The 248687-nt window shown below is 45.9% G+C and overlaps 7 protein-coding genes, 1 long non-coding RNA gene and 1 other non-coding gene across 18 annotated transcripts; 3 read left to right on the forward strand and 6 right to left on the reverse strand.

Moving 5' to 3' along the window:
• Nucleotides 1-13505: 13505 nt before the first annotated feature.
• On the reverse strand, nucleotides 13506-33928 carry MORF4L1 (mortality factor 4 like 1). 5 transcript variants are annotated; one of them, XM_027465630.3, is made up of 14 exons: nucleotides 33784-33928; nucleotides 31130-31176; nucleotides 29647-29714; nucleotides 28160-28186; nucleotides 27658-27744; nucleotides 26636-26716; nucleotides 24003-24065; nucleotides 19567-19592; nucleotides 18888-18976; nucleotides 18480-18581; nucleotides 16945-17033; nucleotides 15527-15699; nucleotides 15133-15217; nucleotides 13506-14200 (listed from the first exon to the last, which is right to left on the reverse strand). In XM_027465630.3, the coding sequence occupies exons 1-14, from the start codon at nucleotides 33821-33823 to the stop codon at nucleotides 14116-14118; spliced, it is 1062 nt and encodes a 353-aa protein (XP_027321431.1). In that variant the 5' UTR covers nucleotides 33824-33928; the 3' UTR covers nucleotides 13506-14115. The 5 variants fall into 5 exon arrangements, with proteins under 5 accessions (XP_027321431.1, XP_027321430.1, XP_027321433.1 ...); XM_027465629.3 differs by having other exon boundaries at nucleotides 28160-28225; XM_027465632.3 differs by lacking the exon at nucleotides 28160-28186.
• A 203-nt stretch (nucleotides 33929-34131) lies between these two features.
• Nucleotides 34132-34204, reverse strand: TRNAK-CUU (transfer RNA lysine (anticodon CUU)). The gene has a single exon. It is a non-coding gene; the product is annotated as a tRNA-Lys (tRNA).
• Nucleotides 34205-35889: 1685 nt separating this feature from the next.
• On the forward strand, nucleotides 35890-79730 carry ADAMTS7 (ADAM metallopeptidase with thrombospondin type 1 motif 7). The gene is made up of 24 exons (XM_038185241.2): nucleotides 35890-36060; nucleotides 37039-37391; nucleotides 39705-39876; nucleotides 42908-43104; nucleotides 44425-44508; nucleotides 45306-45430; nucleotides 46544-46693; nucleotides 47768-47911; nucleotides 51006-51150; nucleotides 51313-51405; nucleotides 51879-52024; nucleotides 54351-54520; nucleotides 54844-54977; nucleotides 56652-56772; nucleotides 57596-57840; nucleotides 60789-60930; nucleotides 62959-63085; nucleotides 63226-63439; nucleotides 66133-67893; nucleotides 68972-69124; nucleotides 69706-69879; nucleotides 70060-70206; nucleotides 70622-70781; nucleotides 77909-79730. The coding sequence occupies exons 1-24, from the start codon at nucleotides 35979-35981 to the stop codon at nucleotides 78076-78078; spliced, it is 5409 nt and encodes a 1802-aa protein (XP_038041169.2). The 5' UTR covers nucleotides 35890-35978; the 3' UTR covers nucleotides 78079-79730.
• Nucleotides 79731-89497: 9767 nt separating this feature from the next.
• CIAO2A (cytosolic iron-sulfur assembly component 2A) lies at nucleotides 89498-95823 on the reverse strand. Its single transcript, XM_027465628.3, has 5 exons — nucleotides 95612-95823; nucleotides 93236-93400; nucleotides 92023-92072; nucleotides 90279-90324; nucleotides 89498-89975 (listed from the first exon to the last, which is right to left on the reverse strand). Exons 1-5 carry the CDS (start codon nucleotides 95736-95738, stop codon nucleotides 89878-89880), a joined length of 486 nt encoding a protein of 161 aa, XP_027321429.1. The 5' UTR covers nucleotides 95739-95823; the 3' UTR covers nucleotides 89498-89877.
• Nucleotides 95824-96255: 432 nt separating this feature from the next.
• Nucleotides 96256-133228, forward strand: SPG11 (SPG11 vesicle trafficking associated, spatacsin). 2 transcript variants are annotated; one of them, XR_011811901.1, is made up of 41 exons: nucleotides 96256-96537; nucleotides 97564-97748; nucleotides 98498-98725; nucleotides 99208-99406; nucleotides 100020-100157; nucleotides 100290-100753; nucleotides 100989-101134; nucleotides 101716-101848; nucleotides 102200-102355; nucleotides 103374-103552; nucleotides 103658-103834; nucleotides 104447-104518; nucleotides 104957-105084; nucleotides 105924-106099; nucleotides 106588-106795; nucleotides 107330-107533; nucleotides 108284-108390; nucleotides 109209-109354; nucleotides 109867-110028; nucleotides 110772-110838; nucleotides 111322-111487; nucleotides 112675-112880; nucleotides 113445-113553; nucleotides 113983-114142; nucleotides 115367-115624; nucleotides 115850-116050; nucleotides 116375-116482; nucleotides 117701-117860; nucleotides 118278-118492; nucleotides 118869-119613; nucleotides 120485-120627; nucleotides 121954-122152; nucleotides 122930-123067; nucleotides 124608-124741; nucleotides 125479-125586; nucleotides 126157-126325; nucleotides 127030-127118; nucleotides 127637-127792; nucleotides 127985-128136; nucleotides 128862-129101; nucleotides 132803-133228. XR_011811901.1 is itself a non-coding variant. In XM_027465625.3 (40 exons), the coding sequence occupies exons 1-40, from the start codon at nucleotides 96323-96325 to the stop codon at nucleotides 129040-129042; spliced, it is 7287 nt and encodes a 2428-aa protein (XP_027321426.3). In that variant the 5' UTR covers nucleotides 96256-96322; the 3' UTR covers nucleotides 129043-133228. The 2 variants fall into 2 exon arrangements, 1 of the variants encoding a protein (XP_027321426.3); XM_027465625.3 differs by having other exon boundaries at nucleotides 128862-133228.
• On the reverse strand, nucleotides 130706-141030 carry EIF3J (eukaryotic translation initiation factor 3 subunit J). The gene is made up of 8 exons (XM_027465627.3): nucleotides 140870-141030; nucleotides 140686-140789; nucleotides 136358-136415; nucleotides 136003-136094; nucleotides 135421-135535; nucleotides 134233-134391; nucleotides 133112-133185; nucleotides 130706-131771 (listed from the first exon to the last, which is right to left on the reverse strand). The coding sequence occupies exons 1-8, from the start codon at nucleotides 141015-141017 to the stop codon at nucleotides 131640-131642; spliced, it is 882 nt and encodes a 293-aa protein (XP_027321428.1). The 5' UTR covers nucleotides 141018-141030; the 3' UTR covers nucleotides 130706-131639.
• A 6102-nt stretch (nucleotides 141031-147132) lies between these two features.
• On the reverse strand, nucleotides 147133-186215 carry CTDSPL2 (CTD small phosphatase like 2). Its single transcript, XM_027465626.3, has 13 exons — nucleotides 185981-186215; nucleotides 168941-169149; nucleotides 165043-165181; nucleotides 162686-162835; nucleotides 162010-162225; nucleotides 160955-161033; nucleotides 160554-160665; nucleotides 159574-159660; nucleotides 153041-153103; nucleotides 152866-152945; nucleotides 150611-150737; nucleotides 149768-149863; nucleotides 147133-149252 (listed from the first exon to the last, which is right to left on the reverse strand). The coding sequence occupies exons 2-13, from the start codon at nucleotides 169130-169132 to the stop codon at nucleotides 149187-149189; spliced, it is 1407 nt and encodes a 468-aa protein (XP_027321427.1). The 5' UTR covers nucleotides 169133-169149; nucleotides 185981-186215; the 3' UTR covers nucleotides 147133-149186.
• A 66-nt stretch (nucleotides 186216-186281) lies between these two features.
• On the forward strand, nucleotides 186282-190855 carry LOC106015065 (uncharacterized). Of its 4 annotated transcripts, none has more exons than XR_011811904.1 (3): nucleotides 186282-186450; nucleotides 186974-187134; nucleotides 188624-190855. It is a non-coding gene; the product is annotated as an uncharacterized lncRNA (long non-coding RNA). The 4 variants fall into 4 exon arrangements; XR_011811905.1 differs by having other exon boundaries at nucleotides 186286-186450; nucleotides 186985-187134; XR_011811903.1 differs by having other exon boundaries at nucleotides 186296-186450; nucleotides 187022-187134.
• A 6575-nt stretch (nucleotides 190856-197430) lies between these two features.
• GOLM2 (golgi membrane protein 2) lies at nucleotides 197431-219797 on the reverse strand. Of its 2 annotated transcripts, XM_005009253.5 has the most exons (10): nucleotides 219234-219797; nucleotides 213514-213568; nucleotides 212421-212523; nucleotides 211380-211470; nucleotides 210091-210235; nucleotides 209142-209222; nucleotides 208701-208799; nucleotides 207116-207289; nucleotides 203288-203455; nucleotides 197431-199185 (listed from the first exon to the last, which is right to left on the reverse strand). In XM_005009253.5, the coding sequence occupies exons 1-10, from the start codon at nucleotides 219558-219560 to the stop codon at nucleotides 199109-199111; spliced, it is 1320 nt and encodes a 439-aa protein (XP_005009310.2). In that variant the 5' UTR covers nucleotides 219561-219797; the 3' UTR covers nucleotides 197431-199108. The 2 variants fall into 2 exon arrangements, with proteins under 2 accessions (XP_005009310.2, XP_027321425.1); XM_027465624.3 differs by lacking the exon at nucleotides 203288-203455.
• Between the last annotated feature and the right edge of the window lie 28890 nt (nucleotides 219798-248687).

Genomic DNA, 248687 nt, shown 5'->3' on the forward strand with positions numbered 1-248687 from the left:
GGGGCTTGTATTTGCTTTGCTCGGGCACAACCAGCAGAGCACAACCTGGGGGCGGTGAGATAAGGTCACTTCACTGCTGACAAACGGGGACCAAATGGGAACGTGCAGCTCCTGCTGGGTGTTTGTTCCACTCTCTTCCCAATTCCGTGTCATTCATTTCTTTCTGTGTGACTTCAAACCACAGGTTTCTTTGGAGCAATGGCTGGCGCTGGCTGTATGCCTGCTTGTACACGGATGTACAGCTTGGTGGACATCCTCTAGGTGCTCGTGCATCAGTGATGCTGTGCACACCACAGCCTTTATCCCACCATGCTGCCAGGGGTGCTCAGCGCTGGGATCATCAAACTACTGCTGAGCACGGCAGGACTGTTAGCGTTAGGTCAGAGGTTGGACTCGATGATCTTGAGGTCTCTTCCAACCTAGAAGTTCTGTGATTCTGTGATTCTGTGATTCTGTGACTGCACACAGCGATGCACACTTCGTGCCATTTCAGGAACCAAGGCTAAAGTTTGACCTCAGCAAGCTGCTCATGTAGCTCAGAAGCTATCACACTCTGGATCTGTTCAAGTATTTCATTTTTTTGTGACAGTCTTTGCATCCTGCAGCACAACAAAGGGTGTATTTATTCCAGCAATGTTTGTGTGATATGTACGGGGCTAATGGCACACACAAGTTGCTGGCTGGCCTTCTAACAGGCCTGGAATCTAATTAATCTCTGGCAGGTTCCCGTGAAATAGAAGCAGTGTTGGCCTGCACATCTAGCAGTCAAGACAAACTAATTGGAGCCAAGCTGTACAGTGAGAACGGAGGAAGGAACGGCTGCACCACGGTGGAGGCTTGTCAGAGCAGCGCGCTGCCAAGGTCTGTTTCTGCTCTATTGGAAGAGCAACATTTATGCAATGCTCCCAGCCAGAGTTCAAAGAGAAATATTTGAATCAATTGCAAACCAGCACAAAGCTTGTGGTCACACACTCCACAAATGTAGGCGACACCGACTTTGGGCTTAGGAGCAGGACAGACAGCCGAGCAGCAGTCCTGCACATGGACCGGGACTCCCAGGCCCCTGCGTGCACCCAGGGGTGCCTCCCCCAGGGAGCACCCCCTAAGCAGACCACTACGTGGCAACGTGTCACCAAAAAGCTGCATCTCAACAGGCTTTGCTTTGCAGGTATTTGATACGACACAAAAACAGATCGGTCAGAATACGTTACACTCCTCCAGGCTTATCAGTCAGTTTGTTAACGGGACACAAAAATCAAACCCCAACCTGACTGCGAGGGGAACACGCTCCTCACTACTTCTGCTGGGGTCATTGAAGTCCCCAGCCAATGCCTTCCTGCCTTAATCACCCAGATAAATTAACCTCCATGCCAAGCACCTGCAGGGAGGAGGATATAATTTTATCCTCCTTTGCTGTTGAGCCCATGAGGAACCACGGTCTCTGCTAGAAGGACACAGCGAGCCCTTGCTCTGCAAGCCCTCCTCACACCCTGCCTGTGCCCAGGCTAGCGGCCAGGATGCAGTGTGCCTGAGAGGCTCCTGGGGATGGAGGAGCCACAGCCACGGAGAATTTCTGCCAGGCACTGGGAAATGTTGTACAACACACAGCCAACGCGATGCAGGGTCTGCGCTTTCCACTTGTTTCACCCTCCTTTTGTTTTGGACTCCAAGAACGGCGAGGGGAGGAAGCACGTTTAGACGGAAACCTTGCAGCCAGGGTTTGCACGCTGTGCTCCTGAACCTGCCTGGAACGGTGCCGCGCTTAGGAAAAAAAAAAAAAAATGTTTTAGGAAAAAACAAAATGTGTGCCAGCCTCTGGGGAGCCCACTTTGACAAAAGCTCGGCCGCCAGCCTGGCTGCTCTCACTGCTTCCTCGTGGCTGTGTCAGAGCACCCGGCTGTCCCGGGAGGCAGCGAGCCCAGCCACGAGGCACAGCACCCAGCCCGGGCACGAGACCATGCATGTCACGAGCAGCTCCCAGCACACAGCAGCAGGAGCAGTGGGAATGGGAACAGGTGGGAAGCGACTTTCCAAAGCCATATATCAGGTCAGAGGTGGGTGTGGAAACTATGCGCTGCCTACCAACTAAACAGCCAAGAGAACAGGATGTCCCGAGTGTTCCTTACTGATTCAAGAACACCCCAAAAGGAGATAACACCCCGAAGGCAGGGAATCTGCTTTGGCAGTGGGGGAAGGCAGGGACCGAAGAGCTCCTCAGCCTTCCCCATGCACATGCAGAAAGTGGCTGCAGCTCTCATGGCTGCGTGGGACTCTGGCTCCGGCTGTAAGGGGAGGGTTTTGAAATCCAGCTGGGGAAGGTGAACATGTAAAAGCATCTCGTCTTGGCTGTCCAAGCCTTGCTGAGCACCTCTGCTGCTCCGAGAGAGCAAATATGTTCTCGGAGAAGTGGAATTGTTGAGATGAGGCAACAGCACTGACAGCCAGCCAGTAAAGCTGGGAAGTTGGTAGCCCTGTGGTCCACGGCATGTACGGTAAATTGTATTAACTGGGCAGCACGGGTGTGAGGGAGCTGAACTTCCAAATGGAACTAAGGGCGATGGATCAGGTACCGAGTGCAGCACTGTGAGCACTCCCTGATGAGCAGTGCGTCCCCGGGGGCTTTCGGCAGCAAGCCAACAGGGAGGGCTGGGGGCTTTCTGCCAGGGGTCCCATCCCTCTGTGGGACCCTGTGCTTGTGGGGCCTCCAGCCCTGGTGCTGGCCCTGGCGGGGAACACCAGGGACATCCCTGCGGGGACCGGGGCTCCTGGGGCTGCACCAAGCGGAACAGGGCAGCGGCAGGACAAAGCCCATCACCCGCGGGCTGGTTTGGTCACACAGATAAACAGAGGGCAGACAAATAGAAGGGATAAAGAGGAGTGATAAGGAGACTAAAGGAATGTAAAGATCAAAGGGAGCAAACCATAACCCGACCTGAGTGCCTTCACAGGCAAGACAGCACAGGCTGGCGGGGGGTAACCCTGCTCCCATCCGATGGCTGATTCATTCCCAGTGAAAAAGGGACAGAAACAGGGCTCGGTGTGAACGTACAAACCCATCTGAACACCCGCAGAGCTCCAGGGAGCCGCTGCTGTCTGCGGGGAGCAGCAGCACACACATGGGTGGCAGCCGGGCCCGGAGGAAGCCGTCCCCAGCAGCTGCTTGTTGTTAGCACGTCTGCCTCCGTCCTCACGCGCAGGGTTTGCTGGCTGCTTGCACTGGAAACAGGCTCCCAGGCAACGCAGGTCGCAGTTTCCAAAGCTTTCGCGGTGGAAAGCAAAAGGAAAGGTCTCCTTGGGGAACAGCGAGTGTCTTATCCCTGCACGCAGGGTGTCTGGGGCTGGACCATTGGAAGGTCAGAGCCTTGCTTAAATTGACATGGACAAACTGAAAGCAGAAGTCTGCTAAAGGAGCAGCTGAACCTGCAGCAGCAAAACCCGCAGCAGACCCCTGAGGTGATTTGGGCTGGGAGTGCCTCAGGAGGCCAGCAAGGCCGGCACGCAGCCGTCTGCTCCTGCTGGCTCTGCCCAGGTCCCACACACGCCACTTCAGTGCTTCTCCTGCAAAATGCATCTCCCCCTGCACTCGCTGCTCCCTCTTGGATGCTGGCTGATGGTAAAATGGGGCATGAAATTCCTGTGAATGGGATTGAGCTGTGGAAAGGGGCTTTGGCTCACAGCAGACAGCAATCTGCACACAAATCCGGGAGCTGGGTCAGCTGTAGATCGGGGGCCTCAGCCCGTGGAGGGGCCAAGGAAGGAGGCGCAGCGCGTCCTGCTGCCTCCACGCCTCACCTCGCCGGGCCAGGCAGTGAGCAGCGGCCTGAAATACCTGCCTGTTCAGTTCTTCAGCCATGAAACACGAACTTGGAGAGCTGTTCAGGGACAGATTTTCTCAGTCTCATCACTGCAAGAGACAGAAAAGCACCTGTGGGTCCAAGCATCCTGGCAGCCTGAGACCTGTGCTGCAGAGAGCCCTTTCTGCTGCCCCTTCCGTGTGCTTCTCCACGATCCAGGCACCAGGACAGGCTCAAGGTAGGCACTGGGCAGGTCCCACAGCACAGGGTACCACGTCTCCTTCAGGACAGCACCTCAGAGCATCTGCACCTCTGCCCTGGTGCTCTCGAGGGGCACACATCCCTGCCTGGGACCTGCTGCTCCTGGATCGGTGCCCAAATGCAGGGCTGATACCAGCCAGGATGACCCCACTGCCTCTGCACCACGCCTGGATGTCCCAGGCAGCCTCGCACCGCACATGTGAGGCCAGGCAGGAGCACAGGTAAGCCCGCTGTAGCTCCAGTTCTGTTGGGGTGCAGTGAACTTGGCTGCAAGGACGTCCCAGTGCCATATTTTGCACCACAACAGACAGCGCTGCGTCCACACCCACATCCTCCCCACAGTCCCAGCCTGAAGGAAAGCAGCAGGAGGCTGGCTTGCTTCAGAACTACTGGCTATGGAGACCTGGAAAACACGGGGTGGTATAAAGCAAGCAGTGAAAAGCATTTAAACCGAGGACTGAACAATCTTATAAAAAATAAGAGTATTAAACAAAAAGAGAAACTCAGGAGACTGTGTTCTGGTGCAGAACCTCTCCTTCTGCAACCTTTGGCACAGCAAACGAGCCCCTCCACCTCATGCTTTCCCAGTAAAATTGGCAGGTGTGTAAGATGTGCTCTAGCTGCACGTAAGTGGAAAGAGAGGAAGAGTTTTCCCCTATTTTGCATGCTCAATTACTGTTTACAGGGATCAGGCTGGGAGAAAAACCTCGGGTACTGTCCAAGCCACATTCGTTCGTCATCGCCCCGTCCAGCACCAGGTCCTGGTGGTGGCTGCTCAGGGCTGGGCTGCCATACATCCCCCCCAGGTTTAGGGCTGCCATGCCACCTGGGTCTGTTGTCCATACCAATGGGGGAAAGAAAATGGGTTGTATTTTGAACAAAAGCTGAAATTCTGGAGCACAAGACCCAGACATCGGGGAAGAGAGCCTGTTGCCAAGCCGCTATAATCCCAGCACTTTCCCCCGCTGTATTTAGCATTCCTGATCGTGGAATTTGGACCACGCTAATGCTGATTAACACTCCGTGTTAGGTCGCATGAGCTTTTCTCCAGCCATGGCAGAGGATAGCCACCCACCCTTCGTACTTGCTTAGCATCTGACTGAGCACGCTGCTCTACCCCTTGCCAGCCAAAGCCACCGGGAATGAAAGGCCCCTTAAATGTTTAACTGGTCCCAACATGGCTCAATTCCTAAACACAGAACGGTGTCCTTCTATAAACCTGGATACCAAGGTCAGGATCGCACTGGTCCCGGGGTGGGAAAGCTGCAGCAGGCGACTGGGACGAGGCACGGGCGGCAGGAGCCGACACGAGTGAGCACAGCGCTTTTAGTGATGGAGCTCTGGTAACCGCCAGCCCATAAATAATGCAGCTAATTTTACACCTGCACTCATTCTTCCACGCTAGGCATTCAGCACGGATACACTGCAGCCTAAAATTAGAGCAGGTTACAGACATGGTCTTTAACATGTTAAAAGTAGAAACATGCCAATGGACGCAGCGTTCTCAGCCCGTCTCTCCAGCCTGTTTCCACTTGGGGCGGGGAAAACATACCAGACACCGCTCTGGGCATCTCCTGTTCCGCGGGGCTTTTCCATCCCTCAGCGTTTTGTTACAGCACCGTGGCTGTGGGATAAATCCAGCACCGTGTGGGAGTGTGTAACCTGTGTGTAACCTGCCGGGCTCTGAGCATCGCCCACCTAAGCCTTCAGCCACCTCTGCCCGAGGCACGCGTCGTGACACAGCACTTCTCCAGCAGAATTATTTCATTCAGCCTCCCGGGATGGGGAGAACACCTCCAGCATGTGTAACTACATCTGGGTGCAAGGAGCTGTTCGGTCACAGGAGCACCTCTGCGGTCCAGAGATGAGAGGAGCGGTTTTGGGGAGGCAGATGGCAGGGTCAGGATGGAGCTTGAGCTTGGTGGCAGTGCCCGTCCGCCTGCAGCTGGGGTTTTAGGGCAGGACCAGCGCCGTGCTCATCCTGGCGTGTGGGCAGCTGAGGTCACAGCAGCCACGCAGGTTGGGCCAGGGCAAGGAGACACATCAGGCCAAATTACGGGGAAGGGCTTCTGATGGGAAACTCCCGTGAGAAAGAATGAACGCGAGAAGCAACTCCCCAGCCGCTCCCAAGGGCTAATTGCTGAGAGTAATGAACCGAGAGGCACGCAGGGAAGGCCCCAGCAAGTCATTAGCCCTCAGCTGGATGAGGATCGTGGCCCTCCCTGCAGCTGGGCCCAGGTGGAGCCCCCAGGCTCCCCGTGGGGCAGGGGCTCCTGCTCGGCAGCCCGGGCACGCTCGCCTGGGTGCGGTGCCGATACCAGCCCTGGGCAGGGCCGGTGGCAGAAGCAGGACGTCCAGACGGACGAGGGATGCCGGCTGTGGGGTGGAGGACAGGGTGTGCTCTGCCAGGGGTCCGGGATGGCACCGGGATGGCCCCAAGCTCCTGGTGTCCCCTGGGACCGGGGGCAGAGGAGAGTACCCGCAGGGTTTGCCCGTGGCGTGGTGCAAGGGCCTGGCTCGGCCTCGTCCCCAAGCACCAGCGAGCAGCGATGTTGGGGTTCACAGCACGGGGCCCTTTGAACCCCCTGGGGTGCACACTTGGGACCCACAAGGGCTGACACAGGCGCTGTGATCGGGGCTGGCCACGGGGGCCATCGCTCAGCCCGCTCCCACAGGGAGCTCGGCAATAAAGACGGGGCAGATGAGAGAGGAGCAGAAGCTTCGTTAGTCCCAACGCAGAGAGCTGGGCCAGGGGACCATAAATCCCTCTTGTTTATACAAAAAAAGGGGCCGCAGGGTTTTCCACTCTCCACCCAATTAAAAAACAAAAGCGGGGAGTGGAGCTGCTGATAACGCAGCCCGAGGCCGCCTTGCTTTTACCTTGGGGCTGTCGCAGGGCCAGGAGCGGCTGCGGCCTCGCTGCTGCTCCCAGTTTCGGGTGAACCCCATCCCCGTCCATCCAGGACCTGGTGAAGCCGATGTGGGGTCGGTGCAGGAGGCAGTTTTGGGGCAGAAGCCGGGCGGTCAGGAGCCCAGCGCCACCTCCACGGTGCTCAGCGCGCTGTGGCCTGAGAGGTGGCGGCCCTGACAGCGACGGGTAGCGACGTCCAGCAATAACAAATGCTGCAACAGGAGAAATATTCCTGGAACAACAGCTAGCAGCTCTGCCAGGAGCCGTCCCCACTTTGGGACCAGCTGATATTTCGCTTCCAGTGCGTGCTGGCAGCGTGGCCACAGCCCTGCGCTGCTCTGCCTGGCTCCAGTGTGGGTTACCCTCACCACCAGCACCCACGTCCTCACCAGGCTCAGTCCCTCATCCACACAAGCGCCATCCCCTGCTCCCTGGGCATCGTTCTGCCAGGGGGACGAGCTGCCAGGGACACAGGAACGCTTTCAGCCATACGCAGCCTCCCCACGGGGCTTCTCCAGCCTCATCTGCGCTTCCCCACCCCGCTGAGGGCTCTGGTGCAGGGGGCAGGCGGCTGTGGGCTCCCTGAGCAGCCTCAGCCCCCTGGTTTTATGTCTGCATCGCTGCCAGCCCTGGGGAGGCCCGTGGGGCACCTGCTGCCCCCGTCCTCCCAAATTGGGACCCAGGTGGGAGCAGAACAGGAGGCAGGGGGCAGGCACCAAACCGTCAGGGCCCCAGGCATCGCTCCTGGCTGGCCTGCACCGGGGCAGAGGCTGCCCCATAATCCCAGCCCGTGTGTTTCCCAGCCCTGCCCAGAGCCCCAAAGCCCAGGGCATTTCCCAGCCCTGCCAGGGCACAAACACAGCCACAGGGACGCAGCCAGGCGCCGGGCAGCGCCGCCTCTCCTTGTTGTGGACACCGCCGGAGCCACCACGGCACCGTCCCCAGCTGAGCCCTCCTGGGCACGCGGGAGCCACCGCAGGGCTGACAAAGCAGGTCTGGCACCAGCGGCACACACGGATCGAAATGAGACACAGATGCTGTTCTGAGGGCATGACAGCAGCGCGATCTATTTTTCTCCACTGACTTGTAATAAACATCTCCTTTGGCTCTAGGGGAACCGCAGGATTTCCTCAGCCGGGTCTGTGTTTGCCAGCTGCGGCTGCAGAGGGAGGGCAGCCCCCCGCTCCACCTCTGGCTTCCCACAGGAAACCTCCGCACCCCAAAACTCTGATATTTGGGTCTCTGAGCCCCCACGGGTCTGGGTCTTTGCCATCAGCCCTGTGGTTGGTGCCTGGCCCCGTCCTGAATCCCCTGCACGGGGCTGGAGGAAGGCTGGGGGGTGGTGTGGGGGCAGCTGCCGGGACACGGCTGCAAGGCCCGGACCTTGGCATGCCGGGCATGAAACGCTCCCTGCCCACACCAAAGCTTTCGGCACTGTCATAAGGCAAACAAACCTTAACACAAAGGTATGCGCGGGCATGTCTGGGCACCCAGGCGCTTTTGCAAGCCTTACCAGGCAGCTAAGTGCCCCTGGAAAGGTGCTGCAGGGCCATGGAGGGCACCTGAGCACTGTTGTGTGCTGGGGTTGAAGCGAGGCCAGGCTTTCAGAGCACAGCACGGGGAGAACATTTCAGCTCCCCATGGGGCTGGCACAGCCAGGTCCCTGCTGGGGCTGCACAAGGGGCCCAGAGCCAGCCCTGCTGTGCTCCCCCACTCTTGTCCCTCTGTGCGAGCACACAGCAAGAGAGATTTTCAGGTGTTTTCTTTCTTTGTGTGCAAAGTGTTCCATAGAAAGAGAAGTCCCTAAAATGCTGGTGCCCCCTGCCCACTCTGTTCCCTCTCCGCAGAGTGGGCTCCCACAGCCACCCTGCCCTGGGGAGAGGGGCACATTGGGGAGAAAAAGGTGAGAAGAAACCCAACAAAGAACTGAAAATGGCACGGCTGTGCGCGTCATATGAAGCATTTGTTCAAATTCACAGCTTGAGCACAAGCTTTGCTGAAATTTCTCGCACTTTCAATGACAAGCAGCCCCAAAATCAAGGTGGTTTCTCAGCAGCCTCCTCTCCAAAGCGCTCTCAGCAGGACGCGTTTGTCACATCCCGCGATGAGGCAGCGCGGTGGCACGCGATGCTCGCAGCTGCACGTCTGGCAGGCTCGGGAAGCAATCCCACAGCATCATTTACTGCTCATCCTGAAATGAAAGCACTGCGGGGACAGAAGGGATGGCGTTGCCCTCCCTCCTTCATTAGGTGACACCGCGCTCTGTCACAGGCTTTGATCTCCCCAGGCTCCGGGAGATGTGCAGTTGCGTGGTTGTTTTCTCCAGCTCCATTACCTGCCCCGGCGAGGTAATGACATCCCTCCAACCCCAGGAGAAGGAAGCATTTCCAGGCTGATTTAGCAGCTCCTGAAAGACTGCTTTAAATAAACTAATTAGCGAGCAAGCCTTCATTTCTAGATTTAGCAACATTCAGTGCAAATTAAAGGTGACGAGTGGCATCGGAGCTGAGCCGTGCATGACCCTCACTGCAGCGGGTGCTCTCCAAAGGCCGGGTGCCTGCGCAGGGCTTTGTGGCCATGGGGTGACGGCCGCAGGGAAGGGCCGGTGCCAGGGGTAGGAGATGAGGGCAGGAGGTGAGTGAGATGTGGAGCTGGTTGGGAAGTGAGGCCCAGGTAGGCAGAGCGCACTGGTCGCAGTGCCGTGCGTTTTGGGCACCTCCTTCGCTCACGAGTAAGGGAGGTGCAAAGGCTGCAGTGCACCAAGAGGGGAGCTGGGCTGGTAAAAACTCCGGGTGCTGCAGGGACGTCTCAGCCCCTCTCCCTCCCTGCCACAAAGCAGCTGGAGAAATCTGATTTACTTGGACTGAAGGCGATTACGGCTGCTTGACACCCAGGGAGGCAGCAGGGCCAGCAGGTCCCGTGCTGGCACGCCGGTGGGGGTCGGGGCCAAAAGGGCTGGGAGTGGGGGCGCGGGGCGGTGTTTGTCAGGGGGCACCTGCGTGGCCTTGGAGGGATGGGTTTGGTGCTCGGGAACACGCTCTGCAGATCGCTCACCACGTTTTTCCACATTTAGCTCGCTAATTCCACTTTGTGTTAGTGATTAGCAGGAGTGACTCGGGCAAGGCTTTGAGTAATCCCCATGGATGGCATTAGAGCACCCGGAGAGCCCATTGGAGGTGAGAGGGAGCCACACGCAGCCTTAATGGACTTTGGCTCAAGCCCTGCTGGGGCTGCGTGGGGGATCCATTAGCTCTTTACTCCCCAGTGTAAGCGCCTTAACACCGGGGTGGGTGGGTGGATGCCACCAGCTCCAAGCCCTGCTGGCACCCAGGGCACACACCTGGGGGGGAAGCACTTCCCTGGGAAGATGCCACAGCTGAGCACAAAGCCATATGAAGCACGCTGCTGCCTCCCATCCCGTGGGGTGGGAGCAACTGGTGCGGCAGGGCCAGAGCAGCTCTGGGCTCTGCTGTGCTGGGAAGACCTCAAAGTGCAGCAGGAAAACAAGGAAACCACCCCCAGGCTGGAGTAAAGGAAGGGAAAGAGTGACGTAAGGAAAAGGTGATGTAGAAGGGGGTGGATAGGGTAGGAAGGGTGTTTTTAGTTTCTCCCTGCTCTAGCAGTAATAGGTAATAAATTATATTAGTCTCCCAGTGCTGAGCATGTTTTGCCAATGGTAACTGGTAAAAAACAAAAACAAACAAAACAAACAAACAAACAAAACAAAAAAAAAAACACTCCACAAGGTCTTGGGTGCAAACATCCTACAAACAGGAGCAAGAGGTTGCTTTCAGTCTTAGGGTGATTTGGCAAAGGATAAACCCATCGTTCAAACTCAGAATAAAATCTTGGCTCTTCTTCTGTGTAATGGTGATGGTAAATAAGGAGCAGCAGCCAGTTAACCTCGTGAAGCTGCTCATTAAAGGCTGAGAAAACGAAAGGATTGGAACAAGGATTGTAAGAGCACCAGGCAGCAAAGGGAGCACCCAGCACCTCCTGCCTTTGAATTTTACACCCAGCTCCGGGCCCTCTGCTCCCAGCAGCAGCACCCCAGGACACCAGCGCTAGGCTGGGAGCTGCCTCAGCCCTTAGCAGGATGCTGACCCGTCCCGAGGGATGCTGATCCATCCCAATCCACCCCTGCTCCATCGTCCCAAGGCTGCAGCTGCACCCCAGCGCTGCCTGGGGGTTTCCATGGCAACTCGCGGTGTAATTGCTCAATATTGTTCTTTTCCATTTAACGAGAGATCCCTGCTGCTCCTTGCAATAGCTCATTATCTCTTGTGCTGCAAGAGCCCATCCCCGAAACAGCAGCGCTCTGTACGGAATAGGATCAATTTCGTAAGCCTTTGTGTTTGGGTACAGAAGGGCAGACAGAGGGTGACCTAACCCAGCTGGCTTCCTCTCAAGGCTCCTAACAAAGGACAGAGACAGCCCCCGAGAACCTGAGCCTGCTCCCGTCACCCCCTGGCACAGAGCAGCCCCTTCCCATCCCTCCAGGCCCCCTGTGCAGGATGAGGAGCGGCAGCGGGGTCCCGCAGGAAGGGCTCGCTCCCACCCTGCCCTTTGGCAGAGCCCTTCACGGCTCCCCAGGTGCTGTGCTTTCCTGCAATAACACCGCTGATGAGAACCTGGTATTTTGCCTAGAAAAAGCAATTACTTAGGTCACAGCCCAGCCGTGCAATGCTTTTATCCGTCTTTTCAATGCCTTGCTCGGTCCTGTACTCACCCCGAGCAGCACTGCGCTCCTGCTGAAAGCTCTCCTGCTGAAAGGGGGGCACAAAGCATGCCAAGTGAAATGCAATGCTCAGCTATCCCCACGGGATGAAGCTGTTCACAGGAGAATTCCAGATTCTGTCCCAGATACACAATCTAGGTAAGGAAGCCTTTGGCACACAAAGCCAAGCTGACGTACCAAGTGGTTGAGGGGCTTCTTTTTGTACTGGTTGGGGAATTAGCTTCTGCCATGAAATAACACTCTGTGCCTGCACATGGCTTACAAACAGAAGTGAGCTACCAGGAAGTTGACCGAGATGAGCCATTACAGAAGAATATCTTAATAGGCCTAAGGGTAGATGGAGACAAAACATCCAGGAGGAGATGGCTCAGTTCAGCTGAGGAGGCTGGAATGCACGAGCATCACTCCACCACGCCCGAGCACATACAGGCTGCCTTGGGAAATGCACAGGAAGGGGAGGAAAAGAAACATTGAGGCAGGGCACGGTCTTATACAACACAATCACACAGCCCGGAGTTAATTCTATTAGTGACCAAAAAAGTCAGTCAATTTGGCAGGAACTTGCAACTTGCAGACAAGAGATGAACTTCACATGCCTGATCCTGAGATCAAAGCCAAGTACAAGAGAAATCTGCTCATGAAGATAATACACACAAGGCACCTTGCAGTACTAGACCCTCTTTTCCTGCTAGGATCAGCTGAGAAAAAGTTTCACACTTCTCTTACAACCATTTCTTTACCTCCTATTTCAGCTCTATCTGCAATGGGATTGAGACAAGAGTCAGGACCTGTGAGGAAGTTCAACAGCTTCCAGAAAGCCATTACAAACAGCAAGTTGACTCAGCAGTGCAATTCACGGTGCAACTCCCTTGCTTTCCACTTTACCCCTTAAGATACTACTACACATGTAAAATTGAATTAGAACACAAAAGTGACAGAAGCCAGGCGGAGTGCACGCTCAGGGCCCAGGCTCTACACTTCCACATCTGTTCTGCTCTTGATCAGCCTTACACAGAAGGTGTTTGAACCCTGGAGGTGAGGACAGGTGATGCAATGTGCTTTACTAAAATGTTCATCTCAAGATACAGCTACAGAACAGATCAGTGAGGTCCCAATAAAACATTCGTATTCAGGAAAAGACTTAAAATGTAGCTGGCTCAGAAATAGGACAAGGCCACTACAGAAGCCTTTTTTCACTGAAGATGCATCGTGTTCTGTATCTGTAACAGGCTACATGGAGTGATGAACTCGATACTTGGTGGTACACAAAATGGCAAGTATAACAAGGGCATTTAAAATAATTATCTCTATTGATTTCTGGCTTTTCCAGTGTCATAAAGTTAAGAACTCCTACAAAACCAGTTTTATGAAGACACTATTTCAGAAATACTAGCTGAAAATAATTGGCCTCATTTACAAAGAAGCAAAGGGAAAGGAATAGAAAAGGCATAGTTAGGTAAGCTCAATACTGACTTTATATTTTCCATGAAAAGCGTACACCGAGCATACACAACCAGTTGCAGATAACTACACTTCTTGCCGAGGCTAAGAACTTTGTGACAGAAGAAGTAAAACTGCATTATCAGTACTTACAAACTCCAAAATGACCCCAGAGGAAAAGAATCCACCTCACTGAAATTGGATGCATTAGCTTTAACTTATAGTCCCTGGAGTTAAGAAGAAACAAAACATCTCCAAGTCAATACTGCAGATCTTTATATTCAGAGCAATGCACTTTGATCATATGTGACATAATATTACTGTAAGTGACCAGTCCAAAGAGAAATATCAGAAACAATACTTGAAATTAAAAAAAAGTTTATTTGAAGATCTGTAAAACAGCTCTGTAAGAGACCAACATTTCCAAGACACTACTATATAATGCATTTTCCTACTGTTAGAATATAAAAAGTCACAGTCCTTCAACTACCTAAACAAAAACATACATTTATGGACCAAACATTTTACTTCCAACACCAAGAAAGAAAATGGGTTTGAGAGTCAGACTAATAGCACCACAACTAGGTGATCACAACCCTCATGGGTCTGAGTCTGGATTTGTCATTGCTATGCCATAAAGCAGATTCGTTAGGCACATCTTAATGTCAGACCCACGAGCACAGAAGAGTTCATACAATGAAATATAACTGCATTCTTTTCACATTCCACTGATGCAAACAGTAGCAAGCCAGAAACACCAAAGTTTCCACTAAACTCCAAGCATCCATTTCAGTACAAGAAAGTTTTCAGAACTTAAAAATGCCAGTTCCATATTAAACACACAACTTTATTCACTTTATGTTTACATAGTCTGTGCAATAGAGACATGTGCAATAGAAGGGTGAAGAACAAGACGAAGTGGACAGTATTACAAGGATCCAATGATCACTGTGTTGCAGAGCAGCACACCATTATACTGCTTTCCGATGATATTCGGGAGGGGCTACTTCATAGTCACTGGCACTAAACAATGCAGAGGAGTTCTTTGCTAAGTACCTATGAAAGATATTAAAAAGATGAAATGATTTTCTCCTGACATCTGTTTAGCATCACAAGTGAATCAAAAGGCGTTTAACTGAGATCATAATGAATGATTTCAAAAGTATAAACCCACTTTATAAATCCATCCACAGTATAAATCTACTTTATAAATTCATCCACTAGAAAGAAAGTCAGCTGTCCAAAGCAATTAAGGACCTGACACCTCATGCCAAAAATCAAATCCAAACAAGCTGGTGTCAAGCAGCTCTGGCTCCAAGTGAGCACGGGGAGGTTAAGATTAACAGGATGGCACCGCTTACATTTGAGGTTCAGTCAGCTGCTGCACCAAAAGTCAAGCTACTGCTGCTAGTACTCAGAGGGGCAGGGACAACAGAGAACCATGTGGTGTCCTATTTGCACAAAGAGGGAACCTAAATGAATGATGGCTAGAGCAAAAGGAGCCACAGCCATCTAAAGGTGATAACAAAATAAGCATTGTATGCCATTTCTCAGTGTACAGATTCAAGTATTTCTGGTCAATGTACTGGCTTCATGTTTTTTAACTTATCTGAAATCAAATGTCTACTTATTGTTGATTAATTTACATAAGTTAAGAGTTCACTATAATTGTGGTTGCTATAAAAAAGCAGATGACAAATGATTCAACATTCATTTTGAAGAAAGCAGCAAACCTGGACAATTTAAAATTGCAGAGTAACAGATACATAAGCTTGTTTAACCAGCAATAACCTCAGTATAACTGGGGAGAAGCTAAACTTACTCATGTTACCGTACAGCAGCTTGAGAAACTTCAGGGCAACATTTGAAAATACCATACACAGGCCTAACGCATACATATGCGCTCCCCCCCCATTCACTGAAATGAAGCAGACTTTTGTAACGTGACTCAAGTTTTGTCTTGTTAAAAGGCTTTAAAAAGTACTTACTTTAAGAAGTCATGCAAATAGTTTAACAGCAAAGCCAGACTCTTCTCATCAAGCGGTGTGTAAGCAAGCATAGCTCCGATTCGTACTGTTCCAAAACAAGTAGCACTTCTTGTTAGAGATGATTAAGTATTTCAGTAAGACTAAACCTATACTACCATATATAAAAAGCCCAGGAATCTATTTTTATGTAGAACCTAACCTATAATAACTATTTTGCATTCTAAATCATTGAATAACTGACTATTAGTCTATGGAATAAAAACAAAGAATGAAGTCCCAGGTTTCAAAGTTGCCTGTCAAACTTCTGCAATTCACTCCCATTGATACTCAAGACAGGAGAATTGTAAGGATTTAATTCTCTAACCTCTCTCCAGCCTCTAGAGGAGATACTTACCAAATAGCCTCAGTAGATGTGGGGCACCATAGACTTGAGACATAGGAGCATCTGGGTGATCTGCTAAGATTTCAGCATATTGGGGCCTCTCAAACTTGTACAGTAGTTGTGTTCCCAGCATGACATTGAAGTATTCTTTAATTCCAGCCACAACTTCATTGACTGCATACTCCCTGGTAAACAGAGAAAACATTGCAGATCTTGTTCTAACGACTGGATGAACGTAAGACTGGAGTTGGCTTGGTGAGTCTGTCAAAGTTCTGGAAGTCTTTTACAAGCCTTCAGATTTTTCCAGGAAAAATGTCTGGAGACCTAAAAATGTACAGCTGCGAGGAATGGTGCATTTCAAGACCTCCTTTAAAAAATGTTTTGAAAAAACTCGGTTTTAGTCATCTACTCAAATGAGCTTGCACAGTCCCTTCAAAACAGCAAACTTCTAAAGACATTTACCAGCTCTTTGTTTTCAACCAAAGTTAATCCTAACTCACAACAGTTTAAAACTGTCTGATTAAAGTAATCAGACTGAACTACTGCTTAATGGAATATTGGACAGCCATCCAGTATTTCAGGCAATTGACTCTTTGTAACTCTCAGTGCCATGCTCCTGCAGGCCTTCAACTTCACAACAAGTTGAAGAACAACTGTATAGGAATTTATTTTCTGTATAAGCAATCATGCTACACATCTTGAATAGTACAACTGTCACTCCACCCAGCAAAAGTTTAAAGTGGCCATTACAACTAGATAAATATATCAAAGCACCCTGACAAGCCAATAATATACTTCCTCTTGAATTGAAGAATAGTTTCACATTTCAGGCTTTTGTCTGTGAAAGCAAAAAGCTTCATTTAAGAATAAACACACCCTGTTTGTTGTCACAGCTGGACCGCTGATGCAACTACAAGAATCTTCAAAGTACCACCTCAGGATGATTGGCTTTGCCCATCCGATTCTTTTAAGAGAAGTCATCATCGACCTGCCTGTCCTCCACCCCTTACCTCAATGAGAAAGCCTGCCAATACAGTAACACTTTTTGCTCATCTGCTATGTAGCCTTTTTGATAGTTTGTTCAGCTTACACACAGCAAGCAACGCCTAATTTCTTCATCCAGTGTAGAAAAACTGAGCTAGAACGAAGGGGATGGAGAATGATTGACTTGGCTTCTATCAGCTTCCTTAAGGAAAAAAAAGCCTGGGGAAGGGCAGGGCATGAAGGAGAAATAACATCCAGAAAGCAGAACCAGGTCTTTGAATTACCTCCTCAGATTCCTTAACTCCTTGATCACCTTGGTCTTGAACATTAACCTGAGCACAGGGCTGGGTTTATTAGTTTAACAGCTTTACTAATTTTCCCATGAACTATAAGTGCAGCAACAACAGCAAAAGATGCAGTTACAGTTTGAAACGACTGCTACTTACTTGTTATCAGTATTTCCTCGTGATTTCTTGTAGTTTGCATAATCCTCTAAAATAGAGTCAACATTCTTCTTGGCAGGAAGATAGAAGAGCTGGGAAAGAAACAGAATTGAGCAAATGCAAGTTGCCTAAGTTGTGCAGACATTTCTATCTATGTGCTAGCCTTAGACAGACATAAGGATATTTCCAGAATTAACAGGTTAAGGTGTTAATTCTTACTGAAGGAACATCAATTGTTCTAGTTGTGCATACTGAAATACTTAACAGCAACCACATTCATGTTTCCATTTAACATTTCTGCTGCTCAAAAGCAACCTGAACTGCCAAAGTCAATCCAAGAGCCAAAGGTATGCAGCAAAGCACACAAATGCCAGTGCAGACCTGCCTAGCGCAGGTCACACGGCTGTTGCAAAAGCAACGGTGACAGCTTTGGTTATTCTTTGTCTACTTTGCTTCTTGCTTCTACAGTTCAGCAACGGGTACCACCGTGCGAAGCAAACAATGCCACTAGGCACATGCTGGGAAGTTTCACTGCCTGCACCATCTAACGATTATCACGGCTACATCACAGCCTACAGGACTGAAGACAAATATTTGTAGCTGTGATTGACCAGTGATTATCTTCCATCTGTAACACCATACACAGAGCACCTGTACTCAGATACTAGTTCAGTTACACACTGCAAGGCTAAGCAGTAAATTCACAGATTTGCTTTGTTTTGTTTTTTTTTGAGACGCGGGCCCCAGTTCACTTACCAATTTCTTTACCAAATTCCTTTCACAAAAGCATTATAGTCTGAAGATATTCAGGTAAAAAATCCAGTCTGCAGAACTGGAGTCAGTGTAACACATACTAATACTTAAGCACTTTTCCTGCTGGTGCAAGCATAACATTTCTATTCAGCACAAGTCAGCCTTATCTATGTAGGACAAGATTTTTGTCCATCTGGGATTTTTGCTCACTGGGAAAACAGACAGTACCTCAGAGCTGCAATAAAATTCAAAGCATGCAATTGCAGCCTATCAAATCAAAAATAAACAACTTGCAATGCTATTTTCTATGCTTCTTGCCAATTTAAGTAAGCAGCTCCACACTCGTCATGACTTACTAACAAGTTTATGAAAGTGTGTTATACTTTTTAAGATGGAAGACTGTCTTGCCTAGGTAAAATTACTGTATCAGGAAGTTTTATATAGATTCTACCTCGCAGAAAAGCAGAGAATCACTGCTTTAAAAGGCTGTTTCTGTCGGAGCTGTAGAACTTGAGATACTTTAAGAATTGGGCAATAAGTGACATGTAAACAAGACAGGAAGGAACTGAGATAGAACGTCTACCACACACAATGTTCCTACAGACTAGTTGTCTACCAGCTAAGCAAACTGTTCTAAGCATGTTTGACCTATTGGCATGCTTTGAGGAACACCACACTTCATTTAAAATGATTCTACTTTCAAGATTATGCCCTGTTAAACTGAATCTATTGCCTATGCACAGGTTTTTTTTAAAATTTATTATTTATTTATTTTTAGAGATTACCTGCTTTTGCCTGGTGATCAGGTCCCAATCATCTACCAGCCATGGTTTCAGCTCTTCTGGGATTTTCACCTTTACTTCAACTCTGTTCATAAATGTTTCTTCCTGGAGAAAAAAAAAAAAAAAAAAAAAGTGAAGCCACACTAATTACTTTCAGATAACTATCCAAGATAAGAGTCACCGTATCGGTTGTTTCCACAACTCAAATACATCACTGGACTACGGAATTGCCAAAGTAGACTCCAGAGGGAACAGGGAAATAACTCAGATTTTCCAAGGCCTCTTGGCAAACCTAGGGTTTTGCAAAATTATAGCATTTCACGCTGCCGTACCACAGAACAAACACTGCTGTCTGAGCAAAACAACTCGATTTTCTGTCAAAAAGCCTACAAGGGAATCACCAACACATACACTTTCCACTGTTGGATCAACTCGAGCCCTCTTCTTCCTAGGAGGCTGAGGAGTCTCACTGGTACTGCTCCCCTCTCCAATTCCAGGAGCTGTACAGAAAAGAGAAGTTATGCTGCTTAAGGAGTTTGCTAAGTCAGTAAGAAATACCATTAAAAAAAAAAAACATTAAAGGATTTAAAAGATTCAGACTTCAAGTCATCTTTTACTTGCTTTTTGTTTTAATATTACTTGTATTCTGAACATCACACATTTGTGACTCTGATCTGCTATATTCCTGCTTATCTGAAGATGGAGATTTCTGCGTTAAGAACAAACCAGGGCATCAGTACCTGTAACGTTCTTCGGAAGAATGTTTTTGGAGCCAGCAGCTCAGCTTTGTGAATTGTGTCCCATGTCAATAAAAAACAACTCTGACTTACCAAAGTATTTCAGATTCACGCAGATACCACTTTGCTTTTAATTTGCAGGAAGTCAAAATCTTGGCAAATAGTTTCTGTACAAATCAGCAAGTTATACGTTCCTCCTGCTGGAGGGGAATGGACATCTAAAATCCAGGAGGAACACCATACGGTGATAGTGTAAGCAAACTTGGGGGGGGGCGATTTAAGATCTTATTCCAGCTAAGAATTTTTCACTAGGGATATCCACTTCCACAAAAAAAAAATAAAGATATACTTACTTTTCTGTTTGTTCTTTTTTGTTTTCCTGCAAGAAGAACACAAATTATTGCAAATATAAAGACAAGTATTTAAAGAATTGAAAGCCAGAAAAATTGTCCAGTAAGTTCAGAACCATGATCAAATACTTAGCCTATCGAGTATTTAGGTAGCAGCAAAAGAAAGGAGAAAAAGTTAAGTATGATTTATCACTACAGTTATGGTGCTTTAAGATTTTTCCAGGACAAATGGTAGTATTCACATTTTGGGGATTCATTAAACTTAAACCTACAAAAGTCCAGAAGACAGGCCAAGAACAAGTATTTTAGAACAGACCTGACCAACATTTATCAAGTAACATCTACAGATACTTCGTATTTTCCAAATACTTATAGATGTTCTACTTCAGCATTTCAGGCTTCACTTAAAGACAAAATACAAGACGAGGAAACAGAGGTGATGGAAATTATGAGTCGCAGCTAGCTGACTTTCCAGAAAAAGTATTGAAAAAAACAATTTTACCATTACAGCAGCATAAGAAAGTTTGAATATCACTATCAGAATTAGTTATATGCATGAAGTTGCATGATGATGCAATCATAGCAGTCCGAAGTTTAAGGGGGATCATGATTATACTTACTGGAAACATTTGGAACAATACTGAAGTGTTGTTCCTACCATTTATCATCTTCCAGATGCTGCTCTCTTAACACTTCGACTTGCCTAAATTCTGTCTCCTTAGCCCTTACTTTTATTCCAACAGTTATGCTGAGAAGCTAACTTACAAGAATTTTAAAAACACTATGTGCAAATATTCAAATATGTCAAGATACGTTAATGACAAAAAAATAAACTACTACATTATTAAAACTAAACTTAAACATAGTACATTTACTAACCTTTTCTAGCAAATTTGAATTAAGAGCCTATTAGCCATGTTTCCATTTGCTCACTGTTGATAGGAATCCAGTTAAACCCCTCTCTCAAGAAAACAGAAATCAGTGGCCTAGATTCCAGATTGTGAGGATAAAACTCTTTACCAGTACAAGATTATTTCTTTGTTAATTCATCACAACGTCAAAAGACATTTGTATTCAGTCTCTGAACCGGGATTATCTCAGTCAGGAAGTAGTCAGTCTCAGAAAGGTCTGAAGACAGGAAAAGCAACACTTTTTTCAAGCTTCAAGTCACAAGCAATCATTAGGCTTAAAAAGAACTGTGGGCAGAGTAAATATCCCTCTCCAGGAAGAGGTAACAACTGCCAAGTGAAGTCACTGATAATGGACTTGTGTATTGAAGAGAATGCCTTTCCTTCCAAACCTAGAGTAAACAAGTAGAAACAGGGAGTTCTTTTGAGAATTAATGTCACAAGATAAAAATAAAACCAGAGCCATCAGTCTAGAAGCAGAGAGTTAGAAAACTGGAGCAGATGGACAATCCAAAGTACATCAAGAACTACTGCAATTAAGAGAGAAAACCACACCTATGTTACTGATGCACAATGTCTAGCATAAACCCATTTGGGGGCAGTTGCTTGTGCTCTCCAGCCTCATTCCTTACTTCTCGATTCCTTAAAGTTTAAGTTATTACATCTCTGCTTCAAGCCAAAGCAGCCATCTGTTCGCAAAGTCTAAGACAAACCTGATCTAGGGAACAAAGATCTCAGGGTAGAGACAAAGCTTTGCCACTCGGCAGATTTTTGATGCCTGTACACAGAGTGGCTCTTCAGTAGGTTACGACAGCTGTGCAAGATGAACTGCTTCTGCTGCGTAGAGTAATGTAAACATACAGTGCACTCAATATCCAGGAGAAAGATGCAGCATTCGTATCAGAGCATGTAGACAGCCTTATTGAGAGAAGCTGGAGCCCGCAATAAGCTGCACATCTTTAGGCAGGCTCATTAGAGACACAGAGCTGAAGAACATCACACATGTTCCTGTCCTGGGTCTGGCAGGTAACTTCCTGCAAAGGAATTCAAGTCCCGAAGTGACACAAAGAGATGAAACATCCAGGAAAGGCTGAAACACATCCTTCTGTGCCATTTTACACCTACGTGTAACAGCAAGCCTCAGAACACAGAGCAGCATTAAGTGTCTTTCGGGGTCATGTCTAGAGAATCGTCAGGAGAAAACGAGATTAGCTTAGTAAAGAATTCAACACAAACATTGTCACGAGGAAAAACAAGACATGGGAAGGTTTGCTTACTCTACAACAGTTACAAGTCCACAACCATCTAGATCAAATACCTGCTATTGCCCACAGAACTCTTACTTTCCCTAAACTCGATCCTTTTAACAAGACTTAGAAATCTTTTGGAACCTCCCTACAACAGCTGGTTAGGATGCAAGCAGCAGAACGAAGGTGAGTTACCACCTGGGGCTCTGGGATTTGAGGTTAAGACTCTTGTAAATGCCAGAAGAGGGAGATCAGCAAGGTGCCAGGTTACTGATAACAGCACAGATGCAACTAAGCTGTCCAAAATCTTGAAGTCTCTCCTAACACAAGGTGTCTAGTAACAAAAGCTTACATGAAAATACTCAAGTATGAAAAGCAAAGATGTTGAAGTCGTCGTCAGCCCTCTACTGCTCTCACAGCTTGGTTACTAAATCAGCTGCAAGGAGCAGCATTCCTATCAGAATTCAGTAACAGCCTCCAACGCTATTAGCAAAGGATAAATACTGAAGTCAGAACCAAACACATCTCCTGCACGGTCAGGCAACCTGACCTTACATGGCACACCAAAGTAGAAGAGGTAACAAGAGCAGGAACAGTCGGTAGTGCAGAACTGCTCAATACCAGGAGTAACCAGTGGGTGGGAAGAGTGTTTATTGTAGAGATACCATTAAAGGGTGAAAATGGACCAATTAATCCTTCCTCAAGATGGAAGTAAGACCAAAAACCCAACCAGAAAGCATTAAAAAAGACAGGAGTCATCATCTTCCTTCCCCTCCTCAGCACAGTACCGAATTAAAATGAGGAACACGCTGCCACAGGATGCTGTGGAGGCCAGAGGCCCAAATGGTGCAGAAATTAGGTAAAACAGTCCTACAAACGCCTATTAAACCCATCACAAGGATATAGCCTCCAACTCAGAAGTCCCTTGCTGACAGGCTGCTAGGAGCAGAGGGTATTTTTGGCAGAAAAGCACTGCAGTCTTGATTCACTTGAGGACTGTCCCCAGGTACGTGCTGTCAGTGACCACCAGACAGCACAGCGGGTCAGGAAAGTCTCCAGCTGGAGCCAGAATGGCCCTTCCAGGGTTGTTGCAGCCTTAGGCAGCTGGCACACAGGCAGTATTCGTATGCTGCCTGAGGACTGAGGACATTTAGAGGACTGAGCAGCTCGTGTGAGAGCTACGAGCTACGCCAAAGATGGTAGGGGATGCCCCAGAGGACACGTAGCAGGAGCACATGCTTTGGAGCAACGTGTTCAGATTAAGAACAGGCCTTCTGTTAGAAAAAGTAACGATAATTCACGTTTAAGTTGAGATACTGCTCTGAGAACATCTCTAGTAACACTGCTTGCAAATACCTCAAAAAAAAAAAACACGTCTTTTCAAGCCTGTTCCTCAGTGCCATACCTTCACTCTAACCCTCTAGGTTGCCCTTCTTCCTCTCCGAGCACAGGCTGACTCAGCTTACTGGTTTTAACATGATAATCACATTAGGCCCATCAAAGGTAGCATCAACTCTTAGAAACTGGAATTCAGCAGCACCATAGATAAGACAGTCTAGGAAAGCCAGTACCTGTAGGGTTGGATTTCACTTTCGGTACCCCACTGTAAACACACAAGTATTTTCTATCAGAGTTTTTCTAGTTACCATACGATGATTAACTTCAAAAGAACTGTGAACAATTTGCATTTCATGCATATTTCTATTCGATTAAATACCGCTTAGACATAGCTTTAAAGAAGCTTTTGAACTAGTTGCTGCAGTTTACAGAACAGTTACTCTGAACAGACTCAAGCCATGACAAAAATATAGATTACAGAGTAAGATCAATCCTCACATTTGTAGCACCATCTACCGCAGCAGCCGAGCTCTCGGACTCGCAGAGCACAGTGCAGTTTATTACTGATTTCCATGGAAAGAGAACTCCAGGCTACAGTAAACATGCAGGCCAACTGTAATCTTCTAGAACAGTCCAGTTTCAAAACCCTGAAGTCAGTTGTCTTCCACTTTTTGAACAGCGGGCACCAAATGTATTTAGCTGCCCAGAACATCCCCTTCTCCCAACTGAAAACTTACACATTTCAGAGAAACTAAGTTCTGTTAGTCCACGCCAGCTTTAAAAAAACACAATATTCTGCAGCACTTTGAATTGTTAACTGAATTGCTACCAGAGCTTACATCATTACAACTGACGACTTTAAGAGTCGCTAAAGGAAATCTATGAAAGCAAGGAGGTTTGGATTTCAGGATGAAAATCCTGGTTTGACAATCCATCCTTAACTCACCGCGTCGATATTGTAGGGGTCTCCAAACAGCAAACAGTATGCGCTCCATCTCGTCTGAAAAATCTAGGCACAATGGGGGTTGAGTTAAGGAAAGAATGTCAGACCTAGTGCTCAGCCTTTAAGAGAATCTATTTAAGATTCAAAAATTTACCTTTTTAGCGGTGTTTTACAATCTTATTGAACATTCCTGGAGGATAGTTTTTTCTTAGACTTATTTCCTTTGCATTCTCGTTTGGCTATCTGAGGAATAAGTTTTTACAGGTAAGTTTGAACAGCTCCCTCTGTTCAATCCTCCAAGAATGCTACAAAAGGTAAATTTTGAGGCCTAAATAGGTTGACAGCGTTACCCTTTTAGAATAGTTGACCAGTTTTTCCCCCTCCCCACCAACGGTACGTTATGTACCTGCAGCGACCTCAAATTTATAACAACAGAACAATCCCGAAGTGTGAGCTGTATTCCCAGATTTGTCACAAGACACCTTGACTTCAGGTGTAAGCAGGATGTGAGCAGCAGCAGTTGAGGCAATAACGTGCAGTATCGCAACCCTGCATCACTGCTAAGTTCAGTCACAGCATTTCCTCCCCTCAGCCTCCAGGTAGGGAAGAAGATAGGGAGACTTTGTTGGAAGAACCAGAGGTCTAATTGAGAAGGATGCTGGTAATGGCTAGAGACTAGGAGCAAGATCAGTGCAACAAGCATATGGGACCCTGTGATAGAACCTTTCACATCACAAGACTGCTGTTTTAATGACAGGCTTTCCTCCTCCCCCTTTACTACTCTGATCTTCCACCTTGAAGGAATTAAGCTTTCCAATCACCATGAGAATTAGTTTCCTGTATGGTTTGCTACACCAGAAACAATCACTGATGCTTAGTATTGTGATGACAGCAAAAAGCAAAACCACTCCCTTTGCCCAACTGGTTTTAACCAAGAGTAAAGACAGATCCAGTAACATGCTTTTGAGCTCTGAATTTAAACAGAAGCTTAAGATGAAGTCCTTTTTGCTGCGTCAGTCTACCTTGGATGCAAGGTGATTACATGTGGGGGAGAGGATTAAGCTGACTGAGTTCTACTGCTTTTCAAGTGGAGGTTAACATTTACCATTTTCTCAACCCCAGAGAGCAAGTCACCACCCCACTGCAATCAGCCTGAACTCCTAAAACGCCTGAAGCTGACAGTACGGGGAACCTACTGCTGAATTTACTCTTAGGAAGTTCTCTGTAATGCAATTTGTAGTCATGAAAACATTTACAATTGAGTCATCACCACCTATGTCAAAATTATACATTAAATTAATTCTACTCCTACTGAATAAAACACAAGCAGACTCAAGTGCAACAACCCCTTGAGCAATCCCATTAGTAATTACCACAATTTAGATATTTTAATTAGTTTTTAATGACTTGCATTAGGAACTGTCTGAGCAGGCTTTTTTTCCCCCACCTCCTCCAAATAAAGCCAGACTGACTACGTCCCTGTCAGAAGCCCATCCCAAGCTGAGAAAGCACACAAAGCCAGTGTGCTTAAGGCACTTCAGAATCTGTAGCAACAGACCGAAGGAATACACACGCAGCATTATGACCAGATCCATCTAACTCCCCATTTCGAAGACTAAAAGACAATTTACAGCCTTGGATAGGCTTTGGCCAGCTGCAAAGTGAAATCTGCATTCAGAATCTAGAGCTAAAAAGCCTTTTTCCACTGCCACTGCACTTCTCAAGCCAACGGTACTTATTTTGTAACGCAAAGTTACCCATAAGTGAGGCATGAAATGCGAGGCTGCTGCCAAATGCTCTTAGCTGCTGAAATGACATCCCTTCCTTCCTCGTGAAGACTAGAATCATAAAAGGAGTCAGCAGTTCCAAAGATCTAGGATATCACATTAGAAATGAGTATATTTGTGATTAAAAAAATGAAGTACTACCCCAAACAGAAGAGTTTCATGGCACATAAGCAAAGCAAAAGAGCTATGAGAATCTAAGCGTAAGGCCACACAAGCCTATTCTGAAAAACAAAAAGGATGGAATGGAAGAAATCTGACAATTACATTCTGATTTTTTTCTAATAAACATCTGAGCTTGCTTCTGGTCTCTTAAGATGCAAAACCATTTTAATAGCATGTGTTTAGATTTGGAAAAGACAGCAAAACACCAAAGGCTTCCTAGAAACGGTTTTAACAACTGTACAGTAAGAAGGCAAGGTATTTTAAGGATTTTTTCCCCCCACATAAGTGCTTGCGCAGCCTGGAAGAGCTGCAAAGTTCTGTACAGAAACCAATTTCACTAAGACACACAAATCTTATGAGGACGTCACAATTGAGTGTCAGGCAACTAACTTGAGAGGAACAGTATTCCAAAGAACTACGAAGTGTTAATGTTTAGCCTACTCAGTACCTTGATCCAAGATTAAACATCATTCAATCTTGGAAGACAGTTTTAATAAAGTAATTCAACAAAAGCCTTTCAGATACCTCCAAAGTAAAATGCCTGCATGGGTTGTGTCAGGAGTAAAAGAACGGTTCTTTAGGCTAAACTATAAGAAGAAAACTATTTAGAGATCGATAGCAGAACTTACAAGCAAATGTTTGAGTTTTTTGTTGTTTGTTTTTGTTTTTAAATAAAAAGCTTCTTACACTTCAACATTTTTCTGCTGCAGACCAGATGTCTTCTTGCCCGGAGCAGCACCTCTCATCTTCCCCTCTGCATATTGTTCCCTTTAAAAAGAATACATTTTGCAATAAGACTAACAGAAAAAGAACCTTGTTTTCCCCTCAAAAGATAATAGGTTATACAGAGCATTCACAAAACTTCTAGTGACTGATTTCAAGTCTTATTTGGGATAAGGAGGAACAAATTCAACTCAATAGCAAGAAAAGGACTTTAAAGGTTGGGCTGGATGATCTTAGAAGTCTTTTCTGGCCTAAATGATTCAACAATTTAGGCTTCTTCATATACCAAACTTCAGAGTATAAATTTCCATTTACACCATCCTCTTTACTCAATCACCTAGAAGCAACACACTAACTGCTTCTGAAAAACAGGACATTCTAGACAAAAGCACTTTTGTTACACAAAAAAAGAATCAAAAGATTAGCACTCATAAAAATCAAAGTATTTGTATGCATCTTGAAGCTGCCTGAGAAGATAACAGAACGGTTTAGGTTGGAAGGGACCTCTGGAGTTCATCTGGTCCAACCTCTCTCTCAGTCAGGGCCACCTAGAAAAGGTTGCCTAGGAACATGTCCAGACAGCTTTTAAATATCCCCTCGGAGGGATATCCTCAGCAGTTAACAATGTATTTTAGGGATACTGCATAAGGATCGTTTTCGGTCACCTAACTTCTGTGTTATAGAATGTACTTGCAGTTCATCAGGTTGCCTCTCCATTTCATCAACCTACTCTTCATTGAAACCTGAAGTAAGTTTTAAAACTAAGCAGCAGCTCACTCTTAAATTTCTGGAGCACTGAGATCAGAATACCTCTGTAGGCCAAAGCACCACCAAGAACAGAGACATCCTTCTTGAAGGCATTTGTTGTAGTTTTCTTTTTTTTTTGTTTGTTTTGAAGTTACTGCCCTCCTTTGACGTATAGCTGTTGGATTGAAGCCCTATAGATAAAAATTATTCTGCTGACAGTGACTACCAAAAATACTTACTGATTGGCCTTTTGAAGTTCCTTTTGTTTCTGCAAATTGGTATCCACGTATTTGAGCACTCTGCTTTCTGGAACCCATTCATCCCAGCTGGAAAAAAAATAAAAATCAAACAATTGTTCAAAAACACCACAGAATTGCATTCTACATAAAATAGGATCAATCAAAAGCTTTGCAGAATTTGAGACTGAACTTTGCTTTTGTTACAAGTCACGGACTGGCACAACTGAGTGTAAGTTACTAAATGCATTCCCCACTGCCTGAAGCTGTAACAGTTTCTCTAGGGAACTGTAACCCTCAGTCATTTCTGAAAGTTTCCCAGATTTGAAGGATAGGCAATTTGGGAGGGAGGGGACTGTCTTAATATAGAAGAATCTCAGGAGAAAAAAAAAATCTACACTTACTAAATCACGGGGCATCTGTAGCCATAACTATATTATGAAGCGAGTTTCCTTTATCTATTCCAACATTTTATAGGTTAACAAATTCAGCAATAAGATCTTACTGTAAGAAGAAGAGCTCTGATTTCTGTCTGTGAAGGAAACCAAGATGGCATGAATATTTGAAGAATCTGAAGTGAACGATGTAAGAGAACAGGTGTTGGGGAAATTGCCATTATGAGCAAGAATTCCACTTTGACAAAGAGTGGATAACCCGAGCAATCTGACAAATTATTTCAAATAAAAGCACATTAAAAGTGGCCAAGTTATTCTGAAACATGCAAGTTAAAGCTCTTTACATGAGTTCTGTGTCATTTTCACTACATGGCAATAGCTACCACCCTTGGAACACCAAAGTGACAAAAACCAATGCCACTGCAGGAATATAAAGTTTCCAGGATTCAGACAAGCCAAGCTTTGCATCCAAATGCTACAGAAACAGACACGCAGCTGTACGTATCCTAAGGTTCCATTTTTAGGATAGCGCTTTGGTCAGATAGGTAAGCTCCTTATCTTATTCCTGTCCGTACAGCTGTGAGACGTCCACAGAAGTGCTATATAACTGCAGCACACGTTATGCTGTATGAGGAAGAAACTTCCTATCTTGTTGATATGTGCAGAAAAAAAATAAGCTGAGCTATTAACAAGTAACAAAGGACCGTAATTACAGAAACCAAAGTTAAAAAATCATATTGTCCCAGTTGTATAGATATTGCAGCAGCGAAACTTTTAATGTAGCTAACTGGAAGCTTGAAGGCAAAAAAAATATATATATATATAAAAAAAAATCAAAAATAAGAAGGCCTTCTGGAGTCTGAATAGCTAGAGCTTCTGCTCACTAAAACCCTCCTTTTCTTAAATTCAAAACTGAGTGACAGAACTCAAATTAAACAAAAACTACACAAATGCAACAATCTCATGACAAAATTAATCCCCAGTGAGCTGCACATTGTATCATGAAGACATCTTTATTCTTTAGAAGCATCTTACCGAGAATTCTATTATTTGTGCAGAAGGGAAAAGTATCTCTAACAGCAACTTTGCACGAAAATCCAGAACCAAAACACAGGTTAAAACTGCTCCTGTGAAACACTAAAATAGATTGCTCTTCCCATTCTGAAAGCAGCCTTCACAAAGGCATGTTTTTCCAAATCTTTGCTGCCAGAAGCAATTTAAGAGTGAAACACACAGTGAGTAGAGCACTTTGATCCTCTGCACCAGGGATTACCTCTCATACCAGCACGCAATAAGAAAGTTTTTGCACTGAATATTTCTGCCAGGGAGGAATTACAATAACTGCTGTCAAACTTGAACAGAGTACTACAAAGCCTTCCCATTCATTAGTCTGCTGACACCCTAAGCTAGTTTGTCTAGATAACCAAGGCCTGCAGGAAACAGCTAGTTAGGCAATGTTTTCTTTGCGTTGCTATAAATCATTGACTCAGCTATACAAAAATGGGTCAAATTTATAGAACCTTCTAAAGACACAGAGGGAAGTGTATTCAAACCGATGAAAAGAGACAATGAAGGGCTGCTTTATGGAAATACTTACTTTTTATTCCAGCCACTGTAATGGATAAAGTATTTCACTTGCTTGTCCTTTATGGCAACCTTTACACACTGGAACAGAAAAAAGTTTGGTCAGTACCACTGAGAACAAGAAGATCTCTGAACGAGTTTTGCTTTGTAAGCTTCCAGACTCTAAGCATGCAGAGATTTCATGCAAGCAATTGAAATACCTGGCAGCAAATTCACAGCAGAAAGGAAGTTCTCTAACACAAGTTACTGCCTATTTAGATTTGGAAGGGCTAGGCAAACAAAGAACTCTGCTCAGCTATCCAAAGAGCCACCCTCATTGACAAGAAGGATTGGAAACCCCTGAGGGTGACCCGAAGAGTAAACAAGCAGTCACTTAACTACCCCAAGGTTAGCCAAAAGCCATTCACTAAAGAGCTTGCTCACATGCAGGCCCCTACCTCACAGACAGGTAAGCTGGCTGAAGTAGAGGAGTCTTCAAAAGTAAAAAATAGATAATATGGATCTCTGCAGTCACAGAGAACACATTATATTCAGTAGAAAGGGTTGCAGTAAAGGCTTTTTCTAGATGAAGAATGTACAAATGATGTAAATAAAAACAGGTACTCCTATTAAAGACTGTCCTCTAAAGACAACACCTCTCAGAAGCTTCCCTCCCTGAAACTCTTCTGTCTGAAAGTTCAGCACAGCCCTACCGGCAGCCTGCAAGACATCGCCACAGCTCAGCCAGAGGAAGACAACGAGATGAGCTGGGACAAGCACGCACATGGCTCGTAACTGAACCTTCCCCTGCACCCTGACAGCTAGGAGCTGAAGCTACCACATCTGTGTAAAAGGAGAACACGGCCGGAGACATGCCTCTTCCTGCAGAAACACAACCCAGACGACAGACTACATAACCCTGCCTAGTCTTATCTTTGTGCCTGCCCACGTTCCCAAATTCCTGGCTACACCAAAATAAATCCGTCAGCTTAGTCTCGGATAAGGCACTTCATCCAGAAAGGATGAGCCCTGCCCTGGAGATGCTGGGATACAGATGCTGCTGTACCACTTCACAACATCCTCAAGTTGCTTCACTGTTGAAACACGAAAGCACACCCTCTTTGGCTCTAACTTCTAATCCCTTTTCTCTGATTGAGTCACCTTTAAGTACTTCTGAGAATCCAGAGTCTTCTGCCATACAGCATTTGCTCAAGATCACTGCCATAACTCCTCCCCGTACCTTCTCCAGTTTAAAGCAGCATTAATACTTAGGTGTCAACACAGAGCAGAACATCTTATTTTACTGCTGAACTCAACACCATCATGCATGGAACAAACTCAGCGTCACCCAGACCTGCAACTAGGAGGAAGGATATTAGGATATCTACCTAATAGCCTTCATTTTAGCTTCTGGCCTTAAGCCCATCAATGTAAGGCATAGCAAGTAAATTAATACAATTCTTTACTTTCCTGGGCAGCAGTGAGACGCGCCTGCAGCAGTGAGCAGCCACACGTACCTTTGCTTCATAAAGGAGAGGTCCATGAAAACAAAGCACTCGTTCACCTGAAAGAAAGTTGCAGATAAGCATCTTAAAATAATCCTCACGTATCATTTCTGCAAAATACACGTTATCAAGTGCAGCACAGAATGAATCCCAGGTCAACCAAGCAAGGAACTCAAAGGCAGAACCTGATCTGAGAAGCAGGCTGGTGTCTGGAACGTCGATTTACTGTCGTACAGGAGGATCAAAGCTGATTACTTGGGCCATGAAGGAAAAGACTCCCGAGGACTTCCCCAAAGAACACTCATGCCAGGACAGCTGCACACAAGTCATATCTGAGCCTGCCCACAGCTCTGCAGAAGGGCTGGTTAACTTCAGCAAATGACTGGCCCCAAGCCCTGTGCTCCTGCCTGCGCTTCTGGCCACCCGCAGTCTACTGGGGATACCCCCATTTTGGGGAATGTACCCCCATTTTTGTACATTCAGTACTTTGCCATGTCAGAACTTCTTTATAATCACAGCTAACAACCACAGACTGCAGTACCCGCATCCTTCACACAGTCCATGAGCACTGCTGGAAGCCACACCTCTCCTGCAATCCTTATGCAAGATCTTTCTAGGCAAGATGTCCACATTTACTACGAGCAAGGACACGAACCTCGGTGTTGCAGAAGGGTTACCACGAGCACAGAGGAATGCCAACAGGCTCTTCCTCCTCCTCAGCTTACTGCAGACAGGCACAAGGCTTCTCCTGCACACCTACAGACCGCTTCTCTCCTGTGCTGCAGAGACACCCACACCCATTCATTATCCCAGAGACGGGGTTTGGAAGAGAACAGTTCTTCAGCTAAAATAGCTGGCAGAAGCTAGCTGAAGATGCTCTGTAACACTCAGGAACACCACGCTACGCAGAACATCCCTGCTGCACCAGCGGCTTGCACCCAGGCAAGAGCAGGCAGCTCTCCCGGCCCCGCTGGCGACACCTTCACGTGAGAAGAGCTTGGGGAAGGTGGCATTCAGCTGCCCACTCCTTCAACTGTTCTACATACAGAGCATTTATAGAAGCAAGAAATTCCCCTTTCACATCAAAGGGAAGGCTTGTGTCACGGCCCTGACATACAGACTGGTAACCAGCATCTTGAGAACAGACCAAAACCAACGAAATCCCATCAGCACCACCAGGAAGACAAATCTGCCTTAAGCCTCTCCGAAGTTGAACTTGACGTCTGAGGAAGACTCCCAAGACATTTCCCATTCGCTTTTAAAGAAAGTCAGCAACAAGATTAACACCCGAGATACCAGCAGCCACTAACTCCCACTGGACCAGGCACTGATCTCTGTTGTGATGCCTACACCAACGCTCAGCCCTTCTGTTTCACAGGGTACTCACACTTCCCATCTGACATTCAGGTTTTCCCAGCTTTCATGCATTTTCACAACAAATGCAGCCTCCTCCTCGCCCATTGCTTTGTGAAGAGTGCCTGTACAGACAGCTTCTAAGCACACCTATCATTTCTCTTGGGAAATCTACAATTAAAATAATTTCACTTGTCATGCTGTGAATGCCCACAATAAAGCTCTTAAGCCTTAGGCCTGCAGGAAGCTTTATTCATGGGACGTTTCTCCATTTTAGCGCTAATGGTGAGATTACAAACACCTATATTTAGGGAAGAAAGTCCAAATTTGAACACCTGTTATAAATTTAAGCCGCATGTATCCCTACAGCTATGAACCATTTCTGTCTGGAATTCTACCCAACCTTTACCTTCTGCAGCCCATTCCATTTCACCGTAACTCAGTTATTACATCGTGGATTGCACATTAAAAATCCTGTGTGTTCCTGCAGGTTAACACACTGGTGTCAGCATGTGGCATGGGGTGCTGACACACGACTGACCACGTTCTGCCCCCAGCTGCCCCGATGCACACCCGAGCACTGCACTGAGGGGGGCAGAGCAGCCAGCTTCCAGCCCTTCTGCCAGCTGCATTTTTAGAGACAGAGCCACGGCGAGGGACGGGGAAATAAGCTTTCATTTACCTGCATCAGTACCAACCACAGCCACTACCTAATAAATCAAGATGCATGCAAAGTAAGCCCTGCAGGAAGCAAAATCCTATCCGTTATTGTCCTACAACACCAGGTGCGTTGATGTTAGCCTGGATCCTGTGATCCCACCCCAAACGCTGCAGGGCCCCAGCACGGCGCCCATCGCCCTCCTGCGCGAGGGTCTCCCCCAGGAGCTCCCCCTCAAGCAGGGCGAGTGATGGGCACGTTTTGATCTTGAGAGGATAAAAGTCTGGCACATGCAGGAGGTTCAAACATTTTTAATGCCCACACCTGCATGAAAATTAAGCGCGCTGTGCGTGACAGGGAGGGGAGAAGGGCAGCCTCAGGCCTGACGGGCAGGATAGGCCGAGAAGAGGAAGAGAGGAGGCCCGGGGGACCCCCAGCCCTTCCAGAACAATCTCCCCGCCTCAGGGGCCGGGGCCGGGCCCTCCCCTCACGCTCCCGGGGCCCGGTGCTGACAGACGCGGCCCGGACCCAGCGCCCCCCCGAGGGCGAGCAGGCCCCGGGGGCCCAGCTGCGGGTACCGGAGCCCCCCCGCCCGCTCCCTTTATCCCTTCCTTTCCCTCCCAAGCCCCGAGGCGCCCCCCAGCCCCCCGCTCACCCTCCTGGAACTTGGGCTTGGGGTCCTGCTTGGGCGCCATTGAGGAGCGCCTCCCGCGCCGCCCGCCCCCTCCCCCGGCGGCCTCACCGCCGCCGCCGCCGCATCACGCGCGGCCGGCCCCAGCCCCCGCCGCAGCGCGCATGCGCCTTGCCGCCGCGCCGCAAAGCACGCTGGGGGTTGTAGTCCGCTCCCTCAGGAGCCGAATCCCCCCCCCCCCCCCTTCCATTATGCCCCCCTTTTTTCTCCGCGTCCCCGGCTGGGCGGCTCTGTCCGTGCGGCTGCGGGGGGCTGGGAAGCGGAGCTGCACGAAAAAAAAAAAAAAAAGCGGGGAAAGGCAAAAGATTCAGACGCCCAACGTGGGGCTCGAACCCACGACCCTGGGATTAAGAGTCCCATGCTCTACCGACTGAGCTAGCCGGGCGCTGAGGCAGCTCCTTGCCTCCGTGGTACTCGGCAGCGCCGCCCCCGCTGCGGCCTCCCCGGCCCTGAGTGGGGCCCTCAGGGGGCGGCCGCCCCCCGCCACAGCCCCGGGGCCTGAGCCGCGGGGCAGGCGCCCACCCTCGGGGGCTGGGGCCGGAGCTGCCCGCAGCAGCTGCCCCGCTGCCTCCTGCCCTCGCTTCTGCGAGCTTAAAGCTGTGCGTGGGGGCAAACCCCTCGTACTCGAGCAGCCGCGCTCTGTTTGTACACGCAGCCGAATTGTGTGTTTTTCTGTCAAAATGCTTCCTCTGATTATTCGGCCGTATCTCTGTTGTCATATTTTCACGTTATCACTTCAAAAAAAGGAAAATGCCGGCCAGGCAGACAGAAGTGGAGCAGCACCAGACGTAAACGTCTGGGAAAGCCGCGCGTGGCCTGACAGCACCAGGCAGTCTTCAAACCCTCACGCTGGCTTTTTTTCTGAAGAGATAAGGAAATAAATATTTTGCAATTCCACATACGCTTCCTGTACAGACTGCGCTGGATGCAGTGTGGGGTTGGGAGGGCGGCAGAGCCACATATCCATCCCAGCGCAGCAATGTCAGTGCTGTGGGTCACTGCCCCCTCTCTGGAGATATTTAGCAAGGAGGAGGCAGAAGTGGCCGGATTCTGCTTCCCTTTGGCAAAACCACCGTGAATGCAGTAGCACGGCGCTCACTGGGCACTCAGCGGCCTTGCTGGAAGTTGCCCAGAGCCATTCTAGAGCAATCGGTTTTTAAACGGCAGGGTGCCTTCAAAATTAACCTCGTTCTTCTCCGTTGCTTACAGAAGACACAAAATGCCTGATTTGGATGAATCAGACATTAAAATAACGGCACATCGAGTGCGCTGCACATCATGTATGCAGACCTAAACTGTCAAACACTCTGACCTGGGCTTCATCCTATATCAAATACATTTTATTATGTCTTATAGCTAAATTACGCTTACAAATACAGACTTCTGAGCATGAACTGCTCCATGTAAAAAATGTCAGAGAGCTCCCCACAACCAAACCTGGAACACCCTATCCTCATAAACCCGACCCACAAGTAATCCTTCCAAATGTACGTATCAGAGACTAAGCACTCAGTTTGGCTATTCCTTAAACATTTTAGCCTTCCGGCTTAAATAGATAGAGCTAGGTAGTGAGATCTGTGTGATCCTGAGAGAACAAGCAGGGAAAGCAATGCAAATAATATGCTCAGTTGGTAACAGTCACATATTTCATGAGGAAGGGGCTATAATTGCCTGCAGTCTTCACACCCTGCCAAGGAGTTACTTAAACAGAAAAAAAAATAAAAAAGATGTAAAAAGGGAAAAACCCCGACCTTGTAGTGTCGGTATCAGTACAAGGGGAAATGGCAGCCCAAATAAAGCCTCAAAGAGGCGTCGTTTTTCGTTGACATTTGTGCGGTGGGACGGGGGAGAGGTGGCAGTCTCGTGGAGGAGACTGCAGGGAGGGTGCGGAGCGCCCCTGGGTGCTGCGGGCCCCTGGGTGCTGCGGACACCCCCTCGCAGCGGCCGCCGGGGGGCAGCCCCGGGCCGTGGCGGCCGCCGGGGGGCAGCGGCGGGGCCGGGACAGCGGCGGGGCGGCCCCGCGGGCCGGGACACGATCGTTGCCCGGCCCGGCCCGGCCCGGGGCTGCCCCCCCCCCCCCCAGTTTTTTTCGGAGCCGAGCTCCGCCCGTCGCGGCCCCGCCGCCGGGCGCCGAGCCGCCGGTGCCGCCGCCTGCACCCATGCCGGGCCCCGGGGGGCTCCTGCTGCTCGCTGCCGCGCTGGCCGCGGGCACCAAGCAGAGAGGCAGCGCCGGGCAGCCAGGTCGGGGTGCTGGGGGGTGCTGGGGGGGTACTGGGGGGTACTGGGGGTGCTGGGGATGCCCGCCGGGATGTGCACGGGGACGCGCTGGGGATGCCCGGGGGTGCGGAGCCGCGGCTGCCCCCGTGCTGCCGGTGCGGGTCCCGCCGGTCCCGGGCTGCCCCCGGCTCCCCCCGGGATCCCCCCGCGGGCCCCGGTCCCGGAGCGCCGCGGCCGGCAGCGGTGGGGGCACTGGGGGGCTCCGGGCACGGGGAGGTGTCCTGCTGCCAGGCATCTGCTGTGGGGCTCCAGTCTCTGTTTCAAAAGTGGGAGCTTTTATTTTTCTTTTCTTTTTCTTTTTCTTTTCTTTTCTTTTTCTTTTTCTTTTTCTTTTTCTTTTTCTTTTTCTTTTTCTTTTTCTTTTTGTCTTGTCTTGTCTTTTCTCTTTTGTCTCTTCTCTTCTCTTCTCTTCTCTTCTCTTCTCTTCTCTTCTCTTCTCTTCTCTTCTCTTCTCTTCTCTTCGTTTTTCCTTTCCTTTCCTTTCCTTTCCTTTCCTTTCCTTTCCTTTCCTTTCCTTTCCTTTCCTTTCCTTTCCTTTCCTTTCCTTTCCTTTCCTTTCCTTTCCTTTCCTTTCCTTTCCTTTCCTTTCCTTTCCTTTCCTTTCCTTTCCTTTCCTTTTTTTCTTTCTTTTTCTTCTTTCTCTCTCTCTCTTTGTTTTTTTTTTCTTTCTTTTTTTTTTTTTTTCCCTGTAGTTGTTAAACAGCAGGACTGTGTGCATTGAAACCAGGACTATCTGCAGCCAGTGGAGAGGAGAGGTGGAGATGCATTGCAGGAGGGCAGAGAAGAGAGTGAACGTGTGTACAGTGCACTTAGCTTCCAGGCACTGGGAGCTGGCAGCAGCAGTGGACACAACTTACAGATCCAACAGATATTTGGGTGCCTGACCCCACTTAGGAAAGGCGATTAATCCTAAAGCTAACCACGAAAACCCTTTCTTTGCAGACCCTGCTCTGTGGTCATCAAGCAGCGACATCGTTCATCCGATCAAGGTTGACGAGACTGGAGCCTTCCTGTCCTACGATTTGTCCCACCGAGTGCTTCACAGAAGGTCTCTTTCCTCCAAGAGCAAGTTTCTCACCTTCTATGAAATGCATTACAAAGGCCAACCCCTGAAATTCAACCTGAGCCTCAACAACAACCTCCTCGCGCCCGGGTTCGTCAGTGAGAGACGATACGGGGGAATCGCTGACGCCAAGATCCAGTCCCACACTTACAACTCCTGCCATATGATTGGGGAGGTTCAGAGCCGGACCCTGAAGGGTGGCCTGGCCGCGCTCAGCACATGTGATGGCCTGGTAAGTACTGAGGTTCCTCACCCACCAAAAAATAGCAGAAGCTGTGAGAAATCCTTTTTTTTTTATTGTGAAAGTAATGGCAAAAGTCCTCCTGACAGCAGCAGAGTCAAGATCTCATTGTGTAGGTCTGATGCTGCTGTGGATGAGCTGACTGTAAATTTCCCATGGATTCCAGCGGTTTGGGAACTCTTGGGACTGTGTTTACTTGTGTTTGTGTCCAAATTCCCAAAGACAGCGATTCTCGTATCGCATCTGTCTTCCAGTATATAAATGTAGGATTACGACAAACACATCTGAAAACGAGGTTGTTCAAAGCCTGGAGCCTGGTTGTTCACAGCAGGATAGCGGCTCGTATGTAGTGAAACTCCTTTAGGTTTTGCAGATGTCAGCAGTCTTATTCAATTGTCAATATTTTCCAAGGCAGTTGTGGCATGTTAAGAAGGGGAATTTTGCTGAAAGCCACTGTCACTAATCAGAGAGGGGTGGAGGCTCTCAGCAAGGCACGTTCACGCTGTGTCTGCAGTAGCTTGCACCTTCCTGGCACAGGTATCGGGTCCCCACGGGGTTTAACATCTCGCAGAGATTTGCAGGAGCGTTGGTGCCAGTGCAGCAGCTGTGGGAGGTGTTGGTGTGTCCGGTGGTCCAGAAGCGTTGGCTGTGGCAGGATAGCATGGCAAGGCCATGCAACATGCTGGGCGCATCCTGGAAGGCGTCGAGGTTATGCTTTTCCCACCAAATTTAACATCATCTGAGGGTGATCGGCACCCCGCACTTCACAGCTCCCTGAGCAGTCGGCTCTGGTTGTTCTGGTTGCACTCTCACCCTCAATTGGGGTTCTGCCAACGAGGGCGTGGGGTCTGGAGGAAGCCTGCCAAAGAGAGGGAGCAGAGCTAAAGAAGGGGCAAGCAGCTCAGCCCGGAGCTGGGAAGCACGGTCTGAGCTCGTGGCTGTCTTCGCGTTGACTCCCTCCGTGATTTTGGGCAGCTTTTCTGCCCAAGGAGCTGGGACTGGAGGGACTTCAGGGGGATAAATGCTGCAGGAAACAGCCAGGCCTTTCATTCTGATACAGAATAGACTGATGTGTCTGGGAGGAACCCACGACCTTTCAATTCATTTTTCTGTGGATGTTTGGATGAGAGAAATCCTGGTGGCTGTAATGTGCACGGGAATAGAAGCTGTCGTAAAGCTCCCTTCAGAGTATTGCATGGACAATACACACGCGTACTCGTAACATGCGAGGCTCTGGAAACGTTTGGCTTTCTGTCAGACGCCAAACCACAGAAAACCACGCTAACAATGTGCTGTGTGTCTCACAGAATTATTTAGGAAAGTAAAGCCTGTGTCTGAGCTTCGTTACAGTGAGTTATTGCTGCTGCGGGGAGGTGCAGTGCCCCGGGCTGCAGGAGCATGCTGTGTGGGCACGTGGCGGGGATGCGTGGGATTTCAAGCTGCAGTTTGGGGCTCTGGGGTCCTGGGTGACTCCGTAACAACATCTGGCATTTGGACCAGGGTCAGGGGATTGTAATTAACCAAAGAAAGTTTTAGGGTGCCGCTTCCTGCTGTAGGAGAGGTCCCGGTGACACATCCTTTCCTCATGGCACGGGGATGCGATGCTCCTTGTCCCGACACTGACTTTCCGTGATTTGGGTCCCTGCTGAGATCAAGAGCTCCTGCGGGTTCCTCCTCCGCTTCCCCAGGGGTTTGCTGCTGCTTGTCCACAGGAAGTCTGCAACCTGAGGGTTCAGTTTACAGCGACGGGGCTTAGTGCAAAAGGCCAGAAGCAACTGACTTCATCTCCTGAGGATTTCGTTATGAAAACATCTCCACTGGTCCAGCAGTTGCTCAAAACACTGGGGCTGCACTGTCCTCAAAGCCGCACTTTGGGCTGTGCCCCTGGGCTTCGCAAAGCTTCTCCAGGAAGGTCAGGGAGAGGCGGTGTGAGCATGGAGGAGGAAGCCCAGCACACACACATTCCTGGTGTGCTCTGCTTCTGGTTCTCTGGAGAAGGCATTGCTCTGCCTCTGCAGCCCTGCAGCCCCTGATCTCCTCAGCACAGCCACCATTCAGCTCAGCACCCGCTGCACCTTGTGGCTGGGATCTCTTTAGCTTCCCGTTCCCTTAGTGATCAGTCCCCGCTTGCCTGTTCTCTTTGGTCTGGCATTTTAGAGCTCACAATATCCACAAAACTATTTTCAGAGGGGACCTGCTTTCTCCCTGGAATATTTTGCAAACCTCTCCCGTTCCCAGGTTCTTTGGTGTGTGTGTGCTCGATGCAGGTGGCTTCACGGTGACGTCTCTGTCTCTCCCCACTAGAAAGGCGTGTTTCGGCTCATGAACGAGGACTATTTCATCGAACCGGTGGCCGCCAGCACTCCTGAGGACAGCATGGCACAGCCCCACAGGATATACAAACGCCACGCTCCTGAGCACCGGGGAGAGCAAGGCAAGAGGCAGGCGGCGGCGCGGGCAGCCTGCGGCGTGCAAGGTATGGTCTCCTTTCTCTTGCCTCTCACCATGGGCCAGTGGCAGGGTCCTGGGATTCACGATTTGAGTTCTGCAGCTTGAAGTGCACGGTGACAATACCCCTGGTCCCCTAAGGTGCCTCAGCAGACACGCTTATCTTAAAACCCAGCGTTAAGCTCCTGATAAGCTCCCAGTAGCCAGCTTTTAGCCATAAAGGACACCTGTCTGGCTGGCAAGGAACCCCTTTTGTGTCTCAGAGCACTGAGGCACAACTGCCCCATGTTCTCGAGGGGATGTGCCCTGGGTTTTGTGGTGGTTTCTGGGGGCAGGGGGGCAGCACGGGGCTGCTCGGTTGGGGTCTGTCCGAGCAGGGGGCTCCTCGCTGCAGGACGGCCAAGTTTCCAAAGGCGTGGGCACGCAGCAATTCCCACGAGCGTTTTTCTTGTGGGAAGGCTGACCACCGCTTCAAAACGCGAGTCAGGAAAATTTGCTTGCTTAGCAGCAGGCAGAGGTTTTGTGGCATTTATGACTGCAGCCCACAGGTCACAGGAATTATTGCAGGGTTTTTTTCTCCTGCCAGTTTTCCTGTGTTTGCTTATGTTTCTCACATACATGACTCCAGTGCACGCTGAACCTCAGGCCTCTCACTCTCATCTTTTTCTTCCGGCCCTGCTGCAAGCGCCCTGTGATGTGGAGGCAGTGTTTGTTTTCGTTTACATGCAAGCATCAGGTTTTGACCTTTCAGAGTAAAACTTGGCTCCCATGAGCTGAATTCCAGAACTCCCATTTAGTCCAGTGATCCAGGTTGTCTCCTTGATCCTTCTTCCCTGCGATGCAGATTAAACTCTTGTTTGGAGCACCTTGCTTGCAGTAGTGTCTAGGAACTAACTTGATTTCCACAAGAGCAGCTTCCCCTCCTGCTTTTTGGTGGGGTCGAAACCCAGCATTTTTCCTCAGTGGCCCCATCTGCGGGGCTGTCCCCACTAAACAGGTCCTGGGAAAGGCAGGAGGTGGTGGCTCAGATGGGCAGCGCTGTCACCTGAGAGCAGGTCCAGGAGGGCCTGCAGCCTGTGCTGCTGGCAGGGCTTTGGCTTCTGCTGGAGCAGAGCTCAGAGGCTCCATGGCACAAGCACAGGAGTGCAGGCTGGGGCTCTGGTCTCAGGGCTAGTCATAAATTGGTTGCCACTGTGAAGAGGAGCAATCAGTGCTTCGGGCAGCCCGACCGCTGGAGCACAACCCCACGTCCCCTGGGGCTGGTCCAGCTGTGCTGGGGTCTGTGTTGCCCTTGTGATTTCGGGGCTGTTTTAACTCAGCTGAGATAGATGGAAGTTGGCTGCCTGCCTGCAGCAAAATCGTGTCATGGGGAGGTGTTTGCCTTAGGTACACATCCTGGAGGTGGGAGAGGCAGCAAGGGTACGTTCCTAGCCAGCAGTGCAGAGCAGGTTTTAAACGTGAGGGCACTCCCTCACCTGGGAAGCTGGGCACATCCCCATTCCTCAGCACTGCCTGCCCAGGAGCCTGGCCAGGTTGTCTTTAGGCATTTTTCTGGTAATCTAAATGAATACGGGGATAATAGAATGGCTCCTTCTGGACTTTGAAGCCTCTAAAATCCATTTGTAAAGGGATTTCGCTGGTTGTAATATGGCCAGTGTGCAGCACACCTGGATCTCTTCTGGAACACAGACCAGCAATGTGGCCGTGATGTATGTGCCCTGGAAAGGAAACTGAAAGTCTGCAGGATTTGTATAAATTCAAGTCTTTTATTTTGTACTGACGTCTTGCTGGCTTTCTTTGCAAAACACCACGCTGCCAGATGGTGTTAGGCTGACCTGGTATTCAGCTTCTGTCAGTCCCCTGTGCTGCATAGTGTGAGCCTCTGTGTGCAGCCGGGCAGGCGTGTGAACGGGATCTCCCGGGGAAATGCCACTGCAACCCTCCTTGGTAGCCAGGGAGCCACTGGCAATGAGCTTGCTAAAGTCCCTCGACGTCCTGCATGGAAGCTCAGCAGCAAAGGACGCAATGAAAACAAGCTCCAAGGAAGCCGTTGTGATTAAACTGTCACAGTGGTATCAGCAATTCATCAAATTATCCAGATACTTGGGATTTTTCAGTCTGGGGGATAAAACACTCTTTCACAGCTCAAGTACAGTATAGTCCATAAAATGTGAAAGTCCATTGTTAACAAAGTGAGGCAGAGCCCTTAGAAACTGGTCATAAAAGCAATTCCCACTGTGTGCAGTGTGGTTTGTAAAGCCTTTACCCAGCTTGGGGCTGACCCTGACCTTGATCTTGGAGCAGCGGCACAGGAAAAGTCTCGGCTTGAGAATTCCCAGTTGCTGGTGTGCCTTAGGAGCAGCAAAGCTCTCCTCTGGCGTCGTGTGTCTTTTCAGCCTGATGAATGTCCCTGTTGTTTCTCCAGGGACAAGCAGCGCAGGAACCCAAGGTTCTGTCTCCATGTGGCCAAGGAAATCTCTGTGCACCCTGCGGGTATTTCGGTCTTGCCTAGGACAGGGATGATCTTTGGGATTTGGCTCAAGACATCAGTCCAACTTCAAGGACATGGAGTTTATCCTTTTTGCTCTTTCCCAGCAAAATAGAAATGTGGGATTATACTCCTACTGAGCCACTGGTGTTTCTCAGCGGTGCATGCTCAAACATCTCTCCGTGGTTGCCTGTATTCATGTGTCAACACAAACCATAAGTGCTGCTCTGCTCTGGAGGCTGCGTGTTAGTCACAATAATTCAAACTCTGTTTCAAAGAATTTACTTCAAATGCCTTTTTTCCTCTTCTTTTTTTTTTTTTTTTCCTGACATGCTAATGCTGCTGTGCTACACAGTGAGATCAGAGTATTCAACTCCCACTGATTTTTTGGAGCATACACCACAGCAAAATTACGAGTAGGTTCTGGGTTCTGAGTGTGGGGCTTCCTTGTCAACACCAGAGAGTTTTCTCCTTTATTTCAAAAAACGGTGGGCTTGATGATATTTTACCAATGCTGCTGACATTTAAAAATAATTTAAAAAATGTTTCTTTTCCCACTTAAATTCCTCAGAATCTCGGGAAAATCTGGAGAGGTCTGAGAAGCGGCGGGAGAGATGGGAACAGAAACAACACAGGAAGAGAAGAATAAAGCAGCGCTCCATCAGCAAGGAGAAGTGGGTGGAAACGCTGGTGGTGGCAGACACCAAGATGATAGAATACCACGGGAGTGAGAACATCGAGAAGTACGTGCTGACCGTGATGAACATGGTGAGTCCTGGTCTGCTGAACCGCAGAGCTGCCAGGTCCCTGGAGATGCAGCTATGAGACATAAGGGCCACTGGGCTTGCCAGGGCTCAGCCCTAGTGGGACCTCAGCAAATCTCTCAGCAAACAGCCCGATCCTGCTTGCACGCGGGCTTTTCTGCACTGCTTGATGCTCCATCTGCCTCTGGAGGATAAGAAAACCTCCACGCAGGAGGAAAGACTCACGGGGATGTGGGAGCTTTGGGTCAGGCTCCCTTGAACTCAGCACTGGCAGTGCCAATGAAAGGCACCCATGAAGGGAGCGCTGCAGGCAGCTGCTGTGTTCCTCACCTCATCCCCAAATTCTGCGGAGCCGGTGCCAGCAGAGAGCTGTGAGTGGCTTTCCTGGTAAAGCTCCCCTGAGGACAGCCAAGGGAAGGAGCTGAGCCCAGAACCAGACTGTAGCTGAGCTGTTTTGCTGGCACCAAACCACAGGAGCATTAAATGTGAAACCTGTAGTCAGGCTTTAAAAGCTAATTGTGATAATTTCATTGAAATTCCTCAACAGCTCATGCTGCTGCTTGAACTCAAGCTTCTCTGGAGACATCCACTCATAACTGGATGGTCTGGTGTGCTAACGAACTAATCCTGCACAGCCGGGGTGCCACTGTTAGTTTTGCCTGGAGTCACAGAATCAGCCTGGCCGAGGTGGGAAGGGACCTCTGGAGGTCACCTCGTCCAGCCCCCTGCCCACGCCAGGCCACCTTGAGCAGGCTGCCCAGGGCCATGTCCAGAGTCAAAACATGAACGTGGTGGGCTTAAAAATCCAGGAGGTTTCCCTAACGCCGTAAGACAAGCAGATAATTCAGCGTGAGCTGGTACAGTCTGTTTGCTCTTGTGCTGCTGTGGTAACAGCCATGTGCATTTCAGAAGAGGGCTTGGTTGTTGGCCAGAAAACAGGGTGGGACTGGGTAGAGGACCTCAAGGTAAGATCCCTGGGTTTCTCCCAGTTGGTGAAGGCACTGCAAGAGCACAAGGATCTGAGATGTTAAACATGTCTGTTAGGGAGTGAAAGAAGTGGTTCCCCAGGCATTTCTGGTTGAGTTTCAGTGTGCTACACAGACTACAGCAGTTTCCAACGGATGTCGTCACACCAGGACTGCTTTAGGCCAGGTCTGCATCTGGTCTTGTCTTTTGTTTTGGGGAATTACCCGAGATGTTGTCAACAACCTTCAGTAGCTTCCCTTTGAGCTCATGTTGCCTTGCAGATGTATTTACCAGCAGAACTGTCCCAGGGCAAGGTCTTTCTGTGGAGCTTTATGTGTTTGGCCTTTGTGTTTTGCAGGTGGCAGGGCTGTTCCACCATGCCAGCATCGGGAACCCTATCAACATTGCCATAGTGCGACTCATCCTGCTGGAGACCGAAGAGGTAAGACGAAAACAAAGTGACTCACATTTCCATCCTGGCAGCCAGACTGGGATACACAAAGAGCTGGCCTTGAAAGCCTCTAAGGTCAATCTTGCGCTGTTTGCCTGGATGAATTTGTGTAAGATTCATGCAGATTCCCATGCCTCACTTCCTTGTCTCCTGCAAGGCCTGCAGCCGTGGTAAAGTTAGGAGGATTGCGTGGTGAGAGGAGCTGTGGGGGCTAATTCTTATAATAATTTCTAACTCAGCCACTTACTCTGTGCCAGTATCTTCCCTCCCATCCTGTGACCCGTGGGACATTACCTGATGCCACTGGTGCTGTTTGCCTGCAGCAGCATCCCTCCAAACCTGGAGCAGTGGTGGTCCCCAGGCAGTTCTGTGGCTGGGGCTGGGTGGCTGGAGCTCGCCGTGTCCCCGAGGAGCGTCCCGCCGGCGGTTGTTTGTGCTCCCCAGCTGCAGCGGCTGCTCGCAGGGAGCCTGACGCCTCTCGGGCTGGCTGCCCAGCTGCATCCTTCTCTAAAGCACATCAGCCAGGATGGAATATTTTCCTGCAGTGTTACTTAACCCCCGGTGTTGGGTGACTTCATGTTTCGGTTGAATCACAGAGGAAAAGAAAGTGGAAAAGGGCTGTATTCTCACCCAACCTGTATCTTATAAAATAGAAGCTATTCCCTCTATATGGCAGTTACTCCTGATCTCACTCTGATGTGTCAGAGGTCAGACCCCTTACCACTGCATCCTGAAAAACAAACAGGTCTGTCAGCAGTATGACAGCAGACTTTTAATTGTTTTGACAGGAGGATCTGAAAATCTCCCACCATGCAGACAACACCTTGAAAAGCTTTTGCAAGTGGCAGAAGAGCATCAACGTGAAAGGAGATTCCCATCCCTTGCATCACGATGTTGCAGTCCTGCTCACAAGGTATTGTGCCTGTGGGCTAATTTTATGCTTCAGGGGCTACTCTGCCAGCTGGAAATTCCTCCAGGGGCTGCAGGCAGGTGGGACACAGGCAGCCAGGGGCACATCTCAGTGGCAGCTGAGACACCCCATGTAAAATCTCACTGTCTGTACCTGAGCCCTGTCTGGATGCCTGCACATACAGTACAACTTAAAACAAGAAGCCTGAAGGTGACCTGACCCTGATGGCAGGAACTGGTCTCAAACCTCAGGTTTAAACCTGGAGACAGCTCCCAGTTGAGTAGAAGCTGGGGTTTCCAATCCAGGTTTTCACCATAGCCCTATTGGCAAGCACCAGGGTGGGTGGATCCTTGCAGCAGATGTACACAGGGATTAGCTCTCCTTTTTCCCTTGCAGATGAATGCAGGGATTTGCAAAGGAGCCTCAGAGCAGGCCCCTAACCTCCCATGAAGCTGGGTGGAATTCATGCCTCTGGCCAAGTTTATGTACCTTGCAGTCAAAATGGAGTTTGATGGTTTCAGGCTGCAGCAGCTTGGATGTTGGCAGTATCGTGGTTGTTTGTGCAGTGATTCACAACCCACAACAGAATTATCTTCTTTAGGAGATTTCCTTTGTAGCAGAAATAAGGCACTTAAGGCCGTGCACTTCGATGGAGCTGTTCATCCTGGGTGGCTGGAGGTCCCCTGCCCTGGACCACAGCACCCCTGGGATGTACTTCCCCAAGAAATGTAGTGATTGCTTAATTATTCCCAGCATCAGCTTTATTTATACAATGGAATAAACGTAGCCAGCCTGGCTTGCAGTTCACATTAATCAGTCTTTCTAATAAGCTGGGGATACCGAGAGAGTAAAGGGGAAAGGAAAGGCCATAAATCTTTCTGCTGCAGAAAGACGTTTGGATGTCTCCATTCCTGCTTCTGTTTGGCCAGCATCTGCTGGGCTCAGGCACATCCCCTTAGACCAGGCTGGGGAGGCAGCGGGGGCTTGCTCCTGGGTGGCTGCCTTGGGCTGGCTCTGCACACATAGAGCCCTGCCCGCGCTCGCTCTCGTGTTGTCCTTTGATTCCTGATATCTTCATCCCCTCTTTGCTGTGTGTTGTTGTTTCCAATCACCAAGGAAGGACATCTGCGCAGCGATGAACAGACCCTGCGAGACCCTGGGTCTGTCCCACGTGGCGGGGATGTGCCAGCCCCACAGGAGCTGCAACATCAATGAGGACACGGGGCTGCCCCTGGCCTTCACCGTGGCCCATGAGCTAGGACACAGGTACCCCCCTTTCCTTCTTCTCCTTTCTACCCTCTGTCCTCTGCATGGTTTAGTCAGGACTTGACAAGGGACAAGTAGAAGTTGGCAGGATGTTGCCGAGCAATTGCCTCAATCCAGGGGAATTTACCCTGGGAACTTCATTCCAGAGTTAAGTTTTTGATTGCTCCAGGTTCAATGAAAGTCATGTCCAAGAAAACACAGAGAAATTACACATGCAAGTTCTCCTGTGTTGCTGATGCTGCAGGTTGTGGAGAAGAGGGTTGCTCATTACAAAGTTTTAAAGTAGAGTCCATGTGTATAGCATCAGTGACAGAATTATGTTTGTCCTGATTTCAGTTAAACTTGGGAAGGTCATTTGAACATCATAGTCCATAAAAGATATCTTTGTACAGTAAAAGCCTGTAACCAGTAAGTTTAATTAAACTGACTTGGTTTAATATTCTCATTACTTTCTCTTGGCTGAGTTGTCAGTAAGAAAGCTAAAGTAAAAATCTTGTGTAAAATACGTACATTGGGAAAAGTTCCGTGTAATAATTATACATCATATTAAATTTTGGATTTAATATAGATCTGTTCAGCTAAATGCTTGCTTTGCATGCTCTCTGCATGAAGCACAGTCTGTTGGCTTTGTCACTTCAAAACAGCAAAAATATCCCTGGTTTACTCCAGTGCAAGGCCACACAAGCTCCTGGGGCTGTTCTTGCTCGCAGTGTCGCAGGACACAGGGGCTGGGCACTGCCCTGAGCACAGCCAAGTTTCCCCAGCTTACCAAGCAGCCTCCTGCTTGCCACTGCTGGCCACGGCAGCTCATCCAGGGCATGCTCTTGGCACCCTCTTAATTGCAAGGTAAAACCCCACTGGAGCCTGTCCCCTACCACATGGGACAAAGCTTGTGGGTATCTCTGGTCCCATTTCCCAGATAGCCAAGTGCTCTACTCCCTGTTCATTAGCGAGTCCCCACGAAGCTGTGAATGTTTTTAATGTCTGGTGTAGCGTCTCGGAAAGCAGAGAAGCTGCGTGGTTGTAGCGGGCATGCAGCTCACCTCTCCTTTGTGGGACTGTGCTCTTACACAGTTTTGGGATTCAGCATGATGGAAGCAGCAATGACTGTGAGCCAGTTGGGAAAAGACCTTTCATCATGTCTCCACAGCTCCTGTATGACACGTCCCCACTCACCTGGTCCCGCTGCAGCCGGGAGTACATCACACGATTCCTCGAGTAAGTCCTCGCTTCCTCTTCTCTTCCATTTGTGCCTGTACTCGGGGCCGAGCTGGCTGCCACAGCTTGGGGCTGGGTTGGGCTTTGGGGTCTGCAAAAGACTTTCTAGTCTCAGAAGTCAACCCCAGGGCACTGAGGGGGATTTCTAACTTGCTCGGTTGCCTTGGTCCTTGCTGGGAAGGATGAGTATTTGAATGCAAAGGTAACAGAGCGTTTGTCAGCACAGTGGTTGTTGCTTGAACAAATACAGCTAGAGCACTTTTCTTCATTGACTTAGCTGTCGGGATTCCCAAAGCATGGTTGCCCCAGCAGCAAAATTCTGGCGCTGGCTCTGCTCCTCTGAGCTCCAGTGTCAGCGACGGGTCGCTTGCACCAGCCTAACAGAGGGGTGGCCATCTGGAAGCACGTAGGCACATCCAAGCTGCTGAGCAGGAGGAGTTTCCCATGGCACTTGGGGTTTGTAGCATTCGGTGCACCCCAGAGAGCCTGATCTTGCCTTCTGCTCGTCCCAGGAGCAAGGCTGTGCTTGGGGTGAATGCATGATGGCAGCAGGCACCACGTGAGGAGATGAGACCAGGCCAGATTCTTTGCTGCATTTGTTTATTTTTAGTGCCCTGTGGCTGATTTTGCAGTCTGTTGTTATTAAATTCTTAGGAACGTGGCCCAAGTTTTACATTTGTCAGCCAGGGTCTTGCACTGGAGGGACATTTTTCTTCCTTGTCACGGGAAGGTTAGAAAACAGCCAGAGCATCTGCCAGAAGCAGCGGCCGAGCAGCTCTGGCTGGGGCTGGTGTGCTCACAAGGGGCTGCGTGGTAGGAAGGCTGCCTGGTGCTGAGCTCCCATTTCTAAATCCCAGCCAATGGCCTGAGGTAGGGTGAATTATTGTTGATTTTTGGCTTTCAGTGGAATGGGGCTTTCTCGCATCTACAGAGTTCTTGGCCCTTTGTCTTTAACCTTCGCTTTTAGATGAAGCATTTCCTGCTGGCAATAACCTTGAGTTGCCGTTAGCTGCGGCAGGGAAGAAGCAGACCATCTGTCTGCTTGTCCAGTGGAGTTTTGGTCTCTTTGCTCCCCTCCCAGAAGGGGCAGCTCTTCCTCCAAGAGTGGAGCAGAGTTCAGCAGGCGTCTCTCCGCGGCTGTGACATCCCCGAGGCGAAGGAGAGGCCTGCTGCGAGCGCAGACATGAGCTCGTTTTAATACCGTGTTGGCAGGAGAATGGGCAGCAGCGAGCCAAAAAATGAGACCCTGCTGACCTGGGGTTGCTAGATGTGCTTGGAACAGACCTCGCGTTGGGAAAAAAAGTCCTCTCAGATGATGGGGATTGTTTTACAGAAGAGGGTGAGCACAGCTGAACAGTTAACGTTGGAAAATGGTTCGTGCCTTCGATGGCAGCACGGCCCTGCCGCTGCTGAGAGTCGGGCAGGGGGCTCTGCGACCCTCTGTGAGCATCCGATGGCATGGAGAAGGCTCCCCTTGTCTCACAGCAGCTGACTGCCGTGTCTCCCTTCAGTCTTCCCTTCTCCAGACCGGACAACCAGGTTTTCAACCTCCTCTTGCAGTGCTGAAGGTCTCCGTGCAGCCTCCTCCCGTGGTTCTCCTCCTGGCTGACCCACGCAGCACCCTGCATGCTGCGAGCACCCAGCCCTTCCTGCAGCACTGCTCCTCTCCGGCCATTCCAGCTCCCCTGTTTGTGCAGCTGATTCTTCCCAAGTTTAAATCCTTGCCTTTGTTTTTATTGAATTCAGTCCTGTCTTCTTGGGCCTTTCTTTGACTTCTCCAAGAGCTTTCGGAATTTTAATCCCGCTTGCAAATGTATTTGCAGATCCTCCCAGCCTCCTTGCATATGGGGATTTAATCACCATGCCATCTATCCTATCATCTAGCTCATTAATGAACAGGCTGAAGGAGGCAGATGCAGTGCAGAGCCCTGTGATTTTTCACTGCAGTGTGGGTTACTGTCGAGCCCTTCAAAGCCAGATTAAAACTCATGCCAATTTTTGCTGGCTCAATGAAGTTTTTTGGCAAAAGGCGGAGGCCAGCTGAAGGCACCGTAGGATAATTGTAAAATATTTAATGAAGAAATAGATTTTGTTCATACCTCTGGGCAGTCAACAAGGAATCTAAACCACTCCCCACGCTGGGGCTGTGGAGCTCTCCTGTAAGCTGAGGCGGTGTTGGGCTGCTCCCAGCCAAGCGAGGGGCTCACAGGTGCCTGGGGGGGACCCCGCAGGTGCAGGAGGGGAGAGGGGCAGCGGGTGCCTGCTGTGCCGGGTGTCACCCTGCCAGCACCCCACAAAGTGGGTGCTCACCGTGGCTCCCGACCTCGTGCCAGCCCCGCTCCCTGCTGCTGCCGAGCTGGGCCGTGTCGGCAGCTTGGGTTAGAAAGGAATCCTGGTTCACGTTAATTTAGACCTGTTTCCAATCACAACGAGCTGAAGTAATCTAATCTGCTCCGAAACCCACGCTGGAGACTTTGCGTTGCTGGAAACAAGCTTGTTTAAATCAACACTGTAAGCTAAACTAGTGACAATTTCTTGTGTGTTTGGGAAGTATCATAGCAAAACCACTCGCAGCGGAGCAAGGCGGCCAGGAACAGCCTCTCAGGCTCCCAGGCAGCCTGGCAGGGGGCCACAAGCTGCCTTGGCAATGCTTCGGGCTCCGTTTTAATATCTCTTTTCTAAAAACATGCTGTCCAGCACAGGCTGAGCACTGTTTGTAGCGGCAGATATGAGGGTGAGTGAGTTTTGCTGCTGACAATCCACTTTATTTTTATTACCGGGGCATTGACACTAGAGCCAGAGCATCCGTAGGGACGTTTCGGGAGCCAGCCTGGTGTATGAACGCGAGGACAACATCTGCTTCTCTGCAGTGCAATGTTTGCTCAGCGAAACCCTTCACCTTGAGTGGTGAAACTGAGGCCCAGCCCCCCCCGGCTGAGGACTTTGCTAAGGAGCTAGTTGCAAATCTAAGGAGCAGGGAGTTATTCCCAGGCAAAGCTTTCCAACGGGGAGCAGCAGGACATGCTGGGGGGTCAGTGGGTGTCTCAGGACTGCAGGGGCAGGCAGTGACGCTGCCCTGGTGTCTCTCTTTCAGCCGGGGCTGGGGGCTGTGCCTGGATGACCCCCCTGCCCGGGAGGTGCTGGACTTCCCCCTGGTGCCCCCAGGCGTCCTCTACGACGTGGGCCATCAGTGTCGCCTGCAGTACGGTGCCTACTCCACCTTCTGTGATGACATGGACGTAAGCTGTGGTCTCTCCCAAAGTCGCACAAACTCGGGCAGCTCCAGGGGGGTTTTGGTGGCGGGGGCTTTGCATGGGGCGACCCTCTCCCTGTGAGTTCAATCTGTACCAGTGAGCTGGTCCGTGCAGTAACCATGTCCTGTGCAAATCTGCTTTCTGCAGAGCGTCTGCAACACGCTGTGGTGCACGGTGGGGACCACGTGCCATTCCAAGCTGGACGCTGCCGTTGATGGCACAGCGTGCGGGGAGAACAAGGTGAGTGGGAGCATTCCCATCCAGAGATGGAGAGCCTCCTTGTCCTGCATGCAGGGGAGGCTCTTTGCCAGAAAAGTGTAAAACCTGGAGTTTTGCAGACTGCAGTGCATGGGGAGGGGCTCACCTCGCTGCCCTCACTCTGGGGGGCACACTGGCATTGCCCAGTGGAGGGGCTGGCAACCTGCAGGGACGTGGGGGGTACCCAAAGGCCCTGCTGTGCCATCAGCCCCAGCCACTACAGGGGCTTCTTGACCATGGTAGCATAATGCTGTGAAGTTACAAAAATACCTGCACGTGCCTCTGCTCAGCACATTAAGGGGCAGTGCTGGGGATCTGTTGCCTCATTTGAATCTTCAGACAGCCTGCCATCCCTGAATTTCCCATAGCACAGAGGGGAAACTGGGCTCTCCAACTCAAGGTCCAACTGCACATCATTTACCTGGGCTCTCTTCTCCTGGACTTTCCCTTTGCAGTGGTGCTTCAACGGCGAGTGCGTGCCAGTGGGTTACCGTCCCGATGCCATCGACGGCAGCTGGGGGTCCTGGAGCTCGTGGGCTGCCTGCTCGCGGAGCTGCGGTGCGGGCGTGCAGAGCGCCGAGAGGCAGTGCAGCAGCCCCACGTAAGTGAGCACGGGCTCCTCCGTGAAGAAAAGGAGCCCAACGCTTCTGACGGCCTCATAAAGCTGGGGCTGTCACCTGCCCAGCCTGGTCCTAGCCAGGTCTGCACTGCACAGCAGAGGAGGGGTGCCGGGATGTGGTTATCGTCCTGAACAAAGTGCATCTGAAACACCACGGGCGATTCATTTCCCGGGGCTATCCGTCCGTCTGGGCAGCAGAAGCCCCTGGAGGGGCAGAGCTGGCTCCGTCTGCTCTCACACGCAGCAGCTCCTGCCCTGTGCACGCAGAGCGTGCTGGAATGTGATTCCAACAAAGAGCACAGGCTCGATGCCTGTAGATGTAAAACATATCCGGCGTCTTTTTAAAAGAAAGCCAGGCGTTCTCCCATCATGATTCACCATCATTTTGAAAACTCCCGCTGCTGCTTATCAACCCTTCTCTCCCCGTGAGTGATTCCTGAGCGTGCTGCATGAGCTGCAGTGCTGGGATGCTCCCTGCTCCCTGGCTGGCAGCCGGCTCCAGCCCAAGGCTGACCCAGGAGCAGCATTGTCCACGCCGTGACCCAGCTGCTCCCCAGATGTCTCCCTCCAGCTCAGCCCCTATTGTATTGAATTTGCACAAAGGCCTCTGGCTCGCCCAGGTGTCAGAGTGCCCTGGAACAGGGAGAGAAAAGGGCTTTGTGAGCAATTTTCCAGTGGCAGTCAGTTTTCAATGGCTTAAGGAGATTTGAAAACGAAGGATCTCTCTAATGAGCCCAGATGTGCCTTCTGCCTAACTTCTTCCCTGGGTGCTTTGTTTTTAGCACATGCTATCAGACTGTTTAAAGAATCACTGTGTAATCTCAGTCCCAGGTCAAGAGCTAGGTTTGTGTTTGACATGAGTTTTGTGACAGAAGTGCAATTGTAGTTTATGGAGTGTTTTAAACACAGCTGCAGGCATGTAGGAGAGCAAACACTGTAAAAGCAGCAGAATTCCCCTGGCCAGTTGTTTGCTTTGGCCACTGTAGGTAAACCTTCAGCTTTGCCTTTTGGATGAAGTGAACAAATGTGTGCATTGGGTAGTCCTTCCTGCCGCAGGCATTTCCTTAGGGAAGGTATGTAAACAACTGGAAAATAATAATTAATTTTACTCCCCTCAGCAAAGCGTGCCCAGTCTGAACTGACTGGGGAAAAAGTCATTTTCATAAGGTCGTGGGGATGTGGGCCACTGAAATTGCAGTCACCAAACCAACCTTGTGAAAAGGCGAGCATCAGAAACTGGTGGCAGCATTCTGAGAGCCTGTTGGCATCTAAGAAAAGCCCATTATTGCCTTTAAGGCCCTCTCGCTTTGACAATGTTGGAAAGAATGATATGTTTTTAAAACTGCTTTCTGAAGTATCCTTGAAAGTAAGTGAGAATTTATAGCCTCGTGTGCTTCTGGCTGTTTCTGTCATTTAGGAATCATAAGCATGAAAAAATCTAAAGCCTGAAGAAATGTGTTTGCTCTCAATAGATGTATTTGGGGATTTCCCTGTTCTGGCCATGTGTTCATTCTGGACCTGTGTGTCACCCTGCTGGGATCACCGGCAAAGTCACAACCAGGCAGAGCTGTGGTGAGCAGGGTGGGTGCAGCACTTGGTCCGCAGGGTGTCACAGTGCCCGGCAGCAGGAGGAAGGAGGGATTTGGACATGAACACTCCTGGTTACTTGTCTTTACTAACTGGTTTTATAGCTTCATAAACCAGGCCTATAAAATTGGCTATATTTGCAACGTTAAGGAAGGATGGTCAGGAGGGACGAGATGCAAAAAGTAGCTGTGAGCCTCCAGTATCTTCCCAGGGGACTCGCAAAAACGACTGCTTCACACGTCCCTTTTTCAGTCTGGTTGATCTTTCAAGGAGGCAAAGAGGGGCCTGGGGACCAACAAATCCAACCCCTCTCCTGCACCGCCGCGGCCTGGCCGCTGCAATGCTGTGCTGAGTGCCGAGAGCAAGAAGCAAACCTGGCCAGAAGCAACCCCTGAGTGAATTAGGCACCTTCCAAGGGAACAGAAACAAACAGCAAAGCTGGAGCAAAGTCAGCTGGGCTTGGAATTCTCTGTCACCTCCGGAGCTGGGGGCTCTGCTCTCTCCGTATCTCTGCTGTGTGCGCCCGTATCTCTGCCAAGTGACCGAGGACTTTGTGCAGAGCATCAGTGTCCCCTGCCCAGCGGGGAGCTGGAGAACAAGGACATGGGCGATGCTTTCTGAGCATTTAAAAATCTCCTCCATACGTTAGGGATTACAGTTATTGTAAGGGAGTTCCCGTGGTGTGCACTGTGTTAATTTCTGCTTTTCCCTCCCGCAACAGGCCGAAGTACGGGGGCAGGTATTGCCTGGGGGAGCGGAAGCGGTTCCGGATCTGCAACATCAGGCCGTGTCCCCCCGACAAGCCGTCCTTCCGCCAGGTGCAGTGCAGCCAGTTCAACCCCATGCCCTACAAGGGGAAGCTCTACAAGTGGACGCCAGTGCCCAACAACAGTGAGTGCGCACAGCCTGCCGCCAGGCTTCTCCCGAAGCCCTGGCAGAGAGCCTTAGATAGATCCTTGCCATGGCTTGGTCTTGCTGGAGCTGCCTGTAAAAGATTTGCCTTCCTTTCCCACCAGTCTTGCAGTGTATTTATGCCGTATTTTGAATTATGGCTGGGTTTGCAGGATTAATTTGTGTTGTCGGAGATGGTTACATGGAGAGAAGGTGGCACCTGTCCGTGTGAGCCCAGGGCAACGCTGCTGCAGAAAGCAGGCGAATGAAGGCGTGCAGACCCCGGCTCCTCGGGTTCAGTTTCTGTCTGTTCGGCTCCCCAGTTAACCCCTGCGAGCTGCACTGCCGCCCGGAGAACGAATACTTTGCAGAAAAGCTGCGGGACGCTGTCATCGATGGGACCCCGTGCTACGAAATGAACGCCAGCCGGGACATGTGCATCAACGGCATCTGCAAGGTACGGCCCTCACCACGGCGTGCCAAGGGGCAGCAGCTCCCCTGTGCTCCAGGAAGGGCTGGTGATCGGGGCTGTGCCCGCTGTCCCCTTGCAGACATTCCCTGACCCACTTTGTTACCATTTTTCTGCACAGAAATGAGGGTGAGCTCTCCATACTCCATACAAGATATTTGGTGCAAGGGTTTTTTAAGCCTCTTTGCTGGCTTCAGGGAAATAGAACACAAAACCAAAGAAACACACAAAGTACAGTTTCACTTGAAAATAAGGCTGGGGAGATGGAAAGGGCAGGTGGAGAGGACACCCAGCCCAACCCAGCCCTGCAGTGCTGGCAGATGCTGCTCTGACCCACAGCCTGCAGCAATGGAGATGTCTTCCCCAGCCCCAGCGGCCTCTCCCAGCGCTGGGGTTTGTTCTGACTCCCAGGCTGCTGTTGTTCTCTCCTGAAAGCTCCGTGCAAGCTGCAGCATGTGGCAGAGCTGCCTGGCTGCTGGCTGGGGAGGACATCTCTGGCTCAGGAGGGATGGGACAAGGATCAGAGAGAGCTGCAAGGAGAAGGCAAGTCAGGTCCTCTCCTCCTTGTCACTTCCGTGGAATTCTGGTTGCTGTGAGGGCTGTCATGCAATGGACGGCGCAAAGAGCAGCAGGGAAAATAATCAGTAAGCAAGTTTCAGCATGTTGCATAAAAACCATTCGTGGAAACTTCCTCCTCTTCCTGGCTGCGCTGCCAGTGGCACCAGGCAGAGGCTGATGGCAATTGCTCTGCACAGCAGGAGACTCGGAGGAGGTCACATTTCCTCCTTTAATAGTCTGTAGGTTACTTCAAAGGCTGCAGCACACAGATGCACAGGCACGGGCTCGGGGGAGAGCTCAGAGGTCATGGTTTTTACTTGGCACATACAAAAGAGCGGGATCCAGCAGCTCTCCTCAGATGACAGCACGTTCACTCCGAGCTAACTGCACACGTACAGTTGTCGCTGACTGCAAGCCTGCTGCTGGCTTCAACACCAGAATTAAACCTGGCTCAGTACAGAGCACTGCAGTAGCTAAAATAGTTCCAGCACGTGTGTGCAACTGGCTCCCTGGACACATCCTCCTGGAGCTCAGACTAAAGGCTTCTCGGTGGCACGGGGCCCAGCGGGACCCTTGGGGAATTGGCTGCAGTTTTTATTGTGCGGAGTCAGATGGAGTCTCCATTTGATCGAGCAATTTGGCAGCTGCCTAGGTCCGAGGTGTGGAGAGCTCCAGCAGAACATAGGAAAGGTTTTGGGGAAGTGTTTTGAGACAGGATTGGCAAGGCCAAGGATCAGGAGGCTGGCCCAGCTAGGCACAGCTCTTAGCACGTGCCGGCGGGCTCTGGGGACTCGGGGCTGCAGAGCAGGGCAGGGGAAGGTGACGAGATGTCCCTCTGGCTTCTCAGAGCTGTATGAACAGGACAGGGGGCTGCAGGCAAACACTAGAGTGAGAAACCCACATTGCAGCCCCCCTGGGTGTGCCACCCATCCTGCAAAAACACTCCAGCTCTCCCCTCTCCAATCTATGTTCCTTTTTTCCTGCCGTCTCTCTGCTGAGGCTGGTCCTCATAACTGTGGTTGTTTCCCACATTTGGCTGCTGGAGCCAATTCCAGCGAATCCCTGGGTGGGCGCGGGGCCGGTGCTGATGGGGCTTTTTTGCAGAACGTGGGCTGTGACTACGAGATCGACTCCAACGCGGTGGAGGACCGCTGCGGCGTCTGCCACGGGGACGGCTCCACCTGCCACACCGTCCAGAAGATGTTTGAGGACAGCGAGGGGCTGGGTAAGGGTGCTCGGCACTGACCCCAGAGCAGGACACCCCTAAGGGATAAAGACAAGCACCATGTGCTGAGCTTTCAGCAGCCACAGCCTCCCCAGGGACCAAACGGTTTGGTGGAAAGTTGGGGGGTGAGCAGAGCCGGCTTAGGGCAAGCACACAGCTCCCAGCCACCGGAGAGCAGAAAAACGTCTTGTTGTTTTAAATGGTTTCCTTAAAACAACCCCCCTGCCCTGCAGAGCTCATTTTTCCCTTGATCAGCAGTGCACGGGGAAGGGGTGGCTTGCAAACAAAACCCCAGCGCTGCAGGGACGTCCTGGGAGGCAGCACCCCGGGAGGAGGGATGGCTCTGCAAGCACCATCACTGCTCCGGGCTGCAGGAACCCAAGGGACACGGGACTTTGTTTCTGTGTGTTCAGCACCAAGAGCCAGGCTCCCTCACGCTGCTCGCTCGCAGTGTTTCCTCAGCCCAGCCTGGTTGATTTTGATGAGATAAGGTCCAAGCAGTAGCGCAGGGAGCAGGGGAGTTGCCTTTCCACTTCTTGCCCCTCAGAAGAAAAATATTTCCTTACTGCTGTTTGTGCTTAATGACCTCAGAACAAATCTCTGCAGCCTGAAGCTCGTTTGGAAAGGCTTAAAATGATTTTGTGGGTTGACAAGGACATGATGAAAGTGTGTAAAGCCCTTGCCAGCACTCAGGCAGGAAATGTGTTCCTCTGATGTCTCCAGGAGATGCCAGCACCCTGTCCCAGGGGGCACTTAGCCACCTACCCCAGGGAGCAGATCGTGTTCTTGATTCCCCCCGGGGCAAATGTTTATTGCACCCCAGGTTACGTTGATATTGGGATTATCCCCGCTGGAGCCCGAGAGATCCGCATCGAAGAAGTCGCAGAAGCCGGCAATTTCCTGGCGCTTCGGAGCGAGGACCCCGAGAAATATTTCCTGAACGGCGGCTGGACCATCCAGTGGAACGGGGATTACAGGGTGGCAGGCACCACCTTCACCTATGCGAGGACAGGGAACTGGGAGAACCTCACGTCTCCAGGGCCCACCGTGGAGCCCGTGTGGATCCAGGTATGGGCTGGGCTCTGCCTGCAGCCAGGGCGTGCAGCTGGGGGGCACGAGGGGGCATGAGGGGGCTCTGCAGCCTTCCTGTGTGGGGCTGCGGGGAAGGGGTCTGTCACAGCACTTTGTGGCCACCCACGGGAAGGGGCTGTGTCCCCTCCCCAGTGTGTTTTCCCCGGAGGCGATGCCACCAGCAGCCGAACACACGCTGCTGGCCCGGGGAGCGCGTTTCTGAGCTCGGGGTGGGTCTGGTGCGCGCTGCTTCCAGCTGAGCCTCATCCAGCTTGCAGCATTCCTCAAAATATTTACACAGGAGAGAGAGTATGAAAAGAAATAGCTGGCTTCCGGAGGCTTTCTCCATATCTTATCAAGAGCAAGGGAAGAGCCCGTGGTGTTTCTGGCAGGGCTGGAGCAGCCTGTGGGTCCAAGTGGGCTCCAGTGGTGGTGGAGGCACCAGGGAGCTGGGAGCTGCCACACTGTCACCCCTTGGCAGTGCCACATTCCTGCCAGCATCAGGCCCCCGGCACTGCCTGGGGTCTGAGCAAGGGTTCACGCCCCTTGGGGGTGCCCAGGCAGGTCCAAAGCCTGGGTGGTGCCTTTGTGGTTCTTGCTGGTCAGGCTCTGCTTGCTCACAACACTGCTGGAGGCAGAAAGCGAAAATCCAAGAGGATCATTTGAAATCCTCCGAACCAACAAGAATTTTCAGGTTTTACTCATTTGTCCACATGGGAATTTCAGCTCCCCTAAAGTAAGCCGTGACACCCCCGAGGCACTGAAGGGGTGAGCCTGTGATGGGGCAATGCTGCGTGTGGCCAGCCAGGAGTGTTCCAGTTACACACATAGTCCTGAAAAAAGCAACACGATCAAACCAAATTGTGTTGCACAAGCATGTGTCCAGGGTGGTGGAAGTACCGGTGAGGAGAGCATCTGCTGGTCCCCAGGGACTGCTGCCCGTGGATCCATGTCCCCAATTCACCTGATGTGCCCTGGGGGTGCTTTTAATAAGAGCAACCTCGCCAGGCACCGCACCCCTCCTTGGCTGCAGCAGTGGCAGCTTAAAATCGCCTCGTCTTCCTAACCAATCCCATCCCCTTAATTTTCACCTTATTTCCATAGAAAAGAGTTGCCCAAGGGACTGCTTTTCGGCACAGCTTTATGTTACACGAGCTTTGCACAGGTCGCAATGCCCTGCACCGAGGACAGCTGAAAGGCAGCGCGGGACCTGAGGGTCCGGGATCGTGGCTGCTGGGCAGCTTTGTGGGAAGCTGCTCGCTGCCGACGTGTTTGGGTCGGTGGTGAGGGGTCTGCCGGGTCATGCAAAGCTTTCAAGAGCTGATTTCCCTGCCCCCAGAGGCCAGGTTTTTCTCTGGAGACACCGGTGGGATTTGTCCCCCTGACTGCGGTCCAGCTGCTGTCAGGCTAAAGTTTCTGTGGGTGCCAAACCGACTTGGGTTTGAGCGCCACGGTTAAAATCTGAGCAATTCCTGAGGGGTTGTGCACCGTGGAATGTGAGGATCCCTCCTCAAAATCACACCACGCAGGATGTAGGAATGAGTAATGCTTGAGCCCTAGAGGTACGCTTCGTGACTGTGGTTTAACCTTGTTTTTTTTCCCTTTTAACCACCCCCTGAGAAGTGAAGAAAGAGATGGGCTCTCCTTGGGTGTGCTGCCTTCATTAGCACAGCAGCAGGAGGAACCTGGGGGGTTCCCGCCGTGCCCTGCAGCCCGGGCTGGTGGAGCTGGGCAGGGAGAGGATCAGGTCTGCTGCAAGCCTGGGATCTGGGGCTTTGCACAGCCCGGGTCTTATTTCTTGTGTGTGCATTCCTGGCCTCGGTGCCCTGCTTGCTGCAGAGACGGGGTGGGCAGGGAGCTGTGGAGCTGTGTCCCTGCAACCCCAGCTCGCCAAGCAGCCCGAGCCAGCCAAAAATTTGGGTTTGTGTTTTTGCAGAGCTTCAGGGTGAGAGGGCTCCTCAGCTCCTCTGCCTCCAAGCCTCGCTTTCCCCTGCTAATAAGGCCACAGGCGTGCTCAGCACCAGCAAATTGCTGGGATGCTTTCTGGGCTTCATAACCTAATTAAAACCTTTTGACAAAAATGTTTCAATATTCATGAAGAGGTTTTGGAAAGGCGCCTTTGCTCCTGCAAAAGCTCCAAGAACAACAAAGCTTTGGCAATAATGGGAGCACTTAGGCTAAAAAAAACACATTTGAACTCGCAGCCTTTTGGGAGTGCTGAGTGGTGCTGGGGGCGCTTTGGGCAGGGCTGGCGTTCGCCATAGGAGCAGCCGCACTCATTTGGAGAGCAGCAAGAGCCACATTGCAAGCGGGGAGAAATTATTTTCATTCCTTGCAGCGTGTGTTAGCAGCCACCACGCGGGTGTTTGCTGCCGGTGGGCTCCTTGCTGGGTGTTGTGGCACACACAAAACGTCCTCACCTGGCTCTGCCTGGGGCAGGGACATCGGGGCCCTTCTCGGGGCAGGACCCGGCCGTGCTGAACCTGGAGGAGCTCCTCGGGCTGAGCTGCGTTTGGCAGCGGGACCGGAGGGAATTAACAAGGAAATCCTTCCAGGCTCTTTGGCAGAGCAGACGTAAAACCAAAGTCCTGGAAGCTCTCAGTGCTGCCGCTGTTATTTTTATTATTACCTGACATTTCCACAAGCCCAGTGCTCTCAGCAGGGCCAGCTGGGGCACTTCTGCCCTCACCCTGCTTTGAGCACTTGTTGGGTGTGTTGTCTGACACGGTCGCGTGCTGCTGCCGGGGTACAGCAGCCAGACCAGCACCGACCCTGGCCAACAGTGAGAGAGGGAGGACAAATACTGCTCCGGCACGGAGCTGGGTAGAAAGTGACATCTTCATGGCCTGGGTGGGCCGTTATCCCCTGCAAACCTCTGCAATGCGACATCCATCCCGGCTGCCCTGCGCTGAGCACGTCCCTCACCGTGTGCCGTGTCCCCACAGCTGCTGTTCCAGGAGACCAACCCCGGTGTGCGCTACCAGTACACCATCCAGCGGCCGGCCGACAGCGAGAACGAGATCGAGCAGACCGAGTTCCTCTGGCGCTTCGGCTCCTGGACCACGTGCACCGCCACCTGCGGCACCGGTGAGTCCCGCACAGCCACCCTGCACCACGGGGCACGCAGAGGGATGGGGGCTCAGCCCGTCAGACAGCACTTCTCCATTAATCCCCGGTCTGTTTCTCACTCTAAACAGTTTAAATGCTGATGGGATTTTGTGGTGCAGGGAGGCAGCAGGGTCTGTGCTGTTCCTGTGCTGCACCAAGGCGTTGGAGAGGCAGCTGGTGGCAGGAGCTGCACGTCCTCCGTGCCACGCTCCCCATCGCAGCCGTATCAGAGCACTCTGCTGGCATTTGGCTTAGAAATTCCTGGGTCTTTGGTTTCAGGAGGTCTTGAGGATGAAAAAAAAAGGCAGCATGTGCTGAGGTCATAACTCCCTAGTGGCCCCTGCCACGCTCAGCCACAGGAGCCCGTTCTTTATCAGCGCTTTCCTCACTTTGGTGTCCTGTTACCGCGCCGGGTGTCCCTGGGCCATCAGGCTGATCGAGACAAAAAGCTTTAGAGGAATCAGAGAGTGTCAAATGGCCGGTCTGCAGCCTGGCCAGGCTGGAGGGGAGATTATTTCAGGAGCTTGGTGGGGGCAGAACATGGTGGTCCTGTTCAGGCACCGTGTCCTGTCTTCCCCTCCCCTTCACTGTGTCCCAAGCGCCCTGGGCTGCAAGGGATGGGAAGCTTTCGAGGGATGTGTGTGTGAGCATGTGTGGCCGTTCAGTCTCCCAGCACTCCGCAGAGCTGACAGCAGTGAGTGCTTTCATTTTACTCCATAAACAGACGTCAGAAGGATCAGGTCTCTCTCTGTTTCTCTCTCTCTCGGCTTTTTGGCTTTCTCCCCAGCAGCAGAGTCGGGCTGAGCATGGCGCTGGGCTGCTCTCAGGGTACCCACAGGCAGGGAACAGATCCTGCACATGGCACGGGGTGAGGCTGGGGGCAGAGAGGGCTGCCTTGAGAGCAGCCATGGCTCTGGGTAAAAGTTAAAGGGAGAAAACAAAGATCCCTTTGCGTTAAAGCAAAGGGACTTCACTGACACTGGTCCTTTCTAGGCAGCACGGAAGGCCAGGAGATGTTTCCTGCCTACTCCTGGTAGATGTGGGTTGATTCCTGCTGTGAAGCAGGAGGGATGTGGTGCTGCATGAGCTTGCAGAGCTTTTTACCTATTGTTGCTGTAAGAGCTCTTTGCTGTGGATTTGCGTGGGCGTCCACGAGATGCTGCACTTCAGCACGTGCATTTTTTTATTTAAAACCAACTTTCCATCGCGTGGTTGGCTTGACAGCTTCCAGAACAGAAGGGAAAGGTAGGAGCACATCAGGCACGAGCTGGCCAGTGAGGTTGCTCACCCCACAGTTGTTCCCGGGGCTGAGATACTTGGGATTTGGGAGAGCTTGGCACAGGGACCTCATCTCTGCCAGCTTCGTGCTCAGAAACCTCCAAGCTCCAGGGCCACAGTGCCCGGCAGCTCTCCCCAGCAGAGCTCAGCAGCTCCGGGCCCGTCTGCGCTCAGCTGGTCGGCGTTATTTACAGCCCTCCCGAGTCACGGGTCAAGTATGTGTGGCAAAAAGCAGGACAAAAGCCGACAGCGAGGCAGCGTGTTGGAAGTGAGGTCATCCTGAAAAATGTCACCCGTGAGTGCTGCAGGACGGGGGCAGGAGGCTTCGGGGTGATTTATCCCCGAGCTGCAGCAGGGCAGGAGGCTGCCAGGAGGAGTTGTGCTGCTGCCAGGTCCATTCTCCTTGGAAAGCCCCCCGAGCGCCTGGGTGTGAGCTTGCACACCCAGGCACGTGCACACACGCCCAGTGGCCGTCGTTTTCCAGCACAGTTCCATTCCCTGGCTCTAACCATAGAGGGATCATGTCACGTTTCTGGTGTCCAGCTCTTCTTTTTCCATCTGGGCATGAAGGGAGCATTGGTGCCATTGGCAGCATGCGAGGGGCACGTGCAGCGGCAGAGGTGGGCTCTCAGCTTTCAGTTTCGGTTCCAGTGAAGGTTTCATTTTCCTTCTTCTGGTTTTGGTATTCTGGTTTCGGTGTGTAGAGCCAAGCCTTGTCTGTGTCCCCAGGGGTGCAGAGGCAGATCGTGCACTGCGTGGAAAAGCTGGCCGGCATTGTGGAGGAGCGATACTGCGACGCGCTGACCCGGCCCGACGACCAGCAAAGGACGTGCAACGAGGAGCCCTGCCCCGCCAGGTCTGCTCTTTGTTCCTTTGCTCCTTCTCAGCACAATTTCGATGCTCAAACCACCCCAGCAGAGGCAGCAGGGGCCTGGGGATGGCACGGGGCAGGTGCTGGCTGCAGCACACACATTTACACCGCTCATCTTCCCCCAGGTGGTGGGTCGGAGAGTGGCAAAAGTGCTCGGCCACGTGCGGGACGTCGGGGCTGATGAAGAGGACGGTGCTGTGCATCCAGAGCGTGGGGCTGGACGAGCAGAGGGCCTTGCAGCAAGCCGACTGCCAGCACCTCTCCAAGCCAGAATCCACCGCTCCCTGCCAGCGGGATGTGCCCTGTCCCTCGCAGTGGGCCGTGGGGAACTGGTCAGAGGTGAGACAAGGAGCTGGGGTGGTCGCGGTTCCCTGCAAAGGTGGCCAGAGCACGGACGAGGTGCCACCAGGATGTCCTCAGCCTGCAGCAGGCAAGAGCTCTCCTGGTAGTGAAGTGCATCTGGGGCTTGCATTGCAGCACCAGAGCACACAGAAAGGAATTTCATGGCACAGAGAGGTCTCAGTAAGGAACGAGCAGCGGTGTTTTTCCCATTTTCTCTTCTCTTTCTCTGGGTTTTGCTGCTTTCTCAATCAGGCAAGGCCATGCTGCGTGCTCAATGCAGAGGGGACAGAAACAGGACGTGTTAAAGCCTTCAATGTGTTTTGCAGCCCCACAAGTCTTTCCCCTTTGTTCTGGCAGAAACCTTACAACTATTTCCTGCTTGCAGAGGCAAGGTGCTGCGGGCCAGCCAGGGGCTAGCTGTGCTGTGCACGTGCGTGGCAGCGGGTGGGCGTCTGCTCTGTGCCCGCACGAGCTGGCACGGGGCTGCGCTGCCTTGCTGCTGCTGCCAGGAGTGGGGCTCGTCCGCAGGGAGATCTTCAGCAAAGTACTTAAGGGAGAGAGAGAAAGATGTATAAAATGCCACGTTCGGTGGAGACCCTGTGCAGCCTTTTTTATTTTTGCATTTTTGTGGTTGAGGTTTTTAACCAGAGAGCCGTAACTCCTCGTTTGAGCACTGGTTTCAGAAAGTGTGCAGCGTGAAGGAAAGTACCAGGAGACAAATCAGAGCCTGGGAGCAGAGCTCGTTGCTAAGAAACAGAGAATAAAAATGCGAACAGAAAATTTGAAGGCTAAATGAGAGCTATTTAGAAATATTTTTCTAGAGGCCCACAGAAGCCACAATTGCACGGTTGAGAAAGAAAGCTGCAATAGTTTAAAGGAAAAGCCCCGAATCCCCAGTTGCCCCGGGGTCTGTCCCAGTGCTGCTCCTCTTTGGCTTTGCCATCTCCATGTCTGTGAAACCATGAAAAAAGCACCTGAGATTTTAAGATGTCTGTGACTTTTCTGTTCTTCCTTCACTTAAAGTGAGACTCCTCTTTCTTCTCCATTGCCACCACCACCGATAAGTGGAGAAAATTGAGGGGCTGGGAAGCTTTCCAGGAGCGTGGTCCATCTACCCAGTGCCAGTCAGAGCAGCTCCTTTGCTTTTTGTGCTTGCAGAGCCTCGGGCAGGGCAGCACGTGTGTCCCGTGGGGAGCCCACTGGAGCTGAGGGGGGATTTGCAAGTTTGCTGAGCTGATGTGTTTAAGCACATCGGTGGGTCCGGGAGGCGGTGCCTTCAGAAAGACCCCTCAGCAAGGCACACCCAGCTTCACGGGCTCCCTGCAGAAGCTGTGCTGCTCTCAGACGTGCTGCTAGCACACGAGGCTCTGCCTGCAGAGCATCTGTCTCCTGCTCTCAGAGGCACATCCCGCTGTGCAGCTTGGCGCTGCGATGCCTCCTGCAGCGATGCCTCCTGCGTGCGTGGTGCTGAACACCCTGCAAGCTCTGCTCCTTCCTCCTGTGAAGCTGCTAATGGCAGTGGCTCCTTATCTGTGCCTTGGGGGCTCTGCTGATAACCCAGGCTTGGCAAATAACCCCCCTCCTCCTCCTGGGAGAGCTGTGATCCCTGGAGCTTATCTCCCAGATGGAGCCGGAGCCATATGCTAAGAAATTTTGGCTGCGTGGTGGAAGCTGAGCTCTGAGCTTCCCCCTGATCTGGCAGCACCGTCCTGGTGGGGCGAGGCAGCTTGCTGGCACCTCGCCTGCAGGGGCAGATGAACGGAGATGCTGGATTTTGGGGACACTGTGCGGTGGGTGGGAACGGCCAGCCCTGGTGTTCTGAACCCTGCCTTGTGCCAGGCACGTTCCTGGGCTGCAGGTCCCATCCAGGCACTGGAGCCTTGCAAGGACTGAGCAAAACCAAGAAAGGCTGAAAGTTCACGAGTCTGTGTTATCTGAGGACCACATCTCCAGCCCATCTCCATTTTCATCCAAAGAATGGCGATTTTTGCAGAAATCCCCTCTGCTGGGTTTGTCTGACGTGGTGGTTTTTTATTCTTGCTGGCTGGGATGTGTGAGCGTGTTGCTGTGCGTGACCAATGCTCTGTGCATCTGCCACAGCAACCCGCAGCAGCCCGTGGCTTCTCCAACCCACGTGTGGTGTTCGTAGCTCCAGGGTTTACTTATCGTGCAAAAAACATTGCCGTCCCTCGCTGCAGCTTGTGGGTTTCTTCTCTACTGGGCGACCTCAAAGAGACCATTGTGGTGGAGGAGAGGGCGTCTTCCACAAAGCCACTCATTGATCCTCGCCTTTTTCCTTCGCTCGCTAGGACAACACCCCTGTTATGATCTCCTTTAAAACATTCCCTTCCAGAAGAAGAGATGGAATTGATGGGGATGGGCCACTTAGAGCAGACCTATTAGCTCAGCTTATCCAAAGCCCTTCGCGGTGCTCGTCTCCTGGGAAAATCACTTCTGGCTGTAGTGCAGGACAGGGACCCCCCTGAGCAAAATGCCCTGCGATGCTCTCCAAAATGGGGAGACAGCCCCAGAGCCCAGCAGGCACCCCGACTGCCCAGCACCACGATGGGACCACCAGGGACCCGGGTGGGTGCTGGCAGAGGCAGAGCCACGGGCAGCCCAAACCAACGCTTCCCCTGGCCCCCTGCATCTCCCGTGCTCTGAAATGTTCGTTTCTCTTCCTTCCCCAGTGCTCGGCAACGTGTGGCAATGGGACACAAAGACGCCCTGTGTACTGCAGCAATAATACCCAGGCGACTTGTGACCCCGAACAAAGACCCAGCTCGGAAACTATTTGCTCCCTGCCACAGTGCCAGATGAAATTGGACGACGCCAACACCGACTGGTCCGGCAGCGGCTCTTCCAGCAGAGAAATGTTTAATGAGATAGATTACATCGGCAATAACCACATCACGGAATTTAACCCCTTAATCCCAAACATCCCAGAGTCCAACGACGTCAATATCATAACCGAGGAGGACTTCTCATCCAGGAAAGGAAACGTCTTTGTTGATGACTTTTACTACGATTATAATTTTATCAACTTCCATGAGGATCTGTCCTATTACCCCTTCACCGAGAAAGAAACCAAAAGTGAGGGCCCTAAGCCCGAGCTGAGCAGCAACGATGTGGAGGAGCCCCCTGAGCTGCCCGCAGATGTCCTGCACACCGTGGAGCCGGGAGGAGGAGCAAATGGGGACGATCTGGTGAAGCAAAGTGAAGCAAATGGTTCTGCTCCCGTGCACAGCGAAGGGGAGGCAGAGTCAGGGGGTTTTGTCATCCACGACCTCCTTGGCATGGCCCCAGAGCACAAGGGCACCAGCACAACCGCTCCCAGCACGGCGGCTCCTGCTCCCACAGGTGATGAGGGGGGCGAAGTGCTCGTGCCCCGCTCCGAGGAGCTGCTGCCCACCCAGCCCGCAGCGAGTCGGGGCTCTCCCAGCAGCCTGGGCAACCTGCTCCCCGATCAGCCCGCAGGCACCGTGCTGGCAGGCTCTGTTCCCGTGTGGGATGGGGATGCTGCCGCCCGCAGCATCGCTCCCTGGGCTCCGGCTGCTCCCTCCACGCCGCTGCCTGGTGACAGGGGCAGTGCTGGTGCAGACAGCGCGTCCCACAGCCTGGGAGAGCCTGAGAGCACGGCGCCTCCTGATAACACTGCCAGCCCCGGGAAGGGCCGGGAAAACTCACGGGAAATGGGGTTTGTCATCACCAGTGATGGTAACGGTGCTGCCTCCAAGGCCGAAGAGCAGGAGGAATTGGCAGAAATGCCAGCAGCAGAGGGGACTGTGCGCACACACACAACACAGGAGCAGCCACACGTGGCAGAGGGGACGGGTCCGACCTCCCCCACCACCCACAGACCACAGCAGGAGGTGGGCAGGAGCGCTGAAAGTGCTGGTCCCATTGCAAGCCCTCATCCTGCAGGTGCTACGGAGAGACCCCCGTGGGAGGCAGGGCAGCGGGTGGGGTACAACACCCCCCTGTCCCTCAGCTCAGCCCCCTTTGTGGCCGCAACATCCCTCCCAGCACCCGTGTCCGTGTCCCCCACCACGCCTGGGCTGCCCACCCAGCTCACCGCCAGCGGCCTCCCCCAGAGAGCTGCCCTGGCGCCAGCCTCCCCTGAGCCCCCAGCTCCGGGGTGGACCGAGGGGAGCCTGGGGGAGACGTGGGTGCTGCAGCACCCGGAGCCAGCCCCCCCACACACCCCCCAGACCTCCAGCGTGGCCCAGATGGGCGGCACGGCTCCGGGGCAGCGCTCCCCATCAGCAGCCCCGAGGACATTTGCTTACGGAGATGGAGATGGAGATGGAGATGGAGATGGGGAGCAGGAGGGATCCCAGCCCACTCCCACGCCCCCAGGGCTCTGGGGACAGGACGAGGCTTTGCTGCTGCCATCCACTGCTGAAACAGCCGCTGTGACACCCAGCTGGGAGGTCGGCAACTGGAGCGAGGTAGGGTTTGTGTCCCATTATTGGTTCCCATTATTGTGTCCTATTATTGTGTCCCTTTAGAGGTGTAATGGGGCTGGTTTGGAGGTAGCAGACCTGCCCCTTCCCAGGACCACTCTCTGGGGCACTGCTCTCTGCACGCAGCTAACGCAGGCATTTTTGCATTTTGGCCAAATGCTGACAGCACCGAGTGCCATGGGGTGAAGCCGGTGTGAGTCGGGTGCCTGTGGCCCTCGCTGCAGCCAAAACTCTGCCGGGCACCGGCCGTGGCAGCTCCTTGCCCTCTGCAGTGGCACTGCCAGCTCAGGAGAAGCCGAGAGCACTGAGCCCCTGCTGTGGTTGGGCACATGGTGAGAGCAGAGTCTGGCCCAGGAGCAAACATCTGTCATTTTATTGGCAAGAGTGGTTTAAAATACGCCCCAAAATGACAGAAATGTCAAGGCTAAGGTGCATTAAGGCTGCAAATTACCGCAGGGAAGCGTAGTGAATGGGGGATTATCTGTAATTATCAGCTCTCACTTTACTGCCGAGCTGTCCCGTGGCTGCTCTTTGCGTTGCGCTTGCAGTGACAGACAAATGGCTTCTGCAATCCCTGGTAATGGGCTTTTATCAGAAAGCACAGCAATAAGAAGCCTTCTGTGCCGCAAACCACTGGAGACCGAGCACCGGGGAGCTCTTTTTGGGAGGTTGCACAAAGGAGCCAGTAAGTGGGAGGACAATAGTTGGTGTCAGTGAAATAGAGTCACACATGGGGGCTTTGTGAGGGGGCACCGAGCATCCCCGGGTGCTCCCCACGGAGCCGGTGGGATGTCGGCAGCGTTGGAGGGAGCCCTGCTCTCGGTTTCAGCACCGGGGCAGTGCCTGGCACGGGGTTACGCTGAGCGAGTCTGTTTGGAAAACCCTGCGCAGGCTTTTGAGACGAAAACACTGCTGCAAAGTAATTCAGAGCAGTCTCCAAAGTGAGGGGTGAATCCCTGCCTCACCACGGCCCGGTCCCGTTCCTCCAGCACCCTCCTGCTCCCCGGGAGGGGGCCATGAGCTGAGCCCCCTGGGTGCTTTAGGTGCTGCTTTTTCTTTGCAGTGCTCGGCCACCTGCGGTGTGGGCGCGATCTGGCGCAGCGTGCGCTGCAGCACGGGCACGGAGCGGCACTGCGCTGCTGCCAGCAAGCCCGTCCCCGCCAGGAGGTGCTCCCTGAGGCCGTGCTCGTCCTGGCGCGTGGGGAACTGGAGTAAGGTAAGCAGGCGAGCTTGCCTTGCCTCTCCTTCCACACCATTTCTCTTCCTAACGCACAGGGAAGGGGCAGCAGCTGGTGCCTGCCGTGCGGGTGGTTATTCGCTGTCCGTGCGTGCTCCTGCCCCGTGGATTGCAAAAGCAGAGGTCAGATCTTACACTTGGCACAGAGTTTAAATGGCTTTATCCCACAGTAATGGGGTGGTTTAAAAGCCAGAACTGTGGAAGCTCATTGAAGGAAGGTTTGAAAGTCTCTGAAAAGAGCTGTTGAGAAGCCACATGTTTGTGGTTAGGTTGGAGGAACCTGCTGGGTTAAACAGCAGCGAACAGCCCGAGTTATTCTGCGTGGCCTCGGTCTCTGAGACACGTGGATGGGAGATCAGCAGCTGCCTGATGCAAAAAGGCTTTGTTTTGTTGCAGTTGGGAGCTCCACAGGGTTTTAGGTGTAAAGATTTTGAGCATTATCCCAAGCCAACCCAAGGCAGAGCACGTCAGTGCGTTATTTTATCCCGTGGGTCCCATCCCAGAGGGACTGCCCCGCACCAGCCCCCGGCTGCAGCGTGACGTGCCTCTCCTTTGCCCAGTGCTCCAGGAACTGCGGTGGAGGGGTGAAGGTTCGGGACGTGCACTGCATCGACACCAGGGACCAGAGGCTCCTGCGCCCCTTCCACTGCCAGGCTGTCCTCTACAAACCGCCGGCGCAGATGCCCTGCCAGAGCACGCCGTGCCTGGACTGGTACACGTCCTCCTGGAGAGAGGTAGGTGCTGCTGGCCGGGGCTGAGCTGTGCCCACACACCTGGAAGCAGGGTTTGTGTTTGCTTATGCGTTGGTAGGGGCATTTTTCATTCTTTTTTTCCTTAAGAGTCCAATGCACGGAGCGTGTCTGCTGTTCCACTGTGCTGTTGGCTTCCCCTTTTGACGAGTTTTGTCCCTGCAGTGCTCAGAGCCCTGCGGCGGAGGGGAGCAGGAGCGCCTGGTGACGTGCCCGGAGCTGAACCGCTGCGATGAGGCCGTACGGCCCAACAACACCCGGCCCTGCAACACCCACCCCTGCACCGGCTGGGTGGTGGGCTCCTGGGGGCAGGTGAGCAGATGGGAGAAGCGAGGCAGCTCTCGCATGAGCTCTGTGCTGGATCAGCATCATCCTCATTGCACTGGTGCGGCTCCTCCACGGAGATCTGGGCTGGGAGGTGCCGTGTGCCCCTCCCATGGTTTCTCTACAAAAAATAATAGATAAAAATGTTCCTGGTGCTGTCACTGCCATGGCTACTGAAATTAATAAGCTTGGTCAGTGCCATCTGCCCCACGCCCAAGTTGGCTGGGCACCCTCGTCTGCAGCACGTGGAGGAATGGGAACAACTCTTGCACAAAGGCAAGGAGCAGGGGAAAAAAAAACAACAGCCTTCCAAACCAAAGCAGGGAGTGGTGCAATAAAAGCATAAAAACTCCCCAGGGCCTGGTGCTGCCGGCCCAGATGACAGCTCTGCCTGCTCCTGCAGTGCTCGGCGCCCTGCGGCGGGGGCATCCAGCGGCGCCAGGTGAAGTGCATCAACACGCAGACGGGGCAGGTGGAGGAGGACAGCAGCCTCTGCGACCACGAGCCCTGGCCCGAGAGCACGCAGAAGTGCAACCCGCAGGACTGCGAAGGCACCGAGGCGGGTGAGTGAGTAACGCCCCGTGGGCTGTTCTGCTCCTGGTGACTAAATATTCTCTCTTTGATGCGATCGTGCTCCCCAAGAGCTTGTGGGAGCTGTCTGGTGTCACCCCTTTCCAGGCAGCCGGTGCCACGCTGCCACTCAGGCAGTTGGCAACAGATATCCCCGCTTGGTTTCGAGGGGATGGGTTTAAACGTGTCTGGGTCGTGCTGCAGTGCCTGGATGGTCAGGGCTGAGGTTGGGGTCGATGTTTTACTTTGCATAAGACTGACAGAAGTCATAGTGGAGAAAGACGAGAGGTACAGGAGGTTATGCGCTGTGGTTGGGCGTGAAAACTTCTAGCTTCACGCAAGGGTGCTGCGTTTTCAGTGCAAGCACAGAGTGCTCCCGAGCACCCATGCAGGTGTGACCGTACACGCAATGCTTTGCCCTCCATCATCATCCTCTGTGATGCTTGGAGACGCTCTCCCTCTGTCCAGCACCGTGGATGTGTTTTCTAGCCAGGCTCAGAGTCATTCTTTATTTTTCTCCTCCCCGTCTTTCACTTGTCAGCCCCCCGGGCTGTGCAGTTGTGTGGCTGGGGACTGGGTACAGGACCGGAGCGCTGGGCAGCAAACCAGGAGCAGCACCGATCTCCAGGGCTGGCGCGTGCCGGTGGCACTGCTGGTGCTGCTGAGCAGGAGGAAAAATCAGAGCAGGGGTCAGCCTGCCGAAAATCAGCAAAATCAGCGTGTCTGTGAGAGGAGGAGCTGGGTGGGGTCACTCGGGGGAGGCCGAAACATGGAAAGCAGGGCAGGGAGGGGGACCTGGCTGTGAACCGTGCGGGTCGGCAGCAGCTGGAGGGCAGGGGATTTATGGGCTCGGGGCAGCAGCACCACCCAGCCAAGGGACCCCCAGCACCCACCAACGGGGCTGCTGTGGAGGGACTGGGGGCAGCAGCGATGTGTTCCTCGGAAAGAGGGAGCCAGAACTGAAGACCCAGAGGTGAAGCTTTCCGACCATTGTAAAACTTCTGAGATGAGCACGGGCACTGGGTTGGCTTCCTCACCTTCCCATTCAGTCAGAGAAACGTGCCCATGGCAGCGGGCAGCTCCCTGCTAGCCAGAAACGTGCACGCCACAAGGGTTGAGAGCTCTTCAGAGGAAAAGCAATATCATGGGGGATTAGATGCCGCTGATATTGGCACGCTAATCATTAATCAGCCTTATCTTCTCAGTGTGTTCGCAGAACAAAGCTTTCTGTCTGCCCAGCAGGGAACATTTCACCCACGGGAGCTGCCGTAAGGCAGAGCCAGGGGGGCTGGAGCTGGGCTCGCAGGGGGGACACCCCACAGCCCCGTCCCTTACCCGTGCCACCTTGTGTGGGTGCTGCAGGCAGCCCTGCTCCCCCCACAGCTTCCCTGGTTCAGCACAGAGGTGGTGGCCAGTCAGGGTCTGCAGGAGGTGCCCACGGCGCCGGCTGCTTTTGTCAGGGGAACGTTCCCACCAGCACGGGCTGGCGGCGAGAGCCACGTGGATGCTCGGCACGGCCAAGGTTGTACCAGAATAACCGTGGGGATGTGTAGGAAGCACACAAATAAATGTTACGATTCTGGATACGAAGTGACATAAATGCTCTGGCCGCGGCCCAGGGCAGGAAACGCCTCTTGGAAATACAAACATTTCCTGCCAAACTCCGAGGAGGAACAAAACTTTCACATGGCAGGAAATCACAGATGTGTAAATCCACAGGCAGAGGCTCCCAGAAAAGGCATGAACATAAACTCGAGCCCTTTCCTGTGTTTTAAAGGATCTTTATTGCACAAGATTAATGAAGGCTGTGGGGATTCAGTGTTTACGTTAGGAGGACAAGGAGCCTCCATCTCCCGTAACACGAAGTGCGCTGGTACCAGCAGGCTCGTGTTGGGTTTGGGGAGCAAAAATGTGAGTAACCTCAGCAGAGTTCGAATGTTAAAACATAATCAGACAGATTTTTAAAGGAGATGGAACAGAGCAAACATAAACAAACATCTCACCGGCAATTGGCCCTCTCCAATTAAAGGAGGTTGGAATTAATTAAAAGCAGAATCCTGTTCTGTCGCTAGGTTATAAATTAATTGATGATTACACAGAAGTTATTTTTAAGTGTGCCTGTAGTTTTACGGCTGAATCCAGCTGTGAGTGGGGAAGATAAGGTCGGCTGTGTCCTCAGATGGCTCCCAGGCAGCACCCGAGCCCACCAGGCACTCGGATGTGTCCGAGTTGGGGCCGGGCACAAGGTGGCACGGACCCGGAGGAGGACCCAAAGCCCGTGGCTGGTCACCCCATGCCCAGGAGAAGCTCAGAGCAAGGCCACCCATGGAGGAGCCACCGGTGGGTGTCTGGGGATGGACACTGCCCTGCTCAGCCGTCCCCAGGCGAAGCTCCTGCCCCCAGTGCAGGTCCCAGGGGCTGCGCAGGGTCTCCCGGTGCTGTGCCAGGAAAGCCCTGCTGCGAGGGACGCCTCTGCTCTTGGCAGCCCTTCCGAGGTGATAAGAGTGGGAGCGGATCTGCTGCACTGCGGACACGCTGCCAGAGAGATAAGAGCAGCGTTCGTCTCAGGAAGGCTTCTTGTGCTGATCCCAGCCGTGCCTGCGCCTGGAGCCCAAGCGGGGCTTTGACGCCCACATCAGCCACTCCTGTTCCCAGATCATTCCTAATTCCTAGAGAAACCCTTTGGTTTTTTTCTCCCCAGTTTTCTGGGATGCGTTAGCAGACGGTCGTTGCCCATCAGGATCTCAGCCTTCAGATCCCGGAGAGGGAAAGGAATTAAAGAGCACGGCTGGCCCCAGAACAAGTATGCACAAGCGGGCCCTAGATGTGGTTTCTCTAGGAATTAGGCAGATGTTCCCTGCCAGCGGGAAGGGGGGGCTCAGCCTCGTGTCCTGGGAGCAGCGCCAAGGTCGGCTGGTTTGGGACAGCCTGGGCAAGGGGCAGACCCCGGGCTCCTCTCCTCCTCCCACCCCTGCTTTCAGCTCCCAGCTGTGTTTCCAGCCACCTCGAGATTAATTGGCAATTAGACATTGTATTCCTTCTTGCTTTCGGTGGGGGAATGAAATTATTCGTGGCTCTGCATACAGCTAAGTTTGTCCACAAGGGATCCCCGCTAGAAATAATTGCAGCGAATTCCAGTTTGCTCTCAGCTGAGCATGGACGCCTACATCCTCGTGGCGAGACAGGGAGGCACTGCTGGCCGAGTCATTAAGTGCCCTTTACCTACTGCTAATTAACAGCAGCCGTCAATAGAGAGCAGGAGCTTGGGAAAGGATTCTTCTGGCTTTTAGGAAACGTAGCAGCAGTGGTTGTTGCACATTTTAGCCTTACCTACAACCCTGCCTTCCACGGCAGGGGCCGTGCAGCCCCAGCCCAGTGCAGCTCCCACTGAAACCTGCACACTGCAAGAGAAAGCACAGTAATTGTCCTACAGATGGAACAGGAAAGGCACGATTTCTCTCCCAGCTGAGAGCAGCGGGGTCTGGCTTAGTGCAATGCCTGCACGCTTGATGTGAATGACCTTGGGTTGGGTAACGGCAGGGAAGATGCTTCTCCCCCCTCCTTGGCAAGCTGTGAGTACATTTAGGTTTCTGAAAGTGTGAATTGCAATGGGCTTCAGGGTCCTGTGCGAACAGTTAGGGTGCAAAAATCAGCTCACCTCCCGCGCTGGGTGCTGGGTGCACGGCACGGGGCACCCTGTGTGGGCACGGGGCAGCTGGCTCAGGCTGCAAGTGCTAAAAGCAAGGAAAGCAAGGACAAAACTGATGAAGGAGAGCTTTCCCCACGGCGCAAAGGGTCAGCACCCTCAGCTGCGCATTAATGCTCGCCCCAGGCTCTGGAAGCAGAGGGCTCAGGGCTGCTGCCCAGCACCATTACCCTGCCCGATGTTGTACACAAACAGATGTGAAGGAATCAGGAGCCCATCGATGCGGAACGGCTGCGTGCTGCTGCCTCCGTGCCCGTTGCAGGGTGCCCGCGGGCGCTGCGGGATGCTCTGGGCACGGCGCGTTGGAAGTGGTTTCCAATTCTGGGGAGGAAGCTCGGGGTCATGTTCAGAGGCTTCTTTCAGCAGAGTTGGCTTTTTCTACTCCTCCCTTTATTCATAAGAATGAAGTGGAAGACAGCACGGTTGTTTTTCTTGAGTGCAGGGAAAATCCTCCAGTTCTGGCTCGGCATCAGCTCTTAGGAAATGAGAATTTCTCTGTTGGATCCAGACTCCAACAAAGGGCTGATCCCTGCTCGCCTCCTGAGAGCGCTGCCGTTGCCCCCTTCTGTGTGCGATTCCCCGGGCAGGGGGGGTCACCCTTCCTCAGTGATGCGTGGAGCCACACTGAGCAGCAGAGCCTGAAAAATTGGTGTTTTCTGCTTTTCCCTCCGGTTTTCCAAGCTTTCAAAGTTTTACAGGCTTTGGCGTGCGCAGCACGAGCTGGACGGAGTGCTGGGTGCTCGGTGAGAGCAGCACAGCTTTGCTTTGCAGTGCCTGGGGGGAGCCGAGGCCGGGAGCATTGTGCAGCACCAGGGATGCTCACATTGCATGTGATGCACAAAGAAATGCCTCGCTGGCCTGGCATCGGGGCTGTTCCTGGTGCTGCAGGAGCACGGTGCTGCCAGCGGGGCTCTGAGGGCAGGGACTGCGCCGTGCCCGGGGAAATGAGCTGGAAATGAGCTGCGGGGGACACAAACGGCATCCGAGCACACATCGCTCCCGTGCTCACCAGTGGCTGCGTCTCCAATGCTGCCTACAACAAAGCTGCTAAATGCAGTGCCTCCTCCAGCGTTCGATCCCAGTGGAGGGCACCGCAGGCCCAGCAGCAGAGCCAGGGCCAACACTGGTTAAACTGGGAGCTGGCTCCGAGAGCGCCCGGCAGGCCAGAGGTCAGCGGCTCAGCGCGCTCGTCCTGCTGGCTCAGCGCTCAGCCCAACCTCTCCTTGTTTTTACAGAACCTGTACCAGGAAGTTTATTTTTCCCCAGCATGAAAGTAAATGCTTAGGTCTGTAAGGCAGAAGCTTAAATGAAATTTAAAACGACTTCCACACCGGCTTAAAAAAAACAACCGCAGAAATGTGGGTTTTCAGTTTCTAATGTGCTGACTTAGCCTGGATTTGGGAAGCCCTGCTTCAAGCCATTTCTGCAGAGGGAAATTTGGCACCATCTCGAAGATTGGAGCGTGCGCTCAGATGAAGTGTTAGGATTATAAAAAAAAAATTGTTAATAGAAAAAATAACAATAAAAGGATTAGATGAAAATTGGGTCAAACCTATGGGGACCTTCTGTGAAGAGCTGAAAAATGAAGTGCTTATTGCAGCTTCCCCTGCCCAAGCCCAAGTTCCAGGGAGGAGCCGCGGGCGCAGCCAAGATTTTCCGCGCTGGGTCTGACCCCGCGTGCATCCACCCCACGGCTCTGCTCTGGGCCAGGGTCTGGCCGCCCTGGGAAGCCCCCGGCACTCAGCAGCTCCCGGTGACTTCATTCCATAAAAATGCTTTTGAGAAGTGTTGCCTGGCCCTGGGCTCAGTGAAGGAGTGGTGGCCACCTCCGGCACAGGGGTGGGCGGCTCTGCCCTCCCTCCCAGCCCGTCCCGGCTTCCATTCCGCAGCAGGGGCGCCTTGGATGTTAGTGCAGCGTGCGAAGGGAGCTCTCGGTGGTGGGGCAGACGGGCTTCAGCCTGTGTTCAGGGCCTGGCGATGCAGCTGTGGGAATTTCCATCCCAGCGCCAGGGCGCTGACCCGTTGGAAAGGGATCAGACGAGAGCGGAGCCGTCCGCTGCAGCCCGGGGAGGTTGCCCTGCAGCGAGGCTCCAGCAGCAAAACCTCCCCAGCTCCTGCACGGGAGGGCAGGAGGCAGCTTGGGCGCGATCCATGAGTGACTTTCTAGGAAGCTTTTTCTGGGATAAGCACGGGCTTTTTGCATGGGAGCAGCACCAAGCAGCGCAAGGTGTGCGGCTGCCTGCTGAATATCTCAGTGTGCTCTGCGGGGCCATCCCAGCACAGCTCCCGCGGCAGTGCTGAGCCTCCAAAATGTTGCTGGTGTTCCCAGCACCCCAGGTGGTGGTGCTGAGCTCTTCTCAGCCCCTGATTTACGCACAGTGTGGGGCTGGCTCTGGTGCTCGCTCCCGGTCGGCTGTGGCCACTGCAGCATCCGTGTGAGGTGATTTCTTCAGGGCACAGAGACACCAGGGCTTTGCAGAAATAGCTGTTGTTAGCGAGGAAGAGAGGAAATACCTCGACCGAAATAGAAAATTAATTTTAGAACAGGATAGTGACCTCCGGGCTGGCGGGGTGGGGGCGCTGAGGGCTGCAATTGAACTCCAAAGAGGGAGGAAAAGTCTCTGTGCTGCATCTGCCGCTCCCTCGAGCTCACCACTGAGGACCAGATTGTCCCTCATGGGAACGGGGGCATCAGCCTTTCCCTAAACAAAGCCCTTTGTTCACCGAAAGGAGACGGGGTGGGGCAGTGCTCGGCGAGAGCTCCCCGGTTCCCTCCCCACCGCTGGTGTTTCCCCAGCAAAAAGTGCCCTGGGAAGGGGAAAAGCCTTTTGTGGAGCCGTCCGGTGGGGGCTGTTTGCTGGGGGGGGGGCACAGGGCTGCCAGCTGCAGGAGCAGCCTTTGCCCTTTTCCACAGAGAAGCCGTCGTGTTAGTTAATCACTTGTACAGGAGGTGAATTGGACAGAACTGACGTAACTTAAATGTTTTGCACAGCTGTGTGGGACCCGGTGATGCACACGCCTGTTTTTGTGTAAACTGAAAACGGAGGAAATGAAGAATCCAAGCACAGCACCGAGGCGAGCCTGCAAACGAGGCGTGCGTGGCGCGGGGGCTGTGCCGTGCTGCAGCCCCTCCGAGCCCGGCCAGGCTCTGGTGGAGCGAGCAGCCGGGCAGAGCGGGGCACGGGGAGCAGGACCGATTCCTGCAGCCCCTGCTGCTGGTGGGGCCGAGGCTGCTCCCTCCTCACACATCCCACGGGATGCCGGGCACCAGGGTTTGTACGTGGCGATGAGGGAGGGCGTTCTGTGGGGGGCAAGGTCTCTTCGGGCAGCACCCAAGGGGGTGGATGAAGTGCCTGATAACCGTCCGGGTGCCATGGCAGTAACGCTGTCCTTGTCCTCTTGCATCCCCTCCAGGCTTCGTCTGCGAGCGCGACCGCTTGACGTTCGGCTTCTGCCAGACCCTGCGGGTGCTGGGAAGGTGCCACCTCCCGACGGTCCACGTCCAGTGCTGCCAGAGCTGCCGCCAGCACGGGCACCACGCGCCCGGCCGGGACCGCGGGGATGAGCGGGCCTCCAGGAGGTGACAGGACCATCCCCGAGCGCAGAAAGCACCGGGACCACGGCGGCTCCGGGAGCAGCCCTGCGGCACGGCAGGGAGCTGGGGAGCAGCCGGGAGTGCTGCTCTGTCGCCACACGGTGCTCTTGCAAAACACAGGGAAGGCTCCATTTGTTGTATTTGTGCTCCACGTAACGGTGCTCAAACCTTCAGTCTGAAAAATTGCGTCTGGCTCGGGCTGGGTGCGCGGGTCCCACGGGGAATGGGCCGGGGCGGGCGCAGCTCTCCCTCGGGGTTGCAGCCAGCGCTGAGCGAGCAAAGAGAAAGCATTTTAGGGAAGGGAAACTTAAAGCAGCAATAATTTGGGGGAGACTTCTCAGAAATGCTTATGGTGCTATCACTTGACATTTTAAGCCTCTTGATGGTGTTGGCAGGCCAGCACGAAACTCCTGACTTTTATCATTATTTTTATATATGTAAGTGAGTATCTGTCATTCCACCACTGCAGCTGACCATGTGGAGTCATTTTTTTTCCCTTAAGGGTCTGGAAGCTGGCAGCCCATTTCTGTAATTTTCATTGACTTGTTTACGCACTGAAGCTAAATAACTGTAATTTAAGAAATGGAGAGAGATCAGAGGCAGAAAGCTTTCGGCTTCAGTTCCCACCAGCAGTCCCAGGCTCACAGCGCACACAAGGGCTCTGCCCTCTTCATCCCGCTGCTGGCTTCTGCTGCAAAGCCATTGCCCACGCTCCTGGGCAGTGTGGAGCAATGGTTAGGGACATCAAGGCATGAATGAAATGAGTCTTGCTCTGGAGCCGGACAGCGTAGGCCCCTGCACGTGCTGATGACAGAGATGGGAAGCGGCTCCGGCCCCAGCTGGGAGCCTCTGCCCGGCAAACCCCACGCGCCTCCCTTGGCTGCGTGGCTCCTCGCAAAGCCCGACTGGCAAAGTGAATTGTACTCACACAACTGGATTTCCGTATGCAGTTATGGCATAGAAGTGTAATGGTTGGTTAAGGTGTTTTTCTGTGCTCTCGCCAAGCTAAAACCCTTCTTTCTGCTTATATAGAGGCACTTCTGTTAAGGTTAGTCGATTCTTTTATCTAGAGTATCTGCTATTGTATGAGCGGCACCTCGGCTCGCGCAGCCCTCGCAGCCGGTGCTCGTGTGCTGATCCTCGGTGTCTTTGCTCTTGGGTTGGTTCCTGGAGGGTGTCGGGAGCATCTCGGTGGCACGTCCTTTCTGTGGTACTCTTCAGGCTATAGAAGATGAAACTGGGGAGACCGCAAACACAGCCCTGCTTGTGCTACACTGAACACGAGCTGCCCTGTGTTGAGCAATGCAGTCACAGAGTCCAGGATGGATTTTTTTCTTCATTTGTACTGTCTGGGACAACGTGCAGCACTGCCGCGTAACAAGGGAAATTCCTGTGTGTAATTTGTATGTAAAACACAAGCCAAGACTTCACTGTTTGTGTTGTACTCCTTTGCAATGTGGTGTCAATTTTTGTGTTTCGAAGCCTGGGTGCATTCCTGTTTTCCTTTGCGTCGGCACCATCCGTCCTCTGCTTCTGTCGGTGCTCCGAGGTTTTGCTGAGGAACAGCCTCCAAATGTGTTGGGTTTTAATGGCTATAGCTCATAAGTGTGTTAAATTAAACAGTTACTGAAGGAAATGGAAGGGTTTCATATTTTCTCTTCCCTTTGGGGAATTTTAAAGGGCTTTTCACTGAAAACTCAGTTAAGTGGAGGCTCTTTAGGTACTGACAACAGCAGGGGTTTGATTACTCTCATCTTAGCTGCAGCAGAATGGAGCAATCAGTTTGCATCTGAAAATCATTTAAGGCAGCCGATTGAAACTGGGATTTGTGTGATTACAATCTGAGCTCTATAGATTTGGGGTAAAGTACTGGCATGCACAAATCTAAAGGCTTCAGCTTTGGATTGCGGTGCTGCTGACTCCAGGATTGCAAATCAACTCATTTCAGTGCCAACTGTAAGGATGAAGCAGCCCGAGTCAAAATGCTGCTGCTCCGTGTGTGACACCGCAGCCAGTGCAGGCAGCTCACATCGAAACGCAGACGTTCATCGCAAGAATTATTTAAATTCTCCCTGATTTATCTGCACTTCCATACATTAGAGGTGAAACACCTCTGAGAGCGGGACCTGCTCTAAACCAGGGGGTGCGCAGGGGGGTGCAGAGCTCATCGCTTCCTCTCGCAGCAAATCCAGACCGAGCCCAGGAGCAGACTGGGATATTTCCTTGCTCTGCTTTGTCAATATTGGTGTTTGGACCTGCTGCTTGTAACCAAGGAGCTAAACAGAAATGCCTTTTTTATTAAAAAAAAAAATCAGCTTCATTAATGTGTCAATACTAGAAGGTCATTACTTTAGAAATAACCACAGCGGTAGTCTGCACATGAATGCAGAAAAGCGATTATAAATCAGAAGATGTTTGGAATAGAAACTGCTTTTCTCTGCAGTATCTAAGGGCGTGGTTTACCAGGAAAGCAAGTTTATCCTTTTTGCTACGTTAATTAGAGCAGAGTGTGAAAGAGAAAAGCAAGGACACGTCAGGTTCCAGCTTCTGGACATTTTTTTTTAAAAAGAAAACTGAATTTCATTCTGCTGAGCAGATCCCACGTGCAGCAGCAGTTTTGGGGGTCGCTGGCTGCCCGTCCCACCCGGCGCTGCACCAGGCCGGGCACCTGGGGGCTGCAGCTGCAGCGGGCGTCATTTCTTCCCAGAACTCACCCCGGCTCTGCAGTCACTATTCCGTTTTCTCCTTAGCGTGTCTTTCAAGGCTTACTCATTTTCCTGGCGCTGTTCGTGCTCCGGTGTCACCAGGAAAGGTGCGGTCTGCTTGCTCTTCAGAGGCCACGGCCACGGTCCCTGAGCTCGGTGGCCTCGCACGCTGCCCGCCGGGACGGTGCCGCACACCCCGGGCCCTGGGGCATTCCCCTCCCAGCCCTCGCTGGCAATAGCCCGTGCAGAAGAAAAGCCCTAAGCGATGCTTTTCATCACAGATACAGGATATGTGGCTACCGGGATGCATTCAATTTGTCATTATAAGATACTTTTGGTTCATTACTTCAGAAAGACCCCATTGAAGACCAACTGTGCACAACACGTATGCTTCATTTGCCACACAGCAGAGGCGGGTTTTCCCACTAATTGTGAACCTTCGCAGCGCGGGACTCGGAGTCTCTCTGACCTTTGTCCGCTGGGTTTTACTTGGCCTGTTTGAAAAACATTTGGTTTCCCTGCTGAGCTGCCGGGCACGTTGTTCTTGCAGCCAGTTGCCATCCGGATGCGGTGCCCTGGGTCAATTTAACGGGTGCTGTGGGCTGGGTTTTTGGGCAGGAATGCACGTTTAAACAAATCTAGGCGAGCTTAATCACAGCAGCCACTGATAGCGGAGCAAGAGCTGCAGCAATGCACAGTGTTTGTGCCCAGACACCTCGCCCAGTGAGGGGCCGTGCTGCTCCTCAGCCCCCGGCCTCCCCCAGCCCCTGACCTCCGGCCGCCCCAGCGCCCCCGACGTGGGCTCAGGGCAGATGCTCACAAGTAGTTTTTTCCTGTATTTCCCACAAAGGAAATAGAGCAAACAATATGTTTTTTGAAGAGGCTTTCAGTTAAGTTTCCTGGCATCTATTGTAAACTTCAGCTGCTAATTAGGGAGCAGGGAAAGATTTGCTCACAGGTTTCACTTGCCGTTTTTCAGCGTAAGACGTCATCAACCCGCAGACGGCGGATCTGGCACGAGGGGAAAGCAGCACATCATGCAGCTCCGTTCTTGACAAGCTGTTGATGAAACAAATTTGAGAAATGATTTGACCCTGAAGGCAACGTGCCCCAAAGGGCAGCTTTGAAGTGATTGCTCAGGTGTGCTGTGGGGGCAGGAGCTGGCTGGGCAGCGCGGGGTGTGCTCAGGAGTTAAAGTTCATCCAACGCTCAGCGCCAGCACCGGGGAAACTAAGCCCTTAGCCAGGCCACTTCTCCCACTAATTGTTAAACCTTGCCTGCTGTTTTCATTACGATTACAGAAATATTGACTTAAATGACTTCTCCTCCCAGATTTTGCTACTTCCCATCCAGCCTGCAGCTGCAGCCCCTCTGAAAACCGTCCTGACACCCACGACACCGAATGTCCCTGATGCCGAAGGACTTGGCTTGTCTTTTTTCAGGGCCAGTTGTAAATACAAAACCTGTTTCTCCACAGGCTTTCTGTTTATGTGTATGAAGACTTTTATGTATAAACAGATGATTTCACTGCCGTGCCACCATGCAAACCACCAAGGCCAGGACACGGTCGCAGCTGGCGTTGCCTCGTGTCGAGGAGGTGGCAGCTCCCAGCAGTGCTGGAGTGGGCACAGGGCATGTCCCGAGGTCACTGGGAACCCCCAAAACCTCCACTACCTCTCCTTCCAGCCTCCTTTAACATCCTCCTCTCATCCTCCCTCGTACTGCAGACAGGATTAGATCCACTGTCCCCACATGGCCTCCGGCTCTCTGAAGACAGGAACAATTTAAGAGGAAATGTTGAAAAATGCAAGAACTCTCTTTTTAGGGGACAGTGACCGATATGGGAAAGAACAGGGTGAGGATCTGGCAGCAAGTTTGTGGAGAGGGCTCGTGGCTATAGAAGGCAGCCAGAGCTGGTGCTGCCAAACCCCCGGCAGGTAGGGGCAGGAAAGGAGGGCGGCCGGGCTGAAGCCCTGCCCTGCCCCTGCAGGCTCCACCTGCACTGGCACAGGGATCTGAGCTGCTTGGGAAAAGCTCTTCCCCATGTGACTGAGGGTGGTAGGACAGGGGACAGGAGTGACTTGGGAAGGTGGGTGCTAAGCAGAAGTACCAGACGTTACCAAAGTAATGAGGTTTCTGGAAGGAGTGGCAGGATGGAGTTGGCCAGCACCCTGAGACTCCTCGTGAAGGCAGCTTCACAGGACAACCTCCAAAAGGAAGGCACTGGGGCACAGCCCGGAGCTTGTGTTTTGTTGCTGCTTCTATTTATTTGTCGGGATCTCCTGAAGCCTCTCTGAGAAGAACCAGAGGTTTTTGGCTTCAGATTGGAAATCAGACCTTGTGTTCCCCCTGGTTGCCTCCAGACATTTCCAGAGCTGGAGACAGGAAGGAACTGAGAGCTCATTAATTGGGAAGCAACAGGAATTTTATGGAGCGGGTTCTTTGTCACTTATTAACAATAACACTTAAAACACTTCCGTATCTCAAGAAGCCATGGGATTGCCCTGTCAGAGCACCTGTGTTCTGTAGACTGTCAAATTCCCCCTCCCAAGTGCTTCTGTCCGGAACAGACAAACTCAGATGGAGTATTTTAATCCCCAAAGGGCCAGGGAGGTCACCGGTCCTCCAGCCCAGCACCAGCTGCCCAGACAGCGAGGGATCCCGGCCCGCAGGTGACCGAGCACGCGAGGAGGCCAAGCAGGAGGCAGCGAACCACAGAGCAGGAATAGCTCACAGCCAGCCCCTGGTGGCAGCGCTGTCCCCACATAGTTTGCTTTTATCCAGGAAAATTTTGCATTTTTGGCACCAGCTTTAGGCAGCAGTGCTGATGTGGTCCTGCTGCAGTCACTGTGCTGGAGACTCCTTGGGTGCAAGGGGGCTCATAAACCCATTTGTAATCCATTGGCCACAGATTTTACTCATGGTTGTGATCCCACCAAATAACCCCTTAGAAGTCACTAATGGAGGTTCACAAGTTGATTTTTAAGGACTCGAGGAGTGATTTTAGCCCATACAGGATCAAGTAAAAGTAACTGGGCTTCGTTAGACAGTAACGGGGTGGCTTAAAGATACAATTAATTCTACACTGACATGCCTGATGGCATAATTACAGCCTCAGCTGAACCCCATTAAAGCAAGGTGCGTCTGCTGAACTCCCAACGAGCCAACCCTGCCCCAGGACCTAGGGACACAGCTCAGGGGACAGCCAGCATCCATCCTGCAGGAACCAGCCCAGCCTCCTGGATCACAGCAAGCACACGGCCCCTTCTGCCCCGCAGTCCTGTCCACGCTTCACAGAGCAAATTTCATCATTTACATTTATTTCTGTCCCCTTGGTGCAGGGTTGATGCAGCTACCAGCAAAGCCACGTTTTGGGAAAAGTCGGAAAAGCGAAGGTAGGACAGGAGGAGAAGGATTTGAAGAATTTTGTTGCTTTGCCAGTTTTACCACCACCAGCAGGAGGTGGGAGGAAAGAAGGGAGAGAGAAATAAGCTGCTTTGGGCCTTGGCCACACGGCTGGCACCAAGGCACTGCATGCTTTGCTCACCCAGAGCAATTGGATTTGTCATGAAATGAAGGAAAGCTGCTTCACACGTGTTGAGAGGGGGAGAAAGAGCAGGAGGATCTGCGCAGCCCGGGACAGCATTAGCAGAGCCACTGCTCTCCTCTCTGGGACTCGGCTTCTGACCTGTGTTTGTGCCTTATGGAAAGCTCAGCAAGGCTGGATGTAAATATTTAGAAACATCTATACGCTAAATATAGTTCTCTCTATATGTGCTCTGTTGCCATCTGTCTAACAGCTTAAGCATGGCTAAAAAAGTTCTTCTACCCCTTCTGTTCCCAATCCTATGGCCCCACTAGAGTTTCTGAATTCCCTCGTCTCCAGCTTGCTTTTTCCTCCCACTCCTGCAGCTCAGCTCCTACATATTGCCCCAGTCCTACACCCCATCACCAAGCTTTTGGACACAAGCCCCGTGAGCCACTCACACGGCCCTGCTGCCATCAAGGCCGGGGTGAGAGCTCACGGGAGAATTCACCGGTGGCAGAGGAAGCGAACAGACCCTTTACCTAACTTTGCAAGGGCTTGCAGCCCAGGGAACTGGGCTTTCCAATCTGTTATTTTCTACCTAGAGAAACAGGAGCTGCTAAAAACACCCTGCACATGCACCTGGAGCTCAGCAAAGGGAAGATCCTTCTGGAGGCATGGGAGAAGAGGAACAGCCTACCTCTGTGCTCAGCCCATGGTGCGATGCTGCGCTGGGAGCCTGGGCAGGGTGCTGGGAGCAGGGGCTCATGGCTTCGTGCGGCTCCGCGGCTTCTGGTGCCCTCTGCAGTTGTAAAAGTAAAGGTGTTTTTAAAAACAGCTCACAAACTCCATCAATCACCGCGACTACACACAAAAAAGCCACTGCAACTGGAACGCCAGGTGGTTCCCGCTCCTGTGCGTAACTAAAACCAGTAAGACTTTGCATTTTAAAATATCTCAGCCACCAGTGGCCTGTTCCTGTTAGCAGTGTGGAGGCTGCAGGCTGCAGCTGGGTGCCAAGCACCCATGTGCAGGGAGTAAAGCATCACCTGCTGCCCGCCGGACTGCAATGCCATTTATGTGCAAATCCCACACTCGCTTATCTGATTACAGTCCAGCAGCTTTAATTTAAAGGTTTTCTGAAACAGGCTGGGACTCCGAAAGCATGACTTGGAGCATCTTTGTGTGGAATCAGGAAATGAAATAAGATAGCTCTTTTGGGATTACGTTTCTAGAGGAATAAAGCAAGTCAGTGCCATTTCCCTCCCCAAGAAAAGCCTTTTCCTCTTCCCAGGGTCCTTTGGGTCTTTCCCATGGCTGAGGGATACACTTACATTTAAATCCACATGGAGCTGGTGTAACTTGAGCAGAATTACTCCCCCAAAGCCTGTTGACTTTTGCAGGAGGCTTTGCTTGCAGCTGGCAGCCCACAGCACGCAGTAATTCCGCAGTGCACGTTGCACTGGGTGCGGGCAGAGCTCTCCCTCCTACAAACACTTTCACCCCCTGAAAACTCGTTTAGCAGAGGCTCCTCTGGGACCCATCAGTCAAATCCAAACTGATCTATCAAACAGCTGTCTCTGGACCGTGGCAAAACTCAGTAGGGAACAGGAAAAGCACTTGGACATTTTAAGGCTGCGATTAATCCCTTCCCAGAAATTAATAACCCAACAATGGGCTCTGCCATCAAGCAATGCCTTTATGGCTTTCCCTCTGATGTTAAGGCACTGTTTCCCTTTGCTACATGATTTAGGTCCTCAAGGGACTGCTCAGGGGCCTGCTGATGATTTTGTAGCAAAGTCCTAAGATGGGCCTTTATGGATAGCAGCGTGATGGCCCTGGTACAAAGCTGGGATGGGATGGGATGGAGCCCCCATGCCTGCTGCAGTCGCAGCCTCATGCACGTACAGATGGCTGCGTGTGGTGCTGCTCTCCTTCACTACAACACAGCATGAACATCAGCACACCACAAAATCAGCGTGAAAGATCAAATGCAGGAGTTTTGGTATGGCAACAGACAAAGAGGGAGAATGTGTGTAAGTGCTATTTTGGGACGTGTGGTAGCAACAAGCAAGTTTTTTCAAGGGATGGGGGTTTTCCAAGAAAGTTTCTGCTTTAAAGGCAGAAAACATAAAATGTGGAATTAGAAGATAAAGTGACAGCTCTGAGGGACAACTCCCCGGTCTCTAATGGTGGCTTTAAACCAGTGTAACCTGGAACTCTGATAAAGAAAACTATCTTTGCCCCATAGACTTACATCTGGGACCATTACTAAGCAGCCCAGAAAAAACAAGACAAGCAGCAAATAACAACAGCCCTCGAGCTGTGGTTGGCCCCACACTCACCAGCAGCCTGCGTGCTCTCAGCCAGCACTGGGACACCAGTTGGACTCGATGATCCTTGTGGGTCCCTCCCAGCTCGGGATATTCTGTGATTCTATGGGACAGAGCCCCGGCTTTGGCTGCTGGTGGCTGGGCTGGGCTTCCCTTCGAGGTGAGAAGAACTGCTTTTAAGGAACAGGGGAGGGAAAATAAAAAAACAGGGAACACAAGCACAGGTTTTGAAAAGCTCCCGATCACTGAGGTCTTCTCTCAATGCTCCCCCTTGTGGGGAAAAGGCTTCCAGAGCATTTTTCTCTGCATGATTCTTTCCCTCCAGGAACTATTACAAGTTTAAAAAATAATCCTTTGCTTTTGTTTTTCTCCTTATGAAAAGGAGCAAAATGACAGATTTCTTCTATTAAATAAAACAAAGTCAGCATAGCTTTAATTTTAAAATGGAAATAGAGACTCTTCTGTATAAGTACTACTCTCCTTTAAGCTACTTCGTGAAGACTTGCATAGTGCCTCAAAGCCATTTCAGATATGATGCATGACAGCAAGTCTTGCAGAGCAGTAAACGAAAACAGAAGTTGCAAGAAACAGCACAAGCACCACCTCGCGTCACAGTTTAGCAATTCAGAAATTTCAGGAAGAAGTGTTGTATTGGTTAATTGTCATCGTCAGCCTACATTTCTAAACAGAGTAAGTCCTTTATATTTATTAAAGACTATTATTCGGGCTCATTTTTCCATTTGTGTTACATGTTTTATGGATTTACTGTGCCATCGTGCTGCTCATTCTTCTTAGAGCATCCTTAATAGAGTTTTGAAACGACAGATTGCCCCCTACTGTTTTTCTCTTGATAGTCTTTAAAAATAGAGCCCCGGTCTAGCTGGAGCCTTCAGGCTCCATCATACTAAAATAATTAACAAACTTCCTTTGTTGTCCACTGTTACTGGAAATTCTCAGAGCAAGGTTACTACTTGCCACCAAATTCACAGCTTTCAGAACAGTCTCAGAAACTCTTAATGAGTTCATTACAGGTTATTGTTCTTTCTGTTCTAAGACTGCTATGAATTGAACTGATTGAAGCTAAAATCGTGACATCCTGGGAACACATTCCCAGCGAATGAATGCATAATTTTCAAAAACGGTTCCAGATGAAATAAAATATATTGTCACGGCATCAAAGCATTTGCAGAACTTAAGGCCTTTTCTTTATTGTTATTTGATGATGATGCATTTTGACATCTAGCCACACAAGTTTGTCAGAGGAAACCCCAGACCCTCCAAGAGAATCACAGCGAATACTGAAAATGTAATTCTTTCACAGCTAACACTGCCAGTGTCCAGCTACATAGCGTAATGTAGTAGTTTTAAGTAACCCCTTGCAAAAAACACCCCAGTACTCCCAAGTTAGGGGTGACTGAGGCTGCATGTAAGTACCAAGCAGTTAGTTCCCTTCACATCCTGCTAATACCTAAGTAATGGACATAGCACTGCCCCACATTTAAGGTTACATCCAATTACACTTCACAGAATCATCTGTACTTATAAGAGCTTGTAGGTTCTGCCTGTGGACATACACAACTTCCCTCAAGCTAAACTCAGCGTGAGCATTTGAACTACAGATCAAATTTAATTTTGGAGATTCAGCTTCAATTAAGATAGTAATTTAGCAGATCTTTTCTCTTCCCACCCCCTAGCTGGAACTGTCAGCTCTGCAGAAATGAAGTAACCCATAGAAGAAAGGAGATTGCCGTCCACCCTTTCCCCTCTCCCCATTTTTTATTTTTTATTTTTGATAAATAACTTGGGCACCGACCGTAAGGAGATTACAAGCTCTTCTTGGCACAGCTGTGACATTTGTCAGCATACAACTTCACAAAGGGAAAATTTCCTCTGCCGTTTATAATGCATAACCTAGCTGGAACCCATTCAATCACTTCATGCCTTCAGGAAAGCTTTATGGGGCTTACCATTAAAATGGTTACAAATCCCTGAAATCTCAACAGATGTTTGCATGGAACCCCAGGGATTTTTTCAGTGTTTAACCAAATACAAACTCACTAGAGTGATCACTGGTTCAGTGAGGAATGGCTCCCTACATCTCATACAAACCACTGCAGGGGATAACTGTTATGCTTAGACCAGGTAACATCCCCTGAGATACTGGAAGAGCTTATCAGGTGCTATGGGGCACGCGGGGATGGCAGTAGCCTCTCTTACCATGGACATGCTGACCACTGAGGCCCTCCTGTGGCTGTACAGCAGATACTGAATGTCACTTCCATTGAGAGGACAGCTGAGTGAGAAATAACTGCTTAATTCTTCAGGGAAAGTAAATTGCATGGTTGAATCCACAGCTGCAGGAGGAATCTAGCCCTAGGGAAACGTCTTCAGAGAGAAAGCATATGACAGCTGGCAACATTACATACACTCCAGATAAGATTAGTGAGGGAGCAGCAAAATGAAACAGGACAGTGGCAACCACTGTCTGTGGGATTCTCTCGCTTTTCATGCTGCAGTTCAGTTGTAAGGAAGAGCAGGATCAAATTGGCAACACATTGCCCATTGGAAAACTTTGCCTTCAAGATAACTGTAAAGCAAAGCCTCCAGAATCAGAAACGTGTATTTACAGGGAAAACAAAATATTTAGCAGGAATAGCATCCCAGTAAAAATCTACCTTGCTGCAGTCCGATCGCTTGTTTCCAAATTCTTTTTCTGAATTCATTTCAATTTTAATGTGTTCATCAGCAACGAAGTAGTTGAATGACATGCTTATTTCTCTAACTGAAATCTTAACCTAAGCTTAAAGAAAAAAAGAAAAAAGTTTCTCAACTCAGAAAGCAGCATTTCAGTATAAGAATCTGTTTTATTTTTATCGTTCAGTGATTGAAACAATATAGAAATTTAACCTGCAAAACTGAATTTATATCACAATGTCTATCAGAAGGCAGGACATACAGTGTTGTTTCATTTTTAATCAGATAAAATATTTCTCTGGACACCAGGTATTACAAACTCTTAACACTATACACATCACTTTATTTCAGAGACTAATTCGTCATAATTTAAATCTATCTTATAAACAATTTCCTTTAAAAAAAACATATGGAAGATAAAAAGAACTCAAGTATTAAACTCAAGGCCTTGATTATTTTCTTTTCTTTTTTTTAAACAAAGATATTTTAAGAAATGTATCAAAATGATAACTCTGTGGGTATTATAGCTACTAGTCAGGCTCTGTAACACACTGCTCCACAATTTCTCGCAAGTTTGGATTCTCCATCGCAGCTGCTACTCTCTCCTTGTCGTTGATTTGCTTGTTGACTGCAAAACATCATACGAAAAATAAAGTCAGAAACAGTTTCAGTGGTACTGCATAATGTATACTGCATCAGTAACATGACAAATGTAAGACACCACATTGCAGTGAAGTTTCTCCAAACCTCATTAATGGCCAGCTCAAAGAGGGAGAAAATGCTGTGTACAGTAACAGCACATTACAGTACCTTTCACTGCAAATTGCTATTTAAGAGAGTATTTGTTTCTGAAAAGGATAGCAAAGCAGGGAAAGAAAAACACTTCTCAAAGAACAGTCTAAAGCTGCTCTCATCTATAAGCTGTACTTACTGTCTTCTTCAGTGGAATGTGTACCTTCAGATATGTAGATTTCCAGCTGAAAGAGAGGTCATTAATGTTAGATTCATACTTTAATCGTGAAATATATTCATTACTGGAAGAAAGAAGTGTACCATACACATACAATGCACGTAATCCATACTTTTAGAAATATTCACAGACAATGGAAGGGCATCAATGACGATAACTGATCTTAGACTTTATTGCAATGTAATCAGAAGACAATCTCCTCCCCTTTTAGAAGAGGCACCAATAATTCTTTTTCAAAATTGTGGAGTCACTCATTCCTCTCTAATATTAATGGCTCACGTGAGAAAGTAATTGGAGTTAGGCTCCTGGAAACATAAGAGAGAATTGGCTCCACCTTTCTACCAAGTTCTCTGCTGCTCACAATTCAGGGACTATTTGTCTGAAAGCCACTAGAATTGCAAGTGTTACCTTCACAAGCTAAGAACTCTTGAAAAGACACGTAAGTTTTGCTCAGTGATGAGAATCACAGATGTTCTATTTGAAATGGTAGTGTAATACAGTATCTATTTCCTGTAAGAGAGCAGACTATGTGACTAAAAGCTAAATAGACATAAATCACCTTCATGCATTTAACTTAACAGCCTAGGAGGAAAAAAAAAAGAAAAAGAAACACATCAAGCCACAACTGATGAACGAAAGTAAATAATGCCTTTTATCTTATCTCACTGAAGCTAAACTTAATTGTTATCATGTGTCCAGCATAACAAATCACCATCTACCTAATTATCTAGAAATGCAAGTCTTGCTTTACACCGTTTAACTGGAATGATGAAGCCAGCAACTATTAAAAAATAAGTAAAAATCAACACCATAAATTCTAAGCTAAAGAATTTATATTATTTTGGGCAAGTTTCTAAAGGCCTATAAAGATTTCATGTTTGTCACTAAAGGTCTGCTCTTAGATCCTGCTAAAACCTAAATAGCTTTCTCTAAGGATATATTAACTCCCTTTTCCTCTACACCCTTACATTCCAGCAGCACAGCCAGGGCTGGCCCCTTTTAAGGCAGCATAATGACCAGTGTCAGGCCCATATATCACCTATACAACTGTTCCTACAACAGGTCATAAAGAAGAGATTTCCTCAACCCAGCTCCAGTTCTGAATTCTGCAGTCCTTCTGAACCCTAATAAACCTATTCTGAAGTTTTTCCTTCACAGATTAATGCCTGGTAGAACTCCCCTGAACTGATTTCTAACTGACAATAGTTATCTTGCTTTCAGGGCTGCTCGCTCACATAGGGTCCACAGGTGAGAGCTATCAGGCATTCCACATGGTACAGTAGATTTAGCAACTACCATTATTTTTATGATGCTTTGATATGTAGAAATATCACAGAAGGCTAAATTCATTGTCCCCCAAGGCAAGAGCATGACTTAGATTCACTGCAATATTGGCTTTGAAAACACCCTCTCCTCCACCTGAATGTCAGCTGGCCAGAAAAGCCTTGAAATGCGGCGTATTTCAGAAGGTCAGTGACAAACTGCATTTTGTAAAGGAAAGGAAGAGCCACAGTTATTCAGAGATCCTTTCAGGTACTGCACTGCACTTCGACCCTACAGAGGCAAATGACAAGCTTTTAGGAAAAAAATCATCCTCTATCACAGTTCGCAAATTAAAAAAGGGAATGCTGCTGGGTGAAGTAAAGAGAAGTTGGCATACAGTCATTCAGGTAGTTTAAAGCAAGCTCCAGAACAGATAGCTTACCTTATGTCTAAAAGGCAAACATCTCTGAAGTTTTATTCTTAAACAAAGGCCTGTTTGAAGAAAAAAAGAGAATTTCTTGTCAAATTCGAGGTTTGAGGTGCATTCTTAGAGTATGACCACTAGCCAGCTGCAGTTTGCTCACAAGATCTGACTTCGTGGTGAGCTACATGTGGACAAACACAGCCAAACTGCAGCCCCAGTTTGTCCTCAGGCTGAGCCAGCCGTGCAAACGCACCCCAAAAGAAACACCAGCTTAGAGCAATCTGTGCAGCTGAGGAAGTGTGGAGAAGGAAAAAAAAAAATAAAAAAGCTGTTTACTGCCTACATTTTTACCCACACTAACCAACTATTTAGAACAGTTGCCATAACCCTTTCCCGTAGCAGAACAAGGAACTGTGTGCTTCAAAGGTCACACACCACTGAGGGATTGCACAATCACTGATGAACAAAGACCCGGCCAACATTAAGTGCCGAGGACGTGATTAACACCAGTTTATGATGACAGGTACGTAATTGATCCTCAGGTCTCAGTGTTATCCTACTGACACCCCTAACAGGGTCAAACTATAAATTATTAGTGTTTGGCATGCTAATGCTTACTATCTATACTTCAATTTCTACATAAAGCAGCAAGGTCTATTTCAGCATAAATACACAACCTTAGTTAAATTAAAGGGTTATGTTCTTTTAAATTTTAAAACAAACTGTGAAATCTTTGTATTGATATACCATGGTGAGACTTGCTGATCTTGGTACATTTAAAGAAATTTCAGAGAGCAGACGTGATCTCTTCACAAATAGCAAAAAAAGCAAAACAAGCAAGTGCAGATTCTCATTCACTGTAACTGCTCTCAAATTCCTAACAGTTCATAACTTTGTTTTGATTGCACATAATTTTTTTTCACATGCACAGGGAACAACCCATAAGGGAAGGGAGAATATAAAGAAGGAAGTCTGTACCACTTCTGAGTAGATTTTTGAGAGCTGCTCTTTTTGAAGACTCTCCCTAACTTGAAAAAAACACAAGAACTTGAATGACTCCACGTCTTCTATTTCTTGTTTGTTTGTATGGCTAGGAGGGTTCTCAAGAAGAAATTCCTAGTCAAACTCCTGGCAAAGCAATACTGCCTTTAAACTAAGTAATACATTATTCAGAAAACCTAAAATTAACTCCACATTCATTGTTACAGATTTAATGAAACTAAAATCTTACCAATGAGAGTCGCCAAAGAGCAATGAGGTACTGTTGGTGTAAACCTGATGATAACCAGATACTCATCTTCACCGATCTCATTTACTTCAACGCAGCTTTCCGTTACCACTTCCAGTTCTTCCAAAGTATTAGGTTTCTCCGGGTCCCGGATAGTACGGATTATATCTAAAGCAGGAGACAAGCCACCAACAATAAAGTTGCTTTCCTAAATTTAATACAAGATGCTTTTTATTAGAAGCACTGTTGATATTGATCTTACTCAGAAAAGGCAGAGCTGTAACTATCAGTGATGTGTTACCTCATGAGTTGCTTCAGAGCTGGGCACACTAAAGCACTTCTTGTTCACTGTGCACACACACTTCACACTCTGGTTCTAAACTTATTATCTGGTTTTACAACCCCATTTTAATAAACAGGAATCAAAACACGCCTATTAAAGGATAAGTATTACCTTCAGAACTACAGGTGACTTGAAATTAGCCTACCCAAAAGATAAGCACAGATGCAATATTTCAGCTAGACTTTGAACAACCTGAGAGGCAAACAAACCGAACCTTTTACCAAGACAGGTCAATTTTCCTTCCCACCTTTCTTCCCTCCACTTCCCAGCCTAGGCCTCACAGATAAGATTTTGAAGCCATCTTAAGGAAAGCCAGTACAAAAATAATGCACTAATCCATATTTATCTGTATCAGTGGTCACCTCCTTAGCTTGTCAAATGTGGGGATCAAGTAGGTTTAATAAACCCATACAGAAAATAACTGAGTTGCTTTCCATGGAGGTAATGTGTTCTGGATTAGCTTGTGGAAGTTTCATCACACGATGAAACAGAATCAGCCTTAGCCAACCACAGAAGCCTAGCCAAACAAGGAATTACTTTGTCGATATGTAGAACAGAATCATCTCTGCATTGACATTTCCTCGTAACTTCTGATACATTCTTCTCTCTGTTTTTAACTTGCATCCTCCTTCTGCGTGGAAGTCCGACTTATACAAGAACGTTATCAGTTACTTTGCCAAGCAGCAGGAGGAACACTAGAGCAGATTTTGTTTAACAGTACTTCATGGATGCCGTTGGTCTTTTAAACTGAAATTTTACAGACAGATGCTTTAATTCTGCAAAAATTGCGTGCAAGCGTAAGACTATGAGTGAACTGAAATCAGCAGGACTAGTTACCTGCTTAAGGTTCATAACCTAAGTCACTAGAACTGCTGGTGTTTTCACATACTATTTAAACACCGCTCTTTCTGTGTACAGCATTGCATAAAATCCTCGCGCTGCCTCTAATTAATTGCATAAAATCCTCACGCTGCCTCTAATTGCCAACACAATAGCAGTGCCTTCGAGCTTCACAGCATTTACAATACCGCAGGATCCTACATGGATTATTTCCAGAGGTGAAACCTCTCCGTATCTCACAGGCTGAGCACCAAGAAGCCAGCCGCTCGGTAGCTGAAGTTTTGCTGGACACCCCCACAGCCCTGCCTGGAATTCCTGGCCCTTCCAGGTGCACCCAGTCGCTGCTAACCCCAGGTGATGAGGCACAGAGGTAACTCCGGGAGCCCAGAGCCGAGCAGGCCCGCTCCCTCAGTGCACCCCTGGCCCCGTGACCACCCCACACACCCCACCCAGGTCTCGGCACCCACCCATCCCCAGGGAGCCCGGGGACAGCCAGGAGGTGCCTAGGACAGGCCCTGGCACCTCACAGGGCTGCGGGCACCCAGGGGGCCGCACCCAGCCTGCCCCACAGCCCCATAACCCCACAGCCTTTCTCTCTCCCCCACAGGAGGACCCCCCATGCCTCTTGCACCCCGACAAGAGCCCGGGACCACAGCCCCCCCAGACCCTCACAGGCCCCTCACAGACCCCCCCAGGCCCCTCACAGCTCGCTACAGGCCCCCCCAGATCTCCCCTAAGCCCCCCCAGGCCCCTCACGGACCCCTCCCAGACTTCCACACGCCCCCCCCAAGGTCCCTCACAGACCCCCCCAGGCCCCTCCAGACCTCCCCTAGGCCCCCCCAAAACCCCTCACGGACCTCCCCCAGACCCTCACAGGCCCCTCATAGACCCCCCCAGGCCCCTTCAGATCCCCACAGCCCCCCCCCAAGGCCCCCCATGGCCCCCCCAGACCTCCACAGGCCCCTCATAGGCCCCTCACAGACCTCCCCCAGACCCTCACAGGCTCCTCACGGACCCCCCACAAGCCCCTCACAGGCGCCCTCAGATCCCCACAGCCGCCCCCCAAGGCCCCCCCAGACCTCCACAGTCCCCTCACAGACCCCTTATGGCGCCCCCCAGCCCCTCACGGGCCCCTCACAAGCCCCCCTCAGCCCCCCCCAGCCCCTCACAGGCCCCCGCCGCTCCCCGGCAGTCACCGTAGACCTCGAGCGCCTTGTCCTGCTCCATGGCCCGGCCCCGGGGCTCATGGCCGGCCCTATGCGGCGCGGAGTAGCGCAGCGCCCTGCCCAGCGCCTGCGCCAGCAGCCCCAGCACCAGCGACATGGTCCCGCGGCGCCATGGGCAGCGCGGAGCGGCCCCGCGCGGCCACCGTCCGTCAGCCCCGGCGGCGCTCTGTGGGGGCGGGGCTTCGTTATCGGGGGCACGCCCTCTGATTGGACGGGGCGGTGTGTGAGGGGCGGGGCTTCTCTGATGCTCCGCCCACTGGGCGTGGCCATCCCGTCCCCTCAGCGGCCTCTGAGGGGACCTGAGGGGGATGCTGCGCACTGTGCCCTTGGTTCCCTGGTGTTGGCAGCTGTGGAGGCTGCGAGCAGCGTTTGGTGGCACGTATTCCGCTGCCAGTGGAAACAGCGAGCTAGTTAATAATATATTTAATATATTTAATCTATTTAATGATTATCTCGGCCTCACCCGCCCGCCGCAGCCAGCGCTGACCAACGGAGACTACAACTCCCAGCACGCAACGCGGCTCCCCCCTCACCGCCCCTCAGGCGGTGCTCACAGCGGTGCCTGCTGGGAGTTGTAGTCGCGGCGCCCGGCAGCGCTCTCAGCTGACCGGAAGGGGGCAGCCCCGCAAGATGGCGGCGGGCGGCGCCCCCTGAGGAGGAGCCGCGGGGGGGGGGGGGAAAATGGCGGCGGGCGCCGTGAGGGAGCTGCGGGTGCTGCTGGCGCCCGGCTCGGGGCAGGCCTGGGGCTCCCCGCGGGACGCGGCCCGGCTGCGGCTGAGCAGGGGCCAGGACGCTCTGGGAGCCCTCCTGGCCCCCGGTGGTATCCACCTGGAGGCTCTGGCGCCGGGAGGGGGCGGCCGGGCCCGGGGCTGCGCCCTGCAGGGAGCCTGGGCGGAGTAAGTGAGGGGCTGGTGAGGGGGGGGCTGGCTGGGGGGGGCTCCAAACGCCTCAGGAGAGTGAGGGGGGGGGGGTCAAAACCCTGCCCTGAAGTGCTCTTTGTGTAAAATCCCTGTGCCGCGGGGTGCTGAGGGCTGTGAGGCGTCGGGGTGGGCTGCCCGGGGAAATGGGGCAGTCACCGGCCCTGGAGGGCTTTAAAAGACGTTTAAATGTATTGCTCAGGGATATGGTTTAGTGGAGGACCTGGGAGTGTTAGCTGAGAGGTTGGACTGGGCGATCTTGGAGCTCTCTCCCAACCTAGGTGGTTCTGGGATTCTCTGATTACAAAGATTTATAAAATAAAAGGTGTGGAGGGAGGTCGCCCGGCCTGGTAGATTGGCTGCTGTAGGACCGAGGCCTTGACTTCCTCGCCTGGTGGTCAGGGCGAGCGCTCGCGCGTGACACGGGGCGGTCACAAGGCGCCTTCAGGCCGTGGTGGTGGCTCCCAGCGCTGAGGCAACCCCACAGGCACGCAGCAGGTCCCAGCAGGTGCGGTGCTGAGCGATGGCAACGCCTGCGTGGTGCTCTGTGCCGTCCTCTGTGCCCATCCTCTGAGGCCCTGTAGCTCTTTCCTCGTTGCCTGCTCCCATTGAGAGCAGGTGCGGATGGAAACAGGCACCTGGAGAGTTCATCAGCCCAAGCAGCAAGGGGGCAAAATGGGTGTTAGGCTCTCTTCACCCTAGCAATGCTCCTCCTGCTTCTAAAAGAAGTCACGAAGCAGAGTGTAATGTGGCATGGGTGACAAAAGAAAAGAATTACAGAGACAGAAATCTGTTCTCTTTAGAAGAGAAGTAGGGATTTCTCAAGCAGTGTTTTGTGTTGCAGCTGCCTTTAGTGAACAAGCATGTTATGGTGCGGGAAGGGGCAGTATCTTTACTTCAGAAGGTTAAAATTGAACTGTACATTATTAGCATGCTTCCAGAACTGTTCAGTGTATGAAATGGGGAAAGTAAGGTCAATAAACACACTGAATATTGCATCTTCAGCTTCCTGTGGGAGAATACAGAAGATTGTGATCTACAAACAGACAAGACAAAAATAGTGGCTCTTAGTAAAAATCACGAACTGTTCGTCTATGAATTCACTATAGAAGATGGAGATTGTAACCTGATTTTCCTGCACAGTTGTAAGGAAGATATGCTTAAAAAGCACCTCGAAGTCAAAAATATTAGTGAGTAAATCTCAACGTGTATTCCATATTTGTAATTGTTACAGGTCCAATTCTGTCTGCTTCATTTGGTGAAACAAATAGATGCAGAACCCAAGGGAAGCGTGAAGTATTTTTGCACTGATTTAGCGTGATCAGAAGCAATATTCATGAGCTTGACAAATAACTGACACTTCTGTAATCAAAGGTGACATTGTTAAAAGGAATTAAGCTGTTGAGGGTTAGATGTTTGGATGACACAAAGTCAAAAATCAACTTAGGTATGTTCATGCAGCTGTGCTATCTCTAATTTTCACTGTCATATCAGAACAAATGGGGCTGTTCACTAATCCAGCAAAGACTAATTATGTGTTGAACCTTGTGCTCCGTGATTGGCAAGTGTAGTGTACAGTCACAGTGCAGTCTTTGCAGGACCTAGGGCTTTGATGTTTTACATATTATTTAAAAGTTTCCATTGCTAAAATATCTTTATTTCCAAAGATTGTAGCTTTCAGTGCTGACTGAAAAATGGTTTTGTGATTTTTTTGCATTCTTCAAAAGTAGTATCCATTTAAAAAGCCTGTACTGTTGGACACTGTGCTACAATTAATACTCCTGACAAAATATGAGATTTAAACAAAAACAAGCCCCAAATCACAACTTTTATCAATATAGCGGCTGAGGCAATGTCTTTGAGCTGTGATTTTCTTGAGATACCTTTACAGTCGAAAGTGCCAGGTTGCCGTAATCCTAAAATACCTTTAAATTTACAGGTCTTTCTTCAATATTGTCTTTGAGGATACTGTCTTTTAAAGACAACAGATGCCTACTTCTGCTCAATAACTTCATTGTTGTGCATCTTACCTTTCCTGGAGAAGATTCATCATTAGAGACATGTGACTGCATTACCCTTGATTTGGCACCGCAAGTTTTGGAAAGAATAACAGATATAAACTTCTGCAGGGGAATTCTCTTCTTTTTAGACAGTTCTGGCTGGATTTGTATCCTTTGCAGTAGGCACTAGCTGGCGGTGTAAATGATCTGGAAGAACAAGGTCAGTTTTCTGTCAGGATTACACACAAGTTTCTTTTAATAGTCTTTTTTGAAGGTGCTTTCAGCAGAGAGGTTGTGTAGTGAAGTGCTGCTCATTTCATCAAAAATGTCCGGGTCAACTCTAGTTTCTCAGCGTATTAGTGGAAATTTGTTCCACACTGGAGTGTTGGCTTTCAGCACTTTTGGTATGTAGAGCTGTGTAAAACACGCTTAAGTCTCCTGTCTCTAAGCTTTCTTTTCTTAATTAGATGCTTTAGAATTAGTCTACCTGGGCTTAAAATGCTGTTGTAAAACAAGCAGTCCTGAGTGTTTTGCTGTGCCAAGATTGACCTGGGCTACAAAGTTAACAATTCACTGTCTTCCTCTTCTGTGTAATTTATTTTTTGTTGGACTATCTGAATCCTGGCATTTTCTTTGACACCTTTTAAAGACATATTTGATTGTTTTGATGGTGCAAATCTAGCAAACATTGATGTAGCGCTCTGCCAGGGAGGTGTGCAGCATGAGAACAGGAGTTCAGCCATCACATCACCGCTCACTGCAGTCAAAGTGTCATATGATCTCAGTGTTGCTGTGATCATCAATTCTTCCTACAGCGCCATTTCTGTGGATCTAAACAAGTACTTCAGGTATGTTTGCAGTAGATTTGCTCAATGAAAGTTTTAGCAGAATTGCTAAATGAAAGTTAAGTACAACTAACATTAAATGTGCCTAATCTTAGTCCTGTAACAGCTGAGATGCTGTCAGCTTTTTATTCTGAGTACTGACTCTAGGGTAGAGCAGAGATTTCACATTTGTTTAAAGATTGCCCATTAATATTTGCTCTACTTTATGCCCTATCACTTAAAGAAGTAGAAATGTTTTATAGTGGATTTTTTTTTCCTAGGAAGATAGGGATATGTACTCTCAGTTACTGCCAGTGGAGGTTAACAACACCTTTTAGAAGAATGGCAGAGCATATAGGATTGTTAAACTTTTCTGATACAGCCTTACTGATTTTGCTTGATAAATTAGGACAAGATTGTAATTTAGGCATTGTCTATCTCAGAGGAAACACCATCAGGTTTTGATGGCTTACCTAGATACATTTATGTAGATACTGTTAATCAGAGAGAAAACTGCTTCTCTGATAGCTCCCATTTTTTCTGATTTTACTCCTGATGGAGTTAAATATGATGGGGGAAAAAAATAAATAATCCACCATGGAGATAAAAATTAATTCTAATAATGATTTCTTTTCAGACAGTTCCCTGGGCATTTGATCTGTAAAAGAGATTCTCAAAGTCTTCCAGTGAAGCCACCTGAAGGTCTTGATGAGGATGACCTTGCTAGTTCTGACTACAGTATGGAGCTTATGTCATCATCTTTCCGTGTGGACAGGTACATAATGAAAATACTAATCTAGAAACCAAAAAGCATATTGTTTGACCGAGGAAACGTTAAAAGTTGGTTTAGCTGTGTTGTTCCTTCCGTAACATGTGGTATTATGGATAACTTCTTTCTCCATCCCAGGTCCTGGAAGGCACACTTATCCTCACTACGCGATGCAATCAGGAAAAGAAGACCACGTTCTCCAAGTTTGGTGTATGACACGAATTTACCGTGGTATCAGTATTTTACCCACCTTGAAGATCATGATCCCTTAATCTATGAAACTCCTGAGAAGGTGCTGGCTGTTGTTCCAAAGGCTGTTTGGTGCGTCCCTTCCAAACCATTACAAAGCAGTGGTACAACTCTCAGTGATTCAGGGCAGCACTGGAAACAAATCTGTGTAGAAGGACCACAAGAAGTGGTGAAACTGGAGTGTAAATCTGTAACTGGAGTTAAAGCACTGTTTGTAATATTAACAAACGATGAAAGATTGACTCTTGCTCTCTGGGATTTCGAGTCACAAGATGTGACTTACTACCACTTCAGCAAAGATACTGTTTATGTGGATTGTAACAAAGATGTGCCATTATGTCTACTTCTGACAGGTGAAGGGCTTTTTTTATGTAATTGTTTTGGTGCAGGCTTCAGATAAAGAGGCTTCTTGTTTGTGGTCTTCTTCTGTTTGGCTGTTGTTTGTGTTCTGTCAGCCTGTCTGGCTGCTGTATGAATGTGTTCTTGCTGAGGTGAAATCCAAATGGAGTCACTACAACTTTGTGTTATTATCTGCTGTGTAGCAACTTGCTTATGTGTTTTTAATTATGATTTGATTCTTTTATTTAGAGCATGGTCTTTCCTTAATTCTGTTTGGTTTAACTCAAGAAGAGTTTTTGAATAGATTGATGATCTATGGCAGTGCTGGAGTCGTAGATTCTGTTTGTCATCTCAATGGATGGGGACGATGTTCGATTCCAATACATGCGCTAGAGGTAAATAAGGCTGATTCATGTCCTACAGCTCTAATTTCTTCTTTTGAGAGAAACCTTCTTTAAAAAAAAGCTATTAATCCAGAAGTCTGGGACTCTGCAACAATCTGTCCACACTGTAATTCTGTGTCAGTGTATGTTCAGGCATGTTTGGAGGGAGGGAGCTTAGATGGAGACATTTGGTAGGGTTCTTTTAATTTGTTTGAAAGGTGTGATAGAAAGTGAACTGATAGGGAAGGGGGGGAAGGTTCACAGCAGTTTTCAGTTGCTGTAAGCTTATTCAAAGTCCTGATTCTCACAATGCTTTTTTATATCCCCCATCAAACGCTAATAAATTGCTTAACTAACATTTTATCTCTAAAGATACTGGGGCAGTTTCTGCAAAACCAATTAAAAGAGCATGGCAGGTACTCAGCAGGTCATCTTGTTACTCCAGGTTACAGGCGTTGCACATGTAGTTTAAATTTCTTCTTTTCTTCTGCATGCATACTTTGTTACTGCATATGAAGTAAAAGTGCTAGCAATAAGTGTACCATGTATTTTTTAGAATATGTGCATAACGGTGCTACTGTGTGTCTGCCTAGGCTGGTTTGGAAAATCGTCAACTAGACACAGTAGACTTGTTTTTAAAAAGCAAAGAAAGTCTTTTTAACCTTTCTGCACCCTGCTCTGGACCTGAACAATCTACTGATAGTGCGTCTCAGTCTTTTCTGAAAAGTGAGTAAAACACTGTAATACACTGAGGTTGAGATTGAATTGCCTTTCAGTTTATGGTTTTGCATTTGTAAAACCACATCAAATTGCCTGATCTCTTTTATGTTGGGATGTTGCTGTATTGCAGCTTCTTTAATTCCGGAAAATGAAAGAGAATTGGTGTACAAAATGTGGCTTTTTGATTGAGTTCTAGCAATGACTTGTTCTAAGCATTTTGATGTGAAAGCAAAGCATGTTACATAAGTTGTTTGACACACTTTAGAAAATTTTAGTAGCATACCTTTATTCTAATTTATATTTCATATGATCACTTGTGATAGAATGCAGATGCAACTTTTTATGTAATTATTGCAGATTTGGAAGAGCTGAAGCCAGCTTTAAATTTACTTTGCTCAGCAATCAGAGAAAATGATATGGAGCCTCAGAGTAAACACTTTTCTGAGCAGCTGTTAAACCTCACGTTGACTTTCCTTAGCAAGCAACTTGAAGAAATTTTTGTCCACACAGAGGGTAAGATTACTCATTTTGAATCATGCATAGTAATGTAATATATAATTGTTTAGATAAATAAGAACTCAATTTTTGAATTAAAAGCCTAAATTTACTTAGAATTAATGAAAAAGGGCTTGCACTAGAGTTAAGTGAAAGGTATTATTTAAGGGAAAGCCTGAGAAATTAGTATGAATACAGTATCTGTATATAAGCACGAACAGCTATGATCAGGCTGTCACATCAGGCAGGGTACTGTCAGCTGGATTGTATTGGGACGTCAGGATGTGTAAGAATGGCAGAATCAGACTTTAAGGTGATGCTGGGTCCTTCACAGTAGTGCAGTTAAATGGCTTGACTTTAGCCCTCATCCTTTTCTCAGAGCCACCACCTGAAATACACTGGCACAAATATTCCTGTGGCCGTGGAATGGAGCAGACTAGTTTAAGAAACAAGTTCAGCTGAAAAATAGCCTACCAGGTTATTTCTCATCTGGAGCACTTCCAGTTTGATTTACTGTGTGGCAACAGTTGTATGTCCCAATATAACCCAAGGGCTGGTACAGAAAAAAGAGCAGTTGTCTGACGGGAGTGCAGGCTGTTTGTAGGGGTGCATGACTGCTTAAGGTGGCACTGTTGCTGAAATGTTGCCCTTTGAACTACAGCTTAAAAGGTATAAGAATCGAGTAATTGCTGATACATGCTTTGTTAAAATGTTCCTGCATTTTAAATGGGGCTTATCTGATGAATAATTGATTAAAAATTTTAGTTGTCATTTACTTGTCCCTGAAGGGCAAATACATCCATCAATGAAGTCAGGTGCACCTCTCTGGAGCAGTGGTAGGATGGTGAGTGTAGCTTGATAGTGACTGTCAGCATCAGTACCTGTACAGGTGAAATAGCAATATAGAGATGATGAGCTCTTTCCTCTGAGGTGTGTTTTATTTAGTGAAGTCAGGAGAATGCATTCAACAGGGATAAGCATTAAAAATGTTGTGTCGTTAATTTCATTTAACTGATATCTTGGATGTTCTTGACAGAACCTGATGAATACTTGCAGAAGGCTGCAGATATTTTAACTGATTACATTATTGAACTTAGGACATTTATGAAAAATTACCCTCGGCCACAAATAAATATCGCAGATGTAGGAAATGATCTTGATGAAGACCTACCGGCAATAGAAGAAAGCCAAACGTGGGAAAAACTGACACCAGAGGTAAAAATGAATAATCAGTTTGTGACTATTCAACACAGGAATCAGAGGTGATAACATTGAAGTTTAATGGCACTAGTTTGTTCCAGATTTTTTCTTCCCTTTCAGGAAGTCATTGCTGAGGCCATCTTAAGCAACAAAATGCCAGAGGCCCAAACCTTCTTCCGAATGCATCAGCATCCTGCTCAAAGTCTTCAAGAATTTATTCAGACGGGTTTGAATCTGGTCTATGACCGGCTTCTGAAGGACAATACCAGAGAGGCCTCAGAACTTTTAAGAAATATGGTAAGAGGTGTTCAGTAAGCATGCTGATAGTTTTAAACACTTCTTTATGACTAATGAAACAAATTAGTGGTAAGCATAGGGGCAGGGGGCTGAGCTTTCTTGTGAATGTAATTATTCTATCACATTGAATCACAGAATAGAATCATAGAATGATTTTCATTGGAAAGGGCCTTAAAGACCCTCTAATTCCAAACCCCCTCCTCCACAGGCAGGGACACCCACCACTAGATCAGGTTGCTCAAAGCCCCATCTAACATACACTTAATGCAATTAAAATTACCAGGCTTTAAAGTACTGCTTTGATCACTAATGTACATTCAGAATGCTGAGGGAGCGTTACTCATGAAAGCGTATTGATTAATGTTGTGCTTGGGGAAGTGTAAGGTGATCGTGAAAGGAGTAGGTAGTAAAGGGTACAAATCTTCTGTGCAAACCTGCTAGAGAGATCACACATTTCACCAGGTTATTACAGCATCTCAGTAGCTGGTGAAGTGAATATCACAAGCATGCTTGTAAAAGGTTGTGCACTTTGGAAAGAAAGCTGGTGCATTCTGTCAATGTACAGCTGCATCCGTACAGTTTGCATACAATGAATATCTTCTTTTTTGTTAGGGCTTTGATGTGAAGCAGCAATTGCGTAAGATATGTTTCTACACAGTTGATAAACATGTACGAGATTTGTTGGTAAGTGTAGAAAAGGCTTTTTTTTTTTTTTGGTCTAGCTGATGTTCTCAGCTCTGAAGACTGATATTTATTTATGCTGAGAGAAAGCATTGTATTGAACATACTTTCAGAATGGGAACAGTTTCTGTCCTTGCATCCTTGCAATGTGGTTGCTGAAACATGTCACCAAAATGCCTATGTTCTTTTCTATTTTCAGTTAAAGTAAAAATTAGTTAAAATGTAATTTCTTTGTTCTGTGATCTAGTGCTCATCTTTTTACACACAGTATGAAGTCTTGTCTCTCTTGAGATTTGGGTTAAAATGTATTTACCTCAGTGCAGTTAGCATTTTTTCCTACAGTTGGCTAACTTTCTACACTTGCAGGATCATTTGCAGCTTAGATATATTATAAGTAGAGAAAATATATAATTGGAGGTAATACTTTAATTTGAATTAAAGGTGAAAGTTTTACAAGAAGAAAATTATTTTTCTGAAAAAGAGAAGAAAATGATAGACTTTGTGCATCAGGTTGAAAGCTTTTACTCGGAGTCCTTCCAAGAAAATAAAGAGATTCAGTCTCTTTCCAGGTAATGTGGGTTATCAGTTTTAATTAGTAATTAATAATGCTAATAGTATTTTAAATATCCTGGCTTCTACATCACATGTGATTTACTGCACTAACAAATATGATCTTCTGTTATCATCTTAAATGAAGTATATAGTCATAGAGTCATTAAGGTTGGAAAAGCCCTCCAGGATCATCTGGTCCAACCGCCCCCCTACCACCACTGTCACCCTCTAAACCTTGTCCCCAACCACCACGTTAAACCTTTCCTTAAACAACCCCAGGGATGGTGACTCCTCCACCTCCCTGGGCAACCACTTCCAATGCCTGACCACTGGATCTGTGAAGAAATGTCTCCTAATTTCCAACCTGAACCTCTCCTGACACAACTTGAGGCCATTTCTTCTTGTCTTATTGCTAGTTGTCTTCCGGAAAAGGCCAACCCCCAGCTCACCACAACTACTATACAAGTTTTTTAATAATGAAGGATATTATTGGAGCTATTAATCAAGCAAAGGATATTCAGATGGAATGTTTGTTATATTTTTGATATGTCTATGATATTACAAACAAAATAACCCAGAAAAATGATTTTAGAATTAAATAATTGTAAAAATATTACATGTTATTTGCTATGCCAGTTTTGGAAAAATGAGTTAATTCTTTGCCTGTTGGTCTCCTATGCACTCTCAAACTTTTAGCTCAATAAGTCCTGCTATGAATTTTAGCACTGTCATCAAAAATTAAATAGTAAAACTTGTTAATTCTCATCTTTCATCTTTTCATCATCTCCTATTTTTTAGATTGCATACTTTTTTTTTAAAGTACTAGAAAATGTACTAATGCAAAACTTCATTGCAGTTTGAAGAATTGGAGAAAGGAGCAAGACTTTTCTGGACATACAGCTGCTCTAGACTTGTTGAATTGTGAAGGACATCGGGTTCACAATAGGGAAGTCAGAGTGATGTTTAACTGGGCTCAGTGGTGGGATGAGCCCATTCAGGAAATGATTCTTCTACCTAAAAAAGCACGCCAAGGCAAGTATCCTGGTGTTGAAAGTTAGAAGAAATTCTGAATTAAAAATCTGACTGTCTTTGAAGTAGCGTATTGCGATTGTGTAGGAGTAGCATTGATACAAGTAAAGCTGCGTGCTACCACAGTAGGTCACTTACTTTTTTGGCAATTGAAATTCTGTTGGGATCTGTGTTGTTGTGTTATGACAGGTATCCTGTAGGGAAAAATTTGGAACTATCTGAAAGGGAATTGTCTGATGAATTGCCAGTTGCCATAAATGTCGTACCCTGCTATGGTCTGCAAAGCTTATTGCACCATAGTATTTTATTTAGCTTTTCCGACATAAAGCTCTAATGAGGTGCAACAGTATATTCATCTCAGCATTGTTCTTGTAAAAGAAGATACCTGTTCATTAAAAATACATAAATGTATACAGAAATGTCACTATTTTGCTAAAATACTTTTTTTCTTTTTCTGTTGGTTTCATCATTTTGCTTTTTTTCTAATACAGAACTTTCCGCATGTAATCCTGAGGTACTTTGGATGCACTTGACAGCCCAGCATGACTGGCTTAGTATTTGTTCGTGGATTGAAGAATCTGAGCCCAACCAGACTTTGCGTGGACAGGCTAACTGGCCTGCTCTGACTGCAGACATTGTTGACCGAAATACGTTGTGTAGTGGCTATATGAGAAATGATATATTGAACAAGCTGGCTAGGTATGTGCTTTTAACGTGTTATACTTGCTTTCTATCTTACGTGAAGCCAAAATAAGACAGTTACAGAAGTACACGTTAATAAAATCTTTGATACCTATTCATTTTATATTGTTTAGTGCCCTTGTTTAAAACGGCACAAATCCATCAGTAAATTTATTTTTAGTTGTGTACTTCCACTTTTCAGTACTCTGAAAACAGGAAGAAACACGGGAGCAACAGAAATCCTCTGCCAGTGTTTTGATCTTTCAAAAAGATTATATACCTGCTGTCCATTTTACTGCAAGAGAAAAAATTCTGAATGTAGTATTTCACTCCTTATGTCCCATTCTCTACAATGAATAGTAACTAGGATACTGTTAAAGCACTATCAGAGGTATTTTGTCAGGTTATGTTTGCCTTGGTAGTGAAGTAACTCCTTAGAAGGAAAATTCTGTTTTGTAAGTTTGAAAATAGCCTCCAGAACTTTTTAAAGGGACTAATCAGTGTGTATGTATGTTTTCTTTTTTTTTTTTTTTTCCTCTCTCTCTTTTTAAGAAATGGCATTTTTGTCCTTTCTGAGTTGGAAGATTTTGAACTCCTGCTCCAAAGACTGGTTTACCTAGGGGGAGTACTGCAAAATCCTCACCCTGTTCCAAAATACTGTGCTGCAAATGGTTTGGACTTCCACACTCATTTTGTCCTTCACTGTTTAGAACATAATCTGCAGTACATGTTGTACACTTACCTAGATTACTACAGGTATGAATGCTTTTTTCATCCATTGGATTACATGCAGATTTAAATAATGGAAGACAACTTTAACAGTTGGCAGTAAGAGTTTTCTTAGGCTCTTACTGTTTGTCCAGTGAGACATCTGGGGTTACAGCAGTGTCATTGAATGAAAAACTGAAGCAGTGTTAGGTTTCATTCTGTATTGTGAAGCTTTATCCAGGTTATCTTGTCATGATTATTTGTGTGTTAGTCAGTGAAGAAAATGATTATGGTTGTGATGAGTGTAATATTTGTAAGCAGTGCAATCTCAAATGAGCCAAGGCAACTTGTTCTTCAGCTACAACTCCATCTAACTGTGTAGTTGGCTTTTCTCTACTCCACTTTTACCTTCTTACCAACAAAATTATTATTTTTTTCCAGTGTGTGTAATCAATTTTAATTTCATAAAATATTCAGACTATGGAGAACAGTGTTTGTGAATCAAGTCTCCTCTTTGGAAAATGTTTGGGGTTGTCCGTTCTGGAAGCTATTATTCTGATTTACAGCAGCAAGCAAGCACAGAAATGTAAACTTAAGGTGTCTCTGGCACTTTATCAGCTAAAGATGTACATCTTATAGTGATGAGTGGTATGATTCAACTCTGTCATGATAATGGATGAAATAAGTCACTGTAACACCAAGTCAGATGCTCTTAACTTTTAATGCAGTTTTATATTGGGGCAGAGGATGCTTACAAATACTGTGTTTTCACTGTGTTGCTACTATTTTCTTTTCCAGTTTAACCCCTTCTAATTGCCCTATTTTGGATAAAAAGGAATTGCATGAAGCACATCCCTGGTTTGAATTTCTTGTGCAGTGTCGAGGGGTTGCCAGTAATCCACGAGGTAGGAATCTGGTCTTGCTCAGCAGGTGGTCTGAGGTTTAAGCCAAGTATTTGGGATATCTGGGTTTAATTCTCTGCTCCGCTGTAGACTTTTTTTCATCACGGCAAATCATTTACATGTGCATTGATCAGTTCCATATCTCTAAAACACAGCTTGTAATGTATATTTAAACTGTGCTTGAAGATCTGGAGGTATGTCAGAATTGGTTTGTGTATGTTCATCATTGCATCCAATTTGACTTTATTCCTAAAAGGTTGAGCAGCAGGAGAATAGACACAAAAATGCATGTACCATTAAAATTAAAGCTTCACATAGTTCTTGTGCTGTATTATGACTTCTCTGTCCCTTGGGTTCTGTGTTTGCTTGGACCAAGACATTTTGTTAGTTATTGTCATTGATAATCCACGGAGTTTGTGTGCTTACTTCATTTCACCTTTTTTTTTTTTTAACCTTTCATCTTTTTTAGTGGCATCCATTAACAAATGATAAAAATAATGTCCAAGTGAAGCATGCTTTTTTTTTTTTTTTTAAAAAAAAAAGTTTTAGCAGTGTGTAAGATAAAGAATTGAACTAATAAAATGGAAAAATGCAGGACTATCTAAACCAATCAGTGGAGGTAAAATTGTGGCATAAAATTAGGGAAAGTTTAGTGAAAATGGGAAGGTTTTAGCTGTATTTGTAAGTTATAAAAAGGTCACTTTTAACAAAAAAAAAAATAAAAAAAAAATCATATTTGTAGAAGAGTTATAATGTACAATTTAATAATTTAATACTTTTTTTTTCCAGTAAATTACATCTCACTTTTTTTCTCTTTCCAGATCCAAAGATGATTTTTCAAGCTAGTCTTGCAAATGCTCAGATCTTGATTCCTAGTAATCAAGCCAGTGTGAGCAGCATGCTACTGGAAGGACGTACACTATTGGCACTTGCTACCACAATGTATGCACCCGGAGGTATTGATCAGGTACAGCATGGAACAAATTGTTGACAGGTTTTTGAAGAAATTCTCACATGGTATTGAAAATTCAAATGAATAAATTGATAGAAATAAACACACTAACAACAACAAACACTGTCTTCCCATATGAAAATCTAGTTTTGTTATTGCATGTTTCAATTTCTTGACCAAATGAGAACTCTTAGGAGTAGAGCGTTTGATCTTATGTGGCTTGGAAATAGTAAGACAAAGTGGCTGTGACTTGGAATCTTTAGCTTCTTTATAATAGTTACAGCTGAGAGTGTTTATAGACACTTGTGTTCCTAAAATAGTTCAAGTTTAAAAAAAAAAAAATCAATAAATTTTTAAAATGCCGTGTATACATAAAGTAACTTAAAACATCATGTGTCTAATATAGCTTACAAGATTTTTTCTTCGTGTTGTTACTGTTTGTCAAATTTCCATGAATGAGAGTTTTATTATAATCTTAATGCAATTTCTTCTTCTTAATTGAATGATTTTGCTTCCCTTCGATGTAGGTTCTTCAGAATGAAGATATGGAAAAACCTCTAAAGAAAGTTGATCCACAGCTCTTAAAAATGGCATTGAGTCCTTACCCCAAGCTCAAAGCTGCTCTCTTTCCCCCGTGTACTTCTCGTGGAATTTTGCCACCTGACATTTCTCTTTACCATCTTGTTCAGGTATGCAAAATGTTTTTCAATAGAGCTGTTCCTTAGAACAAAGGTAAACTGAGAGAAGTTTGTTTTCAGCTAAAGCCTGGAGTGTAGGGGCCATTATCTTGTTTTCTCGGAATTCTTAATTTGGACCTAAAGTTTATAGCTCCATTAAAAATATTTTTTTAATGGTAGCTAAATATTGGTCATATTGAATCTGGCTGATATTTTTTTTTTAAACATCTGCTGTGTTTAACTTCAGCAGAGGTGGTGTGTGGCAGCTCAGAAAAGTAATATTCTTGCTGCATTCAGTAGACAGGTTGTTTAGTATTACAAAAATTAAAATGTTTTAAATCGTCTAAGGGAAATTGAAATTTAGAATTAAAGAATAATGTCTCATGGAGTGTTATGACACATTTCTGGGCAAATGTCTTTTATTTTTTGAAATAAACTGGAAGTTGGAAGAAATGACAGAAATTACTCATTATCAGGAAAGTGGTAGCTCTGCTAAAATGAGAGCTTAGCAAAATGCTTAAACATGTTCTTTCCCTGTTTTGTTAGACTAAAATCTAAGCATTTTCTTGCATTCGTTTATCTACTCTGTAGGATCAGAATGTAAATATGTACCTTTGAGAGAGGCCTGCACCAGATAAATAGCAGCATAGGCAGTTCTTGACTATCTGCTAATATAGGTCCCTAAAATATTCTCTAGTCTGGTCAGATGTGAAAAGCTTAAGCTGTCTTAATATGTTTTGTGTCTAATCTTTCAGACATTAGTGCCTTTTGATCCAACTAAATTATTTGGCTGGCAGTCAACAAATACTCTTGCTCTATCAGGTAAGTTAATTTCAAGATTTATGTGCTTTTTAGACAGATCCTAGGATGAAATAGCTTCCAGTGGAATGATCTGAAGGATAAATATAAAAGGCTATTCCTTTAACAAAAACAAACAAACAAACAAACAAACTGTATTTTACTAAAATTTTGTTTTGAAATTAAATTATGGTTAGATATGTTTCCTTTTTTCCACTTAGCTCTTTACATTTTTTTTCCAAATGTATTATGAAGTAGGAAAGCAGTTTTACAACTAAGTTGAGGGCCTATGAAGAAGTGATTTGCCCATGGCTATTAGAAAAAGTTACTGCTTTTACAGTTCTGATTTTACAATAAAAATCGGAATTTCAGTGGGATTTGGGTATGCTGAAATTTGAATTAGAACACGCGTTAGAGGTATTTGATTGTCGTCTCATGTTTGGTAGTCATTTTCTATGTTTAATTTAATTGTTTATCAGCTTACAAAAATGATAATATTCTTTCTAGATACATCAAGTGACTTTCCTCATTTTTCATCCCCTGAACTGGTGAACAAATATGCTGTAATGGAACGACTGGATTTTTTGTACTATTTGCAACATGGACGTCCAGCATTTGCTTTTGGTACATTTTTGGTCCAGCAGTTAGTAAAGAGCAAATCCCCCAAACAGCTGTAAGTTTTCTCTAAAATGTTAGTTGGATGGTTCTGTGGGAGTTACAATCTAGCACATGGAGTAGCTTTAATACTTCCCAACAGTGTGGAAAAAAGTGGTGTTCATAATATCACTTAAAATTTTAGGTGTCCTGGGAATCCGTTCAGTTTAGCATCAAGTTGGATAGAAATAAAATAATCACCTAAAAGATGGTGAGCTTTATTATTAAATCTTCATTTTAAACCTGAATAAAATTTGTATGATGAAAGCTAGGAATAAAGAATGTTCCAGTCATATCGAACACAGGTAGGTTTTTCTTCTAGGGAGCTTAACCTCTAGATAACTTTATGGAAAAAAGGTACCCCTCTACTTGGACAGTTCCTAAAGATGACGCTTCTTCAGTTAATTAAGAAGAATGATATATTAGAGATTGAAGGAGTTAGCTTTTCTGTCTGAAGCTTCAAAATCATGTGCTCAAGAGAATGCAGTCAGACTATGCATGCTTCATGAATACGATGAATTTACAATTCATAGTCAGCAGTGATATCAGGGGAAATCACTATTTGTTTCTAGAAGGTCTTGTTTGTGTATTAGTCACTATTTGTTTCCTTTCATGATTTTGATATACATGATATACAAATCAGTTTCTGGTATCTGAACAGGCAAGATTTGGGCAAGAAGAAAAGCATACCTTAATGAAGGCTGAAGTGTTTAATATTTTAGAAAGGTGATTTAATGTAAGACCTGAGCATGCATGAATTTTTCAGTTACCATTATGGAAAAAATTCAGACATCTGGTGAGCCAACCACTGTTGAAGCCTTCAGGTTGTCTTTTTCACTTAGAGTAGTCTGCAAATCAGGTTCTTGATGCTGCAATGCTTGGATTGTAAATTCTACAATGGGACGCTTTCTAATTTAAAAAACAAAACAAAAAATCTGCTCTCAGGCATATTTATTAATTTTAATATCAATTGCATTGCCTTCAGCTTTTTAAAGTTTATTAAATTGTGAACTCCCTGCTTGCATTTTGAGCATTTCTTATATATGGGACTTCGTTTTTATAACTACATTTTTCTAAATGTGCAACTTGGTTTGTAAATATTTCCCATGCTAACGAAGTCTTCGTGTTTAGTAAACCATACATAGGGAATATTTGTGTTTGAAAATTGGTTACAAATCACGCATATTGACTTCTTTTTTGTTTCAGGATTCAGCAAGCAGGAAATGAAGCCTATATTTTAGGCCTTTCTTTCTTCAACATACCTTCAGTAGGAGCAGCTTGTGTTTGTTTTCTGGAACTGCTTGGTCTCAACAGCCTCAAACTGCGAGTCGACATTAAAGTTGCAAACATGATATTCAGTTACAAAACCAGAAATGAAGAATCTCAGCGCAATGAAATAAGAGAATCTTTGGGTAAGCATGCCTTTGTTTGCTTTAAAATAGGGTACTATTTATTAGGAAAAGATAAAGAGAGACTGAAAAATGGTGCTTAAATTCTTAGGAATGCAATGAGAGCATTTCTGTCCTTTAAAGAGTTAAGACTTGCTGTTCTTATATTCCTGCTTCTTACTAATTCTGGAGGTGCATTTTGAACCTGTCATGCTAAATAAGGCAGGAAGACTAATGCATGCTTTTAAACAGCTACCTGAGGCTCAATTTAATTGCTTAGTAAGGTTCCACCTAATGTTGTAATATAACTAGATTAAACAAAGGGACGTTACCAAATCACTTCTGTAATTGAAAACTGCTACAGTAGAATCAGATGTTCAAAGCTGTAAGGAAATTAAATTTATCCTAGGAATAATTTTAGAAAGTTTGATTACTAAGTAGACATCTGCAGGTGTCTTTTTGTCCAAACTGCTGGCAGTTATTGAAGCATTTACATTAATAGGATTTGTACTTCTTGTTAATTCCGGTACTTTTGAAAATATTACCCGTATTCTAATCTCAGAAATAATAATATATTCTTTTAAACAGTTGAAAAGTTAACAAAGTTGGCTGAAGGTGAAAAAGCAGCAACAGAGGAAGTTCTTATCTCCTTAGAAGAAGCCTTCTGGGATGAAATTGAACATCAAGGAATAAAGAAGTAAGGAAAATGTAATTTAAAGGATTATGCTGACAAATTGAAATTGAGTATTGAATTTTACCATCTCTGTATTTAGACATTATGAAAGAGATCTGAGTCTTATTACAATAAAATAAACATCAATATTTGAGTTTAGCATACAATCTTGGTATTTCAAATAACAGGGGTAGTAGATGTATATTGGCAAGAGTAAAGAAATTCTGTCAGCATGTTTGACTAATAGCTCCTCAGGGCATGCTTAAGAGAAAAGATTATTGAATTATTTTTCTGGTAGAAATATCAGTTTATTACAGTTCAGGCTTAAAATTTTGTTCTTATGTATTTTTCCTTTTTTTTTTTGGTTTGGTTGGTTTGTTTCTTCTTTTAGATACAGTACACAGAGGCAAAATTAGAAATGCTGATTTAATGTTATCTTTAAATTGGATGCAGGACGTCTAGTGACTCTAGAAGGCAGTGGTCTTTGGTAATGCAGTTCTGCAAACTCCATAACACGAGGCTGAGTACATCTTACCTAAAGGAATGTGCTAAATCCGATGACTGGCTGCAGTTCATTATCCAAACCCAGCTGTACAGCTACAAGCCAGATGAGGTAAGCTGTCTGTGTATGGGTTTAAATGAAGATGAGATTTTCAAGAACGCTCATTGTGAAGCAGTAAAAAATATATATATATATAATTAATTTAAAAAATTTAAAATAAATAGAAGGAAAAAGGGATCCTGCTAGCAAGAGAATATTACATTGTGTAGACAACAGAAACTTGAAGCCTCATCTGTTTCCAGGGAGTTAGAATTTGTCTTAGGATGCTCAATAATCCTCTGTTTACGATAACCCTTCCTTTACAGCTGGATTTCCTGACTTTTTTACTTTTCTCTGTTTCTTGGTATGTGAAAAGCTAACACAAGATAAAGGAAATTGACTCCAGAAGCAGCTGAATCTTCAGCAGATATAATAATGTGCTTCCAAGGGCATGAAAGCTAACTATTAAAGGAGAAGATTAGGAAGAAACTTCCTGTTTCAGTAATGGAGAAAACATTTTTTAGAGAGAATTGATTTGATGAGTGTCTCTTTTGAAGTGGATTGGGCATAAAAGTATTTGCCAAAAAGAGACTTCACTTTCTTGTTAAATTTAGTTGAAATTATGACACATTCATACAGCTTAACTCGTGTGGTTTTTTTTGTTTGTTTGTTTTTTAATCATTTATTAACATTTTTTTTTTACTGGAGAGTTGGTTACCGTATGTTCAATTTAAGTTTTAATAAAGCTACTCATTTTTCCTTTCAAAAGTTACATTGTTTTTGTGTAAATATATTTTAACTTTTGAGACTCCAGCTCTTCCATTTTTGTTTTTAAGTGTAATTTAAAATAAACAAAATATTACTGGTAGTTAAAAATTGTATGCAATTTAGGAAGGGTAATAGGAGGAAGCTAACTGGAAAATTGCAGCTTAGGTGATACTTAGCAGGTCTGTGTTTTTTTAACTTGGATCTTTTCATTGCTTTCACAAAACACATAATTACACAAAAGCATCTAACTAGACATGAATACTTTTTCATCATATGAGAGAGATGAGAAAAATGGGTTTCTTTAAAAGGCATTTTAGATTCAAATAAGAGGAGGAGTTTCAACATTTTACTAGAATAATTCACACGTACAGAACATGCTTTCTTCTCTAGCTCTCCAGAAATGTTCTAAGCAATCAAATTTGAAGGATGTTTTGCTTGTCTTTTCTGCATATTTAATGCTTCAGTCATCCTTCCCTCATTCTCTTTGGACCATGCTCTGTATAGATGCTCTTGGTTTTGTTTTCTTAGGTCATTTCTATTCTTCACGGATTCACTCCCATTTTACAAGATCATTTGATGTTGGCATTGGAGAAGTTACCGTTTTCATGTGCTGCTACAGGGAGTCCTGCAAACAGTGCTGCCAGTATGTTCAAGAGCAAAAATGTGAACAGTCTCTTTCAAATCCTTTTTCGATGTCAAGAGAACTCCAACCCTTCACGTTACCTTTTGACTGAAGGATTGAGAGAGCATGCTCCCATTCTGAGTGTTTTAGCAGTATGTTTCCAAGTAAGTATTGATCAAGTTATTTATCTTCTAGAGGAATAAATTATAAATAATTAAGACATTTTTATTGTGCATAGCTACTTTAAATGGTAGATATGCAGGTTGCATTCATCATTTTTTTCTCAGTTGTAGTAATTGTAATTAGTATGACACATTTAGCCAACTTAGATGCAATGAAGTGACATGTGTCATCTGGTTATTATAAAAACCATCATTTTTATTTGACAGGATGCCAACATTATTCATTGTCTTTGTGTCTGGATAATTACTACTGTGGATAATGTTACCAGATCTGAAGCAACAAACCATATTCAGACATCAGTAGAAAATCACATATGGGATCTCCATGACCTATCAATTATCTGGAAAGTGTTTTTAAGGAATCAAAAAAGTAAAACACTTATAAAGGGCTTCCAGCTATTTTTAAAGGTAAGTTCATGTAATTTTTAGTGATTGTAGATACTTGAACGTATCTCAAATGTTCTTGGAGAGGAGAACACATACAGTTTCCCTTCTGTCTTGGTATTTTGTGGCCTAGATAGCCTGGGTGTAATCTACTGAAAATCCTGTCCAAGGAAGAATATTGTTGAAAGGAAGTTCTTCCAACAGTTACAAACCTGCAGGTCATATATCAAGCTTGAAAGCAATTTTAATAAATGTGAACTTTACCATTCTAGTACTGAGGAACACAAAATTATTCCTTTATTGAGGTACTTATAGGAAAAAGTTATAATTTATTTTTGTGTCTTAAAGGATTCGCCTTTACTGCATATACTGGAGATGTATGAACTGTGTATGAACTGTAAAAAATATAATGAAGCTAAAACCAAACTGGACAAGTTTCAGGAACAGCTCACAGAAGTAAGATTTAATTTTCTGTTAACCTCTTTGCATAGGTTATCTCCCTACTACAATGTCATAGCCATTTAATGTCATACATGAAAATAATGAAGAAGACACTTAAAATAATCGTAGAATTGTTTGGGATGGAAGGGACCTTAAAGATCATCTAGTTTCAACCCCCCTGCCGTGAGCAGGGACGAAGGGATCTAGGAGCTGATTTGTGAAGTAACAGGTTTCAGCAGATTCTTTTCATTGCTGGTAGTTGATGGAGAATTGTTTTTGACAATTTGTTCAAAACTTACAGTGCATTTTTCTAAATCATTTTGTTCTAAGTTGATATGGGCAGATTGAAATACAATTGCAACTTCCTTGAATGAACAGTTTGCTGTTTGAGAGTTGGCATTTAGTAAGGTAGGAAAGTAAGGTAGAAAGTAAGGTAAATTGAGTTATTTGTGTTGAGTAAAAGTATGATATTCTTTGTTGTGCTGATAAAGCAGTGACTTACAGAGAACACCTATTCAAGAAAGACAACTGTTTTTAACTACGTTACAAGGTTTCTGAAAGAATATGTGATAGTGCTTTAGCCCTGGCAGTTGTTAGAAATCGTATGGGCTTTTCTTTGAAAATGACTCAGTGAAGTGAATTACTGTCCTACAGTCCATGTAGAACACTGATTTAGCAGTCAGTTTTAAGAGGACTAAAGTGGTTTCATTCTGTACCCTTGGTTGTCACGTACAGATATTTTTGCAAATTATTTCAGTTCTTTCCTTTCTGTCATGATTTTCTAGTTCCACGAATATCTTGGTGACTAACATTCATGCCATTAGCGATTGGTTGTTTTCCTTCCTGCAATTCAAGCTCTGGCTAGATCAGTTTCCTTTTCCTATGTACTGCTTGCAGAGTGGATATGCTTATAAAGTGTACAGCTGTATGACAGGAGCTATTAAGCTAGCAATTTATTTTATCTACCCATGAAACCTTCTTGCACCTTTTATCTCCTCCGTGGTTATCAGGAGCAATTGCTGGTCACCCTGTAATAAAATTTACTATCTTCAAATCAAATTCAAGCATATATTGGCAATGGAGCAAGTGCCCACTTGGGGAAGGCATTTCATCATTTCCTAAAGGAGTTTGATCAGGCATGCCTCTGATAAGCAGTGTGATTGCCAACAAAATGCAGAATATACTTGCCAAAAACAAAAAACACAACACTTACAATTCTTTTTGTATACACAGCTTAAAACATCAGATGAACCAGCAGCTTCAGAATTACCTGTGCAATGGTTGGAGTCACAAGCATTGTTTCTTCTTGAATTGATGATGCAGCAATGTAGAACAGAATATGAATTAGGAAAGCTCTTACAGCTGTTTGCTGCAACAGATAATCTACTCGATGGTAAATACAGCTTCTTCTGTCAGGTGATAGCACTGCTTTAACCTAAAGACTGCATAAAATGTTTTTTTGAGTGACAGAAAATGTTTACTTGAAGTGTAATCATATTATTTCATTTTTGTATAAGAATTTACGTAACCAGAATTGGTTCTTACGGTGAACTGCAGCAATGAAAATGTAATTCTATGCAAGTCTGTTTGGGAGCATGATTAAGTGCAAGTGTATGTTGATGAGGAGTACACAAATGACCTACAGAAGTATTTTAGTTACAGGTTCAGAATATATTTTTGGCTCCATGAAAACTTTAGAGCATAAAATCTGTTCTCCTTCTCCAGCAGGGTCACATGCTGGAATAAGCAGCAGAATTCCCTCTCGTTTAAAAACCAACTGCCTTTAATTGTTTTTACTCCTTTGAAACAGGCCCTTATGTGAAGAAACTCTGTGCGCTCATTGAAACCCTGAAGGATTCCTCCGTATCAATTAATCGCTCCATCCTAACCAGTTACAATACAGAGACATTTCAGAATGAGTGCAGATCAATTTTGGAGCAGCTACAAGAAAAAGGAATGTTCTCACTGGCTCGGGAGGTAGCAGAATTAGCAGAGTTGCCTGTGGATCATGTAGTTACCCAAGAGGTATAACATAGTTCAATAATGACAGTCACCTCTTAATAATTCTGTTATTGGCAGTACTGAGAACATAACTTCTCAGCCTTCCTGAAGCAGGTTCATACTGAAATCACTTTCTATTTTAAATGCAAGTACACTGAGCAAGTTGGCTACAAGTGCTGTGCTGAAAAGGACAGCACATCTTTTCTTATTCTGTTATTTCTTTTACTGGTATATAATCAGCTTTATTGGTTCTTTCTAGATGGATTTTTTTTATATTGAGACATGTAATCTTAATTCAGTGTTTCAGTATTCTGGCTTTGCAGTGTTTTTGTGTTTTTTTGTTTGTTTGTTTGTTTTCTTTTGAAAGACAGCTTTTTAAAGCCTTTCTGAATTTTTGCAGGTTCTAAGAGATCTACATCTTTTAAGAGACATTGGACAGTGGCAACTAAAACAGACAAGAATTAAATTCTGGAAGAAGTGTAATGACAACTTCATGAAAAATTCAATCTCCAGCAAAGCTGCATCTGATTTTTTTTTGAATCAGGCAAACACAGTGTTTGAATCTTCGGTTCATGAGAAGATAAACAGCATTATGGAGAGACATCTGTTGCTTAACTTAGCTGGCCATTGGCTAGCCAAGAGTGACTCAGTGTCATTGGACAAATTAGAAGAAATAGAGAAGCAGATCTGGATTTGTCGCATCACACAACAAACATTATCCGCAGATGAAGGGTCAGGCAAGTCAAGACTTTCCTTCCATGGCATGGTGAACATGGATCTTACCTTTGATAACTTAGCAAAGGAGTTCTCTTTTTCAAAGCTGCCTGCTCTGAACACACCAAACTACTTAAAACCAGAGGGTCTTGAATTCAGAGAGTCTGAACAGACTTTGACAAACGATGAGAAAGAATCACTCAAGTTTTTGATTGGATGCCTTCTTGATGAAGGAAGTGTACATGAAGCCAGCCGCGTGTGTCGATATTTCCATTTCTATGACAGAGATGTTTCACTGGTATTGCATTGCAGAGCTCTGGCCTCAGGGGAGACTGATCTAGACAAATTACACGCAGATATTCAGACTCTCCTTGTAGCAATAGAGAAGATGTATGACAACAGTGCATCACAGCAAACAAGAATCCCAAGCAGTAAGTAACACTAACCTATTCAGCCACTTGACAAGTAATACCATTGTTGGAGTTCTACTGGACATGTCTTCTTTTGTTTCTGTGTTTCCCCAAGAATTTCTGCAGGAAATAAGGTCTTTGTGACAGTGTCTTATTTATTTTATTTATTATTTATTGGTTCCTAAATCCCCTGTTGAAAGGAATTTGAAGTCTTGTAATATACATTGATTCTATGTGCTTCAAGCAGAGTCTCTTAACCACTCACTTTCACAATTCAGTTCAGGTAAAGTAGCACTGAATGTTATCTATGTTCCTGCTTTTGGAAGACACACTCCAGTAAATCTTGAATGTGTTTCTGGAGCTGAAACAAGGAAACATTTTCATCATGTATCTCTCTGAATACTTTGTATGCTATAATGGGTTTAGTGTCTTAGTAGTAGTAAGGCTGAGGATAATAGTGTTTATATATGAAGTATTGTATGCATATTTAAGAACTATGAAAGAAAAAGCTGTCAGCTGGAAAATTACTTTCTAATGCTAACATGTATAAAGCTTAATAGGAAAATAATAGAACAGAATAGAAGAGAACAAGTGAAGACTGCTGAACCTGTTTCTGTGCTCTCCTATGCTTACGAATTTTACATCTGAGATAGTGTGAATGTTTTGGATCGTTTGTGTCCTGCTGTATTGTTTGTATACTGATTTAAAAAAAAATCACTGGCATCAAGAGTTCAGTTTTCAAAGACTGAGAAAGTATTTCTATATATAAGTACAGCAATCTATAAATACAGCAAGTTGTATTTGCTAAAGATTTCTGAAGTCTTGCTCCAAATGTAAGGCTTGTTGTTGTCTGTCTTTATGAGAGAGGAATTCAGAGGGTTTTTGTTTCCAGCATCAAGCTTAGAAGACTGGACACACATTGTTGCTCCGTCTCCAGATGACCAGGTTGTTATCAGTCTGAAGGCTCTCATAGATGAATGTGTTCATGGGAGAAACTACTGCAGACAGGTTCTCTGCCTATATGAACTTTCTAAGGTGTGTATCTAATAATATTATTGAAGAAATGTGTGGTTTGTATTAAGATGTGCTATGGAAGTTTATTTGGAGAAAAGCATAAGGAGTTTTGAAAGTACTCATTAGGTGCCTGAAACAAGCTTCAGAGAGGGAAATTACCAGTCCTTTTTGTGGAAAAATGGCCAGATGTTTCCGAGACATGAAGTGTTGAAGTGAACTCAACTCCTAGACTCCCCGTACCTTACTCCAGTAAGCTATATTTCAGCCTGTGTCTCTTTTGATGTGCCTTTTTTTTTTTTTGTGATTTTTCAAGCATATGTCGTTCATCTGGCACTTTGCTTTAGGCCTTTGTTGTGGCATGCCTTCGTAATCACCACCGACCCAGAAGCAGACAAACAGCAGCTGTGTTAGAAGTTCTAGCACAGAAATGCTCTGCGGGCTCCACACAGTGGCAGCTCTTACCCAGAGGCTGCTCAAAGTAGTGGCTAGTAAGTTCCAAGTGATTTGACCTAGACAGCGATAGAAGTAGCAGACTGTGTTGTTAGCTGCCTGTCTGCTCCTCAGCCTTCGTGACTGCCAGCAGCCCACCTCTGCTTTTTGCCAGAGGCTGCTGCTGAACACTTCTTTCAGAGTACCTCTAGAGGGTACAGACCCTTTGCATAGTACTTGGTCCGTAGTTTTGGAATGCAGTATTAATTTGAATAGACCCAGCAGTATGTGTGCTGAAAATATTACTGTCATATTTGTCATAGAGGTTCTTAGTGTTTGTTTGTTTGTTTTTTTCTACAGAATTTTTCATGTCTCAAACATCCGGGGTGAATGCTTTAGGTTTGAGCTAGGGAGGAAGTAGTAATATGACTGGCTTCTTCCCTTTTCTACCATCCATGTTGCCTGAAGCTGGATGTCTATACTTTTGAATAAATAGGTCACTGAGATGATCACTGTGTCTATGAATTACATATTTAGATTAATTTCTGAAGTAGTAACATGTTACATCTGACTCTAAAGAGCCTCACTGGCTCCTCTTTCAAATGTAGCAAGTGCGAAAACTGTTTTTTTTTCACTTGGGGTCTGTGGTGTATAGAGATTAGGAAAAGTAACCCCATAAGTAAAACTGTTACGCAGTTAAAAGAAGAAAAAATCATGGTCTGGGAGGATACGTAGATTTCCTCTCTTTCCTTTAGCAATTTTCAGTGTTAAGGCTTACATTTGCTTCAGGAACGCATCTCTGTCCTACAGCACTTCCCTCTTGCATCAGCTAATTAGGATGATGTGCTACAGGTCAATATATGTTCTGTGACTGGATTTTTTTGCTGTGTACCTTCTAAGTGTCTGTGTATTTCTTAGGAATTGAACTGCTCCTACAGTGAAATGTCAGCCCATGACCCTGAAGAAGTGCTTCGAGCAATTCTATCATCCCACCAGCCGGACAGATGCAGGAAAGCTCAGGCATTCATCACCACACAGGGTCTCCAGCCTGAAATTGTGGCAGAGTTAGTGGCTGAAGAAATCATGCAGGAATTATTGGCATCTTCAGAAGGGAAAGGTAGTAAAGGTTCTCAGTCTTGTTTTTTAGCATTTTTGGTTTGTAAATATGATATTTTTGCATCTGAAAAACAGTCCTTGGTCTCAAGAAACTTGAGTGCTAATAACAGTCAGTAATGTTTAGGCAGCTCTGAAAGGTTTTATACAGATATTAGATTGTTGTTTTGTGTCCAGTGTGGTGTTGCAGTATTCAAAGGTTTTTTGTTATACTTTTTAGGGATGTACATTTCATGGTTAAAAAAAAAGGTATGTTTTTTAATCATAATTTTTGAAGCCCCTCATCATCTGACATGGAAAGACTTGTGTTAATTTTTTTTGTGAAAAGCGTGGCCAGATTCTCCCTTTTTTTTTCTTTTTTTTGTTCACTTGTATTAGCTCAGGTGATTTGTTTCACATCCTTTGGAAGAGTCAACTTACTTGCCCAACAGAGAACAGAAAAAAAGAAGAGTTTTCTGTTGAGTTTGTGAGTTAAACTGGTTTGTGTAAGAGTATGAGTCAGGGTCACTGCCAGTCACTTGCTGGATTTGTGAAATTACAGGTTTCATTACAGTAGCAGTATGGATGTTCTGTAGGATTTCAGTGGATCAAATGGGCAAAGTAGAACTATCTGATACTCAAATTTCAGCAGTAAGATCAAAACCATCTTTAGAATTGTAGTTCCAAGTCATAGGTCAATGTGGATGGGGTTATTTTATTTTTATTGTTTTTCTATTAATGCAGCCAATCTCTCCTGAACAGGTAGCACTTTTGGCATAACTCACTCTCTCTCTGCATACAGGACAGAAACAAGTTTTGAACCCCGCAGCTGAGAGTCAGGCATTCCTACAGCTTGCTAAGCTCTGCCAGGATCACACACTGGTTGGCATGAAGTTACTGGATAAAATTTCCTCCGTACCACGTGGGGAACTATCATGCAGTAAGTAGATGGCAAAAAATACTTGATGGTAACTAGTACATCACTGAGCATTGCATTACTTAGTTTAAAGTCACATCACAAAGAATATAAACAATGCTGATGGAAGCATCTATTACTGATCTTAAATTTGATGTTAATAGATGTGAATATATGCACAACAAATAAACATATTGCTTAAGTATCACCCGAATTTACTTTCCAAACAAAATCCACTTTTTTTTTATGCTGATAGCTAGGAAATAGAGTCAGTGATTTACCTGAACTTCGGTAGTTACATTATACAGAAGATGGGTATGGTGGCTTTCTTCTTATTAGCCACAGTTAGAAATAACTTTTTTTTAATCTATTTGTTAAAGTGACTTTTTGATCTTTTGTTGCTGGAATTGATTTTATACTTTGGCTTTATGGAGATCTTGTCATGGAGTTTGTAAAACAAGGTGCTCTGGCAGCTAACCAGCAGAGGCAAATTGATAACTCCTATTTACTTACTTAGACTGTTTTTTTGTTTGTTTTTTAAATTGTTATGGGCAGTTCATCTCTGAGGAAAATGAGAGAGGATATGGTTGTCATGTGAGTTGTCTCATGAGTATTAACATAGGCAGAAGTAGAGAGCTTCTAACGATATTTTGTCCAGAGTGGTGAGCAGAGAGTGTCTTGAACACTTCTGCAGAAAGCAAAGCATGGTTGAAGTTAGTGCTGATTCTGTTCCATTAGAATCCATCTGCAATACTGGAAATTTGGAATTCCTATATATGAGAAAACAAATAATTAAAAATACCACGTTCCGTGCAGCCTTTTTCCCTAGCACTTTAGTCCTATTGTCAGATCTTAACTTACTCCTTAATTTGTCTGGTTAAGTAGCATAGGGGTCAATATTAATATTTTTATGTATGACTGACTAAAAGTAAGGAAAAGACTGAGAAGAAACAATGTTGGGAATCACCAAATTGTGCTGGAGCACTGTACCTCTTAGAATGAAGCCTCTGCTAGAGTACAACATTTTCGCAGATAGAGATACACAAATGTTTTGAAACTAATTATAAGTTTATGGCATTAGCTATATTCATTGCAAAAATCTGCATTTTTATGGAATTGATGAATGACTTTTTTCAAACCCAGATGCAAAAGTTGTGGCCTTCTTTTTTTTCTAATGGAGAGCTGATTGCCAGAAGTGGGATGCTGATACATTTATGGTATGTTTGTCAATCAGCTTTTGTTGGAGGAGGTTGGAAATTTTGTATTTGGAGAAAATAGCATTTCAGAAAATGATCTAAAACCCCAGATGTCAGCACAGGCTGGGAAGCCAAACTGAGTGCATATTGCAACAGAAACTATAGCTTAAAAGTTGCACAGGACAGAGCTGTAATAGCTCAACTTTCTAATCCAATTCTGCTGTTTATAACAGGAAGGGTTGTGTATCCTCTGCAGAGATGGTATCAGGTTTGTAGACAGACATTGTTATCCTCAGGTTAAGACTACAACATGAGAATTAATTTCCTCAGTTTATGAACCAAAGTACCAGAGTTCTTGTATCCTTCAGTTACAGAATTGCTGATTTTGGCCCATAATTGCTTTAGTTTGACTTGCCACATGGAAGGAATCACTAGAGTCCTCCAAGCAGCACGGCTTCTCACAGATGAACATTTAGCACCTAACGATGAGTATGGACTTGTGGTATGTATGCTTGGTGCCATATGTGTATCCAGAGGCTATATGAACATTTTCTTGCACGTGTCAGCAAATAACTTTGCTCTGAGCGGTATATGGGGAGCAGGTGGGTAGCAGAATGGAGTAGTCTTCCACCTCTGGTTGGTCTTGTCCTGCTTGTCTCTGGAAGCTAGAGGTGGAAGCTAAAGCTGGGTTTTTGGTCTGATGTGTGCATGTCCTGATGGACAGATATGTATGTCATAGAATCCTTGGAAGACTTCATTGGAAAAATAGAAGTGGAAGAGTGAGATGGCAACAGTGTAGTAAATCAAACTGAGAATTTCAAAGTGATTCAACTACTCGTGAAATGTGAACGTTTTTATTACCATGCTGTCACACATCTTTTAAACCTGTCTTGAAAAGAATCCTGGATTCTGAGACACACTCAATATAGTGGTGATACTGCAAGAGGGAATGTACTGAGGAGTCTAGAAAGTCCTCTGCATGTTTATATTTGTTAAAATTACACCCTTTCACCTTACAATAAAAAGGTGCAGTGAGTTAGATTAAAAATAAAACCTCTTGGCTCTAAGGGAATGTCTGCCTGCCTAGTGCAATACAACTTGCTGTACCGTGTAGCCGTATCAGCTAGCACAGCACTCTTGCCTTGTGCAGCCTTTTCCCTGCCACAGCACTAACAGCTTTGTGAGAAAGGACTCTTCTGCTTTGCTTTGAGCTGCATACTTACACTGTTATTTCCACAGGTTCGTCTTCTTACCGGAATTGGCAGATACAATGAAATGACCTACATCTTTGAACTGCTGCATGAGAAACATTACTTTGAAGTGCTCATGAGAAAGAAGTTAGACCCAGTAGGTGGAGGGGAATAAAGCTGGGAGAAGAGAACTGTGTGTCTGTGTCAGAAACTGATATTTACACAGCAAGGTGGAATTATTACTGGAGTCTAGGAAGCGTTATTCTAGTTCCACAGTGATAAATTAATTCTGGGTTTTATCCGGCTTTTAGTTGAACACGTTTGTTCTAATTAGTCCAGTGCTGCAACGAGAACAGCGTTGAAGCTTCAAGCTTGGGAATGTCACTTAGAGTTTTTGTGTCCTGTTTTGTTTTTCCTAGTTTGCTGTTTCATGGGTTTTTAGAAATCATAAAATAGTAAATATTTATAGCTTTATTGTAAAATAATTCGTTTTTAGCATTTATTACATAAACATTTATGTATAAATAGGTGCATAGCTACTGGATTTTTTTGCCTGACATAGCCCAAGTGTAATATTCCCATTATGTCTTATTGTGGAGAAACCTCAAAGACTGTTCTGATACAATTTTCCAAAAAGTGATCGTTATAGAGTTGTTCATGAGTACTAAAATGTGAATGAAAACATAAGCTTTTCAAATCTTAATCTGATGTTCCTTCATTTGACCAGAGTGGGACACTGAAGACAGCTCTGCTGGATTACATCAAGCGTTGCCGCCCGGGGGACAGTGAAAAGCACAACATGATAGCCCTTTGCTTCAGTATGTGTCGAGAAATTGGAGAGAATCACGAGGCTGCTGCTGGCATACAGCTTAAACTCATTGAATCACAGCCATGGGGTGAGTGCAAACTGCAAAAACAAGAAATATGAGTTTGCATGTACTTTAGTACGTCAGGTTGCTGCTGTCTGCACCACACAGTTGACTGAAGGTGGAAAACTTCTGAAGAATTAAAATGTACCCGAATGTTCTGTATGCTATTATTGTTTAGGAAGGAAGACACAGTGGGCAATTGTAGTTTGGATTGCCTGTGTTTTCTGGTAACATCCATTAGAATTCCACTGGCTGGAAGGAAGGTACTGTTCTTGTACTCAGTGCTTTAGCTGTAGGTTTTAACAAAAAGTGTATATACAAGTGTTGACATTTTGTGCAAAGTAACTCACATCTGACCTTAGTGAGTTCTGTACAGCTGGGAGAGTGCTGTGGAGCATACAGAGATTCCAGTGTGGAGCAGTTAGTCAGTACTATGTCAAATGCTTTTCTGAATTTATCTGATACTAGTGGTTGTATCTACCACAAATGTGTGATTTGGATTTATTTTCAGTATTCAATCACAAGACTAGGTTCCTGCAATACCTTTGGCTCATAGTCAAACAGGTATCACTGCTCCTTTGCAATTTTTCAACTTTTTTTTTTAATATAAGAAATCTTTTTTGCTGCTTTTTGAAACAACAGGAGACACAGACTTGGTATCAGGAAGTATTTTATAGCTTATTTTGTCACCTGTGTAAATAGTAAGTTTTTGCATTTTTTCCCCATTTCAGAAGAGTCTCTTCAAGATGTTGCAAATTTAAAGAAACTGCTGATGAAAGCTCTGACTCTCTTTATTGATGCAGCAGAAAGTTACTCTAAGGTAAAACAACATGAAATTGTATGACTTCTATGCAACACAAAAGGAGTGAGCTGAACTGAGAGAACAAAGAAAGCTGCTATAGGGAAGATGTGCAGAATCCCATCCCAACAAAAATTAAGCAAATCTCTTGCTCTGTCATTTCAGCAGTATCCCAGCAGTCTCAGTAACACTATTGTATCAAAGAGTTGTATGGGGTTCCCTTTTAAGACTTCTAACAGCTGGGATTACAATTAGATTCCCAGTTTTAGAGGAGTGACCATGAGCTGAACTACTTTACTCTAAGGACAAGTGAGAATAGAACAATATAAAGAGTGTTTAAGAACTGGTGTGGTTAGGATGATGAAAGTAGTATTTGCAGTGAGTGAACCTTTATTTAAAACTAATGGAATATGATAAAACTGCAGTGATCTACAAGAGAAAATACTAGACAACTCTGAACACATTGCTTCTGTCAGCACTGTTTATTGTTTTCCTCTAGAGACATACTCCAGCAGCTTGTGTTTATTTTTACTACCTAGGACTCCTGCGTCCGACAGTCCTTGCGCTGCAGTCGGCTAACAAAGCTGATAACCCTCCAGCTGCATTTTCTGAACACCGGTCAGAGCACTATGCTGATTAACCTGAACAGGCAGAACCTGATGGAATGCATCATGTCCTTGCCTAGGTTCTATCAAGTAAGCTTTCTCATCTGTTTTCTTTTCAAAATGATTGCTTTAAACAGCAGGTGCCTAAGCACTCTGCTCCTCTGAGCATAATGCTCAGAGGTAGGTCAAACTGAAGATGTAGAATATTTAAAGTATAGGAATGTTTCTGTACAAAACTAAACTCTTCCAGCTTAGTAATTCCAGCATCTGTTCTCCCTGAAGGCAGCTATTGTGGCTGAGGCTTACGAGTTTGTTCCAGATTGGGCTGAAGTTCTGTATCAACAAGTGATCACCAAGGGAGACTTCAATTACTTAGAAGAATTTAAACAGCAAAAACTCCTGAAGCCTAGCATATTTGAGGAGATTGCTAAGAAGTAAGTAGTTCTGTGGTCAAAATGGGAACTTTCTTTTCCACAGACTAGAAGAACAAGTTGCATGTTTAATGGAATGCAAGTCAGTATTGTTATAAACTTTTCTGTGATAAAGTATAGCATATAGGGACCTGAGACCTATGTTCAGTTTCTTAAACGTATTATGGAAATAGCACCGGATCTATCATCACTGGCAGCCTTTGCAGTAGTTAAAGGGGGCTTATAAAATGATGGAGAGTGACTTTTTGCCTGGGCAGATAATGACAGGACAAGAGGGGAGGGTTTTAAACTAAAAGAGGAGAGATCTAGATTAGGGGTTAGGAGGAAATTCTTCGCTCAGAGGGAGGTGAGGCACTGGAACAGGTTGCCCAGAGACATTATGGATGCCCCATCCCTGGAGGTGTTCAAGGCCAGGTTGGATGAGGCCCTGGGCAACCTGATCTAGTGGGCAGTGTTCCTGCCCACGGCAGGGGGTTGGAACTCGGTGAACTTTAAAGTCCCTTCCAACTCAAGCCATTCTAGATCATTTCAGCAGAATAAGTAGGATACCTTAAGGCTAGTCAGAGTGGAGTCATAAAATAAATCAAAGCAAAATGAACAGCTAGGAGAATCTAATCTATGTGTTGAGCCTCTTAAGAATACTCTTAAGAGCATTAAGAAATGCTCTTGTAGCAAGACAATGATTATAAGGCTTTCTCCTATTTCAATTTTATGTAAATTATTTTCAGGGTTAAACAACACCCACCTACTGATGCTGCTCTGAAAAATCTGAAGAAATTGCTTGCTTACTGTGAAGACATCTATATGCACTACAGACTGGCTTATGATAACAAGTTCTACGATGTGGTAAACATGCTCCTGAAAGATGCACAGACTGGATGTTGTCTTAACGACATGCTATCAAACTAGAACCCATCCTCCATGAAGTAGAGACTGACTCTGACAGTACCAGTGCCACAACTTGCATGGTTAGTACCAATTCTTTAACAGCTATTTTATCAATTACCTGCTTGTAATGATATGCTGCTATGTGAAAGTAACTCCAGAAAACTGGTGGTGGTTGTAAATATTTAAAATGCTGATACTGTGTTAACCTATAAGCGTTTTGTATAATAAATCCTACTGTTTACAAAATACTTGACTAATGGCAAATACAGGCCGGAACAGTTGATGATGAACCTCAGAGATCCAGCAGCCCTTTAGTGTAGGGGCGTGGATGATGGATCACCATAGGAAATAAGCAGAATTATCAGGCTCCTTTGAAAGTTTTAGGTGCATGCCAAGTAACCTATTGTTTTACATATTCTCTGATGCCACTCTCATTAGCCTGTTTTTGTTTTCTAGCTTAAGTGCTAAGCTGAAAGTCTCGTACAACAGCATGTACTTAACGTAGTTGCTACTGTCTTGGTGTGCTTAGACAGGCCTACTGGGCAGACAGTTGGTATTGAGGCCTTAAAAAGCGCTAGCAACCCAAGTATTTTGCCACTTAGATCCTTAGGGTAAGTTTAGAAGACCAGGGACATGTAACAGGGTAATACCTGAACAGTACTTCACACAGCCATCAGCTTCTCTCTCATCCAAAGACTTTATCTCCTCCACAAGATGGGTGGGAGGAACTGTAGCATAAAAACAGCTTCAAAGTAACATCAGTCACATTAAGCAATGATACTGTACTATCTCTAAATATTAAACATTATCCTAGCAACAAGGCTGCTATGGCAATTGTATTTTTAATTAGCAAAGACATGCTAAGTTGGATTTCTAAGTCGGATTGGTATCTTTAACAAGTTCACTTTGGTTGCTGAACAGTCACACTAGCAGCCTTTGCATATGGCATACTACTTGCATAGGGGTATATAAAGTCCAAGTCATAGCGCCTTTGATACACCTTTAATAAAAGATTAAGTAGCACAGATTATGCCAGAACACTGTATTTAAAATTCCAGTTCTAGTCAGTCTCATAAGACTAATTTAGAATAATCACAGCCAGCTCAGTTTAAGTTAAATAATGACTAGCAGCCTTTAAAGTTCCATTTAAAAGTTCCTAGCGTGAAAGGAGAACCTCCTGCAAATCCCCAGCCCTGATTAAAAATTTGGGACCACTAATACTGGGAAGCAGAACTCCTGCCTTGTAGAAGCACACATGTATCCTGTCCGTATTAGGAACAAACACGTGAGTAAGCCATAAATAAGTTGTAAATGCAATACTGACTTCTTATAGTAAGTGTCAGTTGCCAGCTGGAATAGAGCTGCACTGCTAAGGAGGCTGCCCTAAGACATTTCTAAGGTGAGTACAAGCTACTGACCTCAGCACTTCCAGCAACATGGATAATTAAGTTCACTGTGGAAATGCAAAAGTATTTTGTTTATCAGCAGCAGCTGTACATCTTAATTTAAGGAAAGCTGTTATACAGGATTGAAATCTTGCACCTCTAACACCAGAGAAGCTGCAAGTCAGAGCAAAGTCTAGACTTGGTTACAAGCAACCACCACTATTCATCTCATTTTTGCAACTCTCTTCAAGTACTTACATTGTAGTACACTGAAAGAACAGGTCCAAAGACAGCTATAGTGAAGTCCTCACAATAGTGATTTTTATTAAATTAGTTGCTTTATAAAACATTGCAGATGTCATAATTGTTAACGTAACAATTTGCCCAACTGTAGTAACTGTTGCAGTTTGCTAAGCAAGTTTTTTTTAAATGAAAGAAAATGGCTGAGTCATGAAAGATTTACCACAGCCCATGAGAGACCAAAAGGAAGTCTTATTTTTTACACTTACTTAAACCAGGCAATTAACTGTTAAAGAATACCCAACCCATACAGCTGCATTAGTAGAAATTTAGATGAATGGAAACTAAACTTCATACTTTTTTTTTTTTTTTCCAAATAAGGCCTTCTTTCCTTGTTCTGACCCAAACAAGTGTTCTGTTTAAATGTCAAGCTTTGAAGTAGTGGGTATCTCAAGTGATGCATTCCATGTGCAGTATCCTTACTTTGAAGTTAGCAGTTTCCCTTCACAATATACTGAAAACCTCAAGCTCTAACTTAAGACAAAGCAATTGTAATACTAAGTGCACACCATGCCCTTGCTGCAAACTGCTTTTGTTCAAACAATTCATTCACGGAGCTACAGTTAAGGCCATGTCATTGAACTGTGCTGGTAATAATACTTTGCCTTGTTGAAATTCATTTCCAATTTAGTGGCTGTTACTATAAAAATCGAATAGCAACAATACCGTTATCAGAATGCTGTGCAGTAGTTGGTTTTTTAAAAATTTTATTTTACTGTAATTTATACAGTTTTTATATTTCTTCATTCTAACCCCTTGAGCACAAAACAGGAATCCCAGTGCTTTAGCACTGGCCTGACAAGAGTTAAACCACCAGCACAGAGATACTGCAATTTTGATTGTAGCATTTGGCAGAATTTAAAGAAAGAGAAGTTGTGCTACATGTTTAAGGGATTATGGGCAACAGAAAGACAATAGAAGGGGAGATAAATGTCACATGAAGTCTTCAAAGTCTTGTACATATTCTCCATCATATCCTCCATAATCAGCCAGGTCATCTTTCATAGTAGCCTTTAAACCACCTCCAGGCACAACACCTTTTTTCTTCTTTTTGGCTTTACTTTGCTTAAAAAGGAAGAAGAGCATGTTTACTTAAAAATCCACAGTAATTTGTCGTTATTTAAATTTGAGTGATGCCTCTTGTTTTTGAGGTATGAACACTGGCATCCTGTACTCGTGGTGAATGCACTATTGCCAATGATTTCTGCAGCAGCATTTCATCCACAACACAATATATTGATAGTAATGATTGAGTGTTCCACAGCTCCCTGCATCGCCCATTTTACTGTTTTGTCATTCATCCTATTTCACCTAGACTCTAACCAAGTAGACTATGCCTACTTTTAATTTTACAAAACTAAACAGTTATAAAGCTCTGCCTTACTGGATTGGTGTAAAGGATTCAGTGGTTAGCCAAACTAATTTACAGGAAAAGGAGAGAGCGTAAGAACAGAAAATATACATACTTTTTAAACTTTTATGGTTCAGTAAGTCACAGGCTTCTCTCCAAAGTGCAGTACATATTAAAGAAAGAGTTCATCATGTTTACCAACCTCTAGACTTAATGCAGTAACACTACATAAAATGTTTTGTATTCAAGTCATTCCTGTAGAGTTCCTATAGAACTGGCATAACAGAAGAACACCTGCCACTGAAACGCGTTGTATTTAAGAGTCCCATTTTTCATTTACAAGCTACTACTTACAATAATAATGCACTGCCATTTGTTTTCTACCAATCCTTCACTTTGATTTAAAACATACTGGAAAAAGTGTATTGCCAGTGATGTTTCTGTTTAATTTTATTGCTTTCTAATGATTCAACTAATACTTGAATTCCAACTGATCTGGGATTTTAAATTTATATTATAAAACACAATGTTAAAATTTGCATCAGCAGTTAAACTATTACATTATCTTTAAAAACTTATTATTCCTTGCCTATACAATTACTGTTCCTTCAGTTTGCATGACACTGCAGAAATTCCAGCTATCTGCTATTCAAAATGACAAACTTTGGCAAAGATTTAAAGTTACTTCCCTATATTGATATTATATTGACATTTAACTGTAACTGAAGCTGGCTTCCATTTTCAGGGTGTTGGCATAAGTCATTTTAACTCCAAGGCAGCGCAGTGTCAAATGGAACAAAGTTATCATGCAGGTAAGATGCATGTAAATTAAGGGACATTTTGCCTCTGGTCTCTAGATTCAGTAAACACCTGACTATCTCACACATCTATGAATATTTACGTAGTTCTAAAACAGTATCCAAGACTACCATTTCATTTATTACTACATGTAACAAAATCAGCAGTTCAATTCGGCATTAGACCTATTTCCATTTTCCAGATCAGCGTCTTTAGCAGATAACGTTATTGTTACAGAAGAGCGTAGAAGCCTTACCTTTTCTTGTTTTTGTTTTTCACTGCATAGTACTGTCAAAGAATTTGTGATCTTTTTCAAATCATCAATTTCCACTGCATTAGGAAAAAAAAATAAAAATAAAAATCCTCATCACTATTGATTTTACAAGGCAGTTAAATTATTTATAATCAAAATGCTATCAAAAAACTATGGAGGTGAGCATCAATAATAAGTAAATACTGGCAATTACTTGATATAAAACAGCAAAATACATACTGGGTAATTCCGAGCCTTTTGATGACAACTGCTACTCACATGGTCCCTAGTAAGCAGCTTGAATGTTGGGGAAGGTAAGATTTTGCAAATGCAGAGTTAGCGAACACATGAGCCTTAGTAAGGAGACATTTGAAACAAAAATCTAGCACTATGATGTAATGCAGTAAAATATGGACTGTTTTAGACACACATGAAAAGGAGCGGTGGAATATTAATAATAAATTATGCAAGAGATGTCAAGTCCTTCACTTTACAAGACCTGGAATCCATTTGAAATGTATGTTACTAGCTTCAGGAAGCCAACAATCCCTGTATTTATGCAGCATTAAATAGTATCAAGTTACCACTTTGCTGAAGGACAACACGTGTACAGTACAGGAAAAGATCTCAAACAATGAATTCATCAAATACTTCAGCCTACCACAACAGTGGGAAAAAATTATTTCAGTTTATCTGTGTATGGAATTCATGCTGAATTCCAGAACAATTTATTTTGCAGTCCCTGAATTACATTATCTCAATTTTATAATAGTTTCCTTCCAAATTGCTACTCAAATTTTCCGGCTCAGAGAATCATTTATTTTCCAGAAGCTGCTTCAGGAGAAACATGCGACATTTATATCAGCAAAAGAGTTTACACTTTTAAAGTGCCTGTATTTAACTGACTTGCAGAACGGCTGTAACAGTACAAGTACTTGATCAACAATAAGGTTTGTTGGGCTGGAAATTGGATACTAGGTCAGTGAAACAGACCAGACTAGACTTTACTTACTACAAACTGCATAGATTAATCTTGATTTACATTTTACTCTCACAGCATGTTTTCACATTCAACCCCACTACAATTTTGGCAGTACATTCTAGAAGTCTTTCACTTAACTTACATGAAATACATACGTCTCGAACTAACGCTTCCAAAAAACTGGCATAATGTAATGATTTTTCATATTGTGTAATTTTTTCTTTTAGTAGTTTGCCAAATTCCGTAAAGTCATCTTTTGAAGAGGGATTCATGGCATCTATTCCACAAGTGTTATTTACACCTGCAAGGAAAACCACAGGTTTTAAAGAAAACATCAGCTGTAGTCCCTAAAAGATGACACCAACAGGAAACAAATAACCCCATTCACAGTCAGTTCACTTCTGCTGAACCTTTGCAAAACTAAATCTGAGGTTTTCTCGCTCCCCATGGGCTTCTGCCAAACAAAAACTACCAGCCTGAGTCACTAACCTGGACCTGAAGAGGCTTTGCTCTAAAGCTTAGTCATTTGAAGCAGCTATTTCTGAAGCACTCTTTGCTACATGTAACGCTTCTCCCCTTCCAGGGTCAGTGCAAAATTTAATTGGTCCTTCACAACTGTTTTAAAGCAACCCCTCCTCCCCAAGGCACTGCACTCTTTCAGAAGATACACAGCAGAATTTTCACTGAGTAATAAGCTGAATAACCCACTTTAAGCAAAGAAGCAAGCTTTCGTGTTTGAAGAACGCTGCTATAAATCAGCGCCCTTGCCAGCTGTGTCAAAGCACAGAGCCAGAACAAGCTGCACTAAGTCTATTTCCAGCTACCCAAGGAAACAAGCGCACTCCAGTAACCGAGCTGCCTTTCTCGACATCTAGCTTACTACACAGACTGCCTGAAGTAAAGCATGCGTGCGTTATGCTGCGCCACACTCGCCCAAAGCCTCATCAGCCTGAAGTCTGCATTGTAAAGCAGCTAAGAACAGACAGCACTTTCTTCCTTCATATGCTCATCTTTTGATCAGAAGCATAACTTAGTCGGGAAATTCAGTCAGCCATCTTTTTCCTATACCATTCTAGCAAGACACGTTAAGGAAAAGCCCCTTACATTCCAACGATGGTTCTGCAGTGAGTCCTTAGCACCAGGCTACGCTTCCAGTAGTTTGGTTTTAGAACCCACATTTATTCTCAGTGACACAACCTGCTTGTGCTCTAACAGTCAAATCCTGATTGATCCCATTTGCAGGATCCCCACACAGAACTGAAAGCTTCATTTAGGGGTGCGCTCCTTTTGTCACATTACAGTTGCATTGAGTGGGGTACGACACACTTACCAAAGGTTTCTTTTGCTAACTCAAGGTCTGACTCCTCTTGCAATTTCTTTAGCCGTAGTTTGTCTGCTAACTGTTCTTCTGGTGTAAGTTCTCTATGTTCCTCTGGTGCCTCTAACTGGATTAAAAAAATGTATACAGGGGAACATATTGAGCAGAGGTATTACAGGAAATCATTTTTTTCCAGTGCCACTTGAATAGCTTCTGCCTGAAGTCAGTACACCTCAAGCACGTACAAACCTGAAAACCATCCCAATTAACCATAACAATGCCTATTATTTCATTTAATAAACTGTTCATTTTAACTAAGATGTGCCTTGCCCATTCTCAGAAGTTTCACAACTGCATGTTTTACCATGAGGTGCATGCAACAGAAATGGAGATAAGCATTATTTCCATAACCCAATTACATTTCAGAGAAATTAAAGCTGACATCCCCCAGATGTTAAGTACAAGACCTAACTTTGTTTTATCAGACTACTCAAGGCCTTCATAGGTCTTGTTGAACCTCAAAAAAAAAAAAAAGGAAAAATCAGAACAAACCCACCCTTTAAATGTATGAGACCAAGAAGAAAAAGTAATTACCCTTTTTTTAAGCTCCTCTTGCTTTTTCTTTTGTTGTTTTTCTTTTTCTTTTATTTTTTCTGCTATTTTCTTTTTTTCTGAAACTTTGGGTTCTGTAAAACATTGAACAATATGACACTCAAGGTTTACCTTTTTTTTTTTTTTCTCCAACAACCAGAAAACCACTAATCAAAGAGAAAGCGACAGAGCTCAGTTAGCACAATCTGTTCACAGAGGGAGTTTAAAAGACACGCTTTCTCAAAACCAAGCCTGATCCTATTTGGAAAGTGGTTTTGATGCTTCAGATACACTCAGGACAAAACCAGCGTCTTTTCCGACACCACACACAATGAAATGTATTCCTTTTAAGTCTCACCTTGTTTTATCTCTGTCTCCTTTGCTTCCTCCTCTTCCTCCTCATCGTCCCAGTTATCCTACAAAGTAAGTTTTAATTATGATGAATCTTCACAGTATTCTTCTACAGATAATTTTAACTTTTTGAGATAAACACAAAGAACAGGAGTTTACATAGAGCCTCTTTAAATGCTCGCGTATCCATTAATCTGACGTATTTGAGTTCAGAAGCAGGGTAAGTCATTAGAGCTGTAAAATAAGGACGCTACTTTTGGGAGCAGAGCACAATGTTTCAGGAGCTACGAAGAAGGCGGCTTTTATTCAAAGAACTGCAAAGTTCCTGTCAACAGTTCGAAAAGCAAGGTCACAAGAGTCAGATCAACATCCCATGATGTGAAACATGACTTTACTACAGCTCCTGGTACTAAACACTGCATGATACCGGGGCGTCACCTGAGGCAGCACAGCCACTGCTGGGAGCAGCCACGCTGAAAACCACCCGGAACCCGCTGGCCACGGGGCTGTGCTGTGAGCAGGAGCACAGCTGTGGGCAGACGGGCGATGCGCGGGGGCATCCTGATGCAGGAGCTCCAGCACGCAGCAGCCCTCAGACCACAAGCCTGCAGCATTTTCCTTAAGAGAAGTTGCTGCCAGAACACCCTTCCCACAAACACATCACTGGCATGTTCTCCATCACATCCTCGAGAGCGTTTTTGGACCGCCCCAGCTGTGGTGTCCGCAGAGGTTCTCTGCTTTCCGTTTCCACCTTGGGCACGCTCCTCACGGCCGCCCTCCTGTGCCTGGACAGGTGGCTCTGGCTCAAAGCAGCACATGGTTCAGGTGAATACCGAGGAAGCACTTTTCAAGAAGCGACCCGTTTCTGTCACCTGCAGATGTTGTGGCAGTAATCCCACAGTTCCTCCTGACAGCTGTCTGGGTAGGGTTTATGGGAGTACATTTTATTTTCCCAACACCACTCCAGCTTCTGCTGGGTGACCCGACCTCCATATGGGAATCAATGCTCTAAAACTGATCTGAAGCTACATGCCGAGCACCACAGGGCACACACACCAGCAGTTAGAGCCAAGAAACCTCACAGGCGTCTAATTTTAGTGCCCTGTTTCAACTCAACTCACAAGCTTAAAAGATTACGTTTGATGAGGTGCAGCTCACACAAAGATCGCACAGCCCGTCAGTGCATCACTGCGAGTAACCTGACAGACTGAGCCCTCAACTCGGTCACTTCCACCTCACGGCAGTGATGCAAGCAGCCACCCGAACTGCTCGTTTCAGGGGCTGGCATTGGCGTGACAAGACGGAGACAGAAGAACGCAGCACGCGCTGCAAAGTGCTGATCCAAGCAATGAAGACACCCAGCCACCAGCTCACTCGAGTTAATTGGCACTTGTCAGAGACTCAGCTTCCCTTCCACATTCCAAGGACCTGACTTGAATTTGCAGCAGCATTAGTTCAGCTCGTATCTAATTAAGAGTTTGTTCCACCCATGTCCATTACTGCTGTACAAAGCTCGCTGCCCTATCCCCTGCCCTCTCCTTCACAGACGGGGGTTTTAAATTCAGCTGTTCCCTAGTGCAAAACCCTGCGAGGCTGAAGGCAGCCTGTCCGCTACGCAAAGGCACCAGGAGGCCTGAAAGAAACGCCAAGATTTCATTCCTACATGAGGACTTCCCCAGAGGACGTGCGGGCAGGGCCTTGCGCACCAGGACAGGCTCACGCTCCGGGCCAGCGCACGGTGCCAGGTTCGGCTCGCAAAGCTCTGGTGATGAAACAACACAAAAACAGCAAAAACCAGAGGGCAGCGTGGCCACCTCTCATCCGGCACGGCCTCTCCCTCGGCTCTTAGATGGGATTTTCAGGAGTCAACTTGAGCCGAGGAAGTCTCCAGCTGTCGGAGAGCCGCCAGCACGCTCCTGGCCGGGCAGCGTCCAGACCCCGGGCACCCGAGGACTGCTCAGCCCAACACCAGCGGCCTCCCAGCTGGGCTAACAGCAGCTCGCCTCTTCGAGCTCTTCTATTCCTGTCTTCTATAAATTTCAGTGAGCTCTTGGAGGAAAAGAAAATTAGTACTGCATCTTTGTGCTGAATACTAAGTGATTCAAAAGAGGACACTTATTGCACAACATAGCCACTAAAGCAGCTTAAAACTTTGAAGTATTTCAACAATGCTCATTTACACGTACGTAGCTCAACTAAGGGCACTGAAGTCATCTTCCTTTTCATGGAAATAAACCTGTGATGAGAGCAGCTCTCACAGTTTCATATGCACCCTGAACACACGAAAATGCTTGTTCTCCCCCCTCAAAACCAAAAGACACGATTTGAGAACGACAGGCACTCCACCATTCCAGTTCCCAGTTGTGCCTGAGCACTCTCCTTCACCAAAGCTGTTGCCTGTGTAACAAGCGAATTTCCTAGTTTTGGTTTGTTGAGCAAAGAATTGCCCAAGAGTAAATAGATGAACATTCCCTGGCAGGAGGCCCATCTTCTGGGAAACTTGTGTTCTGGGTAACGTTTGAGTTTTATTACTTCTGAAGATGCTAATTTTAAACCTGGGGAAGTCACCGTTTCCTGAACTTTAAGTTACTTTAAGTTAATTATCAAAACAACTTCAGAACAAACTACAGAATCTGAATATCTAAAAGGCATTCCAAAACGTGGGATGCCTGCATTAGGACAAACTACATGGAAAACACCTTGTGCTTGTATTTTAGACCACACAATTTTTCTTCTGCAGGGCTGACCCTGGCGAACGAGGTATCCAAACAAACCTAAGCTTATACCTCCCTAGCTCAGCTCTGAGATCTTGAGCATTTCTAATTATGAGCAAACTAAACCAAAACAGGACAGCTTTATCTGCTGGACGGGCCCTTCTCTCCAGATGCAGCTCCAGGACTAGAACTGTAATCCTTGAGAAAGGGGGAAGTAGCTGCACTCCTGGTGCATGGGGGAACACCTTGTGCTTTTATTAGAGCAGCCCCAGAAAGCACAGGTGTCTCTCGGGGAATGACAGCTCGCAGCCCAGTTCGCTTGGCCACATTCCATCACAGCAGGAAAGTTTCCCACTTTCAAAGAAAGGAGGAGAAGCAAACTTCACAAACACACCAAGTCTGATATATTCGTCCATCTGCACAAATATATAAAGATTAAATCCAAATTTCTATACGCACATAGTCCCGCTCTAACCACACTTTTTACAAATGACTGCAGCCACTGTGCACAGAGATACCTCCGCTCCCTTTGCCTGCTGTAATGTGACATCGGTGATAACTGCAGGGTGTGGGCATCACTACATTCATGAAGTAAAATGGACAGCCTGTAACTTACAAAAAACACACATTTTTTAACAGATGAACTACTCTTTTCATACTACCTGTAAAAACAAATACCCACCCTGAACTCCAAGGACAACTTGAGTCAGTGTTTTTCAGAGATTCTGGTAACACAAGCACAGGCTGAATAACAAAACGAGCAAGTCCTCACCTCGTAAGCAACAATTCTCTACTCCGAAAGCTTCATACCTCTGACTGCAATGGAGCAAGCAGGGCACCTGGTGAACCACCAGGAGATTGCCTGTCACAGGATCTCAGAAGCTGGATTTGAACCCAAAAGGTGTTCTCCAGTTTACCTATTTCCATTCCTCCCGCTCTTCAAGCCCCTTCCTCGTACATTTCCTGACATTATTTGGCTCCCTGTCTGCACGTACGCTAGGTGCACCGAGGTTTGTGTCATCCCCCACCCAGTCACCTGGCTCGCTAGGGGACAGCTGGAACCACATGGAAGGAAACAAACTTTTACAGAAAGTCAGCTTCTGTAGGTGTAAGAAACGAACACCCACACGCTCTGACACCAATTCCACGCTGACATTGCTCCTCGAACGCACCAAAATCCAGTCCCAAACAGCGCCTTCAGCAAACATATGGCGAGCGACCTCCTGAAGCAGCCAACACCGCGGTGCCCGCAGCGCCTTCCAGCTGCGGCCGGGGCCTGGGAGCGGGACAGGGCCACGCTGCGGCAGCCCGGAGCCTGCAGCCACCACGGCGCAGCCCTCCCCGACCCCAACCCGGGGGCTGCGATGGCCGAGGGCGAGGAGCCTCCAGCAGCGCCCAGAGCCCGGCAGCAGCAGGGGGGGGGGGATCCCGGGCCAAACCCTTAGGGCCGGGCCCCCCCTCCCGGCCTTGCAGCGCCCCGGGGCCCGACCCACCCCGAGGGAGGCCCGCGGGCAGCGCGGCCTCGGCTCCCCCCAGCCCCCCCCCAAGCCCAGCGCCGCCTCCCAGCCCCAGGAGGGGCCGCGGGGACCCCCCCTGAGGCGCCCGATCCCGGCCGCGGCACCTTCACGTCGTCCTCCTCATCCTCTCCGGCCCAGCGGTCGCCGGCCGCCACCCCCGGCACCAGGCGCTTCGCCACCGGCTCCACCACCTCGAAGCTGTCGGCGTCTGTGGGGGAGAGGAGAAGCGGGTGAGCGGCGGGGGGAGGCTGAGGGGGGCTGAGGGGGCCCGGCGGGGCCGCCACCTACCCCACGAGTCCGCCTCCGCCGCCATCTTCGTGCCGCGGCCGCTCCGCAGGCGCCGTGAGTCAGCCCCACCACAGCCAGCGCCGCGCGGGGCACGCCGGGACGGCGGCGGAATGCCCGCCGGCAGGGGGGGAGCGGGCCGGGCCGCCATGAGGGGAGGGACGCGGCCGCCATGATGGGAGGGACGGGGCTGTGAGGAGCCTCCCCGCCGCCATGATGAGGGGAGGCTCCTCACGGCCGGGGCGCGGCCGCCGAGCAGCCCCCGGTAGCCCCCCAGGGCTCCGAGTGCCGCTCCGGGGGCTTCCAGCCGCGGCCCGGTCTCGCTGTGCTCGGGCGGGCTCCGGCCGCGGCTTCCCGCGCACCGCGTGAGGAGCCCCGGGATCCCTCAGCCCCCTCACGGCCCTTCTGAAAGGGTTACAAAAATAAAAAGATTTTACGAAGGAGAAAAAGCTGCTGTGTGTATCAATAAATTAATCTAGGAGTTACCGTCACATATAGTCTGAATTTATTCCCTTGTCTCTGCTGCAGTGAAAAAAAAAACACACCTTTTGACGATCCTTCACATATTAAAAATATAACAACACAATTCAGTCAGAGCAAGAGGCAAAGAATGAGGAGACGCCCACATGTTGCCTGCCAGGGGTCCCCAGCTCTGCAGGCTGTCAGGGTGCCCGAGCACTGAGCCCAACTGGTGCTTACTGGGGTGGGAGCTGCTCCTTCCCTTCAGCCCTGTGGGGGCCGATGAGGGGGCACAGCCGCGGCCCTGCCTCGGTCCTCCCAAAGCGGGGTCTGTGCTGTTTGACCCCTCTAACAGCAGGGACAGGACTGCTGTCAGCCTGAGGTACCTCAGCAGTGTCCCCCTTACCCTGCCGAGAGACCCCCAGCACTGCTGGAGTGCAGCGCTGTGCTAGCTCCGATGGGGCCTTCCTACGAGAACCCCGCTTCTGGTGAAACACAGAAATAATGTGCAATTTACAGGTATATTTGAGATTAGAAGAGGATCAAGAGCCGCAAAAATCTAGAAGTTCAAACCTAGCGATGAGCCCTTGGGTTAACGTGGTGACACACAGCAGTTTTTCCACTTTGCTTCTTTAGAAAGGCCAGAGTTCTACCAGCCCTACGCCCAAAAAGTAATAAAACCCAATCTTTCTATGGTTATCAATACAATTGGTTAAAGACTCATCAGCGCCAGAATTAGGATGCTATAGTAAACCAGATTCAGTTTCAGTTCAGTCAACTTGTGCCAGGGGATTATACAATTTGGTTTATCGAAGGCTTGCAAACAACAGTTTGATAATTTTAAATAGCTGCAGGTAATTAATGAATTATTCACAGAGTTTTCATAACAATTCCTTCAGCAATGGAACCGCTTTGTTTTCTAATAGGCTTTCTCAGTATTAAAATTTCTGTGCTTCAAACATTATGCTCCCCATCTGGGAATAAAGGCACACGATGCTGCGACCCCAGGGACGAGGAGGCCTTTGCAGGCTGTAGCTCAGGACGGAGGATTTTGGGGTGTCACCATGTCCCGCCTCGTGCCGACACAACACGGCAGCGTGTGCTGGCAGCAATGCTGCAGAACTTTTTAAGGTTTGTTGAGAAGCTGTCCAACAGAAATAACGAAGCATGCTGCACATCTAGGCATTTCAGGATGCCTCCTGACGATTATAATTGAAAGCTCCCTGGATGTGAACAAATTGCGATGGCTAATAACTGCTTCCTGCCCCCAAAAGAGCAGAGGAACCATTCACAGGAATTGACTGACTTTCTGCTCCTGCTGCTCCACCTCATGGAGACAACAGAGACACAACTGTCAGGACAAAGACAACTTAGCTAAGTCACAGCCTGAATGGGCAGCCTTATTCTGAAAGAAATAGGTCTTACTAATGAGGTGTGTTCCAGATTCATCTGGAACACAGATGAATGTTCCTCTAGCAAGAGGAAGATCCTCTTATGTTAGCTAGAAAGAATATGACTTCCAAATTTATCATCCGTTTTTTGTTGTTACCCATTTACCAGGCACTAGAAATAACATTAGAGACATAATTATAGATCAAGTAGTGTAGTAAGTAATATCCTCACCGAGTCTAAACAGTTTCATAAGCTCAAATGTTCTGTGAGGATAATTATGAAACTACTAGGAACTGTGTGATGATTGGGAACATAATTGTAAAAATATTATATATTTACACAGCACGTTTAAATTTAAGCTTTTGGATTAAAACAAATAAGTATTACTCCCATTGTATAGACAAGGAAATTAAGGCACAGCTCTCCGAGTCAAAGGAAGTACTACCTCCTAGGAAACCAGGCAGTTCTCATTTTGAAAAAGTCTAAAGGTTTCTGCTCAGGAGGAGAAACAAATGCAAAGGAGACGGATCAGGCCCTGAGGTAGTTTTACAAGATATTCACTGGAAGGTGCAGTACATATTGAAAATCAGGTTCAAAGCAAGACCATCTTAAAAGAACCAGCTGTAACAATTTCAGGCCATAAACCACTTATGTTATTTTCTTGGTCTCCAGTATCCTGAGCTTTTAAAAAAGCATAAACACCACTTGTTTTCCTTCATTTTTAAAGGCTGAAAACTGACATGAGAAATGTCTTGCTTTACAGAAAACCGAGTCTTCAATGAAGTCTGATATCAGCTAAAACTCATAAAAACAGTAACTAGAGCATAAATATTTAATATAAATCTTTATGATTGCATATACTAGAAATGATGGCAAAAGAAACACAAATTTGTAGAACATTGGTTCTCTTCCAATTGTATTTTACAAGATTCAGCCTATCAGTACAATGACATTTTTGCAAGTATCAAAAAAATAAAGCAAAACAGTATTACATTACACGGTCAAGACAACCAAAATAGTGATGTGCTTAACAGAATCTATACAAGTTAATCTTTAGTCGGTCATCCTTGCTTGCTTCCAAACAAAAAAGTTGCTGTCATTTTTTTTTTTTACATTTTTATTTTTTTTTACAAAATTATGACCACTAACTAAGAAAATGATGCATCTATGCTACTTCTCACCAGCCATTTATCAGCTTGTTTAGGATTTTATTTAAGCATCAAGAATCTATGACGCAGAGCTGAAATCACATGGTTTTGGTGTAATCAAATCTTTGAGAGTAGTTCTTTAACGTCTTAAGAACTTTGTTCTTCAGCTGAATGACTTTAATGTGACAATTACATTTCCAGAAAAAGCGTCTTCCCATGAACCTTCCTTCAGCTTCCACTCCACAGCAGCTTTAACCGATCTTCGTTACTCCAGCATGCTGTCTGCAGCAGGAGCAGCTCCCTGCACGGCCGCGTGCCCCAGGGCAGGCAGAAGGAAGCGGGTAACTCGTTACCAGGGGAGAGGAGAGGGAAGAGGGAAAAGCCTCCCAGAGCCAGCTCAGCCTGAGCTGTTGTGGAACTACACCCTGCTGCTGTAATTCTAGGCTTTCCTTTCAGTCTTCACATTTCAAATTCACACTATTCACAGAGCGGATTTTAAAGTCCCCTTTTAGGGACTCAGAAGTGAAACACCTTCGATGGATCAGTTCTCCCAGAAACAGGAATTTGTCCTCTAGAATCGGAAGACGTTTACCTCGTCTCAGGAGGTGAAGGCCATGAACAACGAGCCGTGCGCTGCTGTCTGACACTCATCGTATTGCCCAGGTGCCTGCGCCTATGATTTCTTTATTTCATCTTTGTCTCAGTCTTTGATAATGAGTTTAGAGAAGCTTAATGGAGCTGACTGATTGAATCAGCATGACTGCAGATCAGATCAGAGGTACCACCTGCCTGCTTTGCCACATAGATCCATACAAGTCTTTTCACCAGAAAAATACTGAATATTTAACTTGAAATTCTACTTACAGTGGAAGACTTAATACAATAGCGATTAGTTTCTCTTTGTACCTGTTAGAACAAACTTGTCAAACTGTGCTGATACCATACTAGTAAGTAGAGTTACATGGTGTGCTTTTTTTTTTTTTTAATTGGCAATATGTTGTGAACATTTACTTTCTGGCCTTGACTTTCTGAAATGCATTACCTTATAATTTAGCAATCTGTACTAGATTAATCTCAACTATGTAAATATTAATTTCACATGGAAATGTTAGCTTTGTAAAGGTGTGCTCTCCAAGTCCTTCAGGGGGAACACAATGGGAGCACAGTGTGGGGAAGGGATGAAGAAGGCACAGAAAATTTTTCTAATTCCCCAAATTAAGGTGTACTCAGTGCTGATCCAGTCCTCGGCCAGAAGAGAGAGGAATGACAGCAAGGGACACCGAGTTCAGCAGCCACAATTCACTGTGATAGAAGCATCTCACCGCATACAGGGGCTTTCCTTAGTTTTAGTATCAATTGTGAAGTTATCAGTCTCATCCTCTACTTTAATACACTGACAGGATGCAGTTGATTCAAGTTGCTTTTGACAAAGAATAAAAGGTACGATTTGCAGTGCAATGCTATGTGGAAGTCAGAACCAGAAGGAAAAAATAAAGGAACGTGGCTATTCCCTCAGCACACTAACAGTACTTTTGTGCTCCTGGACAGCTTTTCCTCACCGAATGGCCAAGCTCTACAAGCGGCTGCTCGCAGGACCACAGTTCTATGCTGCTGGTGGAAGATGGGTTTATGAGATTTCCACCCACTCCACCTATTTCCTCAGCCACTCATTCCTGGTCCCTCTCCTTATCAGGGCTCGATGCTTTTTCAGTTGTGCCAATCCAAGCAGCACCTAAATCAGATGTCTGGGGAGGGGAGCTGTGGCACGAGGACGCCTGCTTCTAACAGCGAGCGAGAGCAAACAGTTCTGCTGCCCATGGCTCGCTGCCTGCGCAAGGCATTCCAGCCAGCACTTCCTTCTATTCTCATTCAGCACAGCACTTGCATATCTGATTATTTTTAATAGCACATTTAAGTGCCTTGTTTAAAGAAGATATGCCTCCCTAGCATGCATTCGGTTGCTATAACTCTTGCTTTGGAGATGTTTGATCAGGTCTTGAAACATTCAGGCTTTTAGACACATTTCAATAACAATGAAAAAATATTTTCCTACAGAGATGGAACGTGCAATGAATCAAAGGTGAAAAAGAAGCCAACAATACCATGGTGAATGCTATTCTATCTATACAACAATTTAAGGAAATATATATAAAAAAGAGATTGTACATATATTGTCAGTATAAGTATGAAATATTGTTTTGCTGTCAGAACTAAGAATGCTCAAACCTAGAACAGAATACATAGGGACGTGTAAAATTAACACACAATTGCCATGATCAATCCAAAGACCACAAATGAAATCATTAAAAACTTTGGAAATAGAACGTTGTGTTTTTTAAACATACATAAAATTTGAATAAATGATACAGCTACAAGATTAACTGCTTAGGTAGCACAGTTCTACATTCAAGACTCGAGTAATACACAGAGCTGAGACTCCCCCGGTTATCCGTGTCAATTTTGGTACGCACAATTTGATCCAGACTAATGTCGGAGAAACAGTTAAGCCTTACCCTCAAGACTAACAAGATGAGAATAAAACCTGATGGAATATAACTTTGCTTCATGCAAAGACTGTTTATGCCAGAAGTGTTTGACATTTTTGGGAACTTAGATTTTGAAGAAGGTAGACTCATTCTGCAAAGGAAGTTCAGAATGATAAATACCAGACTTGCAGCACATTAAAATATTAATATTTAATATGTTTACTATGCAGTCTCTGTTATTGTTGTTGTGCATCTATGTAGAACTAAATCCTCCAATTTACATTTTGATTTCCCTCACTGATCTGATAATCACAACACAGATACAGCTGTAAAGTGCAATGTATGCTTTGGTTTCCTTAACTAAAGAAAGCACTTTCATAATGGTTTTAGCCAAAGATAGGACGCACATGTTTAAGGACAGTATTTGAACAGATGATAATCTCTTTTTACAGTCAGAGAAAAGCTATGAACTACTTAACAAAAATGGTTTCATTCTGGTAGACTAGTGAATTTTAAAGCAGTCCTATTATGTAAATTACTCTAAGAAATTTGGAAGAATTCCACATTAAACAAGGATTCACTGTTAAACTAATTAAAAATCTCAGATTCAGATTTACATTTTAACAAACAACTAAAAAATTGTTGGCAAACCATGTAGCAATTCAAATACAAGCTGACCATTTTCAAAATCTATAAATATTTCCAGAACCATCTTATCAACATAAAAACAGGAAGGAACGGGGATGGTTACAGGGTTCACACGTCTGCGCAAAAGCATATATAAAGGTAATGTTATGTACATTTTATTTCAATAAAGACATAAGACAAACAGCGTAAAGATGCCCAGATGCCCTAAAGATAAATACATTTAAAAGATTCTCATTAAAATGAATCTGTAGTATTTCTTTCCTGCAAGCAAAATACCTTTCTTTAAATACAAAAAAAATCAGTATTCTGAATTGCAAATGTTTTCACTTTTTTTGCAGAAAATCTGCCATGATGTTTTTTTTTCTTTTTTTAATGAATAAGGATTTTCCACAAAACAGGCTTGCTCTACATGCTAATTTTTTAAACAGTTCAGTGACACAATGTGCTAGCTACATACACAACAGATAATATAGTAAGAAAACACTCAACCTGATGAAAAGTTAAAATCTTCATTAATACACTGGAAAAAGTTGACATAACTCATGCCTTTTAAAATCAAAAATACAAAAATTAAATGTTTTCCTAAAAAGATTTTCCTTATTTTAAGGACTCATTTGAAAATGAAGCTGCATGTAATTTGTACAATAAAATTGTACAAGTAAACAGGTAATATACATAAAAAATTAATTGACATACTTCTCAATTATCAGTTGTCCACCTTTAATTTCCAATACTGTACTTTCTTAACAAGCATACAAAATATCAAACTTCTCTTTAGAAAAAGTGCCGTTCTGTGACATCTTTTACACAAAAACAGTCTGAGCCTATGGCATGTTAATGCAGTCGAGAGGCAAAGCATCCTAACTTTTACAAATTATACCTTCCATAAAAAGCCTCCTGAAAAGGAGATTACACACCATTATAAAAATATCAACCTCTTGTAGTAGCTGCATTAGAGAACCAAGGCTTGAAGACTATTTCCATATAGCATAGAAAACCACTATGATAGCAGACTGACTGCATTGGTGGCATGGGAGTGTTCTGTACCACAGGATTATGCATAGTTACTGGTAGGTACCCTGGCTGTCACACAGTTTAAAACTGATTGTAACGAAGAGCAGTGTAACAGAGGTACCAGCAGCCCATGCAAAACATCTTAAAATACTGAGCCACTGTGCAGAATACTTCATTCCTGGAGGAAACAGAAGGCAGCAGTAATTGAATTGCATCAAACCTAACAGGTGACCAAACTAATTCTCCTTTAAGGATTTGCATGCACAGTATAGTCTGAGGTATTCCTTGTCCATCAGTTGTTTGTGCCACTGCAAGATATCGTCTGTCCAGAGTACATGCCATCACAATGGTTTAAAATATTCTGAATATTAGTAATTCTTATATTCTTCTTATCTAGCCAGTCTCTTGATTTTTGAAAAGATTTCAACTACAGTAGAATATTACAGAAACAAAATATAAATGCAGGGTTTTTCTTTCTAAATGAAACTTACATGGGCTAAAACTAGAGAATATTTTTAAACAAATATACAGTATGCAGGCAGACGAAGCAGGAAAACGGCCATCCAACTGTATAATAAAAAACTAAGAAAATTTGGCTATTTCCAGAAAAACTATGAAGCGCCTCAACTAAAAGGAATGCATAATGAAATTCTAATCTAATACAGGTCAAAAGTGTAAAAAGGTTATAAACCTTAACAGGAAAAATAAAACAACTTTTACTGGCCATTCCTGTTGAAATGAGAATCTTAAAGTAACAGAAAAGTGGCTACAAACCCACTTAGAGCACCGAACAGAGAGAAAATAAGAGTCCATTTTCAATCTCTGTTATATCATAAAATCCTGTGTTTCTACAGGTCAAACTGCTGGTGGCAGAAACAGAATTCTTTATAAACTGCAGATGTCCTGTACATAAAAAAATTCGTCGGAGTTGCACTAGTTCTAAAGACTTTTCTGTTCTAGCCTACCTACTGTGTTGTACTGTATTGTACTGTATGTATTCAATCTCAGATATATAAAGTCTCTTTCTGTAACCCTTGATTATTGTTGGGCACCAAAGATAAGAAAAGCAAGACGGGGTACAAAAATGCAAAATTTCAACAGTAATGGCAATGTTTTGTTTTAGTCCAAAAGGGTCCTGCATTTTCTCCCCCTTCAGTAAGTAGACAAAAGGCTTTAATCTGGGGGTAGCAAGTCATGCAAGCGAAATCTGTCTCTGATGTGAGGTCGGACATCTTCATTCTGTAGGCAAAAAGAAGCACAGGTTTTAGAAGAACAAATACATCTACAGATCGGATTTCAATACGGGCAAATTTCTAACACCAGTATATTAATATGACAAAACAGAAGCTATATTTGTAATTACAATGATCTTATAAAAACAATTATATTACATTCACAACCGTTTTTGAATAAGATTATTTCTGTTTTAAGAATAAAGGCACACAACACAGCCAACAGAGGGCTGTACTTAACCTAAATTTTTAAGATTCTCAATTTCATTATAATTGATGTCACAATTCTCCAGGTTTTCATTAAAAGCACAGTTATAAATGATGGCATTCTGTCCTTTGCTATATAAATAAGTCCTTGTACAAACTTTGAATTACTGCCCAGAGAACGCTTTCCAAGAGACACATGACTTTTAGCAGTCAAAATCTCAGTGAATCAAAATCTGAAAGCATGTGATGCTGCTTAAAAGAGCTCACTAATGTACTGGGTGGAGAGGGGGGAAGCCATATGAAGGAAAGACTTACCAGCTCTACAAGTTTCTCCAGAAATGGAATCAATTTTAGGAGTTCATTGTCATTTTTATCCATGAACCAGCTTTCTATAGGAATTCCATTTGAAAGCTAAAGTAAAAAAATCATCAACAAATGACTTGTACTTAATTTATCTCATAATACGATTTGTGAAATAGCATTCTGGGGAAAAATGTTTCCAAGATGGTGTTTATTAACATGTATTTTTCCTCTAAAGTTTGTATTAAAATTCACTTCTGAAATAACTCCTTCCTTTGCATAAATCATTGCAAAAATTTCCACATCAAAGCTGAAATAAACCGAGCTGTAGAAGAATCTGCCGAACTGAAAAGCATTGGTACTTTGAGAAAATTTTATGTTAAAACAACACATGGATACTAACCGTGTCCTGGCTTATACTGAACTTCTGGAAAAATCTAAATCACGGAGTACAACTTTATAACATTTAAGTATAAATAATTTTCACAGCTGTGTGTGTCAGTTCAACCAGTGATCTGTTCTTAATGATTTCACTAGCATTAAAAAAACTAGGTCTGCAACGAAGTCCAAGGGACAGTCTTAGCAGACCTGGCGGCTTCTTTAGAAAAAATGAACAAGAAATAAAACTGACCGGTTATATAGTTTGTTCATAAAATAAGTCATTCAGTTTACACGTGACTGCCTCTTCACAAGAGAAAAGCAAGCAAACCAGAGCAATTTGTTAAAGTATGTTTTATAAATTTAAATACAAAGTTAACTGCAAACAATGTAGTCTTAAATACTGTCGTCTTTTTTGCTATATTCCTTTGGGAAGTTTTTTGCCACGTCTAAGAAGTGTACTGATGGCAGCATACTTACCTGATAGGCAAAGGCTTGCGGTGAATTGTCAATTATGATCGTTTTTGAAAGATCTCTACCAAGGATGTTTAAATCCTTTATGTAATTTCCTTGTACACAAACACAATGCTCACGGAAAAGTCGATGCCTGTGATTAAATTAAAATACTAATTAATGAGAAAAATTGCAACATCAGATGGCATAAAGAGAAAGTTAACAATACCAAATGTTCGTTTTTTTCTCCTCTTCTGATCTACTTAGCTCATTTTTAAGAACCTGTTCCATATTTTCCATTCCACTATGACCTTTTTACTGGTAAAGTTGCTAGCTAAGGTGATTTTATATTTATCTAGTTCTGCAGGCAGTTGTTTGCATTTACACAGAGAAAGCTCAGCTCAGGTGTAACAAATATTTGTCAACAGGGTCTTGCTTTCTAACCATTTTTGCAGATGGATTGACACAGGGACCCAAGATAATGAAATTATTTTGCAAGGCCCCAAAATCAGAGATTATGTCTGCACTGGAACCAATTTATTGAGTTTGTTCTTTTTATTTTGCTCCAGCCGCTACAGTACACAGCCTCCACATGCCACTGTTAGAAGAAATATTTTCCTTCTTATGCTCCCTCTGTTCACAATTAACCTATTTCAGTTTTTAGAGTCTGAAAAAAGCCTTGAGGTCAAAACATTCCATCAGCTTCTTCCTACCCACTTCTCTTTTAACTTATTATAGAAGAAATACTTAGTAAATGGATGGAAGCGTAGAATAAGAGGACTCAAGTAAAAAAAAATAAAAAAATAAAAAAATAAATAAACAACAGGAGTAAAACTGAAATTTCATAAAATATCAACGTGACTGTAATTCAAAAGTAAGTTATAAACTAGACAGATTTCAAGTTTTACATAGCTGTATTACAATGCAGTTTCTTTAAAGCTGTTACATTTAAGTGAAGTTTTTAGTAGCTGTACAAAGTGTGCTTAATTTCATAAAGGGGTTGAGTTCCTAATGTTGCTATGGAAGAAAATAAGCTGATGCCTCAGCAGCAAATGAATTTATATATAGATTCTGAGTCACACGTGTGGAGTGCCTGACAAATCTACCTTTAGGCTAATGTCAAAACTCATCATGCCTTGATGTCAGGTTTTCAGTGGCACATGAATCACATCTAGATTCATATATCATTTGAATTTCACAGAAATTCTGTAAATTTTTAGAACACAGCCAAGCAAGTATATTTTTCACACTCTTCCTGTTAACAACAAAATTAAAACTGTAGTCCTCAATCATAAATATTAGATACTTGGACACACACACACACGTTTTCTGTATGTGCAAATATCTTACTTGCTCATACATCCTCCTTGGCTGTGTGTGCAGGTAGGCTCAGATACTCCAATGACTGCATTTCTAACTTCAAAAAGTCCAGTTTTGTTTGCTCATTCAAAATGCAGTAGCGAGTTAATTTACCAAAATAAAGTGATGCAGAGAAATGCCTTGCCGAAGACATTTTCGGGACAGAATTTACACAGTCCTGACTATAATCAGCTATAGTTGCTACTTTCCTCACCCAGCACACTCACTTGGGATACCCTATTGAGGATGAATCCCTGAGAAACCCCCTCTTCAGTTTCAACTTTCCCACATAACAGTCCACCTTCCAGATGAGAATAACAGAAAGAATCTCATCCGAGATCTAATCTGTCTTAAGGCACTGTTCTTGAGGAAAGCTTCTCTCTTTCAAACAAATCTACGTATTAACAGAAGAAATGAAAAAACATAACAGCTTTACCACAAAACCCACAAATTATTTTGTGATTGAATAAGAAATAATGTTTGTAAAGTTAACTATGTAAATCATTATTTATAAATAATAAATCAAATACAAATAGCTTAAAAGTAGTCTGAGGCTTGGAGCTTCCAGTAATCTGTTCATTTTCTTTATTCATTACATATATTCAAGAGCAGCTAAAACACATTTTTGATGCCTAGGAGGTCATTTCCAGTGGGCAATTCTATTATGCTAAAGAGAATGAACGGCTAAGTTTTTTGGCCACAAGAGTGCAAAGTAAAGATGTCTGGGTTTATCTTATCACCAAGGCAGTAATTCAGCCACTTCATTTTTCTCTCACCCTTAGACAAGCTGAGCACAAGCACAAAGAATAATTTGAGTAAGACACAGTGCAATAAAGAAAACATCAGAATCACTTTCTTCATATCTGTTAGGAAGTAAGTTTGTTTGCCTACAAGAGGTATAATCACATTTTTTTTATTTTTACCTGACCAGTTGCTTTTTAGGGTCTAGTATGTTCAGTAACTTGTCTGCGTACACCTTCTTAGAAGCAGTAAAAAGAATGATCTATGGATTAAATGGAAAAAAGAATTATTTTAGATATTAATATGCAAATATAACTTTAAAATAAAATTCAAAAGATAACATCTAATTATTTTTACCTCATAAATCTGAGACATACGTTCCAGGAATTCTCGGAAGAATGGCCTTAACCGGACATAAACCTGAAGCAGAGATGCACTTTAGTAAAAGATTCAAAATACCGCAGCTATTGCCTGCATGGCTAAGTATCAGTTTGTAAAGATCAGGTCAAAATGAGCATTATGAATACAGTAATCATTAAATACTAACTTCCAACAGAATAATAACTTGATTAAAACAAAATTAAGTTAACTTGAAGCCTAAGCAGCTATAAATTAAAGCATAATATGGTAAAATTAGGCTTAACAATTTTACTAGAGAACTTGATGCAATTAGAAATTATTTAAATTATATTATTTAAAAATAAATACAATAATTTAAAATATAAAAGGTAGACAATCTCTCAAGAAAAATGAAACCAGTTGCTTTGACTAAACGTTTTGAATCAGCTTTCACCAGCTGGGCAGCATCAGTTCGGTTACTAGATAATTTTATGCCAGCATATAAATAATCTTCCTAATAACTTTATTCCACTAAGAATTACACACAGAATACGGGGGTGTCAGAAGTGATAAAAAAAAAAAAAAGGCTTAATCTGTTTCCAAAGCTCCATTAATTCACACACCACCAGCACAGAACTGCACACACATACAGATCATTTCCAGGAAAAAACACAGTAGACTCCAGAGAAGAGATACCAAGCTAGGAGGCTTCTGCATCTCTCTCGCCAATCTTGCTCAAGGTACAAGACCTGGGCTCCCACGAAGGCACCCATACAGATCTATAGCTCCCGTCCAAAGGCCCACCAGCACAGCAGGTGTGAGGGCAGATGCTGAGCACTGCTCTGTTCCTGTGGTACTTGTGTTTGGAAGATGGCCCAGGGTGGTTTCTGGCACACATTTGGACTTGACCTTAACCAACAGTGAGGATATATCCTGAGGGGTGAAACGGTGGCCTTCTTCTCTGCTTACCTTTCTTTTTGATTCAGAGATTGCCCATGTACAGAATCACATGTTTTTTTAGAAAAGGGAGCATACTAAACTTCTATCTAAACCAAGTTAATTTCAACTTTATCCATTTTTTAAGAGCCATTTGGGAATAGGCTTGAATTTACTTTCAAATCAAGGTAAATCTCCACAAAGGATCTGTATTCCTTTCACTGAATTACATCAAATTTATATGTAGACACAACCAAATGACCAAAAGGAAAGAAAAAGGGAATGGGTTAAGTAAATTTCACATCATTAGCACATGCTGTGATAGATCTTAGTCCTTTAAAAGAAGTACATATTTCTAAACCAATGAAAACGTCATTATTTAGCTTAAAATTGAGTAAGGCTTTTATTGCCTTTTTTTGAGTGACTTTTATTGAGTGACCAAGTACTACAGTAACACCTAATTTTTCATTATTTTCTATACTAGGAGCAGTAATCAAAATCCTGCAGCCTCATCACATCTGGTAACAGTACCCCTGCTTCTAGCACACACAGACACATCCACGGACTGTGCAAGCCAGGCCTGCTTCCCTTCTCACTCTGGGGAACTCACCTGGTGAGGCAGCAAGTAACCTGGCTATCGGGAATGGTTTGGAGAGCCCACAGCCTGCGCTTGATGGGTTTTTGGACTCCATTTAGCCAAGATGGTACTGAGAAGCCAACTTCCTAAATACAGAGCTGACAGGCGTGACTTCACGCCATATGTCTCCTGACGGCACTAAAATCTCTGCAAAAATGACTTATTGCTTAGCCATAATAAAGTGGTGAGGTCTTGCTCACAGGCTAGATAAGGTATTTATCTTACCACAAAGACAAATGTAATGAATTAACGTGAAGCCTTGTGGTGACCCAATGCTCAATAACACTCAACTTGTCTGTGCTTGTAAATTCAGTGCAAATTGTTCTTTCTACATACAGCAAGCATATAGCACAGCCAGCATCCTCTTTAGTTGTAACCTTGAGTTTAAGGCAAAGTAAGTTTTTCTTTGCAAATGCAAAGGGATTATTCTGCTCACGTGAAGCCAGTTCTCTGTTACGGAAGAAACACAGATGTCATTTCAGAAAGTCTCTTAAACATCTCTTCTACAAACTCTCTTGGCAACCAAAGCACTAAAATAAGGTATCTGTTGGTATTTCAATTGCTAATATAAAAACATTTGGTATACAATTTATTGTGTGGTGGCTGCTTGTTGTTGTTTTTTTAAGGCTGGATTGAATTAAATTGGTCACAACAGCCAGCTAAATGATTTTAAAAATAATTCAATTGTATCAGAGAAAAGTTGTGGTTGCTCGGGTTCCTCACTTGTGCATACTTTTTCAGTTTGTTAGTCTGTGGATAATTGCAGCATCTTTGTAACGTGTTCTATTTTAGATTACTGACATGTATTTATATGTGTGTGTCTATCTAAATATAATGTCTTAATATTTAGGAAGTTTATATATAAATGCAAACAAGAAGGCCAGGGAAAAATAACTTCTTTTTAGAGTATGTATTTCTAATTACAACTTATAAACACACACACATAGATAATGATACTGATGGCAGATTCACTGGACTGTTTTTAGTGTTCTGTGGCACTGGCACAGCACAAGGCAATGGCATCACTACACCCAGCTAGGATGAGCTGATGCAGAACTCTAGGTAGCCAGAGTAGAACAATTAAGTAACCAAAGCAGAACAAAACACATCCAACATTTTCCATTTTCTCCCTCTCCCTTTGCATCTTCCCCTTTTCTTCTTCACTGTTACGCCAACGCTGCACATTCCCTTTCCTTTTCCAGTCCAAAATTCACCATAATTCTGGCAAATAAACACCTTGTCTCTTTCCATCTTCAGCCTTATTTAACTCTTCCTATTTTTTTCCTGCCTGATTCCCCTGTGCACACAACATCTAATTCCCCTCCATTTCTGATTCCTGCTATCTGAGGAGTAGACCTACCATGAAATCTAAGTTTCGAAAATACGTACAGAAGCCTAGGAATATTTTTCACCCTTTTTAATGACTGAATGTTTGTGTGTCCACTGAGATGCATGATATCACCTACTTGAATGTGACTCACAGGCATAAATGCATAATGTATATGAAAAGCCTCCTCAAAGTTTTTTTCTGTTTGTTTTCCAAAATGATCATCACATCCCATTATTTCAATGGCAACAAAAGTGACTCAAGGTGAGGACCGTCCCAAAACCAGACAGATCTGCCTGAACTGTGGCTGTCTATGGCTCTTCAAGGGGCGAAGTATGACTCCAAAGGTCCTCCTGAGCTAAAGAAGTCTTCCTGACCTAAGACCGGATTTCTTTGTGGGTGCTGCCCATGACACACTGAAGGTTTTCAGATCCAAAGCTTGATGGCTCTGCTGTTATTTCAGAGAAAGAGTGGAGTTCATTAGAAAGGAGAGCCAGAACTCAAAAGCATTGTGTGCCTCATTCCACTGCAGTAACAAAGTAAAGCACCTAGGTGGTTTTGGCGACAGTAAGATGGGATATATGTAACACCACAGTCAGTAACCTCCAACTGACCTATGTAGCTCCAGAACATCTTTCAAGGATCAAAGATCAAAGTGAATTATTCTCTAAAAGATCAGTAAAGATATATTTCAGCTGAAGAACTGAGTGAAAACATCTGCCTTTTGTTGAAAGCCTGCTAGTGCATGGAAGGCACCCTCTGAACAAACAGCGGGAGGGGATCTCACCCACCCGAAACAAAATACAGTGAAAACCTCTCTACCACAGGAAAAAAAATCTTAATAAGACAAGCCACTTAATGTAAAGTGCTACAATAATACAAACAGTATAAAACCTAAGTCTAGAGTTGAAGAGCCAAATGTTTATTTTTATAGTCAGATGTAAGACAGTGTTTAACAGACGTAGCATTTAAGAAAACTTCAGCTTTGCAAACACTGTATTTTTACCAAGCCCAAAACTTAAACACTGGTATAACTTAGAGATTTTTCAACAAAGGGAACATTAACAAACAAATTCATCATCTCAAAAGCCTGAAGTAAGCACAACAATATCCATTTTAGAGTTTTTTTTTTTTTCTTTTTAAGCAGAAATCAGTGACTTCAAGTGACTCATCCAAAGGTTTAAAAACCCCTGTATGCCAGTGCTGGAATTGCACAGTAATTTTTAAATTCGCAGAACACTGCTCTATACTCATATATTACGTTTTCTGCACGCCTCATGGTAAATTGTAAGAAATATTAACAACAACTTCCTTATTTTTTAGAAACTTTTCTTAAAAATAGTCCACCACCTACAATCACTGAAACAAACAGCAAAAGAGCTGAGTTCCTGGACCTGAAACTTGTTGCTTGACTCCCAGACCTATGGAGTTTAGATATATGTTCTACCAGACCCTCCAAAACCTAAGACAAACTGATTTTACTGTTGTACTCGTGAACTTGTACTGCTTTACTGGTTTTTTACACCCTACAGTAGCCAGTTCTGGAGCTCCTTTTTGAGGAAGTACCTGGTTTAACATCACACTGCTACTGCAAGAGCACTGGCTTGATGCCTTTGGATGGGCAAGGAAACTGAAATGCTACAAACTCGGGTTCATGTTTGCAATGTTAGTCAGTCTTATTTTTCTCTCAGTAAGACATTCAGTTGGGAAATGAGCACAGAACTAAGTTTTACTCTTAAAAAACAGTTAATAGATAAATAACTGTCTTTCTGGAAAACCTACATGAAGGCAGTAGACGTTTTGATACTAATGGAAAGAATCTTCAGAAATGTATCTTTCACATCAGGTATTGTTTTCATCTGCTTTATATATAGTAACTTGCTGGCTTCTACTTTACTCAGACAGCTCAGTGTCTGCTTCTGTTACCGGCTGGTAACTTCCAAAATGAAACATGGAGATACAAAATTAATACAGTACTATACCCAAGACAATTGTAAGCAAAAGAAACACATTGTAAAAGCTGATAAATAGCTAATTGTTGGCTAAAAACCCTAAATGTAACATCAACTAGTTCCTACTTTTATTTCAGGATGATTATTCGTCTTTTTGTGTACTATACCCTATTTAATTGTATCTTTAAAATGTCTTGCTTATTACCTGTTGCCTAGTAAGAGGTGAATAATTTGTGAGTTGTCTAGTGTGACATAAAACCAGATGAACAGAATGTAACGATCAGGAGAGCGTGCTCACAGACAGTGTCCAACTTTCTCAAACCTACAGAAAGCTATTGCTCCTTGGCTACTGCAGGCTAGACTCTACAGAAAGCTAAGACAAAACTTATCTAGGACCCACTTAGTAATTTTACTGTATCAAGGGCTACACAGGCATGTGTACAATGCTGTTAAATAAGGATTTAGAAATACTGTAACTCTCTCTTTCCATTGACTTCAGTTTCCTAAAGGCAAAATTCTGGTTAAAGCTCAGCTACTCTCATTTAGGCATACAATCACTAAAAGGACGACAATTTACACAGAAAATCCTCAACATCATACTGAGATCCCTTAAGAGAAGGAAGGAAAAAAATGAAGCTTTAGTCTTCCTAATGCTGTTAGAAATGTCAAGAACCTCCAAAGAATTAATTCTAAGGCTCTTTCCAAGTTCAGCCTGGAGGAAACTGAGCATGGCCATCACCAAATAAGAGATAAGAAACCCAAGTTTAAAAATTATTTCAGCTTTTCAGATTCCAAGGGCTTTTATATGCAACAGTGAAGAAAAACATTTTTAAAATCAGGAAAAATACCTGGACAAGTGTCCTTTTAAGGTGCCTGATGACTGGCTCATTCTCCAAAGATACTACAGTGGGATCCAATATCGTGCGAACTACATGGTGGGGAAGCTGTTGCTACTCCCAGGTACATCACACAAAAGGACCTGAGAACAACAGCCTGGGTCAGTGCAGCATCTTTTGGTAGTTGCTGGAAGAGAGTTCCTTCTTCCCATGCTTGTTCTTCAGTGGTACGTCAATGTAAATCACATACAACTAACAGTACCTCCTAAAGCAGAACAAAAAACTAAATCTAGCAGTCTCCACAAGACAATCAAAATCACTCCAAGCACCAAGCAGACTCTCTGGGAGTAAAGAGGTAGAACTGGCACTGGTGGAGGGTACAGCAAGACTAATGATCTAGACAGAAGCTAGTTAACAGCAGGCTCAGAAGATGTCTTCTGTACAGAAAGAAATGATCAACCAATGTGAATTGGTTTTCCATATGAAGGGAAGAAAGTTAACAGTCCATGAGAAGCTGCACTCGGAAATAATACTGGCTAAACTTTCAGTGTTCCTGCCTCCACCTGCTGGCAAGGAGAAATGCTGCTGCTGAAGATTGCTGCTACGAAGATCATTTACACTTTCTTAGCAATGAATGTTTACAGTTTGAATCAGTGTCCAACATTACCACATTGTGGCAACAAACAGTGCTCCACAGTATTTCTAATACAGGATAATCCACCTTGCAGTTTATAACCCAGATAGTTGTTAAATGCCAGGCAGTTATTTATCTCTTTAGACAAGATCATAACAAATATAAATGGGAAGAATTCATATGTTAAACAAAATAAAAAGGTACATATTCTTCTATGCATGCTAATTACCTGGTAAATGACATCTTGAAAAAGAACTGGAAAAGTGAGTGCAGCATCTTCTAATTCATTTAGACTACAGTGCACTAACGTTTCATCCTATTAAAAATTAAAAGATGGTATAAAAGTAAGAAAAAAACGTGAAAAGATTGCTGAAAAGAGAAGTAGTTGTCTAGATTTTTATGTTCCTTTTAAGGTGGGTTTATTTAGTCTGGAAAACTTAGTTTTGTGCAAGCACTGTCAAAATTGAATACGAGCTTTTGGAATGAATTTTACATTTTATTATTATTGCAGTTTTTGAAAAATTTCAATTAGAATTGTGTTCTAGTGGCATAATTGTAAGAAGACATTTTAATCCTGTAGGCTATACTGTCATTCAGTTCAAATCTGCATCTATCAATTTGAATCATCTATCCATTTTATATGACCAGAGTACCCACCAACTGGTATCAATCATGGTAAAACAATGTTCCTGACATCATCAGCAGTGTCTGAAACTACTTTCAGAACAGAGTGACTTGATGAAATTATTCTAAACACAAATACATTTTCTATGAATATTTAAGAAAGTGGATTTCTGGCCTCTTTGAAGAAGAATTCTATAAGAATTAAAAGATTCATTCCTGGTCAATTTTGATGCAAGACATATGAAGCTAAATTTTCCTACTTAGTACATCTTGTTTTTCTCCATTGGTTCTGGAAAGCTTTATGGGGACAGATAATTCTTTGTTCAAGATGATAAAAAAAATTAATACTTTTTTGGGGAAACAATGTTAAGAATTCAACAAATACAGCAAGTATTCTATTCTTGCCACTATTAAATTTACTTTTATGCAGACCATCTTTAAATAAAAGTATTAGGAAAATCGTGTAACCTTCAGCAAGGTATTTTTATTTAGAGCACACAGTACTAATTTCAGCAACAGACAAAACAAATCCAACACTACACAGCTCTCCCCCTGATTTTGCTATGTATTTATAAAGGTACTTACCAAGTCTAGAACTAATGAGAATTCTGGTGTGCTTCTTGTTTTCAGTGGAAGAGCTGGCTTCCTGTTAAGTTGTTCTTCTGTTAATGGCGGAACATGTTTGATGAAATAGTATCTGAAAAAAAATATATCAGATTTTGTTTTAGAAATGTGTATGCATTATGCGACTGGCAATGCTGTAGCCCAACTAAATATTTTAAAACGCATATTGTGTGTAAAGCCACACAAGAAATAAATAATTTAAACTGAAAAACAAACACTTCAACATACACTTATTTTTTTAAGTTAAGAGATTTTGGAATTCATTACTGTAATATAAAAAACACAGCAACTCAAATAACAATTCCTTAATCCAATCCCCAACATGATCAATTCATGTTTTAAGTACAGATATTACCACTTACGGATCAAAGACTTCCCAGTCTTCTTCATAGGTGGCTTCTGCATGAGCTGATGAGTAGCCACTGTCCGGAGATACTGGTGCTAAAATTCAATGAAAATAACCAAAACAAAACAAACAAAACAAAACAACAATAAATAAATAAAACAACACAAAAGCTAGTCTTATTAGTGCAGTTTTTAAAAGTGTAAATTTGCATTTTATACACGAGTGCCTTAAACAACAGTGAAAAAGAGCAGGAGTCTGCTAGTCCTCGTATTTCATCTGAAATACCCTGCATGCCTTCTCACAAATTTTCCTGAGGGTTCAACATCACATCATCCCACAGAACTTCTTGATCTGGCCAAATGAAAGTGTCCGTGTTACAGGGCAAGGCACCCTTACAACCTTTGGTGATATGAACAACCTGCATGCATGTTCCAGACACTTGACCAGCTCCTACCCATCATTTGCTAGGGTATTTGTGTCAAAGGAGAAACACCTATGCACGTATGAGGATTTAGATAACTAAAGAATTTGATGCAGGCCCTCCACAGAGAGTTGACCGTGAATTTTATAGATATGGAATATCCATATATATGGAACTTTTGTCCAAAACTGTGTATGTTGAGTTTTTCCAAAGAAAATGTGGAAAATTAATACAGGATATTTATGTTTTTATTGATCTCAACGTGTTATTTTAATATATGATAATAAAATGCCGCAAATTTCTCTTTTGTGATCAGCAAGTCTAGAGGATACATTTTTAATGTGTGTGGGGGGGTAGTTTAAATAGTAATAACAATGCCTTTATTCTTCAATGTCTGTTTTCATTTGAAGAAATGTTACGAAGTCAACTAAGTTACAATGGAAATAAATGAACCTTGCAAAAGCTGTGCCTTTGGTGCATAAAAAAGTTTTGCTTGTTGATAAAAAAAAATATGGTATGAATACTGTTTGCATGTTTTAAGCAAACATGAAATATTAATTTATACAAAATGGGGGTGCTAGAATTTCCCTAGAAGTAGTAACTATCTACAGCTTCAGGACTCGAGTAGAAGGCAAGCACACATTTCTTACCTGTAAGTGGTGGCAGGTCACGATCATTTGTTTCCTCTACTTCTTCTAAACCATTGTTAACAGCAGATCTGACCTGCACTGCTTGGCTAGTATAAGCTGCTCCATTGGTTGACGTTGCAGTACTTGTAGTAATCTCATCTACCTGTTCCATATCAAGCTGTTTGACTATTTCTTCAGCTTCAACAGCTTGTCCTGGAGAATCTGATCCTGATGTTCCTGAATTAAGATTTCAGTACACTAATAGTCATTACCTGTTAGGTACCTCAGCTTAAAGAATACTGACAGTCATCACTAAACACCAAAAAATATGTTACAGAATAACCAAAAGAGGCTGTATCTGATTCATGTTACAAAAATAAGAACCAAAAGTAGAATGAAAAACACCCTTCTGTTTGGGACAAGTATGTACCAGCATTTATTTTACGTTTTCAATAAAAGGTACACTGCTAGATACTTACACCTAAGAAAGAAACTTTCTACTGCATATAAGCTTATTGCTTCTTTTAACAATGATCAACCCTTCTAAGAATTGTGAAGGAGGCCTTTTATCTGGTTGCAGTAACCTTTGGTTTGTAAATCAGAATGAAAAGTGTACCGCCACTCAAAGCAACATTTTCTTATAATCAAAAATCTATCACTTAGCTTTAACACTCTTGGCTTTTAAAATAATGCTTACCATTTTTATTTGCTGGTGAAAAAAAATTGAAGACAGGAGAAAATATGGTCCCCAGTAACGTAGTTCGTGGGGGACTGCCAGTGGTAGGATTATCTTCTAATTTCCCATTTTGCTTTACATGTTGGTTTGTCATTTCGTAACTTCCAGCTTCTGTAAAAGAAAAGTTATGAAGTATAATACATGCTTCTGTTTTTCACAGTACACCCTCTCTTTTATTGTTATTATCTTCACTATAGGAAAGATCCCTCCTGCTCCCTGACTTTCCTTAGTTGACAAGAGCAATTAGCCTAATAGTTCCTTAAAAAATAAAAACAGGTGGCAATTTAGCAACAACATAAAAATGAAATACCAATTTTCAACACCATCTTAAGCTTCAGAATTTCAAATTAGGAAGCAATAATTGCTAATAACAAATATGCTATAGATTAACAGATAATAGAAGTTTTAATCCTTTAAATGTGCTTGATGACAGAAGGCAGAGTACGATGCTGCACACCCTTCACAACAAATAGATGTCAGTGTCAGTGGGGCTCCACTAGATGGAAACAAGAGAAAGTGTCAGTGGAACTCCAGTGGCTGAATCTCTAAACTTCACAAGATCAAGTCCATGCTTCACTATACTTCCCATATATGTATATGTACATGTATACACACAAACACACACACAAAAACAATTAGGAAGTAAAATAATTCTTAGTTGTTATGACAGATAACAAAGAACACAGAATTAAGTAAATCTTAGTTATTACAACAACATACCACATAACAATTAAAGGTTTTCTATAAATGTGCATCTAAAGCGTATCCTAAAACTAAAAACTGCTATCTCATGGGTAAGATCCAAGACACAATTCTGAGACTGAAATGAAAGAAGTTATTTACTTTACAGTAACAAGTCTTTGAGCTGTCTGTCCATATGGAAGTAAGCAAATGTATTTTGTGCACATGAGCTGAGAACCTTTTTGTCAGCTGAGCCTGATGGAGCTGCACCAGTACTTCACACTTCCTGTCGCTTTTACATAAAACGTAGGGTGTGCCAGCTGCAACTTAGTGCTTTCACTAATACTGAGTGTCTTCACTAAGAACTTGGTATTGCTGTAACAGTAAAATGTGTTCAGTGTGCTCTACATGTATCCATCAGACAACTTTATTCAGGTAAATGGTTCCCTTTCATCTTTAAGCATTGTCTGCATGCATCACACTCAAAGTCAGTGCATACCTATTATCTCTCCAGGACACAAAAAAACTAATTAACGGTAGCAAATACTCCTAAAATGATCCTACACAGACATCTGACAACAACCAAACAGGTAATTCTCTCACATTGTAAACCTTCCATCGCTGAAGCCCCTCATTTGGAGCTCCATCCTGTACTTAGCTACTGATTTTAAAAACCTTGTTGGAATATAAAATCTTTCAGACCTCTGCCTTGCTGACAAACTTGGCAGAAATCAGACAACGGATTCTAAAGTTATTGGGAGAAAGAAGGAACACTGACAGGCAGCACAAACACATGAAGTCTCGTTTCCTTAGAAAAAGGAGTCTAAAAATGTGTTTTTTAAGTCAGATCTGGAACCACAGCTGACGCTTTAAATTTCATGGAATATTTTATCTAAAAGGATGTATCTCTGTGTGACATTATTAGAGATACTGAAAAAAGAATTATTTTCACAATGAGGTGGTCAAACATTGGAACAGGGGCCCACAGAGGTTGTAGGATCTCCATCCTTTGAGATATTTGGAACTTGACTGGACAAGGCTCTGAGCAGCCTGATCCAACTTCAAACGTCAGATTTCTCTTCAAGCTGGATTCACCTTACTGGGAGAGGAAAAGGAGGACTGCCCAGATGCCCTATAGAGGTCCCTGACAACCTAATTTTTTCCATGATTCTATGTCAGAAACCTTGTTGGAATATATGTTTGACAAATGTGCTACATGTTTGACAAGTGCTTTCAATATCTAAGGAACCCAGGTCAGTTCCACAAATGTCATGAACTGGGAAGTCATATTTCACTTCCTGTGAGAAAATGGGAGAAGAACTAAATCAAATAATCATTATGGGCTCTTCTTTTCTTTTAGAAAAAAAAAATAGTTCCAAAATAGCTGGTCATTATCACATAATGAAATTGTTCTTACTAGGATAAAACATTCCCTCTCAGACACATCCATTGTAACTTGTGCTTGCAGTCCTGGAAATCTGATTTCAGTACTATTAGTTCAGCCTTGCTAACGCTGAAGTCAATCACAAAACTCTTAATAACCTTCACCTGGAGAAATGTCCTTTATTAGTTAACAGCTGGAAGGCTACTGAATCACCAGTCAACTGTAATAACGTATGATTAGAATATTTACAAACCTCCATTCACTTGACTTTTCCGTCTTACTCGGGAGATCTGTTTATTAGGCTTTTCTCCTGTTTGAGGTGTGGATGTAATCAAGTTGTTATCTATATCGCGTTCAATTCTACTTCTTTTTGCAGGATTTTCTCTTTCTTCCTTAAAACAGAAAAGAGGGGAAAGAAAGATACTGAGTAGTGCTTTTTTTCTCCACTGAATGCCACCAGAAAATGTTAGCTGTTAGGGAAAGTTCCACCAAAGGTCCATTTATTGTTCCACTTCCAGATGCAGAACATACAACATGGATCTGCCCAGCTGGAATTTTAAACTCATCCAAACTGACACAACCCAAGGTAAATAGCTAAGTACTGGGAAAGAAAGCTGTGCTTGGAATTTCTGTCGTAGAAAAACTGTCTTTAAATACTATTTTACCGGAGAGTCAATTTGTAATTAAGTGCTGTGGCATTAAGGAAATGTAGAAAGAAGACAACTAGAAGGATGAGAAACTTCATTTCTCTGCTTGTTAAAATATACAGAAAGTAAACTGCATAATAATATCCAATAGAAAATGTCCCACCATGATCCTTACATAAAGTGGCTTGCTAAATTGTTGCTAAGTATGTACCGTGGTAGTACTCAATTCATATCAGATAGCCCATGGCAAAACTTAGCTGTTACAAATATTATATGCAAGGGTTGTAACCCCGTGATTCCTCTTACCTTTAAGAAAATTACTCTTCTCCTCTGTGGCAGTTACATGAATGGGAAAGAACTGATCGTTTTTGCATATTTTTTCTGAGCGTGTGTGTACGTGTAGCACAGATATTTAAGACAGGTTTCTTCCCATTTTGCCCCAAAGCACCTATTACATCTTAATAAAATGGCAATCTAAAATACAGCCATATACAGTACACTGAAATGTAAAACGTGAGACAAAGCAAAATACATTGAATTAAATATTTAAAAAGAAAAGGCCACAAAGCATATTAAAGTAAATTAAAATTTCTACTTTAGACTTACAATATTACCTTTCTGGGAGCAGCAGTTTCACATCTTTAAAAAGAAAAAAGTTTGCATGCTCCAAAAAAAGGTAAATTGATCCTTTTGAAAAAGTAATTTAAGGGCCGTGCTAAGAGTACAGTACCTAAAAGAAATACTGGCAAACATGGAAATGCATGGACAGCCATATCAGAAGACAAAGTATGTGACCACCACTGATCCCCAAAGCTTCCTACTGGTAGTTTCTTCTTGACCAACAACCTTGGTGAGAACAATATCCAATTACTACGACGAGCAATTACTGGTAATGTATATACCATAAAATCCTATATGAGAGAAAACAGATGGCTCACTGATAAAAAGAACAGCAAGGCACCTTATCTTTCAGGTCATTCGTTCAAATTCAACATGGGAAAAAAAGAGATAAATTAATTAACTTCTAAAAGCCATGCATAAAATCCAAAAATGACTCGTGCTTTATGGAGAGCAAGTGCAGGAACATTACAGAAAACACCATGAAAACACAAAATCTGTCTCATAGTATCAGCAGAGGCACAACGGATTCAGTAAATCCAGAAACTGCTTTCCCTCTCCAGAACAGGAGCTATCGTGGTGGTGTGGGAAAGCTCACAGTGCTCTGCCCGTGTGGCACCGGTCCTGAGAAAAAAAGACTTTGGGTTCCAGGATGGCCAGCCTCGTACCTCTGGGTGTTCTGCATTCATGTAAAAGGCCACAAACCAAACTGCAGAAATAATTTATTTTCCTGAAACAAAAAATAAAATTCTACCACTCCTAAAAATTCTTTGGCAAAAAAGGGGGAAAAGAGTGCAACGGAACAGACTGGAAGGAAAAAAAAAAAAAAACAGCCAACAATAAACAAGCCCTGAAGCAATAATAAACACGGATGTAATATGAACATAAATCAGTAGACAAGAAGTGGTGTGACAATATCACAAACTACAAGGTCAGAGTTCAAGCAGTTCATTAATAGAACTTAAAGATGAAATTACACACAAGGTTGCAATTCTTCTTGATTTATACAGTGGAAATCTTATTGCACAGATATATAAATATACCTATTATATGCATTTATAATATTATACATATATGGAGCATATGATTAATTCAACTCAAAAGAGCCAATTATTATCAATAACTGTGCCATAAGGAAGATGGCAATGCCACGCTGTCATAAGCACCTTGTTTACTCTTGGTATGTTTTCAGCAATCTTGTATGGATTAATGAATGGCCTAAACTGGGACCAAGAGCAGTGACAACACACGCAAAGCCAATGCAATGTATGACAGCACTGGAACCCCACCTACCAAACAAGTTTAGCCTAACTTAATATGGCAAATTCTACAATATTTGATTCTAAAATTTTTAAATGTTAGTAGTACTTCCTGAATGCATACACACATCAGTTTTTCAGGTAGACCAGACTTGTCATTTTGTAAATAATAAATACTCTTTTGTATTCCCTAACTAGCCCTGACTTGGACATGGGCTCTGAGTTGGAAAAGACCTCAAGATCAGACCCATCACCATCCACATTCCTACAGCCACGTGTTAGGCTCTAGTTTCTCTACCTAAATAGCTATAATGTTTTTTCAGGTTCCGTTTGTTGAAGGAGTATTTCCAATAAGCCACCTTTACAATATCAGAAGAGTTATGACTACCATCAAAATTGTCACGATACACTAGCTATGAAGACATTTATTGCCACAAATCCATATAATTGCTGTGGTGACTTAGATTTCAACGTACCCAGAAATGAACTACTATGCAAGTTGTACACATACACTATCTCACAGAGTTATAACGTTTCCATGGCAGCCACAAGACTACTTTGTTAAGTCATTAGCGCTTTGGAAGATAGCCCGGCAGTATCAATATCATGCCATGCTAATGCCACTGGAGCCACTCCAAGTCCTGCTACAGACACAGGAGAGGACATGAAAGGGAACAGAAGAAAAACGTGGACATTTTATATTTAAAAAAAAAATGTCAAGAAAAAAAAGAAGAATGAAATATAATTCAAAGATTTGGGAGAGAGAAGAGGGGAAGAGAGAAAGTTAACAAAACCTTAGGGAGACAAAAAAAAAGAAAAAAAATAGATATATTTCTCTTATCTTGAAATTCCTACGTAAAATGTTTTGCTTAGATTTCAGCTTTTTGTTGCAGAGGTTTTGCAGCCAAAATGTTGCACTGTTGTGCCACATAGGTGCTGAATGTAAAATGGCTTAATTGTCCTACTTCAATGAAAATGGAAGTGGTTTTAAGCATTTGCTTTTTACTGAAGTATTTCTTTGTCAGTACCTCGATACTCTTATGATAAGTAGTCAACATATTAAAGATTAAATTTCATTATATTTTTGACAATTTAAGATTACATTGTTACTTTAATTAAAATCATTTCAACTTTATCTTGTTACAAAGTTATCTTTTCAACACTTAGTTCAGAAAACAGAAAATTATTCTGCATTCAAATCACTTTTTTTAAACCATATAGTTCATAACCAGTGCTATGACTTCCTGGGTACTCTTTAAAATTTACAGCTAAGTAATATCAATATTTGCATTGCTGGGACTGAATGAAGACTTTTTTTTTTTTTTTTTGATTGGCCTTTCTCTTTGCAGAAAAAAAATGAGATTTTGGAAGCAATTGCAAGGTTGCATTCAGCCTATCAAAGCCATACATGTAATTCTCTCTCAGAACCTACATTCGACATGTTTTAACATGTGAAAATTAGTAAATTTAGGTTTCTGTTTGTATCAAGGCAGATGAGATTTAGTGGTTTAGCCCCAGCTTTCCATTTACATATTCTTATTTATTCTTAATAGAAGCATTTTAAAATCAAAATTAATTGAATATGACCCAATTAAAAAACAAAAGAAGAAACCCACTGACACTGTACCTTCGGTGTGCTTCCTTTAATAAACTTCTTGATTGAAGACAATAAGCCAGTTTCATTTTTCTGTGGTTTTCCTCCGCCAACAGGTAAGCTCTCTTCCACCTCCGAGTGTTTCCTCTTTGCCCTCAAAGCACGTTGCGTGTGGATTTGATTCGACTGCTGAGAAGCCTTCCGCGTTCTCAGCCTCATTTTCATGTGTACCACATGTAAAGCTATAAAGGGAAAAACCAAGTATACTTAGTCATTGAAGAAACGCATTAAGCTTCAGATCAGGAACTGAAAAAATTATATAACACTGACAGTGTTCTGATGCACTCAGCTTTTACATCCACACACACACACATATATATGGCTAAACTTAAATGAAAGGGAAGAGCTATTTAAGCTGAAGCATACCACTGGCAGAAGAACAAATGAATATCATCTGGCCACGAATACATCTAACCATTAGATCAATGAGGTTTTTGCATAACCCTCCAGCCCAAGTAGCAGGAACAAAAAATCTAACTGTTTTCAAGACGGAAAGGATTTTATGGTGCCTGGTGTCTTCAGCATCCGATGACTAGACTCAATGACCTAGGCAGTGCTTTCCAGCCCCGTGTTCCTTACAATGCATCATTTTAAGGCTCTGCATTAAATTTGAGATGAAGCATAAATCTAAATTCATGTCAAGTGCTCACAGAAGAAGAAATCATAAATGAGACCACGCATTAAATATGGGTGAGGATAGAGCAGTTCAACAAAGGAACCTAAGATTGATCTCCAACACAACTGTATTTGGGAATACGATTAGAGCACAGGAAGACTCATGCAAAGGCAATATTTATTAGAGCAGAGTAAAAGGCCATTTCAGCAAATGTGTCACATCTATCTCCAGCCTTCAATTGGACTGCTGGTAGAGTTAAATTTGTGCATAAATATAACTGCTTTTCTGGATTGTGGCAAATGCCTTCTCCAGTTGACTGAAACTCATACTCGGGTTGGTTTGAATGGGACTATTCATGTGCTGAAAATTATTGCATGTGCTGGATCAGGAGCAGAGAAAAGTAGCAAGAAATCCATCTGAGTCGTAACGCCCAGAAATACAGGTAAGAGCAATACGCACGTCCTAGCTGAAGACACGACAAAAGGCAATTTATTTATTGATTGATTTCTCAAGAAAAGGGTATTCTTTTCACAATAGGACTCAGAATCTGGTTTTCTGAAATTCCTTTAACACGTATCATACAGCTGAATAGAGATAACTTTAAAAATACGGGTAAGGAAGCAACAGCTACTGTCTTGTTAGGAAAAGGCAATGGCAGCACGATTCGCAGACACAAATACAGCGATGTTATCGTTCAGAAACAGTCTGGTTAGCAGTTAGGTACAGCTCAATCTTAAATGAAAGGTATTCCAGCTAACGAAGAATAACATTGCTACCAACATCTTCTTGAGAGGACTAAGCAAAAGTAATATGGAATCGGTATGGTCAGGAGTTAAATACTTCAGTTAGGTACAATTGCTGTAACTGCTGACAAACACAGGGTTTCATTTTGCATACATGGCCAGCATTTTCCATCACCACTTAGTACAACAGCTGTTACAGACAGGGGAAGGTCAAGACAGTTAAATGACTGCAGTAACTATGGCAAAAGTGGACTGATATTTGGGGTTTAAGGAAAGAAAATGGAAACCATTTGCTTAAATTTATGAAAATTACTTACAATTTTGAGCCCTCTAGTAACAGAAGCATTAAAACTCAGAGTCCATCCGAGTATACTTTCACTATTAATATTTGCTGTACAACTCACATTTAGTTTGATAGAATCGACTGTATGCAGAAAAACAGTAACGTTGGGGAAAACCGAAAAACGTCCCCAAGGATTTAAACCCAGTTTGCTGTTCCTACTCTGTGCCACTAGAAAAACAAAAAGTTAAAAATAACATTCTTATGCAAGGACGTAAAATGAATGTGTTATCAAAACCTGCATCTTGACCTTTTTTTCTTACAAATTCCTGCTAGATTAACTTTTTGTGTATGATTTACAGTGGGAAGAGTCCAGCTCAATAGACGTATGGTCCTATCACACTTCTGCACAAATCAGGAGGACCTAATTATAAAATTGAAGAAATCACCAAACATCAGTAGACAGAATGATCCAAAGATACCTTAAAACATAAAATGTACTTTTACTTTGGAAATATTCAGGAAAACATTATTTTTAGTCAACTTCTCGTTGATTAAGTGATTAAATTCTGTTAACAAAATCATTTTATCACGGGTGGCTGAAAAAAGAACACCTGAGTTAAGGTTTCTCAGTGCTCTTGTACGTGGGAGAAGAAGGAATTCACAGCTCTGCAGGAAATAAAGCCCAAGACAGAAAATGGCCATTAAACTTTTAAACCAAATAGTTTAAATATATCAATATTTCAAGCTAAATAGTTAGCAATTTGGTGGAATGAAGTTAGAGACAAACAACGCCGTTTTGCCATGTTGGAAATGTTCTCAGGGCTCCCCGAGGAGCCCGAGTCCTTCCATGCGTTGAGAAGGGAATTTCATTTGCTGCATTATCAACCTGCTTAGGCATTTATTTATTTTTTGCTCTTCCCTCTAATTTGCTTAAGTTATAACCCCCTGAAATTCTTCAATCTGGATGGTCCAAGGAGAGAGATCCGATCCCAGGCAGCCACCCCTAGGACAGAGAAGCGAGCGGGGAAGGAGCGCAGCCAGCGGGGTCAAACACCAAACCTCCCCAGCTCCGAGAGGTTTCAAATGGGTCCTTCAGATCTCCTACACGCCAGACAGACAGCCCTACGCCACCGAGAAGGATTAACCATGCCTTTTTTGCATTCCTCTGGGTTTTTATGCGCAGTCTGTCCTGCCAGGAAGAGTCCCTTGGGAATGGGAACCGTGCTCACGCTGAGAAGTGGTGGCAAAGGGCTCAAAGGGGAAGCAAACCAGAAAGATGTCAGAAGAAAGGTGCAGGAATATGCAGGGATCAGGGCAAGCTTCTCAAAGGTGCTTTGAAGTCAGGTATGGTGGGATGACAGGAGGGAACCTAGGGGCTTGCCCCTACGCCCTCCTCATTTCTTCCCCGCACTACTTCCAGAGCTGTCTGCCTCCTCAGAGGCCAGGCCAGCTCACCAAGCTAACAGAAAATAAGTAAATAAATAAATACGACTTCATTTTTACGCCAGTTTAATCGGTTTATAAAGCGAGCTCTCTGTGCAATGTGCCCTTTCCAGACTTCAAATAGCCAGGACTCCCTGAAATATCCACGTGTGTGTTTTTACACACATGGACGTAACACAAGCTGACACACACTGTGTACACTTACACACAGCGTAAACACTGCTTGCAATTGAGAAGTGAGATTCCTAAGTCTCATTTACAGAATTTAAAAAGCTCTGGACGGTAAGAAGAGAGTAACACAGAACTAAGGCAAGTGGTTGATCGACCACGGATAACCATCCACAGTGGTGAATTAGGAATTAAGTAAATGAACACTGAAATATAATGAAATGTACTACATTTAGAGATATAAACTGCATTTATTAAAACGTTACTTACACATTTTGAAGAACTGGCACACTTCCTGCCATGTGACTGTACAACAGCAGCCTTAAAATATTCTGGTGAGAAATCTGAGACGCCTGCCACTTCACGGGTAGGAATTACACGAGGCTATACTAAAAGCAAATGTCTAAAAAGAATTAGACAAATAATCGTGAAGCACTGAAGGAAGACTGACATTAGTCAATCACCAACTTGGAGATGAAAATACTGCTTTAACTGTGCTATTCTGTAAGCTGCCTGATTTTTCTAGAGCTGAAACAAATACCAGGCAGACAAAACCTGAACCAATTTAACATTTGTTAATTTGGGTATGTATTTATCCAGCAAGAAACCATTCAACTCATCTGTACGCTATTGCCAGAGAGTTCTTTGGCTCACTTCACATCCTGGGTATCAAGCCTCAGGTTATAAATATCTCTAAAGGACTTAGCAACAGTCACCTACAATCCCCGAGTGCCAGAAGTTTGCTCTCCCAACGCGCGATGCGTTTGGCAGCGCAGTTTTTACTTTAATTATCTTTGTGTTTCTTTTCTGAACCGAGCACAAGCCAAACTGCGCCACTCAGCACGCTCTCTCAGTCAAAACAAACCAAGCCCAAACATGTCCGTGAATTTCCTTCCTCAGCCACGTACAACATTTGCCTGTCCCCCCGGCGTGCCGGCCGCGGCCGGGCTGAGTGACGCTGGGTGCGAACGCCTCGTGTCACCGCCGGCCTCTGTGCCGCGGAGCCAGGAGATCCAGGAGCTCACTGCCAGGGAAATCGCGCTCAGCAGCCCTGGCTAACTGCTGCCCTTCGGTTCCCTTTCCAGCACGTTGCTTTTCAGGAGCCTGCAGCTCGAAATTCTCCCTGTACAACAGTGCAGCTCCTTCACATCGCGAGCAGCTGGCAGCGAAGCGTTACCGTAACGTGGACCTGAAGCCAAGGAAGCCCATCCCCTGCAAGCATGCTGCACAGTTAACAGCTCAAGATGTTTTTCTGCATTACATGCATGTCTTGGTTTAAACCCTCCCCAAACCCCTTCCTGCTGGAATTCCTTCCCCATCTACTAAAACAAAACACAACTGAAGGGGAGGGGGGAGGAATTAAAAATTATTCTTCGAAAGAGAAATGCATGGCAAAGAGGGACCACATGGAAATCTCATTAACAGCTTGTGAGATGGGGAGGTAACGAAGGAGCTGCAGGGAGCAGCAGCTGGAGGTGCTGCAGCCCCACGCTCCCTGCCCTGCAGCTGCTCCATGCACAGGCACTGCGCACTACGGGGCAGAAATTCCTTAGCGGTGCTAAGGTTTTATCTATTTTTCCCCAAAACTCTCGAAAGAAAATTAGGTACGGCACATGAAATTACAGGGTTTAAGGTTTTTTGATACAGGAAAAGGTTTGAGACGGTAAAAGAACAATAGCAATCAGCAATAGGAAGATACACCTGACGGGAAAATTCAGAATTACAGCATTGAACTATTCCTATGTTTAATTTGGTACTCGGTGAGCCCGCTGAGCTGCCCCCACCGAAAGCTGCGTATTCCCAGCCTGGCTCTGGGAGGGCTCTGGAGGACCAGGGCAGCCAGGCACACTTTGGGAACGCAGCTCGGTGAGTGACAGGCACACGGTAGGTGCAGGGCTTCTCTGTTAGTTCCTCCACTTACCCTACCCCACGGGGCTCCTGCAGCACTGGGAGGTGAGGGCTGGCCCCCAGCAGCAGCAAGGGACGAGGCAGGGGCGAAGCTCCTGCCACCGGGATCCGAAACAAATTTTACACAACAGAGCGTCTGCTGCTACAGATTGTATCAGCTCCTGGTGTGGACGCAGCGCTTGTTGGCAGAGCCGAGCACAGCCACAATCCAAGAGACAAAAGGAAGCCAAAAAGAAGTTCCCTTCTCTCCACTAACTGCCCATACATTCGTTTTTGCCATCATGGAGATGATGACCACAAAGCATGAAAAATTCACGCAGCAAAATGAAGCACACCAAAAATGTTGGGGAATGTGTTTGATTGCAACAAGCACAGCACTCGTCCTGCATCACCTCCACACATGCCTTGAAAGATTTCACCCAAAGCCAAGAAGGCAGCACCACCTCTTCACACTTTTAGGTTTTAAGCAGGAATCCGGCCCATGCTGCCCATGTCACAGGTACAGACACACACAAAGCTGTGACCCGCCACCAAATTGAACAGCTTTCTGCGATGCCTGATGCCTGGGCTGGTGGTTACAGACCTCTCTGCTGAGCAAACATCTTCATTTCATTCATGTTCTTCTGGACACACAGGCTGGGTCACAGCAGGCAGGTCCACAGCAGGGAACCAAGAACAACCACTTTCTCCATTTTCCTTTTAAACATACAACGCCAGTCGCATTTCATCAGCACACTTCACTGTGATGTGGCCCAGGTTTCCAGAAGGAAGAACAATCCCATGGAGGTGAGCCTGACACCTGAGCCACCAGGGCAGGGAAGCAGGGAGGCAGAGGAGGCACGCAGCCCGTGAGTGAGACACGGGACAAATGACAACCTGCGTGCCATGCACACCTGTCTGGACTCGCAGTGAAGTCGAGCAGAACGACTTACAGAGGCCTTCACCCAGCCAGGCCCCAGAGCGCTTTACAAACCTCGGGGAAATGCTCTTTGTTAGCTCAAAGGTGTGGAGATTTTCCCCTCCTCAACAACTCCTGGCCTTTCTTTAACCAACTTATCCTCCTTCCCTAGGAAATCACAGCGATTTTGTCACGTTCCAGCTGATGTACTTTGTATTTTACAACATCCTGCATTGTATTGTTGCTCCTCACAAACCTCCAAGCGTTTTTCCACCACCGCCTCCTGGAGAGGCAGCCACCAACAAGGAAGCCGCGGCTGAAGGCGACTGGATGGGGCTAGGACAGTGCAGGTAGGAGCAAAGAACCATTTTCTTATAAAGATGTTGCCAGACAAGATGAGAAAGGCTTTTTGTAATTGGCCCTAACAGAAAATAAATTTGCTGTTCCTTTATTTTTCTGCATTAGCAATCATATTTCCAGGCACCATTGTTTTGTCACTGCTTTGCTAGCAAGGCTTTGTTTTGATCATCCTATCTGCATTTGGAACTGAGAGTTTATTCCCTCCTGGCCAAGATATTTTTCTCTTTATGACTGAGGGTACACACTTGGAATTAATTCAGTCTTTTCAGTTGGGGTCAGGCTGCTAACCAACAAGGAAAAACAGAGAGTTGGGTTCATCACAAAACAGCTGATCTCAGAACAGAGCCCGAGATCTGTGGCAGCAGAAAGGAATTACTTGAGATCCTGATGCTGCCAAGACAAGAACTTTTTACATCAGGTGCCTTTAGGTACCGTGGAGCTCACCAACAGCTGAGGTGTTTGGAAATAAAAGTCTGCAGTACTTGAGTGTTAAACAAGTGGCAAACAGATCCCACCAGAACCAGCACTGTTCCTGTTGAGGTTCGGGAAGGGACCAGCTGTCTTGGGACAAATCAGGCTCCCCGGACATTTAATCCACGCTGCCAGGCTCACACGGAGACTATTTTTGGAAGTGTCTCCCTCTTGTTCCAGCCCCTGGTCCGGACAGGTTGCTGAACACTTCCTGAGCAGACCTGCCAGGATGTTGTGATAAGCTCTGACCACAAAAAAAATCTCCATGGGTTGTCTTTTTTTTTTTTTTTTAATAATTCATCTTATTCATATTAGTTGGCTTTCTTAATTAAGAATAAAAAAAAGAAGAAACAACAAATGAGCAAACACCAACTCCAGAAGGTTAATAAGCCTAAGCAAGTGTGTGTCGGACTGTGGCAGCCACGGAGTAGCTCCTGCATTTGTTAGGAGAAGCTGACAGTTTTTGCAAGGTCTGCAGAGAGGAATTTTGTTTAACTGCACCTGAAAGCCTGAAGTTGCTCTGCTTCCCCTTAATCTTTCCGTGGGATCAGCACCGCAATCACGTATTCCACAGGGCTTTTGTCAGGTTGCTATCTTTTAAAAGGCTAGATAAAGTTTTTGGCTGCTCCTTTGGCCTTAAAAACAGCAGACTATTTTAGGCTTTTTGTGTTGTAGGATAAAAACTCTTTAAATGATAATATGATTCTTATTTCCCTGGAAAACACCTTCCTTGGTGCACTATAAATTCAAAACCTTTCCAAATAGTTTAAAGCCTGCTCTCTACCTTGCAGGAGCTGCTATTATGCTCTTTTTGCACTTGGCTTTCCTGATGAAAAAATAAATTAAAAAAAACCACCAACATTGTTACAAATGGGGAAAATGCCACAACTGAGGTTTTTTTAACCATTTGCTGCCCATACAGATCTGAAACTAAACATTCTCCATTACATAAACATGCTGATTTTAATCTGATTTTTCATAGCCCACTGCCCTATTTCTAAACAGAAAACTTTATTCTTACACATTTCCATCAGTGAGGTTCATTTGCTCATTTATACACGTACCTAAATTAAAATTAATAGGAAAATAGGAGCTTTACTAACTCTCGAGTGACACTATGTGTAACTTTAAAAACATACAACATTATAAGCTTGAATCTCATTCACTTCCACAAACCTTGAGATCAGCTTCAGGACCTGTCTGACCCCATGTCAGTAAGGCTATTTTACATTTTATTTTCTTTCATTTAAATGTTTTGTTTTGTTTGTTTGTTTGTTTTTCCTATTTTGTTCTGGGTGAAAAATCCACAGGAGAAAAATCTCTGGCCATTCAGTGGAAAGTTAAATGAGGTTTCTGAACAACATGCCGATAATGCAGAGCATAATAACCACAATTTAGCACAACAACAGAAGTTTTGTAAGCAAAGATTGATCTTCCAGCACACAATAACATTTCCATTCTTCCTTGGTTTTCTACCCCAAATTTCACTTATTTATTTCACAGTTACCTCCCTTTTGGTCTAACGTATCTCTGCCGCTTTAAGATGCGTGAGACGTAATGAAATAATAACTTTATGGCTGCGAAGGAGCAGGTAGGGCTCTGCAAACAGAACTGCTCCGCGGAGAGAAGATCCTGTTTGCCTCGCGCCTCACTTTGCAAAGTTTGTCTGCAAACAAAAGGCAGGAGCTGCAGAACGAAGGCTGCTGCTGTGATTCTGTACAGCACCACCTTGCCTTTTTGAAGAATAAACGTGCAAAATCGGCTAACATTTTAGGATGCCTGGCAGCTTGAGACTCAGAGAAAAGGCAAGCTGCACGTCTTTAACGCAGGGTGCAGTCTCATGCGCTACACTAGGAAATGTGAATGGACAGAGGCAGCTCAAGGCCGCTCATCTCACCCCTTCTTCCAGAAATCTGCATCTATGGATTTTGAAATAGAGAAATCTGTGAAAAGTGCCGGTATCCACTCTGAGCTTAAATGGCTGTTGGATCTTTTTCGACTCGTCCCGCGGCCCTGGGAGTAAATCCTGCCCCTCGTTGGAACCCAGCAGGGTCGGAGATGTCCCTGTCCCCTTCCCGAGCAATGCCACCCCTCTGGGCACTGGCTGGTCCATGGCATTACAGAGCCGTCACATTACAGCTGAGTTTGGGGGAACTTCCAGATCCTAAGGAGACCTAATTTAATACCAAATTTGATGTAAATTAACGTGTGCCTTCTATACTTATAACAAAGTGTGCGTTACTTCTCACCTGAAGAAACAACTTAGTGAAATCATGGACGAATATTCCTGCTATTTATAAATATTTTAATGAAAACTAAAGGCATGCTTCCTCATTTCCATACCTTCTCCCTTCCACATCCCTTCCAGCTCCAGCAGCAAGGCCAGGTGAAGGAAGGGGCGATGTTGCTTGCGCTGTTCATCCCCCACTGCCCGTTGACCTTCAGTGGGCAGCTTCCAGCCCCAAGTTTTTGCGGAGCTGCTGGTTCAGGGAGCAGCAGCCTCTGTTCTGCCGGCACAGCTCGCTCCCACCCGTGTGCCACACTTTGCTGCTCCGACAGCTGCGAATCCACGACAGCCGCAGCTGATCTCCCCGATCTCCTCACTGGCACACTCAGCAAACCCTCCCTTCAGCCGAATTTTGAGGCCGGCTTGCTAAACTGAAAGGCTTCGACAGGGAATCACAGGAGCAGGGGGTGGGATACAAACAAGCCAAGGGCTCCTGGCAGGGGAAGGACAGCCACGCCGGGGTTACCCGGGGTGAAGGCAGCGCTCCGTGCTCACCCACACACAGCCACCAAACACCCGGCTGCTGCGCTCTCGGTGTGCCCTGGCACAGCCACCGAGGGTGCCAAGGCACGGCACTGCCCGGTGGTGCTCACAGCACACAGGTGAGGCAGTCCCCAGTAGGGAGGTCACCCCATTTTGGGGAAGGGAGCTGAGCTGGGAGATGTGAGCGGTGTCACTCCGTTTGCTCACAAGACCAAAGGGCCCAACCCGCTCACTGGCGTACCCCAGGTTTTGGGTTTAAATTTGTCCTTTTGTTTTATGGCCAGTTATTGGAACACAGACCATTCGGTTGCAAATTTTTAAAGCCCCAGTGGTTTATGTCAGGGTTTCTATGTGCCTGTTGTACTCTCTGAAGGGCTGCAGTCTGTAGCACAAACACCGGGAAGCTTTTTCTAATGTGCTTGTAGATTTTTTTACAGCCTGGTTTCCAGGGAAAATGAGGCTTATCCAACTGTGCGCCCGTCAGTCCTCCCTGGTAACCCGCTCACCTCCCTCCACCTGATTTGACAGAGGGGAGAAATTTCAGACAGACCAAGCTCCTACAGGTCTGAAAACCCGAAGCTCTGTAGGTTAAGACTGACCAGAGCCTTCTGGCAGTGAGTGAAAGCGAGCTGCAGCCCAGCCTCAGCCCCGTCCATCCTGGCTGCACTGACACAGCCTTGCCTGCTCCCCCAGCTGCCTCTGACCACAGGGCTCAGCAGGGACACCGCAAACCCCACTGCAAAGGGAGTGCTGTGGGTGCAGGGTCTGGAAGTGCTACAGGAGCTGCGAGGCTGCAAGGGATGCACGGCTATGGGAAAACATCCTGCTGCTCAAGTAACACCACCCCACCAGATGGATTATTTTAGCTCGTGCTTGTGATTACCCTTTTCAAGAAGGATCCTCATTTGTTGCACTTACAATACGGCACCAAAACTCCAAAATAACTTATATATATATATATCTAAAGCAGACACACTACTCATGCTAATGGTCAGCATCTTTTGTCCCTGAACACCACAGTGGACCAAAAACTCTCATAGAGTAGTATTTTAAAAACTGGGCTTCTAAGGAGAAAAAAAAATATATAGTCTTCTCCTCATCCTTACCACTCGTGTTTTATAAAACAGAATTTAGCTTCTTAAACGCCCTCTGAACACAGAGGATAAGCAAGACCAGCCAATGAGTTTAAACAACCACCTGTCATGAGCTGAGTAAACTCGGCAGCCTCTGCGCAGAAGCAGCTGAACTCTGTAGGCAGGGGGAAAGGCACGGAGCTGGGCTAAGGACTCAGGCAGGTGAGAAGGCACCTGCCAGCCCCTCAGAAAACTTCATCCAGCTCTTATTCCATTTGCTTCTATCCCGTGATGGCTCACTGAAGGCTCTCACCCTCATCCCTTTATGTACTTTTTGCTCCAGGTTTGTCCCTTCTTCCACGGACACCTGCACACCAAGTGCTCAGCATCAATAAATTCACGCTGTGGGGCTGCTCCTGCTGCTCCCCGCTGTCTGACTGCACAAACGAAGACTGGCAACGCCAAGTAAGCTGCAACAACAGCAGCAGGTTTATCAGCACGGTCACCCTATTTTAAAAGTAAAGAAAGAGCCCTGTACCCCAGAAATCCTGACAAAACACGTCTGTCTGCAAATGCGGGCCCAGAGCTTTTCGAGCTGCCAGCAACAAGGTGAAGGGCATGCGGAAAGCTGCACACACCTCTCTGACCTCACAGCACCCAAAATGCAGAAAAAGGGGAACAGAAAATACATAGAGAGGAGAAAGAGCAGAGGGCAGTCTTCGTGAAATAACTTTTTAACTTTGAAAGCACGGATCACTGATGACAAATGTTTATCTTCTGCTCTTGAACTACTTTATGGGTTGGAACCCTACGATGCTAATTGCCTCAGGACGTTTTTATATTAACTATTAATCTTAGAGAGCGAACATTATAAAACATTTTCCAGATATATAATAAACCAATCTACTATCACTAGAAAATTATCTTCAAATAAATCCAACGGGATAATTAAGCACACCAATTAAGCATGGCACCTCTTCACCTGAGCCATACCTCCACAGCTCACTGCTCCAGCTGAGCTCTCCAAGACCTTTTCTAAAGAGCACTCCCAAGCTGTCTGGCCTCTGGGCATCACACAAGGAGCTCCACACACAGTGATTACAGCTGTTTAACAATACCACTTCAGCTACATTCGAGTCTCCAAAATCTGTATTTTTAAGAACAAAAATTGAAAGTTTTGCGTTTCCACTAACTTGCTTGTTTTCTTCTTTAATATTAATAGATTCTGCCTTAAAAGCACAATAAACAAGATCTTCCAACTGTCCTTAACTTGATGTAATTACAACGGCTTGCTCTTGACAAGAGTTTAAGAAGGTGTCAAACAAACTGGGCTGGGTAACTCAATCAAAGATCCCGTATTTAAATCCAGCACACACAAAGCCTGCAAGTACCCTTAATGTTCCCGTCGGTATCCCCCCTATTTATAAGTTACCTCCTTCTCATGGACTTCTTGTCCTCAGAAGACAAACCTGAACACTTCAGGCTGCTACACTTTGGCAAAGACAGGAGCAGCGCTAACTGCTGCCCTGTACCTACTGCCAGCATCGGCCTTCTCTCACCCCCTCTATCCCCAAATCCTGGCAGATCCTCGTTAACGCTGCCAGGCCCACCCTGGACAGGCCCCCAGGTCCTGGGCTCTGGAGCTGCCGTACCTGGACGAGCTCCCCTGGGAAACAAGAGGGTCCTGGCAAGCGGGGACAGACGCTGGGTTGCCCTGTGCGAGAAGGGCTTGGGAAATGCAGAGAGGGCAAAGGCAAACACAGAACGCAGCTCTGCCGCATCAAGGCAGCCCACTCCTTCCTGAAATAGCAAATACTTCAAAAAACACGCCCTGAGAGGTACGCTATGGAAGGGGAAGCCTTGAGGCTGCGGTGGTGGACAAGGCAGGATCCCACGGGGCAGCACCGCGGCCGCCCGCTGGGCAGGAGGCACCGCACACCCCTCAAGCCAAGGAAATCCGTGCTGGTGGTGCCAAACCCGAGGGTCTGCAGGGGTGGTGAGGCTGTCGGAAATGTGAGGGGGGGGGGAAATACTCATCTGGTGTCATCAAATCCAGCTAAAGCACGGCGAGCGCAGCGCGGCTCGTGCTGGCACAGGGAACCCCTTTGTGCAGGGGTTTCACCGCTAACGAGGCTGCTATCGCCGCGCCAGGGAAGTCCTTGTGGTATAGCCTAATCCGGAGATTGAATTACCTACCTGCCTCTAATTAGCACCTCCTAAAATACAGGATGAATCAAAGCAATCATAATTTGGAATGGCCTAAAGTAAACCGAGGTGTGATTTAGGCTGAATCAGTACAGCTAGAGCTGAACTGCTGAGAGCCGCTCCGATTTGATGCGAGTTCCCGTTAATTCGCTCACTTAAATCACTTCTTAAACGAACCCTAAATAAGGGCAGGTCCCTTTTCTCTCACGTGAGGCTTCCAGAAAGCTCACGTGCCCTAGAGTCTCACTCTCAGCCTTACTCTGCCGATAACGACGTGCTTGCCGTGCTGCCACTGCGCGTGTTTGCACACACAGGTAAATCCCAACCCAGCTGGTTCAGTTGTGTATTTTTTTTGCTGCTCCTCACACTTTGTATGCTGGCAACAAATAGCAGGATATATAATATACTTCAGCACTGTGCTACTTCAAGCAAGTATACAGAGTTTGCTTTCCAGGTGCTCTGGAGTTAGCAGCTCCTTCTATTTAAAGCTATTTTCACCATACTGCTTACCTTGAAGTTACACGGATGCAGTATTTTTAGATTAAAAACTACGAAGTGTTTTATGCCTAACTCGATTCTTCACCCAACAAACAGAAATGCTGGATTCAGAAGGGTGTCTGGACTACCAGGGGCAACTTCAGTTCCTGTTGCCTCTTACAAGCACCTTCAGCATCACACCACTGCGGACAGAGGACCCTCCTTAGACCGGACATAACACACAGGGGGCTTCCCGGCACTGCCTTTAGGGTTCTGCCAGCTCGACGCATACAAACCCAACAGAAGGGGCTCAATTCTCATAAAGCTTTCCCCGTGGGGAGCTGTGTCTTTTTGTCACCCTACAGCAGAGATCGATGCAGCTGCTGCATTAATGCTGCCCACCAGCAGCCGCATACCTGCTTCCCAGCGGGCTGTCCGCAGGTCCCCCAGCACCCTAAATACCAAAGCATCAGGTAGGGAAACTGAGGTAACAAAGGACATGTGTCAGAGCACGCACCCAGCAGAGGTGCAAATACACTTCAGATATCCTGACACACAACTCAGCGTTTTCCTACACCAGTCTGTCCTGACAAGCGTTTCCCTGGATCATGAGGTAAGATGAAAAAAAATCTTATTTTCCATAGCTAAGAGGGCTTTAATCAAAGTAATTATTGGAACTGATCTGATTAGGAAGTAATGTATTTAGAAAAAGTTAAGGCTGCCAACTGGGAAACTACTACCCAGCCTCTGATTGCTTTAGATGTGGATGATTTCATAGTTAATTCTTCAAGTGTTATTGCATGTGTCTTCATCTATGAATGTAAAATATTTTTCTAAAATAATAAATAATCGCTATCCAGGCAACTCACCATGTAAACAGCACGCTAGGCTGGCGCACTGACAAGGAGCTGTGTGCGAAGTTCTCCTCCGAGCAGTCAGAGGCGATGCACTGCACTGCAACTGACACCGCACTTGAGCAACTTAACCTGTGGTTAAAGCACTCCGTAGGGCTGACACTGTCAAAACCTACGTGAATTACACGGCTACTCCTTCTCAACCAGCTTGTAAAGAGCTTACTGCTCCTCTGCAGGATCAGAGCAGCATGATTCAAACACTCTGCCCCCTAAAAACTGTAAGTCATTATGAATTTGATTAATCAGCTCTGTGCTTATGGTGCACGTTTGCTTTTTCTGAAGACCTAACTGGGATGGATAAACATCAGATGAGCTCTTCACATACAATAGATGGAAACAATCTTCCGCTAAAACTTTACAAGAGATTGGTGCCAATGCTGGAGTGCGAATGCCAGCTGCCAGAAAAAGGAAAGAATTTTGTTCAGACTTGGTCCTTTACTTCCTGGGCTAATAAGAGTAAGAAGCATCACATCTGAGCTGATCAGAGCAATGAATCAGAAGGGAAAGGAGGATTGCTGAGAGGAATGCTCCTGAGAAAGGGGGAATAAGGATGGAGTCAGGGGGAGAATTTGGGGAGCAGTCTGTGGCTGGGGATACTCCTGAGCTGATGCTAGCAAGGTCCAAAAGCTGCGGTCCCTAGGAATTGGCTCCCCTAGGGAGACCAGGCTGAAAACACATGGATGGGTAAGAGCTTGTACAGGCTTTGAGTAGGGAAGAGTCGTGACCCCAGGTATTGGAACAGGCAGCTTCAGAGTTAAACAGCTACGCTGAGTCCAACTCTTCAGTTGCAAATTTGAATCCATCCCGAAGACGTTCTGGAACTTCCAGTTACCCCTTCTAAAGGACAAGAAGTCTCGAGCTTCTGTCAGAGAATACAGATGTCTAGAAACGCACATTAATTTTAAATTTCTGCCAAATTCCAATCCTACTCGATGCATGCTGTTTTGCCTTCTCTTGAGAGCTCTTGCCAAAATAGTTTGACTTCCAGTATTAGCTCCTAACAAAAATGTGCAGGAACTCCAAGCTCTTACTCCACTTACACCTATGAAAAAGTTTCTTCCACGGGAATGAGATATTTGCACAGAAAACTGTCAGAAGAGGAAAAAGTGATTGTTAGGCTTCTGGAAACAGTATTTTTGTTGGTGTCAACCTCACTAGCATTGCAAGTGATCAAAGACAACAAATGCCAATAGAGAATGGAAAAACTCCGTAAGATGGAGGCTAACTTTCCTTTTGGATTGGGTAGGAGTTTTAATCACTCGATGCTACTCAGCCTGCAGCAGTGTCATGTCAGTCTGCCGGGGAATCAACGCCGGGGAAGGAAGCTACCAACACTCGCGGTGGAAGTCTGGAGATGGAAAATTACCTTTAAATTATGAAAATGCGTGTGCAGCTCCAGCATATGTGGAATGTTTACATCGCTAGAAGAAAATGATCTAACTCTGCCGTTAAATCTGCGGGACAGAATGACAGCAGAATTTCTTCTTTAACGAAGGAACTTTCTCAGATGAAACAGGAATGTCAGCTTCAGTGCATACTCCGCTGACTGGAACAGGATCAAGTCTTAACTAAGTTCCACACAATGTTTTCAGGGGAAAAGTGGAGAATGTTTTATGGAATTCAAGCCTGGATTTGGCTTGCATCCTAGAACATATATCTTGTTATGAAAACTGCTGAAACACTTTTAAGTGGGCAAGCCGCAAGTGTCCTTGGAGCTATCCACTGCACGGGAAGTCACACAGGAGAAACTGAGGCAGAAAGGCTCCGGTTTGGGGGGGTGGAGGGGGGGGACGGAGGGAGGGGAAATCATCTTGGAAGCGTTTCTGTTACACAGAACTGTTCACTTGTGCCTACAGCGCGAAGTAGTTACAACTTGTTTTCTGTTGTTGTCACCGATCCAACGCGTTACTCCAGCTAAATCATAATCTCTTCCTGCCTCGGTTCATCCGCGTGTAAACCTGATTCACTAACTCTTACCTTAATGTGTCATGGGGCTTAATTAATAACACTTAGGTCTTTTAAGCCCTCTACAAACATTAACTACTTCTCGCAACAACTCTCCGAGGTATTATTAGCCCCGTTTCACCCAGGGACGAGCGGCAGCAGAGGCTGCAACTCGCCCGAGGCAGCGGCGCGGCGGCCCCACGCCGAGCCCACCGGGCGGCACCGGCGGCCGCCCAGCGCCACAGCCCGGCCGGGGGCGGCTCCCCCCGCCCCGGGGCCGCTCCTCCGAGCGCTCGGGAGGGCCGGGAGCGAGGCCGCCAGCAAACAACGGGCCGGGAGCGAGCGCCACGACAACGGCGGCGCCGGGGCAGCCCCGGGACGGCACCCGCCGGGGCGGGCACCCCGCAGGCCGAGGCCTGGAACGGGCGGGGGGCGCGGCGAGGGGCTGACAGCCGCCCCCACACCGGGGCCGGCGAAGCCCCGGGGCCACCGGGCAGCGACGGGCGGAGGGGAGCGGAGCCGAGGGGGCGCGGGGGGGGAGCTCGGAACGGGGCCGTGAGGGGCGTGAGGGGGGCGTGAGGGGCGCGGGGGGCTCCCCCCTGGTGGCCGCTCCCCCCCCCCCACCCCCGGTGTCCGCACCGCCGCCGCCCCTTCTCCTTCTCCTTTTTCCTGCCCCCCTCCCCAAATTCTCCGTGTCCCCCGTGGGACCCCGCGCTGCCCGCAGCCGCCGCCTCGCTTACCTGCGGGCGCGGGGTGCCGGGGAGGCGGGCCCCCGCTGGCCGGGCCCCCGGCGGCCGGAGGTGGCCGTGCCGGGCCGAGGCCGCGGCGTCGCGGAGCCGGGCCGGGCCGTGCGGGTGCCGCTGTGTTTACACCGCCACAGCCGCCGCCGCCGCCACAGCCACAGCCGCCGCCGCCGGGGCTCGGCGCTCCGCGGGCGCTCAGCAGCCAGTCGCCATTTCCCGCCTACCGACCTGCTGCACCGCACCGAGGGACCCGGATGGCAGCGGGGCCGCCGCGCACGCGCAGCCACGGCCGGGGGAGGAGGAGGAGGGGGCCGCCGGGGGCCGGCAGCGCCGGGCAGGCCGGGAAGGAGGGGAGCGGGCGGTGGGGACGGGGATGGGGACGGGACCGGCTGGGCTCGGTGCCTGCCCCCGCTGCTGAGGACCGGGGGTGCCTCAAGGAGCGGCTCTGGGCCGGGCCGGGCCCTGAGGTGAGGCGGGGGGGGGGCTGTGAGGGGAGAGGGGGGGGTTGTGAGGGGGCTGTGAGGGAAGGGGGAGCCGTGAGGGGAGCGGCCCCGCCCGCCGCCACCGCCGCTCCCTGAGGCGCGGGGCTGAGGGGAGCGGCCCCGGCTCGGCCCGGCCGGGCTCGGCTCGGTTCCCCTCCCGCCCCCCTCTGTCTCCGGGGTGCGGAGGTGGCCGCCTCGCTCCCCCCCCCCGGAGCCTGCCCCGCAGCGGGAGAGCGGCCCGGGGGGGGGGGTCCCTGCCGCCCCCTGCCCTCCCCTCAGGCCCGGCCGTGCTGTGCGCTGCCGCCTGCCCGGGCTGAGGTGCTGCTCTCAGGCACCTCCGCAGCCAAACGTGGAGCTCGATTTACGCTTTTTTTCGCTGTTTTCCACTTCTGGGCAGCCTCTCGTGAGGCGCTGGGGGGGTCCCTGTGGGCAGCAGGGAGGTGGCGGGGCTGGGTTGGCCATTTACGACTTTCTCAATTCGTCTGTCCGAGTTTTCTTTCTGTCGGAGGTGGCTTTTAGTCGCCCGGGCTTGTAAACAGAAGTCTTCGGTTCTCAGAGTAAGGTGGTTGATGACCTTAGGACGGCTTCTGGAGCTGGTGTGGAAGCAGCACGTTTCCACAAAAGCAGCTTTTGTGGCACTCTGGCAGAGCAGCAGGCAGAGACCCGCAGGTACCGTGCGCTTTCTTTTTCTAATACCTGTTGACTCCCATTCTAGCTTTTAAGCCCCCATCACATTATAAAAGTCCCAGCTCTCTAGTCGCTTATATTATTTATTGGCTTGTTAAACTGAACCACATCTGCTGCTGTGAAGCCAAAATTTGTTTTAAAATTTTATCACAGGACTCGTTCTTTAGCAGAAGACACTATAAAAATAATTTTACCTTTAGTTTCTGAAGAAAAAAGGTCATAAAAAAAGCAGCGGGAACAGTGTAGTACTTATTCAGAACAGGCCTTATTCCTGTAGAGCATTCAGGTATCTCTAAACACAATCATTAAGCATTGTACTTGAATTTTTTTTGTACGATCAGCTGCGGAAAAAGGTTAGCTTGGACATGTTAAAACTTAATTAAACTGTTTGTCAGTCCATTAAGAGGAACTAGTACGGCAAGATAATTTTGTGATGTCTCATCACACAAGCCCAAAAGGACATCAGTGATACTTAGAAAGTGGGAGTTTTGAAAAATGGTAGGTGGAAATACTTTTTCAAGCGATGTAATTAAAGTGGAACTAGCTGCCAGAGGAAATCGTTTGGCAGGATTCGACGCAAGCAGATATCTGTACGAATACCAAAACCATCTAGTGCATTTATAACAAAAGCCAAAAAAAACAACATTTAGAAGAGCTACTAAAGCATGTGACTCAGGGTTCAAACTAATCTTTACAGGAAAGAGAGGGGTACTTTTCTGTACTAAGGAATATTTAAATATGTCTTCCGCAGTGCTCTTGTGCCATCCTCAGATTATCAGGGAGGGGGAATTGGAGGGTATTGGAGTTGGAGGTCTTGGTCCTGTGTCAGGTGGGAACACAAGAAGTCATGTTGTTAATTGGCATTGCTGTGAAGGCAAAAGTTCAAAGGTCCTCCTGCTGAAACTTGTTCCCCATGTTAATAACGCATAACATGCAAGGAGTGTTAGCCCTGCCTGTGTGTAAAATGGGAAAACACTAAATTGGAAAACACAAAAGAGTGCTGTGTCTGCGTGTATACACGTGGAGCGTTACAGGCTTGGAACGTGTGCTTGCTTCAGAGAAGGCTCGTGTATTGGCAACAGCAGGTTTTTCCCTTGACAGTAGATTTCAAGGACTGTCAGACTGAGATATTCTAGGTGCATGTTTTCTTCACTTTACAGAGAAACTGAAGGGAAAAAAAGGCATAGTTGCCAGCAGCGTTGCACATTCTTGAAATGTTGTACTCTGTGAATGCTCATCTGAAAGGCCGTTCTTCATATTTTATGATTTCCTCCCAAATTCACCTTCCCGCATCCCCAAAGTCTCACTGATCTGTTCGCTTTTTGTTTACACACTCATCATGCTCGTTGAAAACGACTTGCTTTGGAGTGACTTTCCTATTCGTTACAGAGACTGAGCATGGGTGAGTCCACCCGTTTCTCCTGGGAAGCCGTTTCGTATGTCTGCATTTAGGGATTGTGTTTTGTTACAGGTTTGAATGTAACTTCCAGCAATTGCGTCCAGCACTTCTCAGCAAGACTCCGAAGTTGTATGCTGCTGGAGTTCTTCTTCCGTGCGTCAGGACCCACACACAAGGATCAGGTCACGCCTGGAATTCTGTTTCATAAGCTGAAGATGGTGCATTCCTAAATCTTGCCTGAGGGGCTTTGTATTTTTCTGGGGAAAAGGGTTTTATTCCCTGGGTAATGTGGGGGCCCTTTAAGTTCTTCATCTTTCTTCATGTGTAGGTACCAGTTGCTACTCTGAGCACAGTTGTTGAGTATAGTTTATTCTGCCAAAGTGAAAATAACTCTGATGTGACTATGAGAGATAGTTGTGTAAACAAAACGATTCTTGTTTGGGTTTAAATTTTTAAAATCACCTATTTCCAGTATTTGTTGTTTCTCTTGCTTATCTGAAGGGAAGAAATGTTGTTTAATAGGGAAACAGAACCGTGCGCTTGACTTAAATGAGAAGCAGCTACCAGGCTCTGCTTGCTCCTTTGTGCCTAGACGTCTGTGATCCAATCTGGCTGTCCAGGAGCAGCCCCAGACGCGGTGTTCTGACTGCTTACACTGCAGCTGACAGGAATCAGGATTCATATGGTACTCTGCGCCTGTTCAGAAACAAAGGCAAGCACAAATTTAAACCAACTTAAACGCATGTTTGATCTAGCACAGAATGTCTTTGAAGTGTCTACAGTCAAGAAACAGTCCTGTGGGGATGCAAATACACATCTGCAAGTGGTCAAGCCCGATTTGGGGAAGTTAAACTGTGGTGTCCATACTAGCAACCCCATCCTTGCTACGTGGGAAGACATTGATACAGGTTGAGGGATTGAGAGCACGCTGGTTTCTCAGCAGGAAGTTCTTGCATCATTATCATAACCCTGTTTCTCTCTGTCTTGAAAATTCCAGTGTAGTCTACTAAATAGGTATATATGTCCCCACTTCCTTTTCTTCTATTTTCTTTAAGAAACACGGTATCCTCGGTGCTGGAGTCTTTAAAAAGCTCTAGCTATTGCACCTCTGGGTGCCTCTGGCCCAACGTCCCCCAGCAGGGCCACGTCCAGGCGGCTGCTGGAGCTCTCCAGGAGGGCCCCCAGCACCTCTCAGCACGGCCTGTGCCAGGGCTGCGGCCCTGCAGGCACAGAACTGCTTCTGGGGCCCAGGGGGAGCCTCCAGGGCTCCAGTTTTTGCCCAGGGCCCCTTGTTCTGGCCCTGGGCAGCACTGACAAGAGCCTGACCTCACTGCTTCCCCCCTGGGGTATTTATGAACATTCATGAGATCCCCGTGAGCTTTCTGTAGGGTTTTTTTTTTTTTTTTTTGATCCAGCTTTTTTCCAATATCCAAACAAACTTGTGGTACTTGACGTTTACATAAAGCAAGCCTACGATAGGAAGACACTCCACTGCACATGTGCCTTTGTCGTGGGAGAATGTAAGAACGCTTTGACAGGTGTTAATCACTTCTGTTAATTCACTGTTTGGAGGAAACACAAAGCTGATAATTCACACCAGGTTTTGAGCAAGTTTAATAATAGACTGCTGGCACTGTATTACTGTTGCTGCTACCTGAGGAACAGGGCTTTAGGGAAATGCGATGTCATGAATTCAGGTAAAATTTGATCTTTTCCTGTGCCGTGGAAGTTGAAGCAATCACTGTTCTGTGGTGTGTTTGGCTGCATGCGAGCAGGGAAATGCTTCAGTTGCTCTACTACAGGTGGGAAGCAGTGAGCTTGTGGCGGTGAATTCTCCAAGTCCACGCGCACACACGTTTGTTCAGTCTGAAGGGAGCGGGATGTGGTTGTGTGTGCGGAGAAGTCAGGGGAGTGCCACGCTGCCCAGGCTGTGCCATGAACTGAAGGTAAGGACCCGGCTCCTCTTCCTCCTCCACTCGTGGCTTGGCCTCGGGCGGGTCAAACAATGCAGTGCAGGGGAGGGGCGGGGGTTTCACGCAGCCTCTTATCAAACTGGTGGTTTCTGCAGAGGGTCTGTGGCAGGTATTAATGTTCCACTGAAGCAGAAGTGCATGACAGCCTCAGGTCCAGTCACCCTGGTGTATTTCCCAAGCAAATCAGGCTGTGAATCACTGAGAGTGTGTAATTTTGCACTGCAAAGTGCTTACAAGAAGTCTTTTGCTCTGCAGGCTTTGTTTTTCACTGGTTATGATTTTGTCTATATGAAAATGTAAAATAATATTTAATAAAATGCATATATCACTAGTTATTTGGTGTCTGTTTTCATCCTGTCATTTGTCACTTTAGTATTTAAGAAATGTAAGCAGAATCCTCTCTGCAGCTGTTAAATTTCTCAAAAAAAAATGGTTATTTTTCATCTATTTAATACAGAGCTATTTTTTCCCTTTTGGTGAGATACTACCCAGCAGCTTGGTTCTCCTAATTTTAAACTAAATTAGGTTCAACAGTGAGTCTTGGCTCTTGTGGGATCTGTGTAACTTTGAGCAAGCTTTGGGAAAATCTGTCTACTGAAAACCTACAAAATCGGATAGTGGGATGAACTAGAACGAATTATTTCTTCAACTGTTTGGCGTAGGTGCTTGGACTTCTAATACAAGGCATTGAAACCATCCTTCACTCTAGGTAGCAGAGTCTTCAGCTTGCTGTTAATTGTTTTCCATCTGTTCGTTACAGAGGTACCTGGAATTCATGTGGTTGCTGCTGTGCTGAGGCTTTTCCCACTAAGCAGGATAAGCATCCCTCTAATTTGAAGACTGAATTAAATCATCTTGAGAGGAAAATTCAGCCTCCTCTCCAACCCTTTTTTGTGGGGGGGAGAGGAAAATGGAAGTAAGGAGGAGGGGAGGGAAGAAAATAGTGGCAGGGAGAGCACTGACTGAACTTGGGTTGTTTTTTCCCCCGTTCTTAATGTGCTAAACTTCTACCAGCTTCAAATTGCATTTATGTCTCAGAGGTATAAGAGAGTACTCATATTTTAAGCTGAAACAAAGATTTTTTTCCTCTGATTTTTAACAATGTAATTGATTTGAGCGTCTGTAATGGAGTAGCAGTTGCATAAGCTTTGAAAGTTCATATCCCATTTGTATGCTAATGTCTCCTCAAGTCAGATTTCTCTTCGGGGCTGGGCATAAAAACAAAGTACTGCAATCACTTGCTGATCAAAAATGACTTGGGAATATGTATTTTCTCAGTTTGACCTTGAGCAAAATATTTTTGGCATCCGAACATTAATTTACATGGACTTATGAGTGCTTTTAAAGTACAGCCTTTTACAATTGGGGTTTTTAAAGTTTGATTATTTATGCAAAGTGTATAGGTGTTCTGTTCTTTTCTAATTTTGCATTTGAAACCTTTAGGAAATGGGGCAATTGCAAGAATTTTCTTGGCCTTTGATATGGTATCAGCTCTAAGTGTTTGAGGAATTTAGTATTTTCCTAAACTTCCTCACGCAGTTGTTACATGTTAATTAGTTTACATCTGTACTGTGCTTTGAAGCTGTAAGGTGGTGTTATTCTTTAATTAAGAGGTCGGTAGAGATCACCGTAGTTAAGTGGTTGCAGATAGTTCACAATGCACTGAAAGCAATTCTCTCAATAACCCCGCTGCCACAGCCTGCATTATATTTTTAATTACCCCATTATTCTACTGGATGCCAAAATCTGGGGTTTGCATCCTGTCCCTAAAGAACGAAGGCATCCAAACGTCTGCTGTTTGGCCAGCTGCCATTATTCCTTTACACCAAGGGCTACGTGTAACAGTTGTTTATTTAGCCTGTGCAGCTTCTAGAGTTCAAGTAAGTTTCAGAGACTGAGATAGGAGAAGTATTGCAGGCATTTCTGAACACTGGCTTCACCCACCCTAAGACTTCTTGGCTGGGAGCAGAACAACTTCAGACAGCACGGCAATGAGATAAGTTTTTACTCCATTTACTCTTTCTGTGACCTGGCAGTCGTGGTAGCTACTACGCTTGGCTTTTGAAATGGCAAGAGGGAAGTAGAAAAGGGTTGAGTTATGTGGAAAGCTTCCAAAGAAGTGCACACGTTCAGGACGTATTACTTCTTGTTCCTATTTTTTTTTTTTTTTTTTTTCTTTTTTTAGGATGGATAGATTTCTCTGATGGGGATTTGTGGGATGCCTTTACTCAGGGTATGTTGAATTGGGCCCATGAAAATGATCTTATAAGGCAAGATCCAAATGTGTTGGATCAGTCACTTCACCGGACTGATCCCTCCTGGCGTCAGGCACTCTGCCTGTCTGTCTCCATCACGGAAGATGGGAGAGCGCTGAATCTCCATTGGGAGGAGCCTGTTCCTTGCCATGAGCTAAAAGGAAACCCAGAACAATTACACACTTCTCAAATTATCTTTGCTGAGTGCCTGAAGTTGAGTAGCATGAATCAAAGCCCTGTGCCAGGGATGAGCTTAGTGCTGCTAACAGGGTTACTGCAGGCGTGTGCCCGTCCTCTGCTCTGTGAACAATGGGGTTTCCATTTCATTACCACCCCAGGATGAGTTTTATTAGTAGATTGAAAAATTAAGTGTAGGGAATGAAAGTGGAAATAGAGTCTCTAGGCTATCCCTTAACAAACTTTTGGAATGCTGTGAGCTATTGCAAAATGTTTTAGAGAACTCAGACTCTGTGTAGTCACTGCTAGCCCCAATAGCTGTTCGGATCACTTGCAGTTAACTTGCAAAAGTACTGTTCCTTATGTTTGTTTGTTTTTTCTATTTTATTTTTTGATGAAGAATTGGAGGCAGAGGGATAAATCAAGTTTTATCAGCTAAGGCATTTTTTTCTCTAAATGTAGTACCATGGGAAAATTAAATGTTTTTCACTTCTTAAAAATAAGGGATGAAAGAATGAAACCAGTGGCCATCCGTGTCTCACAAGTTAATTAATACAGGTTGTTCAGGTATACGCTCGGGCAAAATAAGAGAAAATAGATTTCTTCTTATTGCATATTGATTTGCTTTTTCTTTTTTCCTTAGATCTCCAATCAGTAGGAAGCCATTTTTTTCCATACTCTTAATTCAGTCTGGTGTGTTTGCAGGGATATGCTGGGGTACAGCTGTTACTCTTCAGGTACCTAAGTAAGGGTAGGGAAAAGAATGAACTAATAAGAAATCATTGTAGAAAAAAAAATTAGGGTAAATACATTTTCAGCTAACATGACCCCTAGAAGGGCAGTGTGCCTGGCTGGCTGAAGAGATTGCTGGTAAAGAAACGCAGTCAGAAATCTGCTTCAAATACCGGCCTCTTCACACCACCGTGGCTACAAGCCAGGCTCTGATGAAGGGTAGTTGCTCATCCTCACCACACTGCCTCGCTTCAAAATGTTCTTAACAGTGACAGCGCTGAGCGCTTAGCGATGCAAAGCTGTAAGGTGAAGCGAAACACTTGGAATTATGTCTGAAAACTGGGTGTGAGCTTATGAAAAGATAGGAAAAGGTCTGTTGGTCCTGTTAGCTGCTTTTTTTCAACAGATTACTCCTTAAATGCATCGCCGTATAGATGAGAAGTTATTTATGCATGAGCCTTAAAACAAGAATTCAGCACACTGCATACTGCTGTCGCTATCTGGACATGTTGTTTAAACAAAAGGATCTGGGCTAGGCCATCGTTTAAAGATGCTGTTTGATTTCTCTTGTAAACCAGCTCCACCAAATGTGAGAGCCAGTTTTATTTTAAAGTCTAGCTGGTGGTATCGGGGAAGCAGATGTTTAAGTAGCGCTCGCTCGCTCTCAAATATGTCAACGTTTTGTATGCTGCCATTTCCATGGAAACAGGTACTGGCTCAGCCAAAATGGCACAGGGATTTCAAAATTAGGTTTTAAAAAATAAAATCGGGATAGGTTAGTCATTCATGTTTTCACTTATCCATGCTGATAGTGGTGGTGCTGACAGAACATCTCTTTTGAATAGATTAGGTACAGTCATGCGAATGGCAGGTCAGTGATTCATATTTTTAATTAATGTGTTTTAAAAGTGGGCTTGTGTTTGATGGAACTTTATTGGAAAAGGATGCATTTATTGCATGTTGTTCAGCATCTTCTCCTCCATGTGTTTGAGAGCAATCACATTTTCACCACTTCTTTAGGCCTTCACCTTCCTGAAAATAAGGTAAAATATGTTTTGGATGAGAGCTACGGATTTGAGCTAGTTGGCAAACTTTACACTTTGTTGTTGGCTTTTTTGTTTGTTTTTAAATATAAAGTGGCTCAGGAAACAACAAAATGATCGTTTGTGAATTTGGAATCTTTAGAAGCCTGTAAAAATGAGGCAGGCCCCACTTCTTTGGGCTATTTGCCTTTGGGGACGTTTTCTTTAGGAACAGCCTACTTAGAGCCAAGGCAGTTATCCCTGCTCAGCATTGCTGCAGCATTAAAAAATTGGAGTAAACCAGCGGGACCCGCTGCTTCCAGGATGGCGTGCAAAGAACAAATCTCATATGAAGCTGAGGATGACAAGCTCCAGGAATTCTTGAAAAATGAAGACGCCTCCAATTGGTGTCTTGTGCCTTCAGCTTCATCATTCAGACAGCTGAATGTATTTTCCAGCTCAAGCCACAGCTCAGAGTGTCCCACGTCCCTGGAGCAATTATTCCTGGCCATCAGGAGAGAAAGGAGCAGGAGGTTGGTGCTGCAGGTGCAAAGCACTTGGGAAGGCCTGGTTCAAGGAAGGGGGAGGGAAAGGTGGCGACAAGAGGGAGCTGCTGGGGCACCTTGCTACCATCCTGGGGCCTGGGCTGTGAGGCATGGACCCAGCACTGGTGTAGTCCAGAGATGGCAGATGCTGTGGGGAGGGCAGGAAGGCAGAATTGGCCCGCAGGAGCACAGGGAGCGAAGGCGCTGCAGAGCTCAGCTAGGGGGTGGAGGAAGCAGCAGCAGCCACATGGCTGTGCGAGGAGATGGCGTAGAAAACAGCTGTAATGGAGCCACCAAAAAAGAAAAAAAAATAGGAACATTGCTCTAAAAACATTGGCAGTTTCCCAAAAGAACACAGACTTTTTTTTTCTTCTTCACCAAAGTGGAATTTGTTTGACAGAACAATTCCCCTTAGAAATAAAATTCTTTAAACATTGGATCACTAAATAATGAAGGGTAAAGCGCTTAGCGACCTAAATTAGATTCCTTAAAAGGATACCCACTAGGATCAAACTGTGTTTCGGTATGGGCTCCGCTGAAGTGAAATATTTTCCCAAAACACAGGGGCAAAACAAACCTACAATTCATGCGTACAGCTTGCTGTCCGAGTCTGCTGGCACTTCACAAATAGCAAAAGGGACTTGGTAGCATTTGCCTCATGTCAAAACTTTGCTGAGCGCTATCGGTGCATCAGCAGCGGTGCTCCTGCTCCTGCCAAGGAGCCACCAACCAAGCCAGAAATGAAAACTTTCATCCAGGACAGGCTCTCACGTCTCTCCTTCATAACTTTGTGTTTTTCCCTTCTGCATTAAGGATTCCCTGGCCGATTATGAAAGAAGCCATGAAACTGAATATCAGTTTCTCAAGGAATAGGATAGAAAAATGCAAGAAATAAAGTGTACTGGATGAGGCCAAATGGCCATCTGGGCTGGCATCTTACCAGCTTACTAAAACAGAATGAGGAATTTTTCTTCCTCTTGCCCGATCAATTTCAACCTGTAAGTAGTGTGGTTGCAGACAGGGGTGTTTCAGGAAGGGGAAAAGCAGAGCGGAGTTCTTTGTTATGCTTCAGTCACTGGAGAAGTCGTATGACAAATAATTTGTTGCAGACGTACCCTCAGTGCTGGCCTACAAACTAAGCCTTGCTCAAACAAGCCTGTAAGGCTGGTGTGGGTTATTAGATACGTGGTTTGTTCCAGGCCAATTCATGGCAGGAGTGAGGTGTGGTAATAAAAGGGCAATGGTGCAGCAAGGCATAGAAAGCTGGCAGGAGGAGTGGTTTCATTTTGCTATCAGAAGATCTAAAGAATCTGAACATGGGACCTGTGGCGTACAAGAAAACAAAGAAGTTATTATGCACTAAGAAATTGATTATGCATACAATAGTTTTAACAGGACTATAATTATCAAATTCATTTATTTTTAAACATCAGTTATCTAACATTTTTGCTTAAAAGTACTGGATAATGTAATTCTGTTGTATATAGAAGTAGCCAGGTTTCATGGAAAATCAGAATAAACAGAAAAAAAACATATTAAAGAATTTTGTGTGTCACTCTGAAGGTCAGTCACAGTAGTAAACTCCCTAAAATGATCCCTGAGCACTAGCAGAGTATTCTGCTTTTTGGTACAGAGGGATATTTGGTCAGTGTTTTCAAAAGCACCACGCTCATGTGGAGTCAAAGAAATAAACTGGAAGGTTCAACATTCTTGAAGATGATGAGCTAAAAAATAAAATTCTGATAAGGTAACCCCATCGTGTTACAGGGAAAGAACACTCCTTATCGTCCTAAGAGTCAGCGTGTAACCACAGACTCTACCCAAAAATGGTCCAGGTGTCCACATAAGCACCTGCCTCTCAGCATTTTTATTCAGTGCCAGAGGTTCTGCAGTTGTAGTCACTGCACATGAAGCTCCCTCTTGGCTTAAAAAGTTCCAGGCAACGTATGCTTCTACTGCCTTCCAAGCTTATTTTTTGTCATATTCAGGTCACGTAGTGAGTTCTCTATCTCATGCCCCAGCCCAGAAGTTGGCCTTTATCAAACAGCTGTAACCACTGCTGGTGTGCCAGAATACCTCAGCTTCGGTGAAGGCCTCAATTAATCCAACTCTCAAAAGTCAAAATCACCTTGACTTACGCTTTTGCTGTAAAAGAAAAAGCCAGAAAGCCTCACAAACTTTGAACAACTTAATTTATTAGAACCCATATACGTTGCTTTCATTAGAAGAATCAAGTTAACACCTAATTCAGGGCGAAATTACATTAAGACAAACAAAAAGTTGCAGTGCTCAAATACAGTATTTACTGAAGACTGCTATTCTTAGGATCCTGGTACAGGTTTATACTTACTGTGTGGTATTAGTACGGTGTCTAATTTGGAGCAGGTTCAGCATTTTATTTTTAACTGAAAGGATATCACACCATGCAAAGGGCTATTCCCCCCATCTGCCTCCCACAAGTATGATGTAATGAGGAGCTCAAGCCTTAAACAAAACAACAAAACCCTTGAGATGCATCACCAGAATTTGAAATTTTTATTTCTTGTATACTGAAGATTCATTAGAAGAATATCCCTAGAGCTAAAAAAAAAAAAAAAAGTACAACTTTTGAAATTTAATAGGTCCACTGAAATGACATCAAGCAAACCTTAGCTGTTATTTGAAATTGGAACCTGAGTGCAGAGATAAAGTACAATCACCCACGTCAAAGGTCCTATAATTTCTTTTCACAGTAGCCCTTTTGGAGAAGCAGGTTGGGTTAATAACCTTAATTTCCTCTACTGTACATCAATTGAATCATTTCCATAAAATTCAGAAAGTGCTTAAACACATAATACAAAAAGTATCTAACTTACAAACTCGTCTGAGATAGACCCACAAAATATGGAACGTGGCAGATGTCGAGAGAGATCTGTATCAAAGTATTAAATTGTAAATTAACTCGTGTGAGTGTGACGCAGGATGGAGGCTCTTGAAACAGTAAAATGGTGGCTACAACTTATTTACTGAGGGGAGGGGTGTTCCTTCCAATAAAGTTCCTACAAAGCTGATGTAAACTTGTCTTTGTTTCTCACTATAACACTTGCCCTTTTTTTAACACGTACACAAAAATTTCCTATGAGCTGTGTTGAATTATCTATATTACCTTCTAAAATAAGATATTAAACAACTTTTTTCAGGATGTATCGAATTACTGAAATTCTACTCTCACTGATTTCCAGCTGTAGCTATGAGTTTTGGTCACTGTATATTAGACTTAAAATGGTACTTGCTTCTGAGGACTACTTCACTGTCGTATCTTTCCTCAGTTACATTAAGGAAGGAGCAACTTTTTTAAACATTCAGTTTTCATTCTCAACTGATAGCTCACCTGCAAAATACAAAAACACAGCACTCATGAGAATAGCGGAGTATTTTTGCTCATACAGGTATTACTGTAGAAAAGGAGTCCTTTGGCTGTACATTGTTTCCACAGTGTCTTTGTTACATGAGATACAAACTGTACAAGTTCTCCAGTTTACAAAGTTTTCTAATTTGCAGAAACAGCTCAGCCCATATTTATAATATTGGTTTCAGATGAAAAGATTCTTACAGGTAAGGTACAGTCTAAGTAATTGGCTCAATGTAACAACAGAAATGTAGTTTTAATACAATTTGCAATAGTACAACTATGTACATATGTACACAACCGCTTCCTTCTGTTATTTCACTAACTTCGAGTATACTTATCTTTTTTTTTTTATCAGTTTCTTTTAAAGTATGAAACACTGGAGTAAAAATGGTTCAGTTTGCAGCACTTCAAGTTCTTCAGTTGAGATCTCTTCTCATCTCCATTTCCTGTTTAATTCAAGCTTTAAAGAACACCATCACCACCGAAGCGTGGCTTGCCGTAATCGACGAGGTCATTCTGTAGATCTCTTTCTTCATCATCTGCAATTGAAATATTCAGACCAAATCTGATGTGACACTACTGAAACAGATATTTGAACGCGCTTTCTACATCCACATTGAATCGGCCTTGTCTGGTTATGGGAATGAAGTCATCAGGGGAAATATGGAGGAGGCATATGGGCTTGCAATTACAAGTCCAGCTGTCAGCACTTAGGGAGTTGTCCCCTCTGAAAAACTGTGACTTCACACTATTTAATATCCTTGGCTTTATTACAACTGTGTTTCACAGATTTATTGACTTAAGAGATCGTAGAACTTGTTAAACTTACTACTGTAATTTGAGTGTTCCTTTAAATGTTTCAAACTCTCCCACTAAAACCCAACCACAAAGTCAACTACTTTGAAAAGTTATATTACCGACTTTTAACCCAATCTAGAGTTAAAACACTGTAAGATTTTACAAAAATGCTGAGTACCTCATGCAACTTGCATAGAGAAGTCATTATGACTCTCCTCCAGGCCTCTGAATAGATTGCAAAGGAGCAAGGTAAGGCTTCTCCCAGCTGCTTGCCAGGTTTGAAAAATGGTATCCTCCCATTTCTATCACGTGGCACCTTTCTCAGGGAAGGCTTTTTTTTTTTTTTTAAACGAAATGCTCAAATTGACTTTGCTGTCATCATTTTTACGTTCTGCTATCGTGCATCTCAGGCTTGAGTGTAAAATTTGAAAACAGACTTAAAAATGTAAAAAGTAGCCTTCTACCTTTCCAAACCTCTTATCAATGGAGATCTGTGATCTCTCTCTCAGCCTTGCTGAGGGATCAGCAACACGTTCCTCACCACCCCTCTTCCCAACTGAAAGAAATCCATCTTGTCAGGCCACCACAGGATGAATAAATAGCCCTCCAGCCAAGACGTGTACTCCTGAATGTGTAGTTCAGCCAGGAAATACACAGCAGCAGGGATGAGAGCACAGCAGGGGCAATGCAGGGTAAGCAGTCCTGCAGCTGATGCAGAGTGGCCAATTTGGGAGTGCCACATCTTTTCCAGCTGCGTTTGGTTCACCGTTACAGCAGAGTTTCTACTTTGTCCTTGACTGGAAGGATGAAAATGTTCCAGCTCATCTTTCAGACCCTGAATGATCGTCTCTCTCTCTACCACTCTGTGCTACTTCTTGACCTCTTCCTGGGGTTTTAAGCCTCCAGGAAAATCAACAAATTAAAAACAAAACCCCAAACTTGTGCATCCTCAGTGTAACCATTTACTGTAGCACATGCACAGACACACACACAAACAGAATCAGCCAAGGAAATTCACTTCAGTAGTTTTTGAAAGAGATGTCTTTAAATAGATTATTCTAGCTGTCATAATTGAGGTATCTCCTCTGTGGGTCCTCAGCCTTCTTCCCTCAATAAATCAGAAAGTCCTGAAAGTTCAGTTGGTTTTAATTAAGCTTTTGCTGCATTTCAAAGCTCATGATGTCTCTTTATATTCAGGAAATATGCTTGTTCACAGGAAGGGAAAGCAAAGCTCAAGCCATTGGCATCAGTTGCATTTCTCCACAAGTTCACCAAGCCTTTTACTTGAGGACGAGCTGTCTGAAGCTCTAAAACACTTCCACAAGGAGTTTGGTCATCAGGCTGCAAGTGAGGCAGGTGCCCAATAGTAACCTACTCCCACCAGCAAAAGTCTTGTTAATCTATGTGACATGCTTTTGTTTGGTAATAACTACTACTAAAGCACGTGGCTATCACTTGATTTGTATCATCTTTCACCATCCAGCCACCACAAAAAACAAAACAAAACAAAACAAAACACACTTTTACTATAGCAGAAGCCAACACGTTAAGTATCACTTTGCATTTCCAGCAGGTGAACTGCAGTAAGTGATGCCAGACTGGATACTGACATCCACGTGAGCACACCTCCCAGATCTGTGTATTTTTCTCTGAGAATTTCAATAGAAGGCCCACACATTTCTAGTGGCAACAGAAAAACATGTTTAACCAAACTGCTCTGTTTGCACATGCCAGATGCTTTGTTCTAGCCTAATGCAAAGCCATGTGATGTTTTCCTAATAGTTTTTTTCGGCAGAAATTCATTTTTTTCCCTCCCTGACCAATTATACCAACCCCTCCTCCAAAAACCCCACAATTCCACCTTCTCCTCCTCTACAAACAAATTAAGTGCACAAGCTGATGCAGACTTTCTCTAAAATGCTGCTCCTGGCAGTTCCACCTTCCAGGCTGCTTGACTTGCACGGGAACAAGTCATTAGGAAACAAGATAAGAAAGGTTTGGAAAATTAGGTTGTAACGTATGCTGCTCAGACTATTCAGGAAAAGGCTTCCTGAGGCCACTCTTCAATCTTTACTACAAGATACAGAATCTATTACATCTACACGGATATAAAGAGGGGTTGGTCAGAACAAGCCCAAATTTAAAGCCAGCAGAGCAGTGAGCTGCGAGGTGTCACATCAAAATGTGAAAGTTTTGAGACCACTTTCAATTGGAGCTTTTTTTAAACTTCCCTTGCATAGCGAGCGACGTAACCACAACCTCTGTGGTTTGGAACAATTTTCTACCCTTTAATACTTTATCGGACCCACCCATTTTTAAGAGGCACGCAGGGTGCCCTTCAGGGCCCTGGGAGCAGTTTACCACCTGCAGGATATTCGCTCTGGGCTGGGAGGCAGCAGGAGAGGAACGGCAGCACCACGAGGGCAGCGGCTGCCCAGGACAGCGCTGAGACGCAGGCAGGTGAGCAGCCGGACATCTGCTGTGTGCTAGAGGGAACTGAACTAACAAACTAACAAAAAAACAAGAAGCGTCCACAGGACTGCTTGGATGTGCAGAGCACAGGGTGGACACACAGCCAGGCACAGCACACCCCGCACAGCACACCCCGCTTTCCTTCCCAGTACAGAATCGTAATCGTTAGCAGCGAGTCTCCTGCGTCCATGGCACATCATCAGCAAGAGGCCGCCTGTACTTCTGTACGTTCATTTGGAAGCTGGCTTTAACGAGCAATTTACAACCTCATAATAACCCATCCAGAGGAACAGACATGAGTAATCAAGAGTGACTAAAATCCCCTGCTACAGCTTTGAGCAAAAAGTGTAACAAAACAGACCACATCATCTGGAGCACAGTTTTCCTTTTCATCAGTAAGTTAATTAATTGCCCAGGGTTCTGATCCACACTTTTCTTTTGCTTGTTCATGAGTTTCAAACTACCAGCCTAGCCAAAAAATGCTTACACCGCATAGCTAGATGCATGCCCACAGAAGTTAGGTGCTTTTTATCAGCTTTTTCTATTAATTATGCCTAAAACAATAATGAAAAAATTGTCTGAGAAACTACCAGATAAAAAGCTTGCATTATAAGGATCAAAATCAGGGGACACATAGAACTTCAGAGTTACTTCCCCCCCCCAGTTATTTTGCGTTTCCTTAATCAGCAATAAATGTTTACTTAAACATTTCCACCCTGCAGACATGCAAGCCTTTCAGGAGGTATTTCCAAACTGCTACATGGAGAATGACAGACAACGTGGCAGACACACGGCAGACAAACAATGGAGGTGATACTCTGAAGTGCATGCAGAACGAGGCGGTGAACATGCGTATACAGGTATTAGGCTAACACCAGATGAGTTCTGAGGTTTGGTTAACACGGAAAACCAGAAGTCTGTTGAATCTGTGTACAACGCACAAAAAATTACACTGAGAATCGGTAACTGAGACTCCATCGTGTGCCACCTCTAGGCAGGTGTGACAAAATAAGCAATAGTCAAAAAGCCACGCTTCTCTACTTGAAAATTGCTTTAGTAAGGTCGAAGACTACATTCCAGCTAGCTGTACACCAGATTCTGGTGTTTAGAAAATCAAGAGATTTCAAATTTCGGAAATGATTTTCCTAGCAAAAACTGTACACAATTCAAGTAAGCTACTGAAGTACTCTGAGAACTGCTGTAGCGTTGCTTTCAAATGGAAAGCGAGACCAAATTTTAAAAATTGCCTAAAGCTTACTTATTCCATATTAGAAATTGTTGATCAGCTAGTAGTGAGGCTTTACACAAATTCAACAAGAAAACTCAGAGTGGATTTTATTACAATGGGATGGAGACAGGGCCCAAGCTCACCTTGGACGTCTTCTTCTCCACCATCACCATCCTCTTCCTCATTGTAAGCCAGCTCAGCCTGTTTGTCTGCCTCATACTCACCCACGTTCCCATCATCCCCATTATAATCTGCCAGTTTAGAACCCTGCTGCGGATCAACAGGGGATTCATTCTCATCAAAGAATCGGCCTGCGAAGTAGGCAAAGGATTAAGTCAGAAGCAGAGAGGAAAGAAATAGAAAGTTTCCAAATGAAAGCAGGCTGCAGGTTAGGATTATCGGCTGTCCGTAGTAGTTTTGATCGGAGGAAAAGGGGCAGAAGGGAGAGTGCGGGCAGGACGGAGAACAACGCTGTTTATGGAACACCTCCATGGAAAAAGGATGTACTCAACCACTCGGAACTTGTCTTGTGAAATCTTCATTGTTACAGGCTTCACTCTTTTAAATGCTGAAGAGCACACAGTGAAAGTTTTGTACTTGGACTTTTTCCTGAGGAGTGGAATTTTTCTATACAAAAACAGAGCAGCATGTTGAGCAATGTATTTCTGACTTTGTATACAGCAAATAATTTTACCAAGTGTGTATCATACTATCAAGAGTAAAAATCTAACAAAGATCTGCCTTGCACCTCTGATTTGATTTTTTTTTAACCACCTAACGAACAAGTTTCCTGTTGAGCTTTAGAAGTTTTTGAAGTGCCCTGAATTCCGCATTTCTGTCTCACACCAAAGAACTAAGAACTGGTCCAGACAGTGGTGCAATAAACTAGAAAAATGCAGGAACCATAATTAGCTGGAACTGTGAAATGCCCAGACAGCCAACCAAGTACCAATGACAGACTAAAGCTATAACATCAAGCTCAGATCCGTGTTTAATGGGATACTAAGGAGATATGCTCGAGTCCACAGCAATTCAGTCTGCTTGTCCACTGCTTAAAGAAAGCGACACTAAACCAAGACCACAGAGGATTCAAGTCTGGAGGATTAGGTATAAATGAAAAAAAATAGGATTACAGTGAGATACAATCTGGACAGGCTGGAAACGAACTGAGGAAAGAGTCTGCCAAGGCAGATGTTAAGTGATTCGTGTTGGAAACAAACACAGAAGTTAAAGAACACGATTTCAGCATCAGGATTAAAAACCAGGTTGAGGTTACAATGAACAGATGTGAAAATGAACTTCTGTCTTAAAACAGCGGTAACTACTGGTTGTGGCAGCGTAGAAAATTCAGCACAGAAACAACGACACACTGCTGCTGTGGTTTAACCCGGCTCAGCACCACATGGCCGTCTGCTCACTCCCCTTTTCCCCATGTGGTACGGGCAGAGAATCAGAAGAGAAGGGAAAACTCACGGGTTGAGATAAAGACAGTTCAGTAAGACAGAAAAGGAAGGGATAACAATTATAAAATACACAAAGCAGGTGATGCACAGTGCAGTTGCTCACCTCCCACTGATCGATGCCCAGCCCAAGCAGCAGCAGTGCCACCCCCAGCCAACCCCCCCAGCTTTCCTGTTCAGCACAGCACCTTATGGTACGGGACATCCCTTGGCCAGCTGGGGTCAGCCATCCTGGCTCTGTCCCCTCCCAGCTCCTGGTGCAGCCCCAGCCTCCCTCCTCGCTGGCAGAGCAGTGTGAGAAGCTGAGAAGTCCTCGACTCTGTGTGCGCCCTGCTGCGCAGCAACTACCCCATAGGTGTGCCATCAGCACCACTCTCATCCTAAGCCCAGCGCACAGCACTGTACCAGCAACTAAGAAGAAAACCAACTTTACCCCAGATAAAACCAGGACAAGTGCTTATCCAGATGAGGAAGAAAGGCAGAAGAAACACATCTAATGCACCTCAAATACAGAGAGACAGAAGTTTTGGTCATTTTCACAAATTAAGTAAGAAGAAATTTATCTTTTCATAAGTGAGAAGTGATACACTATTCACTCTTCATCTCTGTAATTAAATAACCCTTGCTAATATTGCTTGTAATCTTGGACTCTGCCTTATACGAACAGGCAGAACTGTGCAATTCACCCATTAAATATAAAATGAGCTATGGGAAAAGAGCTGAATGTGCTTAACTTATAGAAAAAACAAGCCTGTAGATATACAGAAATAGTATAGCAAGAAAGTACCGATTAAGTTTAAGTTGATAGAAGGAAAGGCTAAAATACTGGAAGGATCCAAGGAAATGCAGCAAACCAACACAGACCTGCTGTGCTAGAGCCCGTGCAAGCACCTTTGTGCACAGGACAGCCCTAGCAAGGTCGGGTTCCTGCTCAGCTTCAGGACGCAGCTGCTCCTTCACTATAGCACTTGCCTCCTGCTTTAAGGGTTTGGCAAAAATGCTAAACCCTTAAAGCAGCCATGCAACCCAGCCATGCAACTGTCCACAATGACATGTGTGTGCTGGAGCTGGTCTCCTCTGTACCAGAGGGATGAGTTTAGCACCAGTGGACCTCTCCAAATGGCCACTGTTGATCAATCATCTAAATAAAATCTTCTAGAAACCTGGACTAGTTCATTTCTCTCTGTGACAGAGCAAAATCCCCTCCTTCACTGTATCATTAGGATGCAAGTTATTGCAAGTAAGAGTTACCACAAAGAGAAAGGGAAAATACTGATCAGTGATAATTACTGACTCTCAGGTATCCACAGCCTTCAACAGAGACATTTCATTCACTGATCCTGCCTCAGAGCCCCCCCCGCTTAGTAATGGATTTAATTCATTACTAAGGATGACAGAAATCCATTTAAAAATGTCAACAACTGAAGTACGAAGGTCCATCCTCTCAGCTGTGGTCACTCACACAAGTGCAGGATCTTCTCAAGAAGCTCATTCAATAAACTAAACAGTCTTGCAAATCTCAGGACACACATAGTGGAAGAAAAACTGAGCAAATTGCACGTAAACTTTGTACATTATTTACTGAATCACATTCATTTATTGAGTTATTCAAATACCCTCACTTTACCAGAAAGATCCATGAGTGATATTAAAACAACTCAAGTCTGCCCTAATGAACTTTTTCCAGGAACAGCAGGTTGATATCCAGCCCCCACTTATTCCACCCTTGTCTTTTACATGTCCCCCTCCACCTCCACATAAATTATAGGAGCAAAGTATTGCTACTGAGATCATAAGAAAACAGTTTGAAAATAATTTTCCTATTATGGGAACAACGGCATAAAGATGCTGCATTAAACACTCTAGGAAATACCAGTATCCCAGTGTTATGGTATTAGCTGCAAGGCAGAGATGCATCTCAAAAACAACGGCACAAAGACAACCACAGACCCATGCAAATCTTACCTGCTGTCTGCCCTACTAAGCCCCCACAGTATTGCTACCAGCATACACAATAAGCAAATACATGATTTGCTCCTGCCTGAAGAACTCTTCCTTGGGCAGACATGGAAGAGAAGGGTGCTGGAAGGTTTTCTCATGCAGAACAAACTTCTGGCCAATACACATATACTACAAATTCCCCTGTGTAGGGGCTGAATTCTTATGATACTGTCCAAAACATCGTAGGTAAGTCAAGTAACCACGTGAATGTAAGTCACTCTATCATGCATGTACCAAAACTCTTAAATTAACAATCTATTTAAAGTGTAGTAGTTTCCTACAACGTTTTAAATTCCTATAAGCTATCGGTTTTGTACTGATTGAATACATATGAAAGTTGACACATTATGGCATGCCCTTCCTTGTTTGTTTTAAAAACAGCCTAACGTTACTTTTTTTTTCAGGCTTACTCTCCAGAAGGCCACCTGCTCGTATGGTTCCTGTTTTCCAAACAGGCAGTAATAGAACACATAGAACGTAAAACAAAGTATATGACATGGACCAACTTACTTTGCTTCATCTTTTGCAAGTCGCCAACTTTGCTCTTTGGAAGTTTTATATGGTCAGCTTCAATTTTGTGTTCTTTCTGACCTTCCATATTTTCTCCAAAACTTAAATGCTGAAGAGAATTTGGAGGTATCTCTTTCACAGTATCAACATTTCCATCATTGCCACCATGCAAACCTACAAAATAAGGAAATGTGTTCAGTGCTTATGTGGTTCCAAAAGATGGTTTTAACGCTACTGCAAAAGATAATTCATCACATTTTAATAAATAATCAATATTCAATTGTTAGCTTCTGATCTGATTTTCAGTAAATATTTAAGTGTTTGATGAAGCCTTGAATAATTCACTTATATAATTTTTTCCTCCTGCTGATTCTGCTTTCATATTCAAAAATCTACCAAGCAACATAAAGTGTTTCAAGAGCTACAATCTCATCAGAAGGTTACAGCAGTAGGTCACAGAAGTTATGTTAAAATAAAAAGCAGAATTACAGGACTACAGAGCCAAGGAATACAGAAAAACCTGTTTCCTTGAAATTTATGGTAACTTTCTCTTGATAAACTCTTCCTAAATTCAACAAAACAAGTATTTCACTTGCCATATTCACATTTTCTCATTAATAAAACTCAGAATGAGAGCTACCTCAAAACAACACAAATAAATATTTAAAAGCCTTGGCATTTAGAATATTAAACATTAAATGCATATACAAACCTTGAGTTCACTGATGTCGGTATTCTAACCTGCTTATCTATCCACTACAAAAAGCAAGAAATTAAGAAATACTTCTGCTGGCTTCTTTTCAAAAGAACCAGTAATGGGCATAACTTATTAAAAAAACCCTTCCAATTGTTTGATCATGTCTTAAACACACAATACATATGTTATAGTTTTGTTTTTTAGGAGGACAGCATTTGAACATGCCACCTGAAGCACAGAGCAGCCATAACTTAATGTTTTCTTGACGTTAATACAAAGTCACTTGATCCACAAGCAGTAATTTTAAACATATTTTATATGGATTTGTGTCTATTCTAACTGCAATTCTTCCAAACCCTTTCTCTGCAGCACTTCTAGTTCTCTCACATCCTAGACCTCCCACACATCACCCTAAAGTTAGCTGTTAACAGAAACAGGAGGCCACTGAGCAAGTGGTAGTACCACTGCTTAATCTCCAAGTAGATCTTCAATCGACTCCTAATGGTATGCTGCAGCTCTACCTAGTACCCTAAGCAGGCGTACTAATTTCTATTACTCTCTTCTGTCCAGTGGAGGAATCTTGAAGCACTTACTTTTGAAATTTCTAGCTGTCAAATTTGACTGAAGTTGGTCAAAATGCTCCAAAATTACCCTGTGTGTGTGGAGGAAGAAGAGATCATGTAACCAGCCACCTCAGGAGGCCAGACTAAGACTAGCCTGTAGTAATCCTGTATGCAACAGATATCAATAGTTGTTCTTCCTCTTTGTAACAACATCAAACAAGAATAAAAGGCTGGCCATGTGCACCTAACGTTCATGATACGATAGCAGATACTAATCGGAAATTTTGCTGCAAAATGCTGACACATCTGCTAATAAGAATTTTACCTGGTGCCAGATTTGGAGCGTGGGGCTGTTCAGTTGGAAGATTTATAACAGGTTGATGACCATCACTTCTAGGAGCTGAAATAAGTGGCTTCTTTAAAGCTAAAATAAAACACATTGACAAAAGCCTTAACATGAAACATGAATATATATCAGCTCTTCCTCTGACAATCTTGTAAATATATTGTTTTCTTGTTTTCAAATCACAGATGAAAATATGAAATACAAGATTTCCTGGAAAATTATTAGAAGCACTGAGGCGCTCAGTTTTGAGAATTCAAATCTGTAACAAACAGTAAAAAAAAAAAATTTTACACCCCACTTGAACTTTACTATCATAGGCAAATTTTAAAACTTTGCATTTACTATGAAACATAAAGTATTTATGCAGAATATATAACATCAAAAACCCAAACGTGAAAGTATTCGAATATTTCTCCTAACCCGTGGGAGTATCTTCAGCCTTAGCAGGGTCATTATCTTCTATTTCAGGCATGCCTGCATCTCCTCCTGGTTTGATTTTCTCTGTAAGACAAGAATAAGATGTTCTGCCTTATTAACCTTTAAGTTTTAAGGCTGAATTTCCCTCTCGTGGAAGGCTCCAAGACCAGAAAAGTCTTTCATCCACAGAAAACATCCCACATTGCTAATGCAACTACAAGACTTCTTACGCTGTTCTGCAAAGTCCCTCAGGACTGCCTTGGAGCACTGATCCCAAAGTCGGCCAGTCAGTGCAATCTTCAGAAAAGGATGGGAAACAGATGCACCGCTCTAGTTTGCTTCAAGAAGCTTGCTGGAACAGACACTGAATCGGTACAAAAAGATGTGGATTCAGCACTTCAAGAAGCAGAAGCAAGGGGAACCCATATACTTCTTGGAATGGACTAGCAGCAGGAAACAATTATGGTAATTACTTGCTGGGTCTCCCGCACAGCTCATAAAAAAAGGTTTCCCACTGCTCCTGGTCAGTTACCCAGCTGGAGATTTCTCACAGTGGTTTCAATGCTCCTCACCTTGAACCACTTTCTCTGTGCATATTCCTGTTCTGCAGCAAGCCCTTTCCCCAGTAGCTCACCCCAAGACAGATTTCACAGTGAGTGGAGTGGCAATCCCCAGTTCACAACTGGCCACTTGAGGAAGGGAGATGCCAAATAAACTATGAAAACGAACACAAAACTGTGCAAGAAACTGCTTTCACAAAAGGACCCAGAAAAAGGACATGACAAACTCTGGATACCTGTAAACTCTAACTTAGTACAGTGACATGGAGCTAATCAAGTTATCTAAGTCTAATAACACATTGCTCTGCTTTAGAGAAACACATGATTCTGTATGACAGCAAAGGACGCAACATGTTTGGCTCATTATCACAACTGACAAAAAAAGGAAATACCTTTGCCGTTTACAACATGATCTGAAGGCTGCTCATTCTTTTCTGCATTTTTATCTTCTGTCTCTGTAACAGTCTTAGATATTGCCTGGTCATCACTATTGGGATTTACTTCAGTATCTTTACTGGCTTGAATTTTCTGTGTGGCCTGTTAGAACAAATTAATAAGAAAACAACATGAAGCATATCCCTGAACATTCAATAACAAACTCTCTCAAATTTAAGATTACTTTGGGCAAGCAAAATCACATTTATAAATTAGATAATCATCAAAGCCAAACGAGAATTCCTCTACATATGAATTTCACTCTGGAGGGTAGGAGCTGATATTCTGGACACATAAAATGTAAAATATTTCATGGTTGTATAACATTTACATTGGCATACGTACAACAGCTGAACCATTCATAATTTATGAATAACAGAGTTAGCCCAGAAGAATAGAAAGGAAACCTCTACCACTCCACAACACATTAGTTTTAATTGCACTAGAACAGATAACCTTGGAAAGTTGTTTTCATAGGCGCTACATTTGCTAGCGTTCTGCCTCTAGCAGGAAGACACCACTTGTAATCTATAAATAAACAAAACTACATGGGCACACAGAGAAAGTTACTATGGTAAAAGGAATGAAGGCCAACTCAGCTCTTACACACATCACAGACTGGTGAAGATATCATTGGCCTTAAACCTAAGGTCACATACTTAAAAACAATTCTAGCTTTAAGGGACGATCTCAATGAAATCTACTTGAAGTCTGCCTTCTTTGAAATGCTTGTAAACAGAGACTAAACAAGGAACAGAAGTCTTCAGAAAAGTATATTATTTCATCTGTTTGTAGGAAAGAGGCTAACACTCTACTGACAGCTTGCAGCATATAATTGCACACTTGACACCATTTAAACACTATTGATATTTGCATCACATTAGCACTAGAGGCCTCAGAGCTCAAGCTCCCCTTTGCAATAACCTGTACAAGAACACAGATCCTACCCTGCAGAGCTACAAAGCAATATCCATTTTACAGAGAAAAAACTAAAATCCGGAGTGGTGGTGTGATGCAGGAAGGCTGTAGCAGGCCAAAGAATTAAGCCTCATCTTCAAGGCTCAGTTCAATGACAGCAAAACATGCAGATGGCCTTACACTAATATCCACCTAGGGCTGCTCAGTACCATGTTTAACCAAAAGTTAGAGAAGAAACGTGCACGCCCTCCAATATATCTGAACTACTGAGTTAGGAACCTGCAGACTTTGGGCTCTTCTAATTCAAAGAAATGTAATCGTGCATTACCTTTTGTTCCCGTGCAATTTGGTCCATTAATTTCTTTATGTTTTCTTCATGTTGCAGTCTCATTTCCTTGATCTGCTGCCCACACTGGAGACTTAATTAGAAACGCGTTATCAGTCATATTTCATTTGGTTCATATTATATGTTATATTTGCTCTCTCATAAATAAAATACGGGGAAAAATGAAGTGGAACAAAAACCTAAACTAGAATAGTCTGTCCAAAAACCTTCAATGTGGAATAAGGCATGTGGAATGGAAATGGACTGAATACAGAAAAAAAAAAAAGCAGAACTGGAAAAAAATAGGGACAAAGCAGAAAAACAGCAAGATAACAAACGTGTCTTGAAGACATTTCCTCCGAAACCTGGAAAGCAACCGAAAATTCAAGCTTCACAGTTAATCTGTCATCAGCACATATTTATTCCACTTGGAAAGTAATACATCTTCCGTGGCTGTCAACACAGGAGATGCACAACTACTACTATCACTTACTGCTACCAACTCAAATAACAAGATCTGAATGACACAGCTAGATGTCCCAACTTCTCTAACAAGCCACAGAGAGATCCACACAATTCACAAAATTCTCATCTCCCACAAACCTGCAAATACTCTACAGGGCACACACAGAAACAGGTATGTACTTTTTTTTGGGGAAAGTTTCAAATATTTTCTGTGTTAATCTTCTGCACTCCCTACAGCTTCAGGAGTAATTTTTCTCGTTGCTTCTTTAACATACTTGAAATTCCAATTATATGTAATGCTTTCAACTTCAGTTCAATAAATTACACTTTTAGGAAGACGGCAATTAACAACCCTACTGGCTTCCAGAATGCTGTTGATTAAACTCTTCCACATATTTGTTAACTAAGATCTCAACATTAATAATAGAACTTCAAAAACAACTAGCTGAGTCAAAGTCCCATCATGAATGGGTACGCTCAAATTTGAGGATTAACAGGAATACGAGTAACTTGTGCTATTTAATGCACCTTTATCACATACACGCAAATCTACCATTACTAACGTTCTTGAAGACATACCTGTCATACTCCAGTCTCCTTGTAAGGTAAGTATTGTTCTTCTTGTACTCGTGAAGCTGATCTTCCTGACGAATGAACTCCTGGCGTAACTCTGCGAGTTGTTCTAGATCAAAAAGCAAAAACCAACATGAATGTACAGCTGTAACCAAAAAAATGCCCTGTGGCAGATACAACTTTTAATATCGCTATGTAAGTTAAAAACTTGCTCGAGTTTTTTCTTCTACATAAAGATTCTTCAACTAATTTGAAAAAGATGCCAACTTGCTTATGCCAGATGTCAATACAGATTACAGAACAAATCTTCTGATACTATGACTTAAACTAAAAGAAAATGAATTGTTCTTTACCTTTTCATTCAGAAAACTTACACAACACTAGTTCACCTATCTGTTGAAAATTTCCCCAATTTTCTGAAAAAAATCTGTTATTCTGAATAACATAACATTTCCGTTACATTATTGTTTTTCTGCAATAAATGTAAAAAGAAGTACTTTCACACCATCCATGGAAATCGTACATGTCCTGTCTTTAAAAGGAACTGTTCTAAAGGTTCTTCCCCCTGCTTTTAAGGATACAAATAATTGCTTAAACTCCCTACTATTTTAAGCTGCAGCTCTAAAGCTACAGGCAGAAGTGTCAAGTATGCTGTCTGCAGGCACGTACAAAGTTTGGCAGTAGCTGTTCTAGGTTTCTCCAAAACCAACACAGTAAGATACACAGACGTGGTTACAATGTCTGTAACAACAGCCTAAAAAGATGCTTTCTGGTCCTCTTCTAACCCAGCATTAGTATCACAGCATTGCTGATCCAACTCTACTGCACCACGTAGCTGGTCACGAAAGCAGCTGTAGTATCTTGGGAGCCGTGCCAGGACACACCATCCTTCTGCAGCCAGTGGAGCAAAGTCTGCGAGGGCCAACCCTACACTTATAGCCAGACTAGATAACCAACGAGCATCATGAAATTTCAGATTATGCAATCTTCCAAGCATCATTCAATCTTTCATTTAAGCTGCATTCTGCAGTACCTCACCAATTACAAAACATGCAGCTTCATAGTCTGCAAAAACACAGTTTGGCCTTAAATTCCTTACCCTTTAAACGATGTATGTCTGCCATCTGATATGATATATTGTTCTGCAGCTTAATCTGAAAGGAAGAAACAGTTATATGAATACAGGAAATCTCTGGCAAAGTAGAGAGGGTTTACACAGTTTAGACTGTAAAGACTGAGGTACATTTGAATTCATTCTTTTTTCATTGTGAAGATGTGTAAAGAATCATCAGGATGACGTATAAAAAATTCTTGCAAATGTAAATAATGTATATTTAGTTATCTGTGATAACATCAACTTAAATATTTAGGCTTTGCTAGGAAGGAAAAAATCTGCCTTTTTCTGAAAAAAAAAAAAATAAAAAAAAAGCAGATTTTGCCAGGGCTAAAATTAACACACTGAATTCTGATACTGCAAAGGGGCCCGCGAATTCCCAGCGTCAAAGCCTAAGTATAGAAAAAGTATATAAAAATAGGCAAGCAGCATCATAAGCAAAAACAATGTTTCACTTAATGTATGGTTAAAGTAAATATTTAATGTGATGCTAGGTAAAATTTGTATCACAAATTATTCTTTTAAGAGAGAAACTGACAGCAGTGGACTTCCACAACAGCTTTTAATTTGGTATTCTTAGTAAGGAAAAAAATAGCAGTTCAGTAAGAAATGCATGTACACAAAGTCATCAAGGAAAGATGCTTCCTCTTGCTCTTACACAAAGACAAAAATAACAGAGGCAAAATGCAGATATAGAGAGCAAACTGAGAAAGGGTGAAAAAAAAATATCTATGACCACCATCGGGCAACACGGATTCTGTCATCATTTCTCTTTGTAGTTTCATGACTGATGTAAAGGATAACTCTAAAAGGGTGCTGGGACAGGGCCGTCATTCCTGGGTTACATGGCCAGGACTACCTCTTGGAGCAGCAAAGACTGCATGCAGTTAACTAAAAAAAAGGCAAAGCAAACAAACCAACAAAAACCAACAGAAAGCTTGGCCATCAGTATTTTCACACACAGCTTTGGTGCCATCTCAAATCCAGTTGTCTTTGCTCTTGAGAAGCTCCCTTTCCTACTCCACAGCAGGGTGGAAGCACGCAGCCCTGGAGGGGACGCACGCAGGCTGCTGTGTTCCCCCTGGGTGCCAAGCCAGTTACCTGCATTTCCTGCCAAAACAAATGCAGCCGAATGCCCTTCCTTCCGTAGGACTTCCTCCACCCACCTCCAGCTTCCCTTTTTTCAAACCTTTTGTTTCTTTAACACCGTGTCAGTGACTGTGTTTGCCTCTTTTTTCTATATAGGAGAGGCACTCCAGCTCTGATTGCCCCAGGCGGTTACAACTTCAGGAGCTACAGCCACGCCAGACCTGCTGAAATGGGGATTTTCTGCAGGACACCCCACACAAAGGCTTAACGGGGCTGCTCCCCCACAACTGAACGGGGTACAGGGACATCTGACCTGTAAAGGGGGAACTGTCTCTGTTAACAGGAGTTTGACTTGTAGATAGATAGCATCAGTTCTATCACACAATCCTTCATTTTGACAATTTCGAGTTTCAGAGAAAAGTGACAGGATTCATAGCCCAAACAGCTTAGCTGACAGCAAATGTCCCTAATCAGAGGGACAGAAGCAGAAGCAGCTTTTTATGATTCATGGGATCTGTTCCACCTACACATGCAGAGAACCCACCCCACAACCATGGCACAAGTCCAGTTCTTTCAGATCTGTGTCCTCCTGGAATCCAGACCCATTTGCACCGTCGGTATTTCTCAGTGGCTTCTCAGATCCTTTCCAGAGCAGTTGGGAAGCGTAAAAGAAATTGCTGGAGCTTATTATATTCAAAGACAACACTTCCAGTGCTGTCCGAATTGTAACAGTCTCTTCATATAAAGAAAAGAAAGTTATAGACACACCGGAGCTTACGTCTACACATTTATTGCAGGACTGAACACAGGTGGTAACTGCTTCCCCATGAAACAAGTACACATCCACCCGTATTTCCCTGTGAGTCATTTCTTTCTCTAGGGCAAATGTCCTCTGAACTGCCTGCTGAAGCAGTACAGGAGGTGTCCGTACCCCTCTGGCTCGCTTCAGGCCCCTGGGCATTCCTGATGCATCGCTGTGGCACACACTGGAGCAGCACACCACAGCTCCTTAAAAGACAGACAGCACAAGGGGCTGTGCTCCGCAGTTCCATGATCCTTCTACTATGAATTGTCCAGTGCCTTTTTCAGAACAGCCAGTGCTACCATCAGGCAATTACCACAGCCTCGGAGGTGCGGTATTTGTCATGCTCATGATCAGGAACATGCGGGGAGGTAGGAGGAGGCACTCAACACCGCTGCTGCAGAGTACACCCTTGCAAACTGAGGAGCCACCAACAGGCTTTGGCAAAAAGGAACCCAGCCAGCTGCTTCTGAGGATGTTTCACTCGACAGTTTCATCCCATTGAGCAGCACTTCTAGGCACTGGCTAAAGGGTAAGGATGTGTTACACACCCAGCACAGCTTTGGAATGAAAAAGGCGTGCTCCTAAGAGCTGCAACAGCAAACACAGAGATCCGAACCCCTACACGCTGGACGGCTGCCATCTGGGAGCTCTCCACCACGAATTCCTGCCATTCAATCATTTTACTGAGCTGACAGCAAAGGGATGTGTAAAACTATGAACAATGCATCCTCATGGTGTGCTGCAAACAAGTATGAAAGGCTCAGGACTCCCAAACGCTGTGAGCCACTGCAGCCGCCTGCCTCCCCAAGCGTTCTCCGCTTTGTTCCAGGGCCCAGCAACCTTCACGGGGTGACAGGGAAAGAGAATTCCCAAGAAGCCAGGTCTCGTTAGTAGAAAGAGGGTGATTTATAGTTGCTGCCTCCACCGTGGATGTTACCAATCGCTGTTCAAAATCTGAGCTTCTGATCACTGCCACGTTCCGCCAGAGCTCCTTTTCTTTACCAAGGTGTTCTTTTTTACCAAGGTCTTTACCAAAGTTTTCTTTTCTCAAGGTGTTCTACAATACCTTTGTGAGATTTGCAAGGCTGTAGTTCTGGAAGGCCTAAATACAGTGGGCTCAAACGGCTCAAACTAGATTTACAATCAGTTGTTCTCCAGCTTCCAGTGCACCAAAATAAAACGTTCAGCTGCATTTCAAGGGGTCATCTTCATGGCAGCCTCTAGAGACATTCAGAAGTTTCCTCCTTTGCCTCTCAGCTTTCACACCTTGTGAGCAGCAGGTGCTGCCTTACCGCAGTTCAAACTTTGAGTGTGTGTGGGTTTCGTGGGTGTGGTTTTATTTTTTTAAAAACAAGACACAAAGCCATTTTATTATCTTTGCTTTTCGTTCTTATGACAGATCTACGTTCTGGTGCAGTGTGACTGGCTTGTTATGCGTGCAGAGGGAGGGAGGAGAGAGGCAGGGGTTTGGGCTCGGCTGCAGATATCACTGACCTAGGAGGAAGCTGACGGAAGAAATTCAGGTTGCCTCTGCACTGAAAAATGCACGGTTGATTTGCGTGACCACCAAAGAACTTCTTATAAAGATGAAGGAGCACAAAGCAGAACTGACGCTGTGACAGGCACCAGAGGGGCATCTTCCAAATGAGTTTGCTATGAAACAAACCTAGATCTGCTGTGATCTCCTGACAGCCCAGGAGTTACCAGTGGTGGTGCTTTATTATAGCTCCCATACTCCACTAGTGGGCTGGGATCACTGGAATAGCTTGTTCAAAGAACATCTTTGCCAAATTCTATTCCAAGATAAAAAAGTTCTCAGTCAAGTCTTTTGGTCAGGTGCTTTATCCGTACTCTGCATTTTTTTCAGTAACATCTTTTGACTGTTTCATTCTCTAAACTACAGTCACTTAAAGGTTTTTAATCTTTTTGGTTAGTTGATTGGCTTTAAATTAAGATATAAGCCACTGAGAACACAGTAGCTTAAAGAGGAGGAAAAGAAATGGCCAGTGACCGGTTACCAAAAAATAAAAAATACTGCTATTCTCACCTATTAAGCTATTAAGGCACATTGACCGTTTTGAGCACAAGTAAAGAAATGATGATATTTAAAAGCTACTAGCTCGTATGATCTAAAATAGCAGCTTCTGGACCAAAGAAAGAAGATACAGGTCATATACATGTATTGCAATATACACGATACTAACAACGAAAATAACCGTGAGGTTCATTAGTCTCTTCTCTTTTGCTGCCCTCCTGCTCTGCCCTGCAAGATGCCAGCCCGAAAGCATTCCCAGAGCAGCCAGGTTCACAGAGAACAAAGCAGTCAGCACACACAGCTCAGCTGCACCTCCAGTTGTATTCTGCATCAGCGGGCTTCCAGTGATTCTCATGAGGCACCCTGACCTTCACTGGCATTTTGTCTCCTGGAGTCCTGCAGCACAGTGCTAGCCATGAATTCTTACCATTTTAGTATCCACGAGAGCCCAAGGAAAGGAGTTCCAGCATGTAATTAGGTGCTGTGATGGACACCCCCAGTGTTTTTAACCCACTACCATTTGTGGATGCTTGCTTTTATTGGAGAGGACACTGAACACCTAACCCTACCTACCCTCACTATTTGGGTATTAATGCTCAATTAAAAACAAACACAGAACACATCGGTTTAGAAGACTGTAACCAGTTCTCTGTCTTTTACAAGGGTAATCACCTTTGTTACAAACCTAACCACTTTAATGCCAGCACACCAGTTCAGCTTCTTTTACTTGCCACAGACTAATACTTTCATGCCTGTGTAAAATACTTATTCATAGATTAAAGTTGATTTTATGGCGTCACAATGCGTTTAATTTGTATTTACTTCCAATGGAGAGCACTGGTATCTACCATTACATACCTCATCAGGGTTTTTATCCCAATCTCTCAGGAATCCAATCAGAAAAAAATACATTAAAAAGAAATCATGTTTGTTGAACACACAATAACTTAGTGCTAATGGCTAGCAGGAAAAAAAAACCATAATTTCGATACAAACTAAAACAACTTGAAAGACTTGGTAGTTCCCCCAACTAACTTCCTGATAATTAGATTAAGACGTGTAACTGTTTACTTTCTGTGACAAAGAAATGTATTTTCTTACCCTGCTCATTAAAAGTATGATATTAAATGGCCAGAAAAACAAACTCAGCCAGTGATAAGCCTGACAGGGTGGTATTTCCATAAATCCTAATGTGATAAAGTGTTCAGTTAGACGCTATAATTATGAACTGTATGCAAATGAAGCACACGCTGCCATGCACATGGCTGAGTAAAAGGGAACTTGTCTGCTCTCTACCGCAGGCTTAACTCCTCTTAACTCAGGGCAACAGCTCTGAAAGCAGGCCAAGGAAAGTTGATGCACTCCCTCATTCTCCTTTCCACAAGGAAAGGAATTCCCAGGCCACGTCCACAGAGCAGGGCAGGCTGAGTTTCCTGTTGGCGTGGCTAGGAGCAGTGACACGTTATGTCAGCAGCACGATTTTTTTCCACGTACACGCTGGCTGCAGCAGAACCAGAGGCCGGCGGGCGATGGGAGCCGAGGCGCAGCCACAAGCTGGAGGTGCTGCACCCGGGTAGACACCCGGCCTTGCGGAGCAGCGAGCTGGGGCTCTGCTTTCAAGGCTGTGCACAGCTCCCTGACCGCTCAACACCGACTGAATAAACCCAGGAGGCAATTAACAAAGAAATTAACAGAGTGGAAAACGGAGTTTTGGCGGCTCTCAGCACCAAAGGGCCCGCAGCCCCTGGTCATTCAGCCTCCCTGCCCCGGCCGTACCTTGCTGTCCTCGCACTGCTTCACCTGCCCGTCGCGGGCCTGCAGCTGGCTGCTGAGGTGGCTGTAGTCGGCCTCCTTCTGCTCCAGCTGCTTCCTGTGCGAGTCCACCTTGCCCAGCAGGTCCGAGTTGCGCCTCTCCAGCCGCCCGCGGGCCACCTCGGTGCGCTGGGCCTGGCTCTGCAGCTCGGCCAGCTCCTCCCGCAGCAGCGCCTGGCGGGACGAGGCGCTCCAGCAGTTGAAGGCGAGCACGGCGATGACGGCCAGCAGCGCCACGAAGACGAAGGAGGGCAGCCGGCCGCCCCTGCGGTTGGCCCCGAAGCCCACCATGGGGGAGAGGCCGCGGGGCGGGGGCGTCGCCGCTCGCCGCCGCCGCCGCCTCCGCCTGAGGGGAACCGCGGCCGGGGCCGCTCTGCCCCCGCTGCCGGGGCTCCCAGGCACCGACTCCGGCCGGGCCGGGGACCGGGACGCTGAAGGGGATGGGGCCGGGGACGGGGCCGGGCCGGGCCGCGGAGCCGCGCTGGCGGCGCGCCGCCCACCCCCCTCCCCTCAGGCCCCTCCCCGCCGCTTCCGCCGCCCGGCCCCTCTCGCGAGATGGCCGGGATATCGCGACAGCGCCGCCGCCCGCTCAGGCGGGAAGGGGGCGGCCCGCGTGCGCTTGGTGGTTGAGGGGGGGGTGTGAGGGCCGTGAGGCGCCCCGTGAGGGCAGCGCCTGTTTGTGACCAAAGCTCCAGTAAAGCACCAGGCCCCGGCTCCCCCCGCCTCTTTTCTCCCTTGTGTTGCTGTGGCTGAGGGAGGGGGGACCCAGCTCCAGCCCCAGCCCCGAGCCCGTCCTGCCCCCGGGGCCGCCGCCTCAGCGTGGCGAGGGGGTGACGGGGGAGCCACACACGGCTTTAAGCTCTGGAGAATCCTCTTTGGTAGTGGGATTTAAGCAGTGGTGGTGCTGCGCCCCTCCAGCAGCCCTGTGACCACACTCATCATCAGTGGCACGGGGCTGTTAGAGGTGTCGGAGAATTTGGGGAAACAGAACGGGGTCCCTGGGGCAACTGGGAGGAGGAAGAAGAAAGAATGAGGCTGAAGAAATAAAGCATAAAAACAAATGTTTCCCATGGTACAGCATACGTGGCACAGGGTCTGTCGGCTGCGATAGCGGTGTTTGGGCAGGCGCACGGCGTTGTCGTTCCATCGGGTGCCGTGCCCAGCTCCTATCTCGCACGCCAGCATTTGCATCTTGGCACTCGTAATTGCGGCTGCGTGGGGAGCCAATTAATCTCAATTTGCCAAGCTGCTTTCTGCAGATGGCGGTGTAGATTCACGGTCTGTATCTGCTGTTGCAAATTTTATAAAGCCAGTCACAGGTTTCCGAGCCTGTTCTGTTAAGCTCGTTCTTTCTGGTACACTAATTCTATGCAAACCTGGGCGCTGTGAGAAGGGAAGTGCTCGTCTAAATGACATAAATACAATATTAAACATCAGTTTGAGCCCGGAACTATGTCTGGGTTTCACACCTGGTGACTCTCACCGACCTGTAGAAGTCTGCTCAGAAATGTTTCTCCTCATGTACCTCTCAGCACTGTTTCCCCTCTCTGGTGCGAGCTCTGCTGCGGAGCTGGCAGCGAGCGATCTCCCTGGCAACAGGGAGCTTTGTGAGCCTGGGGGAGAGCTGCCTGTGCACGTTTTTTGTGGTTGCCTTTGCATATCTGAGAGGTGAGGCAATAGCAAGCGGTTTTCCGATTAATTTGCATTTCATTTCAGGCCCCGTGATCCATTCCTAGTCTGTTCTGTGCCTTGCTGGAATGGCTGTGTTCTTGCCCAGCCTTCCCGAGCTGTGGTCTAGTGTTTGACCATGATCTTACGCCAAGTGTTGGAATAATCTGTTGGCATCTTCAGCTCAACCTCTGCCCAGGAGCTTGGCTAGTCCTTCAGAAAGGTTTGTCTTGGCTTCTTTGACCTCACCATAATACAGTGGTAATGGAAAGATCCATTGCCTGTTATACACTTCATAGCTGTCATTGTGAGACACAAAGCGAGCACAGCTAAGCTTTAAACACCATACGTGCCTTGGAGGAACTGAAGGATGCTAAGAAGAAAAATTGTTCATGACTGAATCAAAACCTTACATGCTCCTATATCTTTCTACTTAAGAACTGCTCTGTAAGAGTAGTCATAAAGTATTCAAATTTAGCATCCTTGCAGAAACAAAGAAAAAAAATATCAAAATATACAGTAGTAATGCTTAACTTTGGAAAGGGGAGATATTTCACAGAATCTCTAGGTTGGAAGAGACCTCAAGATCATCGAGTCCAACCTCTGACCTAACACTAACAGTCCCCACTAAACCATATCCCTAAGTTCTACATCTAAACGTCTTTTGAAGACTTCCAGGGATGGTGACTCAACCACCTCCCTGGGCAGCCTGTTCCAATGTCTAACAACCCTTTCAGTAAAGAAATTCTTCCTAACATCTAACCTAAAACTCCCCTGGCGCAACTTTAGCCCATTCCCCCTCGTCCTGTCACCAGGCACATGGGAGAACAGGCCAACCCCCATCTCGCTAGAGCCTCCTTTAATATACTTATACAGAGTGATAAGGTCACCCCTGAGCCTCCTTTTCTCTAGGCTGAACAAGCCCAGCTCCCTCAGCCGCTCCTCATAGGACTTGCTCTCCAGGCCCCTCACCAGCTTCGTCGCCCTTCTCTGGACCCGCTCAAGCACCTCGATGTCCTTCTTGTAGCGAGGGGCCCAGAACTGAACACAGTACTCGAGGTGCGGCCTCACCAGAGCCGAGTACAGGGGGACGATCACCTCCCTAGCCCTGCTGGTCACAGTGTTTCTGATACAAGCCAGGATGCCGTTGGCCTTCTTGGCCACCTGAGCACACTGCTGGCTCATATTCAGCCGACTGTCCACCATCACTCCCAGGTCCTTCTCTGCCTGGCAGCTCTCCAGCCATTCCTCTCCCAGCCTGTACCTCTTCTTGGGGTTATTGCGCCCCAGGTGCAGGACCCGGCACTTGGCCTTGTTAAACTTCATACAGTTGACCTCAGCCCATCGGTGCAGCCTATCCAGATCCTCCTGCAGAGCCTTCCTACCCTCAAGCAGATCGACACACGCACCTAGCTTGGTGTCATCTGCAAACTTACTGAGGGTGCACTCAATGCCCTCATCCAGATCATTGATGAAGATGTTAAAGAGGACCGGCCCCAGCACCGAGCCCTGGGGGACGCCACTAGTGACTGGCCTCCAACTGGACTTGGCTCCATTTACCACAACTCTCTGGGCCCGGCTATCCAGCCAGTTTCTAACCCAACGAAGCGTGCGCCAGTCCAAGCCAAGAGCAGCCAGTTTCTTGAGGAGAATGCTGTGGGAAACGGTGTCAAAAGCCTTGCTGAAGTCAAGGTAGACCACATCCACAGCCTTTCCCTCGTCCACCCAGCGCGTCACTTTGTCGTAGAAGGAGATCAGGTTCGTCAAGCAGGATCTGCCTTCCATAAACCCATGCTGACTGGGCCTGATCGCCTGCTTGCCCTTCAAGTGCCGCATGATGACTCCCAAGAGGATCTGCTCCATGAGCTTCCCTGGTACTGAGGTCAAACTGACCGGCCTGTAGTTCCCCGGGTCTGCCCTCCGGCCCTTCTTGTAGATGGGCGTCACGTTTGCTAGCCGCCAGTCAGCTGGGACCTCCCCCGATAGCCAGGACTGCTGATAAATGATGGATAGGGGCTTGGCCAGCTCCTCTGCCAGTTCTCTCAGTACTCTTGGGTGGATCCCATCCGGCCCCATCGACTTGTGCACATCCAAGTGCCGTAGCAGGTCACCAACCAGTTCTTCGTGGATGGTGAGGGCCACATCCTGCTCCCCGTCCCCTTCCACCAGTTCTGGGTACTGGGTATCCAGAGAGCAACCGGTTTTACCACTAAAGACTGAGGCAAAGAAGGCATTGAGCACCTCCGCCTTTTCCTCATCTCTTGTAACTAAGTTTCCCCCCGCATCCAGTAAAGGATGGAGATTCTCCTTAGTCCTCCTTTTTGTGTTGATGTATTTATAAAAGCGTTTTTTGTTATCTTTAACGGCAGTAGCCAGCTTGAGCTCCAGATGAGCTTTGGCCTTCCTAATTTTGTCCCTGCACAGCCTCGCTACATCCTTATAGTCCTCCCTAGTGGCCTGCCCAATTTTCCAAAGATTATAAACCCTCTTTTTCCTCCTAAGCTCAAGCCACAATTCTCTGTTGAGCCAGGCTGGTCGTCTTCCCCGCTGGCTCATCTTTGGGCACATGGGGATAGACCGCTCCTGCGCCATTAGGATTTGCCTCTTGAATAGCACCCAGCCTTCCTGAACCCCTCTGCCCTTCAGAACCGCCTCCCATGGGACTCCACCAACCAGTGTCCTGAGCAGCCTAAAGTCAGCCCTCCGAAAGTCCAATACAGTGGTTTTACTGGTTCCCTTCCTGGCCCCGCCAAGAATAGAGAACTCCACCATTTCGTGGTCACTCTGCCCAAGACTGTTCCCGACAATCACATCCTCCACCAGTCCTTCTCTGTTTGTGAAGAGAAGGTCTAGCAGGGCACCACCCCTGGTAGGTTCACTAATCAGCTGCGTCAGGAAGCTATCTTCCACTTTCTCCAGAAACCTCCTAGACTGCTTCCTCTGGGCTGTGTTGTGCTTCCAGGATATGTCAGGGAAGTTGAAGTCCCCCACGAGTACAAGCGCCGACGATTTCGCAACTTCTGTCAGCTGCCTGTAGAGTCTGGGAGAGACAATGAAGCATGAAGAGCACTGGCAGTGACCGGCAGATCTCACAGCAAGGCACTGCAACACCGTCCTTGGCCGTGTCCCCGCAGTGGCAGGTGTGGCTCCCGGTAAATGCTGCAGCAGCCACAGCATCCCTGTTCGGATCAGCCTCCCCTTGCCAAGCTGCGTGACTGGAGCGGAGAGGGGAACGGCACAGGAAGGATGCATTTGCTTGTAAATCGGAACATACCCTGGAGCTTGTCTTCAGACAAGGCTTGATATTTGCTGAGCTTACGTACACCAATTGTCTGCTGATGATAATATTAGGATATACAAGTGTGATTTAACAGAAGAATAGTAGTAAAATAGCAAACTCCTACGGCAAATTCATTAAGATAATAAAAAAATCCTAATTCAGCTCTATTTGTGGATTATTTTTTTGTAAGTTACAGGGAAGAAGAATGAATTAATTGAATTAATTTTCTATTAACATGAGTAGGATGTCATAAAAATAGGGAGACATTTGATAGTATAAAATCATAGTTTTTCTGGAAGGTGCTGACATTTTCCAAGAAAGAATGATTAGAACCAAGTGGTGACTGCAGGGAAGTATACACTGCAGCGTGTGAGATGCTGAACATGAAGAAATCATTTAAAGTAACCTAACAGGCTACAAAACTGCTCTGTCGATCTCTGTGCTGTTACTACCTTGAATAATGTATTCTTCGGGCCCTGCATTTCATAATCAAGACCTCACCCCTAATGACCTGAAAGCGCATCCTCTCTCCTGAGCTATTGATCAGTACTGTGGTGAGCAGAAAACATATTTAGAGATATTTCAGAAGTAAAGTCACTCTCAGCTGAGGGCCTGCAGTGCTAGAAATGAGCACGCACTGGAAAAATGCTTACAGTGGAGCTAAGGGCAAGTGAGAAATCAAATGCCTTTGGAAGCTCTGGCTACAAGATTAGACAGGTCAAGGGGGAAAAGACATTTTATCATTTCTTTGTATGGATCTGGGGCATGTATAGTGATGAACAGATAGGCAGTGAGTTCCTAAAAGGCTTATTGTCTTTCAAGAATATGCATACTGACTTACAAGTACCTGAAATTCCCCAGGCAGTTGCCTGGCACAGGCCTCTGTGTCGCATGCAAAGAGCTTTTCCAAAGCTTCCCAGGCATCGTTTTCTTCCAGAGCATTTGCAGGCAGGTCACAGACATTCTCCTCGGTTGGTTTCACTGAGCAGGGTGGTTTTGCTGATGAAATGCATATTACCTTTGATTTTTGTTTTACTTTCCTTCAGATATTCTACTTTGTAAAGGGTATTCTGGTTATTATTTACTTCCCTTCATTTTCTGTTGTAAAGTTTGAGCCCCACATAATGGTATTTTTAGAACTACGGTATTCCAGGGTATATTATTGACAGGACATTTTGACACTTAAACCAAGAAATTAGAAAAAGTCTGAATTGTTCTACTAGTCAAGTATTTCGATCCCTTCAGAATCTGAAACAGGTTTTTAAATGAAAGATGAGTTTTGATGTATTTAAATGGCTTAAATGTAGCTCCTGGCCCATGAGGAGGATGTGGAAGGGTCCCAGGTGAGGCTGCGCAGGGCAGTTAAGGACAATTCAAAGCACCGGGGACATGACAGATATCTGGTTTGCGAGGGAGCTCAGGTGGATTTTGATGAAAAATAGTTTTAGTGAACTGTGCAGCAGAATGGGCTTTGGCATCCTGAGCTCGGGAAGAGGTGGGTCCCCAGCTAACGTGAGTGGGGGGCTGCAAAAGGGGGGTAGCGGGGGGGGATGCAAAAGACCCCTGGGAGAGCCTCTGCTCGCAGCCCCCAGCTGACTTCGGTGACCATTTCTGCCAGCGCTGGGACAGACCAGGGCTGGCTATGGCCAAGGGTGGGAGCTGTGCTTGTTTATCGAGTTATTGGGCTGTCAGTAAGGTGGGCCCTAAGGAAACACGGCTGGGCTGAGCGCCCCTCTGGGACTTTGTTTTGTGTTTCTTGCCTGGGGTGTTGCTCTGGCTCATTCCGGATTTTCTTCCTCTTTTTAAATGGTGGAAATGCAGCTGTGGAGTTGAAAATTTTGTATATAATCAGGTGTAAAATTGTGAATACTGCATATGAGAGCATACTGATTTTATAAGCTCTTCAGCATTATGGAAAGCTAGTGATTTTAAAAGTAAATACTTAAATATTCCGAAATCCTGTTTTCCAGCTTCAGCAGAATGAAGCTTTTTTTTTTTTTTTTTTTTTTTTTTTTTTTCACATATCAGGAATTTGTATTTTTTGCAAGCATTCTGCATAGGGAACTTAAATTAGCCTAGGCTTCTAGCTTATACTTGAAAAACTGATTAACATACTCCATCTGTTGGTAAGCTGCGCAACTGTCAAAATGAGCAGCACAGCCTACTAGCATTTCCACGTAGATTTGTAAGGCTACAGTTAGAGTACAAGTTATTAATACCAAAATAGCACTGTAGCAGGGAATATTTTTTTTTCAATATAATTGTTTCAGCTGGTGGATGAGATAAATGCTTAAAGTGTAGTTGTCTTGCAAAGCGGCTTCAAAAATACCGTCTGCTTATCTTAGAGCTGTGTCTATTAATAGTTTTGTTTGCTCATTTGCAAGAATAGCAGTTAATAAAAATAATTACTTTCAATATCAGCACTTGTTATGAGTACTTCTGAGGGGTCATTCTGGAGCGTGCTTTGTAATCTTTTCAAGGCTGGGTTGTCCTACCATGCACTCGTAGGCTGGATTTCTGTTGGCTTGAGAAGGAGAAGTATCACCGAAATGGGATTCTTTGAAACCTGTTGTTTACTGCTTCTGGGTTGAGCAGCGACTGGTGTTCAAATTACCACCAGCTGCTTGCTTTGGGTTTGCAAGCAACATCTCTTACAGCTTGTTCAAGCTTCGTTAAGGTGGGGCACAGGTCAACCATGTGTTGTAAGTAAACTCAGCAGCAGTCTATCCAAAACCAACACTGTAAATATAGACTGAAATGAGCACATCTAGCACTGTGCACTCATACAGTGCTCGGCAAAAAGACATTTCTTCTTGAAGCAAAAAGACAAAGCACAAAGACCAAGAAATAGTGGCATAGTGATTTACCGCAGGCACACTTCTGTTGACAACAGTTTGCTCATACTTTTTACCTTTTGATGCCGTGTTAGAATAGTTGTGTGCTACCCTGACAACTCTTCCTTCATGTGAGATTTCATCAAAGCTCATTACAAGAACAAGGCAGATTAAACAATGTGCTGAGCTTTATTAACAACATCTGTCTTGGGAGAGATTTTGTGTCTTTTAAGGGTGAGATGCTCTGTCATCACAAGTGGCTCCCGTTCTTCCACGGCTTCCAGAAGGCGCTTTTCCTCGTATTCATCCAGAGGCAGCTTGGACGAGCGGGCTGAGGCTGTTAGAGGGAATGTACAAAGAGGCAAGTGAAGAAAGCTGCCGATACTCAGATCTTCAAAGCTGTGCACGTGGGCGTACCTGCACACGTACGTGCACCTTACAATGTACTTTTTAAGAAAGCAATGCATATTCGCTAGTCGTATTCTATGCTGCTGCTTTTCCCCCTTATTTCTAGCTATTTTTTGCTATATTTACACAACTGCCTAAGTATTACTCTCATGGATCAAAAGCATCTTTCATCCTTAGAGTAGCTGACAAGAGGGGGAAGTACTGAGTGCGAGGTCAGACAGGCCACCCATCCGTTCAGGCTTCTCTTTTTAGCACATCCTTGGGCAGATCTACTCAGCAAGGTACCATTTTATAGGGATGGAGAGCAATAGTAAGATTAAAGCTATGCAGATCCAATAAGAAATATAATATATATTTATAGTAGAAAGAGAACTGAAGCAGGGAAAAAGAAAGAGTAAATGGCTGTGATACCTAGGTGAGGGTAAGGAGTGTTTTGGAAGGAGGCCAGGAGGCACAGACACACTTTTCTCATTCTGATTCATAAACATCTCAGCATCAGGTTTCCCATCTCTGAAGGAAAATGTGACTTTGGATGAAGAAGACAATTAAGGCATGTTGATTACAAAGGAAAATGTTTGCTTTTGTTTGTTAAGCTTAAAGACCGCACTTGGAACAGCTTGAAAAGAATTGGTACTCCTTGTGTGTTTGTGCGTCCTTTTGTTGTGTTGTTTAACTGAAATACTATTAAGTTTATTTATGGGCACCTGAAATTTGGAAATATTTCTGAATCTAAGCTATTTGGAGTGTGTATCAGAAACAATCTCTTAGAACTTATTGTGTAATGAAAACAGCTGAATAACGTCTGGGATTGACTCAGGGCAGTACTTCTGAATTAAAACTGATCAAAAGAGTGCACCTGTGTCCGGGGAGAAGTGCTGGGACGGGGGTCCTGTCCCGCCAGGCCCAGGAACCCATCTCTTTGGGAGGTTCAGTGCAGATTTCAGCATTTTGGGTGGGTTGGGGATGGGAGGGGGGGAGAGGGGGGCGATGACACAGGCTTTCTCTAAATAATATTTGTAAATTGATGGTGTTTTTTTTTTCTCTTTTTAATAGTAGCAGTCATAGCTATGTATGCAGCTCTAAGGTGCCCATGGAATCCCTTTAATGACAAATTAAAACAAATTTTCTTTTGGGGAGAACAAATCCCCAAATCTATATATCCCTTTAGAAGATCAGCTGTGGCCTCTGACCACGTGCAGAGAGCTTCAGGGGATCTCCTGCTTCCAGAGGGAAAAGGTCGGGTGCACCACAGAGAAGCTGTGGCTCGGCAAAGTGAGGACAAGCGTTTTCATGTGGTGGTGGTGGTGGGTTTTGTTTGCCTCAGTGTGGTTGTGGCTTCTCAAAGCATTCATATTCAATTACTGTTTTAGTTTGTTGCTGGAGAACACACACACAGAAGGAAAATAATAATTTAAACTCTGCTAAATATAAATGAGATTCCATGGGACATAAAAAGACTTCTGTGGCTTGAGGGGGTTTTGCTAGGCCAGATTTCAAAGGCCCTTTTGCAGCCAATAAAATTACTGGAGCATCTTTAAGGGGTGGGGGGAAAAAAAAAGACAGTGTAAGTGCAATCATTACCTCCAGGAGAGTTTGTGATTGTGCTTGAAATCACATGCACGTACGTGCCCGTGTAGCTATACACACTCTGTTTTATGACCTAATATATGATATGTCTTTCTGCTGGACAAAGGATTACGTATTAGAATTAATTTCTCATGGATTATTTAACACCAAATAATGTGAACATGAATAAAGCAGGAGCTGAGAATGCAGATTGCTGTGATTTCAGAGAGCCTCTTCCCTGCCCTGTATTTGGTGGGCTGGGGGAGAACCAGAGAGGTAAATGGCGAGAACTCAGGGCTTGAGGCCAGGGCAGCGTACTGGGTAAGGCAATGCAATCTGGATTTTTTTTTGCTACTTCCCTGTCCAGGAAAGCAGGGCTCATCATGCATAACAGCTGCTTGGGAAGATGAATACCAACACTCCAGGCGTTCCCCCTTCCTCCCCAGCTTTTATTGCCGAGTGTGATGCCACATGGTATGGGATGTCCCTTTGGTCACTTGGGTCAGCTCCCCTGGTGTGTCCCCAGCCCCGCTGGGCAGCCGTACAGCTGCCACAAGCGGTGTTCAGCGGGTACGGCACACGTCCCAGGCTGAGATAAAATCAGCAATTAAGGCCAAATGCTTATTAAGTATTAAGAGTTTCAATGGGAACTTGCTGGGCCGTGAGGAACAGTCCTGGAGCCTGGCTAATTCCTTCCCTCTTCCCAACTGCACACAAGCGGCTGCTGCTGTTTAGCATGCGTGCTCTGGAGGACGATTGGAAACGACAATCCCAGGGAAGAGCTCTAAAATCTGGAGTAATTTGTTGCCAGCAGGTGATCAGGATTTGTGTGTCTGAGTGCAGGAGTACTACTATCTCAGTAGACCAATTCCTTGCGCTGTTTGTGCACCTCATTTTAGCTTGCAGTCGATTCCTAGGATAGGCTGGTGTTTTTTTGTTTTCCTCCCATTATAGACTAAGAAAGCCACAAATTGAGCATCATAGATTGGTGCTCCATGTGTCAAACCATGACCTGAATTTGAAACATGCTGTTTACCTCTCTTTGTCCTAAGCAAAAAGGAAAATGATTTCTTACAACATATGGATTGGAAAGCACTCCTTATCACAGCTGAGAATTTTGTGTATTTCTTCCTTCACAGTAGAAAATTCAGGATTTTAAAGATAAACTACTAATTAGGATTTTGGCAGATTTTCTTTATTGCTCTAAGAGGAATTGGCATTTCAGTATAGGAAAAGCAACAGTTTATTGATCTGAGGACTGGAAGAGCTGTCCATATGCATTAGCATGTTTTCAATTATATGAAATGTGTGCGTCTCTAATTTAATTTGTGTGCCAATAAAGCAGCAGCCATCGCAACAGTTGATTCTTACTGCCTCTCCTGCACAGAGCTGTAGGCAGCCCTACTCCTGTTGTACTCGTCACGTAATGCAGGGGTCGTCTTCCCTATGACTGCTGGTCTGGGAAGCTTCCAGTGAATGGTGATTGATGCAGACAGCCTGCGTAGGGAAGGGAAAGAAGGAGAAAAGAGGACACCACTGGCAGCAACCTTCTGGCTCGTTATGGGGGTGTCCTGCAGATGCTGTTGTAAGGACACACATGGCATCAGGGTGTGTGGTGGGAGAGGAAAAATGAGAATTTGGTAGACAAGAGGAAATATCTTGAATGCCAAAGGTGCTTTCCCTGTCTGCGAGAGTGTGTGAGGTTTCCCTGTGCCCTTCTGCCTCTGCAGACCCCCAGGATCAGCACAGCACTCGCTGAGCAGGAGAGGCAGGGGGCTCACCAGGGCTCAGCCTCTTGTCCCCCGAAGGGGAGCAGGGGCTGCCCTGGGTGCAGAGTGGGACCCGTGTTGGCTTGAGGGGACAATGATGGAGTTTTTCACAGCAGTCGCTTTACTTTCCCGTCTTCTAACTCTGTTTTCCAAGGAACTGCAGTTGGGGTCACAAGTACTCCTTGGGAACAGAGATCAGGATGAAAAATGGCTTCAGGGCTGCTTCAGGAAGGGCCTATTTTAATGGCAGGGCTGTGACCCAGGCTGGAGGTTGAGTTGTAAAGTGATGCAAATGAGAGAAGAGAAGACAGGTCATGTAAATAACATCATCCAGTGTTTATTGTGAGCAAGCAGAATGTGAGCAGGGGAGAAATCTGTCTTTGTCAGGGGCTCCTGCTGATCCATTTCTCCATGGATCAGCCGCAAGTGAAGTTAATCTGCTTATGCAGCAGCTGAGAAACTAAGATGCCCTCAATGCCCTCTTCTCATCTCTGCAAATAGCTCGAGGCTCAGAATGCCAGGGGAGCACAACTTCCATCAACTTCTGGAGCGGGACCGTCCCTCGTGCCCTTGGTGGGGCAGCTGGCAGGGTGACATTGGCAGCGTCAGGGCTGACAGAGCCGTGCCAGCAGGGCTCCGGGGCCTGTCCCACTGGGACATGATTTGGGCTAAATACAGGTATTTAGTTAGCAGGGAGTTGGCCAAGATGACCTCCAGAGGTTCCTCCAAGACAAACCATTCTGTGACTCTGCATTATTTACCCTGCACCAGATGCTGACCTGTGAGGCAGGTACAGCTGCCTCCTGTCTGTAATCTGGTGCTGCCTTCAGGTCCACACGAGGCTGACAATGGCTGTCCAATTCCCAGCGAGCTAACCAAAGCCTGTATTCTTGCATGGGCTTGCAAGGTCGTCGCTATGTGAATGATTCCCATTAAGCTCCCGGGGACTCTGCTACCTGTTCTTGCAGAGCTCTGCAGCATCAGGCTCCGTGTTGGGCCAGTTCCAGTTTCAGCCTGACGCGTCTGCGCTAAACAGCTGATGGTCAGGACACTGCATGCTGCATCACAGCAAAGCAGGGAAACCTCGGAAGGGTCCCCAACAGGCAGAGAACACTGCTTCTGTGGCAAAGCCTTTGCTGTTGGGAAATGTGGGTGTCAGTCTGCACACGTGTGCACATCCTGGGCTTCCCTGCTGCAGCCAATTTTATGTGGTCTCGGTCCCATGCACCCCTTTTGTGCAGCTTTGCTGGCTGCAGGGGGACCTGAGCTGGTGCCTTCTGAAAATGCTTCTTCCTGGCTGCTTCGTCCCTCCAGCCTCACTTTAACAGCACATCAGCCAGCAGGACCTCCCTGACATTGACTGCTGTCTCCTAAGAAGGAGATTTGTTTTCCTAAGCCCCCCTCACAACCCTAGAGATTTTCTCCTTGGTTAGCACCGTGTACATCAATCACCAGTTCTCATCACCTGAACTCCTTCAGCAGATTCTCAGTCTCAAAAAGTTAATTAGATTAAAGTGTTTAAAAATCATTTTCACAGGGAGACATGAGCAGAAAGCAAGATGCTTCTCTTCATTTGGGAAAGCAAGAGCCATGTATTATATCAGTTAATTGGTTCAACTAAAACTTGGATAACTCACTTCAGAGTGACTGGGATTTAATAATAAATCTCTTCAGTTTAATAGCATCAGAGTGCTCAGGATGCACAACGATGTGCACGGGGCTGCCCTGAGCAGCAGTGACTGGTGCTGAAGGTGTCCAGCAGAAGAGCACCAAGGGCACGATCCTGCTCTGGGTAAAAGGAGCGAGCAGCCGGCAGCCAGAGAGGAGTAACTATTCCTGGGGACCTTTGCCAGAAGGATGGTCTTGGGATAGCTTCTTCAGCCTGTTCCTGGAGACTGTTTCTGTTACAGTGATCTACACGTGTAGCCCAGTTTCTCCAGGAGGTGAAGCTTTATGGCCTCACCATGTGTCCGTCAGCAAGGCCCCTCTGGGCGCATTTGTGCCCCTTGCCCAGGTCAGGAGCACGGAGCACTGCAGCATCTTTTGCTCCTCGGTGCTGAGAACATCAATAGCTGCTGCCAGGAGGACACGGAGAGGTTCTCCCTTTGAGGGTTAAATTGCAGAGAGCCCTCGGGCACCGACTGCAGTGGCTCTAATCTCCCTGTGCTTGCTGAAAATGAGCTTCCAGCGCCCCAGCAGCCGGTGCTGCAGGGAGCCTGCGCATCGGCTGGATGGAGCTCTGCTGGCTGTTTTGCTTTCCTCACCCTGCAATATTTTTATTCCGAGCATGCCGTGGTGTTGATATGCAACATCTTTGTGCTGAGTTTGATCTTGGGACCCCTCTTTAATTTGGGCCAGATGTTCAAATTGTTGGTAGAAGTTCTGAGGTGGCACCCACTAACCCATCTGTGTGCTTTGGATTTATGTGAGATTTCAAAGTAAAGGTCAATTGCTCCACAGTGCTTGGCAGGACTGTGTATTCAGATGTAAAAAAAAAAAAAAAAAAAAAAAATCATTTCTAGCATTACACAAGAAATGTCTTTTTCACCAGCCTTCTATGGAGAGGAAATATGTCCCTCCCTCCCCAAGTCCTCTTCTGTTGCATTAACCTACGATCCAGCATCTGTAAGATTGCAAAATACTTTGAAATACAGTATCCTTTTTTATAAGTCTACTTGCTTTTGATGTACTTTGATATTTTTCAAAAGTTAACACTATTGAAGTCTACTTTAAAAAGCATTTACCACGAAGGCAGTGGGGGAGTAGGACAAAAGGAATAGGTGAGATGCCCACACCTGTGGTATCGAGTATATGAGGTATATTGGGAAATACCATGATTTCTTATGGGGCACTTTTGTGTACTTTTTGTTATAGTCACAATGTAGTTTCTCACACTCAAAGGTTTCTCACACTCAAACAACTTTATGTCCTTCTCGCCTCATATATAACTTATGACAATGTTCTGAAAGAAGTCTTACATCTAGCCACTCGTGAATCCATGGGAAATGTGTCCACTCGGTTCCTTTTAGCATCTCATTGAACAGAGAATCAGCAGGGTTAAGTTCTGTGTCTGGTGAAGGACATGCTAGAAACTGCTGGTTCAAAAAGATTAGCCATAGTCATTAAAGCATAATTGCTATTAATAGTTGTCTTCCTAATCAGACTTATCTCTATTGCTTCTTACCTCTGAGGAATTTTTTTCTTTGTATTTTTTCTGGAAATGTAATTGTTATGGATGAAACCGAAGCAAAACCCTGCTCATAAAGATGCCTGGTAAATATTTGTAATTAAATGTGCCCAGCCCACGCGGTGATTTGAGTCCCTCAGCAGAGCCCTCTGTGGACAGATCTGCTTTCAGCTTCTGGTGACAGTGCCGCCAGGAAGGAGCACTGGAAGCACAGAACTGCCCCAGAGCTGTAGTTCTTTGCCCTGTCTGAGCACGGCCGCGTGCTCCTGCCTGCGGGCACCGTCCCTTCCCACTGCCCTGCTTCGTCCCAGCACTGGCGTCCTGGGCTGCGATTAATAAACATGTAACAAGTATCCTACTTTTTAATTCCTTCACAACCTTCCTTTTAATTAGTGCACGTGCTCGTGTAATTTTTACCTTGGTAGCCGTGTCATTTACCAAAATGTTAGCAGGGAGCTGGCTGCTCAGAGGCGCTTCGTGCCCTTCAGGGTTTGGGCAGGGGCTCCCCATGGCAGGGCAGTGCAGGTGCCAGCTACTTCTGCAAGCAGCACACTGAGGAAGGCTGCCTGCGAGCCACCAATTCCAGCACTTAACGCAGCGTTTGTGGGGGCTTGCTTTAAGCTCACAATGTGGTACAACCCCACGGCATTTCTCTCTGAACGCCTGTGCTAGCTGAGCTGGCACTGCCGCCTGTGTTCTGCGCCTTCCTGACTTAATATCGCTTTGTGCAAAGGGAACGGTTCTTTCTTCCAGTCTTGTTTTTATTCTCTCCTGCACAGTCCATCGTGCTCCCTGCTCTTCCTCATTTTCAGCTGTCCCCCTGTTCCTACTCCCTTCCTTTTCCTTTTTTCCCCAACATTCAGATTGCCCTCTAGTGCAGCTGTGCTCCGACAGGAGAACTCCCCGAACGCCCTGCCAGCCCTTTGAAGACCGGTTGTGTTCTTCCATGTCAGCTTAATGACTGCGGCCCGCTGGGGACACGGCAGCCTGCGGGGAGGGGGACAGGAGGTGGCTCCGGGTGCACTGGGGGGCTGACAGCCGTCCTGTGCCCTACTGCGGTGTGCTCAGTGGGGCTGGGCCCCGTGGGCCTGTCCTGCAGGTGCTGAGCACACAGCTGCAGCAGAAGCACCTCGCTGTCAGCCTCCCCAGTGGGAAGCCAGCTGGGTTTTCCAGTCTCCAGGGAAAAAGGAGAACAAAAATACATCCCAATTTGCAGCTCTTTTTACATTTTTTTTTCTTCATGGCCTTTTAATGCTGGAAAAAGGTGTTAGAAAAATTAGAGTGTGAATTAAATCAGCTCTGGTAAATGCTTTCATTTTTTTCTGAGGAAAAAATGACCAGACCAGACATCACCCACTGACTGTTCCCGTTAGATTTTTGTTATTGCTCCAAGGCACAAGTTTTTCCTGAACGCTCTCTAAGGCTACATCTGGAGCTATGGGGTGTACATCGGGGTGTCCCATGCATCCTCCTCTGGTCACAGCCCGTTGGGCAGGATGCGACTCACTGGCACAAGCCACCTTCATTGAGGGCAAGTTAGTCCATGAGGAGACACCGAGGGTGCTCTATTGCTTTGCGGCATGTCAGACCTTGTAGCCCTCTTAAAAGTGGGGAAAAGTGATCACAATCCCTTACAAACAGTTCTCCCATGGAAAAAAAAATACACAATAGAAAGAGGGCATCTCAGGCTTTCCACTGGTCATGCGCGCTTCCAGCCATCAAAGCATATGGTGAGTGATGAGAAATGACACGTCGGAGCTCGGTTACGTCTCATGTCATAGGAGGCAGTCTTAAAGGGTTTTTTAATCGTAAAACTGAATTAACAAAAGCTTTTCTCATTGTGGAAGTTAAACCAGCCTGCAGAGCCTTGGGAAATGGTTTCCAGTGATGATCCCTCGAGCCTTTTCCTAGGCTATCAGATGGGTTTCCACCTCATCAGATCTCATCACAGCAAGCACAGTGTGAGTTAATGGCCTGCAGCACAGCCCATTTCTGCACGGGGCAGAAGAGAATCCTGCTTAGGTTTTTGGTGAACTCACAGGATGTGTTGGGTCTGCTCCAGAGCATGTAGGGAGCTGCTCACCGGGTTAGGGCACAGGGCTGTACAGAGAAGCTGACAGAGGCAGGAGCTGGGTTTGTGGGTGGCTGGCTGTCGGCATTTGGATGCGCTTGGGTCGATGTCATTTGGATGGAGAGCTGCTGCCTCTGTTGTACACCACAAACATCTTCACGCCTAGCAGGTCCTTTGGCTGGCTGTTCACCGTGACTGTCTTCTCTAACGTTTCACGTTTTGAGTCTAAAATAATGGCGGAGAATGCAAAGCAGTTCAACTCTGAAGACGAAAAACAGCAAAAGCAGGCAAAAATCTAACCTTGGGCTTTGTGATGGGTTGCTCAGCTTAAGACGGTCTTGCAAACGCACAAGAAGTGTGAGGCCCAGCTGGCACCCGGTGCCAACACCCTTCTGGCCCCTCACAAGCCAGAGAGGACGGGTGCCCCCGTTCCTGCCCCCCGGATGAGCAGAGGCCTGCGGGCCCCGAGGCGCTGCCCCCCCACGTCCCGCTGCCTTTTGGAGTGACAGATGTAACCTACTTGTTGGGGGCCTGGAGGGCATTGGGAAAAGGTCAGTGGTTAGAATACAGATGACATACTTTAAAAATGGATTAAAATAGCACAATTCATCAGATTTTAACTACGAGGAAGCAGAATGCTTGGCGTTAAGGTGGGGTTGCTTTTAGAACCCCCTTTGAGTTTCATGGCCCATTTTTGGGGAGCTATTTGAGCTATTTGGAATGCAGGTAGTTTGACGTGCTTTTTTTTTTTTTTTTTTTTTTTTTTTTTTTCTCCTTGTTACAAAATATTCCCACTGTAGTTCCAGGGAACTGAAGTCAGGACTTCTGAGCCCTCTCCTGTGACAGTGCCTGTGCTATGTGTTAGCTGCCTTCAGCGCGTTCTCTGGCTGTAGTGCCTGCACCCTGCGTGCAGAGGTGAAACCTGAGGGGCTGCCCAAAGGCCTCGTCTTTGGGGTTAGAAAATGTAAGTGGAAAACTGCCTGACCTGGTAAGTCAAGAGCAGGTTGTAGGGAGATTTTTGTAAGTCTGAAATTTCCACTAGAATATTCTGGAGTTACAGAAATCTCCATACAACAGCTGCTGTCTCACAAACGCTTATTCCCTTTTGACAAGGTTTCTGTCACTTCTACCCTGTGCAGAGACAATGCGACGTCTTCAAGTCTTTTTGAGCAGCTACTGGGGTGGAAACAGATGGGTTGAGACAGATACCTTGAGACAGAAGGTAGCTCCCAAGGAGGAGGATTGGCCTGATGGGGACTCGAGGCTGGTACGAAAGGAGAGATGGAGAAGACCTCCACTAAGGCAAACTTGTTCTCTGCATTATGTGCTCCAGAGTGCTGGTGAACCAGTTGGTGTTGCTTTGTTCCCATGCAAGAAACTACCCCGTTACTTGGTCTGGATCCTCACTTCCTTGGTCCCATTCAGCTGAATCCGCTGCAGCAAACCGAGGGATGTCTCAGCTGGAAGGAGCGCTCTCGTTTTGCCCATATTTTGTTATGCAGCAGCATATTAGGGCTGTGAGATCACCTGGCTCTTCTGAGGGCTGGCACTGCCCTTGGAGCCCTGTGCCGTGGGGGCGCAGGGGGTGCCCGTGCCCATCCCCGGTGCTTATTTTAGGATCAGCTTCCCAAGGAATCGGTAAGCCCACTGCTGTCACTTGGCAGTCACCACGCGGCACAGTCTGAGGAAAGCAGGCTGGGGAGGAGGGTGGCAGCGAGGCACAGCTGATGGAGAAAATCGGCTCTGCGGCATTTCGGAGCGTGCCTGCACGGAGCTGCCTGCCTCTGCTTTGGGCTCAGGAACATACAGCTGCTGCAGGCGGCCCTGCTATAGCTCAAGGGGTGCTGACCGGGGTGCAGGGTGGGTGTCTGCCGTCCTGCTGGCCCCCACCGCCCGCTCCTGGTTGCTGGTGCTTGGGCAGCCCGTCCTGCAGACCCCCTGCCCTGCACAGCGCTTCTGCCTGCCCCAGGGGCCATCTCATCACAGGGCGTCTGTGGGGGGAAATAGAAAATGCACAGGTGCAAGAAAAAGCACAGGAGAGAGTTGAAAATATTCCTAAATGCTTTGAGAGAAGAAGTACCTAAAAATATTTGTGCTTTCACACGTAACGTGAGAGAAAGCAGCTGTGTGGAACCCGTTGCTCACGGCCCCAGCAGGGCAGGAGGAGCTGGGATCACACTAGTCCCTCAGTTTTTCTTTGCCCTTTGTGGGGAGCTCTGATGCAGCTTTTTTTGGTGTCTGGATTTTCATTGTGGGAGCCCGTGGGTCCTGCACACAACCCTTCCTGCCGGCAGCAGCACAGCCTGCCCCCGAATCGCTCCCTGATCACAGAACTGGCACTTTTTGGTATTCCTAACTGGTGGCGTTAATAATTCCTTATTTTTATGTGTGCTGTCAGAAGCATTTGGTAATTTCTTTTTGTTCCTCTTCCTTTCTTTTAGATGCTTTCTGGGTGTTTGCAAGCCCTCTTCTGCTCCCTTAACCTCCTTTCCTTGGCTATGGATTAGAGTGAGCAGAAACTACCTGCCAGCTTCTCCCTCATCGACTTCTCGTCTTCGCTGTGCAAAACCCATTGTTGGTTTTTAAATGGTGAGGCTGTAAGTGCTGTGCTGCCAGGATTGCAGCTCCTCTTTGGGTCTGTTAAGGAGCAGCCGTGTCCGGGGCATCGCCGTGCCGTTTGCTGCAGGAGTGAGCGTCCAGCGTCAGCATCTGCATTGAGTCACCATCCACTTCCACGGCTTTTTGATCTGACAGGAAGATAAACATCTCTCTGAGCTAAAAATCTTCCCATCTGAAACTCTAGGACACTTAATTACCATGCGGCAAATATATTTTATATAGCCATTACAAATAATTTAGCCACCGCAATATGGCAGTTTAATTTCTGCTATTTATCTCAATCATTTTGCATGAGAGAGAGAAGTGCCTCGGCGTGATCTCAAGGGGACGCTTCATCTCCTTCTGTGTGGCTACAGGTGAAGCCTGCACAGTACTTTTCTGTGTCAAAATGAGTTTTGCAGGCAGCCGGCCTGAATTAAAGCACCAAAACCGGATAAACAGAAACTCTGCCTGCATTTTGTGTACGAACCTAATGCAAATTACTATTAAAGTATCTTACCTTCAAGCACAGAAGATGGGGAAAGGAAATAAACCCACCCACCCATATCCGTGCAGTCCCGCTGAGCACATACTTTGCTGCTTCTTTCCTTTTTTAGTTTAGAAATGTCAGCACTTTCCGTTCCCATGGGAACCTTGTCTTTTCCCTTGCCATTCGCTGCACTGGAGATGCTGGGACCAGGGGCTGGGGCTGCTCTGTGCTGCCCGGTGCTGGCTGCTGCCTCAGCTGTCACTGCCTGCCCCCACGTCCCTGGCTCTGCCACCCTGAGCACAGCGAGAGCACGGCTCAGCACAGGGGATATCCATGGGAAGGGGCTCAGGAGCTGGTCACAAACCAGTAAGGGACTGGTTTGGACATCACCAGCTCTCCTCAGAGTTCCTGATGACCTTGTGGGAGAGTCCAGGATCTTCCCAGGATGGAGGGAAATGTGGTGGATGTATAAGCACCATGGTGAAATGTTTTTCTGGTGATGGAATACAGTCTCTTGAATTAAAAACCTGATTTTGCTGCTGTTACAAACATGCTCCCCCTGTTCCCTTTGCTTCTCTCAAGACCCTGCTGGTGGTGACTGGGCAGCTTGCTCCCATTTCAGAGGTGCTGCTCTCGGGGAGGGTGCCACCAGCTTCCCCTGCCCCCGTGCCTTTGCTCTCTGGTGAACTCTTGCTGCCTGCTTGGCAGGTGCCAAAACGCAATTGCAGTTTGTCATCTCCAGGAAGGGGTCCACCTGGTGAGATGCTGCAGTGGGAGGTGCAGGGGGTCTCTGACACTTCAGGGCAGGAGAAGGCTCCCCAAGTGTGCTCCATCTCCACTGGCCTCACACGGCTGGACAGTGTCAGGGCTGGAGCTGAGCAGCGTGGGCACAAAACCTCCCCCTGCATCGCCCCATGGTCGTGGTGCCGGCTGCAGACTGCTGCGCCTGTAATTTGCTCCCAGTGCCACCTCAGAGCATCGTGGACATTGCAGTGACATTTCCCCCTCCTTCCAATATGCCCCTGCAGTGCCAGCAGCCGCAGCAGAGCCGGCAGTGCGACGACCAAGCTGTCACAGCCAGGCTGTCCCCGCTGCTGCACGGGGCTGAGCGGGCGCGGGATGCGCGCTGCCCTGCGAAGGGGTTTGGCTGCACTCTGGGAAGCCAGATTTTCAAAGCAGGGAGGTTAAATGCTACCTGCTTTCAAGGCCTTCACCTCATTTTTAACTCCTTGTTCTTTCATGTTTCCTTCCTGCTTTTTGAAGAACAGCGTTTGCAAATCTCTGCAAGTGCCCAAAGCAGTCTCGGGGCAGGGCTGGGGACCAGCAGGGCAGCCCCATCCTGAGCTGCTGCAGCCCCAACTGGGGAAGCTGGTGTCCCAGCAGGACGGTCTGCTGGAAATGGGGCTGGGGGCACTGAGAGGCAGCGAGGCTCTGCTGGGGCTGCACATCCCAAAGGGAATGACAAAGCCGGGCACACCGTGAGCATCGGCTCCTGCACGGCTCTGGTTTGGCTCCTGGCCACCAGCACTTTCGCTGCCTTCCTGTGTTAGAGGACAGAACCTCTAGCCCTCAGGTGTTTTCTTTACCATAATGGTATCTATGCACCCTAATAAAGTCAGCTCTCAGTATTCTTCACGAGCTAAGCAGATGGAGCTCTTTGGGTATTTTTGCCAGCCTTTCAGTGATTTCACTCCTTCTCGCCTGCGCTGGCTGCACGTTTCTGTTCAGAATTCAAATGCCAGAACTGAATGCAGATTTCCAGCATCGGCCTAAACCCTGGGTAATTGAATTTTCCATGGGCAGAGCCCCCTCCTGCTCTTTGTGTGCCTGAGGGGCTGCATGCTCGGAGCATCCCCGCTGTGCCAGGCCCGAGCGCTCAGACCTCCGCGTGCCTCAGCTGCTCCTCCCTGCCTGGCTGTCCTGCCAGGCTGTTACTCATCCGCGTGTTTTATCAGCAGTGATCTGGCGTTTGCTAACACTTTGCTGATGGGAAAACACGGCTCCTGGTCCCCCAGAGCTCCCCTGTGTGCCCAGCAGAGCGGCCGCACACTGCCAGCACCCCGCATGGCCCGCTTGCAGCTCGGCACCTCGTGTGCCCGGGCAAGCGTGTGGCACATCCCACATCGCCACACAGCCACACTGCTCACAACACTGCAGTCTCATCGAGGAACATGATCACATCTATGTGACAGAATCAGTTGTCTGTAAAGCTGTGTTGGCAATAATTACATTTGTATCTCTTGATTACGTCTTGTTTTGTTTCCGTTAGTTTTCCTCTATAGAAATCTGCCTGCTGGAATATCAGTACGGCAGCAGCACTTTCCTCTCTGCTGGATTTTCCACAGTATTCAAAGGAGTATTCAAAATCAACAGCATTGGGTCAACAGACTCTTTTCAGATCCAGGTGTTCCCGATTGCTGCTGTTTAACATCTTCCATGGCCCCAGATTTGTTCTTTGTTCTCCTGGGCTGGTCGCTGCCCTCCGCCCCTCATACCTTGGATGACTTTTAATTGACCAGCTAATGCCTGCTCCCCCATTTCCCATTTGCCAGGTATTGGTTTTTCATTTCTGACTACAGACTCGGAACAAGAAGGCATTTTTACTCAAAAATACTTCACTATTGATTGCAGAGTGGCAGTTATTGACTGCCTGCTGAGCTCCTCACGGAGAAGCGTTAGCTTTCAGTCATATTTTTCTATCTGTGTTTTCTTCTCAATCTCTTTGTTCATAATTCGATTGATTAGAAGCATCAAGTATATATAAAAATATTCCTGCAGTTAATGACTTTAATAAACTTATTTAATAGGTGTATTTAATACCATATATTATTACCATATGTAAATGTAATGCACATTCATTGCTGTAGAGGTTTGTCTTTGTGCAGAATGACATTCTGATTGCAGGGAGACATCGTCAGTGTCTGGACACAGGGCACACCTTCTCTGCCCATCCATGTACACGTCCCGGGCTGGGCCATCCCCTTCTGCTCACACTGAATGCAATCAGGCCATGATTGCTGATCCCTAGGCAACCACGCACAGCCTGCTCGCTGATCATTTCTTCTTTATTCCTCCTAATAAAGGCCAAAAAAAGAGCTGCAGCCTCTGGGGTGTACCTCAGGTGTCCCCATGCTGCTACTGTTGTTCCCTGAGCTGCCAGCCCGTGGTGCAAGGCGAAGGCTGGAGCCAGGATGCGGCCCTGGCTGGGCTGGGACAGGGCAGCGAGGGGGCAGCTGATGGGGAGAGCAGAGCATTATAATATAGATACATATTGTAAATCTGGAAGAGACGGGAGATGTTGGGGGGGAGTGCAGCATCAGCAATAAAAGGGGCTCGAGGTGTATAGGAAATTAAAGCAGGGGATTTTACCACGTTCATCTGATGAGCACAGCCACTGTCCCTCAAAGCCGGTGCCTCTGCAGCCTGCAGGAGCAGCCAGGCTGGGGCCACGCTTGCAGAGTCACAGGTGTTAAATGGTTAGGAAACTGGTTAATATAGATGCCAAATGCTTTCCTAAATATGCTTATTTTTTCTTATGGGAATGACTTACTTTTCCCATGCACAATACCTACTCTTTAATTTCTTTTCTGCGGCTAAGCACAATCTCTGAATCCCAGACAGCAGTCAGAAATCTGGAGGGACAAGGGGATTTCATATTGACTCTAAATAAAAGGATAACGTTACACAAAGAATAAAAAAAGAAATCTACAAAAGCAGAAGCAAAAACCCAAGGGTTTCCTAAAGTGGAAGGGAAAGTTTAATTTGCTACCCAGCACTGCTGCTGCAGCAGCAGAGAATGGTCCTGCTGCGGCTCCGAGAGCTGCGCAGCTCTCGCCCTCCCCCAGCCCCTCTGGTGACTAAAATCCCCTGAAATGCATCTTTTTCCTTGTAATTCATTAACCTCTAAAAAGGACCTGTTTTCTGGAGAAAAGGCTATTTACCGAATAACAAGTGTGCATCATCACTGCATTGATTTTCCAGAGCCTTATCAATAGGAACAGCATTAAGCAGCTCTGGCAGACTCGAGGTTGGGGAATAACACACTGGATTCACCTTGTTAGGCTCGAACAGCTCCAGCTCTGTGGCTGGTGCATTTGTAAGAGGAGAAAACAAAGAAAACCGAAATAGAGGAAGAGCTGGGCTGTGGCACCACCCCTGGCCTCAGCTTCAGCAGCTGCCTTGCCCAGCCTGACTTTATTCTCTCGGCTCGCTGTGCAGCCTGGGGTGGTCAAATGTGGTCGTGCCACCAAAATGCGGGGATGTTTGAAGATCATTCCTAGGGGCAGCAGTGCCTGAAAAAGTGTGTTTGCTGCCTCTCAGGGTGGGCCCCTAAATAGCCTGCACAACCCTCCTGATCTCTTTCCACCCAAAATCTGCAGTAAATGCACAGGCCTCGGAAATGTGAGGGATTATCCGCTCCCTATCGACAACCTAATGACATGGCTGTAAACACACAAATTATCTTTGCAGTGCTCTTGCAGCGGAAATGGCCAAAAAATCTGTATATTAAATGATGATGATGAGCAGTAAATATTCAACCCAGGCTGCTGAATTTCTAGATGCAGAAGCACCCCAGGAATCCATTTACTTCAAACAAAAGGCTTCTACTAGAAACGCTTTGAAGGAAATAATTTTAAACATATTTAAGAGAAAAATAAAAGCAAGCTAAAAAAAGTGATGCCCATTGCCTGAAACACTCTCATCATGCAAATGCATCTTCCTTACACCGTGCCCTCGTGCTGGTCATTTTAGCAAGGCCTCTGACTTGTTTCCTTCATGCTCCTTACACAGTAAATGTTGGTTTGAAGTGCATTGGACCTGTGCAGAGCGCCTTCCGACATGTGGGGGGTGCGGGATGTGGAGTGCAGGGTGCAGGATATGGGATGTGGGGTGCAGGGTGCGGGATGTGGGGTGCAGGACATGGGAGCTGCTGCAGCACCCTCAGCTTCAGCGCTGCAGGAACCAGGCAGAGCCCAGAGCAGCCGTGCCCCAAGCCCTTGAGACTGAATCTAAATTAAATCCAGCGCTTGTCAAACCCTATGAAGTTCCTGCGAGTGGATGGAGCAGCATTCGGCTAGTTGCTGTTAATAGGGTCAGGCTGCAGCTGAACAGACGTGCTCTGCCGTTGGGCAGCTTTACCTCCCTGCTGACCTCAAGAGAGATTTTGGGAGGGCTCCCGTAGGCTCCTACCCTACCGTCCGCTCACGGGGCTGGGGAGCAAGCTTGAGATAATGCTGCAGGATGTGTCATGTTTTCTCCTGTAGAAAAGCACTGGCTTGACCGCACTGTGCAGCAGCTCTCTGAGCCTGCTAAAACCTGGTGGAGCGTGGTCCTGGGGGGACAGCGGGACAGGAGCCTCGCACAGACCAGGATCCCAAAGGATGGGGCTTTGGCAGAGCTTAATAGAGTTGTGGTGCCCAGATCCTGCTGGATTCAGTCTCTGGGTCCCTCGAGCTTCCCTGAAAATCCCTTCCTGAGGTGTTTACTTATGCTTAAATTCTTGCACTCGTGTTGGTGGCAGCATTAGCAAATCTAAGACCTCGTGCCTGAAAATCAGGACCCAGGGGTGTGAATCATGGGATGGAGAGCAAAAATCCCCGGGGCTGCGTTTCCCTGCTGTCTTATTTCTGCCCCCCTGCTGAGCACACTCTGCTGCGTACGCCTCACATTTTCAAGTGTTCTTTCTCAATCAAGAGAGAGAAATATATATAGAGAGACAGACACTGTGATTACTTCTTAGTCATGGGGAGCAAGAAGCAGGACTTTCAGAAAAAATACCACCAAATACGAGAATCATAAAAGCAATCACAAGCACCAGCCATGACGCATGGTGGTGGGGCACAGGAAACTTTCACTGGGCGTGTTGGTGGGGAGGCAGCTCCTCGCCGTGCCCAGCGCCAGCACCCACAGACACGCACACCTTTAGTGCATTTCTGTGAACCCCCATATCACAGCCCTGCTTCTGCACAGCTGTGCACGGCTCTTCTGCAGAGCTCTGGTCTTAGAGCCACTGCTCCGCCAGGAGAACGATGCAAAGGGAAGTTAAACGTGTGCTGCGTGCTTCCAAGAAAGGGCCTGGGCTCCATCGTGCCCTGCCCTTCAGCCCGATCTCCCTCGCCTCTGCAGTGTGCCCAGCGCCGAGCTGAGTCCTGCCTGCACGTGCAGTGCTCCCAGGGAGCAGAGAGGCTCCTACCTGCTGCTGACAGTGCTGACAGAAGCAGCCAGGAAATAGAATTATAGGAATATTTAAAATGGATTGCTGGGCTGGATTCGGAACTACTCCCCAGTTGTATTCTCTAGATATATAACAGAGTGTACCTTGCTAACAAAAAAAGCAACAAGAGCATTTTTTTGGTGTTACCTCCCTAAGTACCCAAGGGGACTGAGAGTTGTATTTGCACTTTTAAGGATTTGTGATGTAAATGTCTGCCAAAGCAGTGACTCAGAAAGAGGATAAAATCCTGCATGCCCCATCCAGCCAGTCACAAGCACAGTGCCTCCAATCTGGAGTCTCAGCTGCGAGCACATGGAGCAAAGCTTTTTGTGACAGACTTATCATTAGCTCTGCAAGCAGAAAAAAAAAAGTCAGAGCAATTGTTTGCTGTGAATTGCCGGCTTGAGCAGTCACACTTCCGTGCTGTCTCTCTCCTTCGCAAGTGAAGTGAAGAAATCCGTGCATAGAGTGCCTAAAAATGATCTCTAGGACCAAAAAAAGGGTGGTGGAGAGCTCGGTGATGCTGCACCACGAGGCACTGGCCTGCAGACACGGTGGGAGGCAGAAGGAGCAAGGTGCTGCAGTGACAGTGGCACAAACCGCATCCCCTGCAAGCACCCAGCAGCCTGGGCAGGCATCCCCCTGGATGGAAAGCTGCCTGCTTCTGCTGGTCACTGGGCGGTGTGGTACCTAACACACTCTGGAGAGATCTGCCCTGTGCCCACCCTGCGTGGGGCTGCAGGGAGGGTGCCCGAGCTTGGCACTGCCCCCCCGGCCCTTCCCAGCTCCTTCCCCACCCCACGAGCTGCTCCAGCATCCCTGCAGTGCCAGGAGGCATGGAGGGGTCTCTGGGGCCGACTGCTGTGACCTGCCTGACAGCACAGCTCTATAATTACTCCCTGAAACACCCGCCTCAAGCCAAAAACTTTGTGCTAGGACTGAAGGAGACCTCAGCCTAATGAGCCTGTCCCCGTATGTCAGCAGTAATTAATCTGCATCGCCCTGCAGGTTCCCACCTCCTCCTAACAGGATGAAATGCTATCCTCTGCTTATAATTGCAAATTATGGTTAAAATTTTACATGCCTGCAATTTGGGAAGCTCGGTGCTACAGCCCATTCCCCCCTGGGTACTTGCGGGGCGGTTGCTGGGATGGTTCCAGCCCTGTTTCCACTTCTGGCCCTCTTGCAGCTGACATCTGTCCTCGCTGCCCTCCTCTCCTCCCTCATCTCCCGTTCTTCCCTTTCTCCCACTTCAGCCTGCTCTTCTCCTCACCTTCCCTTGCCCTCTGTGTTTTCTCCCTGGCTCAGCGGGAAGCTCACCCTGCAGGAGCCTGGAGGGAGATGCAGGTCCCTGGTGGCACACGGAGCCCCGCTGAGCACAGCAGCCCCTTCCCCATCAGCTGCTGCTAGAAATGGTCTCAGGACGTGCAGACCTAACAAAGGGACCCCACATCTGCTTGCGGGGCCACACCAGCACACGACAGGCAGTGATTCAGTGCAGTCGGTCACCTACCTGGGGATGAAGTATTCCCCGACCAGCACTCGGGAGAAGGAGCAGGCTGCCATCGCTGCCCCGTGCATCAAACATAATTCGTCCCAAGCTTAATTCACCTTGCCTGTAAGTCACTGGTAGAGCATTTTCTCAGTTCTAGCTCAGGCAGACACTGTATCTCTGCACAAGGACGCATTTTGAGGAGGTTGGGAACAGAGAGCACCCTTTGCCAGCTGCCGGCCCCCAGCCCCAGCGCAGGGCTGAGCCCGTCCCCGTGGGCTGCGCGCGGTCTGGGGGACATCGGCTGTGCCTGAACGAGTGCAGCTTGCTGCAGGAGGCAGCGAGGTTGCTGGCCCCAGTGTTTCCCATGGCTGTTGGTGTTCAGCTGAGGGTGGAGACGTGCAGACACACGCTGAGGGGCTCCCACGATCTGCACCCCAGCTCCCCGGCTGCACCCCAGCAAAGTGTCCCGCCTGTAGCCAATGTGCAGTCCTAAAGCACTGGCCTGGAGCCAGTGATGGGCCCCTTGTTGGTTACTGCGGTGTTTGTGACTGCTCGTTATTCTAGAAAAATACTGTAAAATAGTACAAGGAATATTCCAGTATTTATTCCAGATGCAGATCAGGTCAGTGTAAGGGGACTCGGACATGAGAGTGGGCTGGTTGCAATAAAGGCAGGGCAGGGAGCCTCTTTCTGGAAGAGGTTAAGTCTTACCTTCCAAAAACTGTTCATCAACAAGAAGTAATTAAGGGCTAGCAGAGATTCTGGTCTTTGGTTTCTATCCCTTCTCAGTCTACAGACACTGAGAGCAAGTGTGAGTCGATGCAGATAGCCTGGGAGAACAGGCCAGGGACTGTGAATTCAGCTGATTTGGAAGTATAATGACAGTGATGACGGTACTGTTGGCTATTTGAGTGATGAGCAAACCCTGTGAGCTGGGCCAGGTTTTGACATCTCATCTGGGTGGCACTGGGTTCATGCTGGAGCTAGGATAACAAGGACCATTGCTTTTCTGTAATTTCAGATGGGGGTGCCTGCTGCAAAGCAAAGCAAAGCTGACAGCCTCATTTCTCAGCTCCAGATGAAGAAAATGCAGAGAGTATCTAAACAGAACAGGTTGCAGTTAAACAAGAAATGCCAGCGAAAGCACAGGACTGTATTTCGGTCATCCAAAGCCCAAGAAGCAGCTCTTCCTGCTGAACATTGGCATACTTTAAAATGAGCAGTTGTCGGTGGAGGCTGTGCCAAGCCGGTTGCTTATCACGGGTGATAAATACGATGTGTGACATCTTCTACTGAAATACCTGAGACAGGCAAAGAGTAAGGCATAGCTTTGAATTTAAGGCAGTTTTGGGGTCTTTGGCTTCGGTAACATTCAATAGTGGGGCAGCTGGGCACTTCTGCCCCTGCGGGGAGTTCTGCTCCTGCCCTCCGAGCAGCGAAGGCAGCCACGCTGTGTCCTCCCCCGGGCTTTAAAGCTGAGCTCTCTGAAATCTAACTGACCAGAAAACAAATGCAGCTCAGATTTTGCTTTAAACATCCATTTGGAAATCTGCCTTTTGGATTTTTGAGCTCAAAAGTGCAAGTCACGGGGAATCCAAGTATGGAGGACTGGTAGGATTTGCTGTGTTAATTATTAAAAAGGGGAAAAAATGACATTACTCATCCGAACTGCATTCTTGTCGATCAAAGCTGGGAACAGAGAGCATTGTTATAAAGGCATCTCCTGGTCTCTGATACGCTCTGTGGAAACCTTTTAGGTAGGTTGAGAGAGAAGAGCAAAGCTCCCCTCAGATGTCTGTCGCCAGCGCTGCTCAGGGATGAGTCCGAGGCAGCAGAGG

Source organism: Anas platyrhynchos, chromosome 11, assembly GCF_047663525.1.
Source record: "Anas platyrhynchos isolate ZD024472 breed Pekin duck chromosome 11, IASCAAS_PekinDuck_T2T, whole genome shotgun sequence".
Lineage (NCBI taxonomy): Eukaryota > Metazoa > Chordata > Aves > Anseriformes > Anatidae > Anas > Anas platyrhynchos.

Coding starts and splice junctions, on each gene's coding strand:
- GOLM2 (XM_005009253.5), bottom strand. CDS start 219,560: ATGGTGGGCTTCGGGGCCAACCGCAGGGGCGGCCGGCTGCCCTCCTTC. Junction 212,524..213,513: donor AGACATACATCGTTTAAAGG/GTAAGGAATTTA, acceptor TTTTTGATCTAG/AACAACTCGCAGAGTTACGC. Junction 210,236..211,379: donor AAATTGCACGGGAACAAAAG/GTAATGCACGAT, acceptor TTGTTCTAACAG/GCCACACAGAAAATTCAAGC.
- CTDSPL2 (XM_027465626.3), bottom strand. CDS start 169,132: ATGAAAATGAGGCTGAGAACGCGGAAGGCTTCTCAGCAGTCGAATCAA. Junction 160,666..160,954: donor GACTGGGAAGTCTTTGATCC/GTAAGTGGTAAT, acceptor ATTTTTTTTCAG/ATACTATTTCATCAAACATG. Junction 150,738..152,865: donor CCTAAAAAGCAACTGGTCAG/GTAAAAATAAAA, acceptor ATTTAATCACAG/GCATCGACTTTTCCGTGAGC.
- EIF3J (XM_027465627.3), bottom strand. CDS start 141,017: ATGGCGGCCCGGCCCGCTCCCCCCCTGCCGGCGGGCATTCCGCCGCCG. Junction 136,416..140,685: donor ATGAGGAGGACGACGTGAAG/GTGCCGCGGCCG, acceptor CTTACTTTGTAG/GATAACTGGGACGATGAGGA. Junction 133,186..134,232: donor TCGAGACGTATGTATTTCAT/GTAAGTTAAGTG, acceptor TTCCTAATGCAG/TGGAAATTGATGATTTGAAA.
- SPG11 (XM_027465625.3), top strand. CDS start 96,323: ATGGCGGCGGGCGCCGTGAGGGAGCTGCGGGTGCTGCTGGCGCCCGGC. Junction 103,835..104,446: donor CAGAACTTTTAAGAAATATG/GTAAGAGGTGTT, acceptor CTTTTTTGTTAG/GGCTTTGATGTGAAGCAGCA. Junction 106,796..107,329: donor ATATTGAACAAGCTGGCTAG/GTATGTGCTTTT, acceptor TCTCTTTTTAAG/AAATGGCATTTTTGTCCTTT.
- CIAO2A (XM_027465628.3), bottom strand. CDS start 95,738: ATGTCGCTGGTGCTGGGGCTGCTGGCGCAGGCGCTGGGCAGGGCGCTG. Junction 93,401..95,611: donor CAAGGCGCTCGAGGTCTACG/GTGACTGCCGGG, acceptor CTCCTGCTTTAG/ATATAATCCGTACTATCCGG. Junction 90,325..92,022: donor GTTTGCCTTTTAGACATAAG/GTAAGCTATCTG, acceptor CCTCTCTTTCAG/CTGGAAATCTACATATCTGA.
- MORF4L1 (XM_027465629.3), bottom strand. CDS start 33,823: ATGGCGCCCAAGCAGGACCCCAAGCCCAAGTTCCAGGAGG. Junction 29,715..31,129: donor CTCTCCTTTATGAAGCAAAG/GTACGTGTGGCT, acceptor TTTCTGTTCCAG/TGTGTAAAGGTTGCCATAAA. Junction 27,745..28,159: donor TCAGAGCTCTTCTTCTTACA/GTAAGATCTTAT, acceptor TTTTTTTTCCAG/CTGGGATGAATGGGTTCCAG.
- ADAMTS7 (XM_038185241.2), top strand. CDS start 35,979: ATGCCGGGCCCCGGGGGGCTCCTGCTGCTCGCTGCCGCGCTGGCCGCG. Junction 47,912..51,005: donor TACATCACACGATTCCTCGA/GTAAGTCCTCGC, acceptor TCTCTCTTTCAG/CCGGGGCTGGGGGCTGTGCC. Junction 54,521..54,843: donor GACGCCAGTGCCCAACAACA/GTGAGTGCGCAC, acceptor TCGGCTCCCCAG/TTAACCCCTGCGAGCTGCAC.